Here is a 253079-nt window from a genome sequence, read left to right on the forward strand (position 1 = left end):
ACCAAAACATCACTATTTCCTAATTTATTGGTGGGGAATGGACCATCTTCATACACGCCTATTTTCTCAACTGGCGCACGCGAATTGTGCTGTTTCATCTGCCCATGACTCCTGGACCTTGATCCTTTAGCTACAATGTTCTCAGCATATTTCGCAATCCTTTCTATAGCTGATTGATAACCAGTCCAATAAAACCTTTGTTTCAAATGCTCCAAGGATTTCATGTCTCTCAAGTGCCCTCCTCTTGGACATTTGTACTGCACGTTAAGAACATCAGGAATTCCAACCCTTGGAACAACCATAAGTACTCGGAAGGTTTGCTTATTTTCGCTTTTCCATACTCGATGCAAGCAGCCATACACTAACTTTAAACTGCTCCGCTCTGCCCAATATGATTTTGTGACTGGCCTTCCTGTAGTTATTTCTCCAATCGTTGTACATTGGTTCAACTCCACTTCATGTAATGCACCTTCCAATTCTGGATGTTCTGGCAAAGAGTCATCCGTTTCAGGTTCAATTTTAGGCTGATCTTTCACCTGTGATGGTTCACACGCTTCCTCCTCTTCCAACTGTGAGAACACCTGCCCTGACATACGCAGTTCCAGCTCTTTCGACTATGAGGACCCTTGTACTGGTACACACGCTTCCTCTTCTTCCGACTGTGAGGACACCTGCGCTGGCATGCGCCATTTCAGCTTTTCCGACTGCGAAGACACTTGGGCTGGTATACAAGCTTCTTGCTCTTTATACTGTGAAGATCCCGGTTCACATGCTTCCTCCTCTTCCAACTGTGAGGATACCTGCGCTGACATATGCACGTCGAGCTCTTTCGGTGCTGACAACTGTGCTGAAAAACGTGCATGTTGCGCTGCGAACAGCTCTTTCAAATGCGTTGACCATCGCGTTTCTAACTGCGTTGACATCTGAGACATACGTGTATCCTGCTCTTTAAATTGTGTCGACATTTGCGTTGACATCTGCGTCCCCATCTGCGATATTGCAGAAAAAAGCATGTTCATGTCCACCATCTTTGACGAGCATTGAGCCTCTTCCTTTTCTTCTATCTTTGTTGTCTCTTCCTCTAATTCCCTGTGAAAGACATATTCCTCAACATTCATGTTTTCCGCCTCCATGGCCTCTCTTAACCGTGATTGTAATTCAGTTTTTAATCCATTTGTCGCCAAACCACGTTGCTCCAGCTCCTTTTTCAGTTGTGGAATCTTCAGATCGATAAACTTGGGCATTTTCAAATAGTTATCTCCTTGGGAATTTATTTGACAATCCCACTTCTTACACCAATTGTAACGGATTTCTCGATAAATCGTCTGAGCATAACTCACTCTTAAGCTCGATCACTGGATTGTTAAATAAATGTCCCAATTTAATGGCTACACACTAATCTTTATTTCTAATTCCAACAACTTAACACTTATTGCTCATTATTCGAGCTTACAACTTCTTGCTTATAGCTTAATTGCTCTTATCACGACAACACTCTAACTAGAACTGTGTTTGCTGCACAATCCGGCAGTCCTTATATAGTAAATCTGTAACAAAACATTGCTTCTAGAACATTCTGGCCACTACGAATTCGCTAACTACTTTACTACTAGAACATTCTGGCAACTACGAATTCGCTGTCTAGTTGCTTCTGGCAATTTATCGTCGATTCGATTTTGTTCTATCATCCGTGTTCGACACAATATTAAGACTTTATGAGTAATCAAGTAAAGCACATCTAACCTCTAATCTTATAAACAATTACTTATACGATATTTATAAATCTATATGCATAAAAAATATGGTTTAGTCCCTTCATCACGATAATGCATCATGTCATACTACATTAGTTCTGCGCGGGTTTTTTGCCAAAAACTCGGCCATAAATGATTTATGTGCCTGTTTCATATGTGTATCAAAATGCGACATTTAAGCCATTATATCATAGGAAATAACATCGGTGCGACGATTCACTTATGTCATTTGAGCATTGCTCATCTTTTGCTCAGAGGTTAAACGTTCGCATTCTTTTCATTGCAGCTTTGTGTGTTGAGAGAATGTCAGCGAAACGATTGAGAAGGCATCTGAAATAAAAAAAATCATATGTATATGTAACTAAACAGAGACTAACTTTCGAGTCGTATTACCTGTAGATATGCAAACGATCCGAGAATGGCATCCAGTCCAATTTAGGCTGGTCGCCAAATGGTAGCGCAATAACAATGAAAATACCACCGACGAGCCCAATACTTTCCAATAGCGTTGTTGCTTTTGACGGTTGATGCTCCATAAATTGTTCTTCGTAACGTCCAGAAAGTTGCTTATTTGTCAACGGTGGTATGGGAATGAAGCAAAATTTCCAAAATTTTACCAATCAAAATACTCGTCTCGTCTTTATGCCTGCAACAGAATTGTGTTGAAATTGAACTATTAGTTGTTTTTATATTGAAACAAGAAAAAACGTTAACTTCGGCTGCGCCGAAGCTATAATACTCTTCACAGGTGCATTTCGTTTAGTAACTACTATATGTATGACTACATTTGAAAACGTAATCGGCCAACGGTATGCATCCAACTGAAAACATTTTCTTTTTAACCAGGTTGTTTAATATAAAGAATCTTCTATTCGAATTAATGCTAGAAAATCAGGTAAATAGACCTTTCAGACATTTACATAAATTTTAATTTTTTAAGCTGATGGATTTTTATGATGGAAATTTCCAAAATTTTACCAATCAAAATACTCGTCTCGTCTTTATGCCTGCAACAGAATTGTGTTGAAATTGAACTATTAGTTGTTTTTATATTGAAACAAGAAAAAACGTTAACTTCGGCTGCGCCGAAGCTATAATACCCTTCACAGGTGCATTTCGTTTAGTAACTACTATATGTATGACTACATTTGAAAACGTAATCGGCCAACGGTATGCATCCAACTGAAAACATTTTCTTTTTAACCAGGTTGTTTAATATAAAGAATCTTCTATTCGAATTAATGCTAGAAAATCAGGTAAATAGACCTTTCAGACATTTACATAAATTTTAATTTTTTAAGCTGATGGATTTTTATTCATACTATATTAATGGAAAACAAAAACAAATTATTATATTTATAGAAAATAGAAAATATAATATATAACATATAATAATATTTATTATTCTATAATTTAGATTAGATTAGATAATGATTGAGGTATGCACCGCGACCTATGGCCTATTGTGCCCTCCCCTAAGTCACAGCGACTCATCTAGCCCTAGCATATTGATGAACTCCAATATACTGCTAGGTGCCAATGAGGCGATGCGATCCCTGTTTGGAAACATGGATCCCAGGGTCTTGACTCTACGTCCGCAGACTGCTGGGCAGTCCATTAGTAGGTGTTCTGGGGTTTCCGACTCCATGTCGCAGAACCGGCAGTTTGCAGAGGAGACCAAGCCCATGTTAAATAAATGCTTGTTAAGCCTGCAATGTCCGATGTGGAACGCGACCAGAAGCCGAAATTTTATACACTCCTGCACTAGTAGCGATTTGACCTCGAAAGCCGAGATCGCTTTAAGTGCTGCTGACTATCGCTGAGTATGGCGATGCTCTTATTGCGGTAGTCGCGTTGGAGGTTTATTTCTACACACTGACTTAAAGCATATACCTCCGCCTGGAATATGCTAGGAAAACTTCCCATGGGAATGGAGAGCTTGGTGCGTGGTCCTGCGACCCCTGCGCTAATCTCCTCCGCCGTTTTCGAGCCGTCGGTGTACCACTTGATAGTACTGTTCCTTAGTAGTATGTCCAGCGTGGAATCGTTCCATTTTGCCTTACTGCCAAGGGTAAACCTGAACTTCCTAGTGAAGCTTACTGTTTTGGTAATGCTGTCCCTTGGAAGAAGAGCCAGTGGCATTGCGTCACTTAGGGCCTTCATCTGCTGGGACGAGATTACCTTCCCGTTGCCAAACCCTTCTACTGACATTTGAAGCAAGGTATGTTTGGCCGTCTGCTCGATCACTATATGTAGCGGTGTTAGCTCCAGCATTACTTCCAGTGCTGCGGTCGGACACGTACGCGTCGCGCCCGACGCGCAGATGCAGGCAAGTCGTTGCAGCGTCGATAGTCGAAGTCCTACCGAGGTCTGCGATGCTTTGGAACCCCAGGCCACCGCTCCATATGTTATGATCGGTCTCACAATCATGGTATACAACCATCTGATAATCCTTGGGCTTTAGCCCCATGATTTCCCAGCAAGTCGATTGCACACCATGGGCGCTTTCGTAGCTTTGGCTGCGGTTAGGTCCACATGCTGCTTCCACCGTAGAGTGGAGTCCAGCGTAAGGCCCAGGTACTTTACCGTGCTGGCCATCTCCACCCCCACTACACCATTCCTTTGCCAGCCTTAATCCCCTTTGTACAATATCGCAGAGAGTGTCAACGAATTTAGCCCTAGCTAATATAACAATATCGTCCGCATATCCCTGACAGCGGATTCCGTTGCTGGTTAGCAGCTCGAGAAGATCGTCCACAACTAGACTCCAAAGTAGGGGGGATAGCACTCCACCCGGTGGACAGCCTCTTGTTGTGCCAAGACGAATCTTAGTGTCGCCTACTGTGGTTTCGGCAATCCTGGTGCACAGTACTGCTTCAATTCATCTGCGCACCGGCATCGCCACACCCCTTTTCTCTAGTGCTTTTGACACGCTCACGTGTGATTTAATGTCAAAAGCACCTTCGATGTCAAGGAAGGCGCATAACAGCACTTCGCCCCCGTCTAACGAACTTCGGATCTCTGAGGTCAGCTGATACGGAGCAATATTGGTTAATCTGCCTGCTCTGTAAGCATGCTGCGTCGCGTGTAGCGGTGCAGCTTTCAGCACCTTCGATCTTATTTTGTGATCTATGATCTTTTCCATGCTTTTCAGTAGGAAGGAAGTTAGACTTATTGGTCTGAAAGATTTCGCCAACGAATAGTCTTTCCTTCCTACCTTGGGTATTAAGATCACCTTTGCGGTGCGCCAAGGTTCTGGGATATACGCCAGCGCCAGGCTATCCCTCATCAGCCGAACAAGATGGGGCAATAGGACCTGCCCCCCCTGTTGCATAAAATCTGGAAGGATGCCATCCGCACCCGGAGACTTATATTTTTCGAAGGAGGCCACAGCCCACTTAATGGAGTCCGCAGTGAAGATCTGTTTTGCGGCTGTCCAATCTAAGCGAGTTGGCTTTCGTTCGACCCTGGATCGAATTAGGTCTTCTCGAATTGTTTCCGTGAAATGCGCACGTAGAAGGGCCGTGGCTCTTACCTCCGCGCTGGACGTATAGGTCCCATCCGGTCTTTTAATAGCTAGAACTGTGTCGGTCTTGCCCCTAGCCAGAGCCCTATGCAGCCTTGCAGCCTCTGGCGTTGAGGAGACGCTTTCACAGAAATTTCTGAAGCTCTTCTGCTTTGCTGACCTGATCTCCTTGTTGTAAGCAGTTAGGCCGCACCTATAGTTCTCCCAGTCCTCGGTACGCTTAGCCCTGTTAAATAGCTTGCGTACCGTTTTCCTTAGGTCTGAGAGCCTACTTGACCACTAGGGACAACTGCGGCTCTTGGTGGTCGTCTTTAGGGGGCAGCTACTGTTGTATGCTTCCATAATGGACTGATTTAGCGCAGACAATCTGCTCTCCAGTCCGGAAGCACTGCTGTCCAGCTGCCCCTTCCTATTGAGATTTATTTCAAGCGTATCCCTAAAGGTGGCCCAGTCCGTGTTTTTGGGGATACGCCTGGGAGGCAGTTGCCGCCTTGCGGCCTGAGTTGCGTTATCCGGGCGTTGGCTTCGATTTCCGCTGCTGTTTTTGCTGCTAGCCGCGGTATTGCCACCCTTCCCCTTCTCCGAGGCAGGGGAGGCATTGTTTCCTCTCACCCTGTTACGGGCCAACTTTTCGGCTTCCTCCGGAGTCTTCCACTCCTGGAGGTGCCTGAGGTACCATTTGAGGCTGGCCCCGCTTATGCCTCTCCTCCTGGGATCGTCCTGTCCGCTTGGACTCCCATTTAGTGGTAGAGGGGGTAGTCTGCCTCCCCTCTTCCGTTTCCGTTTGCGAACCCCCCCGGTAGATGCCCGTTCCGAGTCGCTCGAGTCCGAACAGGTGATCCTGCACGAGTGAGCCGCTTTGGGGTTCGCTTTTTCAGCGCCAGCCGCAGTCAATTTCACCTGCTGAGCGCTGCTGCACGAGGGCATGTCGTTGTCGTCATCCCTTGCATGCTCCTCGAACAGCGCCCGCTCTTCTGGCGAAATGGCGTCCAGGAAGCTAAACTTTTGTTTAGCCCCTGAAACTCCCTTACCTGCACCGGCGCTGGTTTTGTTGACCTTGTCCTTGTCCGTTTGCTGTTGTTGTTGCCTTTTTGTGTCCATTGTTGTGTTGTTGGTTGTTTTTTGTTTTTTGTGGTCCATCTTTTTCTTACGACCGTAGGCTCGACATGGCAAGCCGTCCGGTCAACGTTTTGTGAGGGGAACGCGAAAGTCCACCGCGCCAGAGCCCCATGACGCGGTAAGGCCACCGTTACTTCCCAATGCGGCCCGGTGTTCGGAAGGCTCCGTTAGAATACAGCCGCATTTACCTCCTGGCTGCAAATCATCCAATGGGCACGGGAGTCGCATAACACCCTGGATTAGGAGGGGGCAGCTCTTGGTTGTCGCACGCATGCGGCTTCTGACAATCCGCGTGAGAGGTAGGCAGCACTTCTCACATTGGTTAGGAGATGCCGAGAATGCCTTGCGACCTAAGCCCCTGCACCACGTCAAGGTGCCTGCCATTCGCAGAAGTCTATAATACTTTTTTATATAATATGTAAGTTACAATAATGATATCTATGACTTACACTTTATATTATAATACAAACTTAAATTTAATAATATTGAATCTAACATATATCTATATATATAATATATCTATTTTCTAAAGCTTAAAAATATTCCGTCATGATCACTATATGGTGTTTCATATGTTATACATGAGGTCATTGCAGGATCCATGTTTGTCCATACCCAATCTATTGCTGTTTCCTGTTTTGTTGTGGCGACCTTAGCCAATGAAGATTGAAATCCTAACTGTTGTAATCCAGCCTCCAAATCGTCAGTTGCTGTTAGGCGACATATGTTAAAGTCACCAAGGAATACTGACGGTCCATTACACTGTTCAGTTATCTGACGGATATTATTTTTTACTTGGTTTCTAAATTCCGGAAGTCTATAGCGGGGGTTCCTGTACACAAGTGATATGGAAACTGTTGAATTGTTTACGTTTAACAATTGGTAAACGTTTGTTGAACCGGTGTCGTTCCTTGAAAATGATCCTTCTGATAGACCTGGGCACCTATCTTGCCGTTGGCAGGGCGTCGTCGGGATGACCTTGTTTCTCCATCAAGGCGAGCAATAACATTGTAGCCTTCTATTGGGAATTCTTCTTGAGTTAAGGCCCAGGTCTCGGCAAAGCACAGAATATCAGCAGAACAAATCAGTTTGTCTGATCTGATATCTTCAATATGATTGTTTAGGCTCCTTACATTTTGATAATAAATATCCAGGCGTTGTTCCCATTTTTCAGCCAAAAATCTGTAGCATGCGTCAATGCTCCTTCTGTCTTCAACCTATTAAGTTGAGTTTTAATTGGATCCTGCGGTCCAAATAGGTTCGGGGGAGAAAATGTCCCGATTATATATAATCCATTGGTACTTGTGGCTCTGCTACATCCTACATACAATGCTGATCTGTTTACTCTACCCTCTAGATGAACAGCAACTTGTGCGTCTGTTCCACCTTGACTTTTATGTATCGTGATGGCTTCAGCTGGAATGACCGGAAACTGTCTGAGTTCTATGGTTATTTGCTCATTTCTCTTGTATTGGAATGATCGGACCACGCTCATGATTGGTGTCCAATATGCATTGCGACTATGAGTCTGCTTGGAAGGTGCAAAGCTTCAAACTCTTGATTCTGTGAATTTTATCCATATTCGCACCACTGAACTTTCAGATCCATATGATTCGGAATCAACCTGCATTAGTGCCCCCGTAGCACCATTGACGAGACCATCACTTATGCTTATGTTAACTGTCACCATATATTTGATCGAAGTCTTGAGCTGCAATGTATAAAGCATTCCTTGCGTTTTCGATGGCTTAAAAGACTTCACAGCTTCTAAACTGTTTGCCCTGCTGCGTTCTGTTAGGGAACTTGACTTAATTGTATCCTTCGCAGTCGAAATGAACTTCTCGGTCAATCAGTTGCTCCAGCATTTGAATAAAATAGATGGATGGCTTCGTTCGGTATCTCATTAGAGGTCTTTTCCCTGCTTTTGATGTCAGCGTGTGTCATATTTCCCTCTGTCATGTTATTTAAAGCGATGGCAAATGCTTGATCTTCACGCTGGCGCATTATTTCAGTGAGTTTAAAGTACTGAATTTAATCGAAAGCGATGTTCCTGTAATTGTACTGGAAGAATCATTCCTATTAGGTGCAAATATCCATCGATCTCCTACTGGCGGCAGCTGCTTTAAGTCACCAAACACGATAATTGGTATGCCTCTAAAGTATGCGCTGCTCCTGAAAATTTGCTTTAGCCTAGAATCTAAATTTGCAAACATCTTTGATCCAACCATTGAAATTTCGTCAATTATCGTCCTAATATCTATGAGATTGGCATGAATAGTGTTTAATGTGTCACTATTCAGTGGCCGAAGATCGCCAGAAGACTGGTTGACGGGAAGTGAAAAAACCGAATGAAGAGTTAGACCTCCAATTCCAAATGCTGCTTTGCCAGTGGGTGCGCAGAGTAATACCTTGGCTGTTTCGGTGTTGGTTCCTGGTACACTATTAGCTCGCAATGTCAACGAATGATATATCGTCGTTATCAGCCGACTCTTGCCCACTCCAGCTCCGCCTCCGACATATTCGAAGAAGATTTCCTTTTTACAGACATTGTGCATTACATGGGCAAAGTATTCCCTCTGTTTGTTGTTAAGTGACTGCACCATTGCCAGTAAATCGTCTTCTAATATTAAAGGTGGGAGCTTAATTAATCGAACCGCCTCTTCCTCTGTATTGTTGTGCTCTTGGAAAACATTAATGTCTCCTGTTTGTTCTGGATCGACTAGAGCTCTGAATTCGGGATCAAAAAGTTGTGAGGCATCTCGATCATCAGCTGTTTCTTCCGTTGTAACATGAAGGTTTTCCAAAATTAGTTCAAGTTCGTTCGATGAATTTGTCATATTTAAGCTTATTCTGCTCAATTTGCTCCTTGTGTGCATTGAAAACACTCTCGACATCATTATTCAATAGGTCTGTTTCCTTATTTCTCCATGCGTGAAACATCATGGCGTTTTTTCTGAAGAAATCGGCTCTTGAACTTTCAACGCTAAAACGTTTCCAGCGAAGAATAAGGGCTTCCTTTTTTTCCTTTCTTAAAAATCCTGATCCATCCTTTAATGCCATTGGAAGTGCAGCTATCGTGTCATCCTCGTTTTCTACTTCGTTGTAGTCTTCTTTATTATCCGAAACATTTCTGCTTGTTTTGCAAAATCTGAACCATGCTGCAAAATCTGCTAAGCATAGTTCTTCCAATTGATCGGGCCTTTGAGAGTAGTGCCCCAGCACACTCGGCACATATATATCCGTAGAGTCCTCCTGTAAAGCATTTAATTCATGTCTGGGCTTTATCATCCTTACTCGGTTGTTTGGATGTGATGTATTTATAAATATTTCCCCATTACTGGCTTCTGATAGATGCAGTCCCAAAATACTATAAGCTGCTTCTTGAGCCGATATTTCCGATCCGTTTACAAATTTGTTTCCGATGTGCTGCAATTTTCTTTTAATGGAGAAACTCCCTGCATTTATTTCCTCCATGGCTTGTCTCAGTAGTGTTGATACTCCTCTATTGAATTCATTTATATAATTTATGATATAGCTGCAGCAAGCGTATGCGTCCAAAATGAATTGAATATCTTTGCTCTATGCAATTTAAGGATATTTTTTTATAGGCATTTAGAAGTCGGTCTGAAAATTTTCTTTTTAGGAAAATGTGTGGATTTTTTACACATGAGTGAAGAGCAAGCCTGTATCCTTCATAATCAGTGTTGATTCGTATTTCTGTCTGTGGCATCGGCGGATATGGCATGTTGAATCGGCACACTTGCTTTCCATGTAGGTCTCTTAGGCAAGCTCGACCATGTCTGTGTTTTTGATACTGAATGAATTCCAGTAAATCCAAATCATCCCCATCGGTTGTGATGTGTCGGTCGATGAATGTTTCAACTTCATTTGTGTTGATGATTCCATCAGTTTCCAATTGTGGTGCGTCACTTAGCCAGTACATGCCGTGACAATGTGGTCATCTTCTATGCTGGAATTCAATTCTGTAATAGTAACGGACTACTACATGCTCTCCAAACAGTCCGTTTTGTAATAATTTTAGCATTTGGCGGCATCGATTGTCGAAATACCTGGAACATGTAACGGGATCTGTCCTTATCAGCCTCGCCTTTTCAGAGCTTGATAGAGCAGTAGCTACCCCTTCCGAAATATCTACTTTATCTACTAGTTTCTTCAATATGACCAACAGCTCAGGCCATTTTGTTTCTGCAGCAGACATTGTAATAAAAAATGTTGGCAAACCAAACTGACGGATCATTGCTAAAACTTTCTTCTTTTCAGCCTAGCAATGTGCAGGTGAGGATCGAAGTCCTTTGAGTACATGATAGCCGTCATCATGCTGGATAAGGTTGCTGACAAAAATTTCATCCCTCGCATTTGCAACAGTTATATTCCTTGATCCAGACTTTTTACGCAGGCAAATGGAAATTGCATTTTTAATGCGCTCTAACTCGTAGAACTTATACAGTAGCACGTCCACGCGCACACAACGTCGATCATAGCGTCGAATTTCAGAACGTTCAATTTTACTGTAAGTTGTTGTGGATGCCCTCTTCTTTCTGCAGTAAATTGTTGGATACGACAACTCCTGAGCATCGTCGTCGGTTGTAACGTCCCTGGGGCATCTACCTTGTCCTGGTGCCATTGCAATCGGTTCAATGGATCTATTTTCAACGGGTTCATTGTCCATTAAAGTCTCCTGAGCACCTGGATTTAAATCCTCGTCCATTTCAAGCGGTACATTTTCCTGACGGGCATTAAGAAGGTCTCTTACTTCTGCCTCATCTGCAGGATCCGCAATAAATGGCACAGTTTCCTCGTTTCCAACATTTGCTAGCCAATCACTGGATATTTGTATATTATGCTTGACGTAGAGCTCTGTACCCAGCAGATAGTTTAGTGCCTCCAAAATCTTTGCTGGTCGCACTGTCTCCGTCATTTTGCTCATATTCCAATCGACGTTTCAAGTGCACTTGAATAATATGGCTGTTGTCAAATCCTCGTGGCAGCATGGTGACTGTCTCTACAACAGAAATCGGAATATTCACCAATAAAATGGGATCCTCGGTGATATCAGTCTTTCCTCCAGACACGTTAAGGCCTGAAGGCATTCCGGAATATCTGGAAACTCCAATCATTCCGAGACAGATATTTGGTATCTTGCCATTCCTAACAATACGATAGCATGTGTTGCAAAAGTTGTACTTTTGGTTCGAAGACGGAAATTTTGATGACAGATAAAACACTTTTCTAGCATCTTCTGAGCGCGTGAATTTTGTTGAAGTCTGACGCTTTTCTAGTTTTTTCACTTGGTGAGGGAACCAAGTGCCACCGCAATACACTCATATTTCTGTGGGTCCTTTCTTTATCAACAATGCGTACATATCAAAGATATTGGCAGCTCGACGTTGACGTTCTTGTTCTTCGAGCTGTGCATCAGGAGAAAGTTCACGACGTCTTCTTATATTCCTCCTTATTTACCTTTCGCTTTCTAACTGACGATTTGCGGGATCCAATCTATGCAATTGTACTCTTTCCAACGTTGATTCCTGCACGTTTTCGAGTTGTTGCCTGATTTGCTGGCGGGTCACTCTTCTTTGAGAAGAATTTAAAATTTGCTCACGACGTCTTTTTATAGGATCTTCTCGACGACTCCTCCTCAATGCTGCATCTCGTTGCCTTTCTTCTTCTCTTATTATTGGATTCTGGCGCCGCACAGAACGTTCCATTGTGTCGCGCTCCTGCTCCGCTGTCCTATATTCAGGATTCATTCATCTGTTTGAATGTCCTACTGTGTCTCGCTCCTGCTCCGCTGCTCTGTATTCAGGATTCATTCGTCTAATTGAGTGTTCTGCGCTGTTGCGTTCCTGCTCTTCAGCTCTATATTCCGGATTCAAGCGCCCATTCGAATGTCCTACTGTGTCACGCTCCTGCTCCGCTGTCCTATATTCAGGATTCATTCGTCTGTTTGAGTGTTCCGCGGTGTTGCGCTTCTACTCCGCTGTCCTATATTCAGGATTCATTCGTCTGTTTGAATGTCCTACTTTGTCTCGCTTCTGCTCCGCTGCTCTGTATTCAGGATTCATTCATCTAATTGAGTGTTCTGCGGTGTTGCGTTCCTGCTCTTCAGCTCTATATTCCGGATTCAAGTGCCTGTTCGAATGTCCTACTGTCTCACGCTCCTGCTCCGCTGTCCTATATTCAGGATTCATTCGTCTGTTTGAGTGTTCCGCGGTGTTGCGTACCTGCTAATAAGCTCTATATTCCGGATTCTAGTGCCTGTTCGAATGTCCTACTGTGTCACGCTCCTGCTCCGCTGTCCTATATTCAGGATTCATTCGTCTGTTTGAGTGTTCCGCGGTGTTGCGTACCTGCTAATCAGCTCTATATTCCGGATTCTTGTGCCTGTTCGAATGTCCTACTGTGTCACGCTCCTGCTCCGCTGTCCTATATTCAGGATTCATTCGTCTGTTTGAGTGTTCCGCGGTGTTGCGTACCTGCTCATCAGCTCTATATTCCGAAATCAAACGTCTATTTGAATGACTGATTGTGTCACGCTCCTGTTCTGTAGCTCTGTGAAGTTGGTTCTGTCGTCTAGTGGAATATGCAAAACTGTCACGAGTTCTCTCCTCATTGCGGTACTCCAAATTTGAGCTGCGTAATTCTGCAATATAGTCGGCATTTTTCTGTCTATTACTTTCCAAATTTTGACTATATTGTCGTCGGCTTCAATTCAGAGCATTGCGACGCCTTTGTTCCTGCGATTGCCTAGATACTCTTGGCATTTTCAATAATTATTAAAAATATATTCTACAAATAAAAAATATACTAAAATATTAATAAATTAAGTAATACTAATATAATTAAAAGAATGCGTATTATTTAAAAAAGGATTTTTTTCGTTGATTTTAAAAGTGGTTTGCGTTGTTGAAAGTTTAAGCTGCTCGCGTAAACTGAAGTGATCCGATGTGTTGTGCTATATTTATTGAATATCTTTGAGCCCGACTTCACGTCTGTAAACTCTTTTGCCCTTTTTGGTGTCATCAAGCAACTCTCGTAGGAATATTAAGGCGTTAATTACAAAAGGTGCAAAACCTCTTTTTTACCTAGGTTATACTTTCTAACTGTTCTTGGAACTATGTTTATTTCCTACCTACTCTTCTACCTATATTTTGTTTTGTACCTACCCAGCAGTTAATTAGGGTTTTAAAACGGGATAATTATGTTTACATAGTTAGTTCTTTATTATTATTAATAAATAAGAATATATCTTGAAAAATTACGGATTTTTTTATTTTATGGGTAACTAAAAAATATTTTTGTTCCTTGCTCTTATATATATATTATATATTTTTAACATTATTTTCTACTTACCTTCATACAAAAATTCATTTAGATCGGTCAGTTTGTATTCATAACTATATACTATAGTGTCCGATCTGAACAATTTCTTCGCAGATTACATTTTTGCCTTAGACAATAACCTATGCCAAATTTCGTAAACATATCTCGTCAAATTATAAAATTTACCATGCAAGCACTTGATTCCGATCGTTCAGTTTGTATGGCAACTATATACTATAGTGATCCGATCTGAACAATTTCTTCGGAGATTACATTTTTGTCTTAGGCAATACCACATGCCAAATTTCCTTAACATATCTCGTCAAATGAAAAAATTTACCATGCAAGCACTTGATTCCGATCGTTCAGTTTGTATGGCAACTATATACTATAGTGATCCGATCTGAACAATATCTTCGAAGATTACATTTTTGTCTTAGGCAATACCACATGCCAAATTTCCTTAACATATCTCGTTACATGATAAAATTTTTCATGCAAGCACTTGATTTCGATCGTTCAGTTTGTATGGCAGCTATATACTATAGTGATCCGATCTATACAATTTCTTCGGAGATTACAGTTTTGCCTTAGAAAATAACTCGTGCCAAATTTCGTGAAGCACCTCGTCAAATAAAAAAGTTTCCCATACAAGTACTTAATGCCGATTGTTCAGTTTGTATGGCAGCTATATGCTATAGTGATCCGATATCGGCCGTTCCGACAAATGAGTAGCTTCTTAGTGAGAAAAGGACAGGTGCAAAGCTTGAAAACCGAGGGACTAGTTTGTATATATACAGACAGACGGACATGGCTAAATCAACTCAGCTCATCATACTGATCATTTATGTATATATTTTATAGGGTCTCCGACGTTTCCTTCTGGGTGTTACAAACTTCGTGGTAAAATGAATATACCCTGTTCAGGGTATAATTATAATACGATACATATTATTATTATCTGATATGATTAAATTATTCATAATTATATATTGTTATTAAGCCGATATAATATCTAGAAGAGTTATATATATACATTACTTACTTGTATTGATTAATATTATAATTTAGTGTTAGGAAATGGTCCAGCTACATCCTTGGCGATTCGCTTAAATGACGCACCAAAATTGTACAGCTTTATCTGGCTATCACTCCTAGATCTCGGCCCTTTAGCTGCAATGCACTCGGCACAATTGGTAATCCACTCCGTGACTGGTTGACGACAACCAACGCAATAAAATCTTTGTTTTAATTTATCCAAAGTTTTAGTAATTTCCATGTGTCCTCTACTTGGACCGTTGTGCCGCTCGTTAAGAACTTCGGGAATAGTTACTTTCGGAACAATCATCAGAGCTTGGAAGCTTTGCGATCTTAGCATTCCAGCCCAGCAAGACACCAACTTTAAAGTGTTCCATTGCGCCTCATAAGACTTTGCGACTTAGCTTTCTGCAGCTAATTTTGCTCTCGTTGGACTTTGTTCATCTTCATTTCATGTATTAACATTTAAAGTTTGAATATTCTTGCTGAAATTTTCGGATCCCAGTGTGATGTTGTTGTTATTAATCGGTCTTCTATAATGTGTTCTTTGACCTCAAGTGTCGAGCAATATCAGCACTCTAAACTACAGGGATGGCAGGACATGGCATCCGCATTTCCAACCTTTGCGATGTTCTATAGAGAAGTCGAAACTCTCAATCCACCGTGCCAACTGTCCTTCTGGGTTTCTAAATTGAAGAAGCCATTTTAATGCCACATGATCTGTCCATGCCCGAAATCGCTGGCCATAAAGGTACTTATGAAAATGTTTGATGAACTTTACTAACGCCAGTAATGCTCTCCGAGTTACACAATAATTTCTCTCTGACTTGCTTATTGATTGGCTGTAATACGCAACTACTTTTTCACGGCCATCAATGACTTGTGATATAACGGCTCCTACTGCAAACCCACTAGCATCCGTATCCAAAATGAACGCTGATCCTGGGACAGGGTAAGCTAACATTGGCGCAGTACTTAACCGTTTCTTCAGAGTTTGGAAAGCCACTTCCTGTTCTTTTTCTACGCTGATCTTTTTCGTGAGTTCATGGACGCTACTATCTACGTTGGCAAAATTTGGAACACTGCGTCGATATTAAGTACACTTACTCGAGCTCAGATTTAGACCAGCGCTAGTTATCCGTTGGAAAACCTCTTCCTAGTTCTGAAGGTGTGCATCGAAGATTTTACCTAACACGATGATATCCTCTTAGTATACCCAACAGGTCTTCCAGCGTAATCCTTTTAATACCTGGTCCATAAGTTTCTCAAAGGAAGCAGGAGCGTTACATAATCGAAAAGGCATTACGATAAATTGCCATATATCATCTCCAACGCTGAAAACCGGCTTTTCTTTGTCTTCTGCGTTTACCTCTACTTGCCCATAACCACTTTTCAAATCAAGTGTTGAGAACCATTTTGATCATGATAAGTCATTGATTCTAGGTAGTGGATAACTGTCTTTCTTCGTTACATCATTCAACCTTCTATAATCCACACACACACTTCTTCACAAGTACTACAGGAGCTCCATGGACTCGCTGATGGTTCGATTTCGCCGCTTTCGCTCATTTCACGTATGATCTGGCTTAGAACATCACGTTTTGCTAAAGGAACGCTTTAAAGAGTCTGGCGTATTGGTCTTGCATCACCTGTGTTAATAAAATGTTTCACCACTTTGGTTCTTCCTGGTTTGGTATCGTCTTTATCAAATATGGATAAGTATCTAAAAAGAGAAGTTGCTTCGGTACATGCGTTAATTTCGCTCGATATGTCGTTTTCGTCCATAGAATCTTCCTCAAGACCTATTTTGCAATTTATCACGGCCTCAATCTCTTGACACTGCCCTAATATAGCTCCTTTGAAAAGTTTGATTGGTAACTTGCACTCGAGAAATACTCTTACTGGAACACGTTTATCTTGTCTTGTCATAACCACGGTTTTGTCTATAACTTTGGTATAGATTCTTTTGTGGACTCAACAATCCACAACTTTTTTGGCCCATAGATATCTGCTGTCTCTCTGTAGTTATTACTCGTGTAACATTGTACTTATTATCGTATCCAAACATAAGTGGCACTTCCATATATGTATAGGTCATAATCCTGATCTCCATGTCAATTTTGAATCCTTGATTCGCCAGAAAGTCTACTCCAATTATGACTTCGTCGACGATATCTGAAATTATAAATTTGTGTAGCACGACTGCCTTTCCAATAACAATTTCAACTTGATTATTGGACTGGTTACAGTTGCGTGCAATGTGGCCACTTTTTCCGGAATTGAAGCATTTAACCACACCATCATTTTTATTACGCTCTGCTGTACATTTTTCCAGTGCTTTCTGCATGTTGTCAATTTGTTCAAGTAATTAGCTCACCGAGGTGTGTTCTTCAATTACCACTTTATGAGCTTTAAATGTTTGATTGCTAAGCAGAGATGCAGTTTCCCGTGTCAGAGCATACGAAACAGTTTTCCAAACGTCAATTTTGGGCATGCTATCGCAGCGAAGCGTTTAGTGTTATCTCGTATTCCATTGACGGAGGTCTAAATTTTCGAGTCCTCGATGTATTCCACCGATTTATGTGTATAAGCTATATGAGCTAACCTCTCAATCTTTGTACAACCTTCTGGGTGAACGATCCCTCGTACGCAAACGTTTCAGTTATTATTGTTATATGGGCCTTGAAAAACTCATAGAAACATTAACAAAAACATCTGGTAGCAGCAAATGCATAGCAAATGTTTGTACGGTTTGGCTACGCGACATTTAGAGCTTGTTGCATGGTTCATTTGTATGTTGGTATGGTAATCTCACATTTTATATAGAAAGAATTACCATAAATTTTTGTTCTATTTATTATAAAACATTCGTGGATTAATAGCCATTCTTATTTTACATAAAATCATATTCGAACTAAATTCTTTGCGGTTAACAGAAATATATATGAGAGCATCTTAATATTTATGTAAATATAAAAAAGTAACTCCATTTTTATTAGAATTAATTTATGTACATATTATTACATTAAATACCGCTAAATATTACTAAATATTCAAATTGAATATTTTTGAGTATCTTAATGTTCTTCTTATTTACAATTCTTTAAAATATTTTTCATATTCAATGCACACATATTTGCATATAACACACAAAAAATAGATAACGAAATTCAAATTTTCTTACATATTGTATATATTCATTTGTAACCGATCGCTTTTGCAGCCTTGAAAATAATTTCAAAATGAAAAGGAATGCTGTATGGCGTAGCAGCGAACTGTTACGAACATGAACACAGTGCGTTCCACCACGAGTACGAGCGGAACGGTCCGTTCATCTATTCTCGTCGTCCCCTCTCCATCAAATAAGTGGTGTGGCCGACAAAAGAGTCCGTGTGTAAACTGGCATTTAGGTAACAAATAATTAAAGAGTAGGGTATTGTATGTTTTGTAAGCTCCATTGGTACGATTTCCTTTGAAAGCTGACGTGTTTTTTAATATATTGTTATTTGATGTAATTAAAACAATGATTTCAATAATGTAGGTAAGGGGATAAAATAATATGCACGAATTTATATTAAGTTTATAATATTTGCGTAGATTTGGAATACTATTGTCGGTTTTGGCATTATTTGTCATATCTGTACTAACTCTCCGCAATTGGGTGTTTAGCTCCAAAAAAAAACTAAATGGGTCCTTTGAAGGTACTGTGAACATTGCATTTTTTCATCCATACTGTAATGCTGGAGGAGGTGGAGAGAGAGTCCTATGGTGTGCTGTTCGGGCCTTACAGGTAAGAAAATTTAAGTCGCCTTGAGTATACCATCCCACGATTTGAGGGTTAAAATTATGGTTGGATAGAGGAGATTCTTCAGATCAAGAATATATATAATTATAGCCGCCGAAAGCTTGAAGTTTTCGAGATATTTGAATATTAAGTTGAAAATTGACAAATTTCATTTTGCAATTTCTCGATTTATATTATTTTGACTTATTATTTGTCAACATGGAACCCATTTTTTTTGTGCATATAACGAAAATTGTGTAAAAAATTAAATGCTTATTTAAAGCAAATATGAAAATAAAATATATATATATATATATATATATATATACTAGCTTTTACCCGCGGCTTCGCTCGCATCGAATCTATCAAATAAATAACTGATATCATTATAGTAGATATGGATCCATATAAAGAATATATTTTATATATATTCCAATTCTTAGTTATGAAATTACGACGACGCGTGGTTCTTACTTCTGCATCATTAATTCTTCTTGCCTGCAATTGTTCTTGCGTTTCCGTTGCTCTTCTAGCTTCCTGCTGCTAAGCTTGTCTTTTCGAACGTACTCGTGCCTGATGAGAAGTTTCAGCTGCTCTCAAAACACGTTGTCGATCTGCTTGCTGTTGCCTTCTCAGCTCTGCTTGAACTTCACATTCTTTATTTCGTGTAACTTTAGCCTTACGCACCGGCGTAGAATTTCTTGACAGCGCCGATTTCCGCTTTTGAGGCATTTTTATATTTAATAAGAGTAACTAATAATATTTGTGTTATTTCTCTGATTTACGTTTTTTATACATTTATGTTTTCTTTCATTTTTAATTTTTTCGACAAACAATCATTTCTGCCAAACTTTGTTTTTTCAATTTCAAAATTTTCAAATATATTTTCCAAACATATATAATCTTCTAAAAATATTTTTGTAATAATCCTTAAAAAATTTATAAATTTTGTAATAAAAAGTATCCTATGTTCATTCTGACACCTCTAAGAGTATATGTACAAAATTTCATGATGATCTGTTAAGTAGTTTTTGCGTGAAAGCTTAACAAACAAACGGACTTTCGCATTTATAATATTAGTATAGATTATAATGAGTGCGTAATATAAAATGGGAAAACTTTAGTATAACGTCTCAGGCTTTCGGGGATAAAATGGGTATGGGTGGATAGAGGAGATCCTCCAGATTAAGAATATATAATATATATAGATATAGCCGCGGGAAACCTATAGTTTTCGAGATATTTGGGTTTAAAGTTCAAAATTTCGACTATTTAAAGTACGCATTTTTTCGATTTAAAATGAATTATACACTTATATTTTCCACTCTTATATTAACTAACACTTCACTAATTCGTTTGTACACATTTATTTTACATTATATAGTGCAAAAATAGTTTAATTCAATAATTAAATTATTGTTAAATTCTATTAATTCTGACAATAACAAAAGGGCTGCAAAATTTCAAATAACCAGTGTTGTCCTTGTCCTTATCGACATCTTTTGTAATTGAACTGAAAGAAATTAAAACAGATAATACCCCAAATACAGGAATCGAAAACCTAGAGAAATAAACTATTACAAAGCATTGATGTTAAGTATTATGTTATACCCTCTATGACAATATTACTTTTTTTGTAGAACTTCTTTTTGCGTTGGAGGCCTTCGGCCGCGCTTCAAAAAAAATAACCCTGATTGGTCCAACACCGGGTTGTATCAAAATATTTTTGGCGCAGAACTTCTTTTTGCGTTGTTTCCTGTATCTAGGGTACAATCTCTCTGTTTATTTTATTTTTCTTCGTTTACAAAATATATTAGTATGGCAACACTGGTGTTTTGACATTCACAATCATTTTGTTATTGTCAAAATTAATAAAATTGAAGAATGATTTAAATATTGGTATAAAGCTATTTTTAAGCATCTAATATAAAAAAAATTTCTAAAAACGAATTAGTCAAGTGTTAGTGGATATAAAAGTGAAAAATATAAGTGTATAATTCATTTTAAATCGTAAAAAACGTACTTTAAATAGTTGAAATTTTCAACTTTAAACGTAAATATCTCGAAAACTATAAGTTTCCCGCGGCTATATCTATAGCTTTCTTGATCTGGAGTATCTCATCTATTCGCCCGACCCTATAAAATAAAAGTTAACTATAAATCGAGAAATTGCATGATAAAATTTGTAAAATTTTCAACTTAAAATGCAAATAGCTCGAATACTATAAATTTTCGGCGGCTATAATTATTTATATTCTTGATCTGAAGAATCTCCTCTATCCGAAAGCCTTAGGCCGCCAATGCAGAAAGAAGTAGGACGCGAAACGTCCATCCCGGTGTTGGATTGCCCAGGGTTATTTTATTGAAGCGCGGCCTAAGGCCGCCAATACAAATAAGAAATCTAACCAAAAAAAAGTAATGTTAAAGAGGATATATCACTCTCTTTAAACTTCATTTTCTATAACGGATATTGTTACAACTAAACAAAGTACCGTTTCTTTTTTTGTCCGTTTTGTCATTGAATTGGTAAATATTGTGCATATAAGTTAATTTTGTACTGGGTTATTGGGTTTTTTATTTATTTTGATGGCTTTCATTCGTTTGGATATGGCAACACTTCTTATCTGTCAACATGGAACACATTTGTGCATATATAACGAAAATTGTGTAAAAATAAAATGCTTATTTAAAGCAAATATTAAAATAATTAATATAAAATAAATATGTAGAAACATTGTATTGAAGTGTAAGTAAAAATTAACTGTAAATCGAGAAATTGTAAGATAATATGTTCAACTTTAAATGCAAATATTTTGAAAATTTTAAGTTTCCGGCTATAATTATATATATTCTTTATCTGAAGAATCTCCTCTATCCAACCATACCCCTCTTAACCCTGAAATCGTGGGATAGTAAATTAAAGTTTCCCCTTTATTTTTTTTTTGTAAAAATTCGTTTTTTTTTAAATAAAAATAGAGTTATTGAAAAAATCGGCTTTCCGCTCGCGGATTTGTAATCTTCGCGTCAAAATAAGACGGTTATAAAAAATTATAATTTTCGCAGCCTGTTTCGTTGAGGGACCTAAATTATAACTTTAACTATTTTTCGCTTATTAATTAAAAAATTAAAATACGATATGACACTAATTTATAACAATCTTAACGCAGTATTTTCGGAACAATGCAATATATATCAATATGCCAATATGATAGATTTCTTAAAAAAGGCCAATGAGTGCGTTTTCATGTGGTTTTGTATTAAATATGTATAAATGTTTTATATACGAAATATTTCATGCACGTTTAGCATTTTTTATTTAATTGTTTTTTTTTCTCTAATAGTATGTGTAAAATCTTTCAATTAAAATTTTTGTATCTATGATTTTAGGCTAAATATGACAATATCAAAATTGTGATATACACAGGAGATATCGACAGTTCACCAAACAGCATTTTAAAAAAGGCACAAGGTACTTTCAACATAAATGTCGACGAACAAAATACAAGTTTTGTGTACTTAAAACGTCGAATGTTAGTCGAAGAGAAGTTGTATCCGTATTTTACGTTATTGGGCCAAAGTCTTGGATCACTTATTTTAGGTTTAGAGGCACTTTGCAAATTCCCCCCCGATATTTATATAGACACAACAGGATATTCTTTTACTTTGCCGTTGTTCCGTTATATTGGTGGCTGCAAAGTTGGATGTTATGTGCACTATCCTACAATAAGCGTGGATATGCTGCGGCGTGTTCAACAACGGGAGTATTGCCACAATAATCAAGCATATGTTGTTAGAAATCCATTCATTACATGGCTGAAAGTTATATACTATTGGGTCTTCGCTAAGGTTTGTATGATAAATGCTTATATATTATATAAGTGTATAAGATCAAAAAAATATTTAGTTTTGTTCACTGGTTGTTTGTAACACCTTAAACTAAAGGACTATGGAGTTATTTATACCTAAAACTAATCGAGATAGAAATAGAGTTATACATGTTGAGAATAATAATATCACTGGCAACGCTGCATGTCCCCTATTATAAATTAATAACGTCTGGCAACCCCTGACTAGAACTTCGCTTTTGTGTAATAGATAAATTCTTTACTTTGTCCTGAATTAATTGACCTCAAACAGGTTATGGGCCCAGTCACGTGTAAAAAAGAGTGCTTGTGAAATTGAATAATTCATCGGGAGAATATTCTGGAGTTTCTGGACACGCATGTACATATATCAAATCTTGTGAAAGTGAAATGTTCGTGCGCGATTATTCTGGACTTTCTGATCAAGTGATGCTTAAGATGAATTCGGGAATGTTCGCCATAGAAAAGCTAGACGATGACAATTATAGTGCATGGGCTACTCAAATGAAAAGCGTTTTGATACATACTGAACTATGGCCAGTTGTATGTGGTCACTTAACAAAAAGCGAAAATGGGAGCGAAGAACAAAATGCACAGTTCGACGCAAAAGAGGAGAAAGCGCTTGCAAGCATCATGCTGTGCATAAAGCCGTCACAAATAAATAATGTGAAGCAATGTAAAAGAGCGTTGGAAGCGTGGAACAAATTAAAGGAAATACATACGCCAAAAGGCCCCGCTCGTCGTATTAATTTGTTTAAACAATTGTTATATTTGAAAATGAGTGCAAATGATAGCATTGGAACGCATGTGAATAGTTTTTCCGATATAGTTGAAAAACTGCAAGAAATAGAGTTAACGGTTCCTGATGAAATACTAGCGATCATTTTGTTGTCAAGTTTAAATGACTCATTCGAGAACTTTGTTGTTGCCATCGAATCGCGTGATGTCTTGCCTAGTGTTAGTGCACTGAAACTCAAATTGCTTGAAGAAGGCGAAAGAAGGAAGGCATGTGATGAATACACAGAGAGAAGTGAGCAGAAAATATTTGCAGCTCGCACGGATAAACAGTCAAGCAAGTCAAACGGTTCTTCAAACACACAACAGAGAGGGAAATCGAATGTCACTTGTTGGTCGTGTTGTCGTCGCGGTCACATTGCCGCAAATTGTAAAGTGAAAGAGAAGTCGACTAAACCAGAAGAAGATAAGTCCGTAAAGAAAACAAATTTCACTGTATTGACTGTGGCTACGAATAATGAGCTAGCAAAAGAAATGTGGTGTTTGGATAGTGGTGCAACCGCCCACTTGTGTTGTGCTCGCTCGATGTTTATAGAATTTTATGAGCATAAAGAAAAAATAATGCTAGCTGGTAATAATTCTATTTGTGCGGAAGGTCGTGGTACTGTGCGCTTGTATTGGCGCAAGCGATCTTTTGATTTGATCGACGTGTTGTACGTGAAAGAACTGCAGTGCAATTTTATGTCTGTCGCGAAAGCCAACAAAAATGGACTTAAAGTAATATTTGAAAACAATGAAGCGAGATTAATGGACAGACATGAAGTCTTGTTAAAAGCACAAAATAGAAACGGGCTGTATATATTTAAAAACGAAATAAAAAAGTGTTTTGTGTCGCAGCCTATAAGAGCGCAAATGGAAAAATGGCACAATCGGTTCGGTCACCTGAACTACACGAGTTTACAAAAGATGGCAAAAATGGCATGGTGTTCGGCTTGGATGCAAACATGAGTTTTGATATAAAAGAACATGTGTGTGAAACATGTGCAAAATGTAAGATTTGCGAAAAGCAATTCGGTAAAAGATCAGAGAATAGGTCTGCGGACATTCTTGACCTGGTGCACACTGACATTTGTGGGCCAATGAATAAGACCTCCATTGGCGGTGCACGGTATTTTGCGACATTTATAGACGATAAAACGCGCTATGTGTCTGTGTGTTTCTTAAAGACAAGAGACGAAATATTTGTTAAATTTAAACAGTTTAAGGTATTTGCCGAGACACAGACTGGAATGAAGATTAAATCAATAAGAAGCGACCACGGCCGAGAGTATATCAGTGAGAAATTTTTGCAGTTTTTTGGTGAGTAATGGCATAGAACGGCAACTAACTGTTCCCTACACTCCCCAGCAAAATGGTGTGGCAGAGCGTGCCAATTGAACATTGGTGGAGATGGCACGGAGCATGTTAGTTCATGCGTCTGTTGACGAGATGTTTTGGGCAGAGGCTATTAATACGGCTGCCTATCTGCGAAATCGATCTGAGACGTCAACGTTGCCTGCAGTGACGCCGTACGAGGCATGGTCGGGCAAGAAGCCGTCGGTATCTCACCTAAGAGTGTTTGGCGCGAGGGCGATTGTACTGGATAAAACTCACCGGAAGAAGTTCAAACCAAAAGGTGTTGAATACATGTTGGTCGGATACTCCGAGACTGCGAAGGCGTATCGTTTTCACAACCTTGAAAAGCAAACGATTATTGATGCTAGAGATGTCATATTCCTAGAAGATGACTTGGTAAAACATGGCAGCAAGGGAGCCGCAAACGTTGCTGATGTGAAACTAGCTGAACTTCAAGACCAGTCAGCGTGTGACGCGGTTGATCTGCAGTTTGATGACTTTGTGGCAGATAAGGTGAATCCTGCTAGAGAAGCTGTGGCCACTGAAGAAAGCCATGACAATGAAACTGAGGGAGTAGCAGAAGAAACCGACGACAACAATCAAGAAAGCCGTAAGAGAGGCCCAGGGCGACCTAAAAATCTATATACTGGTCGACCTGGACGGCCACGTAAACAATACAACGTGGTGAATGTCATAGCTGCCGATGACATTCAGGTGCCAAATACAGTCAACGAGGCGTTGGGCACGGCGCAGGCTAAGGAATGGAGAGATTTGATACAGAAGGAGATTGACTCGCTGCGTGCCAACAATACATGGTCATTGGAAGAGCTACCTAAAGGTGAAAAGCTGATTGGCTGCAAATGGGTTTTTGCTGTGAAGAGAGATCACTTGGGGAAAGTGGAGCGATTCAAATCCCGGTTGGTTGCAAAGGGTTGCGCTCAAAGTTTTGGCATTAATTACAATGAAACATTTTCTCCTGTTGCACGTTATTCATCAATAAGGATGGTGATAGCCCTGGCTGTTGAGTACAAGATGTACATGCATCAGATGGACGTGGCGTCCGCGTATCTGAATAGCGAGCTTACAGATGTGGTATATGTGAAGCAACCGGAAGGGTTTGTGGATAAGAGCTATCCTGAGCGCGTGTTGAAGTTACACAAGTCATTGTACGGTCTCAAACAAAGCGGCCGTATCTGGAACGAGAAGCTGGACGAGGTGCTTCAAGGAGTTGGCTTTGTTCCTTGCGTTAGTGAACCCTGCATATATACACGAAAGGTTCGAAATAACTTCACTATTATTGTCGTATACGTTGACGACCTAATAGTGGCGAGTTCGAACAAACAAGAACTGAACAACGTGAAGGCGCTTGTATCTGGCGCATTTGATGTGCTCGACGGCTGCGTTCTGAAACATTTCCTGGGTATGGAAATCGAGCGCGATGGTGAGCTTGGCAGTATCCATATTGGCCACAAACAGTTTATTGAAAGTCTTCTCAATGAGTACGGTATGCAGAACTGTAAGGCGAACGCGTTACCATTGGAAGCAGGCTTTCAAGAAAAATGTAACGAAGAAAGCTGCCAACGGGTCAACCAAAAGGCGTATCAGTCATTGATTGGTTCACTGATGTATCTGGCGATGACAACCCGGCCAGATATCCTACATTCCGTAACGAAGCTTGCACAACGGAATGTCGACCCGCACAAGAAGCATGAAGTGGGTGCCAAACGAATATTGCGATATTTGAAGGGCACCAGAGAGCTGAAGTTACACTACCAAAGCAATGGTCAGCCCATCCATGGTTATGTCGACGCGGATAGCAGTGATCGGAAGTCCTTTAGTGGCTGGTCCTTCTTCGCTGTAGGTGCTGCATTTGCTTGGGAGTCCAAGAAGCAATCGGTCGTGGCACTGAGTACTACGGAGGCGGAATATGTGGCGCTTTCGTCAGCAGTTAAAGAAGCGTCGTATATTACGAAACTTGTTAATGAAATGGGTTTCGGCGATGTCCCGGCAGTGAAGATATACAGCGACAACCAGAGCGCTCTGAGCCTTGCAAAGAACTCCAAATTTCATGCGCGTAGTAAGCACATAGACATTGGGCATCATCATATAAGAGATTTGTACAAGAATAAGAAAATTGAAATCGAGTATGTACCAACGGAAAGTATGATTTCAGATGTACTAACTAAAAATTTGTGTAAGGTTAAACATTTTAAATTTGTTAGTAAGATGGGATTGCATTGAATATGTTTATTTTTAGTTTGAGTTTGTAAAGTTAGACATGCAGCTTTGAGAAGGAGTGTTGAGAATAATAATATCACTGGCAACACTGCATATCCCCTATTATAAAATAATAACGTCTGGCAACCCCTGACTAGAACTTCGCTTTTGTGTAATAGATAAATTCTTTACTTTGTCCTGAATGAATTGACCTCAAACAATACATATATAAGTGATCAGGATGACGAGACTGTCTGTCCGCCAGTCTGACCGTGCAAGTTGTAACTTGAGTAAAAATTAAGAAATCTTGATGAAACTTGGTACACATGTTCACTTGCGAAGACGTAAGGACAAGTTCGTAGAAGAGCGTAATCGAATTCTGGCGTCTTCGGCGCAGTTCTTGTTAAAAAAACTTATTCAACATCTGTAAATAATGGTGCCCATTGACAGTTACTGTTACACCGTTTTCTTCAAAGAAGTACGGTCCGACGATACACCTTGGTGAAACTACGCACGAAACAGTCAAGGGTGTTGTGGAATCCAAGACAGATTTGCGTAGATTGTAAACCAATTCTGATTCTCAATGGTGTTACAGAATCTGGTTGTTTTTCGTTTTTACGAACATATGCAAAACCAATATTCGAATCAGCTGTTTACTATTGTGACAAAACCTGCAAATTAATGAATTTGGAAGCGTTTGATAAATTTGAAGTTCGAATAAAGTCTACTTAAGTTTACAATGAGTTCCACTATTTTAGCTTTTATTTTATTGGAAGAAAAAAGCAACGAAAAAATTAAAAGGAAGATATTAAAAAATCACAGTAATTCACCTGATGCACCAGGGGAGTCGCATGTGAAATTTGGCTTGCATTTACTTGTACAAACATACATACATGCTTACTTTTCAGATTTATATCACATTATCATCTGAATAAAGATGCAGTTGGTTGTTAAATTAAGTTTATTACGTTTCCTTTTAAAATATCTAGTGTTTTTCCATAAACTCTATAATTATGACATTTTGTGTTTTATTCTTATGTTTTCCCCTATAGAAGTAACGATAAATTAAATAGTAACAATAATATAAATTCTTTTCTTAACTTACAAATCAAATCTGTCGGCGACTATCCTCTTCCTTTGTTTCTGATTACAAACTCGATGAAATTGGTTTCCGTGACTCCCAAAACCGATACAATTTCTTTTTCGAACGTCAAACCAATAATATCTGACGTCATGACACCTCATATTTTTTTAAATTAATTAAATATTTTTATTACTTGTTACAGTTATGTTTAGATCAAAATGGGCCTCATCAGACATAAACAGGCAGTTTATCTAGTTATTGTCTTTTTCGGTCATATCAATAATTTTTTGAAAAAATTCCAGGCATATAGGCAGATCTACAGGACTAAACCGGCTTGTTATTTGAACTTTGTACAGAAACAGGTTTAGGTCATCATGAATTACCCGTTGTAACCGTCTGCTAACTCCAAGTTGCGCTGATAAGTTGCGAGTCCAAACTTTTTGATTTGCCTGAATTGATGTTGCAACAGCCGCGATTGTTTCTTAAACACGAACATACGGATCTTGATGTTACGGTTTTGTGATACCTTCAGATTTGGCAAACATGTTCACCAACCTCTTAATGGTCCATCCACTCGGGGGAGTGCCGCCAAAATCTTGTCGGTATTCCCTTTGGGCGGAAATGACGGACTGCAAAGCACGGTAGCGCGCACTATCCAAACCCTCTTTTCGGTATTCCAAGCATTCATTTTTAAAAAATTTAAATAATAACTTACCAGAAAAAAAGAAGTCGATTACTCACACAGAAAAAAAATTTTTCCGGTTGATTTTTGTAGCACGATTCAACCTGTAATTGAAGTTATCATATTTATTAAGAGTATTTACTTTGACCAAAGCTTTATTTATATATTTATAACATGAGTAGTATAACATAAATACAACCGTAATTCTATTTTGCCCGTACTTACTTATAATCAAAATTATACATAAGAATTATTTTTTCGTGTCTAGCTTTACAGCTGGGTTGGCCAATGTTCTGATACTATCATGGTTAACTCTACATGGACTGAAAATCATATCCGCGATTTATGGGGTGTGCCATTTAAAACTCATCGTGTGTACCCGCCCTGCGAAGTTAAGAATATTCAAAAGCTGAAACACCATGAAAATACAGATAATATTTTAATTTTATCTATTGGTCAATTCCGACCGGAAAAAGATCATCCATTACAATTGCAAGCAATGTATGAACTACGAACTATTTTATCAAGAAATGAAGATCTATGGAACAAGGTAAAACTTGTCATTGTCGGCTCATGTCGAAATGAAAGCGATTATGAACGTCTTAAGAATATGCAAGACTTGGCAAAGCATCTGTCACTTGAAAACTCAGTAGAATTCCAAGTTAACGTTAATTTTCAAGATCTTCTGCAATTATATCAAAAAGCAGGAATTGGAATTCATACAATGTGGAATGAACACTTTGGAATCGGAGTTGTTGAATGCATGGCTGCTGGTATGATAATGGTTGCTCACCGATCAGGAGGTCCTTTATTAGATATTATCGAGACGTCTGAAGGAAGTCAAAATGGATATTTAGCAGTTTCCGCTATTGAATACGCTAATTGCATTTTAAGCATTATATATAACTCGAATGAAATTAATGACACCATTAGAAATGCAGCGAGGTAAGTGAAATCGTCTAAAATAATGGGTTAATCTTAATTGTATATAATCTGCGTTTTATAACTTTTTCTTACTATTTAAGAATAATGTAATTGTAATTGTAATATCAACAAATACGGTTTCATTTTATTTTTTAACTCTTCACTCTTAATATTTTCTGATAAAAATATATCAGAATTATGTATATGATGTACCAACATTTCTTCATAAATTAAGATACAAGACTCTAATTTGGTGCCAGGAATCGAAGTATGCAGTGGAATCTGTAGCTCCGCCCCCTAATATATATGTTTTAAATACATTTTCCCACAAATCACTAAGTCTATATCAACCAAACTTGTTGACAAGTCAAGCTTTTCCTCATATAATATAAAAATTGTTATAATCAGATGTGATTATTATCCATCATATAAAGTCTCATATGCCTAAAAGTCTCATATGAATCGGTATAAAAACTAGAAAATGGGCGTAGCACCGCCCACCTCTCAGCGAAATCATATTATATATCTCAGGAGCTACTCGACCAAATTTGGTGCATAACATTATTCATTATTAGGTTACATTGTGCAAATGAGCTTACAATCACGCCTACTTCTATTATATCACAAAAGGTCTGGTCTTTAGCTAATTATAGGGGATACCCTGTATATAAAGACCTGAAATCAATGTTCTCACACGGAATTAAGCACGTCGAAACCAAATGATTAACATTCCTGGTAGGACCAAACGCGTAAAACCAAACGCTGCAAACTTTTTTAGGTAAAAAATGAGCGAACTAAATATTTGTATATTGAATGCTAACAGTGTTAACCAGCACAAGTTGGAGATTATTAGATTTCTACATGAAAAAAAATTTAGATGTAATGTTATTGCGGAAACACATCTACCAAATAAGAACAATTTTTTTATCACTGATTTTAGACTCTATGCTACAAATCGCCCTGATGAAAAGGCACATGCTGGAACAGCAGTACTAGTTAGAATTCAATAAGGACACCATGTTTTAGAATCTGATGCTACAGCCTATAACAATGGTTTTAAAAAATCGCGTTAGTGACTTATACAGTGCCACATATACGTATAAACGCACTCTTAGTTTTAATTTTGCTAACTTCTCTCTTACTTTGCATTGCACTAATTACAACAAATTCTCTCTCATATTGTTTGTTAAACTAACGGAAATTCGTATTGAGTGCAAACCCCCACTTTTGTTGTTGTTATATTTAAATCGTTGCATTTTAAATCAAATAGCAAAAACAGGCACATATTCGTTTAAACGCATCTGATTAGAGAAGCCGACAACGTGTTTGTGATTAAAAATAAAAAAAAGTTTTTTCAATTAAATTGAAGATTGGGAAGTTTTCGTTTATTAAAGTTCAAAAAAGTTGTTATAATATTTTTTTTTAAGGTTTTATTAAAATGCCAAAAGGCAGTTACTTAAACGACAGTGAAAAGGTTCAAATCAACCTGTACCACAAAGAAGGTTACTCAAATCGAGAGCCCACAAAACATTTTTTGAACTCCACTCCAATAAAGGAGAAGTTGGATTTACCGGTGACAACAAGGCACATTGCACACATTTTACGCATGTCACCTAACGTAAAATGGAAAAAACCGGTGTGCAAGCCTGTATTGAAAAAGTTCAACCTGGATGGTCCAGACTCGTACAGTTGTTTCTGACATGACTTGTGTAACAATGACGTCCGTATGTCAAAGAGAAACTTTGGTGGTGGCAGCGTTATGGTGTGGGCTGCTTTCTCATCGAGAGGAAAAGCAAAAATTTGCTTTGTGCCGCCCAAAATGAACTCAAAAATATACACAGAATTGTTGGACGACGCTCTCATTTCATTTTTGGAAGATAAAATGGATGAAGATAGCATTTTTCAACAAGATAACGCTGCCATCCACGTCTCTAAAGAGTCTCTGAAATGGTTTGAAGAGCACAACATCTCTCTTATGAAATGGCCTGCATGCAGTCCTGATTTGAATCCAGTGGAGAACCTTTGGGGGCACATGTCGCGAAAAATCTACGCGCAAAAAGCTCAAGGACACCTCTTTAAAACAACACTTGAGCTCAAATTGGCTATTAAGGAGGCTTGGGAAGATTTGGACCGGACGCTGCTGCAAAATTTAGTGGACTCGATGCCAAACCGTATTTTTGAGGTTGTAAATAAAAATGGAGGACCAATAAATTATTAAAAATTAAATAAATGTAGCCTTATTAAAAATTAAGTTAAGATTTAAATATAACAATAACAAAAGTGGGGGTTTGCACTCAATACGAATTTCCGTTAGTTTAACAAACAATATGAGAGAGAATTTTTTGTAATTAGTGCAATGCAAAGAAATTGAGAATTTAGCAAAATTAAAACTAAGAGTGCGTTTATACGTATATGTGGCACTGTATCTAACGGCTATAGACTGTATGCTTATTAAAAGATTTTTTGTTAGATCATTAGGAAATAATTTCAAACAGGTGGTGATAACAATGCAAAGCATATATATTGGGGCTCACGTCTAATTAATCCTAAGAAAAGACAGTTGTATTACATCATTATGAATAGGCGCAATAATCTTGACATAATATCTCCTGGTAAGCTGACATACTAGTCCAGTGGTCGAAACAAAATACCAGATTTAATTAATTTTTCTGTAATTAAAAATACACATATATAGATTCCTTATAACCGCTGATATATCTTCTGATCATTGCCCTGTGCTAATAAAAATATAAAATATATATCAGTAGTCACATTAATATTGATTACAGAATAAACTCAAAAAGAGATATTGACCAAAGCATAAGCGACTTTAATGAAATAATAACTAAATCAGCTGTCTCAGCAACACCAAACAATACGCTGCAATTGAAGGATGCAGTATGTAAACTAAGAAAAGCGCTTAAGTGCGAGAAAGAATATAGTACTGAAAATTAGAGAAGGAAATGAAGCCCTAATTCAACCAAGAATCAAAACTCCCTTTGGAAATCACAAAAACACTTTAAGCCACCGATAGATTCCAACATGCCTATAAGAGACGTGAGTGGTAATTGGGCTCGAAATGAAGAGGAAAAGGCAACTTGCTTCGCAAACCACCTAGAGAAGGTATTTCAGCCTAACTGTCCAAAACACGACTTTAAGCTGCCAACTTTGCCCAACACTGCTACCCAGTCGCTCTTGTCAATCAACTTTCAACTTTAAAAATTAAAAATATTATAAAAGAGATAAATCCAAAAAATTAATCAGGACACGATAAAATTACTCAAAAAATTTGAATGGAGCTATTAAATACTGCTGTAGTTATGCTCTCCTTACTTTTTAATGCAATTTTCAATTTTGGATATTTTCCAAATTCATGGAAAAAGTCGCAGATCATCATGATAGATAAACCCAGGAGCCTCCTACTCTGCCTTTCCAAAATATTTGTAAAAGTGTTACTATCAAATATGTCTCCTTTCCTCCATGAAAATAATACAATTCCAACGCACCAATTCGAGTTTCGTGCAAAATATGGCACTATAGAGCAAGTTAATAGAATCACTAACGAATTTAGAAGAGCATGCGAGTACAGAGTGTATTGTTGAGCAATACTCCTTGATGTAGCTCAAGCAAAGTAGTAAATTTACTGTTAAAATAGTTAATTTTATATCAAATGAACGACCGATAAGCGCTGGTGAACCATTGAGGAGTGTGCTAGGCCCAACCCTATATATCATACCTTCTGCTCAAATATAAACGAGACTGGCTCAATAACGGTTAATTATTCTTCAATATTTATTTTATCCCCTTCAAAATAGTCACCATTAGAGGCGATACACATATGCCACCTTTTTTTCCAATCTTCATAACACTTCTGGTAGGCCGCTTTAGGTATGGCTTTCAGTTCCTTCTTCGAATTCTCTTTTATGACTTCAATCGACTGAAAATGCTTTCCACGAATTTGAGTTTAGGGAAAAGAAAAAAGTAACACGGTGCCATGTCGGGTGAATACGGTGCTTGCGGAACAATATTTACGTTGTTTTTGGTCAAATAATCGCGTACAAGACGAGACGTATGAGCTGGATTTTGGAACAAGTCGAGCAGACACACGTCTCATGCCCAAAACATCGTGAATAATGCTATGAGCGGATCCATTTGATATGTTGAGCTCACTAGCTATCTCTCTTTCAGTCACATGACGATTTTCCAACACAATTTTCTTTACTTTTTCGACGTTTTCTTCGTTTATTGACGTTGCTGGACGACGAACATGGGGCAAGTTCTCCAGCGATGTACGGCCGTCCTTGAACGACTTATACAAATCAAAAATACGTGCACGTGATAGGCAAGACTGCCCATATGCCTTCTGCAACATTTTCATTGCGTCCGTCGCACTTATTCCATTGGAATAACAAAATTTCAAACAAACTTTCTTTGCTCAACGTTAATTTCCATAGTAAAATTCGAAAAAACACACTCGAGGTTGACTTGTTTATAGTGCTGTGAAAAAAAAACTATGTGACAGATCGCGCTCAAATTTGACATGTAAACATATAACAGTCCTGCCAGCCTAAGCAAAAGGTATGGCCATATGTCATGTCCTTGTCGAGTTATGGATAAAGTCTCGTTTATATTTGAGCAGAAGGTATATACAACATACATTCCAACTGGTAATAATGTATTGACATCGACTTTTGCGGACGGCACCGATTTGGATGTATGGTATCCAACTGTTGCGTACGACCTGTGTAATTAATAACGGGTTCACCGCACATTGGTACATTTGCAATGAAAATATTCACAAAGATCTTGGTATTGCTATGATACAGAAAGAAGTAGAGGACAGTAGAAAGAGCTATGAGCTTAAACTCTGAACCATCCAAATCCATTAGATGCCTTGCTAAATTCCTGTAATCAAACTCACTTAAAAAGAAAAGATATACCAACCTTCTAAGGAGCAACGTTTCACCAAACAGTCTCAACTACAACCTTAAGCTTGTCTAGGTTCAAATAGATTTAAGTTTTCAGATTCAAAAAATTTAGATTTAAAAAAATATATATGTATGTGTAATGTATGTAATATGTGTTTTAGATCATCAGTGGAAAGATTTTCCGAAGAAGAGTTCGAAGTCAACTTCCTTCGTGCAGTGGTCCCATTATTTAACGAATCATGAAGTGCATTCCTGACTTGCTATAAAATCAAATAGATGCGACGGCTAAAGGGCTTATCTTGAACTGATTGTTTTTACATAATTTTGTAAGATAAGTGTATTGTGATTTATCTCCTTATCGGAAAAAATTAAATCAAAGCTATATTAATTTAAATACATATTTTTATAATGCATTGAATAGTTTAATACAAGTAAGTATGTTCAGTTTTGCTACTGACTGGAAAAAGTAAATTATATGATATAACAATGTTTTTTGTTTTACTTGTTTAAAAATTAAAAATAAATAATTTTAGCACGAAATGGATTATATATTTTATACTCTCGCAACATGTTGCAACCGAACACACTAGTCAGCACAAGTATTTTGACGATATAAAAATCGTTATTTTTTTTGTTTAACTTTAAAATGAATTTTAAAAACTTCTTGTAAGTTTGTTTCAACTAATACAACTTTCGAAATCAACAATTAAATAATATGTCATAAAAACTTAAAAAGATGTATTAGTAATTTCATGTGTTGACATATGTAAGTATATTATACTAAGAATACAAAGTTTTAACTTAACAAAAATACAGAAATGAAGAATTTAATAAAATATATAAGTCCTTTGGCTGCATTAACTTGTTGACACGGTACTGAATGCAAAAAATTTTAAAGAATCTCGAGAGTTCTCTTCCTAAATGTTCTCAGAAACTGTTTCTTCCCCAATAACCCTATATATATTTTACCTTTATTTCAGCCTTATTACCTGTGGCAATCTTGCGAAATAGCTGAATTTTGCTCAAACGAACTTTCATTTGTCCATAGAACGCTTCTTAAGAGCCCCTTTGGCTTGTTCAGACGTTCCTTTGTGAAGAACCGTCTTTTAAGCTTGTTTTTTCTTTGATATGCACTACAACTCCTTAGCACGATAAGGTAAGTATAACCCTATCGTGGTGAAAACCCCTAGCTTCTGCCAGGATAGAGGGAATATCGAGGGTGAAGAGTCATTTTGATGGGTGGTATGAACGCCCAAGTTGGCCACCACAACACGGGTTTTCACCCTACAAGACGGGTAAAAGTTAGCTAACTGGTTACTGATTAGATTAACAGTAATTATTACATTATTTATCCGATATGTTACTTTTGTTCTAGCCTCGTGGAAAAAAAGTAACGTATTTCTCCTCTTTCACTACATGTCGATGTGATTATCTTATTCGCCCTCTTTCATTGCTTTTGCGCTAATACTACATATATTATACTGCTCTATGGTACTTTGCCAAGTATTTTGGAAAACTATCTGTTATTCTTTGGTTATTAGCCTCCTTTTCATTGGCTATTTGTTAAGTTAGCCATCTGTTACTAAAAATAATTTACTTGGTTATTGCTATGGTTACGTATAAGTTACAGAAAACTGGTTTATAAGTTATTTGTTTGATTAGCCATTGGTTACTGAAAACTGGTTGATCGGTTACTTCGTCAGTTTCTATGGAATATTTGTTTGGCTATTCATTAGTTACCACTGCCTTATTTTTCCTTATAAATAAAACTATTGAAATTCTCGTTTTATTTATTTAATTTTTTTTTTCAATTTACATGTTTATACATTATGGTTCATTTCTTCTTTATACTTTTCAAACTTTTCGTAATTGTTTTAGATTAGCTTTTAGTTATTAGCATTTATACATGTATATATGTATGTAAGTATATATATTACAAACTAAATTTTCTTTACAATAATATTTTTCGCTAGGTAGGTAGGTAGGTTTTTTTATTAAAAATCTTATATATGGTTTATAGATAGTCAATATTGAACTTAAACTTTTATAGTGTACAATAATAGTTACATTAATTTACTAATTGTTAATATTCGCATATTAGGTACATACATGTACCCTAATTAAACAATATCAATATCACCATTTTAGATTTTAAATTATAAGATTTAAGTTGCCTATTAGTATTAAGTACAAAATTAATTACTTAAAATATTATTGTATATTTAGTATATATATATATTGAAGTTCAGCTTGAGAACTTTCCATCAAAATTTGCAAATATCTAAAATGAATAAAAAGAATTAAAAACTATTTGCTTTTGTAGATATTTGTCAAAGTAAAGTATCTACATTATAACTTAAAAATAAATGCATGCAAGTTTGTACACAACTCATATAAAAAAGTTGAATATTTAACATGAGTGTTAATATAGATATGTTATCTACGGTAGTTAATTTGGCTACACGTTAGGAAACGTCAAAAATTGTACTGAAATTTTAACATTCTTCCATAACTTCCGAAAAATTTTGATTGATTATCTTAACATTGTTTTGGTAACCAATTAAATGATTACCTATGTTAAGGAAACCAAACAAAATGATCAATTCTTATTTTTTAACCAAACTAAAGATTTTAGGTTAATATGAAGAAATCTTCCACTTTCAATTTTGTGCTAAAATGAACCAAAAGAAACAATTTTTAATAATATTTCCAATAAATAAAGTATATATACATATTCAACATAGAAATATACAATATTGGCCAGCTATGATTAAATTATTCATACTAATATATTATTATAATGACGACATATGGCCTAAATTATATATATAATAATATAACATCAGTTTAGCTACAAGTATAAGCTTGGAATATTTCAATTCGATGTGCAGCAACCATGGCGAAATGCGTGTTGGGTTGAAATCGGTCATCTCATTGTAGACATGATCCTCCGAGATGACAGTCCTCTGCTTATAAATAGCAGTATTGACCGTTACCTTTCGCACTGCAAAAATAGTAAGGAATACTGTTAGAAAGTTCTTGGGTTTTTGGTGATATTAATGATTTCCTTTAGACGCCGTACACTCAATGGTTATATGCCGACACACCAGCAAAATGCAACACACAGCCTTGCTAATCATGACATGTGCTTATTGATGTGGAATAGCTTTCGCATAACAGCTCAGCAAACACTGAAAAGTAGTGCGGCGTTCTCATTGGCCTGTTTCGAGAGATAATCGTTGGCTACCACAATGACACATCCCTGCAAGGCAGTAAAACCTAGAGGAGGCAAGACAATGTAAGTTATTGGTATTTCCAACATTAAAGGCAACCTACATTGGAGTCACCATTGGAAAATATCTCTATCTATCCCACTCGATTTTCAGTTGGGATAACGCATTGCCGCTCTCGTTCAACTCTTTGATCACATCATCAATGAAAACCTTCGAGGTTCTAGTGACCCATACAAGCTAAATCTGTAAAAAACTTATATTAATAATTTTTTATATTATTAATTTTGTTCCTGTACTTGGATATAGTCATCACGCCCACATTATCCGTGATTCAAACCAAGTTAATGCCATCTTTGTGAGCGTTTAAACGCGTGGGGAAGTAATCGCCATTACTTTGGTTATCACTATTGTGGCCAAACAGATAAAATAAGATAACAATAAAAACGCTTTGTAATACACAAGTACATACATAAAGCCGCAATCAATTTTGATGGTATGGATGGATAGATGAGTTTCTCCGGATTAAGAAATATAATATATTACATCCCTCAAACTTATAAGGTTGTAATTTCTATGCTAATTGACTGAGTTAAACACACTTTTCACTTATTGAGGTGATACGCAAAAACACTTATCACCATGTCCATACCGGTTTTGTCCGCAACTTATATAATATAGAAGATATTCTATTATAAAAATATTATATTAACCATACTTACCAAATTGATTCCTCACTATAAACTTTTTATAAATGTATGTACATTATGTATTTTAATTTTAATATTAAGTACTAGACCAAGGCCTGTAAAGATTTCCCATGTAAAATACACGTAAAACTTGATTTTTTTTCTTTTTAATTTTATAACTCAGCGGCATTTGATGGGATTATCTCACCCGTCATTAGGTATTCCTCAGAATTGAACGCTCTACAAAAGTCTCCATTGCGGTAAAGTTATAACTTGCACCTGCGGGGTAGTACGGTCCCCCCAACCTAATTTTTCCATGAAATTCGAGTTTTTTTTTGATTTTTCTCGTAAACAACACTAGCTACAGAAAAATTGTTAATAACAAACTTGTAGGAAATTTAATTTCCTACAAAAAAGTCAATCGTTTTTTCTCGCCTAAATCATGCTTTAGAGTCATACTACATTATAACTTAAGTTTCAAGTTGATTTGTAGCGTGAAAAACTTTCTCAAACCACTTTAAGCGGGTATAATAAGCCTATCTCCGGTTCAGGTATAGAATATTTGAGTGCGCGCACCGTATTGTGAAACTTTGAACGCGTTTTTCTCGAAACTACTTTTTTACACTTGGCGATCAAATAACTTTAATATTTTTTATCCGATCGACTTAAATTTTGAGATTATCTTTAAAAAAATGGATTCTGGTACTTCTATGCAAAATCTAGTTAAATTTAGGCTGATTCAAAACTTTTTTATGCCCAGTTTATTATGAAATTATTGACAAAAAATTTAAATTTTTGGTTCAAAGGCCTATAATTTTTAAAGTATTCAATATTTTAAAATTTTCTTAAACTTGATAAGTGTTTTATAAGTTCTGTGAATAAATGATTATATCACGAAAAAAAATTAATGAATCTGCACATGAATATATTGGCTTCAGTTCTTGAGTTAGAACAATTTTATACGGATGCAAGCCCAAATTCTTTCTCAAAATCCGCCAAGTTGTCTTGAACGTCTTGGAATCGACAAACAGCAACACTTGCCTGAACGCAGTAATATTTTCATTACTTCGAGCGGTTCTTTGCCTTATTGGCACATTATGTAAAGAAACCAAGGATGACATGATGCGAGACTCTCATTTTCGCTGATTTTTCTGTTATTATCTTTCCCTGATTATTAAAATCAGGGAATTTCGAACAGCTGATGTCAAAAAAGGCGGGATGCCAGAAATAAACCCGCTAAAAATAGCTAACAAAAGCAGTGCGAAAAGAAATTTCAAGAAACGACACAAATACTTTTGAATAACGTGCAACTAAATTTTATTTGTTAATTTAATTTAAAACGCTTTTTATATGCTATTTTTTTATGTTATATGATTTTTTAAAAATTTTATAATGTAAGTACAAGTATATAAGGATGTATATGCGTTATATAGGCCTACTCGGGGACGGAGCACCTAAAAATAATATCGAAATGCAAAATACCCCCAAGTTTTTTTTATAATACCCAATCCATTTTCGTTCGACAATGGCATGATTGGCAAATGTTATAAAAAATGTGTGTTTTGGCAGCTCTCTCTCGATTCAAAGAGTCTCGCATCATTTTTCAACGATTCGACGAATAGCGAGCACAGCCCTACTGGAAAATTCGATAGTATGTAGAAATGTCAAAATCAGGAAACCGATTATTTAATTTTTCACTGATTCAAATATTTACATACGTTTCTAAATTAAAAATTTACTGAAACTGATCTGTAAAAATATATTTTTCTACAAATTTCTTGTTATGAAAAATTTTAAATAATTTACACTATCTATTGACGCAATAAGGGGATAGAAGCAGTCAGATTAAAAAAAAACACGCATTTTCTTGAAGTATAATATCTTATAAATATCCTGAAAATTCGAAGTATATATATAAAACTATGTTTTTTGAACTAGTGACCACAGTAGCTTGAAACCGCTCGGTAGATTTCAATGAAATTTATTCAGCTTTTTGAAAACATGAAAAACTAGACCCTAAACGAAAGATTTTTTAATTTCGAATTTTTATAAACATTGTTGATTTTTCCTCGAAAATGTGGAAAAAAATGAGGTCATCATTTCGTTAATTAAAACAAAAAAACCTTCGATCAGGCACTAAATTATGTATTAATAAACCTTTTATTATTATTATTATTATTATAGATTAGTGATGATTACCGCAACGAATTTCGGATGGAACTAGATCAACAACCAGTCCTTTTAAAATCATAATTTTTTTTTAAATTTGTAAAATCTTATTTCTTAGTTTTTATAAAATAAAGTAATTTATTGGCAAAAAAAAAAATTATTTAAAATTGTAATTGTTTGATTTATAGTGTGTTAATATTGATCAATGTTAGAAACTGAGTCAAGGCATAGAAATTTAGTAATTTCATGACGAACGTACTAATTTTTATCTACCTTCTATTCGTCAAGCGTTACTCTCCAGCGAATCCAACAAACTATACCAGATGTTCAAAAAAAAAACGGTCGGCACTTGTGGTGCACCGTCTTTTGACGCATGCGCAATAGTTTTTTAGTGGATAAATTATTGTTTCCGCGTCTTTTTTCTCTTTATTTATTTCGTCTCTTTATTTATATTTTCTATAATTGACTTTATTTAATTTACAGACTTAAGTTTTAAAAATACAAGAAAAAAAGGAAATTTGCATTTTCATTTGTCATTCAACCATTCACAATAGTAAAACTAATCTAATATATGCAAAACAAATCTTGGTAACAATGAAGTTAGCGATCATACCACCAAGGCCGCCGAGAGAAAAACCGGTCCCAGGGGAAAGTTCTTACACGATGTTTCAAATACTTTATAAATTTTACTAACTATATGTTTTTAAAGAATAAATTAAATAAGACGTAGTGTTTTATGCTTTCATCACATCTGTATTAAATTTGTTTTCTTGTTTATGTTGGGTAGAACCAATTTGTTTTGTACGATTTTGAAAATCAATAATGCCCATACATAGACTTTCAGTCAAACATATTTTTTCAGATTATACCGGAATATATAAATATACCGACAACAAAGTTGACAGTTAACAAGATTTGATTACGTTTTTAAACATACAGTTTAAAATCCTCTAATCTTCAATTATATGGTACTTACAAGGGGTGCCGACTAGTAATAGATACCACAGTTTCACGACGTAATCAAAGACAGTCCGCCCCTACCGTAGTTGTGAGGAATCTAGCTAAGGTCAGACTTCTTACCTGTGTGTTCGTTGTTCCTCAATAGCAGAGCATACAGATAAGGAGCCTTACTATGGTCTGGGGTACAAAAAGGGCTGGATCAAGGTGTCATCCGACTCTTGCCGAGGATCAACCTGACTGGGGGCCCTTAAATAGCCCAGTCTCGAACAGAACTTACGGATACCTGGCGCCCTCCGTAATAAGATAGCCTTACTTGCGTAGCGGGGGCTATGCGCAAGCGGACGTACTTTCCCCTACACTCGTGGAACCTATTAAGAGCCTGAACATCAAAAACAATACAACTAACAAATGGAAAGGAGCCCAGAGCTCCTTTAAGAATGCCGGAGATAGTTGCTCCCAAAAGAGAGCAGCGTTCGGTACGAGCTCGAAAGCATCCAGCATGAGGACAGGCAAAGTTTGGTCCTGGTGAAAAGGCAAGTACTAGTAAAGGGGCAGAATTTAAGGCTGGCTCCAAGAAAGTAGTAGCACCAGAGGCAGCCAGATCCAAACCCTGTAGACAAAGCTTGGCTGCTAAGCAAGAGGAGGATGGAAATGTCAAAGGGGCTGTTGCTGGTAGTACGTCTGCCAGAGAGTGGCCTGTCTTTAAAATTCAAGACCCGATCAAGGCAAACTACTGAGAAAAGTGGAGTTGCAACCGCCAAGAAGAGATAACGAAGGAGCTTCAGAAATCGATTGACTGCAAGAGAGCAGTGATAACAAACGTCAAGTTTGAGCCGCCAGTAAAGGCAGCCAAGCGACAGAGATCAGCTGAAGGGGTTAAGCCGTCAGCCAAGAGACCTTAGACAACGGGTGTAACGCCCGCAACATCTTTTGCGATGGGTCCCGAAACCGAATTATCATGGGCGTGCTGAATGAGGGTGATCCCGAAAAAAGAATCCCCAGAGCCCAATGGAAATGGGTGCAGGCTGCGCTGACAAATGTGACGCTGGAGGTGTTACTAAGAAATCCGGGTCCGCCACCGTCATGTACAGAGTTTAACGTGGGTAACGACGACAACCTTACCTTACGGAGCTCAAAAGCACAGCGGATCAAATAAATGCGTTGATCAGCGCCATGAAAATGCCAGGAATTTTTCAGTATCGACTGGTAGTGTGGAATGGACGCACTAACCGCTTTGGTAGGGTTCGAGGCCTATCTAAAACCTCTGCCGTATTTTGGGCTCGGCACCCGGTTGCAATGCAACTCCACATTCAACTGACAAAACGTCAGTTCTTCCCGCATTAGGGTGTCAACCACAACTACCACAATACTCTACGAAGGGTCAGTCCGCATGAGCTGGCTGGAGTAAACTCCAAGGGCCCCTGTTCCCCGTGGTACCAGAATTAAGTATCCAGTTATACCTCGTAGCCGAAGCTACTACCAGTTGAGCTTCCATACTGCTCTGGACTGGTAACCAGGGGCTGAACCCAATCACACCAGAAGCTAACCCTAATTCCCAGTTAAACGCCTTCGCTGCCTAAACAATTCACGCGCAAACGACTCTATTTGTTCGGCATTCCGACTAGTGGAGATCACACCGCTAACATCTAAACGTCCGTCAGTCCAGCTAATCCCCTTACCCCCGAGATCCATAAAGTCCGAGTACATCGGGCAATCCGCGATCAAGAGAACCCAGTCTTCACATCGCTCCCCACACAAACACCCCGCCCTATCAGAAAGGTGCCTTTGATGCGAAAATGCATTCAGAGGCCCATGCCCCGTCAACCAAAAACCCAGACTCAGACAAAATCTCCACGTCATCATCAAAAATCCAGTCATTCCGCAGCAATGACACACTTAAGACCCTTCTTTACCTGAATGCAACAGCTCGCTGTATGACAATCAGGTCAAGAGAGGATGCAACTAATAAAACCTGCGTCGCATCCAGGCAAACGTGCAACGTTACACCGAGAGGAGTGGTCGGCGACCCAAGACCAGTGATCGCAACCGTACGATAATTATCGTACATATGCGATAATTTCATGCCTACGTACGATGTACGATATGATATCATTATCGTACGCAGATTGTACGATAATTTTCATTATGATGAATTAAAAATGTATCTTATTTCTATCCTCACAGACAATTGGGCGATTTTTTTTTTTTATAGGAAAAAAGAGTAGAAGGCGCGAGCTCTTGGCTCTTACTGCTAGCAAATATTTTTTCCGTCTTTTTGCTCACAACGACATCTACTGGTTCGTTCAACGAACAAATAATATCGATATTGTGGTTTGATTTCGATTATGTTCAGACTTTGCATATTTAGTGTTCGAATGTTGACTGTTATTCTTGTTATTGTTTTGAGCTAACGTGCTCGCGTTCAAGATTTAAAATAGTAATTCGAAAAAAACTGTAACTGGAAGCTCAACGCGATTATGCTTCTATATTAAATGATTGTGTTTTTATATTAATGAGTAAGTATGTCAATCGAAAACTTTAATTCATTGGCTATAAACTATATATAAACTATCATTTTCACTCTGTAGCTGTAAAGTGAAAAATGAGTTCTTTACGTGAAGATTCCGAAGAAATAAATCATACTAAACCAACTGATGTTGATTTGGACATTACACCTCCAAGAAAAACTGCAAAAATTAGCAATAGTTAAAGTAATTATGGTCATTCTTTTTAAAAGTACGATAATTTCGTTTCATGTACGATAGTTCTACGCTACTGGTACGATAATCGCCTCACTTTAAGATGTGAACACTGCCCAAGACCGCTCACGCTGATTCCCACCATATTACGGCACCATAAGTGGCACAAGCCACAAATAAACCACGATATATGGTGCGAACAGCGCGACGTCCAAGGCCCCAATCGTGTCACATACCTGATGCTGACCCATTCACCCGGACAATCGGTGTCGGTATGTCAACCCCCACACCTAAGCCCCAACTATTTACAATTTCTAAAAATTGTCCTGCCGCCCGTTCCAACTCTATTCGCGATCGACCTTCATCCAGAAGAAGACGGTCGTCCGCATACGCATAATATTTACAGAGGGGCTCGAGCTGTCCAAGCAGAGGGAGAATAGAACATGAGCCCTCCAAACCGACTAATAAAATTCAAAAGGAATGACATAAGAACTCTAGTAGGAGAGCTAACATTCCACTCTCTAATTGGTAGATATGCCAGCAGGCTAGATGCACCTTACAATGACTATTGTTGAAACTGTCAGGAGGTAGAAGAAGAGGATACTGTAAAACATCTTCTATGCGAATGTACAGAAAAATAAACAACTATCGGTCGAGGGTTCCTGGAGGACGTATCGGAAGCTGCGCACATAAAACTATTTATACTGTTGAACTTCATCAGAAGCACAGATTGGTTCAGAGAGGAGACAAGAGAGTGAGGAAACATAAGTCCCGGTCTTCTTATTCTTCTTCTTTAGTATGCAGAAAGACGTGTTTCTCAATTTGCATCGTAACATGTCAGAGGTAAAAAGCTTCATTGGATAAATGAGAAAATTCGTCTATGCCATTGCGGCGAATTTTTCTTCATTCCACAGATAACGCTGTCAAGTATGACGTAGAAATGAATTCAATTTCTTCTTTACTGCAATTTTCATCCACTTCTTTATGCAGGTAGGAAAAAGATCCCGAAGACGAAAATTTTTTTAATTACCGGAAAAATTGCAGTCAAGAAAATTCCGCGATCTTGTATTGATTGCCTCAAAACATTTTCCTATAATATTTATTTATTAGCAAACTATGACATTTAGTAGCAAAGACTGCAATTCTTTAACAGACTCGATTTTTTGTTGATATTCCATTCGAGAGTTGCCGAAGATTCTACGGATACGATAACACCGCGACAAAAACTTAGTTTCTCATAAAAGCGTGCAGAAAATTTCCAGCTGCTCATATGGCTAACGGGCTCTTCTGAGTCACGAATATTTTTAAAATACTTTGCAAACTTCTTTGTAAATTGAATATTTTAACTCATCCTAGGGACAGCCGTCCAACTATAAGTTCAAAAAATTGCTTTGCCCTTTAGTGAAAGTACGGCTTTCTTTGAGAACTCCGGGGCCGGAGTGAAACACCGCCAATCATATTGTCATCATCTTAACTTATACTATAGGTCATATATTCACAGAGTTTCATTTGTACATTTTGCTTCAAGTTCGATATATTTATATCAAAATCAACTCACATAAATAACTTTTCATTATATTTTAATATAATATACCAAGGGTTTATAGCGATTCCGATTATATTCATTGCTAAACCCCTTTATATTTATGAAAATATGTACACTTAATTTTATTACAATATCGAACTTATTGGCCAACAAATATACACGATATAACTTCAACCGGAAATTCGAAAATCACTATATTATGTATACTCCGACTGAGCTTACACATTTAAATAAGAGTCTGTTTAAGAAGTGTGTTTGTATGAATTTTTATGTGAAGCATAAACTGCACTAGAATAACAAAAATCATTATTGATAATTTATCGACTGATATATTCGACACTACACTACATATTGACCGATGTAAATGGTCGAAACCATCTAACGGTAAGCCCAGAAAACGTGTTGTTTCAACGGGGTCGGACCATAGGGAGAGGGGTGTTGAATGAGTGGGGTTCGCTGGGCATGCAAAGAAGTGGTTAGAGTCATGCGGGGCCTCATTGCATGTTGGATATATATTTAGTATGTCGGGGTCTATTCTGGATAAGTAGAAGTTTAACCTATTGCAGTATTCAGAACAAAATTGCGCAAGCGTGTATATGAGGCCCTAAAAACTTATGGCAGGGCTATTGTCATTTTTAGCAGACTTGAAGAAGTTTTTTTGGAATTGGTCGAGTCGAATGAATGCCACGCCAATTGCTCAATTTTCGTACCGATTCTATTTCAGCCCACCTGTACCATTTTTACTGTCAAATCTCCGCTTCCGTGTTTCGAGTTAACGCACGTTTAGTAGTTTTCAACATATCCTTTGTATGAAAAGTGAGTGTGGTTATTATCCCACGCCACAGATGCACCTCGCATATTTGATAATCTGCATTACAATTAAGGCTTAGTTATACTACTTTATATTATCGCATTTTATGGGAGTGGCTCATCTGCAATACCAACATTCTTAAGTTATTGCACGCCTCGTCAATAATTTGATTTACCTGTATAACTTTATGTCTATCTCGATTAGCTTTTGCTGTTACATACAATCATTAGGTGCAGAAAACTACTTTACCCTGTGCAACATTTTGCTAGATGTAGGGTATCAAAATATCTACATATTATCAGAGAATGTAAATGAATAGAGAAGGAGCAAATGTTACCTGTTCTAAAATGTTAATTACGATGAGGGAACATCGAAAACGTGCAAGTTCGAAAATAAAATGTCACCACACCTTTCAGGGTACGCAACGAACTACACCACTCTATAAGCAAAATGTATATACATACATATGCACAGATGTTCTTTGGTATGCGCATAAACAAAAATTTAAATAATAAAAACGAAAGAAATTGACTTCTGACAAGAAAATATAAATAATGAGGGAAATAATATGAAAATATAATTAAAATATCATTTAATAAAAAAGAGTTATAAAAATAAAAAAAGAGTATATAAAAATATATGATAGGATATGAACTTAGGCAAAATATTTTACATTGCCATAAGGAAGTGTGCTAAACAAGCAGCACCACAGACGATATTCAAGTAATTTTGTCTAATCTGTGAACTCAAACAGCTATTGCTGTTTACTTGCTTCAAAGGTTCATATGTCTATATGTGAATATTCTTGAAATTGCCTTCCTTCATTCGCATGTCCAAATATATTTGCATATATGTACACATATGTACATATGTATGTCCCTCAATATGTCTTTCGCAAAAAATTAAACATTATGTCTTCAGTATAATTGAAGAATCAGCAAAATTTCAATTTTACAATTTGTATCACTGAAAATCCTACCATCCCCCTCGCATTTGTATGTTGCCTCACAAACTGCTTCCTCACAACATTTGCTAAAAATCAGAAATTGAAGAATTTGTCTGGTGTTCCCTTCAGAAAGGAGAATTGGCAACATGACCTCTTAGCGATTTAAAATATTATTTTAATTTTTTTCATATTATGCACTATTTATGGCATTAAATTATAACATTTATATAAAATTGCTATTCATATGAAATCATTAACTACTTCTATATATTCTAAGCACACTGCATATAGTACTTTTATATGTTTACTTATTATCATTGTTTCATAGTTTGTCGATTTAGCCCATTTTATCTAAATACGACGTTATGAAAATGCATCCCAATCGGTAATCGCAATATTTCAAAAGAGCATAAGTCAACTTTCAATAACAAACCACTGCAAAAAGGACAAACGAGACAACATAGCCGACCGTCATTGTCGATTCAAACAAATTTTGTCAACTCCGCCAGATGCGCAAAATTTGGCGTCAATATGTATGCGAGCTCGTTTGTATGTATGTAAATATGTATATTTGTCGACAAAGTCGTCATTTAGTTTTTTTAAACAACACAATGTCCGCGTGAACTCGCCGTTATTTCGTTGGCTTGCCACCATGCACAGAGGCGTGTCAAGTGAGGGCTCATAATATATTAATATGTTGCTTAATTTGTATTGAAAAATACTGATGCATTTATGAATTATTTTTGTAATGTAATATATATTATATATATATATATAAATACACATAAATTCATACTTATAATCGTTTTTAAAATAAATTCGATTAATAAAATATATATCTGATATAATTATGTAGCAGTGCGCCCCAATCCCTCCTTGACTGCGATCGTTCAACTCGCAAAAAGCAAAAAGTATACAAAAGTCATTGTTTGTGCGGGGCAAGAAGAAGCAAGCATCAGCGTACGTGTATTTAAGAATGGATATGTGATTATCACATTTGTGTAAATACGCATAATAAGGAAATATTCAATAAACCTAAACATATGAACATATTTTCCTGATATATTTTAATTATATCAGGAAGTAAAATATCCTATTAAAGAAATTGAATTATGATATGCTTAGACTCCAATTAATAAAATAAAAAAATTAAATAAAATTTAATTTACATGGGTTTTAAGATTCGAACTTATATGCTCGTATTCGGATTGTGTTTAACTCCTTCACGCCTACGACCTAAGCCACTATATAAATGGAAACGCGACCGCTTAGCCACAGTTTTATTATTATCATTTGTTTAATAAGTATATTGCTTACGCAATGCACATACAAAAGTTGGAAAAATTGCATATCAAAGGTTATTTTATTATGAATTCTGGGGTTTTGCCAGTAATCCTCCTTTTTAATTCAAAAGGCTTTTCATAATTATAAATTTGTCATATCATAGAAATTGAAAACATAAATCTAAATAGGTATGCGCAGTTTTTTATATAGGAATATTCGTTGTGTCTATTTATAGCATTTCGCATATTGTGTGGTGTATTTTTCTTTTTCTAAGTTATATTTTCCCTCATGTGGAATTACAAATTAGTACTCAAAAAGATTTCATTTAACATTTGCTTCTTCTATATTCATTTACATTTTCTGATATTATCTTTCACTGATGTTTGAAACTCAAATCTATCTGATTCTAATTCCTATATTAAAAAATGTCATATGCATATGTTTTTATCTTATATCCAAAGTCTAATAAATTATTCAATGTTTTGAATATTAGTGTGCTGCGTAGTGTATCCTTGTAATACTTGAGCATGAGGTCTTGAAGGTCGACAGGAGAGAAGCTGAATTGCTTCCGTCAATCCATCGTGGCTTGTTGCATAAGATTGCCAATTTAGATCTTAAGTGAGAAAATTGAAAGATTTTAATAAACATTTTATTTATTTTACATGTTATTTTTTAACATACCAGGTGTATTGGATACGCTTCTATCAGAACATGGCGTTTTGTGATTAAGTAAGCTGATATTATTTATGGGCATTATTCGAGTTTGATACCACGTTACTGTATTTTGATCCGTTTTTACCGCTTCCCATGGCATAGACCATCGTCTCATTTGATTTTCGGCATCGGTTGAATTTTCATCTATTACTTCTCCTGCAGCGGCTTCAGACCATCTACGTTGACCGTTCAAAGGGAATAAAGGAATATTCAATGGAGACCTCTCTCCTCTATAAAACGGACTTTTCATTGCAAGTAAATGTCCAGGATTTGGCAGTGGTCCTTTCGTGTTTTCAAATATAGCCTGAAGCGGCGAAGGTCCGCGAATTGGATCCATCGAATCTATAAAATATGTAAATATATGAAACTTTTTATTTATTGAAACATAGAAATTAAGTTGTGCGGTATTTTTTATAAATTAATGTAGGAAATTTCTAATTAAAATAATTATATAAAATATGTGTTTGAAATCTATGATGTTGCTTCACGTATTCCTTTTACAGGCATGTTGGGGATCTTGTTATAATTAAATCGATTACGAGCGCGCTACTCAACAAAAACAAAAAGGTGAAAACTTAAGTCGCATTTCTTAATCATCCGTCGATGATTCGATTTACGCAGAAATACGAGATACATATCAATATCAATGTGCTTTAAATGTATTTTATTTTGTTTAGTATTTATGAACAAACGGACAAGAACTAAATGTCCAGCACTGGACGTCACCAGATATTCTGTAAAAAACAGACCTGTCTTCATGTCTCTTGTTTTATGTATACACTGAGGATCAAATTACACCTAGACAGGTTCATTTAAACTGCGCACCCCAACCGAATCGATAAAAGTAAATTTCTATCTGCTATCTCTAGCAGAAGATCTCAACATCTCTTATAGATCAACTCAACCATTTTGGTTAATTTTTTGGTATGTCAATGCTAGACTTTTTGGTAAAGCACGAAACAAGAGTCGTCGCTAAGCCACCTTATTCGCCAGATTTGTCGTTAACAAACAGTTGCCAAACACACACTAATTAACATTCAGGTCAAACTTCACACAATCATAAAAAGGTTGTACCAATCTACAAACGAATAATTGGTTTTTTGGTTCCCGCCGGTACACTCCATCTAACTCGCGCGCAGTTTAAATTGGCCTAACCGGGTGGAAATGATCACATGGTATATGTATAACCCGACCTATGGCAAGTGATATCCGGGTATGCTTTGCAACAAAATATAAAATGTTTTCATGCACGCCATCCACCCGATGGTTCTGATCTTGGGTAAGACAAAATCTTACAATACAGATTTTTTATAGTATTTAATAACTTTCTGTAATCGGGAGAGAAAGCTCGGCCAAACAGCTATTGTGGTGCTGATTTAAAGTATTGTAGTAAACATGTGATTTTTAAATGTTTAGAAAATATAAAGAGTAAATTGTCACATTGATTTAGGCATGCAAATGTCAGTAGGTAAACAAAAAATAGCTAATACTAAAATTTTATTTAGAAAAAACATACATAAATTCATATAGTAAAGGATATAAGTTGATTTGTTTGTTTTGTGCGAATTTATGATTAAATATAATATATCGGTAAATTTTCGAATAAAAACCCTGAACTCGGTATAGTCACACTATTGCCTTTGCTTTATCTGACATTCTTCGTATTTTAGAGTAGTACTCCTCTCTGCATTGCCGGCTTTTGGCCGCGTTTTAAAAAGGTAATCCTGATCGTTCCAATACTGGGGAGTGCAACGTTCTTCGCGTAGAACTCCTTTTTGCATTGACGACCTTCGATTTTAAAATTCCGGCAACCAAAAATTATATATTATTACTTTTGAGAACCTCCTCTAGCAGACCATACTAAACACCGAATTCGGGAAATTCTATTCTAAAACGCAGGCAAAAATTATGTTAAATAGCAAATTAATCCAAGAGGGCCCGTTAGTATGGCCTTATTTCGCACTTATCATACACAATAGCAGATATCACTTCATCTGTTTACTGTCAGGCAATTCAACATTGATCTGACGAATTTCACCCTCAAATTAAACCCTCGCTTTTGCGACACCAAGTACAAGTGTGGAATTTCATCCCACATAAGCTACGGCATCTTTTTCTTTTTGTTAACCTCTTAATCAATTACATCAAGCTATTCGTACTTGGCTGCGCCAATCAGTTATCCAAATACGATGATTTTTCGTGACCTTTGTCTCGCGAACTAATCTCGTTAATTAATATCTCGGTTAAGGGTAAAATGAATTTCGTTAATATATATAATGAAATTCTCAGCAGATAATCTAATCACTGCTCTCGTGCTTCGCAAAAATATTTGAGAATTTTATAGTGTCAAGAATTTATTAATTTATAACACATAATAATAGGCTTATACTGTACCCGACCAATCGGACAAAGTGCTTTAAATAACTCACAAATTAAGATACGAAAGGTACGAAGTCTCACAGTAAGGAGTGGGATATATAGTTTAAAAATATATATTTAAAAAGTTATATGAATATCAATAAATTTTTGTGGAAACAATTTGTTTAACATTCGGTGCGAAAGCAGTTGTACTACTAACATTTAATAGACCACTTTACCATAGCAGAATCTACTTATTGACTCGGTTGTTGATAGCTCATTTCAATGTGGTTAATTTGAACCTATAAGACAATTTTTATTCCTGATATTTTAATATTGGAATTTTTTATCGCTTTGGACATTGGACGTATAGAAATTAAGTTTGAAAATATTATACTCACTTGTGGATTGATCTAGTTGCTGGCCAGTAAAAGAAGGTTGGAAATGTGACCGCTGATCTGTTATACAACTACTTCTAGAAGACTCGGTTTTGTTAATTCCACCCAAATTCGGTGAGGGAGTTTGAGATCGGGCGTCAGTGTTTAATCTACAAATAAAGACATAAGTTATTTGAATAATTTACTAGATATTTGTGATATGTGCATGATAATAATAATAGGTATAATGAGCGAATCTAAGGTTTAAAGTCGAATGTTGCACAGAATTATATTTCACATTTCCACCGAAATAACGCAAGCATTGGTAATTTATTGCTTAAAATAGTAAGTGCTGGACATTTTTCAAAACCCCGCAGCCATAAATTAAAGTTTACAAAGACTAGAAAGGATGAGTTAAGCTTATGGTGTCTAAAATATTTCCACGTATCTCAAAATTTTTATTATAAAAAATGTTTCCTATTACGGATTAAAACCGAACTGCTTTTTAGTTTGAAGTTCGGTATTATCGATAACGCTTGCTAATAAGCTACGACCCCTCTCGAATCACGCAACCACTACATCAAAACACCACTCTACAAGACACAACACTGACATATCCCAATGCAGAATAGGTAGAATTTTTTTATCGGTCTCCCGCAGTTTAAAAAATAGTGCAAAGTTGTTGTTAGTTAAAGGGGTTATATACAGTTAGAAGGCCGAAAAAAATGAATTTTTCAGAATTTTCCGAGAAAAATTTTAAATTTATTCATCCAAAACTTTATACATATATTATGGTATCTATCTAACTATATTTTAAGACTTAGTACTAGTAAAAATATTTATTTGGAAAAGAGCTACAGCTGATATCCGGAGCTCCTCTCAAAAAAGACGTTTTTCGGTGACCACTATATCTCTGAACTGGATCACCAGAAATTAAAAAACGAAACAGATTTCATTAAATTTATGTTAAATATAGTAATTATTCGAAGGAATAAGCATAATAAAATTTATTGAAAATATGGCGGTTTCTCAAAAAAGATTCTAAGTAAACTGCCTTTGAAAATGATTTTAAAAAAATAATGAAATTCATAGTAGGTTGAAGACCATCCGAAACGAAAGATAAAATGACAAACATTAAAGAAAAATTTATATTTATCTGAATTCGGAGGAAGTGGAGGGGGGTGGTTGAACATTTATCTCGATTTCTGGCAAATCTACGAGTCCTATAGAAAAAAGTATAAGTCCTATATAGAATAGTAAAAGTATATGCAACGATTGCGAAGTGTAATTGTAAAGCTTTTTTATTAGTTGTTTTAAAACTAAATTTGCATTAAATTCAGAGATTATGGCAAATAATGTACCTATGATGGCTAGAATATAATATATTTTCCTATATATTTTAATGATGCTGTGCTTGTATTTTCGATGAAACGGAAGAAATTACTTATAATTAAACTATTTGGTTTTAATTTTAACATTTATTATCCTTATACATTCGCAAAAACAAAACAGCATCTTGCGAAAGTAAACTTTGCAGTAAAAGTTTTCTGTAACGTTAAATTATACAACGCATATTTGTGCAATGTTGTTTGAGGTTGTATACCGACGATGTATAAACACTGTAGACATTCTGTATCGATACTTTGCAGTTGTGCGTTTTCGAAGTCAGTCTAATATATTAGAAATATTCGCTGAGAATTTGAAGTAAACCCGACAAATACTTTGTGAGTTATTCGACAATTATCAAACGGTTCTCGGGCGGTCGTGTAAAACTTCAAAAACGTTTTTTTCAAAACTATGTTTTTTAAACCACTTGAGTTCGTAAATTGCTCGCTAGATTTTAATGAAATTTATAAAGCTTTTTTAAACATGAAAAACTACTTGATGGAACAAGAAGTGATTATCTATGTATTAATAAATCTTTTTTTCCCGATCGATTTAAGATGAATCTAAAAGGATTAGTGATGGTCACTGCAAGGAGCTTCGGTTGGAACTAAATCAACACAAAGAGCCATTACTTTTAAAATTATTATTTTTATGATCTTGCAACATGTTGCTAGAGAATATAATAGTTTTGTTTATCTGAAGGTTGTGTGTATCACCTAGAACTAATCAAGTAAGATATAGGGGTATACAAATATATATTTGTAAAATAAATAATCAGAATTAAGAAACGAGCTGAAATCCCGGTGACTGTCTGTCCGTCCGCCCGACTGTGCAAGCTGTAACTTGAGTAAAAATTGAGATATCTTGATGAAACTTAGTACACATGTTAACTGGCAAAAAAGTACAGTAAACGAGTTCGAAAACCAATAAATAGCCATAACTGAGATCCACAATAAGACAAAAGGTTGTTATTTGGTATAACGAATTAGGAAGGGTATCTGCAGTTTAAAACAAATTTTAAAATTGGGCGTGGTTCCGCCCTCTAATAGGTTTAATGTACTCATCTAAAACCACTAAAGCTATAACCTAATTCACGTAGGGGGAATCTTTTGAGCACCCCTACCAACAGTGCTAAAATTATTATATGTAACGGTTTTTTTAGAAACTACTTAACAATAAATTGGACGTTGGGCATGGCAGCGCCCACATTTAGGTGAAAACTCATATCTCGGGACCTACTCGACTGATTTTAACCCAATTAGGTAGGAAATATTATTCTAACATTCTTATGTTATAGGGCCAAAATCGGACAGCAACCACGACTACTTCGCATTTTTTCTAATAACAATGTATTTTTGGGCTTAATATGGATAATATCGGGTGAAAACTTATCTTAGCTCCCATATAACAAATATCAGAATTCTCAAACTTCCAGCTGACTTTATCCGCATATATTGGTAATGGTATCTTAATGAAACTCAGAGATCATCTGTTTCTGTATTTACTAATGTCAAAAATGGATAAAATCGGGTCAATATTACACTAATAAAATATTTTCGAACTTCCGGCTGATTTTATTCCACCAATATGTAAGATATCTTAGCAAAATTTACTGAACGTATAATATTGGATATACTTTAGTTTAATGCCGAAAATGTGTGAAATTATATTATACTACATATAATAATTTCCGTTATTTTAATATACCTTATTATATTAATGGTTTAACGCTCAACATAAATGGAGTTGGTCTAAGGGGTTACATACAGTTAGCATTTTGAAAAAATCGATTTTATTTTTATTTTTTTCTTAATGTACATATATTTAAGAACACACACAAAATTTCATACCGTTCCGGTGAATATTTTCGAAGTTACACCCAAATTTGAAAAGGCGTTTCAGAGAGAGAAGTACAAGGCAGGAGCGGCACTAGCATCTGCCTATTGTAAATGCTCGCTTCTAATGTATTTAGATGTGTAAAACACGGGATCGGGACAGGTAGCGATCCTGCGCGCAACTTTTTTCAATTCGTTGGCAACTATTGGACACCGATACCTCCGATTCTGATCGCCAGCATTCGAAAATCGTTTCGCGTAATTGGATTCTCAACGCTCCTCTCGTCTACATCTTTTTATTAATTTGTATAAACTTTATTATTATTATTTTACATAAAATTGTGGTTAAGTTAAATAGATACTTTTATTGTAAAGTTTGAATAAAATAACGGGTGTTTTTTTCGAGGTATAGAACTTTAAGTTGGCATTACTGTTCAAGATGGCGACCGATTTAACAGCTGTCAAGTGGTTTATTCTCAGTTTGGTTTGGCAATTCATCATGAATCAACAAACAAAACTGCCGCATTTGGAGTGAAGCTAGTCCTCAAGTGTGTGTCGAAACACCGTTACATCCAAAAAAACTGACTGTTTGGTGCGCTTTATAGGCTGGTGGAATCCTTTGGCCGTACTTCTTCAAAAACGATGATGATCAGAACGTTACAGTAAATGGTGATCGGTATAGAGCCATGCTTCCTAACTTTTTCATTTCTGAATTTAACAACCATGATGTCCAGGAGCTGTGGTTCCAACAAGACGGCGCAATTTCACGTTTTGGACCTGTGAATTGGCCTCCAAGATCTTGTGATTTAACACCGCTAGACTACTTTCTGTGGGGTTATGTAAAGTCATTGGTCTATGCGTATAAGCCACAAACGCTTAACCATTTGGAAGACAACATTCGCCTTGTTATTGCCTATATACGGCCACAAATGTCGGAAAAAGTCATCGAAAATTGGACGTAGAGATTGGACTACATCTGAGCCAGCCGTGGCGGTCATATGCCAGAAATTATATTATATTTAAAATGTAATGCCACAAGATTATCTTTCGGATAAATAAAATTCATGTCAATCGAATAATCCATCGTTGTTTTATTGCAATTTAAATATCTATACCTCTAAAAAACACACCCGTTATATAAATAATCAGGATGAAGAGACGAGTTGACGGGGGGACGGGGTTGACCCGGGTTTGACTGTGTGTCCGTCCGTCCGTCTATGCAAGTTGTAACTTGAGTAAAAATTGAGATATTTTTATGAAACTTGGTACACATGTTTCTTGGTACCGTAGTAAGGTTGCTATTGCAGATGGCGTAATCGAATTACTGCCACGCCCACAAAACGCCATTAAAGAAAAACAAATAAATTGCCATAACTAAGCTCCACAATAAGATAATGGTTTTGTTAAAAAGTACTAAAAGCGTGATAAATCAAGCACTAAACACGCCAGACACATTAAATTTTATCTCTGGGATGATATTAGATGACTATAGGATTCGCGTTCAAAATTAGACAGTGGGCGTGCCACCACACACTTTTAGGTGAAAAACCATATCTTGGGATCTCCTTAACCAATTTCAACCAAATTCGGTACATTACATTCTTCTCATATTTCTATGTTATAGTGCGAAAAAGGGCGAAATCGGATTACAACCACGCCATATAACACTATTTTAAACTCCATCTGAATCATTCACTTTCCACTATGTAATTCAATGCAACAATGATTGTATCGGGGTATAACTTTACGTGAATAATGCGTTTAAAGCATACCACCTTGTGACCAAAAAATGGTCTAAGTCGAACTAAAACTGTTCAAGCCCTTAGGTACTTGCCTATGGTTGACTTTTTACCGAAAATATCGATCAATGTGTAAGATATATGTATAATTGAAATTCATATAATAAAAAAATTAATAACACCCGAACTTAGAACTTCCTTACTTGTTTTAACATTACTTTGAATGAATCTGCTATTATTTATAGCCTAACAATAAGTAGTCAAACCTTAATGCTATTTATAACTAAACCAACTCATGGTTGTGGTTGAGCCTCTTTACTAACAAGTTTCTCTAGTAGTAGATCTCTTATTTTCAAGCGGGTTTGATTACAGGATTGTTCCGACCGACATTTAATACCAAGATTTAGGCTGTTGAGTAGATTATCTCACTAATCTACTAGATTTAGCGTGATTTCGCCATACAAAAATGACACTTATTTATCTCGTCACCGAGGAGATTTTATGTTAATCTGCTCGAAATCTCCCTATGCGACTCTGATTTAGCGCCGTCGGTTTGTCTGTAGGGAAATTTATCACAGCCGATTTAGACACTACAAAGAGAAAAAAAATTTAAACAAACAAAAAATGTTAACAAACAAATAAATTAAAAGCAAGGCATCTGAATTCACGTAGTAAGCGACCTCCCAAATTAAAAAATGCGTCTATTATTTTCATTAAATAAAAGATATTTAAGACGACTTCTATAACAAAATACGGCATTACAATGTTTTAGTTTAATAAATATTAAACGATGAAAATACATTCAAAACCAGCTCTTTGATAAATTTCCAACGGCAGTGAGGACGGTCTAGATATGTGAGTAGATTAAATGTAACCTAATCACTTAAAATTTTTGGTTGGAACATGGTATTAGCTAATAGATTGGGATGTTCACGGAGTTTAAGCTCGTATTTCTTTCTGCTGTCCTCTACTTTTTGCATTACTATAGAAATATTGAGAATGTTATATTTTCATTGTATGTATTTTCATTAAATGTACCATGGTGAACCCGTTATCTCTCTGAGAATTTTTGACTGGAGCCTCTGTATTATGTTTTGAATGTTAATGTAAAAGCCAGTTAAAATTTGCTGTTCTTATTTCCATGCTGATTATTTTGCTGGATATATAATATGTTTTCTCCATGTGAGCCTTCTATCCAAATGACTGCCTAGGTAAATTACATAATTTGCTTGTGGTACTAAGACATTATTCATTTTAATCGGCTGACACATTTTTGATGTTATTGAAAATGTAACATGCTTACACTTTTGTTTATTTACATTTATTCGCCAGTTGGCTAGCCATTCTTCGACCAACGCTAAAGACTCCTTTGGTACTCTTGCCGATCTGATGGGACATTTATTACGGCATACTAGGGCTGTGTGATCCGCAAAAGTTGATGTCAATAGTTTATTACTAGTTAGAATGTTTGATGAATATATGATATATAGAGTTGGGCATAGCACACTACCCTGAGGTACATCAGCCCTTATCGGTCGTTCATTTGAAATAAAATTAACTACTTTAAATAAGACTAAAGGGCCTTCTTGCCATACCTAATCGAATGCTTGAGCTACATCAAGGAATATTGCTGAACAATAAATACTCTTTGTACTCAAATGACTTGCTCTACAGTGCCATGTTTTGCACGAAACTCGAATTGGTGCGTTGGAATTGTATTATTTTCATAGAGGAAAGGTGACATCTTTAATAGTAACACTTCAAATATTATGAAAAGGCTGGGTAGGAGACTTATTGGTCTGTACGAAGACACCTGTGTTAAGTCCCTCCCGGATTTATCTATCATGATGTTCTGCGACTTTTTTCATGAATTTGAACAATATGCAAAATTGAAAATTGCATTAAAAAGTAAGGAGAGCACTACTACAGCAATATTTAGTAGCTCCTTTACGATTTTTGGAGTAATTTTATCGTGTCCTGATGCATTTTTTGGATTTATCTCTTGTATAATATTTTAAATTTCAAAAGTTGAAATCTTAATAGACAAGAGCGACTGGGCGACAGTGTCTTGCAAAGTTGGCAGCTCAAATTCGTGTTTCATTTCGAGCCCTAATTACCACTCACGCCTCTTATGGGCATGTTTGAAACTATCGGTATCTTAATGTGTTTTTGGGCTTTCCAAAGGGAGTTATTGATTCTTGGTTAAATTTGGGCTTAATTTCCTTTTATAATTTTCAGTACTATATTCTTTTCTTTGTTTACGTACTGCATCCTTCAATTGCAGCAGAGTAAAACGAGAACGATTCACATCTAGTTCTCCTTTTTTCAGTTACAAGCTTTTTTATTTCTACATTTGTGATTCTTCTGAGACCAGGCGGCTTGTTAGTATTGTTTAGTGTTGCTTAGGCAGTTGCTTTAGTTATTATTTCAATAAATTCGCTTATGCTTTGGTCAATATCTCTTTTTGAGTTTATTCTGTGAACAATATTAATGTGGCTACTGATATATTTTTTATATTTTAACCTGTTCGTTTTATTGGATGTAATACCCACTTCTGTTAAAAATATTTACAAACCGTTTTAGTGTTGTCACCACGTTCTACAAGAGCTTTTCTGATTTCATTTGAATTTACCGAAGACTCTATGCCTTAAAAAACAACAACTAGGCGCTTAAAGCTGATAGGAATAATAATTTTTGTTATTGTTAGTTTATATTTGTTATTATTGTCCAAAAACTGTTTTGCTTTGGTTTTTCACGTCCTTAGCGTATGTTCATTTATTTCACTTATAAGGTTTAGTTGTTTGTAATTTTCTTTGGATTTGGAATTGCAATTATTGAAATCGGGCGAGTAGGTCCCGAGATATGAATGTTCACTTAAGGTGGGCGGTGCCATGCCCATCTTCCAAATTTGAGACCGAATCGTATAAAACCCTCTCGCACCATTTCGGATGTAAAATTTCAATCTCTGAAGTATTTAGTTATTGGTTTATGGCGCTTTTAGTAATATTTAACAAAACCGGTATATGGGGAGGAGGCAGGGTTTCGATTTCATCCATTTTCGCAATGTCGGTAGGGGCCCATTGTTTCAAAAGTTTTCGCTCACAGGTGCCCCTTGCTACTGTAATCCCCTGTACCAAATTACAGTTTTATATCTTAAGTTAATGCTTAGTTATGGCATTTTAAAGGTTTTCGAATAATGGCGTTTCGTGGGCGTGGCGGTGGTCCGATTATGCCCATCTACGAAGTCGTACTTTTTTATCAAGGAACACGTGTACAAAGTTTCATTACGATATCTCAATTTTTACTCAAGTTACAGCTTGCACGGACGGAAAGATACTAACCCGGATTTCAACTCGTCTCGTCATCCTGATCATTTATATATATATGTAAAAAAGCTGAAACTAGTTCCGGATTTCACTGCCCTGGGTCGAGTGCTTTCACTAATGAATTAAAAAATCAGATAGCCACTATTATTTTTTTTACTATTTATTCAATATTCTTCCCTACACTTCATTTAGACTTAGTTTAATTATAAAGTATACTTTTGAGTTTGAAGTAGTTTCGTAAATCACGCATGCGAACCTTCGCGTTTGACGTTACAATTCCGAGTGATTTGAAATCTTAAAACTATGATGGCGGGAATGTGATACCGTCCACACTATTCCTATAATCCACTATTCCAACTTCAAATAGGTGGTTGCCAACTATCTTCTAACTCTAATTTAACCCTACGTTAGGTCCTACTTTCTCCACTTTGTATCTTCCGTGTTCTAATTTAGCTACTATCTTATAGGGTCAGAGATATTTTGATCTCAAACTTGTGCCAACCCCAAACTGCGTTCGTTGAATTGTTACTAAATCGTTAATCTCGTGCTAAAAGTTTCCCGTTCTATTCTTGTTGAATGTTCTACAATTCAAGATTTAACTATTTTATTTCATTTAACATAGCCTGTAACGCTGGATATTTTGAAATACGCATATCTAGATATGTAAGTATTCTGAAGGGTGTAATCTTTTTACTACGGAGCTGTTTTATTTATAATTTGATAAACTTTTGCCACTTGTCGGTACCACTGAGTAAGGTTCTGGCACATTTTTGAGAGTATAGGAACCTTATACGGTGAACTCGTTCTACCTGACCGGTGCCACGAGGAACTACCGTTGCGATCAACGATCAACCTTTTTTTTGCAATAATCTTTGAAGGTATTTTGTCGTAAAAGCAACCCCACTGTTCTGTAATAAATATCCAAAAATCGATGTCTGCTTCTCTGATCTATCTACGACCTCTTCCACTCCAATTCATTTTGTTTTATACGATAGATTCCTAACGGTTCTTGAGACTTATCGATTGGAGTCAATAGTCCATTTTTTCTCCCTCTTGGCATCTGCGTTAATACATTAAATGCATGCTAAAAATACTTTTTGTACCTTCTCATTCGCATTTGGAATGTAATAATTTTTGTTCAAAAGATCTTCTATTTTCTTGACCGCAAAATGTTCTTGCTTGTGTGCTAACTTTATAATCTCCTCCATCATACCCGCAGGTAACATACAACTAACAACTGCTTGATGGGATCATAATATATTAATACATTTCTTATGTAAAACTTATCAAATAACTATTCAATCTAAACTTTAACAAGTCTTCAATTAGTAAACAATATATGCGATTTAATGCATCCACATGCCTCATTCGCGTTCCGGATCTATGCTCAATTACATAATTGTACTCCTGGAGCTATAAGACCTATCTTATAACTCTCTCTGGGACATCGCTTTCTTTTACTGTCATCGTGAGAGTGTTACAATCGCTCACAATCTTAAACTTTTAGGTAAACCCGCCACTCTTTTAAAGCCTTAATTACTGCTAGTACCTCAAGTTAGTCTCTTCAGCTGATGTAGTTTTACGACTCATGTATTATATAAGATATAACAACTAGTCCTCCACGTCTTTCTATTCGCACTGCTCCGTAACAGTATTTCGATTCATCTGCGTGTAGCTCCGTTTCCGCTCCATGGTTGAAAAGTTGCATTGCTGGAGCATTAATCAATGCGGCTTTCAATTGTTGGATTGCTGGTCTTCTCTCAACATGAACTTCTATCTTTCCTTAGTAAATCCGACAGTGGTTTGGCTACCCTTGCATAATCACGAATAAATTACCTAAAAAATAATGTTAACCCTAAAAATAGTTGCAGTTTCTTTATACTGCCCGGAATCGGAAAATGTTAAATCGCTTCAATTAACCAAGGAACAAAACAAAATTCATACTGTTTACTGCTGGTTATGAAGGCAGTATACTTCCTGGAATGCGGTTCAACCGTCACGTTACAAGACCCGTTCTTCAAGTCTAAAGTTGTGAATATTTGCGCTCCTTGTAGTTTGTGTAATTTCTCGTCTACAAGTGTCTTCGGAAAGTTGTCCCTCAGTATCTTTTCGTTTATCCTACGAAAATCACAACAAAACATTTTCGACCCATTCTTTTTGGTGGTAAATACCACTGGTGACGCATTCTCTGACCCATCTCGAAGCATTTCTCCGCTTTGAACGGCTATGTACCTTTGGTCTTCATACGACACCCGACGAATCCGTTGATACACTGGTTTCTCGTCGGTTAAAATTAATTTAATTTGAACTGGCCCATTAGTTGGTTTCTGAGTCCGATAATTTTTTTATCAACGATTTAACGAACTCTGCGTCAGATTATTCTAAATGTGACAAGCCCACCCTATCTGGTTTATTATCCATCTGTATCTCTATTCCGCACAATACGTAACGTGCCCTCTTTTCTCACCACTTGAGACGTAACCTTGTCTTCGCGATTTCCCTCACTTAAAGTTATGTCTCTCTCTAAAATGACTGCTTCCCCGCCCTCTCGGCTACACTTCATTGTAACCTTTCAACACTTTTTCTCCCTCGAAACCTTGTCTCTCCCAGAAATCAGAGTTTCCTCGCCCCCTTTACATTTCACCGCCATCTCATCGACGCCCGTGTCTACTAACACTTCTTCACCCTTATTAGGCTTCTTAAATTTAATATTACCTTTTCTAAACGATCACTCTATTTTTTTTTAAAATCTCCATTCCTATAATACTGCACCTAACTGCGTAAGGCATTTCCTGCACCCTTACCACTTCAAATTTAACTTTCATCATCACGCCTTCTATAGCTACCTCTGCTACAAAGTTGCCCATTGTTGTAATCTCACCTTTTCCTATTCCATACAGCCGTTGGTTCTCTTTCCTGAGACTAATATCTCCTCAATAATATACTCACCTTTTCTTACGCTGTTTCAATAACCTACTGTGTTAACACACTCATTTTTTACCAACTTGACCGGTTGTTAAACTTTAAACTCGTGGGCACAATGGCCATTTTCCTTGGACTTAAAACAAATTATATTGTTTATTCCTCCACGTGAACATTCTCTAGCTAAATGATAAATAGGTACCGTCTCCATAAGAACTGGATATACTATACTCAGCAGCACGCAACGCAAATGCCACCCTATTTACATTTCTATTTTCCGTAGTATATAATGATTATACTGATTTGTTATCACTTCTTATTTCATCTATATTATCCCGGAAAACCATATATTGCAATAATCTAATTAGCAATTTTTTCTTTATCCCAACTACATTCAACTTAAGTTCCCTCAATTATTCTCTTAACATGTCCACGACCATACCCTTCACAGTCTTGGCGTCCATCTTACAAAATTATTCTATCCCTATACATATTATTTTTAATATCTTATATACATATGTACAATATAATTATTTTCCCAAAATTATAGAATATTTAAATTTAATACTAAATGATACAGTTAGTGCTGTACAAATTCTATATATGCAATTATAATTAATTCAAAAACTTATCTTGTTGCTTTGCTGTTAACTGCCCCTGTGTTTCGCTGTCTTTAAGTTATTATTAATTCACTAGTTATCTATGGGTGGTTGCCACTACCCACGGATTATTTTATTTTATTGTTATAATTCGGTTATTCTTGATATAATTCTGTTTATGTACTAGCGACGGTGTTGTCAACTACCCAGTTATTTTTAGGTATTATTCCGTTTATGCGGTAGCGACGATGTTATCGACTACCCAAGGAATTATGTTATTTTAAATAAACACCATTTGAGTTCCGTTCAGAAACTGATTTATTAAAATTACATTTCCCTTAATTATAACGTACTTTACTATTTCCGTTACTACTGCCGTTGACGCTGCTATTCTAAATTTCTACTGACGCCTAAGCTTGTGCAAGGTATTGTGTTACATCCGCCGGTCACACGATCGATGGCTCCTGCAAAGTGTTGAATTGCGGCTGTCAGTCATACAGTTCATTTGAATCATGCGCAATCAAACTGCATGTATTGCAGTTTTGGCAGCTCAAAAGACCAGCTTAGTTAACTATTGTTAACTTGCACCTAAGTACAGTTTCTTCTTGTGTCCTTATATATGGCCAAGCAAGTTCACTTTTTGGCCTTAACAATTCGCTTCTACATTTGTAAGCTTTCAACCTACATATTCAAAGCAAACATTTTATTTTTAAATTTAAAATTCTGCAGCAACATTCATCATACATATTTCTTGAATGAGTAAGAAAGAGATGCACCTTAAGCTATTCCATTTTGTATCAACCATGGCCGGCAATATTTGGAAAAAAATTTTAAGGTAAGCGCTTTGTCTGATTTGTTTTATATATAATGTTATTTTATTTTGTTTTATAGCATGAAAAGGCGTTTATAATAAATAAATATAATTGCAGAGGACGGAGGAAAACTATCAATGCGCCGCACGAGCTGGAAATCAAGTGGGATTTGTGTTGCTATCGTGAAGAGTTGCGTAATATTTTTCCCAATGGTGATTCCAAGGGGAGTTGCCTCATTTACTGTTTTAAAGTTGGAAGGACCAATTACTTACATTTTCTTGCCACCTCTAGCTTCGCAAAAAGACGCGAATGCGAAAGATTTTCCACATCAATAAGCGCGTGCAGAGTTTGGGTGAACGTGATACCCAGGTAAGCGTGGCTGTACAATGCTTAAATTAAATACTTATTCATTTACTTTGCGTATTTGTTAAGTGTTTTTAGATGACACTCAACACTTTCCATTTTTTTTTCAAAGAATGTGCTGTGTCGTTTGGAGCACACTACCTTGCGGAAGGTAACGGCCAACACTGCTATTTATACGCAGAGGACTGTCATCCCGGAAGATCGAGAATACGTAAATGTCTACTATGAGGTGAGGGGCAAGAATTCGTAAACGTCTTCTATGAGAAGCCCGATTTCAATCCAACACGCATTTCGCCATGGTTACTGCCATGTATTCCATGTGATGGGCATTGAGCTATCGTCATTTGGCCTTGTTATGAGGTAATGACAGCTTAATCAATACAAGTAAGTAATGTATATATATAACTCTTCTAGATATTATATCGGCTTAATAACAATATATAATTATGAATAATTTAATCATATCAGATAATAATAACATATATCATATTATAATTTTAATATAAAAACAACTAATAGTGCAATTTCAACACAATTCTGTTGCAGGTATAAAGACGATACAAGTATTTTGATTGGTAAAATTTTAGAAATTTTGCTTCATTCCCATACCACCGTTGACAAATAAGCAACTTTCTGGACGTTACGAAGAACAATTTTTGGAGCATCAACCGTCAAAAGCAACAAAGCTATTGGAAAGTAATGGGCTCGTCGGTGGTATTTTCAATGTTATTGGGCTACCATTTGGCGACCAGCCTAAATTGGATTGGATGTCATTCTCGGATTGTTTGTATATCTACAGGTAATACGACACGAAAGTTAGTCTCTGTTTAGTTACATATACATATGATTTTTTTTTTTTTTTCAGATGCCCCCTCAATCGTTTCGCTGACATTCTCTCAACACACAAAGCTGCAATGCAAAGAATGCGAACGTTTAACCTCTGAGCAAAAGATGAGCAATGTCCAAATGACATAAGTGAATCGTCGCACCGATGTTATTTCCTATGATGTAATGGCTTAAATGTCGCATTTTGATACACATATGAAACAGGCACATAAATTTATGGTCGAGTTTTTGGCAAAAAACCCGCGCAGAACTAATGTAGTATGACATGATGCATTATCGTGATGAAGGAACTAAACCATATTTTTTATGCATATAGATTTATAAATATCGTATAAGTAATTGTTTATAAGATTAGAGGTTAGATGTGCTTTACTTGATTACTCATAAAGTGTTAATATCTATATTTAAACTTTTTAAGGTATTAATTAATTTTAATATTTAGTTTAAGTAAATACGTTTTTATATTTAAATAAAACGAAACAATAGAAAAAATACAGTATTTTATTTAAAAGAATTGGAATTGAATTATGGTAACAAAAAGATAACTGATACGCTAACATATGAATTTAACAAATGGGTAACAAATAAAATAACATTGAGGAAAATCAAGGTAATAGATATAGCTAAGAAATAGGTAACAAATACCCTAACATGTTTACATGTTAAAGGTAACAAACTGCTAACCAAAACAATAGCACTAACAGAAATTTGGGTAACAAATACTTTTGATATAGATAACACCTAAGTAACCTATTCACTAACCAAAGTATTTGTTACCTTTAACAGACTGTAACATTGCCATAATTGCCGTTGGATAGATCGAGAAAGCCATTGAACATCAAATGGCGATGTGTTACTTTTTTCCAACTCTCTGAACAAAAGTAACAAATAGTTGAAAGTATCGAGTATAAGTGAACAATAACCAGTCGTTAGCACGTTTACTAATAGATGCCCGTTTTGCATAGTTTGTTTTCAATTCCCCAATGTTGCCATTGCTCAATTTATATACATGATTTTGCGTACATCTAGCTTTTCAGTTATAATTTTTCATAATGTTAAAGATCAAAACTAAAATCCAACTATTTAAAATAGTCTATCTATTTATATATAATTGTATTTGACTGTGATTTTGAGTTAGTTTAAGAATATTTGAAATTTTTTCAAGTTAATATTTTAATTACTAAAAAATATCGAGACTGCCAACCCTGTGTTGTAACCAGCAATCAGTTGACTCGCTTCTACGAGAAAAATCCAATTTTCACGAAAATCCTCGTACACGGACGATAGAAGCGGAGGTGAGTGTTCATTTTCATTGCGTTCTCTTAATATAGGTTGTATCAGCTGATTCGGTCTACGGTTTTGCGTCAGTCACTAACTGAACAAAAAATCTGAAACCGATGATGGCCGCGATGGTTTACCGTTTACACTATTTCTATAATCCACTATTCGAACTTTGATTATGTGGTTGCCAATTATCATATAACTCCAATCTAATCCTACATATTGTGGCGAACACGAGTACCAGAACAAATCAGAATTAACGATAAACTGCCAGAAGCAACTATACAGCGAATTCGTAGTTGCCAGAATGTTCTAGTAGCGAACTTTTGTTAAAAATTTACTATAGAGGGGCTGCCGGATTGTGCAGCAGACACAGTTCTAATTAAAGTGTTGCCGTGCAAAGAGCAATTAAGCTATACGCAATAAGTTGTAAGTTCGAAAAGCGAGCAATAAGTATTAAGTTGCTGGAATTGGAAATTAAGATAAGTGTATAGGATTAAATTGGGTCTTTAATTTAACAATCCAGTGATCGAGCTCAAGAGTGAGTTATGGTCAGACGATTTATCGAGAAATCCGTTACAATTAATGTCAGAAGTACGATTGTCAAATAAATTCCCAAGGAGATAATTATTTGAAAATGGCCAAATTTAACGATCTATGGGGTAAAGAGACAACGAAGGTACATAGAAGAAAAGGAAGAGACTCAATGCTCAATAGAGGTTATTTATGCTGCGTTGAAATCTTTCTGAGACCGTTTGTAAGCACAGTTGTCAGCTGCAAAAAAGGCTGGATGTGCATATGTCAGTGCAGGTGTCTTCACAGTTGGAAGAGCAGGAAGCGTATGAACCAGTAAAAGGGTCCTCACAGTCAGAAAAGCAAGAAGCTTGTATACCAGCACAGATGGATGATCAGGATAAAATTATAGTTGAAACAGATGCCTCTTTGCAAGAAGATCCAGAACTAAAAGGTGTAATGCATGAAGTGGAGTTGAACAAATGTACAACGAGGGGAGAAATAACTAAGGGAGGCCAGTCGCAAAAGCATATTTGGGAGAGTAGTTTAAAGTTAATGTGCGGGTGCTTGCATCGAGTATGGTAAAGCGAAGATTGGCAAAGCTTTCGAGCACTTATGGTTCTTCCAAAGGTTAGAATTCCTAAAGTTCTTAACGTGTTGTACAAAGGTCCAAGTTGAGAAAACTTGAGAAACTCAAAAACCTTAGGGAAATTAAAGCAAAGGTTTTATTGGACTAGTTGTCGTTAACAGCTATGGAGAAGATTGCCAAATAAGCTGAGTGCATTGTAGCTAAAGGGTCAACTTCCAGGAGTTATGGCTAGATGAAGCAGTACAATTCGGGTGCGCCATTTGAGCAAATTGCCGTGAATGTAGGCAATAAATTAGGAAATAGACATGTTTTGGTAGTCAAGGACCATTTCAACGAATGGCCAGAAGTATACACAATTCCTAATCAAGAGGCTGAACCAGTAGCGGACGTGTTCATCAACAACTGGGTAACGAGTCAGCTTTAAGTCAAGCCAATAAGTGAAGGGCGGCTAAGGAAGTTAACACCATCCTAGAATACGAGATGAGAGACATAAATGCCTTGAGTTTGGTAACACAAATATGTCTAATCGGGACGATCAGACTTAGGTGAAGTGCAGTGTGGCCAATACGGATGATAGAACAAAATCGAATTGACGATAAATTGCTAGAATCAACTAGACAGCGAATTCGTAGTTGCCAGAATATTTTAGTGCCGAAGTTTTGTTAAAGATCTACTATATAAGGGCAGCCGGATTGTGCAGCAGACGCAGTTCTAATTAGAGTGCTACCGTGTAAAGAGCAATTAATATATAAGTATGAAGATGTAAATTCAGATAATGAGTAGTAAAGCGTTAAGTTATTTGGAAGCCATTAAATTGGGACTTTTATTTAAAAATTAAGTGATCAAACTCAAGATTCATCAAGAAATCCGTTACAATATATATACCATAACCCTTTATCAAAATCCATTGTTTTTAGGTGATACAAACAACTTTAGGTAAATAAAACTATTATAATCTATTGCAACATGTTGCAAGTGTATAAAAATCCATTAAATGGTCGCTACAACTTTTGCTTCGAGTAATCTCGAAGTCTTTTAACTTTTAAGAGAACTAGTATCCATTATTATACCCTGAACAGGGTGTATTAAGTTAGCTACGACGTTGGTAACACCCAAAAAGAAACGTCGGAAACCCTACAAAGTATTTACAGTGTACAGCATAAGTGAAGGTAATATTTAATAATTTTGTATAAGAGAAATAAATTATTAAATAAAGAAATTCTAACAATTTATCTGGGTTATTTTCGTTAATTTTTAGTAATATAATATTATCAAAAGGAGTAGAATTAACCAACCGTACCTTCACTTATGCCGTACACTGGTATGGTATAATTGATCAGCGTGCCGAGCTGAGTCGCTTTAACCATGCCCGTCTGGCCCTCTGCATATATGCGAATTAGCTTCTTAGTTTTTGAGATATCGACCAGAAATTTTACACACGTCCTTTTCTCACCAAGACGCTGCGCAGTTGTCGGAACCGCCGATATCAGACCACTATAACATACAGCTGTCATACAAACTGAACGACTAGAATAAAGTGCTTGTGGAAAACTTTTTCATTGGAAGAGGTATTTTCAAGAAATTTGGGATGGGTTATTGCCTGAGGCAATGATGCAATTTTCTAAGAAATTGTTTAGACCGGATCACTATAGCATATAGCTACCATACAAACTGAACGACCGGAATCAAGTGCCTGTATGGAAAACTTTTTCATCTCTTCAAGCAATGCAATCTTCGAAGAAATTGTTGACCGATCAAAATAAAGACCTTTTTATACTTCTTTATGCTATAAAAAATACACCATTTGGCGACCAGCCTAAATTGGATTGGATGTCATTCTCGGATCGTTTGTATATCTACAGGTAATACGACACGAAAGTTAGTCTCTGTTTAGTTACATATACATATGATTTTTTTTTTTTTTATTTCAGATGCCCCCTCAATTGTTTCGCTGACATTCTCTCAACACACAGAGCTGCAATGCAAAGAATGCGAACGTTTAACCTCTGAGCAAAAGATGAGCAATGTTCAAATGACATAAGTGAATCGTCGCACCGATGTTATTTCCTATGATGTAATGGCTTAAATGTCGCATTTTGATACACATATGAAACAGGCACATAAATCATTTATGGTCGAGTTTTTGGCAAAAAACCCGCGCAGAACTAATGTAGTATGACATGATGCATTATCGTGATGAAGGAACTAAACCATATTTTTTATGCATATAGATTTATAAATATCGTATAAGTAATTGTTTATAAGATTAGAGGTTAGATGTGCTTTACTTGATTACTCATAAAGTGTTAATGTCTATATTTAAACTTTTTAAGGTATTAATTAATTTTAATATTTAGTTTAAGTAAATACGTTTTTATATTTATTTAAAAGAATTGGAATTGAATTATGGTAACAAAAAGATAACCGATACGCTAACATATGAATTTAACAAATGGGTAACAAATAAAATAACATTGAGGAAAATCAAGGTAATAGATATAGCTAAGAAATAGGTAACAAATACCCTAACATGTTTACATGTTAAAGGTAACAAACTGCTAACCAAAACAATAGCACTAACAGAAATTTGGGTAACAAATACTTTTGTTATGGATAACACCTAAGTAACCTATTCACTAACCAAAGTATTTGTTACCTTTAACAGACTGTAACATTGCCATAATTGCCGTTGGATATATCGAGAAAGCCATTGAACATCAAATGGCGATGTGTTACTTTTTTCCAACTCTCTGAACAAAAGTAACAAATAGTTGAAAGTATCGAGTATAAGTGAACAATAACCAGTCGTTAGCACGTTTACTAATAGATGCCCGTTTTGCAGGGTTTGTTTTTAATTCCCCAATGTTGCCATTGCTCAATTTATATACATGATTTTGCGTACATCTAGCTTTTCAGTTATAATTTTTTATAATGTTAAAGATCAAAACTAAAATCCAACTATTTAAAATAGTCTATCTATTTATATATAATTGTATTCGACTGTGATTTTGAGTTAGTTTAAGAATATTTGAAATTTTTTCAAGTTAATATTTTAATTACTAAAAAATATCGAGACTGCCAACCCTGTGTTGTAACCAGCAATCAGTTGACTCGCTTCTACGAGAAAAATCCAATTTTCACGAAAATTCTCGTACACGGACGATAGAAGCGGAGGTGAGTGTTCATTTTCATTGCGTTCTCTTAATATAGGTTGTATCAGCTGATTCGGTCTACGGTTTTGCGTCAGTCACTAACTGAACAAAAAATCTGAAACCGATGATGGCCGCGATGGTTTACTGTTTACACTATTTCTATAATCCACTATTCGAACTTTGATTATGTGGTTGCCAATTATCATATAACTCCAATCTAATCCTACATATTGTGGCGAACACGAGTACCAGAACAAATCAGAATTAACGATAAACTGCCAGAAGCAACTAGACAGCGAATTCGTAGTTGCCAGAATGTTCTAGTAGCGAACTTTTGTTAAAAATTTACTATAGAGGGGCTGCCGGATTGTGCAGCAGACACAGTTCTAATTAGAGTGTTGCCGTGTAAAGAGCAATTAAGCTATAAGCAATAAGTTGTAAGTTCGAATCGCGAGCAATAAGTGTTAAGTTGCTGGAATTGGCTGGAATTGGAAATAAAGATAAGTGTATAGCATTAAATTGGGACTTTAATTTAACAATCCAGTGATCGAGCTCAAGAGTGAGTTATGGTCAGACGATTTATCGAGAAATCCGTTACAATTAATGTCAGAAGTACGATTGTCAAATAAATTCCCAAGGAGATAATTATTTGAAAATGGCCAAATTTAACGATCTATGGGGTAAAGAGACAACGAAGGTACATAGAAGAAAAGGAAGAGACTCAATGCTCAATAGAGGTTATTTATGCTGCGTTGAAATCTTTCTGAGACCGTTTGTAAGCACAGTTGTCAGCTGCAAAAAAGGCTGGATGTGCATATGTCAGTGCAGGTGTCTTCACAGTTGGAAGAGCAGGAAGCGTATGAACCAGTAAAAGGGTCCTCACAGTCAGAAGAGCAAGAAGCTTGTATACCAGTACAAGTGTCCTCACAGTCAAAAGAGCTGGGCGTGCGTATATACCAGTACAGGGGTCCTCACAGTCGAAAGAACAGGAAGGGTGTATACCAATACAAGGGTCCTCACAGTCAGAAGAGCACGAAACGTGTATATCAGCACAGGTGGATGATCAGGATAAAATTATAGTTGAAACAGATGCCTCTTTGCAAGAAGATCCAGAACTAAAAGGTGTAATGCATGAAGTGGAGTTGAACAAATGTACAACGAGGGGAGAAATAACTAAGGGAGGCCAGTCGCAAAAGCATATTTGGGAGAGTAGTTTAAAGTTAATGTGCGGGTGCTTGCATCGAGTATGGTAAAGCGAAGATTGGCAAAGCTTTCGAGCACTTATGGTTCTTCCAAAGGTTAGAATTCCTAAAGTTCTTAACGTGTTGTACAAAGGTCCAAGTTGAGAAAACTTGAGAAACTCACAAACCTTAGGGAAATTAAAGCAAAGGTTTTATTGGACTAGTTGTCGTTAACAGCTATGGAGAAGATTGCCAAATAAGCTGAGTGCATTGTAGCTAAAGGGTCAACTTCCAGGAGTTATGGCTAGATGAAGCAGTACAATTCGGGTGCGCCATTTGAGCAAATTGGCGTGAATGTAGGCAATAAATTAGGAAATAGACATGTTTTGGTAGTCAAGGACCATTCCAACGAATGGCCAGAAGTATACACAATTCCTAATCAAGAGGCTGAACCAGTAGCGGACGTGTTCATCAACAACTGGGTAACGAGTCAGCTTTAAGTCAAGCCAATAAGTGAAGGGCGGCTAAGGAAGTTAACACCATCCTAGAATACGAGATGAGAGACATAAATGCCTTGAGTTTGGTACCACAAATATGTCTAATCGGGACGATCAGACTTAGGTGAAGTGCAGTGTGGCCAATACGGATGATAGAACAAAATCGAATCGACGATAAATTGCTAGAATCAACTAGACAGCGAATTCGTAGTTGCCAGAATATTCTAGTGGCGAAGTTTTGTTAAAGATCAACTATATAATGGCAGCCGGATTGTGCAGCAGACGCAGTTCTAATTAGAGTGCTACCGTGTAAAGAGCAATTAATATATAAGTATGAAGATGTAAATTCGGATAATGAGTAGTAAAGCGTTAAGTTATTTGGATTAGAAATAAAGATAAGCCATTAAATTGGGACTTTTATTTAAAAATTAAGTGATCAAACTCAAGATTCATCAAGAAATCCGTTACAATATATATACCATAACCCTTTATCAAAATCGATTGTTTTTAGGTGATACAAACAACTTTAGGTAAATAAAACTATTATAATCTATTGCAACATGTTGCAAGTGTATAAAAATCCATTAAATGGTCGCTACAACTTTTGCTTCGAGTAATCTCGAAGTCTTTTAACTTTTAAGATAACTAGTATCCATTATTATACCCTGAACAGGGTGTATTAAGTTAGCTACGACGTTGGTAACACCCAAAAAGAAACGTCGGAAACCCTACAAAGTATTTACAGTGTACAGCATAAGTGAAGGTAATTTTTAATAATTTTGTATAAGAGAAATAAATTATTAAATAAAGAAATTCTAACAATTTATCTGGGTTATTTTCGTTAATTTTTAGTAATATAATATTATCAAAAGGAGTAGAATTAACCAACCGTACCTTCACTTATGCTGTACACTGGTATGGTATAATTGATCAGCGTGACGAGCTGAGTCGCTTTAACCATGCCCGTCTGGCCCTCTGCATATATGCGAATTAGTTTCTTAGTTTTTAAGATATCGACCAGAAATTTTACACACGTCCTTTTCTCACCAAGACGCTGCGCAGTTGTCGGAACCGCCGATATCAGACCACTATAACATACAGCTGTCATACAAACTGAACGACTAGAATAAAGTGCTTGTGGAAAACTTTTTCATTGGAAGAGGTATTTTCAAGAAATTTGGGATGGGTTATTGCCTGAGGCAATGATGCAATTTCCTAAGAAATTGTTTAGATCGGATCACCATAGCATATAGCTACCATACAAACTGAACGACCGGAATCAAGTGCCTGTATGGAAAACTTTTTCATCTCTTCAAGCAATGAAATCTTCGAAGAAATTGTTGACCGATCAAAATAAAGACCTTTTTATACTTCTTTATGCTATAAAAAATACACCATTTGGCGACCAGCCTAAATTGGATTGGATGTCATTCTCGGATCGTTTGTATATCTACAGGTAATACGACACGAAAGTTAGTCTCTGTTTAGTTACATATACATATGATTTTTTTTTTTATTTCAGATGCCCCCTCAATTGTTTCGCTGACATTCTCTCAACACACAAAGCTGCAATGCAAAGAATGCGAACGTTTAACCTCTGAGCAAAAGATGAGCAATGTCCAAATGACATAAGTGAATCGTCGCACCGATGTTATTTCCTATGATGTAATGGCTTAAATGTCGCATTTTGATACACATATGAAACAGGCACATAAATTTATGGTCGAGTTTTTGGCAAAAAACCCGCGCAGAACTAATGTAGTATGACATGATGCATTATCGTGATGAAGGAACTAAACCATATTTTTTATGCATATAGATTTATAAATATCGTATAAGTAATTGTTTATAAGATTAGAGGTTAGATGTGCTTTACTTGATTACTCATAAAGTGTTAATATCTATATTTAAACTTTTTAAGGTATTAATTAATTTTAATATTTAGTTTAAGTAAATACGTTTTTATATTTAAATAAAACGAAACAATAGAAAAAATACAGTATTTTATTTAAAAGAATTGGAATTGAATTATGGTAACAAAAAGATAACCGATACGCTAACATATGAATTTAACAAATGGGTAACAAATAAAATAACATTGAGTAAAATCAAGGTAATAGATATAGCTAAGAAATAGGTAACAAATAACCTAACATGTTTACATGTTAAAGGTAACAAACTGCTAACCAAAACAATAGCACTAACAGAAATTTGGGTAACAAATACTTTTGTTATGGATAACACCTAAGTAACCTATTCACTAACCAAAGTATTTGTTACCTTTAACAGACTGTAGCATTGCCATAATTGCCGTTGGATAGATCGAGAAAGCCATTGAACATCAAATGGCGATGTGTTACTTTTTTCCAACTCTCTGAACAAAAGTAACAAATAGTTGAAAGTATCGAGTATAAGTGAACAATAACCAGTCGTTAGCACGTTTACTAATAGATGCCCGTTTTGCAGGGTTTGTTTTTAATTCCCCAATGTTGCCATTGCTCAATTTATATACATGATTTTGCGTACATCTAGCTTTTCAGTTATAATTTTTCATAATGTTAAAGATCAAAACTAAAATCCAACTATTTAAAATAGTCTATCTATTTATATATAATTGTATTCGACTGTGATTTTGAGTTAGTTTAAGAATATTTGAAATTTTTTCAAGTTAATATTTTAATTACTAAAAAATATCGAGACTGCCAACCCTGTGTTGTAACCAGCAATCAGTTGACTCGCTTCTACGAGAAAAATCCAATTTTCACGAAAATCCTCGTACACGGACGATAGAAGCGGAGGTGAGTGTTCATTTTCATTGCGTTCTCTTAATATAGGTGGTATCAGCTGATTCGGTCTACGGTTTTGCGTCAGTCACTAACTGAACAAAAAATCTGAAACCGATGATGACCGCGATGGTTTACCGTTTACACTATTTCTATAATCCACTATTCGAACTTTGATTATGTGGTTGCCAATTATCATATAACTCCAATCTAATCCTACATATTGTGGCGAACACAAGTACCAGAACAAATCAGAATTAACGATAAACTGCCAGAAGCAACTAGACAGCGAATTCGTAGTTGCCAGAATGTTCTAGTAGCGAACGTTTGTTAAAAATTTACTATAGAGGGGCTGCCGGATTGTGCAGCAGACACAGTTCTAATTAGAGTGTTGCCGTGTAAAGAGCAATTAAGCTATAAGCAATAAGTTGTAAGTTCGAATAGCGAGCAATAAGTGTTAAGTTGCTGGAATTGGCTGGAATTGGAAATAAAGATAAGTGTATAGCATTAAATTGGGACTTTAATTTAACAATCCAGTGATCGAGCTCAAGAGTGAGTTATGGTCAGACGATTTATCGAGAAATCCGTTACAATTAATGTCAGAAGTACGATTGTCAAATAAATTCCCAAGGAGATAATTATTTGAAAATGGCCAAATTTAACGATCTATGGGATAAAGAGACAACGAAGGTACATAGAAGAAAAGGAAGAGACTCAATGCTCAATAGAGGTTATTTATGCTGCGTTGAAATCTTTCTGAGACCGTTTGTAAGCACAGTTGTCAGCTGCAAAAAAGGCTGGATGTGCATATGTCAGTGCAGGTGTCTTTACAGTTGGAAGAGCAGGAAGCGTATGAACCAGTAAAAGGGTCCTCACAGTCAGAAGAGCAAGAAGCTTGTATACCAGTACAAGTGTCCTCACAGTCAAAAGAGCTGGGCGTGCGTATATACCAGTACAGGGGTCCTCACAGTCGAAAGAACAGGAAGCGTGTATACCAATACAAGGGTCCTCACAGTCGGAAGAGCACGAAACGTGTATATCAGCACAGGTGGATGATCGGGATAAAATTATAGTTGAAACAGATGCCTCTTTGCAAGAAGATCCAGAACTAAAAGGTGTAGTGCATGAAGTGGAGTTGAACAAATGTACAACGAGGGGAGAAATAACTAAGGGAGGCCAGTCGCAAAAGCATATTTGGGAGAGTAGTTTAAAGTTAATGTGCGGGTGCTTGCATCGAGTATGGTAAAGCGAAGATTGGCAAAGCTTTCGAGCACTTATGGTTCTTCCAAAGGTTAGAATTTCTTAACGTGTTGTACAAAGGTCCAAGTTGAGAAAACTTGAGAAACTCAAAAACCTTAAGGAAATTAAAGCAAAGGTTTTATTGGACTAGTTGTCGTTAACAGCTATGGAGAAGATTGCCAAATAAGCTGAGTGCATTGTAGCTAAAGGGTCAACTTCCAGGAGTTATGGCTAGATGAAGCAGTACAATTCGGGTGCGCCATTTGAGCAAATTGCCGTGAATGTAGGCAATAAATTATCAAATAGACATGTTTTGGTAGTCAAGGACCATTTCAACGAATGGCCAGAAGTATACACAATTCCTAATCAAGAGGCTGAACCAGTAGCGGACGTGTTCATCAACAACTGGGTAACGAGTCAGCTTTAAGTCAAGCCAATAAGTGAAGGGCGGCTAAGGAAGTTATCACCATCCTAGAATACGAGATGAGAGACATAAATGCCTTGAGTTTGGTACCACAAATATGTCTAATCGGGACGATCAGACTTAGGTGAAGTGCAGTGTGGCCAATACGGATGATAGAACAAAATCGAATCGACGATAAATTGCTAGAATCAACTAGACAGCGAATTCGTAGTTGCCAGAATATTCTAGTGGCGAAGTTTTGTTAAAGATCAACTATATAATGGCAGCCGGATTGTGCAGCAGACGCAGTTCTAATTAGAGTGCTACCGTGTAAAGAGCAATTAATATATAAGTATGAAGATGTAAATTCGGATAATGAGTAGTAAAGCGTTAAGTTATTTGGATTAGAAATAAAGATAAGCCATTAAATTGGGACTTTTATTTAAAAATTAAGTGATCGAACTCAAGATTCATCACGGAATCCGTTACAATATATATACCATAACCCTTTATCAAAATCGATTGTTTCTAGGTGATACAAACAACTTTAGGTAAATAAAACTATTATAATCTATTGCAACATGTTGCAAGTGTATAAAAATCCATTAAAAGGTCGCTACAACTTTTGCTTCGAGTAATCTCGAAGTCTTTTAACTTTTAAGATAACTAGTATCCATTATTATACCCTGAACAGGGTGTATTAAGTTAGCTACGACGTTGGTAACACCCAAAAAGAAACGTCGGAAACCCTACAAAGTAGTTACAGTGTACAGCATAAGTGAAGGTAATTTTTAATAATTTTGTATAAGAGAAATAAATTATTAAATAAAGAAATTCTAACAATTTATCTGGGTTATTTTCGTTAATTTTTAGTAATATAATATTATCAAAAGGAGTAGAATTAACCAACCGTACCTTCACTTATGCTGTACACTGGTATGGTATAATTGATCAGCGTGACGAGCTGAGTCGCTTTAACCATGCCCGTCTGGCCCTCTGCATATATGCGAATTAGTTTCTTAGTTTTTAAGATATCGACCAGAAATTTTACACACGTCCTTTTCTCACCAAGACGCTGCGCAGTTGTCGGAACCGCCGATATCAGACCACTATAACATACAGCTGTCATACAAACTGAACGACTAGAATAAAGTGCTTGTGGAAAACTTTTTCATTGGAAGAGGTATTTTCAAGAAATTTGGGATGGGTTATTGCCTGAGGCAATGATGCAATTTCCTAAGAAATTGTTTAGACCGGATCACCATAGCATATAGCTACCATACAAACTGAACGACCGGAATCAAGTGCCTGTATGGAAAACTTTTTCATCTCTTCAAGCAATGCAATCTTCGAAGAAATTGTTGACCGATCGAAATAAAGACCTTTTTATACTTCTTTATGCTATAAAAAATACACCATTTGGCGACCAGCCTAAATTGGATTGGATGTCATTCTCGGATCGTTTGTATATCTACAGGTAATACGACACGAAAGTTAGTCTCTGTTTAGTTACATATACATATGATTTTTTTTTTTATTTCAGATGCCCCCTCAATTGTTTCGCTGACATTCTCTCAACACACAAAGCTGCAATGCAAAGAATGCGAACGTTTAACCTCTGAGCAAAAGATGAGCAATGTCCAAATGACATAAGTGAATCGTCGCACCGATGTTATTTCCTATGATGTAATGGCTTAAATGTCGCATTTTGATACATATATGAAACAGGCACATAAATTTATGGTCGAGTTTTTGGCAAAAAACCCGCGCAGAACTAATGTAGTATGACATGATGCATTATCGTGATGAAGGAACTAAACCATATTTTTTATGCATATAGATTTATAAATATCGTATAAGTAATTGTTTATAAGATTAGAGGTTAGATGTGCTTTACTTGATTACTCATAAAGTGTTAATATCTATATTTAAACTTTTTAAGGTATTAATTAATTTTAATATTTAGTTTAAGTAAATACGTTTTTATATTTAAATAAAACGAAACAATAGAAAAAATACAGTATTTTATTTAAAAGAATTGGAATTGAATTATGGTAACAAAAAGATAACCGATACGCTAACATATGAATTTAACAAATGGGTAACAAATAAAATAACATTGAGGAAAATCAAGGTAATAGATATAGCTAAGAAATAGGTAACAAATAACCTAACATGTTTACATGTTAAAGGTAACAAACTGCTAACCAAAACAATAGCACTAACAGAAATTTGGGTAACAAATACTTTTGTTATGGATAACACCTAAGTAACCTATTCACTAACCAAAGTATTTGTTACCTTTAACAGACTGTAACATTGCCATAATTGCCGTTGGATAGATCGAGAAAGCCATTGAACATCAAATGGCGATGTGTTACTTTTTTCCAACTCTCTGAACAAAAGTAACAAATAGTTGAAAGTATCGAGTATAAGTGAACAATAACCAGTCGTTAGCACGTTTACTAATAGATGCCCGTTTTGCAGGGTTTGTTTTTAATTCCCCAATGTTGCCATTGCTCAATTTATATACATGATTTTTCGTACATCTAGCTTTTCAGTTATAATTTTTCATAATGTTAAAGATCAAAACTAAAATCCAACTATTTAAAATAGTCTATCTATTTATATATAATTGTATTCGACTGTGATTTTGAGTTAGTTTAAGAATATTTGAAATTTTTTCAAGTTAATATTTTAATTACTAAAAAATATCGAGACTGCCAACCCTGTGTTGTAACCAGCAATCAGTTGACTCGCTTCTACGAGAAAAATCCAATTTTCACGAAAATCCTCGTACACGGACGATAGAAGCGGAGGTGAGTGTTCATTTTCATTGCGTTCTCTTAATATAGGTTGTATCAGCTGATTCGGTCTACGGTTTTGCGTCAGTCACTAACTGAACAAAAAATCTGAAACCGATGATGGCCGCGATGGTTTACCGTTTACACTATTTCTATAATCCACTATTCGAACTTTGATTATGTGGTTGCCAATTATCATATAACTCCAATCTAATCCTACATATTGTGGCGAACACGAGTACCAGAACAAATCAGAATTAACGATAAACTGCCAGAAGCAACTAGACAGCGAATTCGTAGTTGCCAGAATGTTCTAGTAGCGAACTTTTGTTAAAAATTTACTATAGAGGGGCTGCCGGATTGTGCAGCAGACTAGAACTGTGTCTTATTAGAGTGTTGCCGTGTAAAGAGCAATTAAGCTATAAGCAATAAGTTGTAAGTTCGAATAACGAGCAATAAGTGTTAAGTTGCTGGAATTGGCTGGAATTGGAAATAAAGATAAGTGTATAGCATTAAATTGGGACTTTAATTTAACAATCCAGTGATCGAGCTCAAGAGTGAGTTATGGTCAGACGATTTATCGAGAAATCCGTTACAATTAATGTCAGAAGTACCATTGTCAAATAAATTCCCAAGGAGATAATTATTTGAAAATGGCCAAATTTAACGATCTATGGGATAAAGAGACAACGAAGGTACATAGAAGAAAAGGAAGAGACTCAATGCTCAATAGAGGTTATTTATGCTGCGTTGAAATCTTTCTGAGACCGTTTGTAAGCACAGTTGTCAGCTGCAAAAAAGGCTGGATGTGCATATGTCAGTGCAGGTGTCTTTACAGTTGGAAGAGCAGGAAGCGTATGAACCAGTAAAAGGGTCCTCACAGTCAGAAGAGCAAGAAGCTTGTATACCAGTACAAGTGTCCTCACAGTCAAAAGAGCTGGGCGTGCGTATATACCAGTACAGGGGTCCTCACAGTCGAAAGAACAGGAAGCGTGTATACCAATACAAGGGTCCTCACAGTCGGAAGAGCACGAAACGTGTATATCAGCACAGGTGGATGATCAGGATAAAATTATAGTTGAAACAGATGCCTCTTTGCAAGAAGATCCAGAACTAAAAGGTGTAGTGCATGAAGTGGAGTTGAACAAATGTACAACGAGGGGAGAAATAACTAAGGGAGGCCAGTCGCAAAAGCATATTTGGGAGAGTAGTTTAAAGTTAATGTGCGGGTGCTTGCATCGAGTATGGTAAAGCGAAGATTGGCAAAGCTTTCGAGCACTTATGGTTCTTCCAAAGGTTAGAATTCCTAAAGTTCTTAACGTGTTGTACAAAGGTCCAAGTTGAGAAAACTTGAGAAACTCAAAAACCTTAAGGAAATTAAAGCAAAGGTTTTATTGGACTAGTTGTCGTTAACAGCTATGGAGAAGATTGCCAAATAAGCTGAGTGCATTGTAGCTAAAGGGTCAACTTCCAGGAGTTATGGCTAGATGAAGCAGTACAATTCGGGTGCGCCATTTGAGCAAATTGCCGTGAATGTAGGCAATAAATTAGGAAATAGACATGTTTTGGTAGTCAAGGACCATTTCAACGAATGGCCAGAAGTATACACAATTCCTAATCAAGAGGCTGAACCAGTAGCGGACGTGTTCATCAACAACTGGGTAACGAGTCAGCTTTAAGTCAAGCCAATAAGTGAAGGGCGGCTAAGGAAGTTAACACCTTCCTAGAATACGAGATGAGAGGCATAAATGCCTTGAGTTTGGTACCACAAATATGTCTAATCGGGACGATCAGACTTAGGTGAAGTGCAGTGTGGCCAATACGGATGATAGAACAAAATCGAATCGACGATAAATTGCTAGAATCAACTAGACAGCGAATTCGTAGTTGCCAGAATATTCTAGTGGCGAAGTTTTGTTAAAGATCAACTATATAATGGCAGCCGGATTGTGCAGCAGACGCAGTTCTAATTAGAGTGCTACCGTGTAAAGAGCAATTAATATATAAGTATGAAGATGTAAATTCGGATAATGAGTAGTAAAGCGTTAAGTTATTTGGATTAGAAATAAAGATAAGCCATTAAATTGGGACTTTTATTTAAAAATTAAGTGATCAAACTCAAGATTCATCAAGAAATCCGTTACAATATATATACCATAACCCTTTATCAAAATCGATTGTTTTTAGGTGATACAAACAACTTTAGGTAAATAAAACTATTATAATCTATTGCAACATGTTGCAAGTGTATAAAAATCCATTAAATGGTCGCTACAACTTTTGCTTCGAGTAATCTCGAAGTCTTTTAACTTTTAAGATAACTAGTATCCATTATTATACCCTGAACAGGGTTGTTAGTTTTAAGATATCGACCAGAAATTTTACACACGTCCTTTTCTCACCAAGACGCTGCGCAGTTGTCGGAACCGCCGATATCAGACCACTATAACATACAGCTGTCATACAAACTGAACGACTAGAATAAAGTGCTTGTGGAAAACTTTTTCATTGGAAGAGGTATTTTCAAGAAATTTGGGATGGGTTATTGCCTGAGGCAATGATGCAATTTCCTAAGAAATTGTTTAGACCGGATCACCATAGCATATAGCTACCATACAAACTGAACGACCGGAATCAAGTGCCTGTATGGAAAACTTTTTCATCTCTTTAAGCAATGCAATCTTCGAAGAAATTGTTGACCGATCAAAATAAAGACCTTTTTATACTTCTTTATGCTATAAAAAATACACCATTTGGCGACCAGCCTAAATTGGATTGGATGTCATTCTCGGATCGTTTCTATATCTACAGGTAATACGACACGAAAGTTAGTCTCTGTTTAGTTACATATACATATGATTTTTTTTTTTATTTCAGATGCCCCCTCAATTGTTTCGCTGACATTCTCTCAACACACAAAGCTGCAATGCAAAGAATGCGAACGTTTAACCTCTGAGCAAAAGATGAGCAATGTCCAAATGACATAAGTGAATCGTCGCACCGATGTTATTTCCTATGATGTAATGGCTTAAATGTCGTATTTTGATACATATATGAAACAGGCACATAAATTTATGGTCGAGTTTTTGGCAAAAAATCCGCGCAGAACTAATGTAGTATGACATGATGCATTATCGTGATGAAGGAACTAAACCATATTTTTTATGCATATAGATTTATAAATATCGTATAAGTAATTGTTTATAAGAGTAGAGGTTAGATGTGCTTTACTTGATTACTCATAAAGTGTTAATATCTATATTTAAACTTTTTAAGGTATTAATTAATTTTAATATTTAGTTTAAGTAAATACGTTTTTATATTTAAATAAAACGAAACAATAGAAAAAATACAGTATTTTATTTAAAAGAATTGGAATTGAATTATGGTAACAAAAAGATAACCGATACGCTAACATATGAATTTAACAAATGGGTAACAAATAAAATAACATTGAGTAAAATCAAGGTAATAGATATAGCTAAGAAATAGGTAACAAATAACCTAACATGTTTACATGTTAAAGGTAACAAACTGCTAACCAAAACAATAGCACTAACAGAAATTTGGGTAACAAATACTTTTGTTATGGATAACACCTAAGTAACCTATTCACTAACCAAAGTATTTGTTACCTTTAACAGACTGTAACATTGCCATAATTGCCGTTGGATAGATCGAGAAAGCCATTGAACATCAAATGGCGATGTGTTACTTTTTTCCAACTCTCTGAACAAAAGTAACAAATAGTTGAAAGTATCGAGTATAAGTGAACAATAACCAGTCGTTAGCACGTTTACTAATAGATGCCCGTTTTGCAGGGTTTGTTTTTAATTCCCCAATGTTGCCATTGCTCAATTTATATACATGATTTTGCGTACATCTAGCTTTTCAGTTATAATTTTTCATAATGTTAAAGATCAAAACTAAAATCCAACTATTTAAAATAGTCTATCTATATAAGTATATATAATTGTATTCGACTGTGATTTTGAGTTAGTTTAAGAATATTTGAAATTTTTTCAAGTTAATATTTTAATTACTAAAAAATATCGAGACTGCCAACCCTGTGTTGTAACCAGCAATCAGTTGACTCGCTTCTACGAGAAAAATCCAATTTTCACGAAAATCCTCGTACACGGACGATAGAAGCGGAGGTGAGTGTTCATTTTCATTGCGTTCTCTTAATATAGGTTGTATCAGCTGATTCGGTCTACGGTTTTGCGTCAGTCACTAACTGAACAAAAAATCTGAAACCGATGATGGCCGCGATGGTTTACCGTTTACACTATTTCTATAATCCACTATTCGAACTTTGATTATGTGGTTGCCAATTATCATATAACTCCAATCTAACTCCAATCTAATCCTACATATTGTGGCGAACACGAGTACCAGAACAAATCAGAATTAACGATAAACTGCCAGAAGCAACTAGACAGCGAATTCGTAGTTGCCAGAATGTTCTAGTAGCGAACTTTTGTTAAAAATTTACTATAGAGGGGCTGCCGAATTGTGCAGCAGACACAGTTCTAATTAGAGTGTTGCCGTGTAAAGAGCAATTAAGCTATAAGCAATAAGTTGTAAGTTCGAATAACGAGCAATAAGTGTTAAGTTGCTGGAATTGGCTGGAATTGGAAATATAGATAAGTGTATAGCATTAAATTGGGACTTTAATTTAACAATCCAGTGATCGAGCTCAAGAGTGAGTTATGGTCAGACGATTTATCGAGAAATCCGTTACAATTAATGTCAGAAGTACGATTGTCAAATAAATTCCCAAGGAGATAATTATTTGAAAATGGCCAAATTTAACGATCTATGGGATAAAGAGACAACGAAGGTACATAGAAGAAAAGGAAGAGACTCAATGCTCAATAGAGGTTATTTATGCTGCGTTGAAATCTTTCTGAGACCGTTTGTAAGCACAGTTGTCAGCTGCAAAAAAGGCTGGATGTGCATATGTCAGTGCAGGTGTCTTCACAGTTGGAAGAGCAGGAAGCGTATGAACCAGTAAAAGGGTCCTCACAGTCAGAAGAGCAAGAAGCTTGTATACCAGTACAAGTGTCCTCACAGTCAAAAGAGCTGGGCGTGCGTATATACCAGTACAGGGGTCCTCACAGTCGAAAGAACAGGAAGCGTGTATACCAATACAAGGGTCCTCACAGTCGGAAGAGCACGAAACGTGTATATCAGCACAGGTGGATGATCAGGATAAAATTATAGTTGAAACAGATGCCTCTTTGCAAGAAGATCCAGAACTAAAAGGTGTAGTGCATGAAGTGGAGTTGAACAAATGTACAACGAGGGGAGAAATAACTAAGGGAGGCCAGTCGCAAAAGCATATTTGGGAGAGTAGTTTAAAGTTAATGTGCGGGTGCTTGCATCGGGTATGGTAAAGCGAAGATTGGCAAAGCTTTCGAGCACTTATGGTTCTTCCAAAGGTTAGAATTCCTAAAGTTCTTAACGTGTTGTCCAAGGGTCCAAGTTGAGAAAACTTGAGAAACTCAAAAACCTTAAGGAAATTAAAGCAAAGGTTTTATTGGACTAGTTGTCGTTAACAGCTATGGAGAAGATTGCCAAATAAGCTGAGTGCATTGTAGCTAAAGGGTCAACTTCCAGGAGTTATGGCTAGATGAAGCAGTACAATTCGGGTGCGCCATTTGAGCAAATTGCCGTGAATGTAGGCAATAAATTAGGAAATAGACATGTTTTGGTGGTCAAGGACCATTTCAACGAATGGCCAGAAGTATACACAATTCCTAATCAAGAGGCTGAACCAGTAGCGGACGTGTTCATCAAAAACTGGGTAACGAGTCAGCTTTAAGTCAAGCCAATAAGTGAAGGGCGGCTAAGGAAGTTAACACCATCCTAGAATACGAGATGAGAGACATAAATGCCTTGAGTTTGGTACCACAAATATGTCTAATCGGGACGATCAGACTTAGGTGAAGTGCAGTGTGGCCAATACGGATGATAGAACAAAATCGAATCGACGATAAATTGCTAGAATCAACTAGACAGCGAATTCGTAGTTGCCAGAATATTCTAGTGGCGAAGTTTTGTTAAAGATCAACTATATAATGGCAGCCGGATTGTGCAGCAGACGCAGTTCTAATTAGAGTGCTACCGTGTAAAGAGCAATTAATATATAAGTATGAAGATGTAAATTCGGATAATGAGTAGTAAAGCGTTAAGTTATTTGGATTAGAAATAAAGATAAGCCATTAAATTGGGACTTTTATTTAAAAATTAAGTGATCAAACTCAGATATTGCAACATGTTGCAAGTGTATAAAAATCCATTAAATGGTCGCTACAACTTTTGCTTCGAGTAATCTCGAAGTCTTTTAACTTTTAAGATAACTAGTATCCATTATTATACCCTGAACAGGGTGTATTAAGTTAGCTACGACGTTGGTAACACCCAAAAAGAAACGTCGGAAACCCTACAAAGTATTTACAGTGTACAGCATAAGTGAAGGTAATTTTTAATAATTTTGTATAAGAGAAATAAATTATTAAATAAAGAAATTCTAACAATTTATCTGGGTTATTTTCGTTAATTTTTAGTAATATAATATTATCAAAAGGAGTAGAATTAACCAACCGTACCTTCACTTATGCTGTACACTGTAAATACTTTGTAGGGTTTCCGACGTTTCTTTTTGGGTGTTACCAACGTCGTAGCTAACTTAATACACCCTGTTCAGGGTATAATAATGGTATGGTATAATAATATAACACTGGTATGGTATAATTGATCAGCGTGACGAGCTGAGTCGCTTTAACCATGCCCGTCTGGCCCTCTGCATATATGCGAATTAGTTTCTTAGTTTTTGAGATATCGACCAGAAATTTTACACACGTCCTTTTCTCACCAAGACGCTGCGCAGTTGTCGGAACCGCCGATATCAGACCACTATAACATACAGCTGTCATACAAACTGAACGACTAGAATAAAGTGCTTGTGGAAAACTTTTTCATTGGAAGAGGTATTTTCAAGAAATTTGGGATGGGTTATTGCCTGAGGCAATGATGCAATTTCCTAAGAAATTGTTTAGACCGGATCACCATAGCATATAGCTACCATACAAACTGAACGACCGGAATCAAGTGCCTGTATGGAAAACTTTTTCATCTCTTCAAGCAATGCAATCTTCGAAGAAATTGTTGACCGATCAAAATACAGACCTTTTTATACTTCTTTATGCTATAAAAAATACACCATTTGGCGACCAGCCTAAATTGGATTGGATGTCATTCTCGGATCGTTTGTATATTTACAGGTAATACGACACGAAAGTTAGTCTCTGTTTAGTTACATATACATATGATTTTTTTTTTTATTTCAGATGCCCCCTCAATTGTTTCGCTGACATTCTCTCAACACACAAAGCTGCAATACAAAGAATGCGAACGTTTAACCTTTGAGCAAAAGATGAGCAATGTCCAAATGACATAAGTGAATCGTCGCACCGATGTTATTTCCTATGATGTAATGGCTTAAATGTCGCATTTTGATACACATATGAAACAGGCACATAAATTTATGGTCGAGTTTTTGGCAAAAAACCCGCGCAGAACTAATGTAGTATGACATGATGCATTATCGTGATGAAGGAACTAAACCATATTTTTTATGCATATAGATTTATAAATATCGTATAAGTAATTGTTTATAAGATTAGAGGTTAGATGTGCTTTACTTGATTACTCATAAAGTGTTAATATCTATATTTAAACTTTTTAAGGTATTAATTAATTTTAATATTTAGTTTAAGTAAATACGTTTTTATATTTAAATAAAACGAAACAATAGAAAAAATACAGTATTTTATTTAAAAGAATTGGAATTGAATTATGGTAACAAAAAGATAACCGATACGCTAACATATGAATTTAACAAATGGGTAACAAATAAAATAACATTGAGTAAAATCAAGGTAATAGATATAGCTAAGAAATAGGTAACAAATAACCTAACATGTTTACATGTTAAAGGTAACAAACTGCTAACCAAAACAATAGCACTAACAGAGATTTGGTAACAAATACTTTTGTTATGGATAACACCTAAGTAACCTATTCACTAACCAAAGTATTTGTTACCTTTAACAGACTGTAACATTGCCATAATTGCCGTTGGATAGATCGAGAAAGCCATTGAACATCAAATGGCGATGTGTTACTTTTTTCCAACTCTCTGAACAAAAGTAACAAATAGTTGAAAGTATCGAGTATAAGTGAACAATAACCAGTCGTTAGCACGTTTACTAATAGATGCCCGTTTTGCAGGGTTTGTTTTTAATTCCCCAATGTTGCCATTGCTCAATTTATATACATGATTTTGCGTACATCTAGCTTTTCAGTTATAATTTTTCATAATGTTAAAGATCAAAACTAAAATCCAACTATTTAAAATAGTCTATCTATTTATATATAATTGTATTCGACTGTGATTTTGAGTTAGTTTAAGAATATTTGAAATTTTTTCAAGTTAATATTTTAATTACTAAAAAATATCGAGACTGCCAACCCTGTGTTGTAACCAGCAATCAGTTGACTCGCTTCTACGAGAAAAATCCAATTTTCACGAAAATCCTCGTACACGGACGATAGAAGCGGAGGTGAGTGTTCATTTTCATTGCGTTCTCTTAATATAGGTTGTATCAGCTGATTCGGTCTACGGTTTTGCGTCAGTCACTAACTGAACAAAAAATCTGAAACCGATGATGACCGCGATGGTTTACCGTTTACACTATTTCTATAATCCACTATTCGAACTTTGATTATGTGGTTGCCAATTATCATATAACTCCAATCTAATCCTACATATTGTGGCGAACACAAGTACCAGAACAAATCAGAATTAACGATAAACTGCCAGAAGCAACTAGACAGCGAATTCGTAGTTGCCAGAATGTTCTAGTAGCGAACTTTTGTTAAAAATTTACTATAGAGGGGCTGCCGGATTGTGCAGCAGACACAGTTCTAATTAGAGTGTTGCCGTGTAAAGAGCAATTAAGCTATAAGCAATAAGTTGTAAGTTCGAATAGCGAGCAATAAGTGTTAAGTTGCTGGAATTGGCTGGAATTGGAAATAAAGATAAGTGTATAGCATTAAATTGGGACTTTAATTTAACAATCCAGTGATCGAGCTCAAGAGTGAGTTATGGTCAGACGATTTATCGAGAAATCCGTTACAATTAATGTCAGAAGTACGATTGTCAAATAAATTCCCAAGGAGATAATTATTTGAAAATGGCCAAATTTAACGATCTATGGGATAAAGAGACAACGAAGGTACATAGAAGAAAAGGAAGAGACTCAATGCTCAATAGAGGTTATTTATGCTGCGTTGAAATCTTTCTGAGACCGTTTGTAAGCACAGTTGTCAGCTGCAAAAAAGGCTGGATGTGCATATGTCAGTGCAGGTGTCTTCACAGTTGGAAGAGCAGGAAGCGTATGAACCAGTAAAAGGGTCCTCACAGTCAGAAGAGCAAGAAGCTTGTATACCAGTACAAGTGTCCTCACAGTCAAAAGAGCTGGGCGTGCGTATATACCAGTACAGGGGTCCTCACAGTCGAAAGAACAGGAAGCGTGTATACCAATACAAGGGTCCTCACAGTCGGAAGAGCACGAAACGTGTATATCAGCACAGGTGGATGATCGGGATAAAATTATAGTTGAAACAGATGCCTCTTTGCAAGAAGATCCAGAACTAAAAGGTGTAGTGCATGAAGTGGAGTTGAACAAATGTACAACGAGGGGAGAAATAACTAAGGGAGGCCAGTCGCAAAAGCATATTTGGGAGAGTAGTTTAAAGTTAATGTGCGGGTGCTTGCATCGAGTATGGTAAAGCGAAGATTGGCAAAGCTTTCGAGCACTTATGGTTCTTCCAAAGGTTAGAATTTCTTAACGTGTTGTACAAAGGTCCAAGTTGAGAAAACTTGAGAAACTCAAAAACCTTAAGGAAATTAAAGCAAAGGTTTTATTGGACTAGTTGTCGTTAACAGCTATGGAGAAGATTGCCAAATAAGCTGAGTGCATTGTAGCTAAAGGGTCAACTTCCAGGAGTTATGGCTAGATGAAGCAGTACAATTCGGGTGCGCCATTTGAGCAAATTGCCGTGAATGTAGGCAATAAATTATCAAATAGACATGTTTTGGTAGTCAAGGACCATTTCAACGAATGGCCAGAAGTATACACAATTCCTAATCAAGAGGCTGAACCAGTAGCGGACGTGTTCATCAACAACTGGGTAACGAGTCAGCTTTAAGTCAAGCCAATAAGTGAAGGGCGGCTAAGGAAGTTATCACCATCCTAGAATACGAGATGAGAGACATAAATGCCTTGAGTTTGGTACCACAAATATGTCTAATCGGGACGATCAGACTTAGGTGAAGTGCAGTGTGGCCAATACGGATGATAGAACAAAATCGAATCGACGATAAATTGCTAGAATCAACTAGACAGCGAATTCGTAGTTGCCAGAATATTCTAGTGGCGAAGTTTTGTTAAAGATCAACTATATAATGGCAGCCGGATTGTGCAGCAGACGCAGTTCTAATTAGAGTGCTACCGTGTAAAGAGCAATTAATATATAAGTATGAAGATGTAAATTCGGATAATGAGTAGTAAAGCGTTAAGTTATTTGGATTAGAAATAAAGATAAGCCATTAAATTGGGACTTTTATTTAAAAATTAAGTGATCGAACTCAAGATTCATCACGGAATCCGTTACAATATATATACCATAACCCTTTATCAAAATCGATTGTTTCTAGGTGATACAAACAACTTTAGGTAAATAAAACTATTATAATCTATTGCAACATGTTGCAAGTGTATAAAAATCCATTAAAAGGTCGCTACAACTTTTGCTTCGAGTAATCTCGAAGTCTTTTAACTTTTAAGATAACTAGTATCCATTATTATACCCTGAACAGGGTGTATTAAGTTAGCTACGACGTTGGTAACACCCAAAAAGAAACGTCGGAAACCCTACAAAGTATTTACAGTGTACAGCATAAGTGAAGGTAATTTTTAATAATTTTGTATAAGAGAAATAAATTATTAAATAAAGAAATTCTAACAATTTATCTGGGTTATTTTCGTTAATTTTTAGTAATATAATATTATCAAAAGGAGTAGAATTAACCAACCGTACCTTCACTTATGCTGTACACTGGTATGGTATAATTGATCAGCGTGACGAGCTGAGTCGCTTTAACCATGCCCGTCTGGCCCTCTGCATATATGCGAATTAGTTTCTTAGTTTTTAAGATATCGACCAGAAATTTTACACACGTCCTTTTCTCACCAAGACGCTGCGCAGTTGTCGGAACCGCCGATATCAGACCACTATAACATACAGCTGTCATACAAACTGAACGACTAGAATAAAGTGCTTGTGGAAAACTTTTTCATTGGAAGAGGTATTTTCAAGAAATTTGGGATGGGTTATTGCCTGAGGCAATGATGCAATTTCCTAAGAAATTGTTTAGACCGGATCACCATAGCATATAGCTACCATACAAACTGAACGACCGGAATCAAGTGCCTGTATGGAAAACTTTTTCATCTCTTCAAGCAATGCAATCTTCGAAGAAATTGTTGACCGATCAAAATAAAGACCTTTTTATACTTCTTTATGCTATAAAAAATACACCATTTGGCGACCAGCCTAAATTGGATTGGATGTCATTCTCGGATCGTTTGTATATCTACAGGTAATACGACACGAAAGTTAGTCTCTGTTTAGTTACATATACATATGATTTTTTTTTTTTATTTCAGATGCCCCCTCAATTGTTTCGCTGACATTCTCTCAACACACAAAGCTGCAATGCAAAGAATGCGAACGTTTAACCTCTGAGCAAAAGATGAGCAATGTCCAAATGACATAAGTGAATCGTCGCACCGATGTTATTTCCTATGATGTAATGGCTTAAATGTCGCATTTTGATACATATATGAAACAGGCACATAAATTTATGGTCGAGTTTTTGGCAAAAAACCCGCGCAGAACTAATGTAGTATGACATGATGCATTATCGTGATGAAGGAACTAAACCATATTTTTTATGCATATAGATTTATAAATATCGTATAAGTAATTGTTTATAAGATTAGAGGTTAGATGTGCTTTACTTGATTACTCATAAAGTGTTAATATCTATATTTAAACTTTTTAAGGTATTAATTAATTTTAATATTTAGTTTAAGTAAATACGTTTTTATATTTAAATAAAACGAAACAATAGAAAAAATACAGTATTTTATTTAAAAGAATTGGAATTGAATTATGGTAACAAAAAGATAACCGATACGCTAACATATGAATTTAACAAATGGGTAACAAATAAAATAACATTGAGTAAAATCAAGGTAATAGATATAGCTAAGAAATAGGTAACAAATAACCTAACATGTTTACATGTTAAAGGTAACAAACTGCTAACCAAAACAATAGCACTAACAGAAATTTGGGTAACAAATACTTTTGTTATGGATAACACCTAAGTAACCTATTCACTAACCAAAGTATTTGTTACCTTTAACAGACTGTAACATTGCCATAATTGCCGTTGGATAGATCGAGAAAGCCATTGAACATCAAATGGCGATGTGTTACTTTTTTCCAACTCTCTGAACAAAAGTAACAAATAGTTGAAAGTATCGAGTATAAGTGAACAATAACCAGTCGTTAGCACGTTTACTAATAGATGCCCGTTTTGCAGGGTTTGTTTTTAATTCCCCAATGTTGCCATTGCTCAATTTATATACATGATTTTGCGTACATCTAGCTTTTCAGTTATAATTTTTCATAATGTTAAAGATCAAAACTAAAATCCAACTATTTAAAATAGTCTATCTATTTATATATAATTGTATTCGACTGTGATTTTGAGTTAGTTTAAGAATATTTGAAATTTTTTCAAGTTAATATTTTAATTACTAAAAAATATCGAGACTGCCAACCCTGTGTTGTAACCAGCAATCAGTTGACTCGCTTCTACGAGAAAAATCCAATTTTCACGAAAATCCTCGTACACGGACGATAGAAGCGGAGGTGAGTGTTCATTTTCATTGCGTTCTCTTAATATAGGTTGTATCAGCTGATTCGGTCTACGGTTTTGCGTCAGTCACTAACTGAACAAAAAATCTGAAACCGATGATGGCCGCGATGGTTTACCGTTTACACTATTTCTATAATCCACTATTCGAACTTTGATTATGTGGTTGCCAATTATCATATAACTCCAATCTAATCCTACATATTGTGGCGAACACGAGTACCAGAACAAATCAGAATTAACGATAAACTGCCAGAAGCAACTAGACAGCGAATTCGTAGTTGCCAGAATGTTCTAGTAGCGAACTTTTGTTAAAAATTTACTATAGAGGGGCTGCCGGATTGTGCAGCAGACACAGTTCTAATTAGAGTGTTGCCGTGTAAAGAGCAATTAAGCTATAAGCAATAAGTTGTAAGTTCGAATAACGAGCAATAAGTGTTAAGTTGCTGGAATTGGCTGGAATTGGAAATAAAGATAAGTGTATAGCATTAAATTGGGACTTTAATTTAACAATCCAGTGATCGAGCTCAAGAGTGAGTTGTGGTCAGACGATTTATCGAGAAATCCGTTACAATTAATGTCAGAAGTACGATTGTCAAATAAATTCCCAAGGAGATAATTATTTGAAAATGGCCAAATTTAACGATCTATGGGATAAAGAGACAACGAAGGTACATAAAAGAAAAGGAAGAGACTCAATGCTCAATAGAGGTTATTTATGCTGCGTTGAAATCTTTCTGAGACCGTTTGTAAGCACAGTTGTCAGCTGCAAAAAAGGCTGGATGTGCATATGTCAGTGCAGGTGTCTTTACAGTTGGAAGAGCAGGAAGCGTATGAACCAGTAAAAGGGTCCTCACAGTCAGAAGAGCAAGAAGCTTGTATACCAGTACAAGTGTCCTCACAGTCAAAAGAGCTGGGCGTGCGTATATACCAGTACAGGGGTCCTCACAGTCGAAAGAACAGGAAGCGTGTATACCAATACAAGGGTCCTCACAGTCGGAAGAGCACGAAACGTGTATATCAGCACAGGTGGATGATCAGGATAAAATTATAGTTGAAACAGATGCCTCTTTGCAAGAAGATCCAGAACTAAAAGGTGTAGTGCATGAAGTGGAGTTGAACAAATGTACAACGAGGGGAGAAATAACTAAGGGAGGCCAGTCGCAAAAGCATATTTGGGAGAGTAGTTTAAAGTTAATGTGCGGGTGCTTGCATCGAGTATGGTAAAGCGAAGATTGGCAAAGCTTTCGAGCACTTATGGTTCTTCCAAAGGTTAGAATTCCTAAAGTTCTTAACGTATTGTACAAAGGTCCAAGTTGAGAAAACTTAAGAAACTCAAAAACCTTAAGGAAATTAAAGCAAAGGTTTTATTGGACTAGTTGTCGTTAACAGCTATGGAGAAGATTGCCAAATAAGCTGAGTGCATTGTAGCTAAAGGGTCAACTTCCAGGAGTTATGGCTAGATGAAGCAGTACAATTCGGGTGCGCCATTTGAGCAAATTGCCGTGAATGTAGGCAATAAATTAGGAAATAGACATGTTTTGGTAGTCAAGGACCATTTCAACGAATGGCCAGAAGTATACACAATTCCTAATCAAGAGGCTGAACCAGTAGCGGACGTGTTCATCAACAACTGGGTAACGAGTCAGCTTTAAGTCAAGCCAATAAGTGAAGGGCGGCTAAGGAAGTTATCACCATCCTAGAATACGAGATGAGAGACATAAATGCCTTGAGTTTGGTACCACAAATATGTCTAATCGGGACGATCAGACTTAGGTGAAGTGCAGTGTGGCCAATACGGATGATAGAACAAAATCGAATCGACGATAAATTGCTAGAATCAACTAGACAGCGAATTCGTAGTTGCCAGAATATTCTAGTGGCGAAGTTTTGTTAAAGATCAACTATATAATGGCAGCCGGATTGTGCAGCAGACGCAGTTCTAATTAGAGTGCTACCGTGTAAAGAGCAATTAATATATAAGTATGAAGATGTAAATTCGGATAATGAGTAGTAAAGCGTTAAGTTATTTGGATTAGAAATAAAGATAAGCCATTAAATTGGGACTTTTATTTAAAAATTAAGTGATCGAACTCAAGATTCATCACGGAATCCGTTACAATATATATACCATAACCCTTTATCAAAATCGATTGTTTCTAGGTGATACAAACAACTTTAGGTAAATAAAACTATTATAATCTATTGCAACATGTTGCAAGTGTATAAAAATCCATTAAAAGGTCGCTACAACTTTTGCTTCGAGTAATCTCGAAGTCTTTTAACTTTTAAGATAACTAGTATCCATTATTATACCCTGAACAGGGTGTATTAAGTTAGCTACGACGTTGGTAACACCCAAAAAGAAACGTCGGAAACCCTACAAAGTATTTACAGTGTACAGCATAAGTGAAGGTAATTTTTAATAATTTTGTATAAGAGAAATAAACTATTAAATAAAGAAATTCTAACAATTTATCTGGGTTATTTTAGTTAATTTTTAGTAATATAATATTATCAAAAGGAGTAGAATTAACCAACCGTACCTTCACTTATGCTGTACACTGGTATGGTATAATTGATCAGCGTGACGAGCTGAGTCGCTTTAACCATGCCCGTCTGGCCCTCTGCATATATGCGAATTAGTTTCTTAGTTTTTAAGATATCGACCAGAAATTTTACACACGTCCTTTTCTCACCAAGACGTTGCGCAGTTGTCGGAACCGCCGATATCAGACCACTATAACATACAGCTGTCATACAAACTGAACGACTAGAATAAAGTGCTTGTGGAAAACTTTTTCATTGGAAGAGGTATTTTCAAGAAATTTGGGATGGGTTATTGCCTGAGGCAATGATGCAATTTCTTAAGAAATTGTTTAGACCGGATCACCATAGCATATAGCTACCATACAAACTGAACGACCGGAATCAAGTGCCTGTATGGAAAACTTTTTCATCTCTTCAAGCAATGCAATCTTCGAAGAAATTGTTGACCGATCAAAATAAAGACCTTTTTATACTTCTTTATGCTATAAAAAATACACCATTTGGCGACCAGCCTAAATTGGATTGGATGTCATTCTCGGATCGTTTGTATATCTACAGGTAATACGACACGAAAGTTAGTCTCTGTTTAGTTACATATACATATGATTTTTTTTTTTATTTCAGATGCCCCCTCAATTGTTTCGCTGACATTCTCTCAACACACAAAGCTGCAATGCAAAGAATGCGAACGTTTAACCTCTGAGCAAAAGATGAGCAATGTCCAAATGACATAAGTGAATCGTCGCACCGATGTTATTTCCTATGATGTAATGGCTTAAATGTCGCATTTTGATACATATATGAAACAGGCACATAAATTTATGGTCGAGTTTTTGGCAAAAAACCCGCGCAGAACTAATGTAGTATGACATGATGCATTATCGTGATGAAGGAACTAAACCATATTTTTTATGCATATAGATTTATAAATATCGTATAAGTAATTGTTTATAAGATTAGAGGTTAGATGTGCTTTACTTGATTACTCATAAAGTGTTAATATCTATATTTAAACTTTTTAAGGTATTAATTAATTTTAATATTTAGTTTAAGTAAATACGTTTTTATATTTAAATAAAACGAAACAATAGAAAAAATACAGTATTTTATTTAAAAGAATTGGAATTGAATTATGGTAACAAAAAGATAACCGATACGCTAACATATGAATTTAACAAATGGGTAACAAATAAAATAACATTGAGTAAAATCAAGGTAATAGATATAGCTAAGAAATAGGTAACAAATAACCTAACATGTTTACATGTTAAAGGTAACAAACTGCTAACCAAAACAATAGCACTAACAGAAATTTGGGTAACAAATACTTTTGTTATGGATAACACCTAAGTAACCTATTCACTAACCAAAGTATTTGTTACCTTTAACAGACTGTAACATTGCCATAATTGCCGTTGGATAGATCGAGAAAGCCATTGAACATCAAATGGCGATGTGTTACTTTTTTCCAACTCTCTGAACAAAAGTAACAAATAGTTGAAAGTATCGAGTATAAGTGAACAATAACCAGTCGTTAGCACGTTTACTAATAGATGCCCGTTTTGCAGGGTTTGTTTTTAATTCCCCAATGTTGCCATTGCTCAATTTATATACATGATTTTGCGTACATCTAGCTTTTCAGTTATAATTTTTCATAATGTTAAAGATCAAAACTAAAATCCAACTATTTAAAATAGTCTATCTATTTATATATAATTGTATTCGACTGTGATTTTGAGTTAGTTTAAGAATATTTGAAATTTTTTCAAGTTAATATTTTAATTACTAAAAAATATCGAGACTGCCAACCCTGTGTTGTAACCAGCAATCAGTTGACTCGCTTCTACGAGAAAAATCCAATTTTCACGAAAATCCTCGTACACGGACGATAGAAGCGGAGGTGACTGTTCATTTTCATTGCGTTCTCTTAATATAGGTTGTATCAGCTGATTCGGTCTACGGTTTTGCGTCAGTCACTAACTGAACAAAAAATCTGAAACCGATGATGGCCGCGATGGTTTACCGTTTACACTATTTCTATAATCCACTATTCGAACTTTGATTATGTGGTTGCCAATTATCATATAACTCCAATCTAATCCTACATATTGTGGCGAACACGAGTACCAGAACAAATCAGAATTAACGATAAACTGCCAGAAGCAACTAGACAGCGAATTCGTAGTTGCCAGAATGTTCTAGTAGCGAACTTTTGTTAAAAATTTACTATAGAGGGGCTGCCGGATTGTGCAGCAGACACAGTTCTAATTAGAGTGTTGCCGTGTAAAGAGCAATTAAGCTATAAGCAATAAGTTGTAAGTTCGAATAACGAGCAATAAGTGTTAAGTTGCTGGAATTGGCTGGAATTGGAAATAAAGATAAGTGTATAGCATTAAATTGGGACTTTAATTTAACAATCCAGTGATCGAGCTCAAGAGTGAGTTGTGGTCAGACGATTTATCGAGAAATCCGTTACAATTAATGTCAGAAGTACGATTGTCAAATAAATTCCCAAGGAGATAATTATTTGAAAATGGCCAAATTTAACGATCTATGGGATAAAGAGACAACGAAGGTACATAAAAGAAAAGGAAGAGACTCAATGCTCAATAGAGGTTATTTATGCTGCGTTGAAATCTTTCTGAGACCGTTTGTAAGCACAGTTGTCAGCTGCAAAAAAGGCTGGATGTGCATATGTCAGTGCAGGTGTCTTTACAGTTGGAAGAGCAGGAAGCGTATGAACCAGTAAAAGGGTCCTCACAGTCAGAAGAGCAAGAAGCTTGTATACCAGTACAAGTGTCCTCACAGTCAAAAGAGCTGGGCGTGCGTATATACCAGTACAGGGGTCCTCACAGTCGAAAGAACAGGAAGCGTGTATACCAATACAAGGGTCCTCACAGTCGGAAGAGCACGAAACGTGTATATCAGCACAGGTGGATGATCAGGATAAAATTATAGTTGAAACAGATGCCTCTTTGCAAGAAGATCCAGAACTAAAAGGTGTAGTGCATGAAGTGGAGTTGAACAAATGTACAACGAGGGGAGAAATAACTAAGGGAGGCCAGTCGCAAAAGCATATTTGGGAGAGTAGTTTAAAGTTAATGTGCGGGTGCTTGCATCGAGTATGGTAAAGCGAAGATTGGCAAAGCTTTCGAGCACTTATGGTTCTTCCAAAGGTTAGAATTCCTAAAGTTCTTAACGTATTGTACAAAGGTCCAAGTTGAGAAAACTTAAGAAACTCAAAAACCTTAAGGAAATTAAAGCAAAGGTTTTATTGGACTAGTTGTTGTTAACAGCTATGGAGAAGATTGCCAAATAAGCTGAGTGCATTGTAGCTAAAGGGTCAACTTCCAGGAGTTATGGCTAGATGAAGCAGTACAATTCGGGTGCGCCATTTGAGCAAATTGCCGTGAATGTAGGCAATAAATTAGGAAATAGACATGTTTTGGTAGTCAAGGACCATTTCAACGAATGGCCAGAAGTATACACAATTCCTAATCAAGAGGCTGAACCAGTAGCGGACGTGTTCATCAACAACTGGGTAACGAGTCAGCTTTAAGTCAAGCCAATAAGTGAAGGGCGGCTAAGGAAGTTAACACCATCCCAGAATACGAGATGAGAGACATAAATGCCTTGAGTTTGGTACCACAAATATGTCTAATCGGGACGATCAGACTTAGGTGAAGTGCAGTGTGGCCAATACGGATGATAGAACAAAATCGAATCGACGATAAATTGCTAGAATCAACTAGACAGCGAATTCGTAGTTGCCAGAATATTCTAGTGGCGAAGTTTTGTTAAAGATCAACTATATAATGGCAGCCGGATTGTGCAGCAGACGCAGTTCTAATTAGAGTGCTACCGTGTAAAGAGCAATTAATATATAAGTATGAAGATGTAAATTCGGATAATGAGTAGTAAAGCGTTAAGTTATTTGGATTAGAAATAAAGATAAGCCATTAAATTGGGACTTTTATTTAAAAATTAAGTGATCAAACTCAAGATTCATCAAGAAATCCGTTACAATATATATACCATAACCCTTTATCAAAATCGATTGTTTTTAGGTGATACAAACAACTTTAGGTAAATAAAACTATTATAATCTATTGCAACATGTTGCAAGTGTATAAAAATCCATTAAATGGTCGCTACAACTTTTGCTTCGAGTAATCTCGAAGTCTTTTAACTTTTAAGATAACTAGTATCCATTATTATACCCTGAACAGGGTGTATTAAGTTAGCTACGACGTTGGTAACACCCAAAAAGAAACGTCGGAAACCCTACAAAGTATTTACAGTGTACAGATAAGTGAAGGTAATTTTTAATAATTTTGTATAAGAGAAATAAATTATTAAATAAAGAAATTCTAACAATTTATCTGGGTTATTTTCGTTAATTTTTAGTAATATAATATTATCAAAAGGAGTAGAATTAACCAACCGTACCTTCACTTATGCTGTACACTGGTATGGTATAATTGATCAGCGTGACGAGCTGAGTCGCTTTAACCATGCCCGTCTGGCCCTCTGCATATATGCGAATTAGTTTCTTAGTTTTTAAGATATCGACCAGAAATTTTACACACGTCCTTTTCTCACCAAGACGCTGCGCAGTTGTCGGAACCGCCGATATCAGACCACTATAACATACAGCTGTCATACAAACTGAACGACTAGAATAAAGTGCTTGTGGAAAACTTTTTCATTGGAAGAGGTATTTTCAAGAAATTTGGGATGGGTTATTGCCTGAGGCAATGATGCAATTTCCTAAGAAATTGTTTAGACCGGATCACCATAGCATATAGCTACCATACAAACTGAACGACCGGAATCAAGTGCCTGTATGAAAACTTTTTCATCTCTTCAAGCAATGCAATCTTCGAAGAAATTGTTGACCGATCAAAATAAAGACCTTTTTATACTTCTTTATGCTATAAAAAATACACCATTTGGCGACCAGCCTAAATTGGATTGGATGTCATTCTCGGATCGTTTGTATATCTTCAGGTAATACGACACGAAAGTTAGTCTCTGTTTAGTTACATATACATATGATTTTTTTTTTTATTTCAGATGCCCCCTCAATTGTTTCGCTGACATTCTCTCAACACACAAAGCTGCAATGCAAAGAATGCGAACGTTTAACCTCTGAGCAAAAGATGAGCAATGTCCAAATGACATAAGTGAATCGTCGCACCGATGTTATTTCCTATGATGTAATGGCTTAAATGTCGTATTTTGATACATATATGAAACAGGCACATAAATTTATGGTCGAGTTTTTGGCAAAAAACCCGCGCAGAACTAATGTAGTATGACATGATGCATTATCGTGATGAAGGAACTAAACCATATTTTTTATGCATATAGATTTATAAATATCGTATAAGTAATTGTTTATAAGATTAGAGGTTAGATGTGCTTTACTTGATTACTCATAAAGTGTTAATATCTATATTTAAACTTTTTAAGGTATTAATTAATTTTAATATTTAGTTTAAGTAAATACGTTTTTATATTTAAATAAAACGAAACAATAGAAAAAATACAGTATTTTATTTAAAAGAATTGGAATTGAATTATGGTAACAAAAAGATAACCGATACGCTAACATATGAATTTAACAAATGGGTAACAAATAAAATAACATTGAGTAAAATCAAGGTAATAGATATAGCTAAGAAATAGGTAACAAATAACCTAACATGTTTACATGTTAAAGGTAACAAACTGCTAACCAAAACAATAGCACTAACAGAAATTTGGGTAACAAATACTTTTGTTATGGATAACACCTAAGTAACCTATTCACTAACCAAAGTATTTGTTACCTTTAACAGACTGTAACATTGCCATAATTGCCGTTGGATAGATCGAGAAAGCCATTGAACATCAAATGGCGATGTGTTACTTTTTTCCAACTCTCTGAACAAAAGTAACAAATAGTTGAAAGTATCGAGTATAAGTGAACAATAACCAGTCGTTAGCACGTTTACTAATAGATGCCCGTTTTGCAGGGTTTGTTTTTAATTCCCCAATGTTGCCATTGCTCAATTTATATACATGATTTTGCGTACATCTAGCTTTTCAGTTATAATTTTTCATAATGTTAAAGATCAAAACTAAAATCCAACTATTTAAAATAGTCTATCTATTTATATATAATTGTATTCGACTGTGATTTTGAGTTAGTTTAAGAATATTTGAAATTTTTTCAAGTTAATATTTTAATTACTAAAAAATATCGAGACTGCCAACCCTGTGTTGTAACCAGCAATCAGTTGACTCGCTTCTACGAGAAAAATCCAATTTTCACGAAAATCCTCGTACACGGACGATAGAAGCGGAGGTGACTGTTCATTTTCATTGCGTTCTCTTAATATAGGTTGTATCAGCTGATTCGGTCTACGGTTTTGCGTCAGTCACTAACTGAACAAAAAATCTGAAACCGATGATGGCCGCGATGGTTTACCGTTTACACTATTTCTATAATCCACTATTCGAACTTTGATTATGTGGTTGCCAATTATCATATAACTCCAATCTAATCCTACATATTGTGGCGAACACGAGTACCAGAACAAATCAGAATTAACGATAAACTGCCAGAAGCAACTAGACAGCGAATTCGTAGTTGCCAGAATGTTCTAGTAGCGAACTTTTGTTAAAAATTTACTATAGAGGGGCTGCCGGATTGTGCAGCAGACACAGTTCTAATTAGAGTGTTGCCGTGTAAAGAGCAATTAAGCTATAAGCAATAAGTTGTAAGTTCGAATAACGAGCAATAAGTGTTAAGTTGCTGGAATTGGCTGGAATTGGAAATAAAGATAAGTGTATAGCATTAAATTGGGACTTTAATTTAACAATCCAGTGATCGAGCTCAAGAGTGAGTTGTGGTCAGACGATTTATCGAGAAATCCGTTACAATTAATGTCAGAAGTACGATTGTCAAATAAATTCCCAAGGAGATAATTATTTGAAAATGGCCAAATTTAACGATCTATGGGATAAAGAGACAACGAAGGTACATAGAAGAAAAGGAAGAGACTCAATGCTCAATAGAGGTTATTTATGCTGCGTTGAAATCTTTCTGAGACCGTTTGTAAGCACAGTTGTCAGCTGCAAAAAAGGCTGGATGTGCATATGTCAGTGCAGGTGTCTTTACAGTTGGAAGAGCAGGAAGCGTATGAACCAGTAAAAGGGTCCTCACAGTCAGAAGAGCAAGAAGCTTGTATACCAGTACAAGTGTCCTCACAGTCAAAAGAGCTGGGCGTGCGTATATACCAGTACAGGGGTCCTCACAGTCGAAAGAACAGGAAGCGTGTATACCAATACAAGGGTCCTCACAGTCGGAAGAGCACGAAACGTGTATATCAGCACAGGTGGATGATCAGGATAAAATTATAGTTGAAACAGATGCCTCTTTGCAAGAAGATCCAGAACTAAAAGGTGTAGTGCATGAAGTGGAGTTGAACAAATGTACAACGAGGGGAGAAATAACTAAGGGAGGCCAGTCGCAAAAGCATATTTGGGAGAGTAGTTTAAAGTTAATGTGCGGGTGCTTGCATCGAGTATGGTAAAGCGAAGATTGGCAAAGCTTTCGAGCACTTATGGTTCTTCCAAAGGTTAGAATTCCTAAAGTTCTTAACGTATTGTACAAAGGTCCAAGTTGAGAAAACTTAAGAAACTCAAAAACCTTAAGGAAATTAAAGCAAAGGTTTTATTGGACTAGTTGTCGTTAACAGCTATGGAGAAGATTGCCAAATAAGCTGAGTGCATTGTAGCTAAAGGGTCAACTTCCAGGAGTTATGGCTAGATGAAGCAGTACAATTCGGGTGCGCCATTTGAGCAAATTGCCGTGAATGTAGGCAATAAATTAGGAAATAGACATGTTTTGGTAGTCAAGGACCATTTCAACGAATGGCCAGAAGTATACACAATTCCTAATCAAGAGGCTGAACCAGTAGCGGACGTGTTCATCAACAACTGGGTAACGAGTCAGCTTTAAGTCAAGCCAATAAGTGAAGGGCGGCTAAGGAAGTTAACACCATCCTAGAATACGAGATGAGAGACATAAATGCCTTGAGTTTGGTACCACAAATATGTCTAATCGGGACGATCAGACTTAGGTGAAGTGCAGTGTGGCCAATACGGATGATAGAACAAAATCGAATCGACGATAAATTGCTAGAATCAACTAGACAGCGAATTCGTAGTTGCCAGAATATTCTAGTGGCGAAGTTTTGTTAAAGATCAACTATATAATGGCAGCCGGATTGTGCAGCAGACGCAGTTCTAATTAGAGTGCTACCGTGTAAAGAGCAATTAATATATAAGTATGAAGATGTAAATTCGGATAATGAGTAGTAAAGCGTTAAGTTATTTGGATTAGAAATAAAGATAAGCCATTAAATTGGGACTTTTATTTAAAAATTAAGTGATCAAACTCAAGATTCATCAAGAAATCCGTTACAATATATATACCATAACCCTTTATCAAAATCGATTGTTTTTAGGTGATACAAACAACTTTAGGTAAATAAAACTATTATAATCTATTGCAACATGTTGCAAGTGTATAAAAATCCATTAAATGGTCGCTACAACTTTTGCTTCGAGTAATCTCGAAGTCTTTTAACTTTTAAGATAACTAGTATCCATTATTATACCCTGAACAGGGTGTATTAAGTTAGCTACGACGTTGGTAACACCCAAAAAGAAACGTCGGAAACCCTACAAAGTATTTACAGTGTACAGATAAGTGAAGGTAATTTTTAATAATTTTGTATAAGAGAAATAAATTATTAAATAAAGAAATTCTAACAATTTATCTGGGTTATTTTCGTTAATTTTTAGTAATATAATATTATCAAAAGGAGTAGAATTAACCAACCGTACCTTCACTTATGCTGTACACTGGTATGGTATAATTGATCAGCGTGACGAGCTGAGTCGCTTTAACCATGCCCGTCTGGCCCTCTGCATATATGCGAATTAGTTTCTTAGTTTTTAAGATATCGACCAGAAATTTTACACACGTCCTTTTCTCACCAAGACGCTGCGCAGTTGTCGGAACCGCCGATATCAGACCACTATAACATACAGCTGTCATACAAACTGAACGACTAGAATAAAGTGCTTGTGGAAAACTTTTTCATTGGAAGAGGTATTTTCAAGAAATTTGGGATGGGTTATTGCCTGAGGCAATGATGCAATTTCCTAAGAAATTGTTTAGACCGGATCACCATAGCATATAGCTACCATACAAACTGAACGACCGGAATCAAGTGCCTGTATGGAAAACTTTTTCATCTCTTCAAGCAATGCAATCTTCGAAGAAATTGTTGACCGATCAAAATAAAGACCTTTTTATACTTCTTTATGCTATAAAAAATACACCATTTGGCGACCAGCCTAAATTGGATTGGATGTCATTCTCGGATCGTTTGTATATCTACAGGTAATACGACACGAAAGTTAGTCTCTGTTTAGTTACATATACATATGATTTTTTTTTTTTATTTCAGATGCCCCCTCAATTGTTTCGCTGACATTCTCTCAACACACAAAGCTGCAATGCAAAGAATGCGAACGTTTAACCTCTGAGCAAAAGATGAGCAATGTCCAAATGACATAAGTGAATCGTCGCACCGATGTTATTTCCTATGATGTAATGGCTTAAATGTCGTATTTTGATACATATATGAAACAGGCACATAAATTTATGGTCGAGTTTTTGGCAAAAAACCCGCGCAGAACTAATGTAGTATGACATGATGCATTATCGTGATGAAGGAACTAAACCATATTTTTTATGCATATAGATTTATAAATATCGTATAAGTAATTGTTTATAAGATTAGAGGTTAGATGTGCTTTACTTGATTACTCATAAAGTGTTAATATCTATATTTAAACTTTTTAAGGTATTAATTAATTTTAATATTTAGTTTAAGTAAATACGTTTTTATATTTAAATAAAACGAAACAATAGAAAAAATACAGTATTTTATTTAAAAGAATTGGAATTGAATTATGGTAACAAAAAGATAACCGATACGCTAACATATGAATTTAACAAATGGGTAACAAATAAAATAACATTGAGTAAAATCAAGGTAATAGATATAGCTAAGAAATAGGTAACAAATAACCTAACATGTTTACATGTTAAAGGTAACAAACTGCTAACCAAAACAATAGCACTAACAGAAATTTGGGTAACAAATACTTTTGTTATGGATAACACCTAAGTAACCTATTCACTAACCAAAGTATTTGTTACCTTTAACAGACTGTAACATTGCCATAATTGCCGTTGGATAGATCGAGAAAGCCATTGAACATCAAATGGCGATGTGTTACTTTTTTCCAACTCTCTGAACAAAAGTAACAAATAGTTGAAAGTATCGAGTATAAGTGAACAATAACCAGTCGTTAGCACGTTTACTAATAGATGCCCGTTTTGCAGGGTTTGTTTTTAATTCCCCAATGTTGCCATTGCTCAATTTATATACATGATTTTGCGTACATCTAGCTTTTCAGTTATAATTTTTCATAATGTTAAAGATCAAAACTAAAATCCAACTATTTAAAATAGTCTATCTATTTATATATAATTGTATTCGACTGTGATTTTGAGTTAGTTTAAGAATATTTGAAATTTTTTCAAGTTAATATTTTAATTACTAAAAAATATCGAGATTGCCAACCCTGTGTTGTAACCAGCAATCAGTTGACTCGCTTCTACGAGAAAAATCCAATTTTCACGAAAATCCTCGTACACGGACGATAGAAGCGGAGGTGAGTGTTCATTTTCATTGCGTTCTCTTAATATAGGTTGTATCAGCTGATTCGGTCTACGGTTTTGCGTCAGTCACTAACTGAACAAAAAATCTGAAACCGATGATGGCCGCGATGGTTTACCGTTTACACTATTTCTATAATCCACTATTCGAACTTTGATTATGTGGTTGCCAATTATCATATAACTCCAATCTAATCCTACATATTGTGGCGAACACGAGTACCAGAACAAATCAGAATTAACGATAAACTGCCAGAAGCAACTAGACAGCGAATTCGTAGTTGCCAGAATGTTCTAGTAGCGAACTTTTGTTAAAAATTTACTATAGAGGGGCTGCCGGATTGTGCAGCAGACACAGTTCTAATTAGAGTGTTGCCGTGTAAAGAGCAATTAAGCTATAAGCAATAAGTTGTAAGTTCGAATAACGAGCAATAAGTGTTAAGTTGCTGGAATTGGCTGGAATTGGAAATAAAGATAAGTGTATAGCATTAAATTGGGACTTTAATTTAACAATCCAGTGATCGAGCTCAAGAGTGAGTTGTGGTCAGACGATTTATCGAGAAATCCGTTACAATTAATGTCAGAAGTACGATTGTCAAATAAATTCCCAAGGAGATAATTATTTGAAAATGGCCAAATTTAACGATCTATGGGATAAAGAGACAACGAAGGTACATAGAAGAAAAGGAAGAGACTCAATGCTCAATAGAGGTTATTTATGCTGCGTTGAAATCTTTCTGAGACCGTTTGTAAGCACAGTTGTCAGCTGCAAAAAAGGCTGGATGTGCATATGTCAGTGCAGGTGTCTTTACAGTTGGAAGAGCAGGAAGCGTATGAACCAGTAAAAGGGTCCTCACAGTCAGAAGAGCAAGAAGCTTGTATACCAGTACAAGTGTCCTCACAGTCAAAAGAGCTGGGCGTGCGTATATACCAGTACAGGGGTCCTCACAGTCGAAAGAACAGGAAGCGTGTATACCAATACAAGGGTCCTCACAGTCGGAAGAGCACGAAACGTGTATATCAGCACAGGTGGATGATCAGGATAAAATTATAGTTGAAACAGATGCCTCTTTGCAAGAAGATCCAGAACTAAAAGGTGTAGTGCATGAAGTGGAGTTGAACAAATGTACAACGAGGGGAGAAATAACTAAGGGAGGCCAGTCGCAAAAGCATATTTGGGAGAGTAGTTTAAAGTTAATGTGCGGGTGCTTGCATCGAGTATGGTAAAGCGAAGATTGGCAAAGCTTTCGAGCACTTATGGTTCTTCCAAAGGTTAGAATTCCTAAAGTTCTTAACGTGTTGTACAAAGGTCCAAGTTGAGAAAACTTAAGAAACTCAAAAACCTTAAGGAAATTAAAGCAAAGGTTTTATTGGACTAGTTGTCGTTAACAGCTATGGAGAAGATTGCCAAATAAGCTGAGTGCATTGTAGCTAAAGGGTCAACTTCCAGGAGTTATGGCTAGATGAAGCAGTACAATTCGGGTGCGCCATTTGAGCAAATTGCCGTGAATGTAGGCAATAAATTAGGAAATAGACATGTTTTGGTAGTCAAGGACCATTTCAACGAATGGCCAGAAGTATACACAATTCCTAATCAAGAGGCTGAACCAGTAGCGGACGTGTTCATCAACAACTGGGTAACGAGTCAGCTTTAAGTCAAGCCAATAAGTGAAGGGCGGCTAAGGAAGTTAACACCATCCTAGAATACGAGATGAGAGACATAAATGCCTTGAGTTTGGTACCACAAATATGTCTAATCGGGACGATCAGACTTAGGTGAAGTGCAGTGTGGCCAATACGGATGATAGAACAAAATCGAATCGACGATAAATTGCTAGAATCAACTAGACAGCGAATTCGTAGTTGCCAGAATATTCTAGTGGCGAAGTTTTGTTAAAAATCAACTATATAATGGCAGCCGGATTGTGCAGCAGACGCAGTTCTAATTAGAGTGCTACCGTGTAAAGAGCAATTAATATATAAGTATGAAGATGTAAATTCGGATAATGAGTAGTAAAGCGTTAAGTTATTTGGATTAGAAATAAAGATAAGCCATTAAATTGGGACTTTTATTTAAAAATTAAGTGATCAAACTCAAGATTCATCAAGAAATCCGTTACAATATATATACCATAACCCTTTATCAAAATCGATTGTTTTTAGGTGATACAAACAACTTTAGGTAAATAAAACTATTATAATCTATTGCAACATGTTGCAAGTGTATAAAAATCCATTAAATGGTCGCTACAACTTTTGCTTCGAGTAATCTCGAAGTCTTTTAACTTTTAAGATAACTAGTATCCATTATTATACCCTGAACAGGGTGTATTAAGTTAGCTACGACGTTGGTAACACCCAAAAAGAAACGTCGGAAACCCTACAAAGTATTTACAGTGTACAGATAAGTGAAGGTAATTTTTAATAATTTTGTATAAGAGAAATAAATTATTAAATAAAGAAATTCTAACAATTTATCTGGGTTATTTTCGTTAATTTTTAGTAATATAATATTATCAAAAGGAGTAGAATTAACCAACCGTACCTTCACTTATGCTGTACACTGGTATGGTATAATTGATCAGCGTGACGAGCTGAGTCGCTTTAACCATGCCCGTCTGGCCCTCTGCATATATGCGAATTAGTTTCTTAGTTTTTAAGATATCGACCAGAAATTTTACACACGTCCTTTTCTCACCAAGACGCTGCGCAGTTGTCGGAACCGCCGATATCAGACCACTATAACATACAGCTGTCATACAAACTGAACGACTAGAATAAAGTGCTTGTGGAAAACTTTTTCATTGGAAGAGGTATTTTCAAGAAATTTGGGATGGGTTATTGCCTGAGGCAATGATGCAATTTCCTAAGAAATTGTTTAGACCGGATCACCATAGCATATAGCTACCATACAAACTGAACGACCGGAATCAAGTGCCTGTATGGAAAACTTTTTCATCTCTTCAAGCAATGCAATCTTCGAAGAAATTGTTGACCGATCAAAATAAAGACCTTTTTATACTTCTTTATGCTATAAAAAATACACCATTTGGCGACCAGCCTAAATTGGATTGGATGTCATTCTCGGATCGTTTGTATATCTACAGGTAATACGACACGAAAGTTAGTCTCTGTTTAGTTACATATACATATGATTTTTTTTTTTATTTCAGATGCCCCCTCAATTGTTTCGCTGACATTCTCTCAACACACAAAGCTGCAATGCAAAGAATGCGAACGTTTAACCTCTGAGCAAAAGATGAGCAATGTCCAAATGACATAAGTGAATCGTCGCACCGATGTTATTTCCTATGATGTAATGGCTTAAATGTCGTATTTTGATACATATATGAAACAGGCACATAAATTTATGGTCGAGTTTTTGGCAAAAAACCCGCGCAGAACTAATGTAGTATGACATGATGCATTATCGTGATGAAGGAACTAAACCATATTTTTTATGCATATAGATTTATAAATATCGTATAAGTAATTGTTTATAAGATTAGAGGTTAGATGTGCTTTACTTGATTACTCATAAAGTGTTAATATCTATATTTAAACTTTTTAAGGTATTAATTAATTTTAATATTTAGTTTAAGTAAATACGTTTTTATATTTAAATAAAACGAAACAATAGAAAAAATACAGTATTTTATTTAAAAGAATTGGAATTGAATTATGGTAACAAAAAGATAACCGATACGCTAACATATGAATTTAACAAATGGGTAACAAATAAAATAACATTGAGTAAAATCAAGGTAATAGATATAGCTAAGAAATAGGTAACAAATAACCTAACATGTTTACATGTTAAAGGTAACAAACTGCTAACCAAAACAATAGCACTAACAGAAATTTGGGTAACAAATACTTTTGTTATGGATAACACCTAAGTAACCTATTCACTAACCAAAGTATTTGTTACCTTTAACAGACTGTAACATTGCCATAATTGCCGTTGGATAGATCGAGAAAGCCATTGAACATCAAATGGCGATGTGTTACTTTTTTCCAACTCTCTGAACAAAAGTAACAAATAGTTGAAAGTATCGAGTATAAGTGAACAATAACCAGTCGTTAGCACGTTTACTAATAGATGCCCGTTTTGCAGGGTTTGTTTTTAATTCCCCAATGTTGCCATTGCTCAATTTATATACATGATTTTGCGTACATCTAGCTTTTCAGTTATAATTTTTCATAATGTTAAAGATCAAAACTAAAATCCAACTATTTAAAATAGTCTATCTATTTATATATAATTGTATTCGACTGTGATTTTGAGTTAGTTTAAGAATATTTGAAATTTTTTCAAGTTAATATTTTAATTACTAAAAAATATCGAGACTGCCAACCCTGTGTTGTAACCAGCAATCAGTTGACTCGCTTCTACGAGAAAAATCCAATTTTCACGAAAATCCTCGTACACGGACGATAGAAGCGGAGGTGACTGTTCATTTTCATTGCGTTCTCTTAATATAGGTTGTATCAGCTGATTCGGTCTACGGTTTTGCGTCAGTCACTAACTGAACAAAAAATCTGAAACCGATGATGGCCGCGATGGTTTACCGTTTACACTATTTCTATAATCCACTATTCGAACTTTGATTATGTGGTTGCCAATTATCATATAACTCCAATCTAATCCTACATATTGTGGCGAACACGAGTACCAGAACAAATCAGAATTAACGATAAACTGCCAGAAGCAACTAGACAGCGAATTCGTAGTTGCCAGAATGTTCTAGTAGCGAACTTTTGTTAAAAATTTACTATAGAGGGGCTGCCGGATTGTGCAGCAGACACAGTTCTAATTAGAGTGTTGCCGTGTAAAGAGCAATTAAGCTATAAGCAATAAGTTGTAAGTTCGAATAACGAGCAATAAGTGTTAAGTTGCTGGAATTGGCTGGAATTGGAAATAAAGATAAGTGTATAGCATTAAATTGGGACTTTAATTTAACAATCCAGTGATCGAGCTCAAGAGTGAGTTGTGGTCAGACGATTTATCGAGAAATCCGTTACAATTAATGTCAGAAGTACGATTGTCAAATAAATTCCCAAGGAGATAATTATTTGAAAATGGCCAAATTTAACGATCTATGGGATAAAGAGACAACGAAGGTACATAGAAGAAAAGGAAGAGACTCAATGCTCAATAGAGGTTATTTATGCTGCGTTGAAATCTTTCTGAGACCGTTTGTAAGCACAGTTGTCAGCTGCAAAAAAGGCTGGATGTGCATATGTCAGTGCAGGTGTCTTTACAGTTGGAAGAGCAGGAAGCGTATGAACCAGTAAAAGGGTCCTCACAGTCAGAAGAGCAAGAAGCTTGTATACCAGTACAAGTGTCCTCACAGTCAAAAGAGCTGGGCGTGCGTATATACCAGTACAGGGGTCCTCACAGTCGAAAGAACAGGAAGCGTGTATACCAATACAAGGGTCCTCACAGTCGGAAGAGCACGAAACGTGTATATCAGCACAGGTGGATGATCAGGATAAAATTATAGTTGAAACAGATGCCTCTTTGCAAGAAGATCCAGAACTAAAAGGTGTAGTGCATGAAGTGGAGTTGAACAAATGTACAACGAGGGGAGAAATAACTAAGGGAGGCCAGTCGCAAAAGCATATTTGGGAGAGTAGTTTAAAGTTAATGTGCGGGTGCTTGCATCGAGTATGGTAAAGCGAAGATTGGCAAAGCTTTCGAGCACTTATGGTTCTTCCAAAGGTTAGAATTCCTAAAGTTCTTAACGTATTGTACAAAGGTCCAAGTTGAGAAAACTTAAGAAACTCAAAAACCTTAAGGAAATTAAAGCAAAGGTTTTATTGGACTAGTTGTCGTTAACAGCTATGGAGAAGATTGCCAAATAAGCTGAGTGCATTGTAGCTAAAGGGTCAACTTCCAGGAGTTATGGCTAGATGAAGCAGTACAATTCGGGTGCGCCATTTGAGCAAATTGCCGTGAATGTAGGCAATAAATTAGGAAATAGACATGTTTTGGTAGTCAAGGACCATTTCAACGAATGGCCAGAAGTATACACAATTCCTAATCAAGAGGCTGAACCAGTAGCGGACGTGTTCATCAACAACTGGGTAACGAGTCAGCTTTAAGTCAAGCCAATAAGTGAAGGGCGGCTAAGGAAGTTAACACCATCCTAGAATACGAGATGAGAGACATAAATGCCTTGAGTTTGGTACCACAAATATGTCTAATCGGGACGATCAGACTTAGGTGAAGTGCAGTGTGGCCAATACGGATGATAGAACAAAATCGAATCGACGATAAATTGCTAGAATCAACTAGACAGCGAATTCGTAGTTGCCAGAATATTCTAGTGGCGAAGTTTTGTTAAAGATCAACTATATAATGGCAGCCGGATTGTGCAGCAGACGCAGTTCTAATTAGAGTGCTACCGTGTAAAGAGCAATTAATATATAAGTATGAAGATGTAAATTCGGATAATGAGTAGTAAAGCGTTAAGTTATTTGGATTAGAAATAAAGATAAGCCATTAAATTGGGACTTTTATTTAAAAATTAAGTGATCAAACTCAAGATTCATCAAGAAATCCGTTACAATATATATACCATAACCCTTTATCAAAATCGATTGTTTTTAGGTGATACAAACAACTTTAGGTAAATAAAACTATTATAATCTATTGCAACATGTTGCAAGTGTATAAAAATCCATTAAATGGTCGCTACAACTTTTGCTTCGAGTAATCTCGAAGTCTTTTAACTTTTAAGATAACTAGTATCCATTATTATACCCTGAACAGGGTGTATTAAGTTAGCTACGACGTTGGTAACACCCAAAAAGAAACGTCGGAAACCCTACAAAGTATTTACAGTGTACAGATAAGTGAAGGTAATTTTTAATAATTTTGTATAAGAGAAATAAATTATTAAATAAAGAAATTCTAACAATTTATCTGGGTTATTTTCGTTAATTTTTAGTAATATAATATTATCAAAAGGAGTAGAATTAACCAACCGTACCTTCACTTATGCTGTACACTGGTATGGTATAATTGATCAGCGTGACGAGCTGAGTCGCTTTAACCATGCCCGTCTGGCCCTCTGCATATATGCGAATTAGTTTCTTAGTTTTTAAGATATCGACCAGAAATTTTACACACGTCCTTTTCTCACCAAGACGCTGCGCAGTTGTCGGAACCGCCGATATCAGACCACTATAACATACAGCTGTCATACAAACTGAACGACTAGAATAAAGTGCTTGTGGAAAACTTTTTCATTGGAAGAGGTATTTTCAAGAAATTTGGGATGGGTTATTGCCTGAGGCAATGATGCAATTTCCTAAGAAATTGTTTAGACCGGATCACCATAGCATATAGCTACCATACAAACTGAACGACCGGAATCAAGTGCCTGTATGGAAAACTTTTTCATCTCTTCAAGCAATGCAATCTTCGAAGAAATTGTTGACCGATCAAAATAAAGACCTTTTTATACTTCTTTATGCTATAAAAAATACACCATTTGGCGACCAGCCTAAATTGGATTGGATGTCATTCTCGGATCGTTTGTATATCTACAGGTAATACGACACGAAAGTTAGTCTCTGTTTAGTTACATATACATATGCTTTTTTTTTTTATTTCAGATGCCCCCTCAATTGTTTCGCTAACATTCTCTCAACACACAAAGCTGCAATGCAAAGAATGCGAACGTTTAACCTCTGAGCAAAAGATGAGCAATGTCCAAATGACATAAGTGAATCGTCGCACCGATGTTATTTCCTATGATGTAATGGCTTAAATGTCGTATTTTGATACATATATGAAACAGGCACATAAATTTATGGTCGAGTTTTTGGCAAAAAACCCGCGCAGAACTAATGTAGTATGACATGATGCATTATCGTGATAAAGGAACTAAACCATATTTTTTATGCATATAGATTTATAAATATCGTATAAGTAATTGTTTATAAGATTAGAGGTTAGATGTGCTTTACTTGATTACTCATAAAGTGTTAATATCTATATTTAAACTTTTTAAGGTATTAATTAATTTTAATACTTAGTTTAAGTAAATACGTTTTTATATTTAAATAAAACGAAACAATAGAAAAAATACAGTATTTTATTTAAAAGAATTGGAATTGAATTATGGTAACAAAAAGATAACCGATACGCTAACATATGAATTTAACAAATGGGTAACAAATAAAATAACATTGAGTAAAATCAAGGTAATAGATATAGCTAAGAAATAGGTAACAAATAACCTAACATGTTTACATGTTAAAGGTAACAAACTGCTAACCAAAACAATAGCACTAACAGAAATTTGGGTAACAAATACTTTTGTTATGGATAACACCTAAGTAACCTATTCACTAACCAAAGTATTTGTTACCTTTAACAGACTGTAACATTGCCATAATTGCCGTTGGATAGATCGAGAAAGCCATTGAACATCAAATGGCGATGTGTTACTTTTTTCCAACTCTCTGAACAAAAGTAACAAATAGTTGAAAGTATCGAGTATAAGTGAACAATAACCAGTCGTTAGCACGTTTACTAATAGATGCCCGTTTTGCAGGGTTTGTTTTTAATTCCCCAATGTTGCCATTGCTCAATTTATATACATGATTTTGCGTACATCTAGCTTTTCAGTTATAATTTTTCATAATGTTAAAGATCAAAACTAAAATCCAACTATTTAAAATAGTCTATCTATATAAGTATATATAATTGTATTCGGCTGTGATTTTGAGTTAGTTTAAGAATATTTGAAATTTTTTCAAGTTAATATTTTAATTACTAAAAAATATCGAGACTGCCAACCCTGTGTTGTAACCAGCAATCAGTTGACTCGCTTCTACGAGAAAAATCCAATTTTCACGAAAATCCTCGTACACGGACGATAGAAGCGGAGGTGAGTGTTCATTTTCATTGCGTTCTCTTAATATAGGTTGTATCAGCTGATTCGGTCTACGGTTTTGCGTCAGTCACTAACTGAACAAAAAATCTGAAACCGATGATGGCCGCGATGGTTTACCGTTTACACTATTTCTATAATCCACTATTCGAACTTTGATTATGTGGTTGCCAATTATCATATAACTCCAATCTAATCCTACATATTGTGGCGAACACGAGTACCAGAACAAATCAAAATTAACGATAAACTGCCAGAAGCAACTAGACAGCGAATTCGTAGTTGCCAGAATGTTCTAGTAGCGAACTTTTGTTAAAAATTTACTATAGAGGGGCTGCCGGATTGTGCAGCAGACACAGTTCTAATTAGAGTGTTGCCGTGTAAAGAGCAATTAAGCTATAAGCAATAAGTTGTAAGTTCGAATAACGAGCAATAAGTGTTAAGTTGCTGGAATTGGCTGGAATTGGAAATAAAGATAAGTGTATAGCATTAAATTGGGACTTTAATTTAACAATCCAGTGATCGAGCTCAAGAGTGAGTTATGGTCAGACGATTTATCGAGAAATCCGTTACAATTAATGTCAGAAGTACGATTGTCAAATAAATTCCCAAGGAGATAATTATTTGAAAATGGCCAAATTTAACGATCTATGGGATAAAGAGACAACGAAGGTACATAGAAGAAAAGGAAGAGACTCAATGCTCAATAGAGGTTATTTATGCTGCGTTGAAATCTTTCTGAGACCGTTTGTAAGCACAGTTGTCAGCTGCAAAAAAGGCTGGATGTGCATATGTCAGTGCAGGTGTCTTTACAGTTGGAAGAGCAGGAAGCGTATGAACCAGTAAAAGGGTCCTCACAGTCAGAAGAGCAAGAAGCTTGTATACCAGTACAAGTGTCCTCACAGTCAAAAGAGCTGGGCGTGCGTATATACCAGTACAGGGGTCCTCACAGTCGAAAGAACAGGAAGCGTGTATACCAATACAAGGGTCCTCACAGTCGGAAGAGCACGAAACGTGTATATCAGCACAGGTGGATGATCAGGATAAAATTATAGTTGAAACAGATGCCTCTTTGCAAGAAGATCCAGAACTAAAAGGTGTAGTGCATGAAGTGGAGTTGAACAAATGTACAACGAGGGGAGAAATAACTAAGGGAGGCCAGTCGCAAAAGCATATTTGGAAGAGTAGTTTAAAGTTAATGTGCGGGTGCTTGCATCGAGTATGGTAAAGCGAAGATTGGCAAAGCTTTCGAGCACTTATGGTTCTTCCAAAGGTTAGAATTCCTAAAGTTCTTAACGTGTTGTACAAAGGTCCAAGTTGAGAAAACTTGAGAAACTCAAAAACCTTAAGGAAATTAAAGCAAAGGTTTTATTGGACTAGTTGTCGTTAACAGCTATGGAGAAGATTGCCAAATAAGCTGAGTGCATTGTAGCTAAAGGGTCAACTTCCAGGAGTTATGGCTAGATGAAGCAGTACAATTCGGGTGCGCCATTTGAGCAAATTGCCGTGAATGTAGGCAATAAATTAGGAAATAGACATGTTTTGGTAGTCAAGGACCATTTCAACGAATGGCCAGAAGTATACACAATCCCTAATCAAGAGGCTGAACCAGTAGCGGACGTGTTCATCAACAACTGGGTAACGAGTCAGCTTTAAGTCAAGCCAATAAGTGAAGGGCGGCTAAGGAAGTTAACACCATCCTAGAATACGAGATGAGAGACATAAATGCCTTGAGTTTGGTACCACAAATATGTCTAATCGGGACGATCAGACTTAGGTGAAGTGCAGTGTGGCCAATACGGATGATAGAACAAAATCGAATCGACGATAAATTGCTAGAATCAACTAGACAGCGAATTCGTAGTTGCCAGAATATTCTAGTGGCGAAGTTTTGTTAAAGATCAACTATATAATGGCAGCCGGATTGTGCAGCAGACGCAGTTCTAATTAGAGTGCTACCGTGTAAAGAGCAATTAATATATAAGTATGAAGATGTAAATTCGGATAATGAGTAGTAAAGCGTTAAGTTATTTGGATTAGAAATAAAGATAAGCCATTAAATTGGGACTTTTATTTAAAAATTAAGTGATCAAACTCAGATATTGCAACATGTTGCAAGTGTATAAAAATCCATTAAATGGTCGCTACAACTTTTGCTTCGAGTAATCTCGAAGTCTTTTAACTTTTAAGATAACTAGTATCCATTATTATACCCTGAACAGGGTGTATTAAGTTAGCTACGACGTTGGTAACACCCAAAAAGAAACGTCGGAAACCCTACAAAGTATTTACAGTGTACAGCATAAGTGAAGGTAATTTTTAATAATTTTGTATAAGAGAAATAAATTATTAAATAAAGAAATTCTAACAATTTATCTGGGTTATTTTCGTTAATTTTTAGTAATATAATATTATCAAAAGGAGTAGAATTAACCAACCGTACCTTCACTTATGCTGTACACTGGTATGGTATAATTGATCAGCGTGACGAGCTGAGTCGCTTTAACCATGCCCGTCTGGCCCTCTGCATATATGCGAATTAGTTTCTTAGTTTTTGAGATATCGACCAGAAATTTTACACACGTCCTTTTCTCACCAAGACGCTGCGCAGTTGTCGGAACCGCCGATATCAGACCACTATAACATACAGCTGTCATACAAACTGAACGACTAGAATAAAGTGCTTGTGGAAAACTTTTTCATTGGAAGAGGTATTTTCAAGAAATTTGGGATGGGTTATTGCCTGAGGCAATGATGCAATTTCCTAAGAAATTGTTTAGACCGGATTACCATAGCATATAGCTACCATACAAACTGAACGACCGGAATCAAGTGCCTGTATGGAAAACTTTTTCATCTCTTCAAGCAATGCAATCTTCGAAGAAATTGTTGACCGATCAAAATAAAGACCTTTTTATACTTCTTTATGCTATAAAAAATACACCATTTGGCGACCAGCCTAAATTGGATTGGATGTCATTCTCGGATCGTTTGTATATTTACAGGTAATACGACACGAAAGTTAGTCTCTGGTTAGTTACATATACATATGATTTTTTTTTTTATTTCAGATGCCCCCTCAATTGTTTCGCTGACATTCTCTCAACACACAAAGCTGCAATACAAAGAATGCGAACGTTCAACCTTTGAGCAAAAGATGAGCAATGTCCAAATGACATAAGTGAATCGTCGCACCGATGTTATTTCCTATGATGTAATGGCTTAAATGTCGCATTTTGATACACATATGAAACAGGCACATAAATTTATGGTCGAGTTTTTGGCAAAAAAACCCGCGCAGAACTAATGTAGTATGACATGATGCATTATCGTGATGAAGGAACTAAACCATATTTTTTATGCATATAGATTTATAAATATCGTATAAGTAATTGTTTATAAGATTAGAGGTTAGATGTGCTTTACTTGATTACTCATAAAGTGTTAATATCTATATTTAAACTTTTTAAGGTATTAATTAATTTTAATATTTAGTTTAAGTAAATACGTTTTTATATTTAAATAAAACGAAACAATAGAAAAAATACAGTATTTTATTTAAAAGAATTGGAATTGAATTATGGTAACAAAAAGATAACCGATACGCTAACATATGAATTTAACAAATGGGTAACAAATAAAATAACATTGAGGAAAAGATAAAGCTAAGAAATAGGTAACAAATAACCTAACATGTTTACATGTTAAAGGTAACAAACTGCTAACCAAAACAATAGCACTAACAGAAATTTGGGTAACAAATACTTTTGTTATGGATAACACCTAAGTAACCTATTCACTAACCAAAGTATTTGTTACCTTTAACAGACTGTAACATTGCCATAATTGCCGTTGGATAGATCGAGAAAGCCATTGAACATCAAATGGCGATGTGTTACTTTTTTCCAACTCTCTGAACAAAAGTAACAAATAGTTGAAAGTATCGAGTATAAGTGAACAATAACCAGTCGTTAGCACGTTTACTAATAGATGCCCGTTTTTCAGGGTTTGTTTTTAATTCCCCAATGTTGCCATTGCTCAATTTATATACATGATTTTGCGTACATCTAGCTTTTCAGTTATAATTTTTCATAATGTTAAAGATCAAAACTAAAATCCAACTATTTAAATAGTCTATCTATTTATATATAATTGTATTCGACTGTGTTTTTGAGTTAGTTTAAGAATATTTGAAATTTTTTCAAGTTAATATTTTAATTACTAAAAAATATCGAGACTGCCAACCCTGTGTTGTAACCAGCAATCAGTTGACTCGCTTCTACGAGAAAAATCCAATTTTCACGAAAACCTCGTACACGGACGATAGAAGCGGAGGTGAGTGTTCATTTTCATTGCGTTCTCTTAATATAGGTTGTATCAGCTGATTCGGTCTACGGTTTTGCGTCAGTCACTAACTGAACAAAAAATCTGAAACCGATGATGGCCGCGATGGTTTACCGTTTACACTATTTCTATAATCCACTATTCGAACTTTGATTATGTGGTTGCCAATTATCATATAACTCCAATCTAATCCTACATATTGTGGCGAACACGAGTACCAGAACAAATCAGAATTAACGATAAACTGCCAGAAGCAACTAGACAGCGAATTCGTAGTTGCCAGAATGTTCTAGTAGCGAACTTTTGTTAAAAATTTACTATAGAGGGGCTGCCGGATTGTGCAGCAGACACAGTTCTAATTAGAGTGTTGCCGTGTAAAGAGCAATTAAGCTATAAGCAATAAGTTGTAAGTTCGAATAGCGAGCAATAAGTGTTAAGTTGCTGGAATTGGCTGGAATTGGAAATAAAGATAAGTGTATAGCATTAAATTGGGACTTTAATTTAACAATCCAGTGATCGAGCTCAAGAGTGAGTTATGGTCAGACGATTTATCGAGAAATCCGTTACAATTAATGTCAGAAGTACGATTGTCAAATAAATTCCCAAGGAGATAATTATTTGAAAATGGCCAAATTTAACGATCTATGGGATAAAGAGACAACGAAGGTACATAGAAGAAAAGGAAGAGACTCAATGTTTAATAGAGGTTATTTATGCTGCGTTGAAATCTTTCTGAGACCGTTTGTAAGCACAGTTGTCAGCTGCAAAAAAGGCTGGATGTGCATATGTCAGTGCAGGTGTCTTCACAGTTGGAAGAGCAGGAAGCGTATGAACCAGTAAAAGGGTCCTCACAGTCAGAAGAGCAAGAAGCTTGTATACCAGTACAAGTGTCCTCACAGTCAAAAGAGCTGGGCGTGCGTATATACCAGTACAGGGGTCCTCACAGTCGAAAGAACAGGAAGCGTGTATACCAATACAAGGGTCCTCACAGTCGGAAGAGCACGAAACGTGTATATCAGCACAGGTGGATGATCAGGATAAAATTATAGTTGAAACAGATGCCTCTTTGCAAGAAGATCCAGAACTAAAAGGTGTAGTGCATGAAGTGGAGTTGAACAAATGTACAACGAGGGGAGAAATAACTAAGGGAGGCCAGTCGCAAAAGCATATTTGGGAGAGTAGTTTAAAGTTAATGTGCGGGTGCTTGCATCGAGTATGGTAAAGCGAAGATTGGCAAAGCTTTCGAGCACTTATGGTTCTTCCAAAGGTTAGAATTTCTTAACGTGTTGTACAAAGGTTCAAGTTGAGAAAACTTTAGAAACTCAAAAACCTTAAGGAAATTAAAGCAAAGGTTTTATTGGACTAGTTGTCGTTAACAGCTATGGAGAAGATTGCCAAATAAGCTGAGTGCATTGTAGCTAAAGGGTCAACTTCCAGGAGTTATGGCTAGATGAAGCAGTACAATTCGGGTGCGCCATTTGAGCAAATTGCCGTGAATGTAGGCAATAAATTAGGAAATAGACATGTTTTGGTAGTCAAGGACCATTTCAACGAATGGCCAGAAGTATACACAATTCCTAATCAAGAGGACGTGTTCAACAACAACTGGGTAACGAGTCAGCTTTAAGTCAAGCCAATAAGTGAAGGGCGGCTAAGGAAGTTAACACCATCCTAGAATACGAGATGAGAGACATAAATGCCTTGAGTTTGGTACCACAAATATGTCTAATCGGGACGATCAGACTTAGGTGAAGTGCAGTGTGGCCAATACGGATGATAGAACAAAATCGAATCGACGATAAATTGCTAGAATCAACTAGACAGCGAATTCGTAGTTGCCAGAATATTCTAGTGGCGAAGTTTTGTTAAAGATCAACTATATAATGGCAGCCGGATTGTGCAGCAGACGCAGTTCTAATTAGAGTGCTACCGTGTAAAGAGCAATTAATATATAAGTATGAAGATGTAAATTCGGATAATGAGTAGTAAAGCGTTAAGTTATTTGGATTAGAAATAAAGATAAGCCATTAAATTGGGACTTTTATTTAAAAATTAAGTGATCAAACTCAAGATTCATCAAGAAATCCGTTACAATATATATACCATAACCCTTTATCAAAATCGATTGTTTTTAGGTGATACAAACCACTTTAGGTAAATAAAACTATTATAATCTATTGCAACATGTTGCAAGTTATAAAAATCCATTAAATGGTCGCTACAACTTTTGCTTCGAGTAATCTCGAAGTCTTTTAACTTTTAAGATAACTAGTATCCATTATTATACCCTGAACAGGGTGTATTAAGTTAGCTACGACGTTGGTAACACCCAAAAAGAAACGTCGGAAACCCTACAAAGTATTTACAGTGTACAGCATAAGTGAAGGTAATTTTTAATAATTTTGTATAAGAGAAATAAATTATTAAATAAAGAAATTCTAACAATTTATCTGGGTTATTTTCGTTAATTTTTAGTAATATAATATTATCAAAAGGAGTAGAATTAACCAACCGTACCTTCACTTATGCTGTACACTGGTATGGTATAATTGATCAGCGTGACGAGCTGAGTCGCTTTAACCATGCCCGTCTGGCCCTCTGCATATATGCGAATTAGTTTCTTAGTTTTTGAGATATCGACCAGAAATTTTACACACGTCCTTTTCTCACCAAGACGCTGCGCAGTTGTCGGAACCGCCGATATCAGACCACTATAACATACAGCTGTCATACAAACTGAACGACTAGAATAAAGTGCTTGTGGAAAACTTTTTCATTGGAAGAGGTATTTTCAAGAAATTTGGGATGGGTTATTGCCTGAGGCAATGATGCAATTTCCTAAGAAATTGTTTAGACCGGATCACCATAGCATATAGCTACCATACAAACTGAACGACCGGAATCAAGTGCCTGTATGGAAAACTTTTTCATCTCTTCAAGCAATGCAATCTTCGAAGAAATTGTTGACCGATCAAAATAAAGACCTTTTTATACTTCTTTATGCTATAAAAAATACACCATTTGGCGACCAGCCTAAATTGGATTGGATGTCATTCTCGGATCGTTTGTATATCTACAGGTAATACGACACGAAAGTTAGTCTCTGTTTAGTTACATATACATATGATTTTTTTTTTTATTTCAGATGCCCCCTCAATTGTTTCGCTGACATTCTCTCAACACACAAAGCTGCAATGCAAAGAATGCGAACGTTTAACCTCTGAGCAAAAGATGAGCAATGTCCAAATGACATAAGTGAATCGTCGCACCGATGTTATTTCCTATGATGTAATGGCTTAAATGTCGCATTTTGATACACATATGAAACAGGCACATAAATTTATGGTCGAGTTTTTGGCAAAAAACCCGCGCAGAACTAATGTAGTATGACATGATGCATTATCGTGATGAAGGAACTAAACCATATTTTTTATGCATATAGATTTATAAATATCGTATAAGTAATTGTTTATAAGATTAGAGGTTAGATGTGCTTTACTTGATTACTCATAAAGTGTTAATATCTATATTTAAACTTTTTAAGGTATTAATTAATTTTAATATTTAGTTTAAGTAAATACGTTTTTATATTTAAATAAAACGAAACAATAGAAAAAATACAGTATTTTATTTAAAAGAATTGGAATTGAATTATGGTAACAAAAAGATAACCGATACGCTAACATATGAATTTAACAAATGGGTAACAAATAAAATAACATTGAGTAAAATCAAGGTAATAGATATAGCTAAGAAATAGGTAACAAATAACCTAACATGTTTACATGTTAAAGGTAACAAACTGCGTACCAAAACAATAGCACTAACAGAAATTTGGGTAACAAATACTTTTGTTATGGATAACACCTAAGTAACCTATTCACTAACCAAAGTATTTGTTACCTTTAACAGACTGTAACATTGCCATAATTGCCGTTGGATAGATCGTAACAAAAAGATAACCGATACGATAACATATGAATTTAACAAATGGGTAACAAATAAAATAACATTGAGGAAAATCAAGGTAATAGATATAGCTAAGAAATAGGTAACAAATACCCTAACATGTTTACATGTTAAAGGTAACAAACTGCGTACCAAAACAATAGCACTAACAGAAATTTGGGTAACAAATACTTTTGTTATGGATAACACCTAAGTAACCTATTCACTAACCAAAGTATTTGTTACCTTTAACAGACTGTAACATTGCCATAATTGCCGTTGGATAGATCGAGAAAGCCATTGAACATCAAATGGCGATGTGTTACTTTTTTCCAACTCTCTGAACAAAAGTAACAAATAGTTGAAAGTATCGAGTATAAGTGAACAATAACCAGTCGTTAGCACGTTTACTAATAGATGCCCGTTTTGCAGGGTTTGTTTTTAATTCCCCAATGTTGCCATTGCTCAATTTATATACATGATTTTGCGTACATCTAGCTTTTCAGTTATAATTTTTCATAATGTTAAAGATCAAAACTAAAATCCAACTATTTAAAATAGTCTATCTATTTATATATAATTGTATTCGACTGTGATTTTGAGTTAGTTTAAGAATATTTGAAATTTTTTCAAGTTAATATTTTAATTACTAAAAAATATCGAGACTGCCAACCCTGTGTTGTAACCAGCAATCAGTTGACTCGCTTCTACGAGAAAAATCCAATTTTCACGAAAATCCTCGTACACGGACGATAGAAGCGGAGGTGAGTGTTCATTTTCATTGCGTTCTCTTAATATAGGTTGTATCAGCTGATTCGGTCTACGGTTTTGCGTCAGTCACTAACTGAACAAAAAATCTGAAACCGATGATGGCCGCGATGGTTTACCGTTTACACTATTTCTATAATCCACTATTCGAACTTTGATTATGTGGTTGCCAATTATCATATAACTCCAATCTAATCCTACATATTGTGGCGAACACGAGTACCAGAACAAATCAGAATTAACGATAAACTGCCAGAAGCAACTAGACAGCGAATTCGTAGTTGCCAGAATGTTCTAGTAGCGAACTTTTGTTAAAAATTTACTATAGAGGGGCTGCCGGATTGTGCAGCAGACACAGTTCTAATTAGAGTGTTGCCGTGTAAAGAGCAATTAAGCTATAAGCAATAAGTTGTAAGTTCGAATAGCGAGCAATAAGTGTTAAGTTGCTGGAATTGGCTGGAATTGGAAATAAAGATAAGTGTATAGCATTAAATTGGGACTTTAATTTAACAATCCAGTGATCGAGCTCAAGAGTGAGTTATGGTCAGACGATTTATCTAGAAATCCGTTACAATTAATGTCAGAAGTACGATTGTCAAATAAATTCCCAAGGAGATAATTATTTGAAAATGGCCAAATTTAACGATCTATGGGATAAAGAGACAACGAAGGTACATAGAAGAAAAGGAAGAGACTCAATGCTCAATAGAGGTTATTTATGCTGCGTTGAAATCTTTCTGAGACCGTTTGTAAGCACAGTTGTCAGCTGCAAAAAAGGCTGGATGTGCATATGTCAGTGCAGGTGTCTTCACAGTTGGAAGAGCAGGAAGCGTATGAACCAGTAAAAGGGTCTTCACAGTCAGAAGAGCAAGAAGCTTGTATACCAGTACAAGTGTCCTCACAGTCAAAAGAGCTGGGCGTGGGTATATACCAGTACAGGGGTCCTCACAGTCGAAAGAACAGGAAGCGTGTATACCAATACAAGGGTCCTCACAGTCGGAAGAGCACGAAACGTGTATATCAGCACAGGTGGATGATCAGGATAAAATTATAGTTGAAACAGATGCCTCTTTGCAAGTAGATCCAGAACTAAAAGGTGTAATGCATGAAGTGGAGTTGAACAAATGTACAACGAGGGGAGAAATAACTAAGGGAGGCCAGTCGCAAAAGCATATTTGGGAGAGTAGTTTAAAGTTAATGTGCGGGTGCTTGCATCGAGTATGGTAAAGCGAAGATTGGCAAAGCTTTCGAGCACTTATGGTTCTTCCAAAGGTTAGAATTCCTAAAGTTCTTAACGTGTTGTACAAAGGTCCAAGTTGAGAAAACTTAAGAAACTCAAAAACCTTAAGGAAATTAAAGCAAAGGTTTTATTGGACTAGTTGTCGTTAACAGCTATGGAGAAGATTGCCAAATAAGCTGAGTGCATTGTAGCTAAAGGGTCAACTTCCAGGAGTTATGGCTAGATGAAGCAGTACAATTCGGGTGCGCCATTTGAGCAAATTGCCGTGAATGTAGGCAATAAATTAGGAAATAGACATGTTTTGGTAGTCAAGGACCATTTCAACGAATGGCCAGAAGTATACACAATTCCTAATCAAGAGGCTGAACCAGTAGCGGTCAAGCCAATAAGTGAAGGGCGGCTAAGGAAGTTAACACCATCCTAGAATACGAGATGAGAGACATAAATGCCTTGAGTTTGGTACCACAAATATGTCTATTCGGGACGATCAGACTTAGGTGAAGTGCAGTGTGGCCAATACGGATGATAGAACAAAATCGAATCGACGATAAATTGCTAGAATCAACTAGACAGCGAATTCGTAGTTGCCAGAATATTCTAGTGGCGAAGTTTTGTTAAAGATCAACAATATAATGGCAGCCGGATTGTGCAGCAGACGCAGTTCTAATTAGAGTGCTACCGTGTAAAGAGCAATTAATATATAAGTATGAAGATGTAAATTCGGATAATGAGTAGTAAAGCGTTAAGTTATTTGGAATAGAAATAAAGATAAGCCATTAAATTGGGACTTTTATTTAAAAATTAAGTGATCAAACTCAAGATTCATCAAGAAATCCGTTACAATATATATACCATAACCCTTTATCAAAATCGATTGTTTTTAGGTGATACAAACAACTTTAGGTAAATAAAACTATTATAATCTATTGCAACATGTTGCAAGTGTATAAAAATCCATTAAATGGTCGCTACAACTTTTGCTTCGAGTAATCTCGAAGTCTTTTAACTTTTAAGATAACTAGTATCCATTATTATATTTAAAAATTAAGTGATCAAACTCAAGATTCATCAAGTAATCCGTTACAATATATATACCATAACCCTTTATCAAAATCGATTGTTTTTAGGTGATACAAACAACTTTAGGTAAATAAAACTATTATAATCTATTGCAACATGTTGCAAGTGTATAAAAATCCAATCCATCAATGGTCGCTACAACTTTTGCTTCGAGTAATCTCGAAGTCTTTTAACTTTTAAGATAACTAGTATCCATTATTATACCCTGAACAGGGTGTATTAAGTTAGCTACGACGTTGGTAACACCCAAAAAGAAACGTCGGAAACCCTACAAAGTATTTACAGTGTACAGCATAAGTGAAGGTAATTTTTAATAATTTTGTATAAGAGAAATAAATTATTAAATAAAGAAATTCTAACAATTTATCTGGGTTATTTTCGTTAATTTTTAGTAATATAATATTATCAAAAGGAGTAGAATTAACCAACCGTACCTTCACTTATGCTGTACACTGGTATGGTATAATTGATCAGCGTGACGAGCTGAGTCGCTTTAACCATGCCCGTCTGGCCCTCTGCATATATGCGAATTAGTTTCTTAGTTTTTGAGATATCGACCAGAAATTTTACACACGTCCTTTTCTCACCAAGACGCTGCGCAGTTGTCGGAACCGCCGATATCAGACCACTATAACATACAGCTGTCATACAAACTGAACGACTAGATTAAAGTGCTTGTGGAAAACTTTTTCATTGGAAGAGGTATTTTCAAGAAATTTGGGATGGGTTATTGCCTGAGGCAATGATGCAATTTCCTAAGAAATTGTTTAGACCGGATCACCATAGCATATAGCTACCATACAAACTGAACGACCGGAATCAAGTGCCTGTATGGAAAACTTTTTCATCTCTTCAAGCAATGCAATCTTCGAAGAAATTGTTGACCGATCAAAATAAAGACCTTTTTATACTTCTTTATGCTATAAAAAATACACCATTTGGCGACCAGCCTAAATTGGATTGGATGTCATTCTCGGATCGTTTGTATATCTACAGGTAATACGACACGAAAGTTAGTCTCTGTTTAGTTACATATACATATGATTTTTTTTTTTTATTTCAGATGCCCCCTCAATCGTTTCGCTGACATTCTCTCAACACACAAAGCTGCAATGCAAAGAATGCGAACGTTTAACCTCTGAGCAAAAGATGAGCAATGTCCAAATGACACAAGTGAATCGTCGCACCGATGTTATTTCCTATGATGTAATGCCTTAAATGTCGCATTTTGATACACATATGAAACAGGCACATAAATCATTTATGGTCGAGTTTTTGGCAAAAAACCCGCGCAGAACTAATGTAGTATGACATGATGCATTATCGTGATTAAGGGACTAAACCATATTTTTTATGCATATAGATTTATAAATATCGTATAAGTAATTGTTTATAAGATTACAGGTTAGATGTGCTTTACTTGATTACTCATAAAGTGTTAATAAAACTTTTTAAGGTATTAATTAATTTTAATATTTAGTTTAAGTAAATACGTTTTTGTATTTAAATAAAACGAAACAATAGAAAAAATACAGTATTTTATTTAAAAGAATTGGAATTGAATTATGGTAACAAAAAGATAACCGATACGCTAACATATGAATTTAACAAATGGGTAACAAATAAAATAACATTGAGGAAAATCAAGGTAATAGATATAGCTAAGAAATAGGTAACAAATACCCTAACATGTTTACATGTTATAGGTAACAAACTGCTAACCAAAACAATAGCACTAACAGAAATTTGAGTAACAAATACTTTTGTTATGGATAACACCTAAGTAACCTATTCACTAACCAAAGTATTTGTTACCTTTAACAGACTGTAACATTGCCATAATTGCCGTTGGATAGATCGAGAAAGCCATTGAACATCAAATGGCGATGTGTTACTTTTTTCCAACTCTCTGAACAAAAGTAACAAATAGTTGAAAGTATCGAGTATAAGTGAACAATAACCAGTCGTTAGCACGTTTACTAATAGATGCCCGTTTTGCAGGGTTTGTTTTTAATTCCCCAATGTTGCCATTGCTCAATTTATATACATGATTTTGCGTACATCTAGCTTTTCAGTTATAATTTTTCATAATGTTAAAGATCAAAACTAAAATCCAACTATTTAAAATAGTCTATCTATTTATATATAATTGTATTCGACTGTGATTTTGAGTTAGTTTAAGAATATTTGAAATTTTTTCAAGTTAATATTTTAATTACTAAAAAATATCGAGACTGCCAACCCTGTGTTGTAACCAGCAATCAGTTGACTCGCTTCTACGAGAAAAATCCAATTTTCACGAAAATCCTCGTACACGGACGATAGAAGCGGAGGTGAGTGTTCATTTTCATTGCGTTCTCTTAATATAGGTTGTATCAGCTGATTCGGTCTACGGTTTTGCGTCAGTCACTAACTGAACAAAAAATCTGAAACCGATGATGGCCGCGATGGTTTACCGTTTACACTATTTCTATAATCCACTATTCGAACTTTGATTATGTGGTTGCCAATTATCATATAACTCCAATCTAATTCTACATATTGTGGCGAACACGAGTACCAGAACAAATCAGAATTAACGATAAACTGCCAGAAGCAACTAGACAGCGAATTCGTAGTTGCCAGAATGTTCTAGTAGCGAACTTTTGTTAAAAATTTACTATAGAGGGGCTGCCGGATTGTGCAGCAGACACAGTTCTAATTAGAGTGTTGCCGTGGAAAGAGCAATTAAGCTATAAGCAATAAGTTGTAAGTTCGAATAGCGAGCAATAAGTGTTAAGTTGCTGGAATTGGAAATAAAGATAAGTGTATAGCATTAAATTGGGACTTTAATTTAACAATCCAGTGATCGAGCTCAAGAGTGAGTTATGGTCAGACGATTTATCGAGAAATCCGTTACAATTAATGTCAGAAGTACGATTGTCAAATAAATTCCCAAGGAGATAATTATTTGAAAATGGCCAAATTTAACGATCTATGGGATAAAGAGACAACGAAGGTACATAGAAGAAAAGGAAGAGACTTAATGCTCAAGAGAGGTTATTTATGCTGCGTTGAAATCTTTCTGAGACCGTTTGTAAGCACAGTTGTCAGCTGCAAAAAAGGCTGGATGTGCATATGTCAGTGCAGGTGTCTTCACAGTTGGAAGAGCAGGAAGCGTATGAACCAGTAAAAGGGTCCTCACAGTCAGAAGAGCAAGAAGCTTGTATACCAGTACAAGTGTCCTCACAGTCAAAAGAGCTGGGCGTGGGTATATACCAGTACAGGGGTCCTCACAGTCGAAAGAACAGGAAGCGTGTATACCAATACAAGGGTCCTCACAGTCGGAAGAGCACGAAACGTGTATATCAGCACAGGTGGATGATCAGGATAAAATTATAGTTGAAACAGATGCCTCTTTGCAAGTAGATCCAGAACTAAAAGGTGTAATGCATGAAGTGGAGTTGAACAAATGTACAACGAGGGGAGAAATAACTAAGGGAGGCCAGTCGCAAAAGCATATTTGGGAGAGTAGTTTAAAGTTAATGTGCGGGTGCTTGCATCGAGTATGGTAAAGCGAAGATTGGCAAAGCTTTCGAGCACTTATGGTTCTTCCAAAGGTTAGAATTTCTAAAGTTCTTAACGTGTTGTACAAAGGTCCAAGTTGAGAAAACTTAAGAAACTCAAAAACCTTAAGGAAATTAAAGCAAAGGTTTTATTGGACTAGTTGTCGTTAACAGCTATGGAGAAGATTGCCAAATAAGCTGAGTGCATTGTAGCTAAAGGGCCAACTTCCAGGAGTTATGGCTAGATGAAGCAGTACAATTCGGGTGCGCCATTTGAGCAAATTGCCGTGAATGTAGGCAATAAATTAGGAAATAGACATGTTTTGGTAGTCAAGAACCATTTCAACGAATGGCCAGAAGTATACACAATTCCTAATCAAGAGGCTGAACCAGTAGCGGACGTGCTCATCAACAACTGGGTAACGAGTCAGCTTTAAGTCAAGCAAATAAGTGAAGGGCGGCTAAGGAAGTTAACACCATCCTAGAATACGAGATGAGAGACATAAATGCCTTGAGTTTGGTACCACAAATATGTCTAATCGGGACGATCAGACTTAGGTGAAGTGCAGTGTGGCCAATACGGATGATAGAACAAAATCGAATCGACGATAAATTGCTAGAATCAACTAGACAGCGAATTCGTAGTTGCCAGAATATTCTAGTGGCGAAGTTTTGTTAAAGATCAACTATATAATGGCAGCCGGATTGTGCAGCAGACGCAGTTCTAATTAGAGTGCTACCGTGTAAAGAGCAATTAATATATAAGTATGAAGATGTAAATTCGGATAATGAGTAGTAAAGCGTTAAGTTATTTGGATTAGAAAAGAAGATAAGCCATTAAATTGGGACTTTTATTTAAAAATTAAGTGATCAAACTCAAGATTCATCAAGAAATCCGTTACAATATATATACCATAACCCTTTATCAAAATCGATTGTTTTTAGGTGATACAAACAACTTTAGGTAAATAAAACTATTATAATCTATTGCAACATGTTGCAAGTGTATAAAAATCCATTAAATGGTCGCTACAACTTTTGCTTCGAGTAATCTCGAAGTCTTTTAACTTTTAAGATAACTAGTATCCATTATTATATTTAAAAATTAAGTGATCAAACTCAAGATTCATCAAGAAATCCGTTACAATATATATACCATAACCCTTTATCAAAATCGATTGTTTTTAGGTGATACAAACAACTTTAGGTAAATAAAACTATTATAATCTATTGCAACATGTTGCAAGTGTATAAAAATCCATTAAATGGTCGCTACAACTTTTGCTTCGAGTAATCTCGAAGTCTTTTAACTTTTAAGATAACTAGTATCCATTATTATATTTAAAAATTAAGTGATCAAACTCAAGATTCATCAAGTAATCCGTTACAATATATATACCATAACCCTTTATCAAAATCGATTGTTTTTAGGTGATACAAACAACTTTAGGTAAATAAAACTATTATAATCTATTGCAACATGTTGCAAGTGTATAAAAATCCAATCCATCAATGGTCGCTACAACTTTTGCTTCGAGTAATCTCGAAGTCTTTTAACTTTTAAGATAACTAGTATCCATTATTATACCCTGAACAGGGTGTATTAAGTTAGCTACGACGTTGGTAACACCCAAAAAGAAACGTCGGAAACCCTACAAAGTATTTACAGTGTACAGCATAAGTGAAGGTAATTTTTAATAATTTTGTATAAGAGAAATAAATTATTAAATAAAGAAATTCTAACAATTTATCTGGGTTATTTTCGTTAATTTTTAGTAATATAATATTATCAAAAGGAGTAGAATTAACCAACCGTACCTTCACTTATGCTGTACACTGGTATGGTATAATTGATCAGCGTGACGAGCTGAGTCGCTTTAACCATGCCCGTCTGGCCCTCTGCATATATGCGAATTAGTTTCTTAGTTTTTGAGATATCGACCAGAAATTTTACACACGTCCTTTTCTCACCAAGACGCTGCGCAGTTGTCGGAACCGCCGATATCAGACCACTATAACATACAGCTGTCATACAAACTGAACGACTAGAATAAAGTGCTTGTGGAAAACTTTTTCATTGGAAGAGGTATTTTCAAGAAATTTGGGATGGGTTATTGCCTGAGGCAATGATGCAATTTCCTAAGAAATTGTTTAGACCGGATCACCATAGCATATAGCTACCATACAAACTGAACGACCGGAATCAAGTGCCTGTATGGAAAACTTTTTCATCTCTTCAAGCAATGCAATCTTCGAAGAAATTGTTGACCGATCAAAATAAAGACATTTTTATACTTCTTTATGCTATAAAAAATACACCATTTGGCGACCAGCCTAAATTGGATTGGATGTCATTCTCGGATCGTTTGTATATCTACAGGTAATACGACACGAAAGTTAGTCTCTGTTTAGTTACATATACATATGATTTTTTTTTTTTATTTCAGATGCCCCCTTAATCGTTTCGCTGACATTCTCTCAACACACAAAGCTGCAATGCAAAGAATGCGAACGTTTAACCTCTGAGCAAAAGATGAGCAATGTCCAAATGACACAAGTGAATCGTCGCACCGATGTTATTTCCTATGATGTAATGGCTTAAATGTCGCATTTTGATACACATATGAAACAGGCACATAAATCATTTATGGTCGAGTTTTTGGCAAAAAACCCGCGCAGAACTAATGTAGTATGACATGATGCATTATCGTGATGAAGGGACTAAACCATATTTTTTATGCATATAGATTTATAATTATAGTATAAGTAATTGTTTATAAGATTAGAGGTTAGATGTGCTTTACTTGATTACTCATAAAGTGTTTATATCTATATTTAAACTTTTTAAGGTATTAATTAATTTTAATATTTAGTTTAAGTAAATACGTTTTTATATTTAAATAAAACGAAACAATAGAAAAAATACAGTATTTTATTTAAAAGAATTGGAATTGAATTATGGTAACAAAAAGATAACCGATACGCTAACATATGAATTTAACAAATGGGTAACAAATAAAATAACATTGAGGAAAATCAAGGTAATAGATATAGCTAAGAAATAGGTAACAAATACCCTAACATGTTTACATGTTAAAGGTAACAAACTGCGTACCAAAACAATAGCACTAACAGAAATTTGGGTAACAAATACTTTTGTTATGGATAACACCTAAGTAACCTATTCACTAACCAAAGTATTTGTTACCTTTAACAGACTGTAACATTGCCATAATTGCCGTTGGATAGATCGAGAAAGCCATTGAACATCAAATGGCGATGTGTTACTTTTTTCCAACTCTCTGAACAAAAGTAACAAATAGTTGAAAGTATCGAGTATAAGTGAACAATAACCAGTCGTTAGCACGTTTACTAATAGATGCCCGTTTTGCAGGGTTTGTTTTTAATTCCCCAATGTTGCCATTGCTCAATTTATATACATGATTTTGCGTACATCTAGCTTTTCAGTTATAATTTTTCATAATGTTAAAGATCAAAACTAAAATCCAACTATTTAAAATAGTCTATCTATATAAGTATATATAATTGTATTCGACTGTGATTTTGAGTTAGTTTAAGAATATTTGAAATTTTTTCAAGTTAATATTTTGATTACTAAACAATATCGAGACTGCCAACCCTGTGTTGTAACCAGCAATCAGTTGACTCGCTTCTACGAGAAAAATCCAATTTTCACGAAAATCCTCGTACACGGACGATAGAAGCGGAGGTGAGTGTTCATTTTCATTGCGTTCTCTTAATATAGGTTGTATCAGCTGATTCGGTCTACGGTTTTGCGTCAGTCACTAACTGAACAAAAAATCTGAAACCGATGATGGCCGCGATGGTTTACCGTTTACACTATTTCTATAATCCACTATTCGAACTTTGATTATGTGGTTGCCAATTATCATATAACTCCAATCTAATCCTACATGTTGTGGCGAACACGAGTACCAGAACAAATCAGAATTAACGATAAACTGCCAGAAGCAACTAGACAGCGAATTCGTAGTTGCCAGAATGTTCTAGTAGCGAACTTTTGTTAAAAATTTACTATAGAGGGGCTGCCGGATTGTGCAGCAGACACAGTTCTAATTAGAGTGTTGCCGTGTAAAAAGCAATTAAGCTATAAGCAATAAGTTGTAAGTTCGAATAGCGAGCAATAAGTGTTAAGTTGCTGGAATTGGAAATAAAGATAAGTGTATAGCATTAAATTGGGACTTTAATTTAACAATCCAGTGATCGAGCTCAAGAGTGAGTTATGGTCAGACGATTTATCGAGAAATCCGTTACAATTAATGTCAGAAGTACGATTGTCAAATAAATTCCCAAGGAGATAATTATTTGAAAATGGCCAAATTTAACGATCTATGGGATAAAGAGACAACGAAGATACATAGAAGAAAAGGAAGAGACTCAATGCTCAATAGAGGTTATTTATGCTGCGTTGAAATCTTTCTGAGACCGTTTGTCAGCACGGTTGTCAGCTGCAAAAAAGGCTGGATGTGCATATGTCAGTGCAGGTGTCTTCACAGTTGGAAGAGCAGGAAGCGTATGAACCAGTAAAAGGGTCCTCACAGTCAGAAGAGCAAGAAGCTTGTATACCAGTACAAGTGTCCTCACAGTATAAAGAGCTGGGCGTGCGTATATACCAGTACAGGGGCCTCACAGTCGAAAGAACAGGAAGGGTCAACTTCCAGGAGTTATGGCTAAATGAAGCAGTACAATTCGGGTGCGCCATTTGAGCAACTTGCCGTGAATGTAGGTGGTATATTTCCCAGCAATCAATTAGGAAATAGACATCTTTTGGTAGTCAAGGACCATTTCAACGAATGGCCAGAAGTATACACAATTCCTAATCAAGAGGCTGAACCAGTAGCGGACGTGTTCATCAACAACTAGGTAACGAGTCAGCTTTAAGGCAAGCCAATAAGTGAAGGGCGGCTAAGGAAGTTAACACCATCCTAGAATACGAGATGAGAGACATAAATGCCTTGAGTTTGGTACCACAAATATGTCTAATCGGGACGATCAGACTTAGGTGAAGTGCAGTGTGGCCAATACGGATGATAGAACAAAATCGAATCGACGATAAATTGCTAGAATCAACTAGACAGCGAATTCGTAGTTGCCAGAATATTTTAGTGCCGAGGTTTTGTTAAAGATCTACTATATAAGGGCAGCCGGATTGTGCAGCAGACGCAGTTCTAATTAGAGTGCTACCGTGTAAAGAGCAATTAATATATAAGTATGAAGATGTAAATTCGGATAATGAGTAGTAAATCGTTAAGTTATTTGGATTAGAAATAAAGATAAGCCATTAAATTGGGACTTTTATTTAAAAATTAAGTGATCGAACTCAAGATTCATCACGAAATCCGTTACAATATATATACCATAACCCTTTATCAAAATCGATTGTTTTTAGGTGATACAAACAACTTTAGGTAAATAAAACTATTATAATCTATTGCAACATGTTGCAAGTGTATAAAAATCCATTAAATGGTCGCTACAACTTTTGCTTCGAGTAATCTCGAAGTCTTTTAACTTTTAAGATAACTAGTATCCATTATTATACCCTGAACAGATTGTATTAAGTTAGCTACGACGTTGGTAACACCCAAAAAGAAACGTCGGAAACCCTACAAAGTATTTACAGTGTACAGCATAAGTGAAGGTAATATTTAATAATTTTGTATAAGAGAAATAAATTATTAAATAAAGAAATTCTAACAATTTATCTGGGTTATTTTCGTTAATTTTTAGTAATATAATATTATCAAAAGGAGTAGAATTAACCAACCGTACCTTCACTTATGCTGTACACTGGTATGGTATAATTGATCAGCGTGCCGAGCTGAGTCGCTTTAACCATGCCCGTCTGGCCCTCTGCATATATGCGAATTAGTTTCTTAGTTTTTGAGATATCGACCAGAAATTTTACACACGTCCTTTTCTCACCAAGACGCTGCGCAGTTGTCGGAACCGCCGATATCAGACCACTATAACATACAGCTGTCATACAAACTGAACGACTAGAATAAAGTGCTTGTGGAAAACTTTTTCATTGGAAGAGGTATTTTCAAGAAATTTGGGATGGGTTATTGCCTGAGGCAATGATGCAATTTTCTAAGAAATTGTTTAGACCGGATCACCATAGCATATAGCTACCATACAAACTGAACGACCGGAATCAAGTGCCTGTATGGAAAACTTTTTCATCTCTTCAAGCAATGCAATCTTCGAAGAAATTGTTGACCGATCAAAATAAAGACCTTTTTATACTTCTTTATGCTATAAAAAATACACCATTTGGCGACCAGCCTAAATTGGATTGGATGTCATTCTCGGATCGTTTGTATATCTACAGGTAATACGACACGAAAGTTAGTCTCTGTTTAGTTACATATACATATGATTTTTTTTTTTTTATTTCAGATGCCCCCTCAATTGTTTCGCTGACATTCTCTCAACACACAAAGCTGCAATGCAAAGAATGCGAACGTTTAACCTCTGAGCAAAAGATAAGCAATGTTCAAATGACATAAGTGAATCGTCGCACCGATGTTATTTCCTATGATGTAATGGCTTAAATGTCGCATTTTGATACACATATGAAACAGGCACATAAATCATTTATGGTCGAGTTTTTGGCAAAAAACCCGCGCAGAACTAATGTAGTATGACATGATGCATTATCGTGATGAAGGGACTAAACCATATTTTTTATGCATATAGATTTATAATTATAGTATAAGTAATTGTTTATAAGATTAGAGGTTAGATGTGCTTTACTTGATTACTCATAAAGTGTTTATATCTATATTTAAACTTTTTAAGGTATTAATTAATTTTAATATTTAGTTTAAGTAAATACGTTTTTATAGTTAAATAAAACGAAACAATAGAAAAAATACAGTATTTTATTTAAAAGAATTGGAATTGAATTATGGTAACAAAAAGATAACCGATACGCTAACATATGAATTTAACAAATGGGTAACAAATAAAATAACATTGAGGAAAATCAAGGTAATAGATATAGCTAAGAAATAGGTAACAAATAACCTAACATGTTTACATGTTAAAGGTAACAAACTGCTAACCAAAACAATAGCACTAACAGAAATTTGGGTAACAAATACTTTTGTTATGGATAACACCTAAGTAGCCTATTCACTAACCAAAGTATTTGTTACCTTTAACAGACTGTAACATTGCCATAATTGCCGTTGGATAGATCGAGAAAGCCATTGAACATCAAATGGCGATGTGTTACTTTTTTCCAACTCTCTAAACAAAAGTAACAAATAGTTGAAAGTATCGAGTATAAGTGAACAATAACCAGTCGTTAGCACGTTTACTAATAGATGCCCGCTTTGCAGGGTTTGTTTTCAATTCCCCAATGTTGCCATTGCCCAATTTATATAAATGATTTTGCGTACATCTAGCTTTTCAGTTATAATTTTTCATAATGTTAAAGATCAAAACTAAAATCCAACTATTTAAAATAGTCTATCTATATAAGTATATATAATTGTATTCGACTGTGATTTTGAGTTAGTTTAAGAATATTTGAAATTTTTTCAAGTTAATATTTTTATTACTAAACAATATCGAGACTGCCAACCCTGTGTTGTAACCAGCAATCAGTTGACTCGCTTCTACGAGAAAAATCCAATTTTCACGAAAATCCTCGTACACGGACGATAGAAGCGGAGGTGAGTGTTCATTTTCATTGCGTTCTCTTAATATAGGTTGTATCAGCTGATTCGGTCTACGGTTTTGCGTCAGTCACTAACTGAACAAAAAATCTGAAACCGATGATGGCCGCGATGGTTTACCGTTTACACTATTTCTATAATCCACTATTCGAACTTTGATTATGTGGTTGCCAATTATCATATAACTCCAATCTAATCCTACATATTGTGGCGAACACGAGTACTAGAACAAATCAGAATTAACGATAAACTGCCAGAAGCAACTAGACAGCGAATTCGTAGTTGCCAGAATGTTCTAGTAGCGAACTTTTGTTAAAAATTTACTATAGAGGGGCTGCCGGATTGTGCAGCAGACACAGTTCTAATTAGAGTGTTGCCGTGTAAAGAGCAATTAAGCTATAAGCAATAAGTTGTAAGTTCGAATAGCGAGCAATAAGTGTTAAGTTGCTGGAACTGGCTGGAATTGGAAATAAAGATAAGTGTATAGCATTAAATTGGGACTTTAATTTAACAATCCAGTGATCGAGCTCAAGAGTGAGTTATGGTCAGACGATTTATCGAGAAATCCGTTACAATTAATGTCAGAAGTACGATTGTCAAATAAATTCCCAAGGAGATAATTATTTGAAAATGGCCAAATTTAACGATCTATGGGATAAAGAGACAACGAAGGTACATAGAAGAAAAGGAAGAGACTCAATGCTCAATAGAGGTTATTTATGCTGCGTTGAAATCTTTCTGAGACCGTTTGTCAGCACGGTTGTCAGCTGCAAAAAAGGCTGGATGTGCATATGTCAGTGCAGGTGTCTTCACAGTTGGAAGAGCAGGAAGCGTATGAACCAGTAAAAGGGTCCTCACAGTCAGAAGAGCAAGAAGCTTGTATACCAGTACAAGTGTCCTCACAGTCAAAAGAGCTGGGCGTGCGTATATACCAGTACAGGGGTCCTCACAGTCGAAAGAACAGGAAGGGTCAACTTCCAGGAGTTATGGCTAAATGAAGCAGTACAATTCGGGTGCGCCATTTGAGCAACTTGCCGTGAATGTAGGTGGTATATTTCCCAGCAATAAATTAGGAAATAGACATCTTTTGGTAGTCAAGGACCATTTCAACGAATGGCCAGAAGTATACACAATTCCTAATCAAGAGGCTGAACCAGTAGCGGACGTGTTCATCAACAACTAGGTAACGAGTCAGCTTTAAGTCAAGCCAATAAGTGAAGGGCGGCTAAGGAAGTTAACACCATCCTAGAATACGAGATGAGAGACATAAATGCCTTGAGTTTGGTACCACAAATATGTCTAATCGGGACGATCAGACTTAGGTGAAGTGCAGTGTGGCCAATACGGATGATAGAACAAAATCGAATCGACGATAAATTGCTAGAATCAACTAGACAGCGAATTCGTAGTTGCCAGAATATTCTAGTGGCGAAGTTTTGTTAAAGATCTACTATATAAGGGCAGCCGGATTGTGCAGCAGACGCAGTTCTAATTAGAGTGCTACCGTGTAAAGAGCAATTAATATATAAGTATGAAGATGTAAATTCGGATAATGAGTAGTAAATCGTTAAGTTATTTGGATTAGAAATAAAGATAAGCCATTAAATTGGGACTTTTATTTAAACATTAAGTGATCGAACTCAAGATTCATCACGAAATCCGTTACAATATATATACCATAACCCTTTATCAAAATCGATTGTTTTTAGGTGATACAAACAACTTTAGGTAAATAAAACTATTATAATCTATTGCAACATGTTGCAAGTGTATAAAAATCCATTAAATGGTCGCTACAACTTTTGCTTCGAGTAATCTCGAAGTCTTTTAACTTTTAAGATAACTAGTATCCATTATTATACCCTGAACAGGTTGTATTAAGTTAGCTACGACGTTGGTAACACCCAAAAAGAAACGTCGGAAACCCTACAAAGTATTTACAGTGTACAGCATAAGTGAAGGTAATTTTTAATAATTTTGTATAAGAGAAATAAATTATTAAATAAAGAAATTCTAACAATTTATCTGGGTTATTTTCGTTAATTTTTAGTAATATAATATTATCAAAAGGAGTAGAATTAACCAACCGTACCTTCACTTATGCTGTACACTGGTATGGTATAATTGATCAGCGTGACGAGCTGAGTCGCTTTAACCATGCCCGTCTGGCCCTCTGCATATATGCGAATTAGTTTCTTAGTTTTTGAGATATCGACCAGAAATTTTACACACGTCCTTTTCTCACCAAGACGCTGCGCAGTTGTCGGAACCGCCGATATCAGACCACTATAACATACAGCTGTCATACAAACTGAACGACTAGAATAAAGTGCTTGTGGAAAACTTTTTCATTGGAAGAGGTATTTTCAAGAAATTTGGGATGGGTTATTGCCTGAGGCAATGATGCAATTTCCTAAGAAATTGTTTAGACCGGATCACCATAGCATATAGCTACCATACAAACTGAACGACCGGAATCAAGTGCCTGTACGGAAAACTTTTTCATCTCTTCAAGCAATGCAATCTTCGAAGAAATTGTTGACCGATCAAAATAAAGACCTTTTTATACTTCTTTATGCTATAAAAATACACCATTTGGCGACCAGCCTAAATTGGATTGGATGTCATTCTCGGATCGTTTGTATATCTACAGGTAATACGACACGAAAGTTAGTCTCTGTTTAGTTACATATACATATGATTTTTTTTTTTATTTCAGATGCCCCCTCAATCGTTTCGCTGACATTCTCTCAACACACAAAGCTGCAATGCAAAGAATGCGAACGTTTAACCTCTGAGCAAAAGATGAGCAATGTCCAAATGACACAAGTGAATCGTCGCACCGATGTTATTTCCTATGATGTAATGGCTTAAATGTCGCATTTTGATACACATATGAAACAGGCACATAAATCATTTATGGTCGAGTTTTTGGCAAAAAACCCGCGCAGAACTAATGTAGTATGACATGATGCATTATCGTGATGAAGGGACTAAACCATATTTTTTATGCATATAGATTTATAATTATAGTATAAGTAATTGTTTATAAGATTAGAGGTTAGATGTGCTTTACTTGATTACTCATAAAGTGTTTATATCTATATTTAAACTTTTTAAGGTATTAATTAATTTTAATATTTAGTTTAAGTAAATACGTTTTTATATTTAAATAAAACGAAACAATAGAAAAAATACAGTACTTTATTTAAAAGAATTGGAATTGAATTATGGTAACAAAAAGATAACCGATACGCTAACATATGAATTTAACAAATGGGTAACAAATAAAATAACATTGAGGAAAATCAAGGTAATAGATATAGCTAAGAAATAGGTAACAAATACCCTAACATGTTTACATGTTAAAGGTAACAAACTGCTAACCAAAACAATAGCACTAACAGGAATTTGAGTAACAAATACTTTTGTTATGGATAACACCTAAGTAACCTATTCACTAACCAAAGTATTTGTTACCTTTAACAGACTGTAACATTGCCATAATTGCCGTTGGATAGATCGAGAAAGCCATTGAACATCAAATGGCGATGTGTTACTTTTTTCCAACTCTCTGAACAAAAGTAACAAATAGTTGAAAGTATCGAGTATAAGTGAACAATAACCAGTCGTTAGCACGTTTACTAATAGATGCCCGTTTTGCAGGGTTTGTTTTTAATTCCCCAATGTTGCCATTGCTCAATTTATATACATGATTTTGCGTACATCTAGCTTTTCAGTTATAATTTTTCATAATGTTAAAGATCAAAACTAAAATCCAACTATTTAAAATAGTCTATCTATATAAGTATATATAATTGTATTCGACTGTGATTTTGAGTTAGTTTAAGAATATTTGAAATTTTTTCAAGTTAATATTTTAATTACTAAAAAATATCGAGACTGCCAACCCTGTGTTGTAACCAGCAATCAGTTGACTCGCTTCTACGAGAAAAATCCAATTTTCACGAAAATCCTCGTACACGGACGATAGAAGCGGAGGTGAGTGTTCATTTTCATTGCGTTCTCTTAATATAGGTTGTATCAGCTGATTCGGTCTACGGTTTTGCGTCAGTCACTAACTGAACAAAAAATCTGAAACCGATGATGGCCGCGATGGTTTACCGTTTACACTATTTCTATAATTCACTATTCGAACTTTGATTATGTGGTTGCCAATTATCATATAACTCCAATCTAATCCTACATATTGTGGCGAACACGAGTACCAGAACAAATCAGAATTAACGATAAACTGCCAGAAGCAACTATACAGCGAATTCGTAGTTGCCAGAATGTTCTAGTAGCGAACTTTTGTTAAAAATTTACTATAGAGGGGCTGCCGGATTGTGCAGCAGACACAGTTCTAATTAGAGTGTTGCCGTGTAAAGAGCAATTAAGCTATAAACACTAAGGTGTAAGTTCGAATAGCGAGCAATAAGTGTTAAGTTGCTGGAATTGGCTGGAATTGGAAATAAAGATAAGTGTATAGCATTAAATTGGGACTTTAATTTAACAATCCAGTGATCGAGCTCAAGAGTGAGTTATGGTCAAACGATTTATCGAGAAATCCGTTACAATTAATGTCAGAAGTACGATTGTCAAATAAATTCCCAAGGAGATAATTATTTGAAAATGGCCAAATTTAACGATCTATGGGATAAAGAGACAACGAAGGTACATAGAAGAAAAGGAAGAGACTCAATGCTCAATAGAGGTTATTTATGCTGCGTTGAAATCTTTCTGAGACCGTTTGTCAGCACAGTTGTCAGCTGCAAAAAAGGCTGGATGTGCATATGTCAGTGCAGGTGTCTTCACAGTTGGAAGAGCAGGAAGCGTATGAACCAGTAAAAGGGTCCTCACAGTCAGAAGAGCAAGAAGCTTGTATACCAGTACAAGTGTCCTCACAGTCAAAAGAGCTGGGCGTGCGTATATACCAGTACAGGGGTCCTCACAGTCGAAAGAACAGGAAGGGTCAACTTCCAGGAGTTATGGCTAGATGAAGCAGTACAATTCGGGTGCGCCATTTGAGCAAATTGCCGTGAATGTAGGTGGTATATTTCCCAGCAATAAATTAGGAAATAGACATCTTTTGGTAGTCAAGGACCATTTCAACGAATGGCCAGAAGTATACACAATTCCTAATCAAGAGGCTGAACCAGTAGCGGACGTGTTCATCAACAACTAGGTAACGAGTCAGCTTTAAGTCAAGCCAATAAGTGAAGGGCGGCTAAGGAAGTTAACACCATCCTAGAATACGAGATGAGAGACATAAATGCCTTGAGTTTGGTACCACAAATATGTCTAATCGGGACGATCAGACTTAGGTGAAGTGCAGTGTGGCCAATACGGATGATAGAACAAAATCGAATCGACGATAAATTGCTAGAATCAACTAGACAGCGAATTCGTAGTTGCCAGAATATTCTAGTGGCGAAGTTTTGTTAAAGATCAACTATATAATGGCAGCCGGATTGTGCAGCAGACGCAGTTCTAATTAGAGTGCTACCGTGTAAAGAGCAATTAATATATAAGTATGAAGATGTAAATTCGGATAATGAGTAGTAAAGCGTTAAGTTATTTGGATTAGAAATAAAGATAAGCCATTAAATTGGGACTTTTATTTAAACATTAAGTGATCGAACTCAAGATTCATCACGAAATCCGTTACAATATATATACCATAACCCTTTATCAAAATCGATTGTTTTTAGGTGATACAAACAACTTTAGGTAAATAAAACTATTATAATCTATTGCAACATGTTGCAAGTGTATAAAAATCCATTAAATGGTCGCTACAACTTTTGCTTCGAGTAATCTCGAAGTCTTTTAACTTTTAAGATAACTAGTATCCATTATTATACCCTGAACAGGGTGTATTAAGTTAGCTACGACGTTGGTAACACCCAAAAAGAAACGTCGGAAACCCTACAAAGTATTTACAGTGTACAGCATAAGTGAAGGTAATTTTTAATAATTTTGTATAAGAGAAATAAATTATTAAATAAAGAAATTCTAACAATTTATCTGGGTTATTTTCGTTAATTTTTAGTAATATAATATTATCAAAAGGAGTAGAATTAACCAACCGTACCTTCACTTATGCTGTACACTGGTATGGTATAATTGATCAGCGTGACGAGCTGAGTCGCTTTAACCATGCCCGTCTGGCCCTCTGCATATATGCGAATTAGTTTCTTAGTTTTTGAGATATCGACCAGAAATTTTACACACGTCCTTTTCTCACCAAGACGCTGCGCAGTTGTCGGAACCGCCGATATCAGACCACTATAACATACAGCTGTCATACAAACTGAACGACTAGAATAAAGTGCTTGTGGAAAACTTTTTCATTGGAAGAGGTATTTTCAAGAAATTTGGGATGGGTTATTGCCTGAGGCAATGATGCAATTTCCTAAGAAATTGTTTAGACCGGATTACCATAGCATATAGCTACCATACAAACTGAACGACCGGAATCAAGTGCCTGTATGGAAAACTTTTTCATCTCTTCAAGCAATGCAATCTTCGAAGAAATTGTTGACCGATCAAAATAAAGACCTTTTTATACTTCTTTATGCTATAAAAAATACACCATTTGGCGACCAGCCTAAATTGGATTGGATGTCATTCTCGGATCGTTTGTATATCTACAGGTAATACGACACGAAAGTTAGTCTCTGTTTAGTTACATATACATATGATTTTTTTTTTTTATTTCAGATGCCCCCTCAATCGTTTCGCTGACATTCTCTCAACACACAAAGCTGCAATGCAAAGAATGCGAACGTTTAACCTCTGAGCAAAAGATGAGCAATGTCCAAATGACACAAATGAATCGTCGCACCGATGTTATTTCCTATGATGTAATGGCTTAAATGTCGCATTTTGATACACATATGAAACAGGCACATAAATCATTTATGGTCGAGTTTTTGGCAAAAAACCCGCGCAAAACTAATGTAGTATGACATGATGCATTATCGTGATGAAGGGACTAAACCATATTTTTTATGCATATAGATTTATAATTATAGTATAAGTAATTGTTTATAAGATTAGAGGTTAGATGTGCTTTACTTGATTACTCATAAAGTGTTTATATCTATATTTAAACTTTTTAAGGTATTAATTAATTTTAATATTTAGTTTAAGTAAATACGTTTTTATATTTAAATAAAACGAAACAATAGAAAAAATACAGCACTTTATTTAAAAGAATTGGAATTGAATTATGGTAACAAAAAGATAACCGATACGCTAACATATGAATTTAACAAATGGGTAACAAATAAAATAACATTGAGGAAAATCAAGGTAATAAATATAATATTTGAGTAACAAATACTTTTGTTATGGATAACACCTAAGTAACCTATTCACTAACCAAAGTATTTGTTACCTTTAACAGACTGTAACATTGCCATAATTGCCGTTGGATAGATCGAGAAAGCCATTGAACATCAAATGGCGATGTGTTACTTTTTTCCAACTCTCTGAACAAAAGTAACAAATAGTTGAAAGTATCGAGTATAAGTGAACAATAACCAGTCGTTAGCACGTTTACTAATAGATGCCCGTTTTGCAGGGTTTGTTTTTAATTCCCCAATGTTGCCATTGCTCAATTTATATACATGATTTTGCGTACATCTAGCTTTTCAGTTATAATTTTTCATAATGTTAAAGATCAAAACTAAAATCCAACTATTTAAAATAGTCTATCTATATAAGTATATATAATTGTATCCGCCTGTGATTTTGAGTTAGTTTAAGAATATTTGAAATTTTTTCAAGTTAATATTTTAATTACTAAAAAATATCGAGACTGCCAACCCTGTGTTGTAACCAGCAATCAGTTGACTCGCTTCTACGAGAAAAATCCAATTTTCACGAAAATCCTCGTACACGGACGATAGAAGCGGAGGTGAGTGTTCATTTTCATTGCGTTCTCTTAATATAGGTTGTATCAGCTGATTCGGTCTACGGTTTTGCGTCAGTCACTAACTGAACAAAAAATCTGAAACCGATGATGGCCGCGATGGTTTACCGTTTACACTATTTCTATAATCCACTATTCGAACTTTGATTATGTGGTTGCCAATTATCATATAACTCCAATCTAATCCTACATATTGTGGCGAACACGAGTACCAGAACAAATCAGAATTAACGATAAACTGCCAGAAGCAACTATACAGCGAATTCGTAGTTGCCAGAATGTTCTAGTAGCGAACTTTTGTTAAAAATTTACTATAGAGGGGCTGCCGGATTGTGGAGCAGACACAGTTCTAATTAGAGTGTTGCCGTGTAAAGAGCAATTAAGCTATAAACACTAAGGTGTAAGTTCGAATAGCGAGCAATAAGTGTTAAGTTGCTGGAATTGGAAATAAAGATAAGTGTATAGCATTAAATTGGGACTTTAATTTAACAATCCAGTGATCGAGCTCAAGAGTGAGTTATGGTCAGACGATTTATCGAGAAATCCGTTACAATTAATGTCAGAAGTACGATTGTCAAATAAATTCCCAAGGAGATAATTATTTGAAAATGGCCAAATTTAACGATCTATGGGATAAAGAGACAACGAAGGTACATAGAAGAAAAGAAAGAGACTCAATGCTCAATAGAGGTTATTTATGCTGCGTTGAAATCTTTCTGAGACCGTTTGTCAGCACAGTTGTCAGCTGCAAAAAAGGCTGGATGTGCATATGTCAGTGCAGGTGTCTTCACAGTTGGAAGAGCAGGAAGCGTATGAACCAGTAAAAGGGTCCTCACAGTCAGAAGAGCAAGAAGCTTGTATACCAGTACAAGTGTCCTCACAGTCAAAAGAGCTGGGCGTGCGTATATACCAGTACAGGGGTCCTCACAGTCGAAAGAACAGGAAGGGTCAACTTCCAGGAGTTATGGCTAGATGAAGCAGTACAATTCGGGTGCGCCATTTGAGCAAATTGCCGTGAATGTAGGTGGTATATTTCCCAGCAATAAATTAGGAAATAGACATCTTTTGGTAGTCAAGGACCATTTCAACGAATGGCCAGAAGTATACACAATTCCTAATCAAGAGGCTGAACCAGTAGCGGACGTGTTCATCAACAACTAGGTAACGAGTCAGCTTTAAGTCAAGCCAATAAGTGAAGGGCGGCTAAGGAAGTTAACACCATCCTAGAATACGAGATGAGAGACATAAATGCCTTGAGTTTGGTACCACAAATATGTCTAATCGGGACGATCAGACTTAGGTGAAGTGCAGTGTGGCCAATACGGATGATAGAACAAAATCGAATCGACGATAAATTGCTAGAATCAACTAGACAGCGAATTCGTAGTTGCCAGAATATTCTAGTGGCGAAGTTTTGTTAAAGATCTACTATATAAAGGCAGCCGGATTGTGCAGCAGACGCAGTTCTAATTAGAGTGCTACCGTGTAAAGAGCAATTAATATATAAGTATGAAGATGTAAATTCGGATAATGAGTAGTAAAGCGTTAAGTTATTTGGATTAGAAATAAAGATAAGCCATTAAATTGGGACTTTTATTTAAAAATTAAGTGATCGAACTCAAGATTCATCACGGAATCCGTTACAATATATATACCATAACCCTTTATCAAAATCGATTGTTTCTAGGTGATACAAACAACTTTAGGTAAATAAAACTATTATAATCTATTGCAACATGTTGCAAGTGTATAAAAATCCATTAAATGGTCGCTACAACTTTTGCTTCGAGTAATCTCGAAGTCTTTTAACTTTTAAGATAACTAGTATCCATTATTATACCCTGAACAGGGTGTATTAAGTTAGCTACGACGTTGGTAACACCCAAAAAGAAACGTCGGAAACCCTACAAAGTATTTACAGTGTACAGCATAAGTGAAGGTAATTTTTAATAATTTTGTATAAGAGAAATAAATTATTAAATAAAGAAATTCTAACAATTTATCTGGGTTATTTTCGTTAATTTTTAGTAATATAATATTATCAAAAGGAGTAGAATTAACCAACCGTACCTTCACTTATGCTGTACACTGGTATGGTATAATTGATCAGCGTGACGAGCTGAGTCGCTTTAACCATGCCCGTCTGGCCCTCTGCATATATGCGAATTAGTTTCTTAGTTTTTGAGATATCGACCAGAAATTTTACACACGTCCTTTTCTCACCAAGACGCTGCGCAGTTGTCGGAACCGCCGATATCAGACCACTATAACATACAGCTGTCATACAAACTGAACGACTAGAATAAAGTGCTTGTGGAAAACTTTTTCATTGGAAGAGGTATTTTCAAGAAATTTGGGATGGGTTATTGCCTGAGGCAATGAATCAATTTCCTAAGAAATTGTTTAGACCGGATCACCATAGCATATATCTACCATACAAACTGAACGAGCGGAATCAAGTGCCTGTATGGAAAACTTTTTCATCTCTTCAAGCAATGCAATCTTCGAAGAAATTGTTGACCGATCAAAATAAAGACCTTTTTATACTTCTTTATGCTATAAAAAATACACAATTTGGCGACCAGCCTAAATTGGATTGGATGTCATTCTCGGATCGTTTGTATATCTACAGGTAATACGACACGAAAGTTAGTCTCTGTTTAGTTACATATACATATGATTTTTTTTTTTTTTCAGATGCCCCCTCAAGCGTTTCGCTGACATTCTCTCAACACACAAAGCTGCAATGCAAAGAATGCGAACGTTTAACCTCTGAGCAAAAGATGAGCAATGTCCAAATGACACAAGTGAATCGTCGCACCGATGTTATTTCCTATGATGTAATGGCTTAAATGTCGCATTTTGATACACATATGAAACAGGCACATAAATCATTTATGGTCGAGTTTTTGGCAAAAAACCCGCGCAGAACTAATGTAGTATGACATGATGCATTATCGTGATGAAGGGACTAAACCATATTTTTTATGCATATAGATTTATAATTATAGTATAAGTAATTGTTTATAAGATTAGAGGTTAGATGTGCTTTACTTGATTACTCATAAAGTGTTTATATCTATATTTAAACTTTTTAAGGTATTAATTAATTTTAATATTTAGTTTAAGTCAATACGTTTTTATATTTAAATAAAACGAAACAACAGAAAAAATACAGTACTTTATTTAAAAGAATTGGAATTGAATTATGGTAACAAAAAGATAACCGATACGCTAACATATGAATTTAACAAATGGGTAACAAATAAAATAACATTGAGGAAAATCAAGGTAATAGATATAGCTAAGAAATAGGTAACAAATACCCTAACATGTTTACATGTTAAAGGTAACAAACTGCTAACCAAAACAATACCACTAACAGAAATTTGAGTAACAAATACTTTTGTTATGGATAACACCTAAGTAACCTATACACTAACCAAAGTATTTGTTACCTTTAACAGACTGTGACATTGCCATAATTGCCGTTGGATAGATCGAGAAAGCCATTGAACATCAAATGGCGATGTGTTACTTTTTTCCAACTCTCTGAACAAAAGTAACAAATAGTTGAAAGTATCGAGTATAAGTGAACAATAACCAGTCGTTAGCACGTTTACTAATAGATGCCCGTTTTGCAGGGTTTGTTTTTAATTCCCCAATGTTGCCATTGCTCAATTTATATACATGATTTTGCGTACATCTAGCTTTTCAGTTATAATTTTTCATAATGTTAAAGAACAAAACTAAAATCCAACTATTTAAAATAGTCTATCTATATAAGTATATATAATTGTATTCGACTGTGATTTTGAGTTAGTTTAAGAATATTTGAAATTTTTTCAAGTTAATATTTTAATTACTAAAAAATATCAAGACTGCCAACCCGGTGTTGTAACCAGCAATCAGTTGACTCGCTTCTACGAGAAAAATCCAATTTTCACGAAAATCCTCGTACACGGACGATAGAAGCGGAGGTGAGTGTTCATTTTCATTGCGTTCTCTTAATATAGGTTGTATCAGCTGATTCGGTCTACGGTTTTGCGTCAGTCACTAACTGAACAAAAAATCTGAAACCGATGATGGCCGCGATGGTTTACCGTTTACACTATTTCTATAATCCACTATTCGAACTTTGATTATGTGGTTGCCAATTATCATATAACTCCAATCTAATCCTACATATTGTGGCGAACACGAGTACCAGAACAAATCAGAATTAACGATAAACTGCCAGAAACAACTATACAGCGAATTCGTAGTTGCCAGAATGTTCTAGTAGCGAACTTTTGTTAAAAATTTACTATAGAGGGGCTGCCGGATTGTGCAGCAGACACAGTTCTAATTAGAGTGTTGCCGTGTAAAGAGCAATTAAGCTATAAACACTAAGTTGTAAGTTCGAATAGCGAGCAATAAGTGTTAAGTTGCTGGAATTGGAAATAAAGATAAGTGTATAGCATTAAATTGGGACTTTAATTTAACAATCCAGTGATCGAGCTCAAGAGTGAGTTATGGCCAGACGATTTATCGAGAAATCCGTTACAATTAATGTCAGAAGTACGATTGTCAAATAAATTCCCAAGGAGATAATTATTTGAAAATGGCCAAATTTAACGATCTATGGGATAAAGAGACAACGAAGGTACATAGAAGAAAAGGAAGAGACTCAATGCTCAATAGAGGTTATTTATGCTGCGTTGAAATCTTTCTGAGATCGTTTGTCAGCACAGTTGTCAGCTGCAAAAAAGGCTGGATGTGCATATGTCAGTGCAGGTGTCTTCACAGTTGGAAGAGCAGGAAGCGTATGAACCAGTAAAAGGGTCCTCACAGTCAGAAGAGCAAGAAGCTTGTATACCAGTACAAGTGTCCTCACAGTCAAAAGAGCTGGGCGTGCGTATATACCAGTACAGGGGTCCTCACAGTCGAAAGAACAGGAAGGGTCAACTTCCAGGAGTTATGGCTAGATGAAGCAGTACAATTCGGGTGCGCCATTTGAGCAAATTGCCGTGAATGTAGGTGGTATATTTCCCAGCAATAAATTAGGAAATAGACATCTTTTGGTAGTCAAGGACCATTTCAACGAATGGCCAGAAGTATACACAATTCCTAATCAAGAGGCTGAACCAGTAGCGGACGTGTTCATCAACAACTAGGTAACGAGTCAGCTTTAAGTCAAGCCAATAAGTGAAGGGCGGCTAAGGAAGTTAACACCATCCTAGAATACGAGATGAGAGACATAAATGCCTTGAGTTTGGTACCACAAATATGTCTAATCGGGACGATCAGACTTAGGTGAAGTGCAGTGTGGTTAATACGGATGATAGAACAAAATCGAATCGACGATAAATTGCTAGAATCAACTAGACAGCGAATTCGTAGTTGCCAGATTATTCTAGTGGCGAAGTTTTGTTAAAGATCTACTATATAAAGGCAGCCGGATTGTGCAGCAGACGCAGTTCTAATTAGAGTGCTACCGTGTAAAGAGCAATTAATATATAAGTATGAAGATGTAAATTCGGATAATGAGTAGTAAAGCGTTAAGTTATTTGGATTAGAAATAAAGATAAGCCATTAAATTGGGACTTTTATTTAAAAATTAAGTGATCGAACTCAAGATTCATCACGGAATCCGTTACAATATATATACCATAACCCTTTATCAAAATCGATTGTTTCTAGGTGATACAAACAACTTTAGGTAAATAAAACTATTATAATCTATTGCAACATGTTGCAAGTGTATAAAAATCCATTAAATGGTCGCTACAACTTTTGCTTCGAGTAATCTCGAAGTCTTTTAACTTTTAAGATAACTAGTATCCATTATTATACCCTGAACAGGGTGTATTAAGTTAGCTACGACGTTGGTAACACCCAAAAAGAAACGTCGGAAACCCTACAAAGTATTTACAGTGTACAGCATAAGTGAAGGTACGGTTGATTAAGTCTACTCTTTTTGATAATTTTGTATAAGAGAAATAAATTATTAAATAAAGAAATTCTAACAATTTATCTGGGTTATTTTCGTTAATTTTTAGTAATATAATATTATCAAAAGGAGTAGAATTAACCAACCGTACCTTCACTTATGCTGTACACTGGTATGGTATAATTGATCAGCGTGACGAGCTGAGTCGCTTTAACCATGCCCGTCTGGCCCTCTGCATATATGCGAATTAGTTTCTTAGTTTTTGAGATATCGACCAGAAATTTTACACACGTCCTGCGCAGTTGTCGGAACCGCCGATAACAGACCACTATAACATACAGCTGTCATACAAACTGAACGACTAGAATAAAGTGCTTGTGGAAAACTTTTTCATTGGAAGAGGTATTTTCAAGAAATTTGGGATGGGTTATTGCCTGAGGCAATGATGCAATTTCTTAAGAAATTGTTTAGATCGGATCACTATAGCATATAGCTACCATACAAACTGAACGACCGGAATCAAGTGCCTGTATGGAAAACTTTTTCATCTCTTCAAGCAATTTGGCACGTGTTATTGTCTAAAGCAGCAATGCAATCTTCGAAGAAATTGTTCAGATCGGTCCACTGTAGGATATAGCTGCCATATAAACTGCCCGATCAAAATAAAGACCTTTTTATACTTCTTTATGCTATAAAAATTACAAGTGTGAAGGTTATTATAGCTTCGGTGCAGTCGAAGTTAAAGTTTTTTGTTTGTTTTTAGTATCAAAACTCTTTAAACGACCAGTTTCTCCCACAAGACTGAGTTCAGTAGTAACAACTTATGTAAGTTAGCTAAGATTTGAGAATATTTGCGAAGTAATGCGCACAATAACCTTTTCAAATGTTTTTTAATAATACTGTTTTTGCTATAAAGCTGGATTTGAAAAAAGACTATTAATCAATTCAATATTTGATATAAGAGTACATACATATACAAAGTGCGTTCCAAAGTAAACAGGACTTTATAAAAAACGACAGAACAAATGGTTTTATCGGCAAAATCAATTAAATTTATTTAAAATAGTCTCCTTCTGCTTTAATACAGCTTTTTGCACGGTCCAAAAGCATGTCGAACGAGTGTTTTAGCTCGTTGCCCGGTATGGCCGCCAGTACGCCGGTGCAACCCTTTTGAATGGCCTCCACGTCTGCATAACGCCTTCCTTTCATCGGCAAATACATTTTTCCTAAAAGGTAGTTTCTTTATTTAATTATTAAGTACCGCACATTTAATTGAACAATACTTTTTATGTCCTTATGTTCAGGTATTTTGGTACACTCTAATATACGGACTTGTATGTATACCTATATTTTTGTGCTTGTGCAATTGAGAGCATGTGCTTTTAGTATTTTTTTGTGTATGCAATCCTGCTTGTTTGTTCCAAGGGGTATTGCCGGATAATTGCCTATGAAGACTTTGAAAATATTATATAAAATTGTATATACCAATATATGTATACATATGTAAGTATGTTGTTAGTTATATTTAAAATAGTCTCCTTCTGCTTTAATACAGCTTTTTGCACGGTCCAAAAGCATGTCGAACGAGTGTTTTAGCTCGTTGCCTAGTATGGCCGCCAGTATGCCGGTGCAAGCCTTTTGAATGGCCTCCACGTCTGCATAACGCTTTCCTTTCATCACCGAATGCATTTTTCCGAAAAGGTAGAAGTCGCACGCTGCCATATCAGTTGAATACGGGGAGTGGTTGATTGTTAAAATGTGATTTTTGGTCAAATAATCGGCCACAAGCGTAGATCGATGAGACGGCGCATTATAGTGCAACAAACGCCAACTTCCATCTTCGCGATATTCGGGCCGAGCACGTCGAATACGGCGCACCAAACGCTTCAAAATTCCAAGGTAGAATACCGCATTAACGTTTTGGCCGGGTGGAACAAATTCTTTGTGGACAATACCCTTGTAATCATAAAAACAAATCAGCATTGTCTTCACTTTTGACTTCTCCAGGCACGATTTTTTGGGTTTCGGCTCATCGTCATTTATGTCCTCGCGACCACTTTGAAAACGTTGAAACCACTCGTGCACACTGCTACGTTATAGGCAATCATCGCCATAAACCTGTTTCATCAATTCAAACGTTTCGGTAAAAGTTTTACCAATTTTAAAACAAAATTTAATGTTGGCTCTTTGTTCGAAGCTCATTTTCGCACCGATGACAAAAACATATTGACACCTAAAACACAATAACTTCACTTCCAATAGATGAAATGTCATGAAATTTTTACTGGAAGTCGATAAAAGCAAATTCTAACGCATTATTTGACATATAGATGGCGCCACTATAGTTTACTTGTTTTGTTACTTTTTTACTGTTTACTTTGGAAGGTACCTTGTATACATTCTAAATGGTCGACGAAAATCCTCTAAACTGTATCCTCATCGCCGGCGTTGGTGGTTCGAGCAGGAGGCGTCGAAGTAAGGCAGGGGTAGGGGGCAACATATACTGGCCCGATTTCGATGAACGTTCTGGATACTACATGCTTGCAAAATAATCACTGTTGAAGATTGGATCACTTCATACATCATCGTTTTTCTGGTATGTGGGATTTCAAGTAGAATTCAAGTGAAAAATTCAGAAATCAAAAGAACACTGTTTAATTCTATACGCAATTTGCGTAGGAGCACACACCAGTGATCCAACACTAACACTCGATTCAATATAAAATAAAAGTAAGTGGCTCGGTAAATGAATAATTTTAGTTTATTCCGCATTTACCAACAATACATTTTACATAAACGAAATTAAATATATAATAGAATAGCTTGAGGATGGAATCGAATGCAGTGGGGGTCGTATTGAATTGATGCAGTAGCGCGCAGGATCTGTTGTCTGAACGAATTATTTTAGCGAATGTTATGATGTGGCGCTCAGCCCCGTGGAAGATAAGCGAATTAAGATGTGAGGGCGATGATCCCGTCCTTTTTGTTAGGTGTACAGGTGCCGTGTTATGGTGTGTTGTGTTGTCCTGTGTGGTGTGGTTTCATCGAGTGAATGTTCTCTGGTGTGGTGTGTTACATTAGGGTGCGCCAGTTGTTACCGGAGAGAGTGGTGGTACTGAGGCTTAGCTCATTTAAACAAACACGAAATTGTATTTATGCAGGAAGATAGTAATAACGAATAAAATTACACTCAAGGATTCAAGGTGACTCGAAGCCGCTTTGGTGGAACAAGGAGCTCGAATCAATTAGGCGTAGTATAAGCAACTCTTCAAACTGGCCAAGAAGCCGATGATGAGTCTAGCTAGAGGGAATATAAAGATGTACTTAAGGAGTATAAAGGAGATATTCGTAAAGACAGTCTCGTCATCCTGGTTATTTTGATATAAGTATATATGGGATATATAACTCAATATCTATCTCGATTAATTTTGGATGTTACAAGCAGCCAGTGGATGAACAAATCTACCTTTATGATCGAGATATTTATACATCAGCTTAACTGACTCAAATCACTATATTCTTCATATTAGTAGTGTGCAATGGTTTGAATATTCTCGCTGAATGTTACTGGGATATCTGCCGCTTATAACTTGTATACGATATAAACAGAACGAAACAAACGGACTTTAGATATTTGTTAGATAAGGAAGAAAACCAAAATTTTTCAAATGTCACAGATATTTAGCAATACAAAGTCAATCGGATAATATGAATTAAAACATAACATTATTGTTTCAATTGTATTTCATGTTTGGCAAAGTATGAAACATATAAAAAAAATATTGTAAAAAATCAATTCTGCGTTTTGAAAACATTAAAAGCTATTAAAATGCATTCTTAATTTGCACTACATCTACACAAGGCACTTTTTAATTTATTTTTACTTTAATTTCTTCTAGTTCAGTTTCCTCGAAGCGAAGTTTCAACGTTCCGCCATGATTCTTTCTATTTTATTCAAAATCCTCACTTATTGTTTTTTTTTTTATTTTGCTATTGGCATTTTATTTTCTGCTTTTTAATGATTTTACTTCCTCAACGTTTTCTTTGAGAATATCTACAATTTTCTTCAACGCAGTGGACTGTTCCACTATGCATCATTAAAATTGTTCCCCCGTCTTTCGGCACGTTTGTTTAGTGTTGCTTCAGTTACTGTCCCTTCACTAGAATCCTCCTCATCTGATTACCTGTTTCGGTTTTTGCTTATTTTTCGTTGTTCACGTTGCGATGGCAATCCCAAATCTTTTATGTCCGAAATACCGTCACCTGTTGTATAGACTCCATATATTTGTGCTATTCTATCTTCAGTGGGGCTAAGCACGAATTTGTTAAATAACCCTCCACATTTCGCTCGGTTTTCAGAAATATTATGCCGTACTTTTTTTTCCCCGCAGACTTTCAGTAAACCGCACCTTTGTGGAGGTCCGTGGCCATTAATTTTAGTGGCGAGTTCTTTCCACAACGTTTCTATCCGTATTTTGACTTTGCAAAATCCTTTAGCGAAATCTTGATTATCCCTTATGAAATTCAATAGAACTGTTTCTTGATCAATATCTGTGTGTTTGCCTCCAAGGGTCGCAAAATTTTACATAAATATATGAGCAAATATCTACGCAACTTACATTGTCAATAAAATTCCACACGTTTTAAGTTTTTCGTTTTCAAATTATATTTAAATATGTGTGAATTCAGTTTTCAGAGCAAAACATTTCATTTCGAAATCACATCAAAAATTATTCAATTTCAGGACTAGGCAAATTCAATTTTTAAGCCGATGCACTTCGTTTGTATGTGAAAATGAAATGCAGAGTATACCTGATAATCATTGTAAGACGGCTTGGATAGCATCGAATTTCACCAATTTGATAAAATGATAGAGTGAAATATTTCCAACAAATATAGTAGTTTATGTTACATATACATAAAGATTATTGGCGTTGCTACGGCCACTTTCTAAAAATTTTTCAACTGCGGATGCCCCTACCTACTACAACCCATTACACCAAATTTTAGTTTTGTAGCGTAATTGAAAATATTTCTCCACCTCCGATGTTGCAAATACCGAGATTATAAAATGTCCAGTTACGTCTCAACTTAATGCTTACTAAGTTATTAACTAAAATTCATACAGTTCATACTATACTATACTAGCCGCCATAAGTCTACGCTGCCCTGCAAAATAAATAAATGTTTACTGCTTTAAATCATAGGAATTACTATTTAAATAACTGAAACTATATACATATACTCTCGTTGTTTGTGTCACCTAAAACTAATCGAGTTAGATATAAGGTTATATATATATAAATTATTAGAATGAAGAGACGAGTTGAAATCCGGGTGACTGTCTGTCCGTCTGTCCGTGCAAGCTGTAACTTCGAGTAAAAATTGAGATAATTTTATGAAACTTGGTACCAATATTTCTTGGTGCCGTGAGACAGTTGGTATTGCAGATGGGCGTAATCGAACCACTGCCACGCCCACAAAACGCAATTTTGTTCAAAACGGATAAATTGCCATAACTAAGCTCCACAATAAAATACAAGACTGTTATTTGATATACAGGATCACATAAAAGTGGGCGTAGTCCCGCCCCCTAATAGGTTTAATATGCATATCTCCTAAACCGCTACAGCTATAATAACAAAATTTACTATCGACACTGTGAAAATGGGTGGCAACTCCGCCCACTCCCCATATAACGGAACTGTTAAAAACTAGTGTACTAAAAGCGCGATAAATCAAGCACTAAATACGCCAGACACATTAAATTTTATCTCTGGCTAAAAATTCTCAGTCTCTTTTGGTATGAGATGACTTTAAAGTAATCGCGCTTAAAATTAGACAGTGGGCGTGGCACCGCCAATTTTTAGGTGAAAACCCATATCTTGGGATGTGCTTAACCGATTTCAACTAAATTCTGTACATAACATCCTTTTCACATTTCTATGGTATAGTGCGAAAATCGGATTACAACTACTCCAATTTCTCATATAACACCATTTTAAATTCCATCTGATTCTCTCACTTTCCACTATGCAAACCAAACAACAATGATTGCATCGGGGTAAAACTTTGTGTGAATAATGCGTTTAAGGTATGCCACCTTGTGACCAAAAATTGTCTAAATCGAATCAAAACTGTTTACGCCCCTAGGTAATGAATATATGGACCCCAGTGCCTATAGTTGACTATATTATGAATGAAATAAATGCAACTCTCGATAATAGTATGTTTGTGTCAAAAAATGGGTTGAGTCGGATCAAAACTTCCTATAGCCCTCGTTTATTAATGTAAAGATTTTTGAACTTCCGGGTGACTTTATACCGCATACATCGGCCAATATGTGTGTTATCTCAATGAAAATGAGAGAGCTTGTTTAACGGGTGCAAATTTTACCTAGCCCTCATGTAACTAATATTGATAAAATCGGGTTATATTATATTATTATTATAATACTTTTCGTTATTCTAACCAGTTTTATGCCGAATATGTCGGTCAGTGAGTATTAACATTTTTTTTTATACTCTCACAACATGTTTATATATAAAATTGATTGAACATAATATGCTCTCTAGGCTCGAGTATAGCTGAGCAATGTCAAAATTAATATTCTCTATCCTCAATATATATATAATTTCCGTTCCGTAACATATAATAATATAAAATGTAGCCACTTTGGTCGAGTTAAAATTACATTCATACTTATATATATCTCACTTCAAGAGGTTTTTTTTGTTTTTAATATAATGTTCGCTGACTCGAACTAAAACATAGCAATAAAACTCATACTAAGTTTATGGCCTTTAATACAAGTCAAGAAGAATTTGAAATTGATTGTAATTTAATGACGATTTCATTTATTAATGGATGTTTAATTCTTTCTCAACATTTTGTAGTATAATATAAGGTTTTGCCATACCTGAAGAAATTTCCTGGTCTTTGATTCTTGCGAATTGCAAGAGTACAAAATTCTCGGTTCAGCCTTAGTACCCATTAACGGGGATATATTGACCCTAGCTCCGATATACTTTATGTAAAAAATTCCAACTTCCATTTGGTTTTATATAAACGTTAAATATTAGATATACAATAATTTAATGCCGAAAATGTGTGAAATCGGTCCACGAATTTCCACAGCTTACATGTAAGGTATAAGTTTTTTCGTTAATTTGATAATTTAATGAAATGAAATGGACATATGAATGAAATTGGTCTAGACCTTTGTTTAATCCTTATAACTCTAATATACTGATTTCCGCTCCTATGGTACAACTGCAACCTCATATACCACATATTATTTAAATCTAACCCCTTTGGTTCAGTTTATATCTCATATAGCATGTTTGAGTTAAATACTTTTCTTTTTGTTAAAGTTAACATTTTGGAGAACTGACACTAAATAAATCTATGATCAATAACATAAGTTTATAAGATACCAAATAATAATCGAATAATACAATAAATGTTGAATTCTTTAGCAACATGTTGCAACAGAGTATATTTTGTTCACCAAACGGTTGTTTGCATCAGCTAAAACTAATCGATATAGATAAAGATTTCTGTATATACATACATTTTTTCTAATATTTGGTGATAATCAGTGGATAGGTATATTTTCTCAGCCATCATGTTGAACATGTAACAAAATATACCACACAACAATGTAAAAAAGTTTCTTAGAGTGCTGGACTTTATATAGAGAAAATATTTTTATAGAAAAAATCGCATGAAATAAATATTAGTAGTGTAGTGTTGTGTTGTCCTGTGTGGTGTGGTTTCATCGAGTGAATGTTCTCTGGTGTGGTGTGTTACATTAGGGTGCGCCAGTTGTTACCGGAGAGAGTGGTGGTACTGAGGCTTAGCTCATTTAAACAAACACGAAATTGTATTTATGCAGGAAGATAGTAATAACGAATAAAATTACACTCAAGGATTCAAGGTGACTCGAAGCCGCTTTGGTGGAACAAGGAGCTCGAATCAATTAGGCGTAGTATAAGGAACTCTTCAAACTGGCCAAGAAGCCGATGATGAGTCTTGCTAGAGGGAATATAAAGATGTACTTAAGGAGTATAAAGGAGATATTCGTAAAGACAGTCTCGTCATCCTGGTTATTTTGATATAAGTATATATGGGATATATAACTCAATATCTATCTCGATTAGTTTTGGATGTTACAAGCAGCCAGTGGATGAACAAATCTACCTTTATGATCGAGATATTTATACATCAGCTTAACTGACTCAAATCACTATATTCTTCATATTAGTAGTGTGCAATGGTTTGAATATTCTCGCTGAATGTTACTGGGATATCTGCCGCTTATAACTTGTATACGATATAAACAGAACGAAACAAACGGACTTTAGATATTTGTTAGATAAGGAAGAAAACCAAAATTTTTCAAATGTCACAGATATTTAGCAATACAAAGTCAATCGGATAATATGAATTAAAACATAACATTATTGTTTCAATTGTATTTCATGTTTGGCAAAGTATGAAACATATAAAAAAAATATTGTAAAAAATCAATTCTGCGTTTTGAAAACATTAAAAGCTATTAAAATGCATTCTTAATTTGCACTACATCTACACAAGGCACTTTTTAATTTATTTTTACTTTAATTTCTTCTAGTTCAGTTTCCTCGAAGCGAAGTTTCAACGTTCCGCCATGATTCTTTCTATTTTATTCAAAATCCTCACTTATTGTTTTTTTTTTTTATTTTGCTATTGGCATTTTATTTTCTGCTTTTTAATGATTTTACTTCCTCAACGTTTTCTTTGAGAATATCTACAATTTTCTTCAACGCAGTGGACTGTTCCACTATGCATCATTAAAATTGTTCCCCCGTCTTTCGGCACGTTTGTTTAGTGTTGCTTCAGTTACTGTCCCTTCACTAGAATCCTCCTCATCTGATTACCTGTTTCGGTTTTTGCTTATTTTTCGTTGTTCACGTTGCGATGGCAATCCCAAATCTTTTATGTCCGAAATACCGTCACCTGTTGTATAGACTCCATATATTTGTGCTATTCTATCTTCAGTGGGGCTAAGCACGAATTTGTTAAATAACCCTCCACATTTCGCTCGGTTTTCAGAAATATTATGCCGTACTTTTTTTTCCCCGCAGACTTTCAGTAAACCGCACCTTTGTGGAGGTCCGTGGCCATTAATTTTAGTGGCGAGTTCTTTCCACAACGTTTCTATCCGTATTTTGACTTTGCAAAATCCTTTAGCGAAATCTTGATTATCCCTTATGAAATTCAATAGAACTGTTTCTTGATCAATATCTGTGTGTTTGCCTCCAAGGGTCGCAAAATTTTACATAAATATATGAGCAAATATCTACGCAACTTACATTGTCAATAAAATTCCACACGTTTTAAGTTTTTCGTTTTCAAATTATATTTAAATATGTGTGAATTCAGTTTTCAGAGCAAAACATTTCATTTCGAAATCACATCAAAAATTATTCAATTTCAGGACTAGGCAAATTCAATTTTTAAGCCGATGCACTTCGTTTGTATGTGAAAATGAAATGCAGAGTATACCTGATAATCATTGTAAGACGGCTTGGATAGCATCGAATTTCACCAATTTGATAAAATGATAGAGTGAAATATTTCCAACAAATATAGTAGTTTATGTTACATATACATAAAGATTATTGGCGTTGCTACGGCCACTTTCTAAAAATTTTTCAACTGCGGATGCCCCTACCTACTACAACCCATTACACCAAATTTTAGTTTTGTAGCGTAATTGAAAATATTTCTCCACCTCCGATGTTGCAAATACCGAGATTATAAAATGTCCAGTTACGTCTCAACTTAATGCTTACTAAGTTATTAACTAAAATTCATACAGTTCATACTATACTATACTAGCCGCCATAAGTCTACGCTGCCCTGCAAAATAAATAAATGTTTACTGCTTTAAATCATAGGAATTACTATTTAAATAACTGAAACTATATACATATACTCTCGTTGTTTGTGTCACCTAAAACTAATCGAGTTAGATATAAGGTTATATATATATAAATTATTAGAATGAAGAGACGAGTTGAAATCCGGGTGACTGTCTGTCCGTCTGTCCGTGCAAGCTGTAACTTCGAGTAAAAATTGAGATAATTTTATGAAACTTGGTACCAATATTTCTTGGTGCCGTGAGACAGTTGGTATTGCAGATGGGCGTAATCGAACCACTGCCACGCCCACAAAACGCAATTTTGTTCAAAACGGATAAATTGCCATAACTAAGCTCCACAATAAAATACAAGACTGTTATTTGATATACAGGATCACATAAAAGTGGGCGTAGTCCCGCCCCCTAATAGGTTTAATATGCATATCTCCTAAACCGCTACAGCTATAATAACAAAATTTACTATCGACACTGTGAAAATGGGTGGCAACTCCGCCCACTCCCCATATAACGGAACTGTTAAAAACTAGTGTACTAAAAGCGCGATAAATCAAGCACTAAATACGCCAGACACATTAAATTTTATCTCTGGCTAAAAATTCTCAGTCTCTTTTGGTATGAGATGACTTTAAAGTAATCGCGCTTAAAATTAGACAGTGGGCGTGGCACCGCCAATTTTTAGGTGAAAACCCATATCTTGGGATGTGCTTAACCGATTTCAACTAAATTCTGTACATAACATCCTTTTCACATTTCTATGGTATAGTGCGAAAATCGGATTACAACTACTCCAATTTCTCATATAACACCATTTTAAATTCCATCTGATTCTCTCACTTTCCACTATGCAAACCAAACAACAATGATTGCATCGGGGTAAAACTTTGTGTGAATAATGCGTTTAAGGTATGCCACCTTGTGACCAAAAATTGTCTAAATCGAATCAAAACTGTTTACGCCCCTAGGTAATGAATATATGGACCCCAGTGCCTATAGTTGACTATATTATGAATGAAATAAATGCAACTCTCGATAATAGTATGTTTGTGTCAAAAAATGGGTTGAGTCGGATCAAAACTTCCTATAGCCCTCGTTTATTAATGTAAAGATTTTTGAACTTCCGGGTGACTTTATACCGCATACATCGGCCAATATGTGTGTTATCTCAATGAAAATGAGAGAGCTTGTTTAACGGGTGCAAATTTTACCTAGCCCTCATGTAACTAATATTGATAAAATCGGGTTATATTATATTATTATTATAATACTTTTCGTTATTCTAACCAGTTTTATGCCGAATATGTCGGTCAGTGAGTATTAACATTTTTTTTTATACTCTCACAACATGTTTATATATAAAATTGATTGAACATAATATGCTCTCTAGGCTCGAGTATAGCTGAGCAATGTCAAAATTAATATTCTCTATCCTCAATATATATATAATTTCCGTTCCGTAACATATAATAATATAAAATGTAGCCACTTTGGTCGAGTTAAAATTACATTCATACTTATATATATCTCACTTCAAGAGGTTTTTTTTGTTTTTAATATAATGTTCGCTGACTCGAACTAAAACATAGCAATAAAACTCATACTAAGTTTATGGCCTTTAATACAAGTCAAGAAGAATTTGAAATTGATTGTAATTTAATGACGATTTCATTTATTAATGGATGTTTAATTCTTTCTCAACATTTTGTAGTATAATATAAGGTTTTGCCATACCTGAAGAAATTTCCTGGTCTTTGATTCTTGCGAATTGCAAGAGTACAAAATTCTCGGTTCAGCCTTAGTACCCATTAACGGGGATATATTGACCCTAGCTCCGATATACTTTATGTAAAAAATTCCAACTTCCATTTGGTTTTATATAAACGTTAAATATTAGATATACAATAATTTAATGCCGAAAATGTGTGAAATCGGTCCACGAATTTCCACAGCTTACATGTAAGGTATAAGTTTTTTCGTTAATTTGATAATTTAATGAAATGAAATGGACATATGAATGAAATTGGTCTAGACCTTTGTTTAATCCTTATAACTCTAATATACTGATTTCCGCTCCTATGGTACAACTGCAACCTCATATACCACATATTATTTAAATCTAACCCCTTTGGTTCAGTTTATATCTCATATAGCATGTTTGAGTTAAATACTTTTCTTTTTGTTAAAGTTAACATTTTGGAGAACTGACACTAAATAAATCTATGATCAATAACATAAGTTTATAAGATACCAAATAATAATCGAATAATACAATAAATGTTGAATTCTTTAGCAACATGTTGCAACAGAGTATATTTTGTTCACCAAACGGTTGTTTGCATCAGCTAAAACTAATCGATATAGATAAAGATTTCTGTATATACATACATTTTTTCTAATATTTGGTGATAATCAGTGGATAGGTATATTTTCTCAGCCATCATGTTGAACATGTAACAAAATATACCACACAACAATGTAAAAAAGTTTCTTAGAGTGCTGGACTTTATATAGAGAAAATATTTTTATAGAAAAAATCGCATGAAATAAATATTAGTAGTGTAGTGTTGTGTTGTCCTGTGTGGTGTGGTTTCATCGAGTGAATGTTCTCTGGTGTGGTGTGTTACATTAGGGTGCGCCAGTTGTTACCGGAGAGAGTGGTGGTACTGAGGCTTAGCTCATTTAAACAAACACGAAATTGTATTTATGCAGGAAGATAGTAATAACGAATAAAATTACACTCAAGGATTCAAGGTGACTCGAAGCCGCTTTGGTGGAACAAGGAGCTCGAATCAATTAGGCGTAGTATAAGGAACTCTTCAAACTGGCCAAGAAGCCGATGATGAGTCTTGCTAGAGGGAATATAAAGATGTACTTAAGGAGTATAAAGGAGATATTCGTAAAGACAGTCTCGTCATCCTGGTTATTTTGATATAAGTATATATGGGATATATAACTCAATATCTATCTCGATTAGTTTTGGATGTTACAAGCAGCCAGTGGATGAACAAATCTACCTTTATGATCGAGATATTTATACATCAGCTTAACTGACTCAAATCACTATATTCTTCATATTAGTAGTGTGCAATGGTTTGAATATTCTCGCTGAATGTTACTGGGATATCTGCCGCTTATAACTTGTATACGATATAAACAGAACGAAACAAACGGACTTTAGATATTTGTTAGATAAGGAAGAAAACCAAAATTTTTCAAATGTCACAGATATTTAGCAATACAAAGTCAATCGGATAATATGAATTAAAACATAACATTATTGTTTCAATTGTATTTCATGTTTGGCAAAGTATGAAACATATAAAAAAAATATTGTAAAAAATCAATTCTGCGTTTTGAAAACATTAAAAGCTATTAAAATGCATTCTTAATTTGCACTACATCTACACAAGGCACTTTTTAATTTATTTTTACTTTAATTTCTTCTAGTTCAGTTTCCTCGAAGCGAAGTTTCAACGTTCCGCCATGATTCTTTCTATTTTATTCAAAATCCTCACTTATTGTTTTTTTTTTTTATTTTGCTATTGGCATTTTATTTTCTGCTTTTTAATGATTTTACTTCCTCAACGTTTTCTTTGAGAATATCTACAATTTTCTTCAACGCAGTGGACTGTTCCACTATGCATCATTAAAATTGTTCCCCCGTCTTTCGGCACGTTTGTTTAGTGTTGCTTCAGTTACTGTCCCTTCACTAGAATCCTCCTCATCTGATTACCTGTTTCGGTTTTTGCTTATTTTTCGTTGTTCACGTTGCGATGGCAATCCCAAATCTTTTATGTCCGAAATACCGTCACCTGTTGTATAGACTCCATATATTTGTGCTATTCTATCTTCAGTGGGGCTAAGCACGAATTTGTTAAATAACCCTCCACATTTCGCTCGGTTTTCAGAAATATTATGCCGTACTTTTTTTTCCCCGCAGACTTTCAGTAAACCGCACCTTTGTGGAGGTCCGTGGCCATTAATTTTAGTGGCGAGTTCTTTCCACAACGTTTCTATCCGTATTTTGACTTTGCAAAATCCTTTAGCGAAATCTTGATTATCCCTTATGAAATTCAATAGAACTGTTTCTTGATCAATATCTGTGTGTTTGCCTCCAAGGGTCGCAAAATTTTACATAAATATATGAGCAAATATCTACGCAACTTACATTGTCAATAAAATTCCACACGTTTTAAGTTTTTCGTTTTCAAATTATATTTAAATATGTGTGAATTCAGTTTTCAGAGCAAAACATTTCATTTCGAAATCACATCAAAAATTATTCAATTTCAGGACTAGGCAAATTCAATTTTTAAGCCGATGCACTTCGTTTGTATGTGAAAATGAAATGCAGAGTATACCTGATAATCATTGTAAGACGGCTTGGATAGCATCGAATTTCACCAATTTGATAAAATGATAGAGTGAAATATTTCCAACAAATATAGTAGTTTATGTTACATATACATAAAGATTATTGGCGTTGCTACGGCCACTTTCTAAAAATTTTTCAACTGCGGATGCCCCTACCTACTACAACCCATTACACCAAATTTTAGTTTTGTAGCGTAATTGAAAATATTTCTCCACCTCCGATGTTGCAAATACCGAGATTATAAAATGTCCAGTTACGTCTCAACTTAATGCTTACTAAGTTATTAACTAAAATTCATACAGTTCATACTATACTATACTAGCCGCCATAAGTCTACGCTGCCCTGCAAAATAAATAAATGTTTACTGCTTTAAATCATAGGAATTACTATTTAAATAACTGAAACTATATACATATACTCTCGTTGTTTGTGTCACCTAAAACTAATCGAGTTAGATATAAGGTTATATATATATAAATTATTAGAATGAAGAGACGAGTTGAAATCCGGGTGACTGTCTGTCCGTCTGTCCGTGCAAGCTGTAACTTCGAGTAAAAATTGAGATAATTTTATGAAACTTGGTACCAATATTTCTTGGTGCCGTGAGACAGTTGGTATTGCAGATGGGCGTAATCGAACCACTGCCACGCCCACAAAACGCAATTTTGTTCAAAACGGATAAATTGCCATAACTAAGCTCCACAATAAAATACAAGACTGTTATTTGATATACAGGATCACATAAAAGTGGGCGTAGTCCCGCCCCCTAATAGGTTTAATATGCATATCTCCTAAACCGCTACAGCTATAATAACAAAATTTACTATCGACACTGTGAAAATGGGTGGCAACTCCGCCCACTCCCCATATAACGGAACTGTTAAAAACTAGTGTACTAAAAGCGCGATAAATCAAGCACTAAATACGCCAGACACATTAAATTTTATCTCTGGCTAAAAATTCTCAGTCTCTTTTGGTATGAGATGACTTTAAAGTAATCGCGCTTAAAATTAGACAGTGGGCGTGGCACCGCCAATTTTTAGGTGAAAACCCATATCTTGGGATGTGCTTAACCGATTTCAACCAAATTCTGTACATAACATCCTTTTCACATTTCTATGGTATAGTGCGAAAATCGGATTACAACTACTCCAATTTCTCATATAACACCATTTTAAATTCCATCTGATTCTCTCACTTTCCACTATGCAAACCAAACAACAATGATTGCATCGGGGTAAAACTTTGTGTGAATAATGCGTTTAAGGTATGCCACCTTGTGACCAAAAATTGTCTAAATCGAATCAACTGTTTACGCCCCTAGGTAATGAATATATGGACCCCAGTGCCTATAGTTGACTATATTATGAATGAAATAAATGCAACTCTCGATAATAGTATGTTTGTGTCAAAAAATGGGTTGAGTCGGATCAAAACTTCCTATAGCCCTCGTTTATTAATGTAAAGATTTTTGAACTTCCGGGTGACTTTATACCGCATACATCGGCCAATATGTGTGTTATCTCAATGAAAATGAGAGAGCTTGTTTAACGGGTGCAAATTTTACCTAGCCCTCATGTAACTAATATTGATAAAATCGGGTTATATTATATTATTATTATAATACTTTTCGTTATTCTAACCAGTTTTATGCCGAATATGTCGGTCAGTGAGTATTAACATTTTTTTTTATACTCTCACAACATGTTTATATATAAAATTGATTGAACATAATATGCTCTCTAGGCTCGAGTATAGCTGAGCAATGTCAAAATTAATATTCTCTATCCTCAATATATATATAATTTCCGTTCCGTAACATATAATAATATAAAATGTAGCCACTTTGGTCGAGTTAAAATTACATTCATACTTATATATATCTCACTTCAAGAGGTTTTTTTTGTTTTTAATATAATGTTCGCTGACTCGAACTAAAACATAGCAATAAAACTCATACTAAGTTTATGGCCTTTAATACAAGTCAAGAAGAATTTGAAATTGATTGTAATTTAATGACGATTTCATTTATTAATGGATGTTTAATTCTTTCTCAACATTTTGTAGTATAATATAAGGTTTTGCCATACCTGAAGAAATTTCCTGGTCTTTGATTCTTGCGAATTGCAAGAGTACAAAATTCTCGGTTCAGCCTTAGTACCCATTAACGGGGATATATTGACCCTAGCTCCGATATACTTTATGTAAAAAATTCCAACTTCCATTTGGTTTTATATAAACGTTAAATATTAGATATACAATAATTTAATGCCGAAAATGTGTGAAATCGGTCCACGAATTTCCACAGCTTACATGTAAGGTATAAGTTTTTTCGTTAATTTGATAATTTAATGAAATGAAATGGACATATGAATGAAATTGGTCTAGACCTTTGTTTAATCCTTATAACTCTAATATACTGATTTCCGCTCCTATGGTACAACTGCAACCTCATATACCACATATTATTTAAATCTAACCCCTTTGGTTCAGTTTATATCTCATATAGCATGTTTGAGTTAAATACTTTTCTTTTTGTTAAAGTTAACATTTTGGAGAACTGACACTAAATAAATCTATGATCAATAACATAAGTTTATAAGATACCAAATAATAATCGAATAATACAATAAATGTTGAATTCTTTAGCAACATGTTGCAACAGAGTATATTTTGTTCACCAAACGGTTGTTTGCATCAGCTAAAACTAATCGATATAGATAAAGATTTCTGTATATACATACATTTTTTCTAATATTTGGTGATAATCAGTGGATAGGTATATTTTCTCAGCCATCATGTTGAACATGTAACAAAATATACCACACAACAATGTAAAAAAGTTTCTTAGAGTGCTGGACTTTATATAGAGAAAATATTTTTATAGAAAAAATCGCATGAAATAAATATTAGTAGTGTAGTGTTGTGTTGTCCTGTGTGGTGTGGTTTCATCGAGTGAATGTTCTCTGGTGTGGTGTGTTACATTAGGGTGCGCCAGTTGTTACCGGAGAGAGTGGTGGTACTGAGGCTTAGCTCATTTAAACAAACACGAAATTGTATTTATGCAGGAAGATAGTAATAACGAATAAAATTACACTCAAGGATTCAAGGTGACTCGAAGCCGCTTTGGTGGAACAAGGAGCTCGAATCAATTAGGCGTAGTATAAGGAACTCTTCAAACTGGCCAAGAAGCCGATGATGAGTCTTGCTAGAGGGAATATAAAGATGTACTTAAGGAGTATAAAGGAGATATTCGTAAAGACAGTCTCGTCATCCTGGTTATTTTGATATAAGTATATATGGGATATATAACTCAATATCTATCTCGATTAGTTTTGGATGTTACAAGCAGCCAGTGGATGAACAAATCTACCTTTATGATCGAGATATTTATACATCAGCTTAACTGACTCAAATCACTATATTCTTCATATTAGTAGTGTGCAATGGTTTGAATATTCTCGCTGAATGTTACTGGGATATCTGCCGCTTATAACTTGTATACGATATAAACAGAACGAAACAAACGGACTTTAGATATTTGTTAGATAAGGAAGAAAACCAAAATTTTTCAAATGTCACAGATATTTAGCAATACAAAGTCAATCGGATAATATGAATTAAAACATAACATTATTGTTTCAATTGTATTTCATGTTTGGCAAAGTATGAAACATATAAAAAAAATATTGTAAAAAATCAATTCTGCGTTTTGAAAACATTAAAAGCTATTAAAATGCATTCTTAATTTGCACTACATCTACACAAGGCACTTTTTAATTTATTTTTACTTTAATTTCTTCTAGTTCAGTTTCCTCGAAGCGAAGTTTCAACGTTCCGCCATGATTCTTTCTATTTTATTCAAAATCCTCACTTATTGTTTTTTTTTTTATTTTGCTATTGGCATTTTATTTTCTGCTTTTTAATGATTTTACTTCCTCAACGTTTTCTTTGAGAATATCTACAATTTTCTTCAACGCAGTGGACTGTTCCACTATGCATCATTAAAATTGTTCCCCCGTCTTTCGGCACGTTTGTTTAGTGTTGCTTCAGTTACTGTCCCTTCACTAGAATCCTCCTCATCTGATTACCTGTTTCGGTTTTTGCTTATTTTTCGTTGTTCACGTTGCGATGGCAATCCCAAATCTTTTATGTCCGAAATACCGTCACCTGTTGTATAGACTCCATATATTTGTGCTATTCTATCTTCAGTGGGGCTAAGCACGAATTTGTTAAATAACCCTCCACATTTCGCTCGGTTTTCAGAAATATTATGCCGTACTTTTTTTTCCCCGCAGACTTTCAGTAAACCGCACCTTTGTGGAGGTCCGTGGCCATTAAGTTTAGTGGCGAGTTCTTTCCACAACGTTTCTATCCGTATTTTGACTTTGCAAAATCCTTTAGCGAAATCTTGATTATCCCTTATGAAATTCAATAGAACTGTTTCTTGATCAATATCTGTGTGTTTGCCTCCAAGGGTCGCAAAATTTTACATAAATATATGAGCAAATATCTACGCAACTTACATTGTCAATAAAATTCCACACGTTTTAAGTTTTTCGTTTTCAAATTATATTTAAATATGTGTGAATTCAGTTTTCAGAGCAAAACATTTCATTTCGAAATCACATCAAAAATTATTCAATTTCAGGACTAGGCAAATTCAATTTTTAAGCCGATGCACTTCGTTTGTATGTGAAAATGAAATGCAGAATATACCTGATAATCATTGTAAGACGGCTTGGATAGCATCGAATTTCACCAATTTGATAAAATGATAGAGTGAAATATTTCCAACAAATATAGTAGTTTATGTTACATATACATAAAGATTATTGGCGTTGCTACGGCCACTTTCTAAAAATTTTTCAACTGCGGATGCCCCTACCTACTACAACCCATTACACCAAATTTTAGTTTTGTAGCGTAATTGAAAATATTTCTCCACCTCCGATGTTGCAAATACCGAGATTATAAAATGTCCAGTTACGTCTCAACTTAATGCTTACTAAGTTATTAACTAAAATTCATACAGTTCATACTATACTATACTAGCCGCCATAAGTCTACGCTGCCCTGCAAAATAAATAAATGTTTACTGCTTTAAATCATAGGAATTACTATTTAAATAACTGAAACTATATACATATACTCTCGTTGTTTGTGTCACCTAAAACTAATCGAGTTAGATATAAGGTTATATATATATAAATTATTAGAATGAAGAGACGAGTTGAAATCCGGGTGACTGTCTGTCCGTCTGTCCGTGCAAGCTGTAACTTCGAGTAAAAATTGAGATAATTTTATGAAACTTGGTACCAATATTTCTTGGTGCCGTAAGACAGTTGGTATTGCAGATGGGCGTAATCGAACCACTGCCACGCCCACAAAACGCAATTTTGTTCAAAACGGATAAATTGCCATAACTAAGCTCCACAATAAAATACAAGACTGTTATTTGATATACAGGATCACATAAAAGTGGGCGTAGTCCCGCCCCCTAATAGGTTTAATATGCATATCTCCTAAACCGCTACAGCTATAATAACAAAATTTACTATCGACACTGTGAAAATGGGTGGCAACTCCGCCCACTCCCCATATAACGGAACTGTTAAAAACTAGTGTACTAAAAGCGCGATAAATCAAGCACTAAATACGCCAGACACATTAAATTTTATCTCTGGCTAAAAATTCTCAGTCTCTTTTGGTATGAGATGACTTTAAAGTAATCGCGCTTAAAATTAGACAGTGGGCGTGGCACCGCCAATTTTTAGGTGAAAACCCATATCTTGGGATGTGCTTAACCGATTTCAACCAAATTCTGTACATAACATCCTTTTCACATTTCTATGGTATAGTGCGAAAATCGGATTACAACTACTCCAATTTCTCATATAACACCATTTTAAATTCCATCTGATTCTCTCACTTTCCACTATGCAAACCAAACAACAATGATTGCATCGGGGTAAAACTTTGTGTGAATAATGCGTTTAAGGTATGCCACCTTGTGACCAAAAATTGTCTAAATCGAATCAAAACTGTTTACGCCCCTAGGTAATGAATATATGGACCCCAGTGCCTATAGTTGACTATATTATGAATGAAATAAATGCAACTCTCGATAATAGTATGTTTGTGTCAAAAAATGGGTTGAGTCGGATCAAAACTTCCTATAGCCCTCGTTTATTAATGTAAAGATTTTTGAACTTCCGGGTGACTTTATACCGCATACATCGGCCAATATGTGTGTTATCTCAATGAAAATGAGAGAGCTTGTTTAACGGGTGCAAATTTTACCTAGCCCTCATGTAACTAATATTGATAAAATCGGGTTATATTATATTATTATTATAATACTTTTCGTTATTCTAACCAGTTTTATGCCGAATATGTCGGTCAGTGAGTATTAACATTTTTTTTTATACTCTCACAACATGTTTATATATAAAATTGATTGAACATAATATGCTCTCTAGGCTCGAGTATAGCTGAGCAATGTCAAAATTAATATTCTCTATCCTCAATATATATATAATTTCCGTTCCGTAACATATAATAATATAAAATGTAGCCACTTTGGTCGAGTTAAAATTACATTCATACTTATATATATCTCACTTCAAGAGGTTTTTTTTGTTTTTAGTATAATGTTCGCTGACTCGAACTAAAACATAGCAATAAAACTCATACTAAGTTTATGGCCTTTAATACAAGTCAAGAAGAATTTGAAATTGATTGTAATTTAATGACGATTTCATTTATTAATGGATGTTTAATTCTTTCTCAACATTTTGTAGTATAATATAAGGTTTTGCCATACCTGAAGAAATTTCCTGGTCTTTGATTCTTGCGAATTGCAAGAGTACAAAATTCTCGGTTCAGCCTTAGTACCCATTAACGGGGATATATTGACCCTAGCTCCGATATACTTTATGTAAAAAATTCCAACTTCCATTTGGTTTTATATAAACGTTAAATATTAGATATACAATAATTTAATGCCGAAAATGTGTGAAATCGGTCCACGAATTTCCACAGCTTACATGTAAGGTATAAGTTTTTTCGTTAATTTGATAATTTAATGAAATGAAATGGACATATGAATGAAATTGGTCTAGACCTTTGTTTAATCCTTATAACTCTAATATACTGATTTCCGCTCCTATGGTACAACTGCAACCTCATATACCACATATTATTTAAATCTAACCCCTTTGGTTCAGTTTATATCTCATATAGCATGTTTGAGTTAAATACTTTTCTTTTTGTTAAAGTTAACATTTTGGAGAACTGACACTAAATAAATCTATGATCAATAACATAAGTTTATAAGATACCAAATAATAATCGAATAATACAATAAATGTTGAATTCTTTAGCAACATGTTGCAACAGAGTATATTTTGTTCACCAAACGGTTGTTTGCATCAGCTAAAACTAATCGATATAGATAAAGATTTCTGTATATACATACATTTTTTCTAATATTTGGTGATAATCAGTGGATAGGTATATTTTCTCAGCCATCATGTTGAACATGTAACAAAATATACCACACAACAATGTAAAAAAGTTTCTTAGAGTGCTGGACTTTATATAGAGAAAATATTTTTATAGAAAAAATCGCATGAAATAAATATTAGTAGTGTAGTATCAAAAGGGCTAAAGACCCTTTTTATGTGGCAATAAATAAACTGTGACCCCATCGGTTTAAATGCTACTGTCTATTATTCTAATATGAAGGTCATGAGTTGAGCTGTAAACTCAAAAAAATTACATTTAAGTAGTTTTTGGGATTTACCCAGCGCCTTTGGCAGCTTAGGAAAGGTTTAGACAGAAAGAAGAAAGTCTACATACCTGCTGTACATACTTAATTATATGTTATTGTTAATTTAGCCTTCATGAGCAGACCTTTCAAAATAGGTACCATAGATCCCGTTTTAAAAAGCGTTAGACAAAAGCAATTTATGAAGGGGGTTTCCGTGCACTTAATTTCAATACAATGAAATAAACTACTAATTTTTAAAATATAAATATAACTAAATATTATGTAGTATTATGTTAGTGAATATCTATGTAATATTAGGTCACGTAAAAGGTTCGTTCGGTTTTTATCTAAGATATGGCGTTATTGTCTGTAGTACTTGTACTAGTGTTACGTGTCGCATCATGTCATACTATTGATTGACTCAGTACGTTGTGAGCGCTCGTCAAAGATGGACACCAGCAAAGAGAAAATACGCTATATGTTACAATTTTTCTTCCGAGTTTTTTGCCAATAGGTACGCAGCCTTCTACGAGAGGGATATAATGAAGTTGGCATCTCGTTGGCAACAAGTTTACGAGCAAAACGGCGCATATTTGACTTAAATCGGACAAATGTACACAAAATTATCATATATATATTATATTTTGAAAAATAAAAAAAACCTAATGATATTTTATACAGTGGCGAGCAAACACATACACATATGTGCACCAGTATAGTATAGTACCTATACATCGAACAGGAAAGGAGTCATAGCAAGGACTCAATTACAGTGAATGAGAGCAGCACCTAGGATCCAACTTTTCACACCCGGACGGACTGAATTATATAAGTATTATCTATAAGTATTTTATATATCAAGCCATTTATTAATTATTAATTATGCCTAGATTAAGTAGAAAATCTGTATTACTAAGTCGTCTTCAGAATAAAAGACGTATGGGAGTTCTTTAACATAGAACCAGGCGGGAAAATCTCGAGGTACGGCGGCAAGATCCACAAATACGCTCTGGAGAGCAAATAAGAAATACTCGAGGTCATAGATCTCGGCGCAAAGACCCCGCGGTTCGATCTGTTGAGCAAATAAGAAATACTCGAGGTCATAGATTTCGGCGCGAAGACCCCGAGGTTCGTTCTGTTGAGCAAGTTGTAAATAATGTTCAACATAGGACAAGGCGGCAAGATCCACAAATTTGCTCTGAAGAGCAAATAAGAAATACTCGAGGTCATAGATCACGTCGAGAAAATCTCGAGGTACGTTATGATGTGTAAAGTAGGAGCACTAGGGATCATATAGAACTTCGCGCAAGCAATCCTGAATATAGGAATTTAGAGCGCATTCGTAATTAAATGCAAAGAGAATATGCAAGAAGAAATCCTGAAATAAGGAGAGAGGTGCGTGATAGAGAAACACAACGTCGACAGCTTAGTAGGTGGGTTAGGAAGGGAGAAATTTTGAATCAGAGACGTCTTAGACAAAGTCAGGTTCGCCTTCGTAGAGATAACCCGGTCAATAGGCAAATTGAAAACGAAAGGCAGTCCCAACGAATCCGATTAACGAGAGAAAATAATGTTATAGAAACTGATTATAGTGGCAATTTAACAGATTTCAGAAACATTTATTTCCAAAATACAAAAAAAGGCCCTGAAATATGTAGTTGCTGCGGCGGATTATGGTTTTCACACCAAGTTGGCTAATTAAATTTCGAAACTATTACTCAAGGTCACCCGAATGCTGCATCCGCCTTCTTTTTAGTGCAAAAATTTCCTTCGGAAAATGGAAATTACAGTTTTTGTGCTACTTGCAAAAATGCGATTGTTAAAAAGAACCTTCCAAAAATATGTTTAGCTAACGGTCTAGACTTTCCTGAAATACCCGATTGTTTGAAAGGTTTACGCCAATTGAAGAACGTCTCATAAGGCCTAGATTCCCTTAGGACAATCCGTTCGTCAGGATATCAAGGCCAGATTTCTCTCAAAAGTGCTGTTGTTAATATACCAATTTCTGATAACAATATTGTGACATCTCTACCAAGGTCCTTTGATGAGTCTCATGTGATACAAATTCACTTAAGAAGGCGTTTGGAATACAATCATGATTACATGATCGATATAATACGCTCCGCAAAGATTATTAAAGCTTTGCAATTCTTAGTGAATACCCCTCTGTATCGTGAGCACAATATACATATTAATAAGAACTGGATTTCAGAATTTAATAACCAAGAAGAAGTTCCGTTTGTTGTATCTGCAGAAGATTCCCGATTGGTTCAATCTTTTCATGCGGCATTCACGGTTTCTTTTACCTTCAGAGCTTCAGGTGGTCAAGAAACTCTTTTGGACAATATTCCTGTAGAAAATTTAGACTATAACCGTTTAGTCATAGCGACAGGTGAAGGAGACAGACCAATTGACATAAATCAGGATAATAGTTCAGAAGAATTGTCATTTGGAACAATATACGTACATGCTTTGAAACATATAGCAAGATAATACGTTCTGAAATTCGCCGTTTTGACATGTTCTATGATTACAAAAAATTAGAACTGCTACAAATTAAGAATAGTACATCCATTTGCCTTAGAAAGTTTTCAGGCCGCAACCGAGTTACGGCTCAAAATCTATTAAACGAAAACTTTGTTCAAAACTTTATTCAACACGATGATGGTTACAAGGTTTAGAAAAGCGTTAGATCGTCTCTTGCGCACTGGGAAGCTTAGAAGAAAAAGGCAATCGCTATTGTTTAAATGAGTTTAAACTCCCTCCTCCAAGTACACCATCTACTCGGGAAAAACTGGCACACCCTAATGAAACACACCATACCTGTGAACACTCAAGGAATTTCACCCCACACGACGACACTACCACACTCAACCTCTGAGAACAACATGCATGAAGACACCTAAAAAAAGGATTATATTATACACGTCAGTCAACACGGTTCCTGCTTGCTGCCTTTATTCGTTTTCGTTATACGAACCTGCTCGCTACCGTATTTAATTCGTTATATAAACCTTTCCCATTACGACGACGATCCAGCACGTCACTTGGTTTCATCCGGATACTGATTCGTCTCGTTGACTTCCAAATATCATTGAAAAATGTAAAATAACAAGAATAGAATTTAACATTAAATTCAAATTAACAAGTAACAAGTGCATTTTTTCTTGCTATTTTAAGTTCAGTAGTGAGTGCAATATTAAAATACAATTAAAGTGGGACACCGGATTTCTCCTCCCTTTATTCAGCTATGATTCGCCAATTTGGGCTTCCAACCTTTTTTATTACTTTATCGGCTGCAGAATCTCAGTGGATTAAGCTTTTGGTCATCCTTTCTAAAACTTTTGATTCTAGAGATGTTTCGGAAGAGGAAGCCAACAGTTTAACAACCCAAGATAGATATCGCTTAATTCGGTCAGACGCGGTTACTTGTGCTAGATATTTTGAGTACCGCTATCGAGCTTCTTCTTAAGCTTTTTAAAGATAATGCCGGCATTTTTGGAGAGCATTTTGTCACAAATTTCTACTGCAGAGTCTAGTTTTAACAGAGAGGTTCCTCGCATGTACATGGCATGTATTCCCTACAATTATATTTCTACAGATGGTTCGGTCAGCCACTTAGAATATTATTTGGGTTATCAAAAGCATAACCACAGTCGATCTTGTACTAGGGAAATAAGAGAACAACAGTTTTTTTGTTTTGGTATACCATATCCACCAATGCCTTCAACGCAAATGCTGTTACCTCTTACAGAAAAAAGCCAAAATTCAAAAAGACACAAAGAAAACTTTTTCAAAATTCAAAACGTTTAAATTCAAAGATGAACACCGAAGATATTTCTAATTTAAACGATTTTGAACACTTCCTGTCTGATAGTAGAATAAATATGTCTTCTTATGACTTTTTGTTAGCCCTTAGATCAAGTTTAACAAAACCCAAAATTTTTCTAAATAGAAAATTACAGGATCGTTTTATAAACGCTTATAATCCTCTGATTTTGGAACTCCATAGAGCTATGGATATCCAATGATTGCTGTTCATATATAATTAATTATTTTAACAAGTCCAACAGAGGAGTTTCTAGGCTCTTAAATGCAGATATATCCCAGGTAAATGCTGGAAATTATACTGTTAAGCAAAAACTTAAACATATACAGTGTATCACAAAAATAAGTATGCACTATGTATATGCGTAAAAAATGTTATATCAATTGCAAAATAAAAATAAAACTTTTCGTGTTTTTTACAATAACAATTGTACATAACATCGCCTTCCTGAGTATGATAGATCGATGTCATTCACATTTCCCGTTATTAAGAACCGTTTGATTTTCTCAATAAAAACAAAAATCACGTAACATAAATATTATATGTACGCAATTTACCATTTACCACCATGAGTTCAGAGTATTGGCACTTCCAGAAATAAACCCAAATATAAGTTTGCTGGACTTACATGGGAAGATTCAACAGATAATGGCACTGAATCTGATTGCAATATTAGACTTATTAAACTACCCCCTTTTATTCCAGTTAAGATATTATTTTCTTCACTTCAAAGTCTAAATACTAAGCAGCATTCGGAATAGGTGCAATAACCCTTCATTCAATAGTCTCTTTACCTGTTAATCAGTTGATTTCATAGTTGTATTCCAGACTTATCGATTTAAAATTAATCATAATTGATGAAGTATCGATGGTATGTTCTTGTTGATGCGAGATTAAAACAAATTTTCAAAACAGACAGCCCCTTCAGTGGTATACCGATCATAGTGTTTGGTGATTTGAAACAACTCTCACCTGTTGGATATAGGTGGATATTCCCTCCTAATCCCAATGATGCATACAGCACTTTAGTTGGTTCCCCTTTGTGAGAGATATTTAAATACTTTGAATTAACAGAAATAAGGAGACAACGAGAGGATCAGTCTTTTACAATTGCATTAAACCATATGGCATCTGGTACTATGATAAATTAGGACATATCACTCATTGAAACTCGAGTAGTTAATTTTGAAGAAGTTCCCGATGATGCCATCCATTTCTTTTGGTTCAATGAAGAGACAAATATTTTCAATGCACTTAAGCTCAGTCGAATCCCAAATGAAGCTATCCTTTCAACTGCAAAAGACTCAATTAAAGGAATTGGTATAAGTGAAAATGAAAATATTTTGGAAAGAGTTAAACTTTTCAAAACTTCTGAAACGCAGGGACTGCCCTATGAATTGAAACTAAAAACCTCCGCCAAATATATGATTTCAGTGAATATAAACACGTGTGATGGCTTGGTTAATGTGGCAGCTAGACAACTTATGCAAATTGATTTCTATTGTTTTTTTCCAACAATTCTGTGGATTAAGTTTTTGGAACCTTCTTTGGGTTTAATAGCACGATCAAAAAAGCCTCATCCTCTAGAAAGTTCTTAGACACCAATTGAAAATTTTTTTAAATCTTTTCAATATAAAAGCAATGAACAAATTTCAATTGAAAGAAATCAGTTTCCAGTTGTTCCGGCTGAGGGAATAACTATTTATAAAAGTCAGGGTGCCACATTTAATAAAGTTGTAGTTCATACTCGACCCAGAATGTCTAGAGCTTTAATATATGTCGCTTGCAGTCGAGCTACTACTGCAGAAGGTCTATTCATCATAGGAAATTTTATTCCTCCTAACCAATTTTCCGAATCGGATCTTGTATTTAGGGAAGTGAGGGAATTGAACACAAATAAAGCTCTGACAAGTTTCAATTTTATGATTTCCCGAAAATCAGGACATCAAATTTTATTCCATAATGTTGAGAGCCTTCATGCTCACAATAATGATATAAAAAGTGACTTTTTGATGCTATCTTCAGATATTTTATGTTTTGTAGAAACTTGGAGTTATCCTTGCGAAAATTTTAATATACCAGGACTTACTGCAATTAACGAGCTGATGATAGATAGCACGGAAACAAGCAACAGAAATAAACGGGGCATTATAAGATATGCAAAACATAGCATTGCTAGCTCTATAGAACCAAAGACTGCAAAGAAAATTTATTCAGGCCGCAAAGTTTTTTCTTTCTTTTCATACTTCTCAATACAGTTGTAATTCATTCTATATAAAATTAATTATGAGCGTATGCAACAAAACACAAGAACGATTTACAAATTGATCTAATTAATTTCACTGTGAGTGTAAATAACTGAGGCAACACTTCCTACTTCTAATTATTAAAATATTATATATAAAGAAATCTCAAACGAGTATGCCATTTGACTATGCGTGAGTATAAAATGTTCGGTTTTCATAGTAAAAGCAATCGTATTAAAGTCTAATTTTTTTTTTAAACATTTTGCAATTTTTGTAGTAATGGAGGCAAAGTGAAAAAAAAATGTAAAGGGTGAAAGACAAATTATTATTAAATGGCACACTAAAGATCCAAAATAAACGGCACAGTAAAACCCCTCGGTAGAATTTAAACATCAGATAGGACAATTATCCAAAACTTTGCAAAAGGAGGAATAATCACTTCAAAGGCAAGATCTGGACGTTCTCCTAAGCTGATAAATATAAAGGAGTATTATGTCCCTTGTGTAGGCAAAAGTCGAGATAACTGCGACTCGGTGATTTTTGATGTATAGTAAGAATGGCAAAAGACCATAAGTATCAGAAATTGCTAGTAAAAACCACATAACTCCTTGGGTAACCGACAAAAATGTATCGCTGTGGAAAATAAAGAGTAGCGAGAGTAGAAAATCGCGTGGAAAAGATCGGTAAGAACGCTCAATTCAATTTGCTATATTCTGTCAAATATCGTGGAGTAGGTGTGATGATGTGGAAAAGTATGACAGCTGGGGGAGTAGGAAACTTTGAATTTATTGCATCTACCATTGAAAAAAATGCAAATTTGAATAAGTAACGGATTTTGGTTGCAACAAGACAACGGAAGTTGTGAGGTTGTGGCTTCTTCATAACGTCCTAATACAAATTTCAATACCAATTGTTTTTTTTTTGACAATTTTGAAACTTGATCAATTTTTACTGACGGTTTTTACTACACTTTACAAAATTTGCAAAATGTTTAAAAATTTACAAAATTAGACTTTAATAAGATTGTATTTCTATAAAGACGATTTTTTTTTATTTGAGAGGTTTGCGATACAATAACTAGAACTGAAACGAGATGAGCGTACACTTTTGACGCAAGTATTTCTTTGTTGCAGCAACTAAAGTCCCGTTATCTATGGCGTCACCTGTCTATGTGGCATGATTAGTACCGTTAGCATCTTAGCTTATTGAGAATAATATTAATATAAAATAATATATATATAAAATGTCAGTTATTTAAATAATGATTTATAGGATTCAAAGCAGTAAACAATTATTTTACAGAGGAGCGTAGACCTATGTCGGCTAGTGTATGTGATAAACATTCTGGATGTGTGGTTATATTAATAAAACAAATGGTACATACCTTTGCTTTATCATGGCACAATCCGACTCATGGGGGAAACCAACAGGTGATTGACAGACAAAACAGCAGGTTAAAGATGAAAAGGCATCATAACTCGCCGCGCAGAATTGGTGTTGTATATTAATCATAGCCTGTGCATTCTCCATAATTATAAGTTCATTGTGATTTCTCAAGCGCTTTTGTTCTATTTCGCAAATCGAGGATGGGTCAAGAGTTGATAATACAACAAATTCTTGTAAAATTGCCATTATGTGCGATTTCACGGTACTTGTTGCCACTGCGGTTGCTCTATAAGGTATATAGAAGACTCAATATAATATAAAATAAGTGAAAGCGAAATAATGAAAAAAGATCTAGTTCAAATCCAGTTTGTTTGTTTTAGGAATAAAGCTCGAGGAGCTTATTTAAAACAAAGATAAATATAATAGTAAATAGGGAGGGGCATCTGCGGGTTAAAAAGAGTGCGGGATCCCGCTTTTCGTTGGAAGTACATATATGTATATATAAGTATGTATCTCACAAACCTCTAAAATATATCAAGCAAACATAGTGGTAGCATTTATTTCTAACATTTGTACGTTTTTAAAATACGTTTATAAGGAATGTTCTGAATTCATTACAAGCGTGTTTGGTATCTTTGTACGTTAAACTATAGGTCACATACTAGCCCTTTGTGAGACGTCCACCCTGCCTACGCACCTAGGTCAATACACACTTAGTTTCATAACTAATTTTTCGAAAAAGTTTGATGAATGGTAACCTTGTGGAAATAATCGACGATTTAACGTGAGTACTTTGCCAGATATATCCTGTGGCAAAAGATGAGATGTCGACTAAGCGGATATTATAACACCAATCGGACTTTCGAATTTCCACTCAGAAATTTTAATTATTTATCGATAAAATTACCTGGTGACTAACCTACTTTATATTAGCATGTATAGCTGACATCCTAATCGCTTCTAGGAATATTAAAGGACACAGTGGGCATCTTCCATCGCTTTTCGAATGGATCACGATGGTCCGAAAACTGCGTTCCTGGGTATAATAATTTTTTGCGGTAAATTTCCTTAAAAAAATGCATCGTAGTTTCAGGCATCCCTCCACAAGTACACTCAAGGGACTTCCATAAAATGGAGAGCATTTTACGCAGTCTACTGAACTCCCGAAGAGGTAGCTTTTGTATGATCATTGGGCGAAACTTACTGATGCTACTTAGTATGATATGGACAATGGATTTCTTCAGGAAAAAGTAAAAAAATACTGTCCATACCAAAATTTCGTTACTAACGAAGCATGACATGTCACAATCTTCCCGGATCAGAAATCTTTGCTTCATGTTTCCGCCTAGGACCTCAATCGAGTGGCACATAACTACTTATATCCACTGCCTAGTAAGTAAAAATAACATTGTCGCGTATCAAAGATATATCCATGGCAGTATCTGCGAATGAACCAAGCACAAACCGAGCAAGCTTTGCTTGATATTACGACTAATTAAAGAAATAATTTGAAAGCCAACCTCGTTGTTTCACATTGGGAATAAATCAGACACTTGCACAAACCATCGTAAATAAAAATGTCCGAGTAATGAGTACAAACTTTAAATTATTTATTAATATATCAAAATATTAAATTGACGCTACAAATGTTCGTGCCGAAAACTGGAGGCGGTGAAGATCCAAAACTACGTTCGCGAAACGAGTTTGGGTTTGCGAAAAGTATGGTATGCGCGCAGGATCGCTATTACTTCGAATGTGTTGAATTGATGATCCAATCCCTCTTTTTGTTGATTGTGTGGGGTGACATCGTGTGCAGTGTGGTCGTGTATGTTGTGAGTGCGAGTTGTGTTCCAAGGTGTGGTGTGTTGAATTAGGGTGTGACATTATTTACCCTGATGAAGCGGTGTAGTTGGAAGGGGAGTTTATAGTCATTTAAACATCCTGGGCCCCCTTTGCGAATATTTTGCCTAGTAGTACAGATATGCTGTAAATGTCCCAGGTATCACGGCGTACTGCAGTTGGAGAAGCCGAGGGCGCGGTATGCATGATAATGCAGTAGTGGTAGATCCATATTTACCTGTACGTGTAGGATGAAATCTTGATTTTGAAATGGGTATTATGTTTTTTGATTTGGAAGTTAGTGCGTTAAGCAAGAAACGTTGTTTTGCATTTGTTTAAAACTTCTTTACCATCGGTTTATTACGGTTAGCGACTCCACGCCTGGCTCAGCTATGGCCAGAATGGGTGCTCCTTTGAAACCTCTGAAGAGGGATCTTGCGAGAGTGAGATTTAAGATTTTCGCCCACTTTTTAAAGTGAGGTTTACAACTTTTACAAGTGTTTCCCATAAACTACCCTTTTGATGAGCGCTTAGATATTTGGGATAAGTGCGGTCGTGTATGTTGTGAGTGCGAGTTGTGTTCCAAGGTGTGGTGTGTTGAATTAGGGTGTGACATTATTTACTTTTGCTTTTTGTAAATCTAGGTGCGTCACTGTTTCACATTGGGAGTATGGTGCTCCCTTAACTTGATTTTTGAATTATTTATAATTATGAAAATTGAGGCAACTATGAGCCACTATAGTAAGATAGGTGTCGATATTTCGACTTACTAGGACAACTATACTGCGAACGATATTATGTATGGGCGTGGGCGATTGCGGCCAAGAATCGGGAGATTCGAATATCGTTTAGATTATTTGAGAATTGTGATTAGGATTTTCGCTTGTATCATAATTGGCGAAAGCCATCCTGCGGGGTCGAAATTATTATTGCGAATAATGCGGATATTGACTCAGTACGATATGAAAACTAGTCAGATATTGCATTCTAGTGGATCCCCTGTATTTTTATATTGTTGGAAATTATTTTCTTTTGGTATATTTAGTTATATATTTGGATGATTTAGTTGTTTTATAAATATTTGTGTTGTTAACACTAGGGGTGTCAGAAGAAGCTCTGACTTGGTTTCTTGTGCTAATTTGTGGAGTGTTGGAAAGTTGTGGCTTTAGTGGTATTCGTACGACGTACCGGCCATTATTTGATCGAGTAGTTGTGGCTTTGTGGAAGTCTTCACAATACTGATCTTCTGGGGTTGTAATTGATATGAGGTGGCATTTTTCTAACTCCCAAAATTTTTTCAATTGTGAATTGAGGTATTCGTTTGAGATTTCCTCAACTTGAGTGGTCATGGTGGTAACTGGTTCCGAAACTAGTCCACTTAGGATCCACCCAAAAATAGTGTTTTGTGCCAGAAGTGTATTTGAAATTTTCTCAATACCTTCGAGTATTATCTGTGGTATGAGATCGCTGCCTAATAGAAGGTCTATTTGAGCGGGAGTGTTGCAGTTGGGATCTGCTAGCTTTAGGTGTGAAACCTTTTGCCAATGCTTGCTATTTATGTGATAGCTTGGAAGCATATTTGTAAGTTGCGGTAAGACTATAGCTTCTGCTTGTATGTGCTTATCCGCTTGGGGGGAAATTAAGGTAATGGGGCAGATTTTATTAGAGTTTTGAAGTACTCTTCCGCCCATTCCTGTAATTTCAAAGTTGGCTTGTTTTGTTGGCAGTTGTAGCCTATTTTGAGCCCTAGACGCTATGAAAGATCGTTGTGATCCTTGGTCTATTAAGGCCCTAAGTTTAAACAGTTCTCCTCGGTGTTCGATGGAGATGACTGCTGTGGGTAGTAATACCCTATTTTGTATTTCGCTGCGTAGCGTTTGAGTTTTTTGTGCCTTTGAGCTACATGGTGTCTTTTGGCAATTTTTGGGATTTCGGTTTTTGGGAGTTGTTGTTACCACTAAACCTGTGGTTCTTTTTGTATAAGCACTTCTTTGGGGTGATATGGGAAATTTGCTGTAATGAAGCATTGAGTGGTGTCTTTTGTGACAATATAGGCAATTGAATTTGCTTTTGCAATTTTTATATGTATGCGCATGTGACAAGCAATTTGTACATAATTTTTTTGATCTCACGAAATAGTTTCTTTCTATAATTTTTAATTTTTTGAATTTCTCGCAAGATTGTAGTTTATGTCCTCTCGTTCATAGTTCGCATGACGTATGATTATTTTGTTCGGATGTGAACGATTGAGATTTGTAAAAGCTTCTGTTTAATTTATTTTTGCTACTAGCTTGGGGTCTATTGAAGCTTCTTTTGTGGTCGTGTTGTACATTTTTTGTTTTAATTAGCTTTTTGTCTACCCTTTCAGCGATTTCGTACTGGGTAGTAAGAAAGTCTTTCATTTGTTGCCACGTGGGGCATTTCTTTCGTGATGAGAGCGATTGCTCCCATAGAAGTAATGATTTTTCTGGTAATGCGGCAGTGCATATGTTTACCAGTATAGGGTCCCAGCTGTCTGTGGAAATATTTTGTGTCGATAAAACCGACAAACAATTTGAAACAGTGGATTGTAGTCTTATAAACTCTTCACTGGTTTCTTTTTGAATTTTTGGCAAGTTTATTAGTGTCGTTACTTGGTTATCGACCAATATTCTTTCATTTTCATATCATGCTTTTAGAGCTTCCCAAGCCAAATTGAAATTGTCGTCATTAAGTGCGAACTGTTTGACTATTATGCCTACTTGACCTTTTGTTTTGTATCGGAGGTGATACAATTTTTGCGCTTTTGATAATTTTGGATGGTTGATGTATACGGCAGTGAACATGTCCCGGAAGGACGGCCATTCTTCATAACCTCCATAAAATATTTCTGTGTCACATGCGGGCACCTCGAGATGGATGCCTGAACTTGCCTCTTGATTTTGTACTCGTGGCAGCTCTACTCGCTGATGTGGAGTAGGTGCAATTGCTTTTATTAGCTTTAGTTGATCGGAGATCATAGCTTTTGTAGCTTCGTACTGGTCTAAGCAGTTTTCGTATAGTGCGTAAGCCGATGATTTAAAATCGTGTGGTAGATCTGAATTGTCATAATCTACTATGGCGTCATGAGCCGTTTGGAGACGAGTCCAAAAATTGTCAATATTTTGTTTTTTTATTTCCAATAACGATTCAGAGATGTCTTGAATCGGTGAAAATGAAAATCGAGTGCAGTATCGTGTTAATCTGTCACTCTCAGAAATGAATTTGGTGGCACAAATATTTTTGCCTTTTGTTTGCTTTGTGGTAACCTGTCTTGCGCGTGTAGCTTCTGCAGGTGTAATTTGAATTTTATCCACATTCATCATTTTTTTTTGTATGTTAAAATATTTGTCAAAATTTATTAAAATTTTCTCAGTGTAAACTGTATTTACTAGCAATATGATTTTGTTGTGGTTTTATTTTGAATGTATTGCTTTAATTAATTTAATTATTAAAAATCGCACTTTTAATTCAATAATACTTTTTATGTCCTTATATTGATGTATTTAGGTACACCCTAATACACGGACTTGTTAATATATATTTATGTGCTCGTGAAATTGAGAGCTTGTTGAAGAGATCAATCTGCTTTTAGTATTTTTGTACGCAATCCTGCTTGTTTGTTACAAGGGGTATTGCGGGATATATGCCAATGTGGACTTTGAAAATATTATATAAAATTGGATATACCAATATATGTAAACATATGTATGTATGTAAGTATGTTGTTGGTTATATTTTTTTTTTTTTGTTTTTGATAATTTTCAAATTGAATTCGTTTTCACTTTACCGCTGTTAAATTACTTGCGAATTTAAAGTGTATACTTTTACAAATTATTTTAAATTTTAATTTAATTATTCCCAGTGTAGAGTAAAAAGGGATAGGCAAATTCTATGCCGTATGATTTTATGTAAACGCTCGTTCGTATGTTCGCAATACGAAGAGAGCGCGAAATGAAATTGGAAATTTGCAGGTATTTCCCAAAGCAATTATGTATAAATGTATGTTTGTAAGCTAGTTTTATATTTATGCTTATTATGCACTTTGTAAATATGTTTTGTATGTACCTATACGTATATTAAGAATACATATATCGATATACTATTTGTTGATGATGTATGTATGTATATGTTTTGCGCTTGGCAATTATATGTCATTTGTAAACATGGATTATGTACATATACTTGTATGTATATATTAGACCAAAGGGGATATGTATGTTTTTGGTTTGTTTTTATTTTGGCTATTTTCTCTCTTGTTTTTTGTGTTATAATTTTAATTTTGCCTTTGCTTACTTATTTATAGCAATCCTGCTTACTGCTTTACTAAGCATAAGGGGTATTGCCGGACAAATTTGCAAGTAAATACTTGAATAATATTTTTTAGGTTTTTTGTGTTTGTGGAATGGGTGTGTTGTATACATTAAGATAAGCATAAGGGCATCCGATAATTATTTATTTTTAATTGTATATATATTTGGATATATATTGTACCAAACTGTTTTCGGTTTTTCTAATCAAAATAAGTTTGAAATTATGATAGTTTGGTAACCGTTTTATATGTTGTTAAAACGGCTATTTATTAAGAGTTTTTTAGTCAGTAAACCCGTGTTTAAGCATACATATTTACATATAGGATGTAAAAGTTGAAATCAATACGCTCACTCTGTTTTGTTTGTCTATATGTATGTATGTGCGTGTGGTAATATTCCTGTGTTCCTCTCTGAAATGCTTTTAAATTCGCGCCCGTTTTTTTGTTTCTATTTATATTTTGTGTTTAAGTGCTTTTAGGTTTCGCGCCCGATTTGTGTTTTAGTTGTTTTTTGTTTTTTGCTTATACAGTTTTGTATATTTTGTTTTTCACATGCACTTTGGTTTTGTCTCTTCTCCCTTTTTTAACTATGTATGTATATTTGTCAATATGTAACTATTATTTTGCACCGCTCTTTTGTATTATTTTTGTTACATATATGCTTGTTTACTTATCTGTATGTATGTTGTTTGGGTCACCGAACTTTATAACCGCACAGTTTATACATATATTTGGATTTTTTTTTTATTTTATTATTATTATTTTTTAATCCATAGTGCCGCTCACTATGGCTCGAAGGACCATGAATAAATCAGACACTTGCACAAACCATCGTAAATAAAAATGTCCGAGTAATGAGTACAAACTTTAAATTATTTATTAATATATTAAAATATTAAATTGACGCTACAAATGTTCGTGCCGAAAACTGGAGGCGGTGAAGATCCAAAACTACGTTCGCGAAACGAGTTTGGGTTTGCGAAAAGTATGGTATGCGCGCAGGATTGCTTTGCTTTTTGTAAATCTAGGTGCGTCACTGTTTCACATTGGGAGTATGGTGCTCCCTTAACTTGATTTTTGAATTATTTATAATTATGAAAATTGAGGCAACTATGAGCCACTATAGTAAGATAGGTGTCGATATTTCGACTTTCTAGGACAACTATACTGCGAACGATATTATGTATGGGCGTGGGCGATTGTGGCCAAGAATCGGGAGATTCGAATATCGTTTTGATTATTTGAGAATTGTGATTAGGATTTTCGCTTGTATCATAATTGGCGAAAGCCATCCTGCGGGGTCGAAATTATTATTGCGAATAATGCGGATATTGACTCAGTACGATATGAAAACTAGTCAGATATTGCATTCTAGTGGATCCCCTGTATTTTTATATTGTTGGAAATTATTTTCTTTTGGTATATTTAGTTATATATTTGGATGATTTAGTTGTTTTATAAATATTTGTGTTGTTAACACTAGGGGTGTCAGAAGAAGCTCTGACTTGGTTTCTTGTGCTAATTTGTGGAGTGTTGGAAAGTTGTGGCTTTAGTGGTATTCGTACGACGTACCGGCCATTATTTGATCGAGTAGTTGTGGCTTTGTGGAAGTCTTCACAATACTGATCTTCTGGGGTTGTAATTGATATGAGGTGGCATTTTTCTAACTCCCAAAATTTTTTCAATTGTGAATTGAGGTATTCGTTTGAGATTTCCTCAACTTGAGTGGTCATGGTGGTAACTGGTTCCGAAACTAGTCCACTTAGGATCCACCCAAAAATAGTGTTTTGTGCCAGAAGTGTATTTGAAATTTTCTCAATACCTTCGAGTATTATCTGTGGTATGAGATCGCTGCCTAATAGAAGGTCTATTTGAGCGGGAGTGTTGCAGTTGGGATCTGCTAGCTTTAGGTGTGAAACCTTTTGCCAATGCTTGCTATTTATGTGATAGCTTGGAAGCATATTTGTAAGTTGCGGTAAGACTATAGCTTCTGCTTGTATGTGCTTATCCGCTTGGGGGGAAATTAAGGTAATGGGGCAGATTTTATTAGAGTTTTGAAGTACTCTTCCGCCCATTCCTGTAATTTCAAAGTTGGCTTGTTTTGTTGGCAGTTGTAGCCTATTTTGAGCCCTAGACGCTATGAAAGATCGTTGTGATCCTTGGTCTATTAAGGCCCTAAGTTTAAACAGTTCTCCTCGGTGTTCGATGGAGATGACTGCTGTGGGTAGTAATACCCTATTTTGTATTTCGCTGCGTAGCGTTTGAGTTTTTTGTGCCTTTGAGCTACATGGTGTCTTTTGGCAATTTTTGGGATTTCGGTTTTTGGGAGTTGTTGTTACCACTAAACCTGTGGTTCTTTTTGTATAAGCACTTCTTTGGGGTGATATGGGAAATTTGCTGTAATGAAGCATTGAGTGGTGTCTTTTGTGACAATATAGGCAATTGAATTTGCTTTTGCAATTTTTATATGTATGCGCATGTGACAAGCAATTTGTACATAATTTTTTTGATCTCACGAAATAGTTTCTTTCTATAATTTTTAATTTTTTGAATTTCTCGCAAGATTGTAGTTTATGCCCTCTCGTTCATAGTTCGCATGACGTATGATTATTTTGTTCGGATGTGAACGATTGAGATTTGTAAAAGCTTCTGTTTAATTTATTTTTGCTACTAGCTTGGGGTCTATTGAAGCTTCTTTTGTGGTCGTGTTGTACATTTTTTGTTTTAATTAGCTTTTTGTCTACCCTTTCAGCGATTTCGTACTGGGTAGTAAGAAAGTCTTTCATTTGTTGCCACGTGGGGCATTTCTTTCGTGATGAGAGCGATTGCTCCCATAGAAGTAATGATTTTTCTGGTAATGCGGCAGTGCATATGTTTACCAGTATAGGGTCCCAGCTGTCTGTGGAAATATTTTGTGTCGATAAAACCGACAAACAATTTGAAACAGTGGATTGTAGTCTTATAAACTCTTCACTGGTTTCTTTTTGAATTTTTGGCAAGTTTATTAGTGTCGTTACTTGGTTATCGACCAATATTCTTTCATTTTCATATCATGCTTTTAGAGCTTCCCAAGCCAAATTGAAATTGTCGTCATTAAGTGCGAACTGTTTGACTATTATGCCTACTTGACCTTTTGTTTTGTATCGGAGGTGATACAATTTTTGCGCTTTTGATAATTTTGGATGGTTGATGTATACGGCAGTGAACATGTCCCGGAAGGACGGCCATTCTTCATAACCTCCATAAAATATTTCTGTGTCACATGCGGGCACCTCGAGATGGATGCCTGAACTTGCCTCTTGATTTTGTACTCGTGGCAGCTCTACTCGCTGATGTGGAGTAGGTGCAATTGCTTTTATTAGCTTTAGTTGATCGGAGATCATAGCTTTTGTAGCTTCGTACTGGTCTAAGCAGTTTTCGTATAGTGCGTAAGCCGATGATTTAAAATCGTGTGGTAGATCTGAATTGTCATAATCTACTATGGCGTCATGAGCCGTTTGGAGACGAGTCCAAAAATTGTCAATATTTTGTTTTTTTATTTCCAATAACGATTCAGAGATGTCTTGAATCGGTGAAAATGAAAATCGAGTGCAGTATCGTGTTAATCTGTCACTCTCAGAAATGAATTTGGTGGCACAAATATTTTTGCCTTTTGTTTGCTTTGTGGTAACCTGTCTTGCGCGTGTAGCTTCTGCAGGTGTAATTTGAATTTTATCCACATTCATCATTTTTTTTTGTATGTTAAAATATTTGTCAAAATTTATTAAAATTTTCTCAGTGTAAACTGTATTTACTAGCAATATGATTTTGTTGTGGTTTTATTTTGAATGTATTGCTTTAATTAATTTAATTATTAAAAATCGCACTTTTAATTCAATAATACTTTTTATGTCCTTATATTGATGTATTTAGGTACACCCTAATACACGGACTTGTTAATATATATTTATGTGCTCGTGAAATTGAGAGCTTGTTGAAGAGATCAATCTGCTTTTAGTATTTTTGTACGCAATCCTGCTTGTTTGTTACAAGGGGTATTGCGGGATATATGCCAATGTGGACTTTGAAAATATTATATAAAATTGGATATACCAATATATGTAAACATATGTATGTATGTAAGTATGTTGTTGGTTATATTTTTTTTTTTTTGTTTTTGATAATTTTCAAATTGAATTCGTTTTCACTTTACCGCTGTTAAATTACTTGCGAATTTAAAGTGTATACTTTTACAAATTATTTTAAATTTTAATTTAATTATTCCCAGTGTAGAGTAAAAAGGGATAGGCAAATTCTATGCCGTATGATTTTATGTAAACGCTCGTTCGTATGTTCGCAATACGAAGAGAGCGCGAAATGAAATTGGAAATTTGCAGGTATTTCCCAAAGCAATTATGTATAAATGTATGTTTGTAAGCTAGTTTTATATTTATGCTTATTATGCACTTTGTAAATATGTTTTGTATGTACCTATACGTATATTAAGAATACATATATCGATATACTATTTGTTGATGATGTATGTATGTATATGTTTTGCGCTTGGCAATTATATGTCATTTGTAAACATGGATTATGTACATATACTTGTATGTATATATTAGACCAAAGGGGATATGTATGTTTTTGGTTTGTTTTTATTTTGGCTATTTTCTCTCTTGTTTTTTGTGTTATAATTTTAATTTTGCCTTTGCTTACTTATTTATAGCAATCCTGCTTACTGCTTTACTAAGCATAAGGGGTATTGCCGGACAAATTTGCAAGTAAATACTTGAATAATATTTTTTAGGTTTTTTGTGTTTGTGGAATGGGTGTGTTGTATACATTAAGATAAGCATAAGGGCATCCGATAATTATTTATTTTTAATTGTATATATATTTGGATATATATTGTACCAAACTGTTTTCGGTTTTTCTAATCAAAATAAGTTTGAAATTATGATAGTTTGGTAACCGTTTTATATGTTGTTAAAACGGCTATTTATTAAGAGTTTTTTAGTCAGTAAACCCGTGTTTAAGCATACATATTTACATATAGGATGTAAAAGTTGAAATCTATACGCTCACTCTGTTTTGTTTGTCTATATGTATGTATGTGCGTGTGGTAATATTCCTGTGTTCCTCTCTGAAATGCTTTTAAATTCGCGCCCGTTTTTTTGTTTCTATTTATATTTTGTGTTTAAGTGCTTTTAGGTTTCGCGCCCGATTTGTGTTTTAGTTGTTTTTTGTTTTTTGCTTATACAGTTTTGTATATTTTGTTTTTCACATGCACTTTGGTTTTGTCTCTTCTCCCTTTTTTAACTATGTATGTATATTTGTCAATATGTAACTATTATTTTGCACCGCTCTTTTGTATTATTTTTGTTACATATATGCTTGTTTACTTATCTGTATGTATGTTGTTTGGGTCACCGAACTTTATAACCGCACAGTTTATACATATATTTGGATTTTTTTTTTATTTTATTATTATTATTTTTTAATCCATAGTGCCGCTCACTATGGCTCGAAGGACCATGAATAAATCAGACACTTGCACAAACCATCGTAAATAAAAATGTCCGAGTAATGAGTACAAACTTTAAATTATTTATTAATATATTAAAATATTAAATTGACGCTACAAATGTTCGTGCCGAAAACTGGAGGCGGTGAAGATCCAAAACTACGTTCGCGAAACGAGTTTGGGTTTGCGAAAAGTATGGTATGCGCGCAGGATTGCTTTGCTTTTTGTAAATCTAGGTGCGTCACTGTTTCACATTGGGAGTATGGTGCTCCCTTAACTTGATTTTTGAATTATTTATAATTATGAAAATTGAGGCAACTATGAGCCACTATAGTAAGATAGGTGTCGATATTTCGACTTTCTAGGACAACTATACTGCGAACGATATTATGTATGGGCGTGGGCGATTGTGGCCAAGAATCGGGAGATTCGAATATCGTTTAGATTATTTGAGAATTGTGATTAGGATTTTCGCTTGTATCATAATTGGCGAAAGCCATCCTGCGGGGTCGAAATTATTATTGCGAATAATGCGGATATTGACTCAGTACGATATGAAAACTAGTCAGATATTGCATTCTAGTGGATCCCCTGTATTTTTATATTGTTGGAAATTATTTTCTTTTGGTATATTTAGTTATATATTTGGATGATTTAGTTGTTTTATAAATATTTGTGTTGTTAACACTAGGGGTGTCAGAAGAAGCTCTGACTTGGTTTCTTGTGCCAATTTGTGGAGTGTTGGAAAGTTGTGGCTTTAGTGGTAGTCGTACGACGTACCGGCCATTATTTGATCTAGTAGTTGTGGCTTTGTGGAAGTCTTCACAATACTGATCTTCTGGGCTTGTAATTGATATGAGGTGGCATTTTTCTAACTCCCAAAATTTTTTCAATTGTGAATTGAGGTATTCGTTTGAGATTTCCTCAACTTGTGTGGTCATGGTGGTAACTGGTTCCGAAACTAGTCCACTTAGGATCCACCCAAAAATAGTGTTTTGTGCCAGAAGTGTATTTGAAATTTTCTCAATACCTTCGAGTATTATCTGTGGTATGAGATCGCTGCCTAATAGAAGGTCTATTTGAGCGGGAGTGTTGCAGTTGGGATCTGCTAGCTTTAGGTGTGAAACCTTTTGCCAATGCTTGCTATTTATGTGATAGCTTGGAAGCATATTTGTAAGTTGCGGTAAGACTATAGCTTCTGCTTGTATGTGCTTATCCGCTTGAGGGGAAATTAAGGTAATGGGGCAGATTTTATTAGAGTTTTGAAGTACTCTTCCGCCCATTCCTGTAATTTCAAAGTTGGCTTGTTTTGTTGGCAGTTGTAGCCTATTTTGAGCCCTAGACGCTATGAAAGATCGTTGTGATCCTTGGTCTATTAAGGCCCTAAGTTTAAACAGTTCTCCTCGGTGTTCGATGGAGATGACTGCTGTGGGTAGTAATACCCTATTTTGTATTTCGCTGTGTAGCGTTTGAGTTTTTTGTGCCTTTGAGCTACATGGTGTCTTTTGGCAATTTTTGGGATTTCGGTTTTTGGGAGTTGTTGTTACCACTAAACCTGTGGTTCTTTTTGTATAAGCACTTCTTTGGGGTGATATGGGAAATTTGCTGTAATGAAGCATTGAGTGGTGTCTTTTGTGACAATATAGGCAATTGAATTTGCTTTTGCAATTTTTATATGTATGCGCATGTGACAAGCAATTTGTACATAATTTTTTTGATCTCACGAAATAGTTTCTTTCTATAATTTTTAATTTTTTGAATTTCTCGCAAGATTGTAGTTTATGCCCTCTCGTTCATAGTTTGCATGACGTATGATTATTTTGTTCGGATGTGAACGATTGAGATTTGTAAAAGCTTCTGTTTAATTTATTTTTGCTACTAGCTTGGGGTCTATTGAAGCTTCTTTTTTGGTCGTGTTGTACATTTTTTGTTTTAATTAGCTTTTTGTCTACCCTTTCAGCGATTTCGTACTGGGTAGTAAGAAAGTCTTTCATTTGTTGCCACGTGGGGCATTTCTTTCGTGATGAAAGCGATTGCTCCCATAGAAGTAATGATTTTTCTGGTAATGCGGCAGTGCATATGTTTACCAGTATAGGGTCCCAGCTGTCTGTGGGAATATTTTGTGTCGATAAAACCGACAAACAATTTGAAACAATGGATTGTAGTCTTATAAACTGGATTCTTTTTGAATTTTTGGCAAGTTTATTAGTGTCGTCACATGGTTATCGACCAATATTCTTTCATTTTCATATCTTGCTTTTAGAGCTTCCCAAGCCAAATTGAAATTGTCGTCATTAAGTGCGAACTGTTTGACTATTATGCCTACTTGACCTTTTGTTTTGTATCGGAGGTGATACAATTTTTGCGCTTTTGATAATTTTGGATGGTTGATGTATACGGCAGTGAACATGTCCCGGAAGGACGGCCATTCTTCATAACCTCCATAAAATATTTCTGTGTCACATGCGGGCACCTCGAGATGGATGCCTGAACTTGCCTCTTGATTTTGTACTCGTGGCAGCTCTACTCGCTGATGTGGAGTAGGTGCAATTGCTTTTATTAGCTTTAGTTGATCGGAGATCATAGCTTTTGTAGCTTCGTACTGGTCTAAGCAGTTTTCGCATAGTGCGTAAGCCGATGATTTAAAATCGTGTGGTAGATCTGAATTGTCATAATCTACTATGGCGTCATGAGCCGTTTGGAGACGAGTCCAAAAATTGTCAATATTTTGTTTTTTTATTTCCAATAACGATTCAGAGATGTCTTGAATCGGTGAAAATGAAAATCGAGTGCAGTATCGTGTTAATCTGTCACTCTCAGAAATGAATTTGGTGGCACAAATATTTTTGCCTTTTGTTTGCTTTGTGGTAACCTGTCTTGCGCGCGTAGCTTCTGCAGGTGTAATTTGAATTTTATCCACATTCATCATTTTTTTTTGTATGTTAAAATATTTGTCAAAATTAAGTGTAAACTGTATTTACTAGCAATATGATTTTGTTGTGGTTTTATTTTGAATGTATTGCTTTAATTAATTTAATTATTAAAAATCGCACTTTTAATTCAATAATACTTTTTATGTCCTTATATTGATGTATTTAGGTACACCCTAATACACGGACTTGTTAATATATATTTATGTGCTCGTGAAATTGAGAGCTCGGTGAAGAGATCAATACACTTTGTACGTAAGTATGCACGGATTGTTTGTGCGTATGTATGTTTATTTTCTAATGCAATTGAGAGCTCGTTGAAGAGATCAATCTGCTTTTAGTATTTTTGTACGCAATCCTGCTTGTTTGTTACAAGGGGTATTGCGGGATATATGCCAATGTGGACTTTGAAAATATTATATAAAATTGGATATACCAATATATGTATACATATGTATGTATGTAAGTATGTTGTTGGTTATATTTTTTTTTTTTTGTTTTTGATAATTTTCAAATTGAATTCGTTTTCACTTTACCGCTGTTTAATTACTTGCGAATTTAAAGTGTATACTTTTACAAATTATTTTAAATTTTAATTTAATTATTCCCAGTGTAGAGTAAAAAGGGATAGGCAAATTCTATGCCGTATGATTTTATGTAAACGCTCGTTCGTATGTTCGCAATACGAAGAGAGCGCGAAATGAAATTGGAAATTTGCAGGTATTTCCCAAAGCAATTATGTATAAATGTATGTTTGTAAGCTAGTTTTATATTTATGCTTATTATGCACTTTGTAAATATGTTTTGTATGTACCTATACGTATATTAAGAATACATATATTGATATACTATTTGTTGATGATGTATGTATGTATATGTTTTGCGCTTGGCAATTATATGTCATTTGTAAACATGGATTATGTACATATACTTGTATGTATATATTAGACCAAAGGGGATATGTATGTTTTTGGTTTGTTTTTATTTTGGCTATTTTCTCTCTTGTTTTTTGTGTTATAATTTTAATTTTGCCTTTGCTTACTTATTTATAGCAATCCTGCTTACTGCTTTATTAAGCATAAGGGGTATTGCCGGACAAATTTGCAAGTAAATACTTGAATAATATTTTTTAGGTTTTTTGTGTTTGTGGAATGGGTGTGCTTGTATACATTAAGATAAGCATAAGGGCATCCGATAATTATTTATTTTTAATTGTATATATATTTGGATATATATTGTACCAAACTGTTTTCGGTTTTTCTAATCAAAATAAGTTTGAAATTATGATAGTTTGGTAACCGTTTTATATGTTGTTAAAACGGCTTTTTATTAAGAGTTTTTTAGTCAGTAAACCCGTGTTTAAGCATACATATTTACATATAGGATATAAAAGTTGAAATCAATACGCTCACTCTGTTTTGTTTGTCTATATGTATGTATGTGCGTGTGGTAATATTCCTGTGTTCCTCTCTGAAATGCTTTTAAATTCGCGCCCGTTTTTTTGTTTCTATTTATATTTTGTGTTTAAGTGCTTTTAGGTTTCGCGCCCGATTTGTGTTTTAGTTGTTTTTTGTTTTTTGCTTATACAGTTTTGTATATTTTGTTTTTCACATGCACTTTGGTTTTGTCTCTTCTCCCTTTTTTAACTATGTATGTATATTTGTCAATATGTAACTATTATTTTGCACCGCTCTTTTGTATTATTTTTGTTACATATATGCTTGTTTACTTATCTGTATGTATGTTGTTTAGGTCACCGAACTTTATAACCGCACAGTTTAAACATATATTTGGATTTTTTTTTTTATTTTATTATTATTATTTTTTAATCCATAGTGCCGCTCACTATGGCTCGAAGGACCATGAATAAATCAGACACTTGCACAAACCATCGTAAATAAAAATGTCCGAGTAATGAGTACAAACTTTAAATTATTTATTAATATATTAAAATATTAAATTGACGCTACAAATGTTCGTGCCGAAAACTGGAGGCGGTGAAGATCCAAAACTACGTTCGCGAAACGAGTTTGGGTTTGCGAAAAGTATGGTATGCGCGCAGGATTGCTTTGCTTTTTGTAAATCTAGGTGCGTCACTGTTTCACATTGGGAGTATAGTGCTCCCTTAACTTGATTTTTGAATTATTTATAATTATGAAAATTGAGGCAACTATGAGCCACTATAGTAAGATAGGTGTCGATATTTCGACTTTCTAGGACAACTATACTGCGAACGATATTATGTATGGGCGTGGGCGATTGTGGCCAAGAATCGGGAGATTCGAATATCGTTTAGATTATTTGAGAATTGTGATTAGGATTTTCGCTTGTATCATAATTGGCGAAAGCCATCCTGCGGGGTCGAAATTATTATTGCGAATAATGCGGATATTGACTCAGTACGATATGAAAACTAGTCAGATATTGCATTCTAGTGGATCCCCTGTATTTTTATATTGTTGGAAATTATTTTCTTTTGGTATATTTAGTTATATATTTGGATGATTTAGTTGTTTTATAAATATTTGTGTTGTTAACACTAGGGGTGTCAGAAGAAGCTCTGACTTGGTTTCTTGTGCCAATTTGTGGAGTGTTGGAAAGTTGTGGCTTTAGTGGTAGTCGTACGACGTACCGGCCATTATTTGATCTAGTAGTTGTGGCTTTGTGGAAGTCTTCACAATACTGATCTTCTGGGCTTGTAATTGATATGAGGTGGCATTTTTCTAACTCCCAAAATTTTTTCAATTGTGAATTGAGGTATTCGTTTGATATTTCCTCAACTTGAGTGGTCATGGTGGTAACTGGTTCCGAAACTAGTCCACTTAGGATCCACCCAAAAATAGTGTTTTGTGCCAGAAGTGTATTTGAAATTTTCTCAATACCTTCGAGTATTATCTGTGGTATAAGATCGCTGCCTAATAGAAGGTCTATTTGAGCGGGAGTGTTGCAGTTGGGATCTGCTAGCTTTAGGTGTGAAACCTTTTGCCAATGCTTGCTATTTATGTGATAGCTTGGAAGCATATTTGTAAGTTGCGGTAAGACTATAGCTTCTGCTTGTATGTGCTTATCCGCTTGGGGGGAAATTAAGGTAATGGGGCAGATTTTATTAGAGTTTTGAAGTACTCTTCCGCCCATTCCTGTAATTTCAAAGTTGGCTTGTTTTGTTGGCAGTTGTAGCCTATTTTGAGCCCTAGACGCTATGAAAGATCGTTGTGATCCTTGGTCTATTAAGGCCCTAAGTTTAAACAGTTCTCCTCGGTGTTCGATGGAGATGACTGCTGTGGGTAGTAATACCCTATTTTGTATTTCGCTGTGTAGCGTTTGAGTTTTTTGTGCCTTTGAGCTACATGGTGTCTTTTGGCAATTTTTGGGATTTCGATTTTTGGGAGTTGTTGTTACCACTAAACCTGTGGTTCTTTTTGTATAAGCACTTCTTTGGGGTGATATGGGAAATTTGCTGTAATGAAGCATTGAGTGGTGTCTTTTGTGACAATATAGGCAATTGAATTTGCTTTTGCAATTTTTATATGTATGCGCATGTGACAAGCAATTTGTACATAATTTTTTTGATCTCACGAAATAGTTTCTTTCTATAATTTTTAATTTTTTGAATTTCTCGCAAGATTGTAGTTTATGCCCTCTCGTTCATAGTTCGCATGACGTATGATTATTTTGTTCGGATGTGAACGATTGAGATTTGTAAAAGCTTCTGTTTAATTTATTTTTGCTACTAGCTTGGGGTCTATTGAAGCTTCTTTTTTGGTCGTGTTGTACATTTTTTGTTTTAATTAGCTTTTTGTCTACCCTTTCAGCGATTTCGAACTGGGTAGTAAGAAAGTCTTTCATTTGTTGCCACGTGGGGCATTTCTTTCGTGATGAGAGCGATTGCTCCCATAGAAGTAATGATTTTTCTGGTAATGCGGCAGTGCATATGTTTACCAGTATAGGGTCCCAGCTGTCTGTGGGAATATTTTGTGTCGATAAAACCGACAAACAATTTGAAACAATGGATTGTAGTCTTATAAACTGGTTTCTTTTTGAATTTTTGGCATCGTGTGGTAGATCTGAATTGTCATAATCTACTATGGCGTCATGAGCCGTTTGGAGACGAGTCCAAAAATTGTCAATATTTTGTTTTTTTATTTCCAATAACGATTCAGAGATGTCTTGAATCGGTGAAAATGAAAATCGAGTGCAGTATCGTGTTAATCTGTCACTCTCAGAAATGAATTTGGTGGCACAAATATTTTTGCCTTTTGTTTGCTTTGTGGTAACCTGTCTTGCGCGCGTAGCTTCTGCAGGTGTAATTTGAATTTTATCCACATTCATCATTTTTTTTGTATGTTAAAATATTTGTCAAAATTAAGTGTAAACTGTATTTACTAGCAATATGATTTTGTTGTGGTTTTATTTTGAATATATTGCTTTAATTAATTTAATTATTAAAAATCGCACTTTTAATTCAATAATACTTTTTATGTCCTTATATTGATGTATTTAGGTACACCCTAATACACGGACTTGTTAATATATATTTATGTGCTCGTGAAATTGAGAGCTCGGTGAAGAGATCAATACACTTTGTACGTAAGTATGCACGGATTGTTTGTGCGTATGTATGTTTATTTTCTAATGCAATTGAGAGCTCGTTGAAGAGATCAATCTGCTTTTAGTATTTTTGTACGCAATCCTGCTTGTTTGTTACAAGGGGTATTGCGGGATATATGCCAATGTGGACTTTGAAAATATTATATAAAATTGGATATACCAATATATGTATACATATGTATGTATGTAAGTATGTTGTTGGTTATTTTTTTTTTGTTTTTGATAATTTTCAAATTGAATTCGTTTTCACTTTACCGCTGTTAAATTACTTGCGAATTTAAAGTGTATACTTTTACAAATTATTTTAAATTTTAATTTAATTATTCCCAGTGTAGAGTAAAAAGGGATAGGCAAATTCTATGCCGTATGATTTTATGTAAACGCTCGTTCGTATGTTCGCAATACGAAGAGAGCGCGAAATGAAATTGGAAATTTGCAGGTATTTCCCAAAGCAATTATGTATAAATGTATGTTTGTAAGCTAGTTTTATATTTATGCTTATTATGCACTTTGTAAATATGTTTTGTATGTACCTATACGTATATTAAGAATACATATATCGATATACTATTTGTTGATGATGTATGTATGTATATGTTTTGCGCTTGGCAATTATATGTCATTTGTAAACATGGATTATGTACATATACTTGTATGTATATATTAGACCAAAGGGGATATGTATGTTTTTGGTTTGTTTTTATTTTGGCTATTTTCTCTCTTGTTTTTTGTGTTATAATTTTAATTTTGCCTTTGCTTACTTATTTATAGCAATCCTGCTTACTGCTTTATTAAGCATAAGGGGTATTGCCGGACAAATTTGCAAGTAAATACTTGAATAATATTTTTTAGGTTTTTTGTGTTTGTGGAATGGGTGTGCTTGTATACATTAAGATAAGCATAAGGGCATCCGATAATTATTTATTTTTAATTGTATATATATTTGGATATATATTGTACCAAACTGTTTTCGGTTTTTCTAATCAAAATAAGTTTGAAATTATGATAGTTTGGTAAACGTTTTATATGTTGTTAAAACGGCTTTTTATTAAGAGTTTTTTAGTCAGTAAACCCGTGTTTAAGCATACATATTTACATATAGGATATAAAAGTTGAAATCAATACGCTCACTCTGTTTTGTTTGTCTATATGTATGTATGTGCGTGTGGTAATATTCCTGTGTTCCTCTCTGAAATGCTTCCAGCTGGTATGCCTAGTGATGTTGTTTGTGTGTGTATTGTTTTTATGCTTTTAAATTCGCGCCCGTTTTTTTGTTTCTATTTATATTTTGTGTTTAAGTGCTTTTAGGTTTCGCGCCCGATTTGTGTTTTAGTTGTTTTTTGTTTTTTGCTTATACAGTTTTGTATATTTTGTTTTTCACATGCACTTTGGTTTTGTCTCTTCTCCCTTTTTTAACTATGTATGTATATTTGTCAATATGTAACTATTATTTTGCACCGCTCTTTTGTATTATTTTTGTTACATATATGCTTGTTTACTTATCTGTATGTATGTTGTTTGGGTCACCGAACTTTATAACCGCACAGTTTATACATATATTTGGATTTTTTTTTTTATTTTATTATTATTATTTTTTAATCCATAGTGCCGCTCACTATGGCTCGAAGGACCATGAATAAATCAGACACTTGCACAAACCATCGTAAATAAAAATGTCCGAGTAATGAGTACAAACTTTAAATTATTTATTAATATATTAAAATATTAAATTGACGCTACAAATGTTCGTGCCGAAAACTGGAGGTGGTGAAGATCCAAAACTACGTTCGCGAAACGAGTTTGGGTTTGCGAAAAGTATGGTATGCGCGCAGGATCGCTATTACTTCGAATGTGTTGAATTGATGATCCAATCCCTCTTTTTGTTGATTGTGTGGGGTGTCATCGTGTATGGTGGTAACTTCTGTGGTGACATCGTGTGCAGTGTGGTCGTGTATGTTGTGAGTGCGAGTTGTGTTCCAAGGTGTGGTGTGTTGTATTAGGGTGTGACATTATTTACCCTGATGAAGCGGTGTAGTTGGAAGGGGAGTTTATAGTCATTTAAACAGTGCGGGATCCCGCTTTTCGTTGTAAGTACATATATGTATATATAAGTATGTATCTCACAAACCTCTAAAATATATCAAGCAAACATAGTGGTAGCATTTATTTCTAACATTTGTACGTTTTTAAAATACGCTTATAAGGACTGTTCTGAATTCATTACAAGCGTATTTGGTATCTTTGTACGTTAAACTATAGGTCACATACTAGCCCTATGTGAGACGTCAGACGTCCACCCTGCCTACGCACCTAGGTCAATACACACTTAGTTTCATAACTAATTTTTCGAAAAAGTTTGATGAATGGTAACCTTGTGGAAATAATCGACGATTTAACGTGAGTACTTTGCCAGATATATCCTGTGGCAAAAGATGAGATGTCGACTAAGCGGATATTATAACACCAATCGGACTTTCGAATTTCCACTCAGAAATTTTAATTATTTATCGATAAAATTACCAGGTGACTAACCTACTTTATATTAGCATGTATAGCTGACATCCTAATCGCTTCTAGGAATATTAAAGGACACAGTGGGCATCTTCCATCGCTTTTCGAATGGATCACGATGGTCCGAAAACTGCGTTCCTGGGTATAATAATTTTTTGCAGTAAATTTCCTTAAAAAAATGCATCGTAGTTTCAGGCATCCCTCCACAAGTACACTCAAGGGACTTCCATAAAATGGAGAGCATTTCACGCAGTCTACTGAACTCCGGAAGAGGTAGCTTTTGTATGATCATTGGGCGAAACTTACTGATGCTACTTAGTATGATATGGACAATGGATTTCTTCAGGAAAAAGTAAAAATTATACTGTCCATACCAAAATTTCGTTACTAACGAAGCATGACATGTCACAATCTTCCCGGATCAGAAATCTTTGCTTCATGTTTCCGCCTAGGACCTCAATCGAGCGGCACATAACTACTTATATCCACTGCCTAGCAAGTAAAAATAACATTGTCGCGTATCAAAGATATATCCATGGCAATATCTGCGAATGAACCAAGCACAAACCGAGCAAGCTTTGCTTGATATTACGACTAATTAAAGAAATAATTTGAAAGCCAACCTCGTAGCGTCCATAGTCTGGTGGGTAGGACGTCCAGTTCATAAATATGGAGTTGATTCAATGGATTTAGTAATGGAGAGTGTTGTGCGATTGACAACGGAAAAATTTAAAAGTTGACACATGAAATATGTTCTAATAATTTTATCCTTTTTATCTTAATGACAGCTAGCACAAAGTTCACAAAATATATATTAATTAATAAAACATAAAAAATGGAAAAGGAAAATGCTATTGTCCTTTTTTTGCCACTTTTTTCCTCCACTTAAATAAAATTTCCATAAACTATTTGTATCAATAGAATTTTTCTTTCTGCAATAACATTTAAAATTTATTTTCTATTTACAATTTAAAAAATCCTGAAATGAGTTGCAATTTTTATATCATAGCAAAGATATAATTTTCACAACAACATTGAATATTTTTTGGCAAAAAAAAAACTAGAGTACCATTTTTGTAGGCTTAAGTCCCTGTGCTTTCAAAATTTATAAAAAAAAATACTTTAAGTATATAAAAACTACTGTACATTTGTGAATTCAATATAAATAAGTAGGTAACTTACGAGCCGTAAAAGATTTTTGTTTTTTGACTCACCTGGCTAAATCATTCCAGTGGTGTGTCAAATAAGAGGTTGGGTGATTGTGAAAAAAGTTTTTTTCGCCATAACCTTTGGGAGCTTTTTCTCCAAGTAAACCGCACTGTTCCAGTACCTAAAAAATTAAACATAATGCATATTAATAAATGTAATATTTCCTTATCGCACATTCAATTATCTTCAAAGGGATGTAGGCATGTCACAATTTCGTAAATACATATAATATGTAGATATACTAGCATAGCACATATTTTAAGTGTTCATTGCGATTGCGACAAATCCCGTAACAATAAAAATGTAAGGAAAGCCTAAGTTCGGGTGTAACCGAACATTTCATAATCTTGCAGCCTTTCTGAATTTCAATAATGTATCTCACAGATCTCACTGGAGTCCCCATATTTGGTATCTAGGGACCTCACTTTAGAGGAATTAGGGAGGCTGGTCATGTTGTCATAGAACCTGATTCCCCTGGAGAAGAGCCAAATGACGATAAGAAAATTAAAGTCTCCTACGATGGAGGCATAACAGAAAATCGCTCAGATGATTATACAAGGTGCGTTCCAAACAGTACCAAAGTAAACTCTAGTGGTGCCATCTATATGTCGTTAGAATCTGCTATCCTTTATAGACTTCCAGTAAAAATTTCATGACATTTCATCTATTGGAAGTGAAGTTATTGTGTTTTAGGTGTCAATATGTTTTTGTCATCGGTGCGAAAATGAGCTTCGAACAAAGAGCCAACATTAAATTTTGTTTTAAAATTGGTAAAACTTTTACCGAAACGTTTGAATTGATGAAACAAGTTTATGGCGATGATTGCCTATAACGTAGCAGTGTGCACGAGTGGTTTCAACGTTTTCAAAGTGGTCGCGAGGACATAAATGACGATGAGCCGAAACCCAAAAAATCGTGCCTGGAGAAGTCAAAAGTGAAGACAATGCTGATTTGTTTTTATGATTACAAGGGTATTGTCCACAAAGAATTTGTTCCACCCGGCCAAAACGTTAATGCGGTATTCTACCTTGGAATTTTGAAGCGTTTGGTGCGCCGTATTCGACGTGCTCGGCCCGAATATCGCGAAGATGGAAGTTGGCGTTTGTTGCACTATAATGCGCCGTCTCATCGATCTACGCTTGTGGCCGATTATTTGACCAAAAATCACATTTTAACAATCAACCACTCCCCGTATTCAACTGATATGGCAGCGTGCGACTTCTACCTTTTCGGAAAAATGCATTCGGTGATGAAAGGAAAGCGTTATGCAGACGTGGAGGCCATTCAAAAGGCTTGCACCGGCATACTGGCGGCCATACCAGGCAACGAGCTAAAACACTCGTTCGACATGCTTTTGGACCGTGCAAAAAGCTGTATTAAAGCAGAAGGAGACTATTTTGAATAAAATTAATTGATTTTGCCGATAAAACCATTTTTTCTGTTTTTTTTTTTTTAAGTTTAAAGGAACCCTCCTTGTAATATTGGTACTACAACCAAATATAAATGTTCTCGACATGATGCTAGGGGTAGACGCAAATCAACAGCCGAAGCAACACCGGACCCAAAGGTCAAGTAGAAGATACAAATGGTTCCACCACCAAAACGCGCACAACAATCTACGTAGTTAATTAAGGATAAAAGTAGGGAAGATGAGTATACTAAGCCACAAATAAAGAAATTTAAATTCAAAAGTACAGCGCCAGGGAGAGAAACCCGACAGAATATTTTTGCGACGAATATGAATAGTTACGGGTAAATTATTACTAATACAACATAGGAAGATACATAGTCATCGTAAACTGTTATATGACATGTTAACATTTGAATGGCAGAAATATGCAGCCACCAGCTACGACGTCACTTAGTTCAATTCCCACAAAAGCTGGTTCTACGTTGCCGGAATTGACGCGGATTTTATCCGGCTAAGGGCTGTTATTTCAGCGATCTAACTCTGTTTGGATCTTATCAATCGACTCCCCAACCTTCATCCCGCTCCAATCATCGCCCGAGAACCATTCAGCAACTCCTGGTTCCTCGCCGAATCAGTTCCGTTTGTGAGACCGTAATACGCTGAAGTATCACATCAGACAAGTGCAATGCTTGCAATTCCGCAAGGTGATCGCCGAAGCAGCTCACAGGATATCACCCGAAAATAAGTTCGCTACTTCGTGGTGAAAACCGTTTAGTGCTAGGCGACTTTAACGCGCACAACGATCGTAGAAGGATAGAGCTGACGGAACAGATTGCCGATTCGACATTCTGCACAATAAATGACGAAGCCCCCTACCAAAATTATGGACACCTGTAATAGCTCGCCAGATATTACCATCGCTAGCGGTGGTCTGATAAATAACATAACCTGTCGATAGTTATCTCGATCGAGAAACAACCCGCAGACGGCGCACCACTTACTTTCACCGATGGGAGGTTCAGAGTGCCATCAAAGAGGCCAAATCGTCCACATCCATTGTCCCTGACGGAATAAGCATGCTGATGCTAAAACATCTAGGCTCGACGGCAGTAAGCTACCTCACCAAAGTCCTCAACTTGTCGATGACCCCTCTTCAAATACCCAATGTGTGGAAAGTCGCAGGAGTGGTCCCACTACTGAAACTTGAGAAACCCGCCAACAAAGGGGAGTCATATCGTCCGATAACTTTCCCGAGTCTAGCAGACCATCAGCATAACTTCTGAAAAGTGCACAGCAACACCATAGCACCTAGCGTCATAAACGCCCAGATAGTTCATGACCTAAACCTGTGCGGGGACGACCCTCGTAGCGTTGGACTTGTCAAAAGCTTTTGACACAGTCAACCACACAACGCTACTTGAGGACATAGAACAATCTACGCTATGAACTACCTGAGTGGTCCGCATTCATCCGTACGGTTTCGTGGTAAAAACTCCAAACTTAGAAGTATTAAACAGTGGGTTCCGCAGGGTGGTGTACTCTCCCCACTACTGTTTAATTTCTACATACATACAATACTCCCCTAACCACCAGAGGGAATTTCCGTGACCTCGTATGCTGATAACTGCACGATATTGACGTTGGGCAATGGAATCGATGGCATGTGCTCGAAAGTAAACGGCTATCTCTCCGACCTTTCTCGCTTCTTTTCTACAAGGAGTCTGACACTCTCGCCTACTAAATCCACTGCGACCAGTTCTACTAACTGGACGAAGGAGTACAGACTGGATCTAAACATTCCAGTCGATGGCACAACAGTCAACCACCCTAAAATTTTAGGAGTTACATAAGACAGTCTGTGCTACTTCACTCCTCACGCGACGGTTAAGGAACATAACGAGCTCCTCTCCAAGCAGTTTCTGCTGGTATGATTTCGCAGAAAACACCCCTGCAGTTGGATCATAAAGAGGTCCTTCCTTGATTACGTCGACGACATTGGACAGTACGCCGACCAGACTTCGGACGCAACGAACTTTAGGCATGCACTGATCGTCATTTGCAGTGAAGGTATCAACACCTTCACCGACTCCCTCTCAGGCAATGGCGTACTTGGAGTCAAACCACCACCCATCGCAGACGTAGAGATCGAATTGCTACGTGAATCTAGAGTGACCCTTGCCCAACTTAGTTCTGGATACTGTAGCAGGTTAAACTCCTACTTATCTAGAATCTAGCCCGACATACCCAATAAATGTTCTGCATTCAATGAGTCTCCGCATGAGACCAACCCCCTCTTTGCATGCCCAACGAACCCCACTCATCTAACAACTATTTCCCTATGGTCCGACCCCGTCGAAACAGTCGCCCAAACTGAAACTTTTCACCCAAGCGGGGACTAGATAACCATTACAACAACAACGTCACTTAGATGCGGGCACCTTTCCAGCAGTCACTTTTGTCACTCCCGCGCGACATGTTCAAATATGAGCATGTACGTTGGTGGCAAGAGCCATCATTTAGTGGTGCGCCGCAGCATAGGTTATATTTATAAGTTTAAATATTAGTAAAAATATGTACCATAATCTCAACTATCATACAAACATATACAGTCCACACATAATTACACATATAGATAACATAAAACACGCACTCACATATGTATTGAGTTGTATGCGTAAAAGCAACACCATGTGCTTTGAAATACATACAAACATACACACATACATACACATTTAATTAGATAAGTAAGTTTTGTAAATAGTATATAAGGACAAGCAAATTTAAAATAAAAAAAATTAGAATGAAATATTTCTCACTCAATGACGTGTCTATCAATTTTAGTCCCCAACCTGAGGTAAGACAATATTGTATAGCGCGTCATCATTTGGTCTTACAAACCAATTAAACAGGGCGCCTGAATACTTTGGTCCGATTTAGTCATAAGGTGGTACAGATACATTGATTGCTTTTTGATTTGTATACCGAATAGTGAAAGAATCAGATGGACTTTAAAATTGTGTTATATGGGAAGATATATGGGCTTTCATCAAAATGTGGGCGATATGTGTAAAATTTTATGTCTCTGGCGACTTATTTAAAGTTGTATCGCATTTTTAGTAGTTTTTAATAAAACCGTTATATGAGGAATGGGTGGGGTTATAATCCGAAATCAACTCCATATCTATCTCAATTAGTTTTACAACCGTTAGGTGAACAAATCTATAATACTCTGAAGCAACATGTCTCAATATTATAAAAACGTTAACTGCGGTTGCACCGAAGCTAGAACACCCTTCACAAAAAAAGGTTTCCATATAAGAACTTGATTTTGATCGTAAAGTTTGTATGGAAGATATATCATACAGTAACCCGATCAGGAAAATTTTTTTGGATATTATTGTAGAACGATGCCTTGGACAATAATTTGTGCCAAATTTCGTGAAGATATCTTGTCAATTTAAAACTTTTTCACACAAGAACTTAATTTTGATTGTTCTGTTTATATGGTAGCTATATGTTAAGTAGTCTGATATCGGCAAATGGCAGCTTCTTGGGGAGAAAAAGATGTGTACAAAATTTCAGATTGATGCTTTATTTGTATACTGGAAAGTTAAAACATCAGATGAATTTAAACTTGTGTTATATGGGAAGTAGGCGTGATTGTAGTCCGGCTTCGCCCATTTTCACACTTTGACATAGAAATGTTAGGATTACAATGTTATTGATTTATCTCGCTTTTAGTAGTTTTCAACAAAACCGTTATATGGGGGCGGATTATCATCCGATTTCACCCATTTTTAAAGAAGGTGCCAAAAATGTTTGTTTTGAGCAAATTTTGTTGAATAGATACATTTAACAATTCTACGCGAGAGGACTATGGACCTTCCGGTGTTCCTTATTTTTTTTTTTTTAAGTGTTCGTTGCCAAATTTTTAGCTATTGAAACTTTCATTATTTGTTCGCATGCAACCATTTTTGTTATTTTGTGAATAAAACAAATTTAGGACAAACTTTAATTATGATTTAAATATGTTTGTACACTATTTTATATGAAATAAATTTGTAAAAACAAATTAAGTGATATGATATTAAATTGTAGATTTTTTGAACTTTAAATGTAAATATCTGAAAAACTATAAGTTTGTCTCCAATGCCGAGGACAGCATTGTTGTTGTTGTAACGATTATCCAGACACTGTTTGGGAGAAAGCAATAAGTTAACTGTCATCGAAATCACTTAACGGCAACTCCAAGAAATGAGCTGTTTCGACATTGTAGTCCGTAGGGAGAGAAGAACTAAGTGAGTTGATTTCATTGGGTATGCAAAGAGGTATTAGTGACATACGGGGACTCATTGCTTGCAAAACTTAGATTTTGTATAACAGGGTCTATTCTGCTACAATGCCCAGAACGAAGTTGCGATGGGGTCACACTTGTTTCACGCGGCAACTTGAGCTCTTGTTGTACAATAGGTGGTGTTTGGACTCCAGTACGCCATTAACTGGGAGGGAGTCAATGAAGGTGTTAATAGCACCACTGTGAATGGCGTTCAGTGCTTGTCGGAAAATGGTCGCGTTTGAAATTTGCCCGGTATATGGTTCTAGTTCTTTGAGGTGTTTGAGGAATGTTCTCCTGATGCTCCTAGGAGGCGGCTCGCTTCAAGTAGGTGACTGCAGGGATGGATTCTGCGAAAACACCCAAGCAAAAACTGCTTGGAGAGAAGAGTGTTATTCTTCTTTACAGGGAGCATACGGGCCTTACTATGAATTGTAGATGTTCGATTTGAGATATCAGGAGACATCTTGTTACAACGTCCGGTGTGTTTTACGTGAGTACCTGCCGTCGATGGCCTTACCTCACGGTGCTCAAAAGCACGGCATATCGATACAATGCGATCAGCGCCCCGAAAATGCCAAGCATTTTTCAGTACCGATTGGTAGTGTGGAATGGTCACACTACACACCTTGGTGGGGTTCGAGGCCTATTTAAAACCTTTGCCGTACTTTGGGTCTGGCACCCGGTTGCTGTGCAACTCCACATTGAGTGACAAAGCACTCTTCCCGCATTTGGGCATCAACCACAAGCACCACGATACTCCCCGAAGGGCCAGTCCGCATGAGCAGGTTGGAGCGAACTCCAAGGGCCTCTGCTCCCCGTGGTACCAGAATTAAGTCTGCGGTCAGACCTCGTAGTCGAAGCTACTACCAGTTGAGCCTCCATACTGCTCTGGACTGGTAACCAGGGGTTGAACCCCTTTCACCCAAGAAACTAACCCTAATCGACATTCCGACTAGTGGAGATCACACCGCTAACATCTAAACGTCCATCAGTCCAGATAATACCCATGCCCCGGGCACTCCGCGATCAAGTGAACCCAGTCTTCACATCGCTCCCCACACAAACACCCCGACCTATCAGAAAGGTGCCTTTGATGCGAAAATGCATTCAGAGGCCCATGCCCCGTTAACCAAAAACCCAGACTCAGACAAAATCTGAAGTCTGGGTTACCCTCAACAAACCTAACGTCCCGAATGTATCCATAAGTCACCCGACCGTTAGGACTATTGTCGGTCTTGCCACCTACTCCTAACCCTATCATCTAGAAGCCTCTTGCTCCCTAGAAATTCCTCCCTCTGCACATCATCATCGGAAATCCAATCATTCCGCAGCAATGACACACTCAAGCCCCTTCTTAGCCTGAATGCAACAGCTCGCTGTACAACAATCAGGTCAAGAGGGGGTGCACCTAATAAAACCTGCATCGCATCCGTTGAAACGGTGCGACATATAGGCAAACATGCAACGTTACACCGAGAGGAGTTTTCGGCGAGCAGAGACCGTCATCGCTGATTCCCACCATATTGCGGCTTCATAAGTGGCACAAGTCACAAATTGACCACGGTATATGGTGCGAACAGCACGGCATCCAAGGCCCCAATCTCTCCTCAAAATGCGTCGCACTTTGCCTGCGACCGCCTGCAGTCGCTCCTTCAGATTCGACATCTTGTTACAGTCATATATTGCTGGCAGGTCTGTATCTTCTCCACCTGCGTCGTACTGCATCCAGGCGACCATATTGGGGCGGCGTAGATAATGGCCGGCCGGCCGATTGCCTTGTATGTTGCCAACAAGGGCTGCCGGCTAGCGACTAGAGTATCTTGTTGCAGCTCTGTACCTTTGTAACAATCGCTGTTGTATGCGGAGTGCACACTGTCGTGACACCTAAAATTTTAGGGATGTTTATCGTCGAAATTTTGACATAATCGAAGAGGTCCAGTCTGTACTCCTTCGTCCAGTTGGTAAATAGGGTGGCCGTGGATTTGATATGAGAGAGTTTTAGGCTCCTAGCAGTGTATAAGCGAGAAAATTTTAGAAGATAGTCGTTCACTTTTGAACACATGTCATCAATCCATACAATCACCTGCGTATGAAGTAATAAATTCTTCTTCTGGTGGTTTTGGGAGCTTTGAAATGTAAGAATTAAACAGTAGCGGCAAGAAGACACCACACTGCAGAACCACCTGTTTAATTCCCCTTAATTTAGATTTTTCATCACGAAATAATATCGATAGTTCATTTTGACAATCAATGGTTTACCAACAATTTTCATAAAATTGCGAAATTTCTTAATATAGCTGCTTGGTGTAATAGAATTGATTTGCCATTGAATTTCAAAATATGTAAGACGATGTGTTTTTCCCGTAGATCTGTGCGCCCCTCTCCTTATGTAATAAAACAACTATAGACTACAGGAAGTTTTTCACATTGTTGATTTGGGAGTTACTATAGACCCTAAGCTTAATTTTAGTCTTCATATTAAAGTAAAAGGTTACTCAGTTTTGTTAAACGTTGGTCAAAAACATTTAGAGATTCGTATGTCATCAAAACACTTTTTACAACTTTGGTTAGACCTATATTGGAATATGGCTCTGATGTATGGAACCCTAGTTTCTAAATCCTTTCTAACAAGTTAGAGTCTGTTTAAAAACAATTTTTTCTCTAGGGCATTTCCGATGGAGTTCTAGGTTAAGTCTATCTCAATACCCTAGTCGTTTAAAACTTATAAATCTACCTACACTTACTAGTCGTAGTGAAATGCTTGGCATAGTATTCTTAGTAAAAATCCTGAATAGAACAATTTACAGTTCTTTTCTCCTGTTTAAAGTTAAATTTAAATCCCAGTTCGCTTTTCCAGGCAGTGTAGACCCTTGCTGTTAAAATCTTGTAGATCAAATTTTGAACTAAACGACCGACATTCCACCGCATATGCCACGATTTTAATTCTCATTGCTGTTCCTTTGATTTATCTGACTCACTTTTCAAAATAAGAAAGACTATGTTATAATGCTTTCTCTTAATAAATAAAATCGAAACAATTTCTTATAACGTATTTTTAAATCCTAGCTGTTGAAATCTGTATTTCTGTAGCTAAGCAGTTTTAGAGCTCGAAGCTTAAAAAACTCTCTTGCCAGGGTAATCGTTGGGTTAATATTTATTTTAAAATTTTAAAAGTGAAGTTTTATTTAGGATTTCTAATGTTCTGTACCGCCGGCTGCACTTAACCCCATGGGTATCTGATTGATTTGCTTCAAAAGACGAACATTTCTATTGGAATGGTATCCACAAATTGCCAAAAAGGTGGTCAAAATGTGTAAAAGCAATGGTGAATACTTTGAAAACATTTTTTTACTTTCCCATTCAAAATTAATATTTCATTTTTACAAAACAAAAACGACTTCATTTCATACCAGTTTGTTTTTCCGTTATTGTTCATGTTTTATTTTATAAATAAATCCAAAGTATAATTCAAAAAATTGAAATGTACAAAGCCAAGGTTTCTTAATTTGAACCAGCGAAAAATAAGTAAATTTCAAGGAGAAAAACTATCGATAGTATTTTTTAAACTATCGAGTGGTCCGACTATCGATAGTATTTTTTAAATTATCGAGTGGTCCGACTATCGATAGTTTTGCAGCTCTAGTCCCCCTCTTCAGTCCTGGAGGGAGCGTACTAAATCGCAGGGTCAAACCTTCGACGTTGCAGGCTGAGATTTGAACGTTGACTGTTTTTCCCATGCCAACTGTATGTCGCTCTATCAAGAGTAAACTCTAGAGAAAACATGTTTGCACTGTCTAATGACAAGAAAGTTGTGAACGTTGTATATAAAGACATTCTGTATTAATTGTTGTAAAAATAAAATAAATAGGTAAAAATTTAAAAAGTAAAAATGTAGTGTATGAATTTAGATATTCCAAAGATAGCAGGAAGTCATCTTCATGATATAGGTACAGGTGAATTGTTTTAGTCCAAATTTAACATTGCGGGCCACGCGCAGTAATGAATAAATCAAAACTACTAATCATTTTTCAGTAAGTGACATAGGCTATATATTTTATACCCGTGCGAAGCCGGAGCAGGTCGCTATGTTTTTATAAACAACGTCCCCAGTTTTTCTGTAGTGTACCAGCATTGCACCGTGCGAAGCCCGGACGGGTCTCTAATATCTAGATAATTTACGTTTTCTATTCATCAACAGTAGTAACAAATGATTTAATACATCTGATAGCCTGGCAACAACTGGAAATTAATTTCATAAATTTCTACATTTTTGGCCGCTAGTGTAGCCCGATTACTGAGCCAGTTATGATCCAGACAATTACTTTTTTACTTTCAGGAATATATCAATTAATCAAGTTTTTTTCGTGATGCACTGCGTGTTTGGTTGCAGTCCTATTCTACCATTCCCAATATTTATAAATTTTATTATTTCAACATTTCACCATAAGAATGATCACTTAAACATTCGTTAATATCATTGCCTTAAGATAAGCGAAGAATGGCCGGGCTGTCGGCAATCCCAGACAGTAGTTAGATAGCCCCACTGAAAACTTCATAGTTGCCGTTTTAATCTTGCATTCTTCTATGCAATGCTTCGAGAATATTTGTGCACCATTATGCTCTCATCTCATATTATAATTGAACTTTTTATTAACACTGCATCTACTCCGCTATTTATTTATGTTACATGTTGCGTTTAGTTTGTTATGAATGCCTCTGCGTCGTTCGCCCATAATCATGCAGAGTAGCCGCAATGCCTTGCATCTATCAATGCGATTTTCTGTTGTGATTTTAAAAATGTCTTACCGGTTCTACATGGTTCGTCCTAAAACAAAACCGCCTTGTTCAGTAGCAATAATCTGTATAATCCATATACATATGTATGTATAAAAAAATTACTGTTCTTTTGCAGTAGCTAAGTATGTGTTGTTATAATTATTATTTTTTAAGAAATCAAATATGATTCTTATATGAAATTTGAACACATGCTTATGATTTGAAATGATTGTATTGACTTTTAACATAACGAGATAAAAAGTATCCTATGTCCGTCCCCAGATTCTATCTCTCCCGAATTTTCAGCCAAATCGGTTTAACCGTTCTTAAACATAGAACTCCACCTCAAATATTGTTTATATATAAAATATATTATACATAAATATTTAAAAATTTATTTACACCAACAAGATATTTTCAGGTGAATTTACTTTTATTAAATACGGATATAATATCAAAAATAAATAAAATCAGTATATGCGTTTAATAGGCGTTTATTAACAAATACCAAAAAAAAAAGTGTACATATAAACAAGCACGTTAAACGTATTTAAAATACTTGGTGAACAACAAGACAATTTAAAATTTCTCAACAAGTCTTTCTGTAGTAATAACAATTTAGAAACAAAACAAACAAAGGTCTATTTCATAAAAACTTTTTTAAGCTTATCTTCATAAAATTCAAAATTTAAATGCAATCAGATAAATCCAAAAAGGTTAAACCAAGAACACCTCAATTATTAGACATTCCAAAAATGGCAGATGACGATAAATCACAAGGCACACCTGCAGAAGCTACACGCTCAAAACAGGTTGCCACAAAACCAAAAAGGATCAAAGACTTTTCGACCACAAAAATTATTTATGAAAGTGACAGTTTAATAAGATACTGCACTAGATTTTCCTCTTCATCAAATCAAGAAAACTCTGAATAAGTATTAGAAATTAATAATAAAAATTTTTGTACAAGCTTCTTATGACGCAATAGTAGAATCTGATAAATCAGATCTACTGGAAAATTTTAAATCCTCGGCCCACGCCAAATACGAAAACTGCTTAGACCAGTTTGAAGAAATAAAAGCAATGATCTCTGATCAATTAAAGCTACTAAATAAGCTCAATAAATGTAAGATGATGTGCTTTTCCCGTAGATCTGTGCACCACTCTTCTTATGTAATAAAACACCATATTCTAGAGCAAGTTTTTACCTATGTTAATTTGGGAGTTAATATGGACCCTAAGCTTAATCTTAGTCTTCATATTGATACCATGGTCTTGAAAGCAAAAGCTGTCCTCAGTTTTGTTAAAAATTGGTCTAAAGAATTTAGAGATCCGTATATTACTAAAACACTTTATACAACTTTGGTTAGACCTATATTGGAATATGGCTCTGTTGTATGGAACCCTAGCTACCAAATCCATTCTGACAAGTTAGAGTCTGTTCAAAAACAATTTTTACTTTCCGCCTTAGCGCATTTCCGATGAGATTCTAGGGTAAGTCTACCTCCATACACTAGTCGTTTAAAACTTATTAATCTACCTACACCTTCTAGTCGTAGGGAAATGCTTGGCATAATATTCTTAGTGAAAATTTTGAATGGAACAGTGCAGTTCCTTTCTCCTGTCTGAAATTAAATTTAATATCCCGGTTCGCCTTTCGAGGCAGTTTAGACCTTTACTGCTAAAATCCTGTAGATCAAATTTTGAACTAAACGGGCCATTCCGCCGTATATGTCATGATTTTAATTCTCATTTCAGCACATTTGACTTATCTGACTCACTTTTAAAAATTAAAAATACTTTATTGTTTTCTCTTAATAAATAAAAATGTAACAATTTATTATATTATAACTTTAAATCTTGGCTGTTGAAATTTTTGTTTCTGTAGCTGAGCAGTTTTAGATCTTAGCACTTAAAAATCTCTCTTGCCTTTTCTGACTCGGCTAATTCCGCACGTATGCGGATTGCGCCCCTCGCGTCGGTTGGGCGGGAGGAGGGTAATCGTTGGGTTATTCTTTAAAAGCAATTGCACCTACTCCGCCGCCGAGAGTAAAGCTGCCACAAATTCAAAATTAAGAGGCAAGTTCAAGCATCCATCTCAAGGTGACCGCATGTGGCACAAAAATATTGTATGGTGGTTATGAACAAAGGCTATCCTTCCGAAACATTTTTACAGCCGTTTACATAAGCCATCCAAAACTATCACAAGCACAAACATTCTATCACCTCCAAAAAAAGGTCAAGCAGGCATCATAGTGGTTGTTGTAATTAAGTTATCTAATCCCCGTTCGGGTGGTAAATTTCAGTTTGGTTGCCGTCGAGGTCATCTAACGGGAGCCCCAAGAAACGAGCTGTTTCGACGGGGTCGGACCATAGGGAGAAGGGTGTTAGATGTGGAGGTTCGTTGATCATGTAAAGAGGTGGTTAGTGTCATGCGAATTCTGGATAAGTAGCAGTTAAACCTGCTACAGTATCCAAAACGAAGTAGCGCAAGGTTCTTCGAAATCATCCCAGCAGAAACTGCTCGGAAAGGAGCTCGTTATGTATCTTAACCGGAAGCATACGGGCCTCACTGCGTCGGTGTTCGATTGGGGACATCAAGAAGCATCCCGTGATAATCCAGAGCGCAGTATTCTGGCATGTCGGGAGCTTCTTCGTCTGCGGTGACCATATCGGTGCAGCGTAGTTTAAAACCAGCCGGCCGATTGCCTTGCAACGTTTTATTGCCTTTTTCCCCTGAGCTGCCGGCAAGTGATTTGAGGATTTTGTTGCGGCTCTGTAATTTGGCAATAACAACCAAGGTCGTGTGAGAAGTGAAGGAGCACAGGCTGTCAAATGTAACTCCCAAAAGTTTGGTCGCTGTGGATTTAGTGGGGGAGAGTGTCAGGCTCCTTCCGAGAAAAAGCGGAAAAGGTCGGAGAGATAGCCGTTTACTTTCGACCACATGTCATCGATTCCATTTCCCGACGTGAATATCGTGCGGTTATCAGCGTACGAGGTCATGGAAGTTCCCTCTGGTGGTTGAGTGGGTTTCGAGATGTAAAAGTTAAACAGTTGCAGGGAGGGGACACCACCCTGCGGAATCCCCTATTTAATTCTTCTCATCTTTGAATTTTGACCTCGGAACAAGGCAGTTCATAGTCCACCTCTTCCGCGATAAAGTAGGGTTGTGTGATTGACTGTGTAAAAAGCTTTTGACAAGTCCAACGCGGATCGTCCACACAGAAGGTGGCTTTTGTTTTAGGCCATTAACTATCTAGGCGTTTATGACGCTAAGAGCTATGGTGGTGCTGTGCACGTTTCGGAAACCATGCTGTTGATCTGCTAGAATCAGGTGATGTGTGAAACGGGTCCGAGGTGGCATGGCCATGGAATTGATATTCAACTCGGTCGTCATGTTTCTTCGGTTTAGACAAGGCCTTGACAATAGTCCAAAGCTTACTCACACCGGTGGAGAGGTTGCCGGACTTCATATACTCTACCCATTTGTCCCTTTATGTTCGTTTACAATTTGCCGAATCTAAAAATTGAAATCCCTTATTCGGGGATCACAGGGGTCGGCATAGCTTAAGGTGCCGCACTCGTTGGCTAATACAGCTGCTTCGTCTGGGAAGTAGTGAGCAGTAGCAGCAGCGATCACCTTGCGAAATTGACGCTCGCCAACGATGACGTCCGTAGGAGTGGGTGGTGCGGTTTAGGTGCCTTCGGGAAATTCTGTGAAGCCGGCACAGTTAGCTTTGTTAAAGTTAACAAAGGTGGGGTTGTCCACAGATATAAAGGCAGGAGGTTTCTCTATCGAGATAATTATGGACAAGTGGTCAGATGCGAGAGTTAGCATAGGTTATGCTATTTATCAGAGCACCGCAAGCGATGGTAATATCTGGCGAGCTATTACAGGTGCCCATAATTCTGGTGGGGTTTTCGTCATCCATTGGGTAGAATGTCGAATCGTCAGTCTTTTCGGCCAGCTCCATCCCCCTATGATCGTTTGACAGGCAAGAATGCCAAATACCGTGGTGCGCGTTAAAGTCGCCTAGCACCAAACGGTTTTCACCACGAATTAGCGAGCTTATTTTCGGGTGATATCCTGTTGGGCAACATGTAACGGGGGGATGTATATATTGAATTTCTCGAGCTCGACATCGCCTGACTGGATAGCTATACCCTGACATTCTGGACATTGGTCAGACTGGGAGTCATGCTGCCTGTTTGAGCTCTTTAGGGCCGTGGAAGTCCTTACTTGGCTCTTCGACTGGAGTGAAGGCGCAGTGAGCGAACATGGTGCAGATTGCACAGCCGTTGAGGTATGTGTCGCAGTTGTATATTGGCAGCATGGGGCCTCGTGTCTGGTGGAGCCTTGTAGCGCAAATGTAGCAGAAGAATTCCTCGGCGCCCGGGGTGGACTCGATGCCAGCAGGGGTCAAGAGGACACGGAGCAACCCTGCTGCTAGGTGTAAGGACGACAAACTAAACACTAAAACATATCGATCCAAACAGGGTTAGATCGTCGATATAACAGCCAGAAATTTGGTCTATAAGCAAATAACGATATTAATGAACTTGCCAAAAAACCTAAACGGAACAAGTGAAGAATTTATCAAACTTTGATTTGATGTTTAAAATTGTTTGTCGGCTCTATCGACACAAAACATTCCTACAGACAGCTGGGACACAGGTAAATATGATATATGCACCGCAGCATTACCAGATCGTTATTGTTGTAGGAGCAATCGCTCTCATCAAGAAAATACGGCCCATGTGGCAACAAATAAAAGACTTGTTAACGACTCAATACGAAATTGCAGGAAGAGTAGACAAAAAAATAGTCTGAATGAAAAACTTTCAGCACGACTTAAATAGAAAATTCATTAGACCCCAAGCTAGTAACAGCAACAACTTAACTAGAAGCTTTTGCAAAAATCAATCGTTTTCATTCGACAGTGTAAATAAAGGTAATGCAAACTATGCACATGAGGCCATAAGCTAGAATCGTGCGATATTCACAAATTAAAATTGAAACAATGCTGTAAAAACAAAAAAAAACTTTGTACAAATTACTTGTCATTGTCATAAACAACATAATTCTACGCTTCGTTATAAAAATTTTTCTAGCTCACCCCAAACAGCGCTAATATAAAAAGAGCCGTTTGCAACGGCTAATACTGAAAATTGCTAGCAAACACCATGCTGCTCAAAGGGTATTATTATCCACATCAGGTCTTCATCGAATTCCGATGAGAAGTGCTTAAACTTAAGACCTTAATAGACCAAGGATCACAACGATCATTTATAGCGTCTAGGGCACAAAATAGACTACATCTTCCAACAAAACAAGTCATTTTTGAAATTATGGGAATGGGCGGAAGAGTGGCTTAAAACTCAAATGAAGTCTGGCTCATTACTCTAATTTTCCCCCAAGCGGATAAGCGTATTCAAACAGAAGCTATACTCTTACCGCAATTTACAAACATGTTTCCAAGCTATCATATAAATAGCAAACATAATAAAAGGTATAATCCTAGGCAGTGACCATATACCTAAAATAACACTTGAAGGTGTTGAACACATTTCAACCATTTGTCCGGGACAGTCCGGATTCCGGGTTAAGCGTCCCAGGCTTAGAAATTAAGCAAAAAAGAATTAATTGAATAAAATTTTGTTGCTCTCTATATTATATGTCGCGATTTTCAGTGATTAATAATATGGAAAAAATCGATGACTAAACAAACCGTCCTGGATTTTGACGGAACAAATACAGTTACCTAATTTTAGCCCGAAACACTATATTCGGTTGGATTCTAAGTATACTAGTTACAGAACCAGAATACCTCAATTAAGAAAATTTTGGGAGTTAGAACTCCTTCTCATATCAATTGCAACCCCAGAAGACTTGTAAAAAGCCACAACTACTAGGTCAGATAATGGCCGGTACGTTGTATGACTACCACTTAAGACAGAATTTCCCCACACAATCGCCTTAAGTCATTCCCACACCTCTGCAACACAGCAGTTTTTAAGTATGAAAAAAAAACCTACTTAAAAAAGGCTAGCTGATTTTCAGCGAATTATTTTCCGAAAATCCCTACCTGTCTACTACGTGACTACAAATTAAAAACAGTGCCATTCTGTTAAAAGTTTTTAATACTTAACCCTTTGAATACTCCATGAATTAGCAGAAAACCGTAAGTTAGAATTTCCTCTGGCAACCCAACAAATATGTATGTAGACAATATCCTGTCTGTAAAGCACAGTTTTCCACAATATTAAATATATTATAATATTACAAAATATATTAAAAAATATACCAAACGAAAATTTCTTTAAATTTAAAAATGAAATTACAACAAAAACTCTGGGGATTCAATTAATTGCGATATCTGACCAGTTTTCATACACTACTCAGTCAATATGCATTATGATACAAGCGAAAATACTAACACAAGAATTATGGCTAGTCTGAACCTACTGGGACGAACATGTAACTAACTAACACTTCGTTTAGAAAAGTGGTCTCAGTTCGCGAGCAATCTAAATGAAATCTCACAGATATAAATCCCACGAGGAATAAATTCTGCCCCAGAGCACAAAGTCGAACGCACTAGTAGCAATAGCAAACGTGGCTCCTGTAAAAACAATAAGTCTACCACGCCTTGAACTTTGTGAAGCGCTATTACTTTCCAAATTAGTGACCATGGGGTATATGCATTTAAACATGCATTAAAATACAAATTATATCTGTGGTCCGATTCCGAAATTGTACTAGCCTGATTAGAAAAAACGCGACATGCAAGGAAGACGTATATTTTCAATCGAACGTCTCAAATACTTGACCTAGTAGGATCAGCCCCTTGGCGACACGTAGCTAGTGCTGACAATCCAGCTGATCTAGGTACAAGAGGGTGCAAACCTCTGCACCTTGCCACCACCACCCTCTGGTGGACCAGCCCCCGATGGTTGATAGAATCTCCCGATTCTTAGCCACAATCGCCCATGCGTAACATAATTGTCGAAAAATCGACTCCTTTCACACAACATTGGATGATACTCACATCCTTGAGCGATTTTCATGGTTCTCCCGAGTCCTCAGAGTAAACTAAAAATTAAAGTTAAGATAGTACTTCAGTTAATCTCCAATGCGATACATTGACGCACCTACACTTACAAAGGAAGGGTCAGTCCTATCGCATAGACTCAAGCGCGCCACCAAAAATTTTATATCTCAAGACTTAAGGCTCAAAGAAAAGCATTTTCAATTTCAAAGTTTGCATAACGTACAAACAAAAAATGCTAACGCAGATTATGGCAGCACTTCCATCTGTACGCTGCAACTTCGTTTTGCCTTTTACAATAACAGGTCTCGATTTTGCCTTTCCAGATAAAAACTTCAATGTTAAGGTCTTCCACCTTAATAACAGGTTACGTGGCTGTTTTTGTTTGTTTCACGAGAAACCTGTACACCTTGAGATATGTACAAATCTGACGACAGAGGATTTTCTCTCCACATTCGCTCGCTTCGTCGCACGGCGTGGTTTTCTCTCAAAAATAATTAGTGACAAGGGCAAAACAATTATTGGAGCCTAGAGAGGCACCGAAAAACAGTTTGTAGATTTTTTTAAACAAGTCTCCCTGAGATTGTACCAAAGTACGTTCCTCAAGGTTTATGGGAATCAGCTTTAAAAATCTTCAAATCCCACCTTAAGAAAGGAAACTACATATTTATAAATGAAGAATTCACAACATTACTAACTTGCATTGAATCCATTCTCAATTCACGGTAACTGACAACACTCTCACCAGATCCCTAAGATTTAACATCCCTCACCTCAGGACATTTTCTCAAAGGAGCACCCAATCTGACCATACCTGAGCCAAGCGTGGGATAGCGACCCCTACTAAACTGATGCGAAAAAATTAAAATTCTCTATCATATTTCCAGCCGCCGTTGGAAAGAAGAATATTTTAAGGAACTCGACCAGCCGTACCGGTGGAGAAGTCCAGAAAAGCTTTATTACGGCTCCTACGGTCCGCATAGTGGATCTCGGCACGCAAACCTGAACGCTAACCAGATCGCTAGTCAAACTCTGCTTCATACCAAGCACCTATGCTACCAAAACCCAAATGATTCAATTCTAATATATCGATCCAATAAACTGATAAACTCGCAAATAATAAACCGATATACTCGCAAATAAAAAACCGTTGAACATAATAACAAATTAAACAGAAATGGTCGATCCATATGTCGACCTATCGCCCATATCAATTTATATGAGACAAACTTATAATAGATCTAACTTTTTCTTACAGATTTATATGAAGATGGATACGCCAGCAGCACCAAGACTGCGGTGGCAACTCCGGCGCCCTGAACCACAGTGACCGCTCTTGCACCCCCTCACTTGACCGTTATTGACCCGGATATTATCCGGACAAGGGCTGTTATTTCGGCGATCTAACCCTGTTTGGATAGGTAAGTGTTAGTTTAAGTTCGTCGTCATTAGAGCAACGTCTAGCAGCAGGGTTGCTCCGTATCCTCCTGACCCGTACTGGCATCGAGTCCATTCCGGGCCCTGAGGAGTTCTTCTGCTGCATTTGAGCTAAAAGGCTCCATCCAAACTCCACCTCGGTTAGGTGCAACACATGCAATGGATGGAGCCATCTTAAGACCTGCTCAGGCCTTAAGACACATAGGGAGTAGATCAGGAGTTACGTGGCCCTATGCTGCCAACGACACCTGCCTCAACGGCTGTGCAACCTGCACCATGTTCGCGTACTGCGCCGCCACTCCAGTCGAGTGGCCAACAAAGGACCTGCACGGCCCTAAGGAGCTCACACAGGCAGCATGACTCCCAGTCTGACCAAGCCACTTCCCAACCTTTCTCCCGACTGGGAGAATTATGGGCACCTGTAATAGCTCGCTCGATATTACCATCGCTAGCGGTGGTCTGATAAATAGCATAACCTGGCGACCTATGCGTACTCTCGCGTCAGACCTATGTTCATAATTATCTCGATCGACAAACCTCCCGACTTTAGACTTCTACTTCTGTAGACAACCGCACCTTTGTTAACTTGAACAAAGCTAACTGGGTCGGTTTCACAGAATTTACCGAGAGCACATTCACCGCACTACCCATTCCTACGGACGTCATCGTTGGCGAGTGTCAATTCCGCAAGGATGATCGCTGCTGCTACTGCTCGCTTTATACCGGCATGTTAGAGTCGCGGAACTCTGCACTAATTTCCTAGCCGAAGCAGCTGTATTAGCCAACGAGCGAGTTAATAACGCATTTCGGCGTGGCAAAAAAATATATTAACTGGGAAACGATATTAACTGGGGGCTCAACCATGATAGCGAATTTTTACTTCCTATCAAGAAAGGCCAGCAGACATTCTTGAATAGATAGGAACTCCGCGATCCTAAAGAAGGATAAAGTTAAAATACCATGGGAAGTACATACGATTCAAAGCAGATCCTGAAAAAGCGAACAGCGCCGAATCCAATAACAACGAAACAACAGTAATCTAAGAAAGAAGATTACATGTTTACACCTCGACCAAACAGCAAGAAAGCAGCCTTTGGCGACAACAAAAAAATTAAATATATATTCCGACTGGAAGCAAAAGCTATTAAGATGACTGAAGCAGCAACACTCAAAGCACACATTGATGTCCTTACGGCTCAACTCAATTCGTTAAAAACCGACTTCGCATTACACAATCACAGTTTTCGATGACCACAGTACCAACCATGTCTGCGCTAAAACCACAAATCACACAGGCGATCCAAATAAATACAGACATTTTTAAATGCCTACCAAAATTTGACGGAGCAGAGGGCGAATATAACCCTTGGCGCACCCAGGTGGGGATACAGATGGAGAATATAAAAGAATTTATATACAGCCCTGAGTATTACAATTGTGTATGCATAATCAGAGCAAAAATAACAGGAGCCGCTTTTAAAGTTCTATCAGTTAACGGAACTCAACTTAATTTCTATGCTATAATCAACCGCTTGGATTATACTTATTCGGAAAAACGACCACCACATGTCTTGAAAGAAATAATGATTAAGAAAAAGCAAGAAAGTAAAACTCTTACCGAATTCCACGACGAAATACATCAAGCCTTAACATTGATTCAACAAAAAATAGAAACAATGGAAGAAAATATGCGAGCTGGAAGATTATCAGACGTAAGTGATGACGCCATCCGCACATTTATTATGGGACCCCGGAGCAACTACACCAGAGGTTTACTTTATTCAAATAAACCAAAGAGCCTTGGTGAAGCATATGCGATTGCTTGCACCATCTTTCATGACAATCAGGATCTACACTTCGAGAGCACTATTAACCGTCGACATGATTCGAGATATGAAGGTCAGACTACCTTTCATCACCAAAGGAATGATCGTCAACTGAGACCAGCAATCATGTTAATCCTCAACGGCAACCAACGTATGAAGAGAGAAGGATTTCGGTTAGCTGCATCCAGCGAAATGGCCAACAGCAACCAAAACCTATACCTATGGAAGTAAACTTTTCACACCAATATGTGAAGCAAACGCATCAAAACTCATCAAGAAATCCGCCTCACCAACAAAATCCATTTAAAAGGGAGAGAATGGATCATCCCAAAACTTTAACCACAATAAAGTACAGCGTATAAACCAAACCGAACAAGCTGAACATATCCAACTACGACGAAAATTTTGAATCTGGCAGTACTTTTTTAGGCGAATAAACGGCTTGCCATGCATCCAGACGAAATGCAGACTAACAGGCACACCCGTGATTTTACTAGTAGACACTGAACCACAAATAACTACATTAGTAAGAACTGTAACATAGGTAAGTCAGTATCAATAAAACCATTTACAATAGAACATAAACTCTACATGGGTATTCAGTTATACATTTAAAAAAGTGATCACAATGTACGGGCATCATTTAGTATTCTTTGAAATAGGCGAATTAAATGAATTCGACATGATCTTAGGTGAACAAGGTCTCATATTAATTAAGGGAGAGATTAACCTCTTAGAAAGTAGCAGAAAAAAGGAACCTTTCATTAATTATACTGTAGATAATTTCATGTATGAAGAGGAAATTAAGGAAGTAATGAAAGCAAATTAAAATATTAGTGACACCCTACCCTTCACAACCACTATTCAAGCTACGATTAGGACGCAAACAGAAGATCCTATTTTTACTAAGCAATACCCTTATACCGTGGCAGACCATGATTTCGTCAATAAAGAAATATATAGGCTTTTAGAAAATGGAATAATTCAGCCGAGTAAAAGTCCGTACAATTCCCTATTTAGACTGTTCCAAAGAAAGGACTAGACGAAAATGGTAGACCTAAACGAGAATGGTGGTCGACTACCAAAAACTTAACGCACATACCAGGACCGCTACCCTATACCTGATATTAATATGACAGTTCAAAATTTGGGTAAAGCTAAAGTTTTCTCGACCATTGATTTAGAATCAGGATTCCATAAAATTTTAATAAAGGAATCCGATCGCGAAAAAACCGCATTTGCAGTGAATGGCGCAAAGTATGAATTTGTTAATATGCCGTTTGGACTTAAGAACGCACCCTCAATCTTTGAACGATGTGTAGGCGACATTTTGCGACAATATAGACGATGTATTAATATTTTCTTCTTCGCCTGAAGAACACATACAACATATTCGAACTATAGTCAATGCACTGCATGAAGCTAATTAATTTTGCTTTTTTTCCAGGACCCTGGCCACATAATTAAACATAACCGAGTAACGGTTGATCCAAGAAAGATTCAAGCTATAAAAGACCTTAAAAGAACTCAGATCATTTTTAGGCCTGGCTAGCTACTATAGGAAATTTGTAAAAAAACTTCGCACAAATCACTAAACCACTAACTACTAGACTCAGGAATAATTTCAAAAAATCAAAGTGCGCGAGTAGAAGTAAAGCTCGATGAAGCTACAATTACTGCCATAGAAAAAATAAAAGATGCTCTGCAGGAACAGGTAGAACTTTATCAGCCTTTACCAAACCATTTGAACTAACTACCGATGCCAGTTACCACGCAATTGGAGCAGTTTTCTCACAATTTCGCCAACCTATTGCTTTTATTTCTCGAACGTTTACCGACACTGAAAATAATTACAGCACAAACGAAAAAGAACTTCTTGCAATCGTGTGGGCGCTACAGAACCTCCGCAATTTTTTATACGGCATCATTGATTTAACCATATATACTGACCACAAATCACTCATTCATTCTATTGTATTTCGGATATACTACAGAACCTCCGCAATTTTTCATACGGCATCATTGATTTAACCTTATATACTGACCACAAATCACTCATTCATTCTATTGTATTTCGGAAAAAACCCGAATACTAAACTAAAAAGGTTGAAGAAATTTATTGAGGAATTTAGTTCCAAACTTGTCTACAAACCTGGTCACCAAAATGCAGTAGCTGACGCACTCTCCCGTCAACAAATAAACAATACAACAGATTGTTCTCAACATTCAGCACAGAGCTCTCCAACTGACCAAATAAAAAGGGTGAATCAACAAAACTGGCAATTGACTCCAAAACCACCGACCAAGTAGGACGCGTCACACATTTCATTACAAAAATAAGCAATATTATTTAACAAAGCTACAACAAGTAGCTAAATCCAATGTTACTGACGCGCTAAGAATAGATTAAGATTATAGGTCCTAAATTATGCAGCCCCAATATGGTCGCCTGGTTGCAGTGACACGCAGAAGAATAAGCTTCAGACCTGTCAGAACACTGCACTCCGGACTATCAGGAGATGCCTCTTGATGTCTCCAATCGAACACCTACATAGTGAGGCCCATATGCTTCCGGTTAAGGAACACAACGAACTCCTCTCCAAGCAGTTTCTACGAAACCACCCCTGTAGTCGCCTGCTTGTAGCGGAGCCGCCTCCTAGGAACATCAAGAGGTCTTTCCTTGATAACGTCGACGACATTAGACAGTACGCCGACCGGACTTCGGACGCAACGAACTTCAGACAGGCACTGACCGCCATTCACAGTAGAGCCATCAACACCTTCGCCGACTCCCTTTCAGTGAATGGCGTATTACGAGTCAAACCACCACCCATAGCAGACGTAGAGCTCGAGTTGCCTCGCGAAACCAGAGTGACCCTCGCGCAACTTCGTTCTGGATACTGTAGCAGGTTAAACTCCTACTTATCCAGAATAGACCCCGACATACCAAACACATGTCCTGCATGCAATAAGTCTCCGCATGACACTAACCACCTCTTTGCATGCCCATCGACGACAACGAATCTGGAATTTATCACCCAAACGGGGACTAGGTAACCGTTACAACAACAACAACAATTGATTAAGAGTTTATATTCCACTTTAAGGATGACGTCCTTTCCCCTTTTTCCCAATTGTACCTTTGTGATAGCACCAAACTTGCTAATTGACATTACCAACCAAAACGAACAATTAGAATTAACAGGAAAAACTCACAGACGTGCACACCGAAATTATAAAAACAATATGCAAGAAATATTGTTTAACTACGTTTGGCCTAACATAAGAGAAATGTGCAAGAAAGAAACGATAGACTGTCAAATTTGTTTGACAAACAAAAACGAACGACAACCAAATAGACAACCTATTGGAAAAACACCAATACCAACAAAAACTGGAGAATACGTATAAGATGGACATATTTCACATAATTAATTGTATGTATCGAAGCTCTACCGACAAGTATCCGAAGTATTGCTATCTCCTAATTCATACCAAAGCAAACTGTCACGAACATATAGAATAAATACTTACACAATTGTATACAAATGCAAAACATTTAATGACTAATAGAAAATGTATTTATCAGCAACATGGCAAAGGCCGTTTATACTCGACTACATATAGAACATACTGCAACACCATTGAATCACTCGACAACTAACGCTCAAGTAGAACGGTTGCACAGTACGTTGATTGAAATCAGTACGAGTTTAGATAGTGAAAATAATACGACTCCAGGTGAAGAACTTTTTAACGCCATCCGACAATATAATTCTACAATCCACTCGCCTACAGGACTCAAACCTGAAGTAGTCTTCTTTAATCGCGAAAAGTATCCAGAGATTAAAGAAATCGTTCAGAACAATCAGGAGAAGCTATTGCTATACCACAACAAAGGACGAAGAAACATCTCGTATAGACCAGGAGATATCATATATTCCAAAACAGATCGTAGGAATAAAATTGCTAAACGATATAATCAGCATAAAGTTAAGGAAGATCACGGGGACACGATCCTTAAAGATAGCATCCGCAAACAAGCCACACAATGCGATCCGGAACGGTATTAATTAATCTATTTTTATTATTTGTTGTATCCCATTCCGATCTAATCACAAATCTTAAATTCAAGAAGTATGTCTTAACAGAGAACGATCCGGTCTACCTATTTGAAAATACGACTTATCTGTACCACGTAGCAAAATTGTCAATTATCCTAGGTCCATACGAGAATATCATGAAATCCAAATACGTTGCAGAAGAAAACAAAGAAATAATTCTTATTAATAAAATAGAGGCACTTAAGACACAGCTTATATCTTCTAATCGTAGACTCCAACGCGCATTAAACTTTTTAGGTTCTATTCTCAAGTTTGTCACCGGTACTCCTGATCATGACGACCTTATAGAGATCAAGACAGGACTCGATTAGTTGATAGAAAATAATAATCAACAACGGAAGATCAACAGTCAATTTGAAAAAATACAAGAAACACTTGACCCAAAGACAATTACTGAAGAATTAATTATTACAGAAGTTTACAAGGAATTAGAAGCAGTCACGAATACCATTAATTTTGCTAGAACAGGTAACTTTTATTCTGGTATTCTAAACCTCAAAGACATTCAAGAAATTGTCTCCATAGATGATTTTAATATATTTTAATATTTTTGAATATTCTGATATTCATGTATGCATGTACAAAGATGCTTAAACACAAATATCCCGGAATAAATAACCGCTGTAAATTATATAACTTAATACCTTTAGCATACAAACACGGCAAAGTCCGATTGGACTCTCAAGTTGCAAATTGTGAAGCGAATGTCAAAAAAAACTTCTAAATGTAAAAATTATGTGGGATTAAATATTTGTAAACAGAAGCCTCCCGACAACTATACCATCCCACTGCTTGAAAATAATAAGGCAAAATGTAATGTTATTCAAGAAAATAATATACCACTTATTGTATTAGATCACGGAAATATAATTATTTATGGAGAACATTTGTGGAACAGACAAAGTGTTAACGGTCCAAACCTGTTATAATTTAATCACAGTACTAATTTAGATAATAAGGTACATTCCAATCACGATCAGGAAATTAAAGATATAATTCATGCCCACCAAAATGAACAATTAGAAGTTCTGAAAATATTAACCTCCAATTCAGATTATACATTTTCAAATATTCAAAAAATGTATAAATACATGATTCCTATTGAAGAACAACCAGAAAAGTTCATATTGTACCTAGATTAGATTAGATAAGGATAGAGGTATGCACCGCGACGTATGGTCTACAAATCCCACAACAGCCGGTTCATCGTTACCGGAATTGACCTGGTATCTGGCCAAGGGCTGTTATTTCGGCGATCTAACCCTGTTTGCATCGGTAAGTTAGTTTAAGTTTGTCCTCATTAGAGCAACACCTAGAAGCAGGGTTGCTCCGTATCCTCTTGACCCGTGCTGGCATCGAGTCCAACCCGAGGCTTGAGGAATTCTTTTGCTGGATATGCGCTAAAAGGCTCCATCCAAATTCCACCTCGGTTAGGTGCAATACTTGCAGTGGATAGAGCCATCTTAAGACCTGCTCAGGCCTTATAACACATAGGGAGTGAACCACAAGTTACGTGGCCCCATGCTGCCAACGCAATACTGCGACACCAGCCTTAACGGCTGTGCTATCTGCACCATGTTCGCGCACTGCGCCGGCACTCGAGTCGAGTGGCCAAGAAAGAACCTCTACTGCCCTAAGGAGCTCTAGGCAGCATGACTTCCAGTCGTGGTGATAACCGTTTGGTGCTAAGTGACTTTAACGCGCACCACGATCTTTGGCACTCCTGCCTGCCAAACGATCGTAGGGGGATGGAGCTGGCGGAACAGATTGACGATTCGACGAAGCCCCCACCAGAACTATGAGCTACGGGCGTCATCGTTGGCGAGCGTCAATTCCGCAAGACGATCGCTGCTGCTACTGCTCGCTTCATACCTACTGGAAGAATCGCGGAACTCCGCCCTAATTTCCCAGCCGAAGCAGCTGTATTAGCAAACGGGCGCTACACCTTACGCCATGCCGATCCCCGAATATGGGATCTCAATTTGGAAATTCAGCAAATGGTAAATCAACATAAACGGATAAAATAGATAGAGCATCTGAAGTCCTGCAATCTCTCCACCGGTGTAAGAAAGTTTTGGACTACTGTCAAGGCCTTGTCTAATCCAAGGAGACATGACGACCGGGTTGAAATTCAATTCGATGGCCATGCCTCCTCGGACCCGAAGAAGTGCGCGAGCCGGCAGTTTACACTGCACTCTTCGACCGACAAGGCCAAACACATCGTTTGGCGACGGCTGCGCAAAATACCAAAAGACTGCGCACCACTTACTTTCACCAATGGGGAGGTTCAGAGTGCCATCAAAAAGGCAAACTCGTCCAAATCCATTGTCCCTGACGGAATAAGCATGCTGATACTAAAACATCTAGGCTCGACCCCATCAAGGTCCGACCCCCCCAAGGTCCTCAACCGATGACCACTCTTCAAATACCCGATGTGTGGAAAGTCGCAAGAGTGGTCCCATTACTGAAACCTGGGAAACCGCCAACAAAGGGGAGTCTATCGTCCGATAACTCTTCTTTCCCCAATAGTGAAGACACTTGAGGCCTTGCTACTCCCGACATTCACTCACCACCCGAGTCTAGCAGACCATCAACATACCTTCTGAAAAGTGCACAGCACCACCATAGTAGTACAGTGAACCACACAACGCTACTTGAGGACAAAGAATAATCCATGCTCCCTCGAGGGCTGAAGCGGTGGACTATGAACTACCTGAGCGGTCGGCATTCATCCGTACTGTTTCGAGGTCAAAACTCCAAACATAGAAGAATTAAACAGTGGGTTCCGCAGGGTGGTGTACTCTCCCCACTACTGTTTAATTTCTACAGCTCGAAACTCCCCTAACCACCAGAGGGAATTTCCGTGACCTCGTACGCTGATGACTGCACAATATTGACGTTGGGCAATGGAATCGATGGCAGGTGCTCGAAAGTAAACGGCTATCTCTCCGACCTTTTTCGCTTTTTCTCTACAAGGAGTCTGACACGCTCCCCTACTAAATCCACAGTGACCAGTTCGACTAACTGGACGAAGGAGTATAGACTGAATCTAAACATTTTAGTAGATGGCACAAAAAATCCTCGTGAATCCAGAGTGACCCTCGCGTAACTTCGTTCTGGATATTGTAGCAGGTTAAACTCCTCCTTATCTAGAATATACCCCAACATTCCAAATATATGTGATGAGTCTCCGCATCACTAACCACCCCTTTGCATGCCCAAAGAACCCCCTCATCTAACACCCTTTTCCCTATGGTCCAACCCCGTCGAAACAGCTCGTTTCCTGGGCCTCCCGTTAGATGACCTCGACGACAACCAAACTATAACTTATCACCCAAGCGGTGACTAGGTAACCGTTACAACAACAACAACAACACCGGCCATCGGACGACCACTTGCCCCAAGCAGCCAACGTGTTCCCTCTAATAAAGTGCAGTGGAAATTATAACTAAAAGCTGTGGAAAGTTAAGAAAAATAATCAATAAAGTGTACTTGAAAATGAAATAAATTATTAAGTACCTATATATTGTAAAAGGTGTAATTATAACTGAAACCGTTAATGTTTAAAAAGATAAGAATAAAGAGTGTTCTTAAAAGAAGGATATTATACCTAAAGCTATTTATATTGAAAGTTTGGAAACAAATTGAAAAAAAATTAAATAAAAATGAGTATATTGAAATATTTAGGCAATTCATAATCTTTGTCTTATGTCGTATTTCAATAGTCTTAAAAAATACGACACTTGTGAGCACCCCTTAATCCTTGTATGTCGTATTGTGTAATATTTCTACACTTCACCAGCTGGTAGTGAAGAATTAAAACTAAAAAATGCCACAAGAAAGTGGCAAAAATAAAAGTAAAGATTCTTTATGTGAAAAGTTTTCTAACGTTGAAACGGCAGCGTTTTGGTTTACACTGCACAAAATCATTTCCAACCAGAGAAACAACAAAACATATTTATAATTCACTTTTCTTTAACTTGATTTACCTGAATATCAACAATAAAAAAAGTAAACAGATACAGCTGATAGAGAGCACACTCAAAAGACATACCTCGCCGTGTTGTATTTGACGTATTTTAATGTTGCATGGGAAGCAACAACAGTGTTGATATGCCAGTCATAAAGAAAATAAGACAACATGACACCTTGTGAATACCCTAATTGAGAATTGTTTATCAAAAGTATATTGAATGGGTTAAAATAAATTGATGGCCGCTGAGTTACGGATAAGGAGATATTTCCATTTAAAGTTTAAAATTCAACTATTTAAAGTGCGTGTTTTTCCGATTTATAAAGAATTTTACGTTTATATTTTGAATTTGATTATTATCTTGGGAAATCTTTAGTATAGCATCCCCGAGTTCGAGGATGAAATGCATTTTAGCGGATAGAGGATATTCTCCATATAAAGAATATATATGGATATATCCGCAGGAGTTTTCGAGGTATCTGGGCTTTAAGTCCAGAAAGTATGTAATTTTTCTATGTATTATGAATTTTACACTTATATTATTCAATATTATATCCACTAACACATCACTAAATAGTCTTTACACATGTGTATATTTAATCATAAATAGTGCACAAATAATTAAATCGTAATTAAAGTTTTATCAATTGGTATTCAGTTTTTGTGAGCATTATTATCAAAAAGAGAGAATATTACATTTTCAAGAAAAAACAACAAAGGGAATTGTTAAGATAAAACTTATCTTTATTTGGAGCAAGTGTTTGTTCGACACTTCTCTGCTCATGTATTCAGTATGTTTCGCAATAATCCAAACTGCTTTCAACAAAATTCTGCACCGGCTCAAAAAGAAAGAAGTGGTGCAAACACAATATGACATGTTTCATTTCAGCGGCCCCTTTTTTTCCGGATTAGAATCACTTGGATTTTTGTATATAATTAGCAAATGTAAAAAAATTAAAACTGAGTTTAACGTCGTTTGCACAGAATTTGGAACGAAATTCGTGCGAACCGTCTGTACTAGTTTCCAAACCCGTGTGAAGCTTTGAAAGCAATGAAAGGCGAACGATTTGAATTAAAACACATAATGCAAGTCTGTAGTTTAACTAACAAATAAAACACTTTTTTTCCTAACTTTAATATACATTTGTTATTTTTTGCGGAAAATATATATACACGCGACACGCTATATATATCCGGATATAATTATCCCCGAAACCGGGAGATACTATTCAAGAGTCCAGCTATTATCTTAAGCTTGAGATCCTCCTCTATCCATACATACCCATTTTAACCCCGCGGGATGCTATTTTATGAAATGTAAAATGAATATTTACACACGAATTAGTGAAGTGTTAGTGAATATAAAAGGAGGATCTCCTCTATCCACCCATACCCCTTTTATCATTGAAATTCTGGGAGGGGACTCTAAAGTTATCCCCATTATACGATTACGGATTCCGGGGAAAAGCTTTCTCTTTTTTATTTTTGTTCATTTGAAAAATATGGGTATGGTAACTCTTATTATTTGTTTGCATGCAACCGTTTTGTTATTTTGTAAATTAGTACAATTTAAGAAAACTTTAATTACGATTCAAAACTTTCTGTGCACTATTTATGATAAAATAAATGTGTAAAAACTAGTGATGTGTTTGTGGATATAATATTGAATAATATAAGTGAAAAATTCATAAAACATAGAATAATAACATACTTTGATTTGTGCATTTTCGACTTTAAACGCGAATATCTCGAAAATTATAAGTCTCCTGAGGCTATACGGATATATATTCGGTAAATGTATAGTTTATTTTTTTAGCCTCAAAAACGATTTTTTTTTTTAAATCGTCTTATTTTGACGCGAATATTACAAATCTGTGAGCGGAAAGTGCGTTGGCGGCCTTCGGAATCGCTTCAAAAAAATAACCCTGGCCGATCCAACACCGGGGTGTACCAAGGTCTTTTCGCGTAGAGCTCCTTTTTGCATTGGTAAGAAGTTCTACAAGAAAAAGTAATATTGTCATAGAGGGTATAACATAGTACTTAACATTAATGCTCTCTAATAGTTTGTTTCTCTAGGTTTTGGATTCCTGTCTTTGGGCTATTATCTGTTTTCATTTCTTTCAGTTCAATTACAAAAGATGTCGATACGATAACACTGGTTATTTGACATTTTGCAACCCCTGTGTTGTTGTCAGAATGGGAAAACTTTAGTTTAGCATCCCCCGATATCAGAGCTAAGAGGGGTATGGTTGGATAGAAGAGATTCTCCAGATCTCGAATATATATAATTATTGCCGCCGGAAACTTATTGTTTTCGAGATATTTGCATTTTAAGTTGAAAATTTCACAAATTTCATTTTACAATTTCTCGATTTATGGTTATCTTTTCTTTTATATTATGCACTTATTAAACACTAACACTTCACTACAATGTTTCTACATATTTATTTTATATTAAATATTAAAGTATTTGCTTTAAATAAGCATTTAATTTTTACACAATTTTCGTAATATATCGTAATAACAAATGGGTTTCATTTTGTCGGATAATAAGTGTCGCCATATCCAAACGGATGAAAGCAATCAAAATAAATAAAAAACGCAATCACCCTCTACAAAATATTATGAACTTAATTTTCCATTTTAATAAAAGAAAAAGGTTTTATGGCTTAAACGTATGTTTTATTGCATCTTATAATTTCACAAATGGATAATGATGCTGATTTACTATATTTTTACGCCATATGTATTCATATTTCAAATTCTCAAAATCTTCACTGTTATTATAATTATCCTTAATAAAAATTGAAGTTTATAGAGAGTGATATTTTCTCTTTAACATTACTTTTTTTTTTTTGTTAAGATTTTTGATTTGCCGCGCTTCAAAAAAAATAACCCTGGACAATCCAATACCATAATTTATCTATAGAAGGGAATGAACAAAATTATAGTTCATGTATTTGGGGTATAATCCTCTTTTATTGTTCATTTTAATTCGCTTTCAAAATATATATTTATATATATATATATATATAATAGATATGGCAACACTTATTATCGGACAACATGGAACCCATTTGTTATTGTTCATATTACGAAAATTGTGTAAAAATTAAATGCTTATTTAAAGCAAATACTTGAATATTTAATATAAAATAAATATGTAGATACATTGAAGTGAAATGTTAGTGTATAATAAGTGCATAATATAAAAGAAAAGATAACCATAAATCGAGAAATTGTAAAATGAAATTTTCAACTTAAAATGCAAATATCTCGATAAATCGTGATCTGGAGAATCTCATCTACCCAACCATACCCCTCTTAACCCTGAAATCGTGGGATGCAAAACTAAAGCCCACCCGTCAGAATTATGAACTGAACTATATCATTTAAATATTGAATTAAACTATTTTTGCACTATATAATGTAAAATAAATGTGTACAAACGAATTAGTGAAGTGTTAGTGGATATAAAAGTGAAAAATATAAGTGTATGATTAATTTAAATCGAAAAAATGCGTACATTAAATAGTTGAAATTTTCAACTTTAAACGTAAATATCTCGAAAACTATAAGTTTTTCGCGGCTATATCTACATATATTCTTGATCTGGAGGCTCTTCTCTATCCGCTCATACCTATTTTATCCCCTAAAGCCTGGGACGGTATACTAAAGTTTTTTCGAATATAAATATGACATTTTGTTTTACCGTCAGTGTACTTCCTAGTTTACTCCCAGCACTACATAAGCTATTCAAAGCACTGAGATAACTTATCCAGGCCAAGGAGCACTCGTTCAGTGCAGTCTTCGTTGATATTGGCGCACTACTAATAGATAGCGAAGATCCAGTACTACTTATAGAATCTCTGGGTGCTGTCGAACCCACTGGACAACCAGCAGCACAATCTATTTCATTTTCCATTTTGCAAATAAAATATTTTATTATTCCTTAAATCAAAATTTATTACACAAATTAATATCAGTAAACAATAGAGCTGCAAAATAATCGATGAGACTATCGATATAATATTTTGACTATTGATGGTTTATGCCTTAACTAGTTTTAGGCTGTGTGCCAAACGGTAAAAAATTAAAATTCTGGCAGATAAGAGTAAAATTTTAACGTTCCAAGTGGTGAATCCGAATGTCAGAATTTTATCTACCTAGCTAGGTAAGATTTTGCCTACTTATAGTAAATAAATATGAAAACCGATATGCATTCAGGAATAAATGAATTTAAAAGAACAGCTGCATACATAACAAATATGTTATAAACTAGTTTATTAATTCTTAATTATTCATTCAGAAATGATACTCTTAATAAGGAAAGTTTTTGACTTGCACTTGACGGAATTTTTATTATTTAGCCGAAATAATGCAAACTAAAATTAAGATACAAGAATTAAATTAGTAGATTAAAAGATCTAAATGTAAATGTATTTATGTATATATGAAAATATATTGTTTACCGAATTCAAGTAGCATCGTAATAGCCTAGCACGCTGCCTAAATTTCTCAATTAATAACCAATCTTTAAATTAATGAATTTTTTCTTGTCTCAATAATATTAATATGAGCAAGCAAAATATTTTCTTTTAATTTAATTCATTTTACGAATATATTCAATAATTTAAATAACGTGGTTAACATTCAAACGACGCCCCAACTCAACGCAGGGACCGTTTGGCACATGTTACCGTTTGGCATACAACCTTACCAACAATTAAAAAAAAAAATTTGCTTAAGATAGCTAAATAATGATATTGGTGGTAACTGGTAGTCTTCAGTAAGCAGCATGGTATAAGGGAGTAGCGAAAGGGTATAAAATACGGTAGATATATTTCTTTTTTAAAAAGTTATTTAAAATTAGCTTGTGCAACACTGTTACGCATTGCTCAATAGCAATACTGGCATTTGAATTTATTAACAACTTTTAGTCAAACGGACAGACAAGTTTTTTTGAAGGGTAAATTGTCTTTTTTTAAATGTTTTTAATAAAATTATTTTATGGGTTTTTTTCATAGAAACAAACAAGTTATTTCGGATCAACAGGTTAGTACTATTTTCTATAATTCAAATTAAAAGAAAATACTAATGGGAACTTTTTTACAGAAGCAATATGCCACGCAAGTGCATCAGAAGCTGCAAAGGCTCGTTACGTCTTTATAAGTTTCCGGGAGTGTATTTATATAATTATTGTAAAATGAACTTTTTGAATGTTTTTGTTTTTTTATTATTAATAATTTTGTTATTTAGTTTTAAGGTATATACGTGAAAATAGGCCTCCTGGGGAACCGAACACCCAAAAAAATCGGTAACGCGCCATTTGCATACCCCATGGTGGTGTGGAAAATGCATTATAGATATAAGGAAATGTACTAAAATCCAACGAAATAAAACATATTATTTGGCACAGAAAAAATCATGTTTTTATTTAAACAATGAATGCAAATAGAGGCGTTGCAAATGAAGAAATTGCCCATGATTCTAACTTTTGTTGGTGTTGAGCACTATAATACTGGCCACATATTAGCTTTGGAAACAATTAGATGCACACTAAAACATTAACTCTGATAAAAGCATATTGATCGTATGAGCATGATAATTTACATATAAACAATTTTGTATCATTTGAAACGTAATGCTTGTTTCACTTTCCAAATCATTGTCATACATAAATCAGTTTCTAAATTTAAATCACTCAATCGAATTTAAGTACGCAATCTAAAGAATCAGGACGTCTATTAATGAAATTATATCCTTTCAAAACGATATAAATATCATGCACATTGTGGGCGGGTTAAAATAGCTTTATTATTTACTACAGGTTTTCTCTGGAAAAAAAATAATTTTTGTTATTATTTATTATTCTATTCACTAATACACACCTGCATATTTTAAATTCTTGTGTGAGCAGTTTTATCAAGAGCAATTAGCATTAAATATTCACTATTTTACGAAGTTTGTGTTGCAAATGTTTAAACATTGCCCTCAGTTTCGTTGAATAAGCATTTTCTGCATCCCGTTATTTGACATAGTTGCTTATTTGCACCTTACATTTTTCCGTGGTGAATATTTATTAAGTTACCACAGTTAAAAAAAGGCATAAATATATATCGTAATTATTCTGAAATTTGCCAATAATAGCTTTTTTAAGAACATATATTAAAATAAACTTATTTTATTTTGAAAACATATTAAAGTTTTACATATAATCAATATTTTTTGGACAACTTTTTTATAAATTAAAAGAAAATAGCAAGATGCAACCATTTTCCGGTTAAAAGTCGGCCAACTTTGATATCAATAGAAACTCAACCCCTAGGCGGACTGGACGTTTAATGATTATACACTTATCTATATTTCTATTCCAAATAACTTAACGCTTTACTACTCCTTATCCGAATTCACTACTCCTTACTTATACCTTAATTGTTCCTAACACGACCACACTCTAACTAGAACTGTCCTGCTGCATAGTCCGGCAGACGTTAAATAGTAGATCTCTAACAAATCTTCTCTACTAGAACATTCTGGCAACTACGAATTCGCTGTCTATTAGCTTCTGGCAATTTATCCTGCGTTTGATGTTGTTCTATCATCAGTATTTGGCACAATATTTTGTAAGCAATTAAAAAAAAATTAAAAAGAATCTATTTCATATCAATTTCTTAAAGATTGTGATTCGAAGTTAACATTTTAGTTTTTTTGGTACTTATGCTTTGTGACCGCGTTATAGAAATTTTAATATTTGTTATCGACATTTAATTTTCATTCTGATTTTGCACATAACCTCACTTATTTATATACATATGCGGCCGCAATTCAGAACAGTGCATAAATTAAAATTGTTAAGAAACTTCCATTTTATTTAGTACTCTTGATTTTGGAAAATAAAATTATGAAATTGAAATATATTATGTAAACATGTGTTGACCCAATACCAATATCCCAGTCAAATAGTTATTTGTGCTTCAAAAAATTAGAGAGCTTTAAGTTTTGTTTTTGTAGAAAACTACGGATTGGGTAAAAGAACTTTATTAATATTTATTTTCTAACATCTTAAAAATAGGTATACTTCAAGGCTCATATGAAGTATTAATATGTGCACAATGTCTATTTAATATATGTACGTACACACATACTTATTATTTGTTTTGTGAAATAAAAGTTTTTTAAAAGTTAATAACAGATGGTGCTATCATTGTATAAATCTATATCAATATTATACAATGGGTGCTATCCTTATTTACCTTCTCCAACTGAATACGACGGGACATATTATCCTTCTAATCTATTATATTTAAGTTGCCTAATAGTTTGTTTACATAGAAAAATAGTCTCCTTCTAAGCTCGGTCAACAATCTAACCGTTTACATACCCAAAGGAGATTATCAGCTGTCGTATGTGTTGTATTTGTTTTCTTTTTAATTTATTTTAAATTGTTATGAAGCACTATTTTTACTCGGGAACTATTAAATATTAATAATAACGTTGAAACCTTCCAAAGTTTTTGGGAACTCAGTATTGTAGGCAATTTTTGATTACTTTGTCATTTGACTATTCTCCTACCTTCGCGAAAATAATCGATAAAACTAGGTAGAACACCGCAAATCTAGTTGTATAATGGGAAATTAAAAATTAATCTCGAATTTATAAAAGGGGAGCTTTGTATGGTAAATCTCGTTTCTTAATTACAGATTATCAAGTTAAGCTAAATGAAGATAATCTTGTTATATGTAAACATGCTATAAGGCTGACGTCTTGCTTCGATAACGCAAATATTCTATTCATTGCCATGTAAATCAAAAGCAAAATATCTGCTTACTTTCTAATAAATCAATGTATATCAATGCGTTTAAAACTGCTCAGCTACAGAAACAAAAATTTCAACAGCTAAGATCTAAAGTTACAATATAATAAATTGTTACATTTTCATTTATTAAGAGAAAACAATAAAGTCTTTTTAATTTTGAAAAGTGAGTCAGATAAGTCAAATGTGCTGGAATGAGAATTAAAATCATGACATATACGGCGGAATGGCTCGTTTAGTTCAAAATTTGATCTACAGGATTTTAGCAGTAAAGGTCTAAACTGCCGCAAAAGGCGAACCGGGATATTAAATTTAATTTCAGACAGGAGAAAAGAACTGCAAACAGTTCCATTCAAAATTTTCACTAAGAATGTTATGCCAAGCATTTCCCTACGACTAGAAAGTGTAGGTAGATTAATAAGTTTTAAACGACTAGTGTATGGAGGTAGACTTACCCTAGAATCCCATCGGAAATTCGCTAAGGCGAAAAGTAAAAATTCTTTTTGAACCGACTCTAACTTGTCAGAATGGATTTGGTAGCTAGGGTTCCATACCACCGAGCCATATTCCAATATAGGTCTAACCTTTTGTGATGCTACTTCTACAGAGTCGGAGAGAATGTATAGCCACGCTGGATTGCTAATATTAGATAGAATAACGGTACTAAAGGATAAAAACGACAACGAATTACTATTTTTAAACATCAAGTGGAATATTGAGTATTGAGAATAAAGTACTCTACCGAAATGTATTTTAAGTATAAATTTCTTGGTCCTATAATACATTAGTAAATATATAATAAATGTGCCTTTTTATAACTCGTGAGCTCTTAGAGCTGTTTATATGGTAACATGAAAAATTTTATAAGGGACTTTATTAATTTTTTTTTGTGTTTTCCGTCATTTCTCATGTTTTGGCTAATATTTGAAAAAATTTTCCAATTGCTTTGGAAAAAATCCTTAAATATTTGTTTTTAAATGTACTTAAAAAAAATGTTTTTAACTGCGCCCTGTTTATTGTTTAATTACATTTAAAAACACACATTTTAAGATATTTTCCAAAACAATTGGAAAATTTTTTCAGAAAAGCCGCTATTCTGAACATTTACCATAATTGAGAGTATATTGATGAAAGTAAAAATTATCTGTTTGGATCATAGCTGGCACAGAAATTAGGCTACATTGCGGCTAAAAATGTAGATGTTGACGAAATTAAATTCCAAATACAACAGTTGTTGGCGAGCTATCAGACGTATTTTAAATAATTTGCTACTATTGTTGATGAAAATGAAAACGTAAATTACCTAGATATACCCGGAAAGACACATAATCGTCGGTTGAAAATTGGCTCACATATTATATTCAGCGTAATTTCAATCCCAATCAATTATGCAACGGTTCAAGTTTGGTAATAAAAAATGTTACAGATGTCAAGAGAACATGACACGTTTTCCAATGTACTGTCAGAATGTACGATACTGAATCAAATTGAATTCTACATCTTATATCTTATGTTTATTTGAACTTAAAAACGAAACTAAGAAAATTGGTATCAATCATTTTTAAATTTGGAAGTAATTTTAACTCTAGGATTCTTACACCGGAAATAACGTTTTCATTTTTATTCATATTTACAATTTTACTGTATTGAATCCTTCATGATTAGTGTATACCTTAGCCACAGCACCGCGTGGACGGGTCCACTAGTTTTGGATAACAGTTGATTAAAATCGTTGGAATTTTGGGCGAAATCATCTTTTTATTTAAATTCGTGAGTACAGAAAATTTTTTAAAATAGTTGGGTGCGTTAAGAATGTTGCGGAAATATTTATAATCTGTTAAGAATTTCTATTGTTACGAAACGCCTCACTTAATCATACGTGCAGTTTTGTCGGCACGGTTTTCCAGTATTTTAGTAAAAATTAAGAACCGTTGAAAAACAAAAATTAAAGAAAAAAAGCATACATTTAATTTAGTACTAATAATTTTAGAGAATAAAGTTATGAAATTGAAACATACATTCTGTTGAGGTTGAATTTCACAATATATGTACATTGATCGAGAGATTAATGCCCACAGTAAACGATATCATTGTAACTAATTTTTGTTTTTCCATTATTGTTCATCTTTTGTTTTATATATAAATCCAGAAAATATTTCATAAAAATGAAGTGTACAAAGCCAAGGTCTCTTAATTGAAACCAGCGAAGAGGAGTAAATTTTATGGAGAAAAGCTATCGATAGTATTTTCTTTAACTATCGAGGGGTCCGACTATTGATTATCCAATATTTTACTTATGTTCTAGCCTCGGGAAAAATTTAGCTATTTCTCTGCTTTTGCTGCACGTCGTTATGATTATCTTACTCGCTCTCTCATTGCTTTAGCGCAAATACTACATATGTATATCTTTACCAACTATTTTGTAAAAGTATTAGTTACTCTTTGGTTGCTCCGCAGTTCCACATGCAATAGCTATTGCTAATCTATTGCCGTTAAGGTTACCAACATTTTTGTGTGAGCATTTGTTACCATCAGCGGTGCAGGTCGGGCAGAGTTATATCATGGATAAAATGATCCGAAACTCTTTGATTTGAGAGAGCGCTGTCAAAGTCCACATTTTTTATAACATTTGACAATGGTGCCACTAGTGAAAGAAATACGTTTTGAGATTTGTTAATGTATTTAGTGGGTATTTTTCGGTTTCCATTTTACTGAAAAATATACATAATTAAAATTAGTTTAACAAGCTAGATATCCTATATGACTTCTAAATATATGTACGTGTATATTTTAATCACAAAAGATTTTCTAAATTAACTTTTAAAACTAATTTTAACAAAAAAAAATTTAATATTTCAAAACACTTACAAGTTTTAAATAAGCTAAACATGAACATTACTTAGTTTTTATATACTGAAATATCTTTCGATAATTTAATCGGAAGTCAAAGTTTACATAACATTTGCTGGGAACTCTAACCAAAATAATTATATACGTTGACAATTGGTACTGCTAAGCAAATCAATACTCTGCGACAAAATACTGCTCTTTCTTAAAAACAAAACTATATTAAATCTTTTTCAATAAAGAAATATAAGTAACAGTCACCAAAAATCTGATCTCACAAATTACCCACTTATTTCGAAATTTATTTCTGCGGGGTTCTTAGTGGTTGTTCATTGGTTTGCTTGTCATCTGTTCAGTAGCTCATGAACTCGTGGTTTTTTTTTGGCAGCACTGAAAGTTCATGAGCTCTCTCAGACAGAGAGAGGAGTTTCGGATCATTTATGATTTTTATGATTTACCCGGAGCTTGACTTTCATGGTATAATATCTACTTTCTTTATTTAGATAATATGAATTCGGAAGAAAAAGCTTATAGATTTCTCTTTTCAACAAGAGAATATAGAAAAAACACATTCTATACTCGGTCTATCAGGAGATCTGAACGAAGTCCGACTCTGACTTTTCTTCCGTTCGCTCGCTCCCTGTCCCCTATATTTTTCGCACTCTCTCAATGGTCTTGATTCTACGTCATTCGTTCTGAAGGAAACATATAATTTGTTGTGTTTCAGAATGGTGAAAACCCTCTGAATTTCTGGGAAAACCTCGCTGCTAGAACACTTAGCGATGGTTACCAAGAATTCTGTCCTAAATCTATATAAATAAAACTAAAAAGCGCAACAATTTTTCAGCAGAGACAATTTCAACAATTCTTCACAGTAAATCTGTTGTTGATGTGGGCTATGTAAAGTTCCCTTAAGACATGAACATCCTCTACAAATAATTGCAAACCATTGTACCATACTTTTTTTTGAATAATTGTAACAATTGTAAACATCATTATTTTTAAAGAATGTAATAGAGTTAAATTTGACTAAATGATATTTTCAAACTTTTTTTGACACAGTATTTCCCGTATAATTGTACTTAAAAAATTGCACAATTCTTGTTCAATTAACTGGGGCATCAATTAAGCGATACTCGTTTAATTAAACAATACGTTCAATTACAGGAATCCCGTTTAATTGGTCACTTAATCAATTAAAAAAATCATATGTGCACTTTAAGTATTTTTGTAATGTTATTTAAATAATATATTTATCGTTAAACGAAAATATATAAAGAACAAACACAAGACAATTCACGTATGCATATATGTGCATACATATTTAGAGATCATTGTTAGAGATTATTTTTTTAATGAAAGTTTTTTGTGTAAATAACCGGAGGAAATTAAACGTAAATTTTTTTTAATAACACATATTTTTAACCAAATATGCGGAGAAACCAATTAAGCGGGTTCAATTAAGCGAGGAAATTTACACGTGATTTGTATGCAATATATTTTTGGCCGATCAGGGGATTCAAACAAGCGGAAAAATCCACCATCCGGAGGTCAATTAAGCGGTGAATACTGTTATTCCAAAGTTAAAATATTATAATATAATTTGTTTTTGATATGAGGCAGGCTCCTCCCTCGCGCGGTACAACCTTTTAGAACTCCTAGGGATCATTGACCCCTGACCGATACGGAATATTCTTAGGATGATGTTTTTGGACTTGGATCCTTAGTATGTAGGAGTGACTCTCTGCAGAAATGGCAAAATTTTAGAGAATTTTTAGGAACACGGATAGGGAACTGTGATAGGTCAAGCCACATATCCAAGGGTTGGAGGCAGATAAGGCTGGCGTTCGTCCCGAAGGCCGGCAAGAGCTCTCATGCTAATGCCAACTCCTACTAGCCTCTCCTCGTTTTTGTTAAAGACGCTGGAAAGGCTTATGGACCTGTACATCAAAGGTAGTATATCGAGAGATAGAGGAGATTGGTAGACCTGCACGCCGTTGTGTGTGCCATATGCGATCGCTCTTTTACAATTTCGGACTTCAAGCGTTCCAATAACGTTATATATTAACCACACTTGTATTCACTGAAGTCATAGTTATATATAGCAGTTTATTTTAGTGTTATATCATAGGGAAGAACCTGCGTTTCAGAAGTTTTAACACTTTCCAAAATACTCACATTTTCCCTTATACCTATTCCTTCAAAGAGTCTAGGCCTTTATTTTAATCTGACATCCGCAGAGCTAAACCTACGTGCGCCTACCATCGATTTTGCATCAAATATTATTAATTTAAAATCGATAAGCCTGGAATACAATGAGTTAACTAAAGAAAATAGTTCCTCAACTAGAACTAAACGAGGTAGTAGTATAATATTGTAATTAGATTCATTACTATTATTTGTTGAATGTTACTGAATTCATGGGGTTTATTTCTGGAAGTGCTAACGCGATTGTAATTCTCCATCTCTTCTTTTTTATGATAATTTTTTTGCTTAGCAAAGAGTTTATAATTTATTGATTCCCTGCACAAAACGGTCTAAAATACCAGCTGTGGATATTACAGTTGAATCTGAAGGAAGGTTCTGAAGTTCCGCACTAGGTTTTACCATTCGAAAACATTCTTCGGGTCGAGAGATATTCAAAAATATTTCTGCATTACTTGCTTCTGAAGTATGTACCTCATTGCAGCAATAGACTGCTTTTTGTTCATATTTTTGTACCAGAATAAAGTTGTGACCTATATGTTTTAGTTTTTGCTTAACTGTATAATTTCCGTCATTTACTTCTGATATAACTTCATTTAAGAGCTTGGAAATTACTCTTTTCGATTCGTTAATATAATATGTTTTCGATTAACGGTATTTTTGGGGCGTGACAATCGGTCTTTTCCGCCTATCTGAAACACGTAACGATTCTTATGGTACCAAGAAAATTATGTACCAATTTTCATCAAGATATATCAATCGATACTTAAGTTATTGCTTTCACAGACGGACGGACGGACAGACAGTAATTCAAAGTCTGAACTTGCTTTGTCATTATGATCATTTATATTTATAACTCTATATCTATCTCGATTAGTGTATGGTGATACAAACAAATGTTAGATGAACAAAACTATTATACTCTGTAGCAACATGTTGTGAGAGTACAAGTATATTAACTAAGGAAGGACTTAGTTCGAGTGTAAACGAACATTTTATGCTCTCAAATTTTGAAAGGATCAAAGGCGGTAAAATATTTTCAGGTATTGAAACAACTAATTTTTATTATTATATTTTACTTCGTGTCCGCGATATTTATATTAAAATCGACGTCAAATGAGTATATGAGAAAAAAACAACCAAATAACCGGTAGTCTTTACAACGAAAATTAAACCTCATATTTTTAATACTACAGTTTAGACAAACTTCATTCATATCCAGCGCTAAACCACCTATGTTAAATAATACGCATCCACTCAATTCCATTCAATTTCATAATACCAAAATAGACGGTTTAGAGTCATTGAAAATCGGAAATCACTATATCGCCTTAATATATGGAAATTGAAAAATTACTGTATAGGTTATATTAGAGTTCGGGGAAGGACTGGACTTGAATTAACATTATTCATTATTCAAGTATACCCGAGAACATGATTTCATGCAATTTTATGAAAATAACTTACATACTGACCCACATGCCTATATGGCATAAAGTCTGCTATAATAACGAAACTCGTGTAATTCACCGACCGATTTCATATATTTTCGATATTAAATTATAGTATATTCGATGATATACGTTTTCTGAATTTCATTAAGATAACATACACATTAACCGACGTATACGGTATAAAGTAATACCGTTATAGTATTAGGGCTCCGATTCAATTTCATGGACTGTGTTCATTCATTTACGGCAACAAACTACAGAATACTTTCGGAAATATACTAACTTAATTTTAAGGTAAGATACATATTGACCTGCATAAAATTACAAGGAAGTTAGAAATTCATTATGTATAAGGGAATAAAAGAATTAAATCGATTTTATTCATTTTAGCACAAAGCAAAATGCCCAGAGATGTCCACTCACTTATATTAAGATGTTTTACAAATTTATAGTTATTTTCGATAGAAAATCAGCCATGGGTCCTGAAGTCCTCATTATCGATATCTTGGGGCTTGTAAAGTTATGGTTCGATAACTAATTAACTTTAATTAATTGGAATATTATACTTATATGTATCTGCAAATTTCAGTTTGATGTTTTTGTACAATAATTAATTGTTTAATCTAACATAAATCTTACTAAAATAGATAATAATAAAATTAACATTATCACTCGTTCCCATGTGAGTATCATATGCGCTAAAAATATATACATACATGCCTATGTTAATTAAATAGTAATAAGTAGTAATGAATACTTCTAATGTACTAGGCTGTGTAATTTTTGGGCAACTTTTTTCGACTTTAAAACTAAATAATTTTAGATTAGACAAGCGCGCCACAAGTTTTAAGCTCCTTTCGGTTTGATATCAAAGAGAAATGAATGAAATGAACAAACTTAATTGGACTAACAAAAAATTAAATCTCCGAATCTAATATTAAGGATTTCATTAACTTTAGGACAAAGAAAAAACTATGAAACATTTTTAAGGGTCTGTTTGTTAATGGTACATGATTTATTAATTGTAAAGTTAAAAGATTGATTGAATTTACTATTATGTTGCATAGGATTAGTCGTGATTATAATCTAATTTTGCATATTTTTAAAATGGGCCAAGTTTGCCTGAAATTAGTCGAGTAGTTACTAAGATATGAATCATAATCATCACCATGCCATTGTGGAGCGAGCCACACATAATTTTCAAAGGTATTTTTTGGTTAGATCTCCAGGACCAAACTTTTGATTTGTAGTTTAATTTCTTCCTATGATAAAGTACCTTATAATTTGCCGGCTAACGGCATTTTGTGGCTGTGACAATAGTACGAATTTTCCTATCTGTAATACGAACCTCCTCAGAGAACCGAGGAACAAGATTCATCAGGATATCTCAATTTTTACTCAAGTCTCTTGATGGAATGGGCAGACAGGCATTAGAAATTCTGTTCGTCAGGTCATCATGATCATTTTGATGTACATAACTGTATCTACTCCGCTTAATTTTATATGATACAAACAACAGTTAGGTGAACAAAACTATCATACTCTCTGAAGCATGATTATAATTAAGTCTCCCATTTATGCAGAGGGTATATTTTAGAAAACAATACAACAAAACAAACATATTATAGCTGATCAGTAACCAATATAATTTCTAATGTATTCCTAAAAAATGTGCATTATAATCAAATTTGGAATAATTGGGAATATTATTAATATAATTTAAAAGCTACGGATTCTTTTTAGGTAACTTGTTATAATATTATTATTGTACTTTACTAGTCATAAATAAATAAAATATTAAAGTCGTTTTGATTTTGATATGGTCTTTTTATTTGAAAATATTTTTATTTATATTAGCAGCTGAATTTTCCATTTTCTACTTTACTATTTATTTTACTATTTTAAAGTATATGCATTTCTAAATGTATTAATTCTTACTTCAAATTATTAATATTCAAGTTGAAGAGAAGGTGAGCTTCTTTATGTGCTTTTCAATATTACTACTTCTTAATAATGACAATTAATCCTTAACTTAAGTTATACGAGTATATTGATCATATTTCGAATACTTTTGCAGCTCAAATAGTTTTACGCACCAATTACAACATTCAGTATATATGTATATAGTTTCATATACATCTACATAATTAAAATATTCATTTTGGTTGGTTTAAATTTGCTTATAACTATTGCACAGATACTATACATACATACTATTATAAATATGTGGTAATATGACATGCTTGTGATCCCTTAAAATATCTGCACTTCACGATATACATAGTTATACTACCAAATATTTATTAACATTTTTTTAATTCATGCATAATTTGTATGTATTTAAGGTATAGGCAACGCCAAATTAATACTAATTACAAAAGTATTAATTCTTAAAAATATGTTTTGCACAATCCTATGACTATCAATTTATAATTATATTCTTGTCGCTGCCGTGGAATTTTTATTAATTGGAATATTATACTTATATGTATTTACAAATTTCAGTTTGATGTTTTTGTACAATAATTAATTGTTTAATCTGACATAAATCTTACTAAAATAGTTAACTTAACATTATCACTCGTTCCCATGTGAGTATCATATGTGCTTAATATATATACATACATGCCTATGTTAATGATAATGATAATTAAATAGTAATAAGTAGTAATGAATACTTCTAATGTACTAGGCTGTGTCATTTTTGGGCAACTTTTTTCAACTTTAAAACAAGCTAAAAACTTTCAAGAAGTTAAAAAAAAGATTCTTTTTAAATTTGAGATATTATTATTAACATTATTCTTAACATTGCATTTTCCATAGAAATAGCATAAGAAAGAATTTGTTTTTTTTTTCTTAATTTTTTAGCTTGATATTTGATCGTTGTAAAAATGTAGACAGGAAATTGAACGCTTTGTATGAAGAAAAAATTATATTGAATAATTTTAGATTAGAAAAATTAAAAAAATTAAATTAATTAAATTGACCGGACTACAAGGACGCCACAAGCTTTAAGTTGCTTTCGGTTTGATATCAAAGAGAAATGAACGAAATGAACAAACTTAATTGGACGAACAACAAATTAAATCTCCGAACCTTATATTAAGGATTTTATTACCTTCTAGGACAAAGAAAAACATAAAGATATGAACATTTTATTAATCACAAAAGCTGAACGGCTCACATATTAAATTTGACATGATTTAAATTTTATTTGTGTTTAAAATGCGTACATTAGTTATTTGGAAATTTTTGTTATAATTATCGCTCTAACGGGAAATTATAGTTAAGACGAAGATTGAAACGTTATAAGTTGACCTTGATTTTACATATATTGATTTAGTGGTAGATATATCACGTTCGTTAGAAAGAACTTAGCATTTCTGATTTGGGCAATTTGAATGCCAGTTATAAGAGATTTATATCATGTTTATGCTATTTTCTAAGAATTTAGCCTGTTTTATTATGGCTAATTAATCTCTTAAACAATTTATAGTGTATAATCAAATATGACCTAATTATAAATAAAAAATCTCAATGTAATTTAAGTACGTATTTTTGGCGTGGTGAAAATTCCACTTATTTAAGAAAATTCTGAAATTTAAAGGGGAATCTAAGTCATGGAAATGTTTTTAGCTGGTTCAAAATTAGTAAAAATTGACCGAAATGTTATTTTTATCCTTTGAACGAAGGAACAAAAAGTAATGAAGGTTCGAACGTAGTCAAAGCTGTGATTACGCCATACATTTCCACTTTGTTTTATTGATATATACCTCTGACCAAAACGGACGGTATGAAGCCATCGGACGGACGGAGATACTTGTATTATAGATATAGGGGCTTGGGAAAGTATTAAAGGACTCTGACAAGTTTTGGAAGAGAGTTGTCACATGCACACTAATTTGATATCTTCATTAAGCTTGGAATAGCTTTTGTAAAATAAAAAAGGCTCGTCCATAGTAATTTTTTGGAAGTAATTCATATGTTTCTGAGTCTTATCATCGTCAGTAGAAAATGCGTTCCGTTATAACTCTTTAATCTAGTTTCGTGCTTTAACGGCTTAGTTATGGCGTATTTTTTCTTATTTCAATTCGCTGAATAACACTGCAAATCTTATTGGATCCATTTTATAATTTATGAGATGCATATTTTATAAGTCTCGCTGAAATAGCTATTGATCTTATGATATGCATATACTAAATACGCTCATTTTTCATACTTGGTGTAATATTAATTAATACTTTTTTAGGTGTTATAAAGACCGTTATGTAAACAAAACTAAGCACTCTTATGCCACACGCCATCTGGTATATAAAATGTGGACAAGAAGACTTGTTCTGAAGGATTGATTATTTTAATACCCATGGTAATGATTCGATGAAACCGATGATATAATTTAAAAGTTATAAAATTTTGTCATAAAATAAATAATAAAAATGTTTTTTTTTTATTAAAAATTTCTAATTCCGTCTCTTCTAAAAAAAAAACATATAATTACGTGCGGCTACGGGTATAACAAAGATATGTTTCTGATATATGTATGTACATACAGATCTAAATAATAATAATAACAAAGGAAATATATATCAATTAAGCTTTTGATTTTAATACAATTTTTTTACAAAGAAAGGTTTTAATACTGTTGAAATACTCTAAGAATTAATCCGATGTTTCTCTTGGTATCATAGGTTATTAAAAATCTTATTATTTTGGCTTTTCATCCATTTGTATTTTAATAGAAAATTACGGTCTGTTTTATACTAACATAAGTTACAATAAAAAAAAAACGGAATTACCGCTGGACATTAATTAAATTCATATTTGTAAATTAGGTATATAAGTTTTTATGAATTTTTCCAACCATTAACGCTCATGCAAATGCAGCAATTAAAGATATTTTGGAGAATATTGACTAATTCTTAAAATCAATGATTTGAAATTTCGTTTTGCTTACTATACTGAAAATCTGGTGGTGTTTATGAGCCAGTGATACTTTTTGTGTTGAAAATTTAATACATATTAGAATACCCT

The 253079-nt window shown here is 35.6% G+C and overlaps 2 protein-coding genes and 2 long non-coding RNA genes across 6 annotated transcripts; 3 read left to right on the plus strand and 1 right to left on the minus strand.

The window, feature by feature from the left end:
• The first annotated feature begins 18162 nt into the window (after positions 1-18162).
• Alg11 (ALG11 alpha-1,2-mannosyltransferase) lies at positions 18163-34787 on the plus strand. Its single transcript, XM_014242560.3, has 5 exons — positions 18163-18318; positions 18379-18571; positions 21953-22411; positions 28810-29486; positions 34555-34787. Exons 1-5 carry the CDS (start codon positions 18305-18307, stop codon positions 34634-34636), a joined length of 1425 nt encoding a protein of 474 aa, XP_014098035.1. The 5' UTR covers positions 18163-18304; the 3' UTR covers positions 34637-34787.
• A 6094-nt stretch (positions 34788-40881) lies between these two features.
• LOC106623148 (uncharacterized) lies at positions 40882-241024 on the minus strand. Of its 3 annotated transcripts, XR_011397195.1 has the most exons (7): positions 237439-237748; positions 204800-204915; positions 181860-182147; positions 52201-52346; positions 49409-49783; positions 46673-49340; positions 40882-46618 (listed from the first exon to the last, which is right to left on the minus strand). XR_011397195.1 is itself a non-coding variant. In XM_070112226.1 (6 exons), exons 1-6 carry the CDS (start codon positions 241007-241009, stop codon positions 49198-49200), a joined length of 1095 nt encoding a protein of 364 aa, XP_069968327.1. In that variant the 5' UTR covers positions 241010-241024; the 3' UTR covers positions 40882-49197. The 3 variants fall into 3 exon arrangements, 2 of the variants coding, with proteins under 2 accessions (XP_069968327.1, XP_036227411.2); XM_070112226.1 differs by lacking the exon at positions 237439-237748 and adding an exon at positions 240983-241024 and having other exon boundaries at positions 40882-49340; XM_036371518.2 differs by having other exon boundaries at positions 40882-49340.
• LOC118682535 (uncharacterized) lies at positions 64896-66355 on the plus strand. The gene is made up of 4 exons (XR_011397197.1): positions 64896-65164; positions 65228-65542; positions 65705-65957; positions 66024-66355. It is a non-coding gene; the product is annotated as an uncharacterized lncRNA (long non-coding RNA).
• A 7184-nt stretch (positions 241025-248208) lies between the features above and the next one.
• LOC118682534 (uncharacterized) lies at positions 248209-252359 on the plus strand. The gene is made up of 3 exons (XR_004978354.2): positions 248209-248342; positions 248439-248730; positions 252298-252359. It is a non-coding gene; the product is annotated as an uncharacterized lncRNA (long non-coding RNA).
• The last annotated feature ends 720 nt before the right edge of the window (positions 252360-253079 follow it).

Source organism: Bactrocera oleae, chromosome 6 (genome assembly GCF_042242935.1).
Source record: "Bactrocera oleae isolate idBacOlea1 chromosome 6, idBacOlea1, whole genome shotgun sequence".
NCBI lineage: Eukaryota > Metazoa > Arthropoda > Insecta > Diptera > Tephritidae > Bactrocera > Bactrocera oleae.

Coding starts and splice junctions, on each gene's coding strand:
- Alg11 (XM_014242560.3), top strand. Junction 22,412..28,809: donor ACTATTGGGTCTTCGCTAAG/GTTTGTATGATA, acceptor TTTCGTGTCTAG/CTTTACAGCTGGGTTGGCCA. Junction 29,487..34,554: donor ACCATTAGAAATGCAGCGAG/GTAAGTGAAATC, acceptor TATGTGTTTTAG/ATCATCAGTGGAAAGATTTT.
- LOC106623148 (XM_036371518.2), bottom strand. CDS start 237,651: ATGGAAAATGAAATAGATTGTGCTGCTGGTTGTCCAGTGGGTTCGACA. Junction 204,916..237,438: donor AACTAGGAAGTACACTGACG/GTAAAACAAAAT, acceptor TTAATTTTTTAG/GTACTGGAACAGTGCGGTTT. Junction 49,784..52,200: donor GCAACTAGATCAATCCACAA/GTGAGTATAATA, acceptor CATATTTTATAG/ATTCGATGGATCCAATTCGC.